This window comes from Conger conger, chromosome 2 (assembly GCF_963514075.1).
Source record: "Conger conger chromosome 2, fConCon1.1, whole genome shotgun sequence".
Lineage (NCBI taxonomy): Eukaryota > Metazoa > Chordata > Actinopteri > Anguilliformes > Congridae > Conger > Conger conger.
Genome location: NC_083761.1, coordinates 41560803 through 41848370, shown reverse-complemented (window position 1 = coordinate 41848370; position 287568 = coordinate 41560803). Strand labels below are relative to the sequence as shown.

Genomic DNA, 287568 nt, shown 5'->3' with positions numbered 1-287568 from the left:
ACAGAGATGACCAGAAGGAGGTCCTTGAAACATACCAGAAAGGCTCAGTAAAACATTGAAAAGAATTTGAATCGTCCCAGGTCTAGCAATTGGGGGAAAGGGGGGGGGGGTTATGCAAGGGGTGCGGGTGAGGAATTTGAAATTTCGAAACATGGAAGAAAAAGGAAACGCATCCAGACATGAGGGGACGCCGGTACAGGAAATTGCGTATGAAGCGCATCCCCTGGAGCGCGGAGGCCCAGGTCGCTCCTTCGCTCACCCACGACGGAGACTCCTTCCTGAGTGAGGCTTGGGATGCAGTCACGGACCGCTCCCGAACCTTCTCTGGGTTTAACGGTGTGGGAAGGACAGCCGGACCCTCTGGGGCCGACCTCCAAATAGCCGTTTCGGGGAAAGGGGGGGGGGTGAAATAAACTACAGTTTTAATGGAGGACAGACGGAGAAGCTTCGCTCACAGAGCTGTGGCGAGGCAGTAAAAACACGAGGGACGTTGAAGCGCAAGGGCAAACTGCCCGATGTGACCGAACGCAAGCCGAGTGTGGAGTGCTATAGTGCAGAAGCGCGTACCAGGAGAGAGCCGCCAGGCCAACACGGTATTTATACTAACCGTTTCAATATAGAAAACAGGACATAGTATTCAAACATTCAAGCTGCCTGCATATGCACATTTGTACTGTGTACTCAGGCAAAATATATCCACTTCAGGAGTTTGAGTGCGTACAAGCTAAATACTCCAACTTCACCGTTCCTTACATCTTCACTGTGTGAACTGCAAAAAAACTCATATTAAATTTTATACCACATTCGAGGTGCCAAGTGCCTTACATGTGCCTATCACAAGTGCCAATTGAGAAGTCCAGTCATACCATGAGATTAGTCTCGCCTCTACTGAAAGACAAACAGTTGCTGCAAAGCCAAAGCAGACTGGATGTATTCCCCGCCCCCCCCATCCTTGGTTTTACCCTTGAAAGTCACTGCAACCTACCCAAAGCCTGTCCCAACACAATGAGGCGGTAGACATTGCATATTAAACGGCAGATCAAATTTAATTTGAAAAGGCAACAGTCGGCTATGCTGCGTCAAGCGACGTCATTCGCGTGTGTGGAGGGATCCAGCTGGCAGGCGAAGAGCCGTTCGCAGGGAAGGAAACCGGGCTTCGCAGAACAGACGGGACCCGGACCACCGCGTCTCTTTCCGGCACCATTTCCCTAGAACCACTGCGCGGGATGAAGGCAAAACATCGACGGGCGCGAAACGGGGCCCAGGTAAGGGCCAGGAAACAGACATCCCGCATGGGTCCCTGTAACCGTGCCGAGGCACAAGGCAACCTGCCGCAGAAAAGGAACCTGCTCCCCGGGAGAATACCGTCTCCGTTCAGACAGCCCTGCTATGGGCGGGGGGGGTGCTGATCTGCGTCAGATCGACAGGAGTGTTAATTAAGGGAGGTTCTGGCGAAGCGGGCGCTGTGGAAGTGAAAGGTGGTCAGCTCCAGGCTCCGTGTGCGGTGCCAAGCGGAGGCAGCCGCACAGCCAACCCGTCTCTCCCGCGGCCTGCGCCATCTGACTGCTATTCACCAGAGGGCGAGAGAGAGACCCCAGAACATCAAATCCAAACAGGAAATGCGATCTGGGGACAAGGGTAAATAAGACCTGAAGAGCAGTGGACTTTCTTCCAGCCTGAGCTAAAAAACAACTTTGCTGAGACAAGGACAATGCGAGCAAGGGAATTGGCTATTTGGGAACCCCCTTTTTCTTCCGATGAAAACAAACAGTGTTAACAATGAACAATTTATTATGATTTTCTTTTTTTTGTTGCTATGTTTGACTTGGAAACTGGCTTCCAAACCAGACCAAAACTGTTCGTGAACTTGAAATGTTAGAACGGCACGAGGAGGAGAGTGAAAAACAAGGCACGCCCGTTTGTGGAGAGCCGTGCTACAGGGGGCGGGCTGTGTCACACGAGAGCACATCATTGGCCCTCCCGTGGGGGTCGAGGGGCCCAGGTGTTTACACAGCGTTGCATCAGAAAGCAGGAGCACAAGGGTTCCTCTGTGTGTGCTGTGAGCCTCGGGCATCACCGCATCTTACCACTGTACTAGCCAGGCCCTCCCCAAACACACTCAGCCTGGCCTAGCACCCATTACCTATCACACTCTACATCGCCTTATATTATATCAGTCATTTGGCTGCTCATCCAGGCGCTGAACAATAAAGTGCAAAGCAGAATCAGGGTGCGTTGAGGACCCTAGAGGAAAGTACAGTTCCAGGTCCTAGAGTGATCACACAGATAAAACGTGAACCCTTCAAGAGAACATCAACTTTTCAACGAGCATACCACGGTTGGCAGCAAGAATACCCCAGATAAATACCCCAGTTACTAAAATAATTAATAATAAAGCAATAAAAAAGAATAAATAAGTGCCATTATAACCTATAGCATAAACATGGCTAATTATAGCACTCTAATCAACAGCGACGCTGTTTGGAGGAGGATCCAGTGTGGGAGAAGACTTCACACACAGGAGTCAGAGAGCGGCCATGTCACCTATTTTTACAGAAACACGCTCCTGTATGTGGCCCTAGATTGCCCGTTTTCACTCCTTAACGCGGCAGCTTGGGCTGTCAGCAGGCTTTATGAGAACATGACAGCGTTCGCTTAAGAGAACAGGCCGTACGGCTCTGCTAGCCATGTCACTCCCTTCTACAGAGCGTGTCAGGGACCCCCGACAGGGTCGGCTGTGCCGAGCCCTGTCAGGATTAACCGAGCAGAAGTGAGATCAGGCATATGCTGTTCAAATAAAACGCATAGGTACAAAGGCATGCCTTCAGTGGCCCCCTTGGTAATAAACAGGCTGAGGAGGGCTTCAGATGGGTCTGTCAGCTTGCTGAACCCTGCCGCCTCAGAGCATTAAAGTGCAAATGAGGTGGGCACCACGGGAGCTGCCAGCTACAGATGAGGTTTTGGGAGGGAGCAGCGTGTGTGGGCCTAGAGGGGGCTCCCAGACCAGGGGGGGGGGGGGGGGGGGTTTTGGGTTTGAAACGCACACCTCCGCCCATAGACGCAGCAAACTGAAGATGCTCGGGGTCAGGAGCGATCTTTAACATTGAATTTGTTCTGAGATTAAAAGGAGTACTTTGACAGTAGTTGGAGCGATCTAACACAGAAACGTGGGATTGTTCTTGTCACGTAACCTCATAGTTAAGTGGTAAATCAGTGAAGGTATTCCTTTCACATTTCCCTGAGCCTATGTCGGTAGTTAGCGAATGCTAACGGGCTATTGTAAAAGGGTACTCGCCTATCTATATCAGTTGCCTCCATGATTGGTGCTTTCGCTTTAGCCCTGATATTGCAGCATTGATTGAAATAAAAACTGAGTGCGAAACTTTCCCAGATTTAGGCTTTTTTTTTTTGTTTGTTTGTTACCGGCCCTGACCTGAGAAATCTGCCCGTGCTGTTCTGTAATGAATTAAATTCCAGAAGATGAATGAAACAGCTTCAAAGCAAAAAAGTAAAATAATGTAATAGAGCGGTTCAAGTTATCCGAGGAATTGTGTCAGCCCTAGTACACAAGTGCAAATGCTTCAGGCACACAAATAGATACCTATGGCTTTCCTTCTGCAAGTAAAAAGATTTTCATTAAAATGTGCTTTTCAGCAGGGCATCGTCAGTGTTACTGTGTGAGAATATTCCGAAGCATTTCCGCAAACTTTAGCCTAGCAGTCGTTTTACTAGTGAATCAGAGTGGCAGGACCAGCACTTCCTGTTCCAAAAGGGATCGTCACTGCAGGGGCCACAGCGCTTCTTTCGTCAGTAACTCAGGCTGCAGCTCGGTTAAGGCTCCAATTCAGCACGCTAACTACAGCTGTGAGCCTCGGGTGGTCTTTCAATTCCTGACTGTCCAGCTTCTCTTAAAAAACACCAGGGGGGCCTTAAAATGAATTTGGAAACAGCAGAAAGAATATTTCTTTACAGAAAGAAAGAAAAAATTGAGGACATAGAAAACTAAATAAAAAAAACGAGCAAAATGTAGGACAGGAAAGCAAGCGGGAAAAGGGAACCGATGTGACCAGCTGCATTTCGATCCAGAACCTGCTGCTTTCCACAGCTATTTCTAGGTCTGCGTCTCCTGTCATTTGGCTGGATTCTGGTTTTCCAGCTAAAGGCCCCAACTGCTCCTGTCTTGGCCCTTTAACCTCATTGGTCCTTACTGGGATAGCTGGGGAAAGGAGGCGGAGTCAGTGAATGAGTGAGATGGCTTATCAAAAACAGGTAAGTCAACTCCTGCGTTTCACTGGGGGTGTAATACTAGGCGGTGATATGTGGGTTGGATTTGTACAGCTCTGGTGACACAAGAGGCCAAGACCTTGCTGGTACCGACTCTTTGCCAAGCACATTTGGATATTGGATTCACCCAGGGATGGGAAGCTTTTTTTAAAATTTGTATTATTATTATTATTTTCATTTGTTTTAATACTCGGCCAGGATTACATCTCAACGTCAGTGCGTTCACAGAGAAAGGGGAGGGATAATCAGTATTGTGGTTTGAAGGTGTTTTTGCTGCAATTCCTCTCTTGTCTGTTAGAAGTCCGAAATGACCTTTTGTACCTTAATAGAAAGGAAGAGAGCAGGACCATCCGTTTGCTCATGCCTTAGCAATATGAGGTAACAGTGCAAGAGCAGCATGATGTCAGTGTGCTGCCTACGCTTTGGGTGGTTAAGCTGTAAGTTTGTGAGCTTGACATCGAGTCTGTAATGAGGTAATGAGCCACCTTGCTGGGGTTGCCTGCATGAGATCAAAAAACTTCATTCATGGTGTCACTGCCCTGCCCTCAGCTTGCATCGGATTGGTGTGCTTGATTTGTTGACAGGTCAACAGTCAAAAACATACAACTTCCAACATCGGCTCATCACCCAGCATTGCTGCTATTGCGGGTGGTTAGATGCCACTTAAGCATTTTGCAGTTAGAGAAAGTTAATTTGAGCTATCAGTCCATTAGACAGCTGACTGCACACTCCGAAATTAAAAACCTTCTCCATTGTTCTGAATAAACACATGGCTCAAAATTAGCATTCACATTTTTTTCCCCAGCTATAAAAGCTCAGATTCATGAGGTAATGGATAATGGTTAATCAATTAACTTCTGCTAATGGATAAAGAAACATGCTCAACTCACCCGGTTTGCTGTTAATTAGGTGCTGAATCACAAAAAATATAATTAAGAAAAAAAATTGAGCACTCTGGGAAAACCAAAATGATGATTTAATACATGGACGCATGAATCAGGCAAAGCAGAAATTGCAGTCACCTTCAGTGTACTAAAGTAATTGTATTTTCTGGCAATTCCAGCACACTGAAGGCGGCAAATAGCTGAAACATTTGTGCTTTGCCTGATGCATACATCCATGTATTAAATCGCCATTTGGTTTTTCCAGAGAACATCACTTCTGTAGCATGATGCGCAACTCAAAGCCACAGGAAGAATTCTGCCACACAGGCAGTATTAGGATCTAGTTCTACAAGATTCCATTTACTGATTTTAAGCAAGAGGCCAAAAGCAGGCTTCATTTTTGAAGCTCATTTCCTGGTCATGCTGAGAGACCATGAGATCAGTGCACACTAGCGCTATACTGGCTCCAGTACAAGTCATTCATTCCTGTTTTTACAGTAAAGTCAATGCTACCATTGCAAAATACAAAGTCAATTATTTTTCCCCACAAGTGCCGATTTTCTTTTAATTTATTGTGTTATTAGGACAATACAGCAATACTTATGGATGAATCAGAGAGAGATTACATCTCTTCCTCTCGCTCACACTTCACACATCAGCTTTCCTGCTAGCTCCAAATTGTACAACAAAAATGGCGGTGCCAGTAATCTTGACTCCCTGGGGTTCACGAGCCCATGGAGTCAGTGGGTGATGTAACAGGCACTTGGTCCATATATTTCTACAGTCTATTATGTCAGAACGGTTGGCTCCAAAACAGGTTTAAGCCAGGTATAACCCTTTCAATGCAAGTCAATGGTAACAATGCGGTAAAAAAACTTTGGTAATCTGCATTTCTGCTTCATCTAATGCCTTCCTTCAACTAAAGTAAGGTTACACAAAACTATGACAATTTTAGCTGGACTTGCCTGACCCAGGCCGATTATCTTGTTTAATTAACATTTCATTTATTTAATGACAAGACCAAACATATCAAACACCATCTTAAAAGTAATTGCCCTCAAACAATGTTTTTTTCCTTTGCCAACCACAGCTAGCTTTATGTTCTGTAGAGAAGCGGGACACTCTTCCTCTTCACATTCAATGTGTACGCTGTCAGGAAAACTGCTGAAAACTTCCCTGGAAAATTCCCTCCCTTTTACAACTCCAGTGACATCACAGGCACTCGGTCAATATTTTCTCTATGGATTTATGGCTTGAATACAAAGCTAGGGTGTAACGAGGCTGGGAACTAGGACTGAAAATAAGCATGAGGGCCTGCATGTTCAATTGAGAATCAAGGAGAAAGAGAGGAAAAATAAATATGATTATACCTGCAATACTTTTCTTCCACAGCTACAATAAAAAAATCCAAACTGAGAACATAGTAGGCCAATATTTTGCGCTATCCCAGCAGTAGCCAAGCAGTGTTAAATATTGTTGTGTAGAACGACAAGTGATCGTTCAGCCGTTTACATTCAGAATCATCAGCAAATGGCTTGTAGGGACCATTAGACCATTCACATCATCTCATTTCATCTCCTCAAGCACTTTTCTGGAAAACTTGATTTCCCAGGAATCCTGCATTTCATCCTGCCACTCTCTCACTCACACACGCACGCACACTCGCACACTCTCTCTCAGACACACTCACTCACACTCACACCCACACACTCACTGCAGCTCTGGGGAGAAGCTGCAGCGGCGCACAGCGTGCCAATCTCTCGCTCACATTCAGCACGTCTGCCGTAGCCCACACACCTGCTCTCATCTGCCGCCCTCAATCAGGCGCACAAAATGAAATGTCAGGACGTTCGTAATTCCGTGCGACGGAAAACAAGATTTACACTGTTTATTCATTCTTTTTTTCTCTTTTTGTTTTATACAAGCAGGACTGTTTAAAACATCTCGCTGCACCTTCTAGCAGCATCAGCATCACTATGCCGTACTCGTTGCTATACAGGGACATCTGTCAGGGCTAGTGCAGAGCTGCAGCTAGTGCCTCAAGCACCCTCAACACCTGTGAGCAGTGGTCCCTAAGATCAAACTCGGAGACCGTTTTCAGAAGATCCAACGGCGGCACCAGAAGCCCCTGCATCTAACCCTAACCCTAACATAACACTAAACCTAACCTTCACCTACAGCCACAGCCTGGTGAAAAGCCAGAGTGCAGACGGTTCAGGCAAAGCCCGGTCACTCACTGCATCTCAGTGTAGACTTGCGCTCTGGTAAACATATACATTTCAAATGCCTGCCTTACGCTGTCATTTCCATATTGCGGAAGCAATTCTACTGTGCTTGTGGCAAATCAACGACAAGGTCTGATCCACTAATCTGCAAAAACCACACCAGACATTATCTTTCCATACAGGCTTTGTCTGCTCTCAAACGTAGGGGCATCTCCTGCAGGGAGATATCGGTCTACATCCAGAGCATTAGGATAGTCTGGGCCACCTCATGATGTCCCTAAGCTTTTAATTTCCACCAGCTCCTGTACCTTAATTCTACTTGGTCAACTGCAGTTCAGTCCCTGCTGGATATTTAATGAATTATTTTTAAGTCTAGACTTTATTCCCAGAGACTATGCTGGCATCTAGATTTTTGTGGGAAAGACAATATCACCCGGTTTCCACAAATGGTATTATCTGAGCCCAGGGTCAAGGGCACATATTCAAGCAGTAAGGATAAGTTCCAATTTAGGCCAGTGGGCTCAGTGGTACCCCTGTTCAAAGTGTAGATTCTTTACTGGGAGTGCATTCACATTCGATTAAAATCTACGTCCAAAAAAAACCAAACAAAGCTACAGCTACATTTACCGAAATCACAGCAACTGTGGGGTACCTGGTACATCTTAATATAAAAACACAGGAAGGAAAATGTTGGAATGGAACAAGCAGTTTTTTATGAAGCATTACAATCTGGCCCACTTAAGTTCTGATGCACTGAAACCGAAACGGGCCAATCTTTAATCAGGACCAACTACTCAAAACAGTGGTCAGGTCTGCAGTGTGTCCACGTCGCTTGTTCACACCTATCAATTCAGGAAATAGGCTACATGAGTCAGAAATTTGCTCATCGTGACAAGATTTTGTGTTGGTACAAAATCTCATGCACAAGCTTCAAGAGGTACAGAAATCTGCCATTGGGAGACACTAAGCAACGTTCCTACAAAGTTGTATGTGCAATTCCACACAATATTTCAATGGGCCCGTTTCACGTTGAACGTTCACAGGACGAAGTAAACAGATGCAGCGTATCGCCTCTTCCGGTTTCACAGAACTTCCATTGAAAAACAGGTAAATGGACAGGAAAATGCCCTTTCTTTAAAGTAAATTCTAATATCTATGTGGAATCCATCTAACACTCAAGGCCCGAAGTAAAAATGTCCAATTGAAGACAAATTGGTCTACTTAAAAGGAGAAAGTGAACAAAAACCTCTTTCATTCACTTTTCCCTAGCTAGCTAACATTAATGCATTGAAGCTGATTCATTCACAATTCCTTTCTGCCACAAAAATCTACCCAGACATACTTCACTATGCAGGTACGCTTGATTATAATTGACTTTGCCATGTTGATGCAGCCATCTTGATGCAGCCATCTTTGCCATCTTGATGCAGCCAAGCTAGCACCAGCAATTAGTAAGCCAAGCTGTTTCTCATTTAAAAATACTCTGTATCATTTTACAACTCGGTTTTTCTGTTTACAACTTCGCCACACGTGACAACAACAGAGATGGTACTGCCTATGAGCTAATGGACCTTCTCTTTCCGAAAGTCATATTAAACTTTAACTTATACGTTACATTGCACACATGGTGCAGGGTAGAGCTGGTCACTGCAATTTAAAGTCTGTAATACAATGTATTTGGAACTAGTGTTAAAGAAATGTGGATATTGTTATCGTAAGCTCAACTTGCCTGCCTGTTTATAGTCCTTAAATTCTGGTTTCAAAATATACAGTTGATGACAGTTTGTACCAAAACATTGTATAGCTTTAAAGAATTCAAGCTCGTTGGTTGAAAGTGATTACATTGAAATGTAATTGGCTGTGGCAATTAGAACCATCTAATTGCCACAGCCAATTACATTTCAATGTCAGCGCGTTCAGAGAGAAGGGGAAGAGGAAGGGATCAACAGTATTGTGGTTTGAAGTCGTTTGTTGTTGCTATTCCTCTCTTGACCATTAAAAGTCAGAAATTACCTATTGTACCTTTAAGTGCTGCAGTGGAAGATACAGAGTTGATATTAGCTACAATCTTAAATTGTCCCAATGTTCAATGAGTGAGAAGAACATACATTTCTGGGAAGCATTTTCTTTATCACTTTGTTACACTTTTTGTATGGGCAGTGATATATAGACTACACCTCAAGAGTGGATTAGAGCTGGCTATTGTAGCTAGCTAAACTAGCTAGATTACCATCGCCCTGGTAGCAAGTTGAAGATAAACTGCCAATTAAACCGGCTATATCCTTGTTTTAGTTTGGTATTATAGTATAAATCTGTCAGTCGGTGAACATCGTCAAAAGTCGATTTTTGGTTGATCATAAAGTGAACTCCATTATCTTACTTGGCAAGCTAGCTAGGATGTCTTGCACAGCTTAGCCTAACACCCTCAATCAATCTCTGGTTTAGATCCATCCATCCATTATCTGAACCCGCTTATCCTGAACAGGGTCGCAGTAGGGCTGGAGCCTATCCCTGCATACATTGGGCGAAAGGCAGGAATACACCCAGGACAGGTCCAGTCCATCGCAGGGCACACACACCATTCACTCACACACTCATACCCACGGTTAATTTAGACTCTCCAATCAGCCTAACCTGCATGTCTTTGGACTGTGGGAGGAAACCCACGGGAACACGGGGAGAACATGCAAACTCCACACAGGCCGACCGGGATTCGAACCCAGGACCTCCTTGCTGTGAGGCTGCTACCCACTGCACCATCCGTGCTGCCCTCTGGTTTGGATGACTACCCTAAATGCAAATAATTAATGGTACACTACTTTGCTAGATCAGAAGCTGTTACCATAGCGACGTGAAATAAGCCCATTAAAGGGTTTAACAACTGAACACGTCCGCATATTTAGCCTATTCAGAGTATTTAACTACATTAGTCTGACCCTTTACATCCCATTTATTTCTCGCTTTCTTTAGTTCAGACGAAATATAATAAAAACCCAGTACATACCAGAAATGTTTTTTTTTTGTTTTTTTTTATCCTCAAAAGAAACATCCTTGTCTTTTCACTTGCCTAAAATGATCTTCATGCATAAGCAGGCCAAGCAGGAAGATGCTAGAATCACTAAGGTAGCCATAAAGAGGCTGATATTTCATTATTTGCCATCAAAGCTATGACCTACAAATATTCTTCTGAATAAGGTTCGGCCTTTCAAAATAAAAATATGCTTCACAACTATAGTCCTTAAACATTCCACATACACAGACAGTAAACAAATCTAAAACTATCATGTCCTCTTCCACCCTCTTCATGTTGCAGGCAATATGTTACTACCATGTAATGGGTTCTGTGGAGAGCTCTTCCTCCATTGCTACCATGTAATGAGTCCTGTGGAGCGGTCTTCCTCCATTGCTACCATGTAATGAGTTCTGTGGAGTGGTCTTCCTCCATTGCTACCATGTAATGAGTTCTGTGGAGTGGTCTTCCTCCATTGCTACCATGTAATGAGTTCTGTGGAGTGCTTCATGAAGCCTCCATGCTAACATGCTTTACTTAATCCCTGTGGCATGTGGGCCATTCCTGATACTGTATCGAGCTTGTCCATCACCCTGTTCTAAGGCAAAGCCTACATGCGTTCATCCAGTTATTCGGCAGCCCGAGACAGACACAGCCGTCCTCCCCATTCCCCAAGAACATCTGTGCGAAAACACTCAGCCTTGCTGCCCTTTCTGTTCCAGCTTGATCCTCTGGAGAACACTGCATCTGCTCCCTCCCAGGAGAGCATGGAGCGGCTGAGGGAAAGGGGTGTTTAACACTCGGTCTCTGTGGCTGTGGTGTTTGCCTGCGACTCCACCGACTCGCCTGCGACATTCGTAGTGGGACTCTTATCTAGTGAGATTTACAGACAGCTGATCACGTGCTGTGAACATTTACCCTCTGACAGGCACCACAGATGTGGAAAAAGTAGAAACTTTTACAAAAACAAACATGTTTGTGGTTTCAGTTCCAGAGAGAGAAAGAGAGCGAGAGCGAGAGCGAGAGCGAGAGCGAGAGCGAGAGACAGAGACAGAGACAGAGACAGAGACAGAGACAGAGACAGAGACAGAGACAGAGACAGAGACAGAGACAGAGACAGAGACAGACAGACAGACAGACCAGATTTTTGTAAATGGGAAAAACACCCAACTGAATCCCTGCATGCAGAATTCTGTAAAATGATACTACATGTACAAAGAAAAACACCCAATAATGCATGCACAGCTGAATTAGGCCAATATCCAATACTAATCAAAATTGAAAAAAGCGCAATTAGGTTTTGGCAACATCTAAACCACACCTTACCATTACAAAGCCCTGAAATGTCAAGAGATTAGCCCAGAGAAAAGTCCTCTCAGTCAGTCAGTACTGAGGCTTACCCCATTAACAACAACTAACACCAATCAGCCTCAGAACAACTCCACCAGCACACAGGAAATTAACGTAAACCAAATTATATCACAACATAAATAAAATTATATATGCTATTGGAAAAACTCAAACACATACCCAAAGTAAACTTAATTAATATCTGGCCCTAAAAAGACAATACATTTTGGCAGATTAACTATCCACGGTCAAAAATACAAAATTTGGGAAACTGTTGAGAATGTATAGGCTCAGTGAGCACAGTTTGGCCATAGCCACAGGCAGACCTGGCTCACCAAATGGGAAAGGCTGTGCTCACAGTGCCAACAAAACACTTTCTACTACACTGTACAAAATATGAAACTGAAAGAGAAATATTCTTCAGTAAAATTGCAGGTTCGGCCAAATTTCACACATCTCCATGATGATGTGAAACTCCCCATTCTCCTTAGCGAGAAATGGAAATGCATGACCCTGGCATTAATTTGTGCCTGCCATAGCCTGAGAGACAGTGAGTGACAATATGTCTCCATTATTGTTGTTGTTGTTGTTGTTGACTGTTCACTTAATTTTTCATGTTTTATTTTTACGTGCGGTTTAATTCTTGTATGCATTGAATTGACAGACCGAGACAGCAAAAAAAAGAGACAGAGCAAGACAGAGAGACAGAGGCCTGCAGGGTTCCATCCAGGTGAGTGCACAGAGAACATGTTCCTCAGGGTAGTCAGAAATGCTTCGGTCATCCGGTAAATGCACCTGAAACGGGGGCACAGCAGGAAGTGGAGAAGCAGGACCAGGATCAGGCTTCAGAGAGTCAGACCGCTCATAAAAATCCATATGGGGGAGATTTCAGGGGGCCAACTGAACGACTGATGCCATATATCCAAATAGTAAAGAAAATGACCAAAATAATTGCCACAGGTCACAGCATGAATCCCACTCAGGATGGGAAATGGGGAAGAAGCATCCTTGTGACCACCTACCAAATACAATTCAATTGAACAGATACAGGGGAGGAAAGTGTACCAATATCCTACAATTGAACTCAAGCTGTGACACCTATATGTGGCAAAATAGTATAGTCATCACTGTTTAAAGCATGCAAGTAAGCCAGATGTGGTCTCGTGCTAGTGTACTCATTATCAAGCTGCAACAGAATGGGCTAGGAGTCCATTAACACATCAACACCTGAACCCTATAAAGATGTTTGTTTGGAACAATTTCCCCAGAGACAAGAGTGTCCTTGCCTAGAACACAAAGAGCCAGATGAAAGGCCACTCAAAGATCATGCATCTGAACAGAGGAACAACTAAAACAGGAAATGTCAAACATTTTCACACTGAGTGCAAGTTTAAACGTGTCAGGCTGCCCATCTGAACTCCAGTACAAGTCAGTGAAACAAGTTTGTTCCCGAATAATTTTTAGGATTGAGACACATTTTTCCTCAATTCCCGGATACAGAGATATTTAGTTCTTAACTTTTTTGTTTACTAAGGTTTTAATGGTGAGCCATAAAAATGCCCATCCTTACCTGCTGTCAATCATTAGCTGTGCTGTGCTCTACAGGGCCAGAAATAGCCCTGATGAGAAGTTTCCTTCAGTGAAGCAGCCTTTAAAAACACATGGTCGCTCTCAGCATTTAAGCTGCAATTCCCATCATGCCTGCCTTTAATTTCATACCCCCACCCCACGTGCTGACAGAGAACCTGAAATGTGCACATGTGGGGGTCTACTGTCGGTCAGCGAAAGGGGGCTTTACCGCGCTGACAGCGCAATGCCGGGGGTGCACGCAGGATTAGCACATCGCACTGCTGCTTCCTGCTTCGTGTGGACTGGCTCAGAGCACAGGTACAGCTTACAAAGATCATATCATCTCCAGCCTGCCATGAACTGACGAGTCACCCTCAACACTGGGCCCAGTCACTGGGCCGCCCAGGGACGAGCAGAAAAGGACTGGGAGAGCAGAGGTCCATCTGCAGCAGCTAGTAAAAGCAAACCACCAAGTCAACGTCACCTTTCTCCTCAAGTCCTGCTCAGGGCATAATCTGGGACGAAGCCTATCTTTTCCTTTTTTACCCATGTGACGAGCATCACTTAGAGAGTGGATTATTCTTTAAAGTGATGGCTTGATATGATACGAGGGGCGACATTGGCTCAGGCGGTAAGAGCAGTCAGTCAGAGACTTGCCAGTTCGATTCCACCCTGAGTGCGTCGAAGTGTATCGGAGCGAGACACCTAACCCCCGAAAGCTCCTGACAAGCTGGTTGGTGCCTGCCATGGCAGTCAATCGCCATTGGTGTGTGTGTGTGCGTGTGCGTGTGCGTGTGCGTGTGCGTGTGCGTGTGCGTGTGCGTGTGCGTGTGCGTGTGCGTGTGCGTGTGTGTGTGTATGTATGAATGGGGTGCGAATAAATTACTGGGATACTTTGTAGGAATAGGGTGACCTTGAATGAATACATTTTTAAAGCCGGAAAGTAATGGGAAAACCAAGCCTGTATCCAATGCTTCAATTTATATATGCCAGCTGTTTACACCATTATGTGACATTACATTTGTTTTGTAGGTGCATATGAATTGTGTACATGTTTAAGTCAATTCCAAACTGTTGCCCAAAGCTACACAACAGTGAAGCAAGGTTTGGTATAATCATGCAACATTAAAACAAGGTTTGGTACAATTTCACTCCCAAGGGTGAAAATGAGTGAGAGCAGCAGGACAGCATGTAGTCAAAACTATATTCCTTTGCTGATCAGAGAAAAGCTGACTCAGACACTGGATATAATAACCGGGCAATAAGCATACACAGTATTTGTAATCACATAAATCTGAAATACGGCATTGTTAAAATAGCACCTGAAATTTAAGACTGACTTTGATGCACAACGCAAGATGCCAGCGATGCCACAAACGCTGGTCCCGCTTTGTTTTCTTGTCATGAGAGTGCCAGCACAGATGCCAATCAGCGCCTGTACAGAACAAGCTTCCTACTCTAGCACCGGCACGGAGACATTTTACTGACTGAACAAAACGAGCATAGCCTCCCATTCACGCAAAACCGCTTTTCACTTTTTGAATGCTTCAAAGGTTTAAACCCTTTCACTTCTTGTACCAAAACCACACAAGACCAACCAAGGTTATTTGGTTAGGTTTACAATCTGTCAAACAACGGCTGGTACACTTGCTATATACTACAGATAAATGGTATTATAACTCGCTCTACAAAGTAAAATGCAAAAGGCAAAAGGCAAAGAGCAACACTACAAAGCTTTGAGATGAATAGACATATTCAATCTTAAAATGACTTAACAGGCTAAAATAATTTGTAAAATTTGCTTTAATAGGCTTTCCTTCACCCAAAGCCCATTGCAATGGAAACAGTTTTGCCATCTAAGAGCAACTCCAAGTTTAACAGAAAAATCATATGGCACCTGACATCACATCGCACTTAGTTTGGCCTGCTTCAGCCTATGAACAAATATTATTTCACAATTTGACCGGTTTACTTATATTCTTACATTTATTTCTGAGATTATTTATATATATTTTTGACAAAAAAGGGATTCCATGCAACAGAACACAAAGCTTCTACTTTAAATAAGGAGATATATGATTAGAAGTGTGAACAATCACAGGCCACAAAATGTGACTGACCAGACCCGCCAGGACATACCCCCACCCTCACTGCCCTCACCAGGACATACCCCCCACTCTCACTCTCACTGCCCTGACCAGGACATACCCCCACTCTCACTCTCACTGCCCTGACCAGGACATACCCCCACTCTCACTCTCACTGCCCTGACCAGGACATACCCCCCACTCTCACCCTCACTGCCCTGACCAGGACATACCCCCACTCTCACTGCCCTGACCAGGACATACCCCCACTCTCACTGCCCTGACCAGGACATACCCCCACCCTCACTGCCCTGACCAGGACATACCCCCACTCTCACTGCCCTGACCAGGACATACCCCCACTCTCACTGCCCTGACCCATGCGACAAAAAAGTGCCAACCCTGAGTGCCAGGGGCTGGAAACCCCATCATCATCATCATCATCATAATCATCATCATCACTCTGAACAGACAAAACATAAAAACCTCATAGCTGGGCTTGCATTGCCGGCAAGAGTCGGGGCTTACCACAGTATTCAGCCTCAGCGGCAGACCAAGGTCGAACATTCATGCTGCCAATGCTAAACGTTTAAATTGCATGCATTTGGTAATAATACCAGAGCTCAAACCACATTGCTTTCAGGGCAAAGCAACAAGGCCAAATCAGAAGGCAATAAGACCTAACATCTAAATTCAACATGAGAGCATAAACCTCAAAAAGCACATTGTAGAAGCACAAATTCCATTTGTCCAATTATCCAAAAAAAAATAGAGGAGTGTGCAACCATCAAATTAAAAAATAAATAAAAAATTTGAAATCAACTGACATTAATACATTTTAAACCAACTGAAATGCTGCCATTTGAGTGCATACAGTTCAGGGGCATTCTGTATTTGTATGATTCGAAGCTTACCTGGTAGGTCTGTACAGAGTGGTCTGAGAGTATTGGCAGCGCAAAACAAGCCAGAGTAAATTCAGTACTATGCTTCCTGTTAGTTAAGACAAAAAAAATAAATCTTGTTTCACGTTTGAATGTCTTTCCACTGCCGAGCCAGACCTCAATCCAACGGTCTGCCTGTCTGCTTGCCCAATCAGGCGTTTTGCAACGGCCGACTGTCTTTGAAGCTTGAAAACAGCCGCAGCCAATCCACAGAAACCACTCTACAAACAAGCCTCACAAAGAGCCTGGGACTGAGGTGCTTAATATTTCAGTGGAGTCCTAGAAGTGGAGCCGTGATCCTCCATTCCCCTTCTGGCAAAAGCACACTCCCATTTACTCTACTTCCATCCTCCCTCAGTGCAGTCACATAACGAGTGCAATACAGCAGCACAGCCAGTCCTCGTCCATGCACAGCAGTTTTCACCACCGCTCTCAGGCCATTCGTCATCAGAACTCCTATTGCTCAGCTGCACTGAATCTAGGCTAAGCCCACACACAATATCTATACACAAACACGCATACATGGATCATTTCAACTGCGCACACCACAAGCACTCGTCTCAATGAGAAGCAAAACACAAACTAGCAATGACACCGGTAATGCCTTTTACCTTGAACGGCTTTCACTTCAGCTTTGGTCAAATGCCATAATCACCATCACTTTCACAGACTTTCCTAAAACCCTTGTTTCATGGCAATTTCACAAAGTTGCTTGCAAACCCATTTTCTCATTATTTTAACATCAGTTTCCCACTTTCCTCATCATTGATCCTCGATTGATCTGGGACATCCGACTGCCACAACTTATTGACATCTTATCCTTATGTAAACCAGCAACAACCTTTAAAGGGGGTTTACACCCACAGAACCAAGGTGAATGGGAAAGTTAATGCAATAACTAACATAAGCAATAATTAACAGTTAATGGCTGCTTCAGTTGATAATGACTGCAGTATTGTGCTAGCTTGATCAAACTTTGGCTGCACATACAAACTCAGATATGCCGTTATGTCGGCAGGGTTGTAAAAACTACATACACCAAAAGCAGTGTTTAAAACAATAATAAAAAATAAAATTTAAAAAATCACATGACATTGAAAGCCTTACAATTAAGCTCATCATGTTCCCTACTTTCAAACAGATCTCATCACTGAGGGGAAAGTACATTTAACTACCGTTACATTAAATGGGCTGTAATATAGGGCAATGTGGATAATGGACAAATCCAACCATTTTTAAAAGTCAAAAGTCAAGGACCGTGCAACAGTTTTCAAATGTAAACAGTCAAAAATGTTATTGAATTGAAAGAATGTTTTATAACGGTAACTGCAGTGGACAGTAGTAACTAAGTATTTGGACACTGCTACAATTTCTGTTCTTTTGACTGTACTCCAGACCATTGGATTTGAAATGAATGTGAAGTTAAAATGCAGACTGTCACCTTTAACTTGAGGATATTTACAATAATATTTGGAGATCTACATAGGAATAGCAGGGCAATTCCATTGTTATGGATGTGACATTTTGACAAAAAATCCCTCAGAAAAATGACTCTTCTGACAGATAAAAAATGCACCCACTTGGCTGAGGGGAAGGGCCAGAAAAAAATGGATGTGATGCAAAAAGACTGGTATTTTGGGGAGAATATACATTTTCTAAAAACTGAATTTTAAAGTTGAATACAGAAAGTTTGATATCCATGCAATGTAGGAGGCTTGGCTGAACATAAAAATAGAAATTTTGAAAATATTTATATCTTCTTCTTGATTTTCATGAGGAGATGGCAGCGTAATGGATGTGACGATGTCTGAAATGCACATTTGACTATTTACCTCCCAATCAAATTTTATCATAACACATTTTTTGTCATCTGAGATGATTCTAAATGCCAGTTTTGACAGAGAAAACCATCTGAAACCATTTGAATGTTTTCAAGATGGCTGCCAAATAACATTGATTTCAATGATAATGGGACCCTACATTTTATCAGCTTTCAAAATGGTCACAATCGACTGTTTGGGGCATAAGTTTAATTGGGAAGTAAGTACATTCATCTTTTTCAGGCTCAGGTTGACATTAAAGTGGAATTGATCCGTTTTTATACCCAGCCCCTCCATTTCAGGGGACCATACATAATTGGACAGCTGGCTACTCAGCTGTTTGATTCGTCCAGTGTATTCAATCGCTTCAATAGTGCAGGTATAAGAAAGCTTTCAGTATCGAGTCTTGATTCTAGGCTTTTGATTGCCTTTGGAGTCTGTTACTGGAAGACTCAACATGAGGACCACATGGTGCCAATGACAATCAAAGAAGCCATTATGAGTAGTGGTTGACTGATACATTGGCCGGCCAACTAATCTAGCATTTTGAGAGCACTGGCACTGGGCGATGACACCGCCCATGTAGCCGATTAACAGAAAGGTAAGCGCTCCCCCTTGTGTCAATTCAGTCATCTGCAGACAACACGGTTAGAAATTTACTGCCAACGCTGGATGCACCTGAGAGTAAATGTAAAACTATTCCTAACTTTCAAAGCTTAGTGTATTGAATGAGCCATTCTTAATATCATAGCTAAGTTATACAATACTTGTGATATGTATAATGTGAATGATTTGTGTCTTTTAGTGAGAATGTGATTCCAGGTTGGAAATTAGCGTTACCCAGTGCAAACTAATATAACATCATTTTATCAAGCTTGCTAAGCAGGTACATATTAACTTTTGCTCTGCATAATTATGTTTTGCATAATTAGGTTATGTTTTGGTTAACTTTGACGCTTTGCACAAGTTTTCGTTTGTCCTAGAAAGTAACATGAGCGGTTACTTGCCGTTACTCAATTAACACACTATCAATCCTCTGAGAGGAAGTCAGCTGGATTCCTAACAGTTTAGTTGGATAGCTCAGTGGTTCACAAACTCAGTCCTGGGGGCCCCCTGTGTATGATGACAACCATAATTGCAATATCAGAATTTAATTTGGCTTAAGTATGTGCTTCATGTTTCAAGGGACTGTGTGTAAGCCACATTATGTCAAATACCTATGCATGCCATGAAGTTTAACATTCCCAAGTTCATATTTTGCTATACTGCAAACAATGACATGAACATAAAATGCATTTTGTGACGGCAAAAGCAAAGTGCTAAGGCTAAAATGAACTGCCCAATCACCAAAGCACCCCCCTCATCTGTGAAATACAGGGTCGGGGGGTGTTATAGTTGGGGAGGTTTGGCTGCCACAGGTGCTGATAATAGCAGAAGCAGAATTCTGAAGCGCCCAGAAGCCTATTATCGGCAAGTCAAATAAAATGTCTCCAAACTCATTGGACGGTGCCTCATCCCACAGCAAGGCAATGATCCCAAACATACACCAGTGCTCCCTCTTCTTAATGATACTCCAAACTGTTTGTTTTGGTGAGCCTATTGCAGCAAATTGCAGGCAGTGCATGAACAAGATAGTAAAGATATAAGATTGCTTTCAATAAGGAAGTGATTGAATACACTCGACTAGTCAGAAACAGCAGAGAAGCCAACTGTCCAATTACATAATGGGCGGGGGACTAGGGATTGAATTCTTACACGGATCACCCAATATGGACCTTTAATATCCTCAAATTAAAGGTTGCAGGCTGTGACCTCATATTCAGTGTTTCATTTCACATCCAATGTGGTGAAGTGCCAAAAGAACATAATTTGTACCACTGGTTTGAAAACGGTCACATCTCTGACACGAAAAGCAAAGACAGCACTACCACAAGAGCTTCAACACAAGTACATCCCTGAAGACGGTCACTTCCCTTTCAGAATCATTCAGCACGACAATATGGGCTCCATCAGCGCAGGCAAATAAGACGGGAGCCGCACACTCTATCCTGTGTGTGGCTGAACAAGAGACATAATTCTCCCCCGCCATTTCCATTTCATTCAGGATTGGCTGTGTAGCCACAAGGCTTTGACCTCACTTAGTGCAAAGGGAGAAGGAACTTGTTGAGGGCCAAAGCTGCGGTCGGTACTCACAGTGAGATGTGCCTCTGTTCGATGTCCACCTTGGTGAGCTCATCCTCCTCCACGTCCGTCTCCCCGCCGGAGCTGCTCTCCGTGGCGTCCGAGTCGAAGGCGCCCTCGGCCGTGCGCAGGTTGGCCGTGCCGCTGAGCGAGAGGCGCTCCAGCTCGCTGGGCACCGAGCCGCCCTTCAGGAAGCGGCCCAGCCCGTCCTCGGCCCCGGGGTCGCTGGCCGCCCGCCACAGGGCCGCCTCAGCTTTGCGGGTGAGCACAGCTGGGCTGCGCTGCCGCAGGGCGTCCAGGCTGGGCAGCTTGCTGAAGGTGGTCTGCAGAAAGCCGCCCAGCTGCTGCTGCACGTGCCGCTCCACCTGCTTGGCCTGCACCACCTGCAGCCGCTTGCGCAGCCTGCGCAGACGGCCCTCCATCTCGCCCTGCCGGCTCTGGCTCAGCATGGTGCGGTCCCTGACCTCCGTGTCCAGGCTGCTGAAGGGGGAGAGCTGCCAGTCCCGGACCGGGGAGGCCGCTGCCCCGTCCACCGTGGGCCCTTCGGCTCGACCGCCGGGGGTCTGGGGCTCGGAGTCGGGGCAGTCCGAGCCGTTGGCCACAGTACAGGACATCACCGTGGCCTCCCGCGATGCTACATGGCAAGCCTGGTCCCCTTTGGAGGCGGGGTGGGCCACCTGAGGGGCCTGGGCCGAGGAGTTCTGGTTGGCGGGAGGCCTGCCTCCGTTGACCAAGGTGGTGTGGTCCCTGTTTGCGCCGGTCTTGGCCAGCTTTTTGGCCAAGCCGTTGGCCACTGGCTGTCCTCCGGCACTCATGAGGCTCTTCAGCTGCTCTCCGGAGAGCTCCAGAGTCTGGTGCTTCCTGGGCAGGAAGTCCGAGCCCCCGAAGTAGGAGTTGGGGAGGATGCCGTGGGTCTTCAGGACCGACTGCTTGATGAGGACACCTTGCAGCTTCAGAGACTCCTTAGTGGAGGGCACGGAGGTCACGTCCGAGCAGAGGTACGAGGCCACCAGCGGCTGCAGCTTCCCCAGGGGGTTGGGCGCCGCCTCGGCGGGCTGCTGCTCCTCCCTGCTTCCGCCCCGGAAGTCCAGGGAGCGCTCCTCGCCGGCCGAGGCCAGGGCCTTGCGCTTCACGGCACCGTTGCTGGAGATGAGGATGTTGCTGGCGTTGCTGTTGTTCTCCACGCTGCCCGGAGAGAGGGTGGAGGACGGGGGGGCCAGTTTGAAGCGGATGTGGTGAGCTTCGGCTGGCGCGTCGGTCAGAGCGGGCGCCATCGCAGCCATGCAGTGCGGAGGGGCGGGCGCGGCGGCCTCTCCCGGTGCCGAGGCCAGCTCCACACCACGCACCTACTGGCCCGCCAGAGGACAGCCTGTCGAGACAGAGAGACAAACGCTGTCAGGTACAGGCACTTATAACGGGAGAAATTCCTCATCCCATACAAATCACATTATTGCTAAACTTTGTGTAGCCAAGCAACATTATAAAGAGCTCAGTTAGACACTTAATAAAAGCATAAAGGCACCGCCTAGAATTTCTAGTTCTAATGCTTCACATCTCAATAGAAAGAGGGGTCAGGACATGCCCGACACCAACTACCTCCTGAAAAAGATGCATTTCATTTGAGAAACAAATTAAAAATGCATTCCTCAGCCATTGTGAAGGGGTCCATGGCAACAGCCTGGTGTCATCGTTGTGATACAGTAGAAGTCACACTGAATATGATGATGCAATTCCCCCTCTCTGCGCTAAGCTGGAACAGGGAGTACAGACGAGGAAAAGGTCGAAGAATCGTCTTTATTCAAGTGCCAACTGCAACGAGGAGGTATGGGGGTTGCTTTGCTTTCTAGCAGCTGTTAAAAACTCAAGATGGTCAATAGCTAGTACGCAGGGCAAAAGTGGACAAAACATTTCCTAATGATTTAATACCATTTTAGTTATTCATGTGAAAAGTGTCCAACAAATGTAAAATAAAACTGCGGAGTGCTGAGCGACAGAATACAGGCAGCCTGAAGGTACGGTCCAGGACATTTTTAACCCATGCTCCTGCTTGCTTGTGGGTTTCCTCTCCCCAAGAATTGTGCATTATGGAACATTTTTGTCCACAATGAACCCACAGTAAACATTGCTGGCTGCCTATCAACAGACTCAAACAATAGACTCAGCCAAAGCATTAGAAGGATATACATCGTGGATATCTACAATATATTCCCAAGCAGACTGCACTCATAAATAATTGAGGAAGAAAATAAAATATGCATGCATGTGCTGACTGAACTGTAACCATGAAATTGAGGTCCATTTCCCCAAAAACATCTGGGTTTTGAAAATGAGAATGGTCCAATTCAACATGTATTGCTCCCATAATGTGCTGTAAAAGTCAGCAACACTGAGGGTTCAAAAACATTGACTCGTGCAACCTAGCCTTGAAAAATCTTACAGCTGGCACCCATATGCAACAGAACATTCTCCAAATACAATGCAGTCTGAATGCATTTGGACAGTTGGTACAATAGATATTCTTTTTGAATTTTACATCCATTTCAGGGGATGAGTGTAGGAATCACATGGCTTTTTATACATCTAGTCTTGAGTCACTGCCTTTCGAATCTGTTATTGGCATTTGTCTGCAAAGTCAGCACTTTAACCTCACATTTATGGTTTAATTTCAAATCCAATGTGCTGGACTACAGCGCCAAAATAACAGAAATCATATCACCTGTCCAAATACAGTCTGCACTGCATATTGGCTTCATTTTAAAGTGTTCAGCACAACCACTGCTAATCACATAACACTATAGAAGTGGCAATCACAAGAGCCCTCACATACATTTCATTCTCATTTCATAATTTGGGGCATTAAGGCTTCTTTTAGGCGGACATTTCTGAAAAAGCAATATACCAAATACCAAAAGTAGACTACACCAGATTCAGTTAAATTAAAATATACAAAGTTACAGATATAACAGTATTTTAGACATGGTATCGTGCATAGTTGGTAACAGATACAGATAAACTTATCTGATTGCAAGCATAGGAATGAATAAAAACTTGAGCTAATACAGAATGCAATGAAAAAAATGAGTACAATGAAGTTCTGTAAAGGTGAAATCCATTTAGACAAACTAGCTGCATCATAAAATGTAAAAATATGCCCCCATGTGATTTTCTTCTGTTGAAGATGTATGCATTTAATGTATGCATTTAACACCAATATTTGTTTCTAAGGTATGAACTTATTCTGGTTGCTCTTGTAATCTTACATGAGAGATTCTAATCCATATTGTTCCCAGCTATACAGATATCTAAAAAGTATACCTTAGCCATTTTGCATTATCATTGATCATTTACTTATCAATAATGACTTGGTAACTGGAGCTGCTCTAGCTTCAATTTTAGTCTTTACAGATACGCAAGGAATATGTAATTAACACAGATTCTGAGGGACAGGCGCTGAAGCCTGGTCCTTTTCCTGTGGAATGACTCTTACAGGTCTGTTCAACCAAAGTTTACTAGTACTTACAGAATGGAACGTGTCCACACATTCAAATTAACGTCTGAAACGTGAAGCAATTGGCCATTTAAGGTGCAATTTTCTGCAGTTGAAAGACAAATTCAGGTTGGTAAATTTTCCTTCACGTCATTGAGCACCCTGAATGTTTTTTGAATAATGCATTTAAAAAGGAATTATTTCAACATTGCCTGAAGGATAAAAGGTTGGTCAGAAATTTGTGAAAATTAAGATTTCAAATTCCAATCATTGTGGACCGCATCGGCAGATGTTAAAGAGATTTGGCCTCATAAGAAACCCCTGGGAAAAATTACATTCCACTCAGTTTATTTATCTGGGAGATATATCTTAAAGTTATATATTATGTTCACCCCAAAATGAAAGGTAGTGATTGTAATCCTGATTTGCAAAAAAATAATTATATTGTCAACACCATCTTCAGAAAATGTGGTCATGGATACTTGATTCTTTGCCAAGATAGCATTACTTATCTGAAGTAGCATCACCAATATAAATGGCACACATAAAAATTTTAATTGTTTAGTCTCATATCTTCAGGATATGAATGAAGGAACGTACGGCAGTGCATTCAGAAATACAAATTGTGACGACATGTGATTACATTAAAAAACCAGGCCGTATACCATGCATGTCACAACTGGTTCGTTCAAACTTCAGATTTCACCAAAATAGGCTGGTTAGGTATAAATATAGAATAGATTGCCCTGTCACTGCAATGGTTATCTGCACTCTTCATAGGTGCCAATGCTGTTCTCCAGGCAGAATGAAACAACCACCTTGCTACATGCTTGTGCTTGAATTATATGCAACTGACCTGATAAGTTAATTACCAGGCTAGGGGAATTAACCTGGGCTCCATTTTGAATCATAAGGTAGGGAAGAGCAAGGCCTTAAAGTAAGGATTTGGAACTAACCAAACTCAACATTTCATTCAGATTCATAAATGCTAATATTCAATCACAGTGCATCTACACTGCTTAAAATGTAAGCGCATAGCCACCACACACCCAGATAGCCATTTAACTTTGCATTAGTAAAGAATTTTCAACATGAAAATGTGACGCATAAAACCAGATTTTGGTGAGGCATTTAATGCACACTAAGGACACTCAGGGCAATGCTGTCAGTAAGAGCTAAGATGCAGAAATCCATGCGGAGCACTGTGCAGAATCCAGCGCCCTATCCCATAATGCAGTATAACCATATTCCAACTTTAGCCTTGATTCATCCGCTATCATTTCCCCTGTGGGTTTGCTCCCCTTTTTCTAACACTGTTGACAAAAGCACATGCAGACCAAAGTCTTATACATTTAAAACCTTATTACACAAAACACATCAGGCTAAAGGTCATACTTGCACCAGCAGGCACCTTCCAAACTGCTGCTTGTGAATATAGGTTAAGAAAGCCAGCCATTTCTGTTCCACTGTAGAAGCAGTGAGGGACTTCCCACAGTCAATAGAAAAGATCAATTCTAAAACACAATTTATCTAACATATCTCATAAGAGGGGTGTTGTTGAAATTGCACACACTCTGGACTATTTGTTAAATAATTGCCCATTACAATGCTCACAAAGACTGAAGACTTAAAAACACAACTCTTATTACAATAAAGAAGAGTTCCAATTTAAAAATCCACTTTCATAGAGAAAGAAAAAAATTAATTGCCTAAAGTCATTGGTACTAATATTTGAAAATCAAACATCAAAGCAGCAAAATGGAAACGTGTATAACATTCTAACAAATGAAAAAGGATCTAGACATTTACAGCAATACTTTTAATTTCTCAAAACCTACAGAATGCAAGTCAAAGCAAGCAGGATTTACTCAAACAATGGAGTCCATTCCAGCAGCAGTCTACTGCATTCTGAGCATGTTAAATCTTGAGTGCTCAGAGATGGAAATTTTGTTTAATTGGATAAACATTTAAACAAATATGAATGTAAATCTTTAAATGGGGGTGACGTCAACTCTGGACACGCCAATGCCCAATTTCTTAGCTGCACTGCAGGACAATAAAAAAATAGTAATAAATGATTCTGTGCTCTTATGCACCTTAGGGTACATGAAACTTTCCTAAGCTGCGCTACAAATAAAAAAAAATTAAAAAAAAACAATCGTGAACATCAATACCTTCCATACTTCACATAGACAAGTACAATCTACATAACATATTGTTTAGAAAGATGTGCATGTCTAAATGAGTTAAGTTAAGCTAACAATTTTGTGCAAGCTAAACCACAAACTGGGTATTAGCGGTGTTGTGTATAAAACTAGCAACCAGCTGCGGGGGGAAAAATGCTTGATATATGGTGCAGACCTGGGTCATACAAGTAATTATCTTGGACTCCAACTAAGTACTTTCCGTACTGCATTAATCTTGCCCCCATATCTTGCCAATGCGAGCTAGACAATTTCACAGAATGGGCAAGAGCAGCACTCTTATTCATACCCAGTCATAGGAAATGACAGCGGAAGATTAACATGATGGCAGCAATGTGGGGGCCTACATTTCAGACATGTCAGTCGCATGATGGTCCACCTGCCGGCCAAGTATTTGGTAATTCAAAAGTATTTCTTTTTTTATAAATCAGATTTAAGGCAGTCCACCATAATAAAACATACTGCAGACGAAGTTTTTAAGCATCTGCAACTAGATGCTTACATGATACACATAAGCTGCAAGATCTGAATTGGTCCCTACAGAGGAAAAAAAGCTAATTCACCAAGGGCCTGGAGTAGTTATGGTTCCAGACTATGAGAGCAAATAGTGGTCAGAATTCCTGAGACAGTTGCACAACTGGCAATTAATAAATAATGTGACATTACAAGTAGCACAAGCTGAGAAATGTAGACCAGTTGCTACAATAACACCAACAGATTTATGAGACAAATAATTCAAAGCAGCTTTATTACTTTCATCTGCTCAACATACAAATACACCCACTCTCAAAGTACAATTGTAATACAGTCCCCTCCAAAATTATTGGAATAGCAAGGCCAATTCCTTTGTTTTTGCAAATCACTGAATACATTTGGGGTTGAGATAAAAAGATGAACACAAGACAAGAGTTCAGAAATTCAGCTTTTATTTCCTAGTATTTACACCTAGATGTGTTAAACTACTTAGAATATAGCACCTTTAGTATCAGACCATCTAATTTTTGGGTGAGAAAAAGTGGAAGAGAGCATTTAATTAACTAAAAGTAAATAACACTTAATATTTGGTAGCATATGCCTTATTTGCAATAACGACATCCAGCCTGTGACCCATTGACATTACAAAACTGTTGCACTCTTCTTTTGCGATGCTTTTCCAGGCTTATACTGCAGCCTCTCTGTTTGTTTTGGGGGGTTTATCCCTCTTCTTCAGGAGGTGATATGCATATTCAATGGGGTTACAGTTTGGTAATCTCTGCAAACTGTAATCTCGCCTTCCGATTCTTACTACTGATGAGGGGTTTGCATCTTCTGATATAGCCTAGCTCTATATTGCTGCTTTCTAAGTCTTCAGAACAAAGTCATACCTGCCACAGGGTCTCTTCACAGCTCTCACAATGTCATCAACTGCTTTTCCTTGGTCGACCTGTTTGATGTCTGTTGCTCAGAACGTCAGTGATTTCTTTCTTTTTCAGGACATTCCAAGTTGTTGTAAAAGCTATCCCCAATGCTTGTGCAATGGCTCTAATTGATTTCCCCGCTTCAAAATGGCTTGCTTTTCTCCCTAAAACCAAGACTAGACATTCAAAACTATCTATTGTTTAACCAATCAAACATGACACATCTGGCCAACAACGAAAAAACACGTCAGTCACATGTTTCAATACTTTCTCCGCTAAAGATTTGGGGATCTGACACAAAAGGTGTTATGTTCTAAAATGTTTAACAAATCTTGATAAAAAATAGCAGGAAATAAAAGCTGTAATTCGCATCTGCCATCTCATACATCTTCTACCTCAAACAATTGTCTACAGTGTATAGCAAAAACAGAGGAATTCATCTTGCTCTTCCAATATTTTGGAGGGGACTATATGTAGCACCTTCCCATACTGGCTTTGGCCTCCTTATATGGACAACAAGAGCTATTAAAAGTTATACAGCCATGCGTTTGTAGCACTATGTTCAAAGGTAGGATGGCGACAGGAAGCACAGGCCAAACCCACTTCCAAAACCATATCCCCACATGGCCAATTCCCTCCCAGGGCGAGGCCATGTAACGGCAGCAATTCTGCAGATCATTCTAAAATCCACTGAAGACAAGCCATTAAATAACCAAATCAGACAGCAGAAGGATGGTTCTACCCATCCATCTAATGTACCCCTATCTGTACCTAGGCCTGACAATTCAAATGCGATTGATTTGTTGATGGGGGTTGGGTATTTGACAAAAACTTCAATCAATGGACCCAAATGAAGCTGCTATTATTGCACTTACTTTTTATGATCTTCTCAACCTGTTGCAGTCTGAGAAGAGCACAAGGAGAGGGAGAGGTTGGGGGAGGGTGACAGGCGAGCAGCCCCATTGTGCAATAGCAGAAGATCAAGAATAGTTGAAGAATGGTAGCCATTTTATTTTTGGCATGTAATTTTCAAGCTTGTGTTAAGAAAAGGGGTGATACTTAAGGGGATAAACAGGAGAAAGAACTAGGTCTACTACTTGATGTGTTCAAAATGTCCATCTGGCAAAAAAAAAAAAACCCAACTGCAGAGGAAAACTGGTAACCCAACAATGCCACTGGGAGGAGAGAAATGGGACACTCAGCTCATGAACTGAGACTAGTGACCTCAAAGGAGAACCCCAATGGTTGCAACATGCTCAAACTACACCCTGAACCAAACAGAATATAATACAACAGAAAATAATGTGGAATACATTACCCCAGACTGAACAGTTATGATAATGTTGGATCACATTAGGTACAGCGCAACATGTTTCAAGCAGGTGCCCAGCCACCATTTAAATGCTTGTCAAGGTATTAGAAGAAGAAAAAAGAAGCCTGAAACCACAGAAGGGAAAGTCAAGGTACTGGCCCTGGGCCTTCAGCAAAGCAAACTATGAAGATCAAGGATTCTTGACCATTCAATCCTGTTGCATTCTGAAACAATTATTATAAGCTACATCACTACATTGAACTGTCTGGGAAAAGGAAAATCTCGAGCAGCCTCTTTTTCAATCACGAGGCCCGAGGCAGACATCCGACACTCTCTGGTGAGTCCCATGACAATACTGGCACAGCCTGCAGAGCACTATCCGCATGCTCATGTGCGAGTTCGAATCCGGCCGCCCAATATTTGTCACATGTCTTTCCCCCTCTCGCTCCCATTCTTCCGGTTTCTCTATACTGTACTGTCCAATAAAGCTGAAAAAGTATCTTAAGATAAGAGCAAAGATTAATACCATCAGAATATGAGACTGCAGCAGCTCCTGCTTGATATGTTACATATATACTGACAAATTCATCTCAACTTCAACTGACCTTTTGCAAAGCCCCGCCCCCCTAAGTCCAACAAACTTTCAGTTTCAACATGGCATGTTTGACAGCTCTTCCAGCTGAACTGCTGTCGTGCTTTTACAAAGCAGCAAATGAGATTTCAGATAGGAGTAGACAGAAAGGGTTACAGTATGCCTTTGAGGGCTACATACAGGACATCCAGGTAACACAAATTGAACATAATAAGGCGATCAAAACAGAGGCAAAAGCCTATATAGATCCCAATCTAAAAGTGAATTGCCACATAACCAGCTGATCGAGACGGAGGCTGGCACTGATATCAAGGATCAACACTGTTCATGTAAAGCTGGGCAGGTCTCTATTCACTATTATCGTCTTTATTACAAAGCAAAAGCACGAAGCACATGTAACATTGCATCCAGTAGCCTTCTATGCTAGCGTATCATAACCATAAGTAGGCAACGTTAGCTGTAGGTGATATTTCAGTTATATTGTTGGACTGTGGCAATACAGTGAAGGTAGTCACCTAGAAAACGACCACAATAGCTTGTCTGTAACATATTAACGTTAGGTGTTTGGACGGATCATGAATAACAAAGTCAACATCTAGCTGCTAGTCTTATGTTGTCAAAAAATAGAATCCAGACTGTTTACGTGATAGCTAAGCTTGCTTGCTAGCACCTCTGAATCTTCATATTTTAGGTTAGCGAACCCAATTCATAGCCTGAAATAACGGAAGACCGAATAGTGTAACTTTACTGTAGGGTTAAAGGCAAAACCCTAACCCTACACACAAAAGTGTGCCTTGATCCTTGAGGGGTTCAGCTGAGAGTGACAAAGTTTTATCCACAGGCGACACTTGTCAGGGTTTGATTTTGGTTTGGGGAAGGGGAAAAAACGCACACCCCCGTCCAACCTCTCTGGGAAACGAGTATCAGCGTTACAAGTGCCCCAGGCACATCGTTTAACCATAACTATTTTATAGTCCACAAAAACAAGTGTCAAAAAGTATGAAAATCTGAGACGCCTGCACTAGAGTCAATGGAGCGCCGTCATGAAAGTGTCAGACCCCTGTCGGAGCTTGTTCTTGGCTGCGCTGTGATTGGCCAGTCTGCATTCTAGGGTGTGGCTTAGCGAAAGGCAAATTCAGTTTCCTTGAACAATGACCCAAATTGGCACAATTACACGGATATCAAAACCAAATTCTGTAGCCAAGACTAACAAATTATAAAGTTTCGCCTTAGTCAGGTCAGTGATGAGAGTTATGCTCAACAGCCTCCCACAAAGGACCATTAATGAAACGGCCAGCACTCTCACGACAAACACATTAGCCATTCTTACTAATCCCCTCAGTCATGAATCTGCAGCCGCCGCAAGAAGTGCAAGGTACACCTAGATGTGGCAAGGCCATTCCTATGCCTACTGAATGTGCACCAAATTGAGCGCTGTTTGAGGTGAACGTTTTCCACACTGCAGCCCATTTTCAGCCCGCTCCTTCCGCCCATCTGCATGGCAGCAGAGCTGGCCTCTGTTCGCACACAAATGGAGTGGGAACATAATTCAGCCCACCCTAGTGGAAGAATTTCATACCTTACTATCAGTAGCCCCGTATATAATCAGCCACAACATAGGTTGTAGAGTTAACTGCAAAGGTGGTCTGTAATGCGGTCTGTAATTTTACAATTGCGTTATTATACATTACCTACTCATTTTCTTCGTTATGTTTTCAGCACAATTAAATGGCTAGCACTCAGTATTTGAGTCTACAACAGCAGAATCAGACAAAATCATGGACCAACCTTTGGAAGCACAATTTACATTCTGCAACCCTTTTGGACATTTCTAAACTGAACATGGTTACCACACACAAAATGCATGTACGAGTTAAGCAGAGAGCAATGATCACCATAATTAATTGGACATTGACATTTTTTGTTATTTTGGTTCTGTACTCTAGCATGAATAAGCACAAAAAGGTTCTATAATTTCTAAAAGGTTCATCTGATATGAACATACTGACCAACCTCATTGCATCCTGTGCAAAAATAATACAAAATTAGTCACTGTCCAATAAATTATGGTTCCCACTGTACCAAGAGCGCCAATTCAGTTACTGCATTTCACAAGATGCAGACGCAACCCTGAAAGTGCCCACATACAGAACATGCTGAGAAAACCTTGCAGATTTTGCATGTAGGAGAAAATGACAACCTACTCATGAACTATGGTTTCACAATATACTTTTGTTTCATTTACTAAAAGTCTCTTTGCAGCAGTTGATGAATTCCAGTATTGTTTCACTGAAATACATTCTCATGTTAATGGTGGGAAATAGCAGTTGAGGCACAAGCAACTGACAACAGGAAAGGCTCCTTTTCTGCTTCAAATGAGGCAAATCACACATCGGTGCTTGTGGGCTTCATACAGAGGAACCAGAGCATCTACCATATGAAGGGTACCGGCTCAAATGCCCCATTACAACTTACCAGGAGAAATGTGTGAGCAAATAGGTCAGACTTCGGTCTGCATTTCATCAATGTTTGTGCTTAACTTTGACTTTTCCAAGTAAATGCAAATGTTACACTTCTTTTCCAAAAAAGAATCTTCGGGTTTAGTGATTAACTTGCCAAACTGCTTGTGAAGGAGAAAAATTGATTGCTTTTAATTGTAAAGGACAGTTATCGATAAACGCTTATTGAATCTTGGCCAGTTTCAACAAAGCAGGTAATACATCCAATTGAATTGACTGTTAGGAAAAACAAGCACAATACCAATGCCATGCATGCATGTATATCATTTTAATTGACCATCTGGCCAAGAAATTGTATACAAACCTGGAGTGTAAGCAGTTAAAAACTTGAGTTACATTACGTACAGCAACAAATAGTGTGTTGTGAAGACTTGACTACGATGTTTTTTTTAAACAATGCTTTTTTACTTTTACTTTTTTAAGCGGACCCTTCTTACTCTACCTCCAAGGAAATGAATTACATTTTTTTTTTAATGTTCAAAGCGCATTTTGCCAAAGAGCAACCGTCTCTGTTATTCCCAGGTGGGCCTATTCTCAGTTCCACTGAAGGAAACAGGCTAATTTCATTACGACACAAAAGAAAACCAAGTGAAAGGATCGCCCACATTTAAGCACAATTATGGATAGGCTTTGCACTGATATCAGCAATTACAATATTGAATGACACCATAAGTCTCAAAATTGTGCATGCTAATCTTTTTTAAGCTGAATTGTAATATTGCGATCATGTTCACAGAATGTACAAATCAATGCTGTTGGAACGGCATGCAATGTATTCGTGAATCTGCAAAAAATGTCACTAGGATCATACTCCTGCACCCCATATTATGAAACAAGAGTTAACCAGTCACCTATTTGATTTCCAACATGTTACAAGAGAGGTTACGGTACAATGGTCCCAGGTCCTCCACTGGCCGCCTCTTGACATACACACGCACACACATACAGACCGAGTGCTTTCAATATCTATTCCCATATAAACTTTTTTAAAGACAAAAGAACTGATGGGACACATGAAATTGGCCAAACTAGGACCAATATATTTAAGCTTGTATTTCATGTACATATATAAAAATAATAATAATGGAAACCAGGGTCAACACAGTACAACAGGGAATTGACATCTTTCTTACAGGACTATGCAGGATTTCTTTCCTGGCATCCCTCCTGTGTTTACACACAAAAAACGTCTACACTCGCATTCTCAACCCCGCCTACACCCAAAGATGACTTCTGGTAGCTTTGTAGCACAGTATTGCAGACTACCATGTGATAGCTGAGAAAGCAATGAGCCAAGAAAATCGTGGTTTAATATGTTTCATTAGCTAGCTATTTACCTGATGTTACTTGAGTTTGTATTCAGTTATAATTAGTAGTTATAGTTAGTAAAGTCACTGCAATGGAGTCTCTTTCAAAATCACTCATTCATACCAGTCAAGCAGTATCTTGCAAGTATAGCACCACCAAAATGCTTGACTTGAGATATCTGATCGCAAAACCCATATGTAGAAAAGTAATGGGGTAGCTAACTTTAGCTAAACGTTAGTGGTGATTCAACTAACCAACACTACACACTGCTGCTAACACCAGTGGATTTCAGGCTTCGCTAGGCTGCCTGGAAGGAAGCATTGCACAATTCTGTAACATAAGCACACATACTTCAAACACATCAATTCATTGTCACTTTTACTTTCATCAGACATCTCTGAAAGTCTGAGGGTCTTTTGGATTTCGTCATGAGCTCCCTGCACAAGACAAAATAAGCTGGTAGAAGCTCCCGATAATATAAGCAGTAGTACTGTGCAGTGGGACCCAGCTATCATGGCCTGCCAGCTGATGTATGAAACTGCATTTAGTTAGCTAATAACAGCAACTACCTACGGTCATGTTACCGAATGCTGGCCAGCCATTTGCTTAATGGTTAGCCACCAAGGCTAATTGATCATAAACCCAGCTCACCACTGTAGTAGCCAATCCATAGAGATCATACTCTCGCCAACCTCCTCCTTCTCTAGGACCGTAGAGTGTACGAGTCGAGTGTATTGAACACATTCTTTTCAGTTACAGCAAATAAATACAATGTCCTGGCAAATGTCCAGAAATGGCCCAAACAATCTTTAGAATAACAAATACAAGTAAACAAGCAAGGTATTGGGCAGAGGTGAAAACAGACACAGGTTGACAGAGTATCATATGAATGACTGAGCATGTTTGTTTGATAATACTTTCTTCATAGTATGCCTTTAGAGAACCTAGACATGACAATTAGTTAAACTGGAAAACTGCAGGTTTAAATAAAACATGGAGTTCCACAGCCTAAGCTATGCAGACAAATTAAGTTTTCCATATTGATGGAATTTCAACAAGTCATTCAATAGTTCTTCACAATTTGTTTACAGTGCCTTTAATTACATAAGATTTCACTAGAAAGTGTAAAAAAGAAAAGAAAAGGCCCAAACAATCTGGGTTTAAAGATTTTACTTTTTGAACATTTGAATGGCAACACTACATTTATTTGCAGCCCCACAACTGTTGAAATACAGTATCTTGACAGTGATCATCACCTACATTCACTTCCACTGCCTTTGACCACAAAAGGACAAAAAAAATACAAGCTCTAAATATAACACTTCAGAATCTCCCTCAAATTGCACCTACAAAATGAGCAATAAGAAGCACACAGAATATTTATGACTAGCGCATGCACACGCTTGCACTGAGGGCCACAGAATTACTGACAGGACATTATGTGAAAACATTTTCCAACCACTGACCTTCTGCTTTTGCTCTAATGCACAGTCACACAGCTGGGATTAAGGGAGCACATTCTTCAGAACTGGGAGTTAAGGGGCAGCATTTCCACACCAATGCTTACAAGAGTGGGGACTGCAGGGCCAAATACTACTTCAGTCACCAGTGACCCACCTGGCTGGCTTAACCAAGACTAACTGCACGGGGAAGTGCCTGTTTTAAATGGCAGAAGTTAAATGCCACTTTTTCTCCTGAGGAATGTAGTTTATGATATTGGTTGCTTATTGGCTATCCCAGACATGAAAACACTTGGATTCATGTGAACTGGAGCAATAATTATGGAACAAGCTATGAATAACTGGATAACATCCCTGTGTTCGGAAGAAAGCGTTAGCTCACAATGTTCCGAACACCTATTGACAATGTTCTTAACATTGAAGCACAACTACTACAGTTTTGCACTCGGGTACGCAGGTAAATCTGTTATGCAGGCTGAGCCGTATAAGCCCGCCCGGTGCATAGTCTCTCATTAGCAAGAGCTTCCCCACCACACGGTCACAGGGGAGCACCATTACCATGTCACTGTATGCGGAAATGGATTGCGTATGGGACTCGTACCAAGTTATGAAAACGGAAGGGATTAGCCTTTACACACACAAAAGCCAAAGATGATCTGGAAGTAATTTTGCATTTATTCATCGCTTGGAACACAGTGAGTCTACGTTACATTCTTGGCTTTCCAAGCTCCAACTCAAAAATCCAGTTCATCTGTGGCCACCGGACATGGAACAAATCGGTCATTTCGAGATTTAGGCCTACATCTTGTTAAAAAAATAATAATAAAAAAAAGTGAGTAAGTGAATCATTACATCAGGTCAGACAGCACAGTTGCCAATTTTCAGGGCTGTTTTCGCATAAAATTAAATGCTCCCCTCCGAAATAAATCAGATTTTAACGTGAGATGCATTGCCCTCCATGTAAAAAATTCACAATGTGACAGTGTGAGACAGAACCTGAAAGTGTGAGTTTCACAAAAAAAGCATGAGAGTTGGCAACTCTGGTCAGTGAGGCCACCAAGAATGCTTTATAACATGAAACATGTGTCAATCGGCTTTAACGTGAGCTAGAACCAAAGGCTATCTTACGTTAAGGGGAGGGTAGGATTTAATAGCTCTGTTCATTAGAGTGGTTAAAGCATCCAATGCATGCCCTGGGGCTGTCCCATTCAATACACATGTGTATTTTGAAACTATTTAGTAAGAATCACACATCCATCAAAAGCCTGAACCGTCAACAAATACAAAGGTCTTGTGACAGCCAACATCACAATGAAAGCAAAAAAGACGGTTGCTTAAATAGCAACCCTCAAACAGGGAACATCTTGTCCAAATACAAGCCAAAGTCACCAGATGTGTGAATGTTCAAGATTTCTTTTTGGACAAATACGCATCTAAAATGCGGACAGAAGGTTCAGTACAAAATCATTCAAGCTTAAGCAATTATTGCAATTGTGCAGAACTAGGATAATATGCACATAGCCTACACAGCGAGCAAACAATGAGGTTAAAGCTCAACGTAGGTTCATTAACACAAGCACATATTTAGATGATGCTACCTACAAATAAAAAAAATAAAAAATAAATTAAGACCTTGCCAAACCAAGTAATCAAAGTTGCTAAACATAAAACAAAGTACATCACGGGCCAGTATCAGTATGTGCTCACCCATAACTCAAAAGGCAGATTATGTAATTCACCCAGTTATAGAAAACTCCCCGTTCTGCTAAAATCAGATGAGATAGTTATTGTTGTCCCAAGATGTCAAAAGATGGATATTTAAAATATCTCGGGTGCGAAACCGCTCTCACTATGCAAGATTTTACTAGAGCCAATCCGTGCATTCGTTAGACACAGTCCAAGGCATACACTTTCCCGATAATCCTCATTCCGTAGGCAGCGTGCAAAGTTACATAGCTAGCTATTAAAGTCCCAATGTTAGCCTCGGGCGCGAAGGCTAGCACGTTTAGGTACTGATAATACACTTCGTTTTATCAAGCTAGTGAAGGGTGAGAAAACGTGGCGCCTCAAAGTTCCACACACGCTATTTGCTTTAGAAAGTTACGAATATTGCAAAATAAGGATAAATTAACAAGATACGTTTGCTAGCCAACGTAATACAAGGGTGCGCTCAAGTTTATTGACCCATTCACATGTAAATATGGGTTAGGCGTAAATTACACCACTAACATTACTTACCCAAAGTGGGCGTAACACAATATTAAAAAATGTCAAACTAACTTTAAAACGTATACAAATGCAAACAAAAAAAAGTAAAAGTTGTTACTCGGTGACGTTAGTTATAAACCTTGTGTACAACTTGCAAACTACTTGGTGGATGACGAACGTTAGCTACCTCTCGGTGTCCCCGGCCAAGGAATACTTAGAACTAACATTAGCTACAGCTAGCTAGCCAGTCATTTCGTCAAACTAACAAACACTAAACTAGCTAGCTAGAAGGCAAAACCAAATAAGATGGCTACCGTTACAATGTGTTCGCTAGTCAGCGAAGTTACCATTTCAAACAGATTTATCTAAAGCTTGCCACAAGCCAAGGACAGACCGTTTTTAGAATCGTGATTGCTAGCAAACGTTAGCGCTATCAAAATAAAACAATCTGTTCTAGATACGCATTTCATAATATTACGGCAATAATAACTTATTGCAATATTAATACCCATCTGCAATGGATCTATGTTTACAGAAAAATAACTTTACAAAATTTCAACAAATAATGTAGCAAGCTAACGTCACTTTGCTATATAGCTATATGTAGCCAATAAATTTAAAAGGTCAGTCAGTCACTCGGTACAAAGGCAGCAAGCGTTAGCTACATTCATTGGTGCATCAAATATGTAGGAATATGAACACAACTTGTTTTGTCAATGTCTGAATTTTACACGATGACTAATGTTGAAATTAAGTAACAAGCGAACACACAAGCTGGCGCTCAGTCTGACTAGCTGTAAGCTAGCTATACAGCTAACAAAGAAAAAGGAGGAACCTACCACGTGATAAGGCAGAGTCCCGGGGAATTTCAGCAACAATTCCCCGCAGTTCGCAGGAAAATAAAAAATAAAAAATAACAAGGATAACGGTGTAATGCGGACAATCGCTTCCTTTCCAGTCGAACCCTTTTCTAATGAGATCCGCTGTATGCCATCCCGTGTCGCTCTTATCTCGTAATCACGAAATGGGCGAAACAACAACCAGTAAGAAACATACTTCGCTATGTAGTTAATATTATAGAACGAAAAACTGGATTCTTTCCGGTCAGACTGTTTTTGAATATCATTCGTTTTTTGCTTTGCTTTATTCCAGACTCTATCTTGATCAAATCTAGTAATATCTACCACGTTTATCTTTAATATTTTTTGTTGTTCTGGGAGAGCGACGCTCAGAAAATGGCGGCTCGCTCCTCTCCCTCGGATTTCGAGTCTGACAAACACAGAATCGGATAGTAGAGTCGCGGCGGGAGACATTCCTCCTGTTCACCGCTAGAGTGAAGGGCTGGTACATTGAGGACGTACGTGTTGGTGCCAGAACCACTAGAGGGTGCTTACCATGAACGTGCGCAATAATATGTAGACCATGCAACAAACTGCAATTGCTTTTTGATGAACGCCATAGTAGCTCCACCTGATTGTAGCCAACTAACTTGCCCATGAGCATATACAAGTCCTCGTTACCGAAATTTGTTACCGAGTTACACTTCAATTAAAGCCATATAGCTTTGGAAACTATTAAATATATGAATAATGTGTATAATGGGATTCAAGATTTAAATATTTGAGAAGTCAAAAATATTAGGACAAGTTTCATGTAAAATTGAAGGAAATTATAATTAGATTTGGCAACAGCAAAACAGTATTTTAACACTCAATTTACGCAGGTCAGATTATTCAGTCTAAAAACAAATACATCTGTTTGGCTGGACATTTTACGTCAGATTAAAAATGCAACTAGTTCCCGCTAGAGGGACGGTGGCACGTTACCGCAGTGCAAGACAGCCTGGCATTGCAAAAACACTGAATTCTTGTTCTTGGGCGGGGCGCTGGTATGTGAGGGAGATGGCGGGAGGGAAGACGCCCCAGCAAGAGCAGAACATACTTCGTCTTAGTAGCTAAGCTTTTCAGGCTTACGCGTGTATCATTTTACGCATAACACGGTCACGGTAGTTTTCATAAATCACCTACATACATTATAATTTCATAAGAGGTTTCCCTACGCGGTGCAATGTAAATATTCTGTAGACCAGTGCCACGCGCATGCAACTACCCAAAAACAGGCACATGTCATGACGCCAAGCACGTTTCGTCTTTCATTTTTGTGTCGCATTGCTCTTTCCGGGGACACCCCCCCCCCCCCCCCCCCATTTTTCATTAACTCGTCAGAATAAAAGACGAATCGCACTACTTGTCAACACACCAAATGCCGCTTCTGTCATAATGAACTGCATCCACAACAGTAATAATAATAAATTGTATGTAATCTTATAGTGATAAATATTAACAACGCTGATCCACGTCTACTATTTGAAGCAAACCGGTATTGCATGAAACCATTTTCAACGATATGCAATCGCACGTGACCGCATACAGTCCATTATTTATGCGATTGCAATAACTTAACTTTTGAGGTGGCGCCACCACGCGCTAAAGCGACAATTGCGTATGTTGGCTGCCTGCAGTACAGATGAGATGGGGCAGAAACAAAGCCCTACATCATAAATGAATGGTTCATTTTAATATTCAATTAATTCACCTTCTAAGTCAACACCCACCTTGCATGCATCTTCCATATCGGCCTGCTTACTAAGTAGATGCACAAGGTATCAGAAGATGAAACAGGCAGCTCAGTGTCATATCCCAGAATACCAGCTGAACAAACCAAATTACACCACTTACCTGTGATAAAAAGTATCCATCTTCCGCGATTTTCTAAAATCCAAAACCGCAACTGATATATCCATCCATTTAAGACCTCACCCAAGCGCAGAACTGGCAGATTTCCAAAAACAACCTGAGAATGGTGAAGAAATACAATGATTCCGAGACAGGCTATATTCTAGCCAAATACACACCGGGTTAATAACATATGTTGGAATGCAATATGATAACAATGGCATTACAATTTTATATTTTTGTTTCTCAATGAGTTAAAACTTCTAAAATTAATTGTTGACAGAACTAGTGGTGAACACAGATTTTCATATTTCAACTTTGCCTTATTACTTAAAACAAATTTCCAATAAAGTATCACATTTTATGAAATTGTATCTTACTTTAGAATGGCATTTAATGCAAATAACGTTTTTATGACATGCAGTAGGCTAATAAAAATGATTAAACTGTGGCCCATTTAAAACACAATCCTGACAATATATAAATTTGGTAAGATGTTATCTGGTTACAGCTATAGTATTGATTTTCAAATATGTACAGTGCACACCATAATTCATTCATTCATTGTTGATTCTGTACTCAGTTTGAGTTTGAAATGATACAATGACAATGAAGTGCAGACTGTCAGTTTTAATTTGAGGGTATTTTCATCCATATCGGACAACCGTTTAGAAATGATAGCACCTTTTGTACATGGTCCCTGCATTTTAAGGTACTACAAGTATTTGTTGAATTGGCCTCACAGTTGTCACAGGCAGGTGAATTAATTTGGATTGTTAGTGAATGCAGAAGAGAGCTGTTGATGTCTAGTCTTGTTTCTAGACTTTGCAATTGCCTTTGGAGATTGTTGTTGGGGTGTGACAACATGAGGAAGACAGGAGTGTAATGCAATGCAAATTAAGCTGGCTGTCATAAGGCTCAGAAATGAAAATCAATCAATCAGGAACATTGAAAAACCCTGGGCATGCCCAAGTCAACAGTTTGGTTCATTCAAAACAACAACTTTAGCGGATGACCAGAGAATACTATCTATGGTGAAGAAAACCCCTCTGACAACAGATCAACACTCTCTTGGATGCAGGTGTAGATGTGTCACCATAGTCTACCATACGTAGAAGACTACACCAGCAGGACTACAGAGGGCACACTACAAGATGCAAAACACTGATTGTCACATTCGGTGTCCTTTTTTTGCTTGTTTCCCCATGTTCTATGTGTTTTTCTGTGTTCACCCTTGTTTTCTCTCCCTGCCTATTACATGTCTTTGCTTTCCATTCCTTATATGACTTTCCTTCCTGTCAATTGGTTCACCTGTTTCTTGTTGTCCTTTTCAGTGCTCATAAGCCTCCCTGTGTCTGTCTGTCTTTGCTAGTTAATTTTGTGTCCTGCGTGTATGCTCGTTCACCTCAGTGCTAGCCTCTGCCTCCCTGTCTTATTACCTATCTGCTCTTTGTTCTGTTCTGCTGTCTTCTCCCTCCAGTTTTTTTGGATTTGCCTTGTCTTGGATTACCCATTACCAAACCTTTTCTGGACTCTGGACTCTGATTCTTGGTTTGTGTTTTTGTACCATTGCCCTGTGTTTGGACTGTCTTCTGGTTTTTGGACCGTCTTCTGGTTTTTGGAGTAGTTCACTACTGTCTTTTTGGTTTTTGTTACACAGTTTGCCTGCATTCGACCGCTGCCTGCCTCATTCTGCCTATTCCATATTCTAGAGCCTGCCGTTTTCACTTCATCCTCAAGTGATTTTGGTTCTTTTGTCTGCAACCCTGACACTGATAAGTCTAAAGAACAGAAATAAGAGATTACAGTTTGCTTAATGAAAGCCCCAAGAGTACTGGAACAAAGTCTTGTGGACAGATGAGCCAAAGATAAACATGTACCAGAGTGATGGAAAATGTGGAGGGGAAAAAAGGAAACATGGTGGAGGGGGTGTTATGGCTTGGGCCTGTATGGCTGCCAGTGGAACAAGCTCACTTGTCTTCATCAATTATGTGACTGCAGACAGAAGTAGAATAATGAATTCTGAGGTCTACAGAAATATTTTATCTGCTCAGATAAAACTTCATCATGCAACAGGACAATGACCCGAAACGTACTGCTAGAGCAATGAAGGGCTTTTTGACAGCCAAAAATTGATAAATGCTTGTCTGGCCGAGTCAATCGCCGGATCTGAATCCAATTGAACATGCATTTTACATTCTGAAGAGGAAACCAAAGGCAAAAAGTCTCTGAAACAGGCAGGAACTGAAGATGGCTGCGGTACAATTCTGGCAGAGCATCACTAGGGAAGATACCCAGCATCTGGTGACATCTATGCATCACAGACTTCAAGCAGTCATTGGATGCAAAAGATAGGTGACTAAATATTAAATGATTATGTGTATAATTTGTATATATAAGTAATGTAGAATAAAGTGCCCTCCTAATGTTTGGGACAAAGACCCATAATTTATTAATTTGCTGCTGTACTCCATAATTAGAAATTTTAAATGAAATAAATCATGTGGTTAAAGTGCACATTGTCAGATTTTAATAAAGGGAATGATGTTCGGTGTTCGGATCGGTTGATTGACCATTTTTAAATGAGTTTTGAGGCATTCACTTGCACTTAAGCACATACTGTGACTATACACTTCAGAATTAATTTTGCTACTACCATTAGCAGTTATATCATCAATGAGGATAAGTGAGCCAGTACCTTCGGCAGCTATACATGCCCAGGCCATAACACCCCCACCACTATGTTTCACAGATGAGGTGGTCTGCTTTGGATCTTGGGCAGTTCCTTATCTCCTCCATACTTTTCTCTTGCCATCACTCTGATTTAAGTTAATCTTCGTCTCATCTGTCCACAAGCCCTTTTTCCAGAACTGTAGTTGCTCTTTTACTTATTAGCAAACTGTAACCTGGCCATCCTGTATCTGCAGATAGTTTTACAGAATTCTTCTGTCATCAGCTGTGGAGGTCTGCCAGTCCCTTTGCTATTAGTAAGCTCACCAGTGCTCTCTTCCGAGCAGTTGATTTTGGTAAGCCGAAGGTTTGGCACGTCTCTTAACTGTCTTATTCTTGTTTCCCAGACTCATAATTGCCTCTTTGACTTTCATTGGCACAACTTTGGTCCTCATGCTGATAAACAGCAATAATTGTTTCCAAAAGTGATCAAAAGACAAGAGGAAACACAATGTGCTGAGAGCTGTCTTATACCTGCATTAAGGTGGCAATTAAACACCCCTGAGCAATTACAAACACCTGTGAAGCCATGTGGCCCAAATGTTATGGTGCCCTGAAATGGGGGGACTATTATCAACGCTGCTGTAATTTCTACATGGTGAAACCAAAATGTATGAAAGTGCCCTTTAGAATATGCAGTTTAACCAAATGTTATTTGTGTGATTCCAAATCCTAAACTGTGGCTAATCATAGAGAAATAAAGACATAATGGGACTATGTACAAAAGGTTCTATAATTTGTAAAAGGTTGAAAACATGGATGAACATAACCTCAAATTAAGACAGTCTGCACTTCAACCTCATTGTCATTGTACTCTTTCAAATTCAAAATGTCACTGTCCAATGAATTGTCACTGTCTATGTCTTCTCATGAAAAGCTAGTCAGTCTTCAGATTAATGGTTTCTAATATCGTAATCAATGCAATTCCATGACATTTTGCAGCAATACGTGTCTTTGCTACAAGTAAGAAGTAAAACGTCCATCAAGCTAACATTCATCCAAGCGTTTCTATAACGGATAGCTAGCAGAAGCAAGAAGTTGGCCTTATGCCTTGCATCATAGCTAACTTATAATATCTCAATATTAGCTTACACTGCCTACCATGAACAAAATGACTGGATGAGATCTAAATGTAATGCAAAACGAAATTTGCATAGGGATAATTAGCGTATAACGTTAATTATTGAATGGGTGGTAGGTACAGTATGCCAGATAGCTAGCCAGATATATTTGTAGCTAGGTTTTTGGCCTCTGTATTAGCTTACTGCCAGATATATGTACAGCCATTCAAATTTTTCATTTCATGTGAAATAACGCATAAAATATATTAATTTCCCACATGATTTAATTTTCGTAAAAGTTTTCTTTCTTTGCAAAGATTCATCACCTGGACACAGCTACAGCTACATTTTGTCCTACAGTAGAACGAACGAACGAACGAACGACTATTTTGGCCTGTTGACTATACAACCACAACGAAGTATGCCATTTGCAATGCTGTGCAATGTTATTGAAACTAGCAGGCGTATACCTTTTCCACTCTGCAGTCACTGCGTTTAGTAAAAATACTTATTTAACAGTTTTACATACAATAAAACACAGTTTTTTAAATGTCAGAATGTGAAATCCATATTCACTTACCTGCACAGATCAACCAGCCTTGAATTAAAACAGCCCGCCTAACATGCTTTGCGATTGGATAATTTCGGATACCTATGCTGTCCATTGGCTTACAGAGCTGCCATTTCTCTAGAGTGGGGCGTAAAATGGAAATGTATATGGAAGTTTGCAGTACTTTTGTTTTTCACAAACATACGAGCCTGTATAGGTCAATAAAACAAACCACACTGGTGTAATTACACAATCTTAACTTTCTTTATGTGTGAATGAACAAGCCTTTCGTTTTGCCATTTTTAGTCAGTATTTATTTCGGCTAATATGACTGTACATGGTTACTTCGTAACATTTGAGCGTTCAGAGAAATGTTTGTCACTACTCCATTGCTTGATATATTATGTATGCAATGCTTGTATTCCTACTACAATTATACACTTCAATTAACGTGAACAAGCAATTGTCTCATCTTATTTCGAATGCTTTAATAGTTTAGCATCATATGTTCGTGCATAATTTTGTCTAACCATTAACCATCTAACATTTTTCTAGTTCTATGGACTCGGATGCCGTTTATATATTAAAAAAAGATAGAATCCTGTTCACTATTGATGCTATACACGCATTAATGGTGTGTGGTTGTCTTCCTCATGCACAGAGACCTATGTTTTCATCGTTTTGGCATGATTGCAAAATTGCTTTGAATTGTTGATAGTTTCAAACAAGTGACTTGACAGCTTTGTTCAAAGTATTTTATTCTTCTTATTTTTCACATCCTTAAAATGTTGCAAATATATATATATATTAACATATACCTTTTCCCTAAGACTGTACAATTTGAAAATAAGACACAATGAAAAACATGTTCACCACACTCATTCTGCAGACACAATGCAATGACTGATTGTTGCTTTCTTTTTTAAGAGGCAGATTTCAGCTTCACCATGTTCAACTCAACTAGACATCATCTTACTCTAAAACAGGGCATGTTTTCAACACTGAAAGTAAATTTACATTGATAGAGAAATGGCACAACTTTGGCAAATTAATAAACTTCTCCCAGGGTAGGATTTGTTAATGGTTTATTGTGCAACAAAAGGCCCTTTTAAATCCTTTAAGTAGTTCTGCAATGATATTCATTGAGAGCATTCACAATTAAGTTTGCCTCTCACAGGAAACTCAACACAATTTAATTATATAAATGTATGAGGAAAAAAACAGAATCTTCCTAAACGTATTTTGATTGTATTTGTTCGAAAGGTATTACTGTTGCTCCCTGAATCTCAGGCAAAGGAAAATATATTGTCATCATCCTTCTGGAACATCTACTGAAAAAAAAAAAGGAATAAGGAATGGCATCTCCAATACACACCCCAGAGCCCTTGTGCAACCATCTGCAGGAAGGTGTCAATGTGCCCAGTATCAGACTAAACTACTTCTCACGCGAGGAACATGGATTACATACCCCCACATGACATTTATCAATGGCCTCGATGGAATGCATACCGTTTCCACATGCAGGTAAAATATGCACTTCCAAGAACAAAAGAATAAAAATAAAATAAATAACAAAATAAAATGCCTATTAGGGAGGCTTTTCCACTCACCATTATAAGTGGATCCCATCTGAAATTGTAATGCATTGTGAACATGTACAAAAAACTGATTACACCCAATAATCAATCTGAAATGTATGACTAGGACCTTGTTCATTACAACACAATTGAGTGACTACAATATTAAGACGGTCCACTATAGTCAAGAGAGACCATGGGTGTAAAGTGCTGACAGAAGCACGTATGCTTCTGCAGTCCTCACACTGCCTGAATGCCCTACACCACTAAAATGGATGAAGGCGACTCCATTTGTGAGCATTCAGAACAGAAATCAGAGGGCCATTTTTCTATATTCAACTTTATTCAATTTAAAAATATATTTTTTTAAATATGGAAACAGATACTTGGACATTGATAAATGGCTTTTTTCTTAACGAGCAAGGAAACTGGTCAGTGTATGCAGAAGTATGGATGCGGATGCAGAAACACAACGGGCGGCATTGGAGTGGGACTGGAGACTGTGGGACTGGAGACTGTGGGATAAGAGGATTTGTTGCCATCTGAGCTACAGTACACAGATCAGAGGGAATGGGAACAATGGGGTATTCGCCGTGATGGGAGCCCAGTGATCACTAAGGCATAGTGGAAGGTGGTGAAGATAAACAAAGAGAGTAGATGGTAAAACAGAAGCTAGAGTTAAAGAGGTACTGTATTAGCAGCATTTTGTTTTCTTGTTTCTTTTTTCCTGGAGAGTGCGATTCCACATCAGCACGGCCGGGGTTAAAAGACCTCGTCACTCTCAGCGGTATGGAGCTGCGTGTCATCTGCATCCGTCATGCTGCTCTCCTGAGACTCCTCTGCCTCTGCTGCACAGGGACATGGCACGCATCACTGTCACAGCAGTTCAGCACGTCAGTCTACACAAGCACAGTCTCACTGCTAAACTTCTACAACCACAACACCTGGAGAAAAAGGAGCGTGAAACAATACATGTACACTTCAAAAGATAATAGTCGAATAATAAAGGTCTGCCAATGTCAAAGTGCCAAATACCTGAATCATAATGGTAGTCATCAGGAGTGACAGGCTCCTCATCGTCAGGGAGGTATCGCTTATCTATGGCCTCTTTAATCTGATTGTTAGCCCCCTTGGGATCTAGGTCCATTGCCCAGGAGAAATTCATCAATGCTAAGTGCGTCTGACCCAGTTTCTTATACACCTGAAGAAGCACAATGTAATACAGATTATTAGCAACAGCGAATGACACATTCCTTTGATGACTGTATATGGGAAAGCAGAGTAAGTGTAAATGTCTTTCCGTAAAGCATCCAAAACCTACCTTCCCTATTAAAAAGTAAACAAGGGACTCTTTGGGCACTATTTGTTTCAGTTCTTCAAGTTCTTGCAGAGCAGCCTGTAGAGAAACATTGTAGTATTATGGCACTGTTTTCATACATGAAGTAATAAAGAACTACTTTAACACAAGAAATTTGCATGACAATAATTGTGATGAAAAGATAAGGAATAAACTGCTGGAGGACCAACCTTGTACTTCTCATTAGCAAACAGGATGGAGGCCCTGTGAAATTTGCATAACGGGTTCTTGGGGTCAATACTGATGGCTTTGTTGAGAGTTTCTAATGCATGGTCAGATTTCTTCAGTGCATGCTGCACCTGCAGAGAAAGAAAATATATATATATTATATACAGTGGTGTGAAAGTGTTTGCCCCCTTCCTGATTTCTTATTTGCATGTTTGTCACACTTAAATGTTTCAGATCAAACTAATTTAAATTAGTCAAAAACAACACAAGTAAACACAAAATGCAGTTTTTAAATGAAGGTTTTTATTATTAAGGGAGAAAAAAAATCCAAACCTACATGGCCCTGTGTGGAAAAAGTGATTTGCCCCCCCCCCCCTGTTAAAACATAACTTAACTGTGGTTTATCAAACCTGAGTTCAATTGCTCTAGCCACACCCAGGCCTGATTACTGCCACACCTGTTCTCAATCAAGAAATCACTTAAATAGGACCTGCCTGACAAAGTGAAGTCGACCAAATGATCCTCAAAAGCTAGACATCATGCCGAGATCTAAAGAAATTCAGGAACAAATGAGAAAGAAAGTAATTGAGATCTATCAGTCTGGAAAAGGTTATAAAGCCATTTCTAAAGCTTTGGGACTCCAGCGAACCACAGTGAGAGCCATTATCCACAAATGGCGAAAACATGGAACAGTGGTGAACCTTCCCAGGAGTGGCCGGCCGACCAAAATTACCCCAAGAGCGCAGCGACGACTCATCCAAGAGGTCACAAAAGACCCCAGAACAACATCCAAAGAACAGCAAGCCTCACTTGCCTCAGTTAAGGTCAGTGTTCATGACTCAACCATAAGAAAGAGACTGGGCAAAAATGGCCTGCATGGCAGAGTTCCAAGACGAAAACCACTGCTGAGCAAAAAGAACATTAAGGCTCGTCTCAATTTTGCCAGAAAACATCTTGATGTTCCCCAAGACTTTTGGGAAAATACTGTCTGACGAGACAAAAGTTGAACTTTTTGGAAGGTGTGTGTCCCATTTCATCTGGTGTAAAAGTAACACCGCATTTCAGAAAAAGAACATCATACCAACAGTAAAATATGGTGGTGGTAGTGTGATGGTCTGGGGCTGTTTTGCTGCTTCAGGACCTGGAAGACTTGCTGTGATAAATGGAACCATGAATTCTGCTGTCTACCAAAAAATCCTGAAGGAGAATGTCCGGCCATCTGTTCGTGACCTCAAGCTGAAACGAACTTGGGTTCTGCAGCAGGACAATGATCCAAAACACACCAGCAAGTCCACCTCTAAATGGCTGAAGAAAAACAAAATGAAGACTTTGGAGTGGCGTAGTCAAAGTCCTGAGCTGAATCCTATTGAGATGCTGTGGCATGACCTTAGAAAGGCGGTTCATGCTCGAAAACCCTCCAATGTGGCTGAATTACAACAATTCTGCAAAGATGAGTGGGCCAAAATTCCTCCACAGCGCTGTAAGAGACTCATTGCAAGTTATCGCAAACGCTTGATTGCAGTTGTTGCTGCTAAGTGTGGCCCAACCAGTTATTAGGTTTAGGGGGCAATCACTTTTTCACACAGGGCCATGTAGGTTTGGATTTTTTTTTCTCCCTTAATAATAAAAACCTTCATTTAAAAACTGCATTTTGTGTTTACTTGTGTTGTCTTTGACTAATGTTTAAATTTGTTTGATCTGAAACATTTAAGTGTGACAAACATGCAAAAAAATAAGAAATCAGGAAGGGGGCAAACACTTTTTCACACCACTGTATATATATCACAATAAATATAAAGCAGCCCTTTTACTTCCTAATTATCTCCACAATAAGAGATGACATTAACACAAAACCTAGTAAGAAAACGTCTCATTTCTATGCTGTCTTAAACTAGTCTGTGCCGGCATTTGACATTCCCGGCACATATAAAAATTTGATGGAATGTCACAAGCTAGAGACTGATCCAGTGACAGACTCGCTGGATTATCTTCTAAGAAAAATGGAGCACTTGATGTGCTCCTATTAAATAGCTTTGCTTGGAATGGTAACTGAAGTGCAAAAACTAACCACAGATGTCGCTAAATCCACCAAAACATTTTAATTAGATATTTTAATGAAGGTCATAATGGCAATTTATTTGCCAAATGGCCTTTCAGGTGGTCAAAACTTTGGCACCAAGACTTTCCAAATTCTTTCAGAGTTACTCGGTTCTTCCATTACTCACCACTCCGATGTGACAGAGGAGGACAGAGCTCTGTGGGTGGATGCTGAGGGCTTTCTTGAAGTGGATTTCTGCCAAGTTGAACTTCTCCTGCTTATAATAGATCATTCCTAAGCCATACCTGTTCATTCAAATTGAAGAGAGGGAATGGTTCAGGTTCAGATTCAGATTCAGATTCAGATTCAGATTCAGATTCAGATACGGAACACCGTTGGCCCTGGCATTAGTAGTAGACCATAAAGGTTGTTGTTAGGCTGTGTCCTTACCATGCGTTGTAATGTCTGGTGTTGACGCGGATGGCGTTGCGGAAGCAGGCCAAGGCCTTCTCCAGCTCCTCCGTCAGCACAAACTCGTGGCCCAGCAGCGTGTAGGCGTAGGCAAAGCTCGGGTCCACCTGAATGGCCCTCTGGAAGAACTTAATGGCGATGTCATGCTCCCGCTGCAAGCTGAAGCAGTTTCCAGCCACGCACCAGGCCTGTTGTCAACCATTTTTTTGACAGAAATGCAACAATATCAAGGGAAATTGTCCCTCACATTTAAAACATAAAATGATGAAGAAGAAAAATACACGGCAAGGAACTATACCCTAAAAACAGGCTATAAACCAGTATGCAGTCAATTATACCCCTTTCTCATAGAAAACCCAGGATATACACGGGATATTGAACCCGGGATATAAATACATACATAAAATAATAAAAGCAGATGATCATGGAAAGTTTTGTTTGTTGCCGAGTCAACGTGGCAGAGAATGAACTGCTATATTTTTCTCAGGCAATCTTAAATTGTGGGCGGCCTGTAGCCTGTAGTGGTTAAAGTAAATGACTGGGACACAGAAGGTCGGTGGTTCTAATCCCGGTGTAGCCACAAATTTTAAAAAAATCAGCTCAGCCGTTGGGCCCTTGAGCAAGGCCCTTAACCCAGCATTGCTCCAGGGGAGGATTGTCTCCTGCCTAGTCTAATCAACTGTACATCGCTCTGGATAAGAGCGTCTGCCAAATGCCAATAATGTAAATTTATAGGATTTCTTTCCTTTAGGCTATGCAGTCACCTAATGAAAGCCAAATGCAAATTTATGTTCAAGCATCTTTGTGATCAAGAAGTGCGTAACTTACGGGTGAGAGACAATAGTCTTTCTGTTGTGATCAGCTAAGGCCTGATCAAGTTGCTTCTTGTTTAATTTTGCACAGCTAATTTTTTATCCTTGTATCCTTTTAAATGGAAGCTGCCTGGTTACCTCTGGTGAGTTCTTGTCCATGTCAGTGAGGTCTTTAGATAGGGCTGATAAGGCCACGTCTTTCTGGAGGTGCCACAGTGTGGTGGAGTAGATTGCCATGCCCTCTACCCGGTAGCTCTCGATGCGACGCACCTCAGAGAATACGCGCTCTGCCTGCAGGGACAACAGGAGCAATCAGCTTCCACTGCAGCCAGAGCCAGTGCTCACCTTTATCCAAACATCCTGGTACTTTATTCAGTTCTCTTCAGTTCTGTACAATCGAAAGCAATTAGAGGTCGCATAAATGGTAAATGGTTGGCATTTATATCGCCCTTTTATCCAAAGCGCTGTACAATTGATGCTTCTCATTCACCCATTCATACACACACTCACACACCAACGGCGATTGGCTGCCATGCAAGGCGCCGACCAGCTCGTCAGGAGCATTTGGGGGTTAGGTGTCTTGCTCAGGGACACTTCGACACAGCCCGGGCGGGGGATTGAACCGGCAACCCTCCGACTGCCAGACGACTGCTCTTACCGCCTGAGCCCCATGCATGCACATGTATACAACTATGCATGCACATGCTCACATACGCACACACATTCTCGCACACACGCATGCACACACACAAAATATGAATAGAGTGCAAACAGGAGGCCATGTTTCTAGCATAATAGCATTTACATTTTAATCAATTAGATGTGGGACCATTTAGTGCACTACCATCAGTAGAACTTAGTGTGAATATCAACACACAATGGACAAGCTGAGATCTCCAGCTCTCATTCAGAAAAGAAAAAAATTAATGTCAAAAGCACATTTTATGATCGTCCCCATTTAAAAATAAAAAACCTGCATCTCTATTTTGTGGCTTAATGACCCTGTACAATTCTTTCTAATAGAAATTGCATTTGGGACAAAAAAAAAAAAATTCCCAACCCTGGCTCTTTCAACCTGCCACCTTATCATCCCCTGATTCAATTGGCGAAAACATTGTTCTCTCCCTCTCCACCTCAGCTGTTGTGTGGTGAGCATTCTGGCGCAAAATGGCAGCCGTGCATCACCCAGGTGGGTGCTACACATTGGTGATTGAAGTTTCCCCCTCAACACTGTAAAGTGCTTTGGGTGGCTAGAAATGCAATAATCTATCTAGCTATCTATCTATTTATCTATCTAACTAACTTAAGTCAAGATTCCCAAGCTCCACTTCACGAATCCAACAAAAATGTGCAAATGCACAACTATACAGTACAGAATTTTTAGGAATTCAGAATGCTTATTGCATTCAGAACAAAGGACCTCATAGAGATTCTTAATGGCTCTTGGCATCCTTTGTCACCTACCTGAGGTGTTACACAAACTGAGGAGATTTGTCATGCATTTGAACACAGATCCAAGCAAATCGTTAGCAACTCATTGCGGAATACTGATCTCGCCCCTTATTTCTAATTCTACCTTCCATCTTCCTTCAATGCTCGGGACCCTCCCCCTCCTGTTCTCGCCATGACTTTGCTCAAGGACAAGTTGCTGACATCAACTGGCTCATCGGATACCCACCTCCGCAGATTTCCTGCCTCATTACACCGCTGCACAATATTGTCATATTCACAAGCACCTGTCCTACGGATCCTACCTCCTTCTCTTAACAACCGCTCCTTTCCCTAATCTTTTCCTCCTTTAAACCACTCCCACTCCCACTCCAGTTTCCTTTCGCCGTTTTCTTGACAGCTCACAGGCCACCTCCACACTTCCCCAACATTACACAAAACACCGCCCCCCTGTGTTCTTCCCCGTTTTACGAGCTCAAAAGCACCTCCTGAAGCCAAGTGATGCACGAAGGCTCTCGCGCTCTGTGACTTCGCGCTCTGGGACCTTCCCTGATGGATGGCTCAGCTGGACAGGCGTAACTACGATGACGTGTCATCCTGGTGCATCTCTTCCTACCTGCATGTACTCTGCCAGCTCAAAGTGTGCTCTGCCGATCTGCCCCAGCACCCAGCCCGTGTTGTAGTGGTGGGAAGGCAGCTGGCTGAGGATGTTGATTGCTTCTTTGCAGTTGTAGGAGCAAAGTGCCAGGTAGCCCTTCCCCATGTCTCGCATCAAGCTCATGAGCCCATCTGCAACAGAGGGGCAGGAACTTCTCACACAGGATTTTGGTTCAGTTCAGCTACCACCATTGACTTATTATTCAAAATGAAATTACCAATATATATACTTTTTGTTGACATTTATGGTCCTTGATAGGGACAGATACGTACACATTAAACTGAATACACAATTATCAAAGGTGTTGCACATCATGTTTATAGCGTACCCTAGACTTGTTCCTAAATCGCTTGTAGTGGTGATTTAACTGCTTAAGTATTACCCCTTTTCCTAACACAAGTTTGAAAACTACATAGCCAAATAATCCTGGTATCTTCTGGAAGTTAACCCTTTTGGGTTTGTTTTACTAATTACTAATTTCTCTTACATTAATTACAAGTTACAGAAGCTCAAATACAGTGGAAGTGGAATATTTTTTTCTCACTGAAAATATGTTTTTGAGTGGATACAGATTATTGCGGCAGTGCCTGACGTGCTTAGAAACACAATGGAGCCAAAGCTATGTCTAGGCAGTTTTCCAAAAAGGACATTTGGAGACGACAAAAGAACAAATGGAAACTGAATGATACTATGGGTCTTATCACGTGTAAAATACTTTGCTTACTAAAGTATACAACACATTGTGAAAAAAAGAAGTGTTTGCACAATAATCACATCTTGTATCCTGATATATTCATTGAGGTCCATTGATTGACATTTTTGGTCAAATACCCAACCCCCCTCAACAAGTCAAACACATTCCACAATTTCACATTCCATTTATCATTCAAAAACAGGCTTTCTCCTTATTTATATAAGCATACTGAATAAAAATACAATATTTTGAGAATGTATTTAGATGCTCACTGATATAAAATGGGGTCATGTTGATGAAAATGCCCTCCATTGTGGAGCCAAAGGTGTCTTCGCTGTCTTCCTCAGAAATATTCAAATTAGCTAGAGAGACAAGAGATTCCTTGCAAGTCCCCCAAAGGAATTCCTCCATTTAGACGTAGACATCGCAAATTTGTTGTAAAACATCAACCTTTTTGACCAGTAAACCTCAAAAAGAGTTTTTGCTGAAGTCTAACAGACTCAGCGAGCAAATTGTAAATGCCACAGTTTTGTTACACAGACAATAAAATGCTGTTGTTTTATGAAAGCCTAACAAACTATACACCATTGGAAATGTCATTAGCTAAAATTTGTTACTTCAATATCATCCCACTAACCGGTTCAAGGCTCAGCTGAAGTTATACTGTTATTTTTTTTTTTTTGCTCACAGATGGGGATCACGCCTTTACTGTGCAACTGGATTACTGATACTGGGCAAAGAAGCTTGCACATGGGCTCTTCGTGTTCCAGAGAGCCTATACAAAATTAAGATAACAGCATTCCTAAGTACAAGTACTTTTGTAGAAGTATGCAACGGTGTACTTGACATGGTCGAAATCTCTGGGATCACATTTTTTTCCCCATTCTGATGGTTGATGTCAACATTAACTGAAGCTCTTGACCTGTATCTGCATGATTTTCAGCCACATGATTGGCTGAATCATGTGCCTCATTAAAAATTTTCAGTTTGAATACACACATATGTACAGTGGGCTCAAGAATTATGTATATTACTTTATAGTGAAACATTTTAATCCATGCCATTATTTCCACACTCATTAAATAATATCATTTTGCATTAAACTGCTTGAAAAGTGCGTTCTTTCAACCCGATTGTCAGCCAAAATTGCCATATACTTGGTAGAATCCATTACACAATTGCTTTTAACTAGCGCCCCTGGACCTCAGGAATTAAAACAGCCCAAAAACATCACTGAACTAGTACCATATTTCACCATGGGTATGACACGACTCTCCTTTTACGCATCACTGTTTCAATGACAATGCTGTATCTGATGAAAACATACGATTGAAGAAAAAGACGTTTCTTTTGGAGCCCCATAAACAGACCAACATGGAAACCAGACAGGTGGGTGCAGTGGCAGTCCCCCACTCGCGGAGGGATCGGAGACAGGCTGGGAAGAAGCCAGAGTTGCAGGAGGAGAGGGTTTGGCTGTCTGGTGTCTTTTCCCATTTTGCCAGTGCTTTTTTCTATCCCCCGCCACTCCTCCTGAATAAAATCTGTTCAAGATTTGAGCTCTGGTTTCCGTGCCTTTGTCTCCACTCTGCCTAAGAATAAACACTCTCAGGATTTACAAGTGTGCATTAGATTGGGATATGCAAAAGCAAGTTAAGTCTGCCAAACCTATCATGTGGTGGACCTCTTTCTGTAAAGTTTGGGCAACAAATCATAATGATTATAAAATGTTTGTAACTGCAAAAACAATTATCAGTGCCATGCAGCCCATTGGCTTTTTCGTCTCTAATCATACATGATGCGGTAGTCAACATCCACACATTCAAATGCTACATGAAATCAGCACTGATATCTATTGGGTATTGATAAGTCAGCCAATCAGCAGCAAGATTGTACAGCTAAGCTGCAAAGCCTTGCACTTCAGTGGATGTCATATCAACACCCAATAGATAGAAGAGTGCTATTGTTTTTTCCACCAGAAGCATTTCACAAGGCCTGAAATTTGGATGTTTACAAGCACATGAGGCAGCGCACAAGCCCACACCCACCTGCAGCAGCTTTCTGGAGAGTGAAGGCCTGTAACTGAGGTGCAGCCATGTTCCCCTTCCCGTCAGACATGATGGAGGAGTCCAGCTTCAGGAGCTCAATGCTGTCATTCATATTGGAGGGAGTCAAGCCACCTTTACTGGTTTTTGTCTTCGTTTTGCGGTTTGGGATTTTGGTGGGGAACTTCATTTTCAATTTTTTGCTGTTCTCCTGTTGTGGGAAGCAGATGTTAGAATCACTGCAAGTGTGGCTATTCAAGTATCTCTGCAAATTTGGGGAAAGGGAATAATCAAATATCAGAGAACTCAGGTACTTGTACTGGTATATTAGGGCCATGCCATTCCATTCCACAGCAGTTGGAGCACAGCATGGGTGTAGCAATGAAAAATATGTTGTGGCACGAAATGTGATATTTAGAGGTCCATAACTTTGTAAAGTGTAAAAATTCCCACAGATGACACAGGTCTGACACGCATGACAACTAGGTGGTTGCTAAGACACTGGTGCTGAGGCTATACATCTATCTATAATCCATCTATCTATCTATCCACTGCTGTATGTCTGTCAATCAATCAATCCGGTGAGAATGTGCTGAAGTGATTTAACATAACGTCAGTGTACTGCCGGATTTGGCAATAGAGAGATGCAGATGGAGACTGACACTGGTGTCAAACAAAGCTCTCATTCTCAAAAACTACTCATCGTAAAAATGTGAACTAGCATGGAAATGTTCAGAAGACTTTCGGCTTGTCAGAAATATAATTTTACAAAAAATCTGACATTGATGTAATTGATGTTGATCGCAATCACAAGCCATTTTGTCATTACATTATTTCTAAACATTTAATAACCTACTGGTGAGCACTGGTTGACTGAAATAAACAGTCCCACCCCTAGTTCACCGGTAGTCACCTTGGCAGTGGAGCTGGCGCTGGTAAACAGTCTGGAGCTCCTCCTTGGCTGCACGTTTGGGGGTGCAGCGATGGTTGGGCTCAGCACTTGAGGTGTTGTACTTCACAGGAAGAAACCAAAACCCTTCATTTGTTTCAATGTCGTCATGCAACATGCAACATTTGCACATTTTTTTTTTTTTGGGGGGGGAGGCTTGTTTTTTTGCAATGGCAAACTTCTTAAGATAAACATTTCACAGCATACCACTGAGGAACTGCCAAAATGTCACACAGATATAAAATTGTGGTGGAATTTTAACATTTTCCACAGCACACATAGCATGCTAGTTCGCTGCGGCACACCAGTTGAAAATCACAACTCTAAGCAAGAGGTTTGTCTGAACACAGCTGTGAAATGCTTTCAGTACAGACCTATAAAAGATGCAATAAAAACTGATCAGACCCATTGGGCTCGAACTTCATCATTTAGGCACATAACGCTCATCTATAGCACAGTGCTCAAGTCCATTTAGGGTGCAGACACACTTCTGCTAGTTTCACAGCAGACAGTTCAAGAGGAAAGTAAGGTGCAAGGTTCAAAAAGGCTGGACTTAATAGGTGTGTCTAGGGAATAATATATGATATACCAAAGAATTTCATCTTGCATTGCTCTTAGAGCCAACTGCATTAGCCCCTGGGTGGATTGCACATCTGAGGGTCGATTTTGCGAGACATTGAACAGGCGGATTTTCCTCTGAGGAAAAATACCTTCTGCACGAGTCCATTAAAAAGATCTGAATAGTATAATGTGGCACACATTTGTTTTCATTTAAGGTTTATTTTTATTAATTAGAGTTGGATTTTAGTTTTAGAATTATTTTGTTAAGTTATGGATTAACAGGTTAAATTACTGGGGTTTTAATAGTTTGAAGTATGGAAATCTGACCACTGTAATTTCAAATGCTTAGATCTAAGAGCAGAGTTGAATTAACATTGAAAACTTTGAATGAATCCGAGTTTAAAACATATTATAATAATAATTTTTAACTCAAAAAGCAATACCCTGGACTTCACACCATTTTAAAAACATTACAATGCATTAAGATGATATAAATGGCCAAATACTTGGCAACTGTACGCAATGCACAAGACGCAACAAGGGCAGTATTGTAATGTTCCACCTGACTTATGCAAGCAACTTAAGTGCATTTTCAGCAGCGGACAATAAAAGTCTCTATTAGACTACAAGTTTTCCACTGAAAGTAATTCACGCACTATATATGTCGTATTTAACGGGTAGCCATTATTCCAAAATTGCCCACTGATCAGTTCTATTTGTCATTATTGCGATTGTCTAATATGGCCAAATATTATGACCATCCAATATGACAATGTATTTTATTATTTTTGATAAAAATACACAATCTTCTCACTGTAATCTTGATATTTTCTATGCATGCTTGTGTCCCTGCATGTGCAACAAACAGGCACTCGCATTGCACAGTAGCCTACAGGCCCATTAGCTGACTTTTATTCAAAGCAACATACAGTTGATTAGACTAAGCAGGGGACAATCCCCCCTGGAGCAATGTGGGGTTAAGGGCCTTGCTCAGGGGCCAAACACTTGCAAAAGTCGTGGCTACACCAGGGCTTAAACAATCAACCTTCTGGGTTAGCCACTAGGCTACATGCTGCCCCGTGTCACGCAAAATTAAATTAATCATGAATATGAGGTTAAAATGCAGACCATCAGCTTTAATTTGAGGGTATTGTCAGCCATACTGAGCGATCAGTGCAGGAATTAGTCTCTATATTGTATTGGTATTGAATTTTTGGTAATTTCACCCATCTTACAAGCTTTGAAGAGCCAGTCTCAACTGAGCAAGGTTTCCCAGAGCTCGTTTGACACACATCATGGGACCAGCCCGCCCACACACACATACACACACACACACAAGCATTTGCACACACCTGGTCTGTGGGGAAGTGCTCTGCGTCTGGTTAAAAGGTATGGGGATGACCTCTCTGCTGTTCCCACTTTGTGCAAACACCGATTTCGTTCCAACTTGGCTTATTCGGGCTACAGACTGCAATGAAAGACAGACACACACGTGTCAAGAGTTTCCCAAAAGGGCACCCGATAATTTACTGAGCATTGTAAATTATTAGGTAATTAGGTCTAGGGGGGTGCAAAACTCAGAATTTTCATGGCTGAATAATTGGTGGGAGGTATGAACAAATAACCTGTTAATCTGTTTTTGCCAACAATCATAAAGGCTGTCATTTGAAAAAAAGTTACCCTACTTATTCCAGTATTGTAAACTTAATTATTGGTATCACGGTGTGCCTACATAATACCAAATTAACAGAAGAACCAAGGGGACAAAACAGGACAAGTGGTAGCACGGACACCTGGCATTATGCAACATTTGAGTGACGTAAAATAAAATGGCAGAATAAGCCAACAATAAGCAGACTTTTGCTGCACAAAAGTCAACCATCTCAAAAGAAAATGAAACTTTTTATTCATTTTTATATCAGTTTGAAATGCCCACTGGGGAGGTAGCCTCTGGCCATTCCCATCAGCAAAGTGCATTCAAATTGCATGCCGATCCCCTTTGCCATTATCCTGCTGGTGCAAGGCGTACCAACAAAAAGAATACAAAACAGACAAAACATGCATTTAAAAATGTGTGCGCTATATTCTACTCAAAGTAGATGAAATATCCTAATGTGTTCATTCTTTTTTATAAACGTTAAATTTATCAATTGAGCCTTTGTACACAAGATTGAGTTAGAACGTATTTGAATCATCCCTATTTAGTACCCAAAGAGATATGAAACTTGCATAGCTTGTTTTAACATAAGATTCTATATATATAGCTCCACATACAGATGCATGTTGTTGGAGTATAATTACTTTCTTTGGTGGGACTCCAGGAGGGGGTGGGTCCATGACAGAGCCCGTGTGGGTGAAGTTCTGTAGGTATGATGAATCTCCAGGACTTGGTTCCAGTGGTAAGATTCCAAAACTGCAGTCAAAGGAGAGGAAGCCACCAGAAAGTTATCAGGCTACCATGTAAAAAATCACCAGTTGGTGGCTTTTTACTACATACGTGGACACATGTGGGTGTTCCAAGGGATATGTTCAGTTATTCATTGTCTGGCTGAAGTTGGGGATATTAAATAATCCAAGTATTGTATGTAAACATTGCAGTCTACTTCATACTCATATTTTCAAAGGTGACACATCCCGAGAAATCTTTCCTTTCAGTTATGTTTAAATAGGGGTACAAATTAACAACAAGTACAACATGGGGTGAAGGTTACCCGAAAGCTCACACCAACAACACCAACAACATTAAACAATAACACCTTGATCAGATGGGCCAAATATTATTTCGCTTTTCAATTTAAAGCATGTCCTCTCACAGTCAATATAAAATGAATACATCACTGATTCTTAAAACCTTTTCAAATTGGGACTCAATTTTGACAGTTTTTAATAGCGGACGCTATTTGGTACCTTTTAGGGAGCCATCAAACACACATACTAGCATAGCCTAGAGGAGGCCCCTCATTCTGGGAAGCACCTCCCATGGCCCCTTTTGGGTCCTGACCCATAGTTTAATAAAGACTGCATTCAGTGAAACAAGAGTCCAAAAGAGTCAGGCCCGATTGAATCAATCCACCGCTAGACAGAACGCGAGCCACAACACACACAAGCACAAAGTCAGCTTCGTGGGTAAAGATGAAGCTCTGGTGCATACCTAGGAGTGAGCGGACTGAGGGCTGCCGGTCCCCCGAGCAGACTTCGGCCACTTTTTGGTTTGTTTGGTGCTTGTTTTGATAGGAGAGAGCTTCCAGTCCCATGGGACACAGAATCAGGGGATATTACAGAGGAGTCGATGAAGGACACAGAGGAATCCATGTTCAAAGATGAAAACTTGGAATTTGAAGATTCTAGGTTGAGTCTATTTAATTCCTTGAGAAAAACAGAGAAGGAGCAAAAGTCAAAACCCAGCTTTTCTACAAAAAAGCAACAATGTTAGTTACAGTGCGTAGATATGCACATGCTGGACATAACATAGGAAGGCATGTTTTGACAGTCATTTCAATATATAAAGGGTGCACTGACCTAAAGCTCAATTTTATTGACCGTCATTCCGTTGAGTAAGTGAAACAGTCCAGTTACTTAAGAGTATTATGTTGAGCTTTGACCAGGTCCAATATGCTCACATTCCAAATGCTTAAAATGTACAAGTTTACTGAGGTAGCACTTTCTGTCAAGTACGAATGTCCATTAAAAAAACTGCTACTTCGTAGAGAATCTACACGCATGCCCTGTAGTTCAAGGAAGAGCCTATGTGACGGTGATGGCAGTTGTTTTATATGCAAAGATTTTGTTGGTTGGTGAAAACTGAATGCAGGGTTTTTGGTTTTTTGAAAATCAGGGGAAATCCCCACCACTGCTTTGCGAAAAAAACTAAATTCACAATTGTATTTATAATTTAACACAATGTGAAGCTGCATGTTATTTTACGATTGATTTGTCAGATCATTGGCACACTTGCTAATCAATGAAAATTAAAGAAACAGCTTGAGATCAATAATTCGTTTAAAGGAAAGTTTCCTGCCCCACCAATTTTGAGCTCACGAGATGCCACTGGTACACACTTTTCAAAACAAGCAATGTTCACTGCTGCCATTGGAGGGAGAAAGTACAGTGCAGTCCGTAAGTCTTTGGACAGTGACACATTTTTTTGTTTTTTTACACTCTGTACTGCAGCAAACAAACAGTTGGAATAAAACAATCACTAAATGCAAACTTTCAGCTTTAATTTGGTTTTGACATGCATTTTGGGTGAATGGTGTAGGAATTACTGCGATGGACTGGGGACCTGTCCAGGGTGTATTCCTGCCTTCCGCCAAATGTATGCTGGCTCCAGCCCCCCTGTGACCCTGTTCAGGATAAGCGGGTTAAGATAATGGATGGATGGATGGATGGTGTAGGAATTAGTCATTTTCATACCAAGTCCTCCCAATTTTAGGCGACCAAAAGTAATTAACACAAACTGTAATCGTATTCCATATTTTGTTGCAAATCCTTCGCAATGAATGAGTGCCTGAAGTCCCATAGAGATCACCAGACACTGGGTATCTTCTCTGGTGATGCTCTGCCAGGCTTGCACTGCAGCCATCTTCAGCTCCTGCGTGTTTTGGGGGACATTTGGCTTCAGTCTGGTCTTCAGCAAGTGAAGGGGCGACATGGCTCAGGCAGTAAGAGCAGTCGTCTGGCAGTCGGAGGGTTGCCGGTTCGATCCCCCGCCTGGGCTGTGTCGAAGTGTCCCTGAGCAAGACACCTAACCCCAAAATGCTCCTGACGAGCTGGTCGGGGCCTTGCATGGCAGCCAATCGCTGTCGGTGTGTGAGTGTGTGTATGAATGGGTGAATGGAGAAGCATCAATTGTACAGCGCTTTGGATAAAGGCGCTATATAAATGCCTGCCATTTACCATTTACCATGAAATCCATGCTCAGATGACCAACTTGGCCAGTGAAGAACATCCCACTTTTTGGCCAGAAAAATCTCCTTGGTTGCTTGGATGTATGTTTTGGATCATCATCTCACTCACTGCATGATGAAGCGTTGTCCATTCACTATCTCCACCATGTTTGACAGATGAGGTGGTGTGCTGTGGATCATGAGCGGCTTCTTTTTTCTCTCCACTTTTCCCTTTCCATCACTCTGGTACTGTCCATAACAGTCCATAACTAGAATTCTACAGGTTTTGTAATGTACTGTAACTGTAGCTTGCCCATTCTATTCTAGAGACTTGCTTGGGGTTTTCATCTCACGGCGAACCATCTGAGGTTATGCTGGCATAGTCTTCTCTTGATGGCTGCGTCTACGCCTACATCCTGGAGAGTGTTCTTGATCTGCTGAACAGTTGCATGTTTTTTTTTTGTTTTTTTCCCCACTATTCAAAGGATTCTTCAGTCATCCACTACAGCAGTCTTCTGGGGTCTACCGGGTTGTTTACCATTGCTGAGTTCACCAATGCATTCCCGCTTCTTAATGTACCAAACAGTTGATATTGACACAGCTAGTTTTTTTTGGCTCAGACGTCATGTCGACTCCAAATTCAGATGGCACACCAAGAATCAACTCAACCTTTTGCTAGCTCTTTTATGCATGAACTAACAATGAAACTTCAAGACTAGTCCTATAAACATTTGAGCCAATTGTCCAATTACTTTGGGGCTATGTATAAATCAGCTATAATTCCTACACAGTTCACCCAACATGTAGAAAAACCCTCAAATTAAACCCAAAAGTCTGAACTTTAACTTAATGGTCATCGTTTTATTTCAAATTCAATGTGCTGGAGTACAGAACCAAAACAAAAAATGTGTCACAGCTCAAATATCCAGTCCAGTCCATAAGCATCAGCCTTAAAGTGTTCTTTGATTGGTTGTAGAGTAACAATATCTATGCAAAACTGCAATGTCACAAGATATGTACAGTTGACTATGAGCTCAACATGACCAGGTCTGCTCCATAGTTCTAGAAATTCTGAGTCATAACAGGAATATATGAGATGTGGTTGTGTTGAGTGTGGAAAGCGGTCAAAAGGGAAGGAGCCAATGGGACGTACTAAAGTGTCTTGTGGGGTCTCCATGAGAACAGTGTCCATCTGTCTGTGGGGCACACAGTGGCTGGAGGTGTGGGTGCCGACTGCACCCATGGGCTGGCTGCTGCAGCTGAAGTTCTGCAGAGACGTCAGTTTGAACATCTGATCGGGGTCTGGCTTCTGACCTGCGTAAATCAAAAACAGCTGGGATCAGACTGGCCCATATTAAAAGCAATAGGGTCAAGTGTCTGTTTTTGTTTAAATAGATTCTGTGGAGAAATGGCTTGAGGATTTCATTTTTGTAATAACGCAAATGAAACCGTTTGAATACTTTGGGTCTCGAACGCGGTGTTGACAAGTTGTTTGAGATTTCGCAGACATCCTGCTTTCTGCAATGGGGGGGGTCATTTCATCACTGTGCCGTGTAGCAGGTCGTGTCTGGTTATTGGCTAAAGGTTTCAGGTAGTGCTATCCTATCCAATTAGTTCACCATGTAATTAAACTGTGCCTCATTGAATATGCAAATTAACATATGCATGACTCACCTATCTGACAGAGAGACTCAAAGGGAGACCAGAGGAAAGGATTCAAACTCAGGCTCTTTTGGTAACATTCTGAACCTTTAGCTAAACGGTCCGTTTTGCTGTTGTTAAAGGGGGAAGGGGAAAAAAACAACAACAAAAAAACTCATATTACAACTGTTAAAAAGTACACAGTCAAAATAACATTTCAAACATAACATTTTGCATGCAAGAGAGGCAATGGTTGAAAAAGGGTTCCACTTAACAGCTTGCGTAGTTTTGGGCACTTCATCTTGTCAGCACACAAGCAATGTTATTATATGCAGCTTGAGATTAATCGACGGCAATTTAATCAGTAGAACGGCCAGACATTGTGACTGTCAGAGCAAATTGTGTCTTTTTGTGGCTGGTCATTAATTGAAGGGCTGCATAACAGGCCTGCAATGAAGATGCCAAACATGGTTCAACTTCTCTGCACCTCTCAAATCAGATTCCATTTGGAGGAAGCAGCTAATACAGAACTCTGCAACCTGTCACTTATTTAGGAACGCACCACCCCAAGTGCCCTTGAGCATGATATACAGAGTGCAAATCCACAAATTGCGAATCCCACTTCCTTCACTTCCCAAGGTCTGGAGCACTGCAATTCGGTGTAATAACTTTGAGTGATCCATCACCATTTGACCTTAATTCCACATCAAAGTCAGGATTGAATGCTCCCCCCATCCTCGTAGCTCGTCTAGACCAGTCCCCCCCCCCCCCCCCCCCTCAGTCATATGAAAACAAAATCTGCATGGTTGTGGGTAGTGGTCTCCTTACCAGTATATTTGGCCCAGCAGAGCCAAGGTGAAGCACGCCGACTCCCCAAACTCGGTGACGATGTCGTCCTGGCTTTTCTGTTTGTTCAGCACGCCTCCTGTTAAGATCTGCTCCCCTTCCGCGAGCCTGGGGGATAGAGGAGGGAAGAAATTAACGACTGCTTGGGGAGAAATTAAACCACATCCAACGTATTAAGTGTGTGTTACAATGAAACAATCCTGGTAAAGAAAATATAACAAGAAAAGAATTTACTTCAAACATTCAGTTTGATTTCTGTTATTAATGCCCCTATTTTCCACTAATCACATTTTCTGAATGTCACTGGTCAACTTTGGAAAGAATATTTGTACACAATGCACCAACTGTGCATTTCTGAATAGGGTGTTCAGGTTTAGATGCTACCCTATTAGTTAGAGCTGAAAAATAAACTCTCTCAAACCAAATGTGGTAGTAAACATCAAAACTTCAAATGCCACATGATCACATGGAAGCCATACAACCTTCCTGCTGTTTGGCCACCAACAGCCGACAGATCTGCGCTGCTGATCTGCGCTGCTGATCTGCGCTGCTGATCTGCGCTGCTGATCTGCGCTGCTGATCTGCGCTGCTGATCTGCGCTGCTGATCTGCGCTAAGACGCATTTCATGCCAAGATGGCCAATACGCCACATGGCAGCGATGATTGTTACTATGCTTATGAAATATTTGATAATCACCAATATGGTTTAATGGTATTAATATGGCCTGACAATATGGTTTCTCCCTCCCAATATTCTACCTACTATACCGAAAAACTTCCCAAATTCAACATGAATATTGTGATTAAAATAATTTTTCATTTTTATGAACATTCCATCCATGATGAGAGCAGGACCCCAACAGCACCAAAAAACAGACAGATGTCATATTTCATTGTTTACTTTTATGGAGTTCAGGAACAGTGACATAACAATGGCTCTCATTGGCTGATTTTACAGTCATTTATGGCAGCTGACACCAGTTCGAACTCTCAGATTGATAGCCAGGTCAATATTTTCACTGGACACTCGCTATATCCTGCCTTAAAATGTAAAAGTCCCAGCTGATTGTTGAATAGTTTCAATGGTAATAGACAGGTCAGGCCCCAATCATGATAGCGGTTACCAGTTTAGGCAGCAAATAGCGCAAATACCTAAGTAATGCCGGATCCTTCTGATGTCATTTACATAGCAACTGCACATTCAGATCACGCTGACTCACTCACAGTGGGCAAGATAAATTGATAACGATTGGAGAGAAATTTTTTTTTTTTTTTAATTCAAAATAAAAAAATTCAAAAATAGGAGAAGTTTCAGAGATCCTATAGTGGGTCATTTACGGATGGTGCAACGGAAATTTTCAGTGCCGTTGACTGTAATAGAATGCTTTCATTTATATTGTTTGACAAAGCACCGTTAAAAAGCAAACTGTATGGGTTAGTGCTATGGGCTTATGCCAGCTACATCATACTAACTTCACATGGGGATTAGTAAAGGCTAAGTTTTATCAGCACTGCTGTGGACAATGTTTTCTGTGAGAAATGTATTGTTGAGTTCACATGCACACACTGCGGTCTATGTTCTAAAGCTCCATTTTGACATCCTTACTATTAGGCACCTCCAAAAATAAAAAAGAGGAAAACAAACATCAAGACCTAACCTGCTTAGTTCCACGCAACACTTGGCGAGGAGATATTTGCATTGAGGAGTTGTGCAGCTGTGCCCTTTCAGGAGGAGATATGCTTTGTAAGCCTTTCCTGAGCGGTAGTAGCATGTAGCCAACAGGAAAAGTGCATCTTCGGAATGAACTGTCAAAACAGGGAGAAACAAACAAAACAAATAAACAAAGCATATTGGGTAGAATGAGTCAATACGGGGACACAGGAATGCAGGACTGCCTCAGGTGATTCTGCATGGCATCCTCCACACCTTTCACAATGTTGATTGTGCAGACTTCCAGTTGCGTGGGACCAACACCGTATGATTCACGTCAAATGACTTGGTCGGTGTGACCGATTTTCAAACTTCAAGTGACTGCATATCACAAGTAAAGGTAAGTTTAACAGACTCAAATTAGAGGTTCTGATGTTTCCGAATCAAGGTTTGTGGGGCGACATGGCTCAGGTAGTAAGAGCAGTCGTCTGGCAGCTGGAGGGTTGCCGGTTCGATCCCCCGCCCAGGCTGTGTCGAAGTGTCCCTGAGCAAGACACCTAACCCCCAAATGCTCCTGACGAGCTGGTCGGTGCCTTGCATGGCAGCCAATCGCCGTTGGTGTGTGAGTGTGTGTATGAATGGGTGAATGAGAAGCATCAATTGTACAGCACTTTGGATAAAGGCGCTATATAAATTCCAACCATTTACATTACATTTTTGTCATTTGGCAGACGCTTTTAATCCAAAGCGACTGACAAGTGCATAGGTTCTTCCACAAGTTAAAGCATCACATCCATCCATTTACCATTTTTGTGATTCAGTGATGATAGACGGAGCTACGCTGTGGAAGCCCTGTTCACTCCTTACCTTCAGCATACAGCCTCTCTGCAAGAAACACTGCATCCCAATAGGCGTAGTGGTTAAGCGCATGCCAAACTGCAGCCTGTGAACACAAAAGGAAAGAAACGTTCTGAACTCACTTCAGCTGTGGCCTTAAGCCCAGAGCACATTTAAACATAGAAACTTCCATGTGAGAGCTCCATCAGGCATTGGCATCCTGTTTACAAGAGTGGGTGGTTTGAAGTGCTCGGCTGCATTTCATCATAGCCCGTATACCGGTCGTTTAGTACCTTCCGAAATCGTGGTGATACAATAGCAGACAACGACGTCATTCACAATATTTTTATAAGCGGTATCCCAGAACACAAGGGAAATCATTCAGTAATGTCAGTGTATGCATTTAAGTTACCACTGCGAACACAGAATGACTGTGCAATAGTATGCAGCTAGCAAGCTTGTCAACGAACTTGATAAAACCGTGTTGCGAATAAAATTACTGACATGCCTACATTAGTAACTGCACCAGTAATTACAGACACAATGACAAATAACTTCACAACTTCCCAATGTTTGGAAGACCGTGTTGGCTCACGAGGAACTACCTACTTACAGTTTTGCACTCTGTTGACATTAATTAAAAACTGATACCGTCTACAAAAGACAACATGAGTACGTGTGTGAACGATTTCATAAGGAACACTTGGCAGAGCCGTATAAACCTGCCCGGTTAGTAGTATCTCGTTAGCATGTCTCGTACCAAGTATTTATGAAAATAGAAATATACTTTCGCAACACCATGAGTCTACGTTACTATTCCATGTCGCATAAGCAACGGTATCACAAGGAAACACATTTCGACCCAAACTGACTTTATGTGATCAAATATCAACAATATTTGAGGATTTAGCCTAGAACAACTCTGAACACAGTAATGCAGCATAAAGCAGCTTCAATACGCTGCGATAAAAAGCTATCTTGATGCATTGCAAACGTAAACGCCAACAAGCGCTTCTTAACCTTTGCTAGCTGACTGACGTTAGCTAGTTGGCTAGCTAGCTACATTAGCAATCTCGTGAGAACAGCCATCTTTGCAACTATGTTTGTTTTCACATCCAGCTAACTTCACACACCGAATCAGCCCATGTTAAATACACATATAGCTAAATATGCATTTCTCCAGATTATTAGCTAGTTAGCTAATCAGGCCTTGGATGTTTATTTTCAGGCCCCGGTCTACGGGTATTGAGTCCTTCCGGCAGGGAAGAACGAGTTTCTGGTTGGTGGGTTCACGGTAAATTCCATTTAAACGGCACAGAAAAATCCCGTTGTTAATCTGTGTATTTGTCTGGTTTACCTGGACAGGTTCCTGCAGTACCGTCATTCCGCAATCAAACGCCTTCTCTCTGCGTTACCCTCGCTGGTTCCGTTCTGTCCTGGGCTCCTCTTCGACTTGCTTTAATTTTACTGCCTGAAGGGGAGCTCTGAAGATTTAAACACATCAACCGTTACCGACCAAGTCGAAATATTCCGGAGATTTCCGATGAACCGAGACTGCACACGAAGTGAATCGCGGGCGACCGAAAATGGCCGAATATGGCTGGCAGATTAAAAATATTTATCAATGCCGAGTACTGGACATGGAAAACGAGTCAATGTAAACGCTGAGCTAAATGTTTTTGTGCGAAGCATGAGCCAAGTGCTATTTCGTTTGACTTGCCATGCGGTGTTGTGATGTGGGCTCCATCCCAAAGTTCAGTTTTTGAAAGGAAATTAGGACATTTATTCTGCACTGCATCTGATTTATCCATCCATTACTGTCACTTAACGGGGAATACACTCAAATATATCAATATGCAGTTATTTAACTTTATTTTTTGTGTGAATTTAAAGGAAAAACCTTATATTTGCAAATCGTGCATGTGCATATATCTCGCAATAAATGTAAGCTATCTGTCATTATGCTTAACCCGGATATGTGTTTGGAACATCTTCCGAACAAAGGGAAGTTGTGTAGTAGTTATTTGTCATTTTCTCTATAATTATTGCTCCATTTTACATCAATCAGAATTGTTTACAAGAGTGGGTGGTTTAATTGTTTAATTGTTTATAGGCAATAAGCAACCATAATCATAACCTTATTCCACAGGAGATGCATTTGATGCATTTGCTTGAATCAGAGCAGACAAATAGTTTCTGTTTACAAACTATTTCTACAAGTTCACAACTTATGTTTCACAAAAGCACAAAATATTTTTACAAATACAAAATATTTTACAAGTTCACAACTTATTGGCACTAACATAACTCCATATGCTGTCACCAGTGCCATCAATAAACACAAGTGAGCCAGTTCCAGTGGCAGACATACATGACCAAGCCATAACACTAACACTAATCACTAATACACTTTGATCTTCATCTCATCTGTCTATCAAACTTTGTTCCAGAACTAAAGTTTTTTTAATGTACGTTTTTGGAAACTGTAACCTGCCCAGTCTATTCTTGAGACTTGCCAGGGGCTTGCATCTTGTGGTGAACCCTCTGAGGTTATGATGGCTTAGTCTTCTCTTGATAGTCGTCTTTGACACATCTAAACCTACATCCTGGAGGGATTGATCTGTTGAATAGTTAGAAAGGGATTTTTCTTCACCATTCAAAGGATTTTTCTGTCATCGGTCTTCCGTGGTCTACCAGGTCCTTTGCCATTGCTGAGCTCAACTGTGCATTCTTGCTTCTCAAAAATGTATAAAACAGTTGATCAAACACCTAATGTTTTGGCTATGCCTCTGATTTATTCAGATTTTTCAGCCTAATCATGGCCTGCTTTACTGGCATTGACACTTTTTGATATTCATGTTTGAGAGAGGTGGCATGGATGCTCACAGCAAGGAGGTCCTGGGTTCGAATCTCCGTCGGCCGGGGCCTCTCTGTGTGGAGTTTGAATGTTCTCCCTGTGTCTGCGTGGGTTTCCTCCGGGTACTTTGGTTTCCTCCCTCAGTCCTTGGACTGATTAGGAGAGTCTAAATTGCCCATAGGTATGAGTGTGTGAGTGAATGGTGTGTGTGCCCTGCGATGGACTGGCGACCTGTTCTGGGTGTATTCCTGCCTTTCGCCCAATGTATGCTGGGATAGGCTCCAGCCCCCTGCAACCCTGTTCAGGATAAGCGGGTTAGGATAATGAATGAATGTTTGAGAGACAACAGACTCTAAATGCAGATGGAACACCTAGAATCAACTCTAGACCTTTTATGCATGAACTAATATGAAACTTAAAGGATATGTCATATGGCAGCACCATATTATTATTATATTATTGCCCAGGAATGTTTTGCAGTTTAGTAGAAACCTTCTGGAACCTTCATTAAATAAAAAATTGTCAGCAGCCCTCAGATTGTTATTACCTGTGCATATGACCCCTATGACAAATAGGAGCTTTAAAGGTAGAATAGGTTAGATTTTTGTGTTAAAACATTGTTACAAGACCATTGTAAATCCCTTCCTATCATTGCAAAAGGCTCACTGACAGGTTTACTCGCCCTCTGCCACAGCCAATTGTTTCAAAATCAGCATTTACAGAGAAGGGGGACAGATAAACAGTGTTGGGGTTTGAAGGTGTTTGTTGCTGCTATTCCTCTCTTGGCCGTTAGAAGTCTGAAATTACCTATTGTACCTTTAATGTCATAGGGAGGCTAGGTTCACCTCCCCCTCCAGGACAAAACCAAGTAACTTTCAGAAATAGTCTCCATTTGTTCTCTTATTCACAAACACATTCATTCAGTGGAGGCAGCTTTAGAAGAAAACACATCAGTTGAACAGATTCATCGTAGCAAGATGTCCTCCCTCGCAGGAGGAAAGAACATTCACCATTACTAGTAAGAGGTTAAGAAAGGAAACCTTTGCTTATTGAACCATGGTCACCCGGGAGCATTGTTAATGGCAGTGTGTTAAGGTTGGAGCCCTCCGAGGCAATGGTGTCCACTCTCAACACATCAAGGATTTTTAATGTGTGACACATCAGGCATTTCTCAACCATGCTGCTCTTGTTCCCTGGTGAAGATCACCTCCTCAGACCGCTGTGTGGCAGCTATAGTATAGTATAGTGTCCTCTTTTCCGTGCTTCTAAAATATTTATTGTACTTTGTTACTGTCCTGATTCCACTTTGCTTAGAATACCACATATCAACAATTAATCAATTAATTTGTTTATGTTTACTACATATTTTGCTAGTTTTAATACATTTCTATGATAAACACCATACAATCTAGTTTTTTATTGATCATGAAGGCAAATGTCAAAGAAAGTCCTTAAATACTGTCATGTTCATATATTTTTTTTATGTAAAGTCCTATTGTTTAATTGTTGCATTAGAGTATTTTATCAGGAATGCCAAGCGTCACACTTGTTTCCACTTCGTATCCCATCCCCACCCTTTCTGGTTAGCATTGAGTAAGTATTGTGGTGACACTCTCGGACTGAGTGGGACACCCTTCATCTATGCCGCCTCTGCAGACACTATCCAAAGTTCTCAGGTTTGGTGCCTTGCATGGCAGCCAATCGCCATTGGAGTGTGAGTGTGTGTATGAATGGGTGAGTGAGAAGAATCAATTGCACAGCGCTTTGGATAAAGGCGCTATATAGATGAAATGCTATGCTATGATCAAGCCCCACACAAGGCAGCGCTATGCTAAGCAGAAGGCCCACGCTGCTGATGCTTTCCCTCCTGCATCTCCCCTGCATTGCTCACCACCAACTTTCTGACTCACTGGAGCCAGTGCAGCCATTCAGTGGCTCCATGGACAAGCTCCATGGAGCTCCATTTACTCTCCACAGAGAAATGATTGCAAAATGTAATTATGAATGCACACATAACAAAACATTATATATAAAATATAAAAATCCCTTTGAAAGTATTGGGTACCTATCCGTTTCAGACTTAAGGACACTTGTGTATATTTAAATCTTTAGTGTCCTCTAGTGGTCACATATATAAGACCAGCCTCAAATGTAAGAAATATTTAGATAAATGCAGTATTGATAAATCGTTAATTATTTCGATTCAACTTTTTGTTTGATGCTTTTAATCATTTTGTAAATTAGAATTTCGTCATTTGTCATTATGGGTTGTCGAGTGTAGACTGATGGGCAAAAACCTATGGTATTGTAGGCCTTAACTTCAACTTTTAACAGCCTGAAAAAAGCACACATCATTCAACAGCTAGAATCAAATCTGAATTTTATGCTTTCTCCCTGATCAGCCCTTATCTTGTTTCAAGGGAATCCGCAAAATGGCAGTATGAATTCCAAATTATGAAATGAGAAAGAGGGCGGCACGGATGGTGCAGTGGGTAGCACTGCTGCCTCACAGCAAGGAGGTCCTGGGTTCGAATCCCCGTCGGCCGGGGCCCCTCTGTGCGGAGTTTGCATGTTCTCCCCGTGTTTGCGTGGGTTTCCTCCGGGTACTCCGGTTTCCTCCCACAGTCCAAAGACATGCAGGTTAGGCTGATTGGAGAGTCTAAATTGCCCGTAGGTGTGAGTGAATGGTGTGTGTGCCCTGTGATGAACTGGCGACCTGTCCAGGGTGTATTCCTGCCTTTCGCCCAATGTATGCTGCGACCCCTGCGACCCTGTTCAGGATAAGTGGGTTCAGATAATGGATGGATGGATGGATGGAAATGAGAAAGAGCAATTGTATTCCCTTGCTCCCTCATTTTTCCTCCCACCCACCAAAGGTACAAAATGCAAGCTTCCAGCAAGACGTGAAATCCAACAATGCAACGCTCCACCCATGAAGAGATGAGAAAATCAGTGTGCTCTGAAACCAAGGAGAATGGAACAGAGGATTAAGAATTGAGGATTTAACTGAGATTTTTTTAAGGCAGTACTTCCTATATAGAGTGCAAATTCAGTTCAGTTTTTGTTTGTCAAGTTTGCTTGTCTAAATGCATTTCTTAAACTGCTTCATGTGATTATGCAATAATGGTGTCAAAACGTTCATTTAAATGGAATTATGCTGTATGCCTTTTCATTCTCTAACCAGGCATCTGACATTTCATTCTCAAAGACATACACTATAAAATTAAAATGTTTATCCACTTGTAAAAAAGGAAACCATGCCCCTGTCTTTGCATTAAAGACATTCACTCACTATACAAGAAAGGTGTCAACTTTAAATAAAAACGCAATCTGCAATCCCATCAAGGCAGGGCAATATCATCATACGCTTTCTTCAAGTGTAAAATCTAATACACTGTTTCCATGATGCAGTTCTGACAATGCAGAGTCTGATGAAAGGAACTTTGCAAAGTGGGCACCCATGCGGTCAGTATTACTCAGAAAACATTCATCCTGAATGCATTTCATTCCCTTCCCTTCTTCAGCTATTGGTCATGCAATCACATACACACTGTTCAACCAGTTACTGAAAGTCAAATGACAATGAAAATAAATATACAGCATGTCAGAAACATTAAATGAAAGATTGTGAGAATTCTGAGAGCTTGCATTTTGCCGGCTTCACCATCTTGAAACAGACGTATCATATTGGGACATAACTGGGAATCTTGAGGATCACAGCAACCACTTACTTTAATTTGAAGCTTTGACAACTGGCAGAGCTCAGATCATGCATTTTAATGACTCAACCTAAAGCAAATGCTCATGTTTAACTGGGTTAAAAATTCAGTCTATCAGAGTCTAGTTAAGTTTCAATCATTCTGCCATTCAGGCAACCTACCTGTTCCTATAAACCATACAAACTTTAGCTAAGCCAAACAGCAGTCGGCCAAGGAGAATGCACAGCCTGAATCTGGTTTATCAATCTGGTTTATCAAGCAGCTTTCCAGACATACAATTTACTATTACTTTCCCTCTTCAAGTTACAAAAATGTCATTAACCCATTCAAACAATGGCATTCAGGCAAAAGGAATGTAAAGCAAATGCATATTTGCGTCTCACCTTCTCCATTATATAAAACAATGTCTCACTGTGTGGGAGGGTTGGAGACTGTACCTTTGAAATGAGAATTTCAGAAATGACATTGAAATCCTCATTAAATATAAACTTATACAGAGGTCATTCCATAAACTGATTTGTAACTATTTGGTTTTGCTCCAGAATATCTTGTCCAAAATGATGTACAGACCAGGACTTTTCCTCCATAATTCTTGGTGATGTGCAGAAGTTTTACTGGTAAACTCTGGATTCTCCTACACGTTGACCACCATAAAATAAGAACTTTTGAGGGGTGAACCATACTTGGAGGATTCAAAATTTTAAAAATAATATTTTATTCAGTAAAATAATAGTTATAATGTGAACAAACCACATGCTTTTGAGGACCTTAACAATGCAGCTTCTTTTAGGAAATGAATGTTGCCGTGAGTGTGTGACCAGTAATGGGGGGAAAGAACAGGACTTTTCCAGAAGCGAGATCAAAATCTCACCATTTAATTCTAACCGGACTGTCGTTCCAAACAGTTGGCATTTCCTTTGCTACACACACATCACATTGTCCCCACACAGCCACAAAATCTGGCCTTACATTCAAGTTACTGATTGCTCAAAACAGGAGTTTCATTTGCCTTTTCTTTCTGGGAGATTTCCTTATTTGGGAATTGTACTAGACATCAAATGTCAGTCAAAACACACACAAATACCAAAGGACAATAGAAAACAAAAGGAGAAAATGTGTCCATTAACTAAGAGCTTTTGAATTGACTTAAAAAATTATCTCTCCAAAAAACTAAAAAAAAAAAAAAAAACCGTGTCCCTTCACAGACTGCCGACTAAAGAGTAAAATGTCAGCTGAATCAGTCTGACGAAATTGAGTAAACTGCATTACATGCTTCTGATCTGTGCATTGCAGTAGACAAACTGAAAAATTCTGTCTGATTCAAGCCTGCTTGACCAATGATAGAGGAAAATCCAGCATTTAGACTCAACTGCTTTTTTGTTAGTATTGTTTCACAAATCAAAAAAAAAAGAGAGACGTTTTTTAATATATTTTTTCCTTCTGAGAGAACTCCTCTGGGGTGGGGGGGGGGGATGCATTTGAAACATGGCCGTGCATTTGGCCAGAAAAAGGCCAACTCTGCCCCTTGGAACGTGAAGTATCCTTAATGAGGTTTAAAATGGTGATAATCTTTGAAATTCTAACATAAAAAGCTTGATGCTTTCATGTGCTTTGCCACATGACGGTCCATTTTGACCCGGTTGTAGCAGCCCACTTCATCAGAACCGATCCAGGGCACCAGCCATGTAGACAGCACTCTGGAGGGGAGTGGAGGGGAAGGGACTGGGGCAGGAATGGGGGAGGAAGAGAGGTGAAGAGACTGGGGTGTCGGGGCTGGAATGGGGGATGAGGAGAGGGGAAGGGACTGGGGCATTGGAGCTGGAATGGGGATGGAGGAGGTGTTTTCTGGGGTCCTAGTACAGGGCGTCTGCATTGCTGCTTCGCGGCCTCTTGATCTTCTCGATGTTCTTCAGAATCATGTCGTGTAACGTAACCTGTGGCAGAACAGTTCAGTTGCATTGAGACGTTTGCCACTGAGATATTGCCACTTCAGTGAAAAGCTTAGGCCGCTGAACAATTTGACGGCGTTTAGAGAAGGAAATATTTATAGCGGTCAAGTGTAGAGGTGTTTAGCCAGCACTGGACGCTATTCACAAGCCATTAGAAACTCAAATACTATAGCCAATTACGGAGTCTGAGCAACGTGTGGATGAGTTAATACAGTGGCTTATGGCTTCGATTCCTGTCTAAAGTCTCTAAATGTTATGATGGGACACGTCGAGATGGGCAGACTCACGTATTGATTCCTCAGCTCTGAAACGATGATCTTCAGGCTAATGTATTCCTTCTCATCAATCTCAGTGACTGTGCGCCGATAGTCCTCCTGGAAGAAGATATACAGTGGGCTCAAAAATTATTGGCACCCCTGACAGAAAATGAACAAAGAATACTCAAAAACATTCTAAACAATATATTTATAGACAAACTCAAAATACCAACATGTGATAAATACTGTGCTATATTAATGTTTCAATTGAACCAACAAAAATCATTTACTGATTTAATTAAAAATCAATTTCCTCCAAATCAATGTTTCACAATTATTGGCACCCTTAAAGATTATTGTAAATAACACCTACCAAAATTAAACCAGGTATTAAATTCCACTTATTTAAGTTTATCTATGTGTTAAGCAACTGTATTGAGTGATTACATCACGTCCTGTTTCACTAGGGTATAAAAATGAGGTAACACACATGCAATATCCCTTCGTCATCCAACACCATGAAGAAAACAAAAGAATTGGCAGTTCAAAAGAGGCAGATGGTCGTAGACCTTCATAAACGTGGTAATGGCTACAAGAAAATTCACAAACGATTGAATATACCACTGAGCACTGTCAGAGCAATTATAAAAAAGTTCAAAGGATCAAAGCCTCATTGGAAGGGTTGCCAGAAGAAATCCTTTTCTGACCACAAGACACAGAAGAAAGCGCTTGGAGTTTGCCAAACGTCATTTACATTATGACTGGAACAATGGTCTCTGGTCAGATGAGACCAAAATTGGACGTTTTGGTCAGATACAGCATCGGTATGTTTGGCGTAGGAACAGAGATGCATACAAGGAGAAGCACCTCATACCCACAGTGAAATATGGTGGTGGGTCAGTCATGTTTTGGGGCTGTTTTAATTCCAGAGGTCCAGGGGCACTGGTTAGGATTGATGGCATAATGAATTCCAGCAAGTATCAGGCAATTTTGGCTGAGAATCTGGTTCCCTCTGCCAGAAGTCTGGGACTTGGTCGTAGGTGGACTTTCCAGCAAGACAATGACTCAAAACACACCTCAAAATCCACACAGAAATGGTTCAGTGACAACAAAATCAACGTTCTGCAATGGCCATCTCAGTCACCAGACCTCAATCCAATCGAAAACCTGTGGGCTGAGTTGAAGAGGTCAGTTGATAAGCACAAACCCAAGAACGTGAAGGATCTTGAAAGGATATGCAAAGAGGAATGGTCCAAAATCCCTCCAAATGTGTTCCTTAATCTTGTCAAAAATTACAGGAAGAGACTCCATGCGGTTATCCTTGCCAGAGGTGGTTGCACTAAGTACTAGGTGAAGGGTACCAATAATTCTGAAACCTTGATTTTGTTTAAATTTATTTTTTATTAAATGATTGTTATGATTTTGGTTGTTTCCATTGAAACATTAATAAAGTACAGTATTTGGCACATGTTGCTGTATTACCTTTCTCTATAATTATATATTATTATTATTTTTTTAAGCCTTGTTTGTGCATTGCTGGTGAGGGGTGCCAATAATTCTTGAGCCCACTAAGTCACGGAGGGGGTAAGGGATTAACAGTTACCCATTAAATAAAAATTGCCAGTGGCAATGACATAACCTAAAGCTTAACATAACCTACAGACTGGCTGAACCATCCCACCTAAAGGTGCTCTATTTATTAATTTATTTATTCATTAAATTACACCAGCTAATGGATACATCAGCTACAAGCTAGTTTATATAAATTATATCATAGGCAGGAAGCTATACCATTTAAAAAAATATTTCATTCACAAATGTAATGAAAATGTATAATCATTGTAAAAGAGTGAATAAAGGAAATCAGTTGAATCACCGGCCAGAGGAAATAAATCTGTTAGTAGACAAGACAGATCTAAGTAATAAATATTTAATTATCAGGTAGCTTTAAGTCATTTTAACCCCAAGTATAGTATAGGCTGGTTTCACAGACACAGATTAAGTGCAATAGTCCAACAATATCAGCTAGTAATATCACCAAATTTTAAATTGAGCCATGTGGCACTAGACAACAAAGGACAGAATAGATACATACACATTTGCTGCTAATATTCATACTTACCACATGTGGGTACTTGGCAATTTTGGAAACCAGTTTTGCCCTCGTGATGTAGTATCTGAAAGTAGTAGGGATGAGAATAGTGGTGTTAGCTTTTTGGTCTGCACCTGTGGCTTCACTGGAACAGATGTTTTGAAGGAAAGTACCTAGAGATCTGGTCCAGGTAAGATGCCGCCTCCCCTTCTACTGTCCTCAACTCTGCTACTGTCTCCTCCTAGAGGTGACAATAAAATGACAGTGACCCAGGAATGGCATCAATAGCAACAGTTGGCCCCCAAATTAACCCAAGATGACATCACTTTTTCACGGGTAATTCTACATACGCTCAAAGATGCGTTCCATGCACGACATCTGTACACAATTTTTCCTTCCACTTTACCGAGCCACCTGTTACTCTCACCTAAACGAAGGAGGAAGCTTCTCTTAGTGGCCTCCTGTGGCAATTAACTATTGTCAGAGCAGAAGTTTAGTGTTGTTCAAATCTGAACAGCTGGTCATCCTTTTAAGCTGTATTCCAAAGACGTGAGGTCTTGAAAAAATACTTTTGAATGGTAATAACCGTTAAAAGAACCATTAAAAGAAAATGCAGGCTTTTTAGTAGAAGACCAATACTATGCATGTACTGAATTAACTTTTAAATTCAAAATGCTGTTTTTCTGGCAAGAAAACTAAAACCCCCAAAAAAACCCCGCCAACTATACAGTCCCCTCCAAAAGTATGGGAACAGCAAGGCCAATTCTTTTTTTCTTTTTTTTTGCAATACACTGAATACATTTGGGGTTAAGATAAAAAGATGAACACAAAACAAGAGTTCAGAATTCCAGCATTTATTGCCTGATATTTACACAGGTGTGTTAAACTACTTAGAACATAGCACCTTTCATATCAGACTACCCATGTTTTAGGTGAGCAAAAGTATTGGAACAGAGAGTATTTAAGTAAATGAAAGTAAATAGCACTTAATATTTGGAAGCATATTCCTTGCATATCAGACCCATTGACATCACCAAACTGTTGCTTTCTTCTTTTGTGATGCTTTTCCAGGCTTTTTGCAGCTTCTTTCAGTGGTTGTTTGTTTCAGGGGTTTTTTCCCTTCAATCACCTCTTCAGGAGGTGAAATTGCATGCTCAATTGGGTCTGGTGATTGACTTGGGAAGTCTAAAACCTTCCACTTTTTTCCTCCTTTGTTGTGTTGGCAGTGCGTTTTGGATCATTGTCTTGCTGCATGAGGAAGTTCCTCCCAATTAATTTGGACGCATTTCTCCGTACGTTGGCAGAGGGTTTTTTTTTTTTTTACTTCTGAATTGATCCATCATGAGTTACAACATCAATAAGGATTAGTGAGCCCACTCCAGACGCAGCCATGCAAACCCAAGCCATGACACTTCCTCCACTGTGCTTCACAGATGACCTTTTTTGGATCATGAGAAGATCCCTTCTTTCTCCACACAATTGTAATCTCACCTTCCAATTCTTAATAATAATAATGAGTGGTTTGCATCTTGTGGTATAGCCTATACATTGCTGCTTTTCTTCAAGTCTTCTTCAAACGGTTGATTGAGATATTATGTTCTGGGGTTTTTCTTCAAGGAATTGACCTTACTCTTCCAATGCTTTTGGAGGGGACTGTACATTTTTACTTTGAACATTTACTCTTGACATTAAGACATACAGACCACGAAAGATTTAATTTAGCATTTTGAGTAAAATTAAATGAAACTGAATCGCTACATTAACTTATAGCCACAAACACAGCTGATGTGTTTGTTTGCCAGGTGACCGGGGAAGGATGACAAGGAGGCTAGCCTCTGTTGCTACCTTGTCATCTTACGTTTTTTTTACATTCAAACCTGCTGGAATTTTAAGCAACAGAAAGATATTGCAAAAATAATCCTTGAATACCTCCACAAATAGAACTATAATGTTATTTTGTTATCGCACAAACACTGCAATTTTGTCATTGGATGCATTTCGAAAATGGATATCTACGACTACCACAAAAACAAAACAAGCAAATTTAACACTAAAAGCTAGGGGAAAAAGATACCACGTGGGGTTAAAGCTTTTATGTCTACTAAAGGTTTATTTTTCTTATAAACCTTTAGTAGACATAAAAGCTTTAACCCCACGTGAATTGTGGTGGAGCCAAATCATTAAAGGAATCTTTTATAGGGGACGGTACAATCATCGAGAACTTTATTAGGAACATTTTTACTTTATTACACCTACTTATTCATGCGATTATCTAATGAGCCAAATGTGCGGCAGCACAATTATGTCTAATGCACAGATAGACAGAAACACCTTGTTAATGAGAGACGTCAGAGGAGAATGGCCTGGTCAAAGCTTACAGGAAGGTGACAGTAACGCAAATAACCACACATTGCAACAGTGGTATGCAGAAGAGCATCTCTGAACACACAACGCATCATAACTGGATAGGCTACAGCAGTAGAAATAAAAAGAATAAGTTTAATAAATACCTAATGAAGTGCTAGGTGAGTGTACAGTGCATCCGGAAAGTATTCGCAGCGCTTCACATTTCCCACATTTTGTTATGTTACAGCCTTATACCAAAATGGAATAAATTATTTTTTTTCCCCTCAAAATTCTACACACAACACCCCATAATGACAACATGAAAGTTTTTTTGTTTTTTTTTTTGTTGCAAATTTAATAAAAAGAAAAAACTAAGAAATCACATGTACATAAGTATTCACAGCCTTTGCCATGAAGCTCAAAATTGAGCTCAGGTACATCCTGTTTCCACTGATCAACCTTGAGATGTTTCTACAGCTTAATTGGAGCCAACCTGTGGTAAATTCAGTTGATTGGACATGATTTGGAAAGGCACACACCTGTCTATATAAGGTCCCACAGTTGACAGTGCATGTCGGAGCACAAACCAAGCATGAAGTCAAAGGAATTGTCTGTAGACCTCCGAGACAGGATTGTCTCGAGGCACAAATCTGGGGAAGGGTACAGAAAAATTTCTGCTGCATTGAAGGTCCCAATGAGCACAGTGGCCTCCATCATCCGTAAATGGAAGAAGTTCGGAACCACCAGGACTCTTCCTAGAGCTGGCCGCCCGTCTAAACTGAGCAATCGCGGGAGAAGGGCCTTAGTCAGGGAGGTGACCAAGAACCCAATGGTCACTCTGTCAGAGCTCCAGCGTTCCTCTGTGGAGAGAGGAGAACCTTCCAGAAGGACAACCATCTCTGCAGCAATCCACCAATCAGGCCTGTATGGTAGAGTGGCCAGACGGAAGCCACTCCTTCGTAAAAGGCACATGGCAGCCTGCCTGGAGTTTGCCAAAAGGCACCTGAAGGACTCTCAGACCATGAAAAACAAAATTCTCTGGTCTGATGAGACAAAGATTGAACTCTTTGGCGTGAATGCCAGGCGTCATGTTTGGAGGAAACCAGGCACCGCTCATCACCTGGCCAATACCATCCCTACAGTGAAGCATGGTGGTGGCAGCATCATGCTGTGGGGATGTTTTTCAGTGGCAGGAACTGGGGGACTAGTCAGGATTGAGGGAAAGATGAATGCAGCAATGTACAGAGACATCCTGGATGAAAACCTACTCCAGAGCGCTCTTGACCTCAGACTGGGGCGACGGTTCATCTTTCGGCAGGACAACGACCCTAAGCACACAGCCAAGATATCAAAGGAGTGGCTTCAGGCAACTCTGTGAATGTCCTTCAGTGGCCCAGCCAGAGCCCAGATTTGAATCCGATTGAACATCTCTGGAGAGATCTGAAAATGGCTGTGCACCGACGCTCCCCATCCAACCCGATGGAGCTTGAGAGGTGCTGCAAAGAAGAATGGGCGAAACTGCCCAAAGATAGGTGTGCCAAGCTTGTGGCATCATATTCAAAAAGACTTGGCTGAGGCTGTAATTGCTGCCAAAGGTGCATCAACAAAGTATTGAGCAAAGGCTGGGAACAGTTATGTACATGTGATTTCTTAGTTTTATTTTCAATAAATTTGCACAAATTTCTAAAAAACTTCTTTCATGTTGTCATTATGGGGTGTTGTGTGTAGAATTTTGAGGAAAAAATTTAATTTATTCCATTTTGGAATAAGGCTGTAACATAACAAAATGTGGGAAAAGTGAAGCGCTGTGAATACTTTCCAGATGCACTGTATATTGTATAAAATTTCACCAAAGAAAGGTAACAACTTAAATAGATTGATAGATTGCGAGATGAATTCTGTTGAATTCGGTAAGCAATAATACATTGTTACATACAAACTATGTTAGCTATTTAATTGCATGCTGGCTACCTCCTACGACAAAACCATTTGCACCCAAAACTCAATATTAGCTTGCCATTACAAAACCCAGAATATGGATTTCCACGTTGAGATATTTTAACATACTACTCTCACAATCGCATAACCCCCCAGTCCGTGATGAAAATATGAACTAATGTACTAAAATACTTACAGGAGTAGACGATGTATTGATATAGGCACATGGATTTAATTGCACACATTGTTTCTCCCAGCATGTGTCAATAGGCTATGCTTACAATGCACACAAATTAGTAGGCATACAGTAGGCTACACAAATCCCACTGCAGGCTATGATTAACGTTGACAGATTACCATCCAAAACTTGGAATCCATGCATTTCCGTATTCAGTGAGCCCATGGTATTCAAGCCCAAGACTGCAAATAGCAGGTCAGCCAGCAGGTTCACAGATTCAGATTGTGTGTGCATACTTCTTTGCAGGCAGTTTTTCTTTAATGTATTTCTATCAAATCTATCTGTAGCTATGCTAGCTATGTTACTGAATTTGCTAGTTTGCTAATCTGCCACTGTTAGTTCTCTAGTTCTGCCTTCCAGGCGTCAGAGACCTCTGTGGTAGACTAGCGCCATCTACAATATATATGCAGTGTTCTGTTCAACCAGTTTCCACAGAATTCCACTGGAGAATGCCCCCCCGCAGAACAGCACTCATAAACAGTACTTTATCGGCAATTGATGACTGACCATAGCACAGGATGTGTAGTATGTTGCTAGCGTATGCCTTTTCAAAAAAAGGTTTGTTTCTGAAAATGTGCAATCTGATGTGGCTTCGTGCAAGAATTGTGATTAGTTGCACAGGGAGATGATGTATACTGAACCAATACCAGGAATTCCAGAAGTATAAATAAGTGGGAAGACAATTCAATTTCCCCATGTCTGAACTATGCCTATGTTTGCATGTAAACAAAGCTAATGGATGTCCACAGAAAATGGACATGAGGGCTGTGACTCATAACTTTTTACTGATTAAATGGATTTCATGAATTTCTTTTCATAGATTTTTTTCCCTTGTTGGAGAACTTGCCACAGTTCCTTGCTTCTGATCTCAGACAGCCTTGATCAAGTTATGTTAAAAGTAGCAAATTGCTTAAAGTAATATGTTACTTTTTTTAATTAAATACAAAAATTAAATCTTTTGGAAAATGAATATTTGGAAATTTCAAATGTGTTCTTTTATACTAACACACACAAAAAGAATAAACATATACATATATAATAAAGTCTAGGGCGCCCAAGACATCTGCACAGTACTGTATATACATATATACACATATACACACGCACACACGCATACAAAGGCTTACCTGAATTGAAACACCAAAGTTGTTGCCATCCTCTATCCTTGGGATTAGCAACTGGACCCACATTTTGACCTGAAGCATGGGAGACAACAAAAGGAAAGATGTAGATTGAGATCGAGGGACCACAAAACCTACTCAATTAGTGACATAACCACATTCAATACAACAAAAGCAGTTGTGATAAGGTTCTTCATTGGTGGACCTAAAGTTGGGTGTATAACTTGCAGCAGAAACAAGATTTGGCTAGTTTGTATGAACTAAATAACTATAAATGAAGTGGTTGCAGAGAAAACAAAACTGACACATCACATTGACTTCGGCCACCAGTGTTCAAAATATAAAGAACAGGTAAATCTATTTTATATACTGCTACTTGCTCTGCTTTGTTATTTACCAGAAAGTGGGACTACAATTCATGCAGTAGGGAGAAGTATTGGAGAAATGGGATGAAAGCAACAATGGAAGAGTTTTGTTTTAACCAATTAAATCGTTTTAAAGGTACAATTGGATAGATTTTTGTGTTAAAATATAAAGCCCTTCCCATCATTGAAAAAGGCTCACTCAGATGTTCAGTCACCCTCTACCAGTGTTTAGTCCTTAAAGGACCACTGTCCCTTTTTTTACTTGATCTTATTTGGATTAAATGCTTAAATTATGTGTGTAGGCATTTGTAAAATCACCGTCAGTGTAGCCTTTTCCTAGATATGGGATAAAAACAAAACACAGGCTTGAATCTCCAGCCTGTGCTACCCAGAAGGTAACGTGCGATCAAACTCCACCCTCCACTAGCTGTACAATGATTCAAGCTCATTGTAGAAAATTGGTTCCAATTGCCACAATCAGTGATGATTTTGCATGTTATAAAATTAGTCTACATTGATTTCAAAACAAACATTGATTAAATTGCTTATGTGATGTTTTCAGGGTCTTAGCTTTTCCTGTCAAGAGCAGAAAAGTTCATGAATGCTAGCATAAGAGAAAACTGAGATATGGAGGATTTGTCTGACATGTGAAGATGTGATACAGGTGATGATCATGATGCACAGATGATAATTTCTTTTTGTTATATATTTTTTTGCCGGACCCAAAGGGACCGGGCAAGAATTGTTTCCTATTATTGAGCGACTTGCCTTGTTAAAACTTACATAAGCAAGACGGCTTATGCAGTACGTACAAATATACAGACAGCTGTAACAAGACTGCAAAGTGGCTTACAGTCCATGCAAGCTAGGATAAATCAAGCAAGTGGAGATAGCAGTAAAAAAATATATATATATCAGCGTCTCAGTTAAAATCACACGCCAGTATTTTTTTATTTGAACACCGCAAGTACTATATAATGCTTCTCTTTATGAAAAGCTGCCAGTTCGTTTTGGGAGTTCACAGGTAGCTCGGTTAACAAATAAAAGTGTAAATATTTGCTAGCTATTGAGTAAGCTGTTGCAAACCTTAGCTAGCTAGCTAGCTTTGTTTATTAGGTTTTATCTGAGAAATAATTACATATACTGTCAGCTAATTGCCATCTTCAATACTTCCCTAGTCTGGATTTCATGTTACCTGGGTAGCCATAGCTTTCTCAGTTAAACTGGCTAATGTTAGTTTAGCAGGTTAGGCAGTAGGTAAATACCCAGGCTAGTTAAATTTAGCTACCTCTGCACATAGAAAAAAACAAAAAGGTTTTGTGGTACCGATAAATATGTGTATTTTATATTGAATATTAAAGGTCACCTTTTTATGGGGATTACAATGAACATGCATCATATAAATATATAAATAAAAAAATAAATAATAATAATAATAATATTATATATATATATATATATATATATATATAAAACACAAGTATAAGACATTATCAGCAAGTGATAATGACCTAGTTAGTCATAGCTCAGACTTAGTGCAGTTCCAGGTAGAAGATGAAACCTCCAATGAGTGACAAAATTAGCAGCCACTGGACTATGTGCAACAGCACATTGATTAAGAGTTTATTAAACTAATTTCTGATTGTACAAATGCTATGGCACATCCTGTCATTAGTGACCAAATCACTTGCAACAGATTCCTCAAACTGAGAACCAACCTAAAAGTGGTCATTGTGATTACTGAAGAGATGCATTCGCAGAGGCTGCATGCCTCACGTTCGACCACAATGTGTGTGAATCGATGAGGAGATGATCCCGTTTACAGGAGCCTGTCCATTTTGACAGTATGTGCTGCAGAAGCTCAATCCAGCTGGCATTAAGAACTGTGCGGGGGCTTCACCGGGTGGGCTTGAGTTGGATCAAGGTGCATCCATGGTCCATTCACAGGCCCCTTTAACACATTTTGCTGTGAAATGTATACAAAAAATGGCTAAATGTAATCATTTCAAAGAGTTTTGATTTACACATTTGCCAGTTGTGCATTAACAATGTTATTCATTTTAATTTTAGTTGATAGGGGTTATTACCTATTTTTTTTATGTGAAATATGAGAATATTAGTTTTTGCAACTTTTACCTCCTAATAATCGGTATGGGCGATAATTTTCACATCAATCGGACCCTAGCGTGGAGCGTCACTAAACGAACAGTTTGTGCTTTGAAGCCGCAATGAGTATACACACATACATATTGTATGCGGCGCTGTGTTTGGATGTGGTTTGATTGGGAGTCCACCTTCTTATCAAGTTTACACCCAGCTTAAGCATGTAGTGAGCGAGGAAAGCCTACCGTGTTACATTTCTCGATCAGCGTCCTAATCTCCGGTTTGACTTTCTCAATAAGATCCACCAGCTTGTTGTTGCTCTTCATCATCCCACCTGGCATGACAAAAACCTTTGTACCAGCAACTGAGTATGAGGAGGATAAGAACAGACATCAGCTTCATCAATGATCTGCATAGCGTCGATAATTGCCTACTTTATGCAGGAGACCCATCACAATTCAATTTCAAATTAAAATTTGAACATGAAAAACTAAAAGCAGAGAATTCTCTCTAAACACATGAACACATACAGATCAACCAACATATGAGAAGATGTGTTTAATAGTGCAGGGTATTTCAAACGGAATTCCGAAATTGGAGTTAAATAAACTGTATGACCATCAGTAATCACAGACATCACCAGATCCACCACAACTGAAAAATTAACGATTGATACCAAGATGTAAATGTTAAACTGTGCTCCATAAGGCTAAGTTTTCCACAAGCAAACTCACCTTGACAATTGTCTTCACTTGCAGAATCTTCCAGCTTCCTCTTCTTGGCATTTTGCTGTAATGCAACCAGCAGCCAATTGACCATTGATCTTATTTTTACAACTACATGATTTGTGCTGCCTTTCCTTCAAATCATCACTTATCAATGCCCTCAACATTCTTCTCTGCAACCTTCTTAATGTTATTTACATTACTTATGCATTTTCCTCCAGAAATCACACTACATGTCTGTCCTGTTTTGAAAGACATCATCTTTTAGACATCATATGGACCGGAGAACAGTTTTGTGGAGAGGCCATTTAACAGGGAGATTAGCACTCACCGCCTCCAGCCCGTCATGGCTGTTTGTGAGAAGAATGGGGTCTGGAACTGTCAAGTTGATCTCCGAGTGGATATCTTTCAGCTCATGGATATTTAAGATTGGGTCCTGCAATAGTGTGACATTTCACAGTAAACAGGACTGCTTAGATAAGGGCTAGTACTTGTATCTTTGTTTTATAAGGGGAAATGCATAACCCTCCTTAGTCAAAGAAAAATTTGACAAATACAAACACCCTAAATGCCTTGACAGAACTCGAGGTTCACCCTTTACAAAATCAAGACGTGATCTTAGTGTTATGGCTAAACAAATACACCATGTTTTACTGTTATTCTCGAGTCTGTGGAAAGAAATGACAGAAAAGTGGTGGCTTGGGTGGATCAGAAGCAGATGTCTGTAAACAGTTCTCACAAGTACATTTTACATATTCAAATGACCTACTTTACATAAGATAATAATTATAATGTAATTCTATGAGGTAAGCCACCTTATGAGCTATTTTAGCCACAATGCTCACACTCAAATGTAACCACCTCAAAGAACATTTTCTAATTGAGGGAAAAAAATTGCTTACCTTGAGGAAATGATCAAGTTCTAATAACTTCTTGGGGAAAAAATTTGCAACCAAGTCTTCAGCCTAAAATGACACAAAATATGCAAGGATGAAAAAAATCCAGATTTTTTTTGTTATACATGTTTGTTTTTGCAAATAAGTGAAATTGTGATCTCACCTCTCCTGTGATCCGTTCCCTGAAAGCATCAACCTGCCCAAACACAAAACAAATGGTGAGGAGGTATAGTTAGCTAACGTTGGAACTTGATTATAAATGGTCTTGGATAAAAAAATAAACAAAGACAATTGCCATGCTCTAGCTAAGCATAGACCGTGTAAAAATGGCTGTAAGTTAATGTTAACTCTACCTGCAAAGCTATTGGAGAATACTTGGGACACTGACCGAATTTAGCTTTGGCCGTGAGTCACAGGCGTTCATTTTCATGCAACTCCATGACGACAAAATCAAGTGATCGCTAGATAGATTTTGCTTGCAGTATGTAAACAAGTATATTTAAAGGTACAATAGGTCATTTAGGTCAAGAGAGGAATTACAGCAACAAACAGCTTCAAACCACCCTTTATCCTTCCCACAGTCTATGAATATAACGCCCAATATAAAGCGTTATTATATAGTTCAGTGTTCTCATGCATTGTTTTGGAAAGCTGACAGTGACAAACGCGACAGAGCCTGACGTCTTTTCGCAGTGTTCTAGTAAGAAAATGTTTGAACAAGTGACTTTATGAAATGTTGACTTTAGTGTGCTACACAACAGTATTTATATTTTTTTGTCTTTGAAGTTTTCACATTAGCTAACCAACTATATTATGAGCTAGCAACTTATTTGGCTGTTTAACTAGATAGCTATATAACTACGATATGACCGTATACCACAAACGATGCAACTGAGACAAATAAAGGTTTAGCTAAACACGCATGAGTGAAGACGAAAAGAGATAAAAGGAATGTGCAACGGGCCAAATTGCATTCGAGATAAGCGATCACTGACTATACTATTTCTTATTATACAAGCAAAGAATACAAATTCAGTTGTAAAACGATACCAGAAGCATATAGGTTGCAACTAGTTAGCTTGCCGAATTTACAAATATCCATTGCTACCTACATCGAACTGGTATTGTTTTTTAACTAGATATGTTGTCTTTGCTTGGATAATAAGCAATCGCATACAGTTTCAGTGCAATTTGGGCAGCTACACGCGAATAATCAGAATAGGCTCCCATTCCATTGGCTGTGGCAATTAGAACCAATAAGCTTGAATATTAATTGTACAGTTGCGTCAACTGTATACATTTAAACCCGAATTTAAGGACTATAAACACAGGCAGAGGGTGAGCCTACATGTCAAGTGTAAAGTGGTCACAATGTCCTTGTAACTATGTTTTAACACAAAAATCTTAATTATTGTACACTTAAACTTGGTTCACCACGGACAGAGGAAATTACTAATGGCAACGTCAACGTCAACTTAATAATATAGCTAGTCTAACGCAAACTCGCCGTGTTCCGAACGCCAAGCTAGCTCACTATGTTCCGAACAGTGCAACTTCCATGACGAATAAATAGAAAAATACTTCTATTTATTTACAGCTTTGTTTTTTTTGTGTAAAGTCTAATTCCTTCCGTTTTCATAAAACTTGGTACAAGTCACATACGCGATGCATTTGAGCATACAGTGACATGGTAATGGTGATCCACAGTAAAATTGTGGTGGGGAAGCTGTTGCTAATAAAAGACTACGAACCGGGCAGGCTTATACGGCTCAGTCTGCATGACGGAGTGAATATGTCCGTGAATATGACCGTCGTGAGCTAACACAGGGACATGGTGCAATGTCGTTTTCTCTATAAATATTGGTCCAATTCACATCAAAGTGTTTTAGTGTCTGATATAGGCAGAAAACAGCCATAATAAACTACATTCCTCAGGAGAAAAAAAAAAAACGAACTGCACGAACGTTAACTGCCGGTGGAAGCGGCCGCTTCCCCGTGTCCTGTTGGGAACCGGTGAGTTTACGTTAACGTAACCAATAACTAACCAAGTGAGAAGTCAGTATCACTTGGGTATCAAGTGCCAACATTAGCTAGTTAGACGAGACAATATCGAGAAACATGTTACATGACATGTTACATGATTCGGATACGAATTGTAGCTACACTAATTAGCTAGTTAACGAAGTTAGCTAACCCCACCGTCATTTTAGGAAATACAAAGTTTGTAGTGACGTCACTGTGGCTGCGTAAATCAGAGGTTTAGGTAACTAACGTCATTTCCCAAATCATTGGCACATGTCGAAATGAGCAGTTTACCATTGTGAGATTAGCAATAACGTTACCGTTGAATTAGAGGTGTCGTATACACTATCAAAATCACCACAATAAAGCGGAATAGTGAAAGTCTATCACGAGGCCAGTTAGACAATTAGCAGCAATAATATTAATTTATCTAGCTCGTCATGTGGAGGTACAGCACGATGTTAACATAATCCTCCTCGCCGGTACCAATGGACAAGAAAGCAAGGCAGCCTATAACTTTAGTGGCAGCAGCTAGGTTGGAGACAGAATCATGAGTCAACTAACGTTATCCCAAGCTAAGGGGAAAACGTGCGCAACTAGCCTGTTATATCACTGAAACGTACGTTAATCACTTGTCTCAAACGACAAAAGTGTTTAAATCTAGCTACTTTCCTGTTGAATATCGCGCGGGAAAGCAACATTAGCTAGGTACAAACGTGGATTACATGGGCTAATGCTAGCTAAAGCAGTTAGCAACCTAGATTCTCCGGCCTTGATGCTACACATTTCTGATGAAATATCAGTCCACGTCTGTCTTCGGTATCTGGACATTTTAATTTGTTACCTTGGTTTTGATCTCATTGTCCACCTTGAGAAGTGAAGACATTATATTCTGTGACAAATCTGGACGGGTTCGAAATATTTTCACAGATGGCAAGTCTAACCGTGTGGCTTTTTGTTTTAGCTCCTATCAGCCACAAGGTTTCACTTGAGAGTTCTGTGCTTGGGAAGCAAGATATGACGTAATTAATGTGCGACAAGGTAAGAAAAAAAGTCCCGAATTGATTCCCAAACTTAACAAATACGGTTCCGGCTGTGATGGGTTCCCTGAATGTTTGTTCAGGGAATCTGAGTACACGCAAATCACACACAAACATATATATATATATATATATATATATATATATATATATATATATATATATATATATATATATATATAAACTTACAAAATACCCATATCACCCATGTGAAAAAGAAACCCCCCTACCTAAACTTAATAATAAAAGAGAACTGGTTGCTTCCTATAAGTCTTTCAGATTGCGGTGGAGGTATTTTAGCCCACTCTTCTTTACAGAACTGCTTCATGCAGTTTCGCGTCCTGCCACATCAGCTCTATTGGGTTCAAATAAAACCTTTGGACTTTATTAAATAAAATTCAAGTTTTGGAGTGACCTTGTCACTGAAACCCAATAGAGATGATGTGGTAGGACCTGAAACTAGCAACATTTGTCTCAAGATCTGAAACCATTGTGACAAGTGTGACAAAAATAGAGGAAATCAGGAAGGGGGCAAATACTTTTTCAGAGTACAACATCAAAAATGAAATGAAAGTGGAAAAAAAACGAAGATATCATGAAGCATTTCTTCCATTCGGAACCAATTATGGAATTATACGATAGTATCTGGACACAATGGGTGATTTACAAATGTATAATTTTGTTGTGAATTACGAGTAGATCTGCAGATCAGACATTCAGGAGGAATTTTGAACCATTCTTTCTTACAGAACTGCTGCAGCTCAGCCATATTCTTAGGATGTCTGTTCAAATCTCCTTCTCACCATTATTTTTGCTGCTTTCGTTTGGCTATGTAAGCTGTTTTTTACTACGTAAGTGTAAATCATTCCATCGCATTGTGCTGTATAAAAACAGTTTTAGATATAATCCATTGTCAGATTAAATAAATAGGCCCAAGCCCTTATCTTTGTTGTAGCCTCAGCACTTGAAATTGTACTTCCCTGTAGGGTCTTTCAGCGCACTTGTTCCTGGTTATGGTTATGCATTTGCACTTCGTTGTACGTCTCTCTGGATAAGAGCGTCTGCTAAATGCTAATAATGTAATGTAATGTGAACAGCTCTGGAGGTCATTCCACAGATCCCTATTGGGTTAAGGTTTGGGCTATAACTTGGCCATTCCAAAAGAGGCATTTTCTTTTTTTAACCCATTCTGTAGTATATTTACTTTGATGTTTAGGGTCATTGTCCTGCTGCATCACCCACGTTCTACTGAGTTCCAGCTGCAGGACAGCCACCCTGGCATTATCCTGTAGAATTTCCCCCTCGATAATGGCAATGAGGGTTCCTCATTGAGCATTCTGCATTGTGCCTTTCAAGTCATCTTCACCCACTTCTAGGGAGAGGAGCTAGAGTACTAAATCATTTCCATTTCTGGACAATTTGTTTAACTGTGGACTGATGAATATCAAAACTCTGAGATTATTTTGTAACCCTTTCCAACATTATGCAAATCAACATTTCTTGATTGTAAGTCTTCTGAGATCTGTTTTTTGCAAGGAATGGTTCAGCAGATGCATCTTGTGAATAGCAAACTAGATGTTTGAGTGTTTTTTACAAGTGAAAGTAGCTCTAATCCACACCTCCAATATTGTTTCATTGATTGGCCTCCAGGTTTGCTAACTCCTGATTTGTTGAAGTCATTAGCCCAGGGGTTCATGTGAATGACTTTTTTCAACAAATACTACGAATGTTTGACTGATGTATTCAAAATGGAGAAGAGCAATACAATAATTTCTGTGTTATTAGTTAAAACAGATTGTGTTCATTATTGTAAGATGTTCAGACCATATTTTAAGACAAATGTATACATAAATGCAGGTAATTCTAAAGGGTTCACTTACTTTTTCTTGCCACTTTAAGAGTGGGAAATTAAATTCAAATATAGAATTGCATTAGCATTTTACGCATTTCATTAGAATTTTGGCTGATATGCTTCCATAGGCCGAGGCCCTGTTACAAACCAAAGATTTTATGTCCAAACTATCGGTCCACACCAGAGTAAAGGTCCCAAACCATGGACCGTATAAAAATATGGACGTATATTGAAATATAAGTGCTTGTGACAACACTCATTCATTTTCTATGGCTGGTTACCCTGTACTTGGCTGAGGGAGGGGTAAGCATTTACTGTTGTGTCCTCTTAGTGGTCCCATGCAGCTACAAAGTTTCTGTTGAAGTGAAGAACTACATGTAGTCCCCTCCAAAAGTATTAGAACAGCAAGGTCAATTCCTTTGTTTTTGTTATATACTGAAAACAATTGAGTTAGAGGTCAAAAGATATACAAGAGATGACAGATCTGAATTTCAGTTTTATTTCCTGGTACTTCTATCTAGATTTGTTAAACTTAGAACATATCACCTTTTGTATCAGACCACCCAATTTTTAGGTCAGCAACATGTGACTGACTGGTGTTTGTTGTTGCCCAGATGTGTCCTGTTACATTGTTTGGTTAAACAAGAAATAGTTCTGCATCAGTCAGTGACATCAGAAACAATCTCCACAGGGCCAGGGTGAAGGTATCTCAATCAACTGTTCGAAGCAGCAATATAGAGGCTGTACCACAAGATGCAAACCACTTATCAGTTGTAAGAATCAGACAGCAAGATTACAATTGGCAAAGAAGCACACAGATGAGCCAAAAAAAGTTCTGGAACAACGTTTTATAGACTGATGAGACCAAGATTAACCAAAGTGATGGAAAGGCTAAAGTGTGGAGAATGACGGAATATGCTCATCATCCAAAACATTCATGAAGCACGGTGTCATGGCTTGGGCTTGCATGGCTGCTTCTGGAATGGTCTGATACCAAAGATGACATGTTATGAGTAGTTTAACACATCTAGGTGTAAATACCATTACATTACATTACATTACATTATTGGCATTTGGCAGACGCTCTTATCCAGAGCGACGTACAACAAAGTGCATACCCATAACCAGGGATAAGTTCGCTGAAAGACCCTCGAGGGAAGTACAATTTCAACTGCTACTTGTACAACAAAGATAAGGACGAGGGCCTTTTTTTTTTTTTTTGAACAAAGAAACAAACAGAGCAAAAGTGACCAAAGTTCACGATCCAAACACTGCTTACCTAGCTAACTAAAAATACCGATACACAAAGCAAGTCACAGAGACAACAATTAAGGTTCACAGGGAGGTAGGGAGGGATGGGGAGAGGTGCTGCTTGAAGAGGTGTGTCTTCAGCTTGCGCTTGAAGGTGGGGAGAGATTCTTCAGTTCTGACCTCAACGGGGAGTTTGTTCCACCACCGTGGAGCCAGACCAGACAGTAGTCGTGAGCGTGAGGTGGAGGTTTGGAGAGGGGGAGGTGCCAAGCGGCCTGTGGAGGCTGAACGAAGAGGTCTGGCAGGGGTGTAGGGTCTGATGATTGTTTGTAGATAAGCTGGGGAAGACCCCTTAACTGCTTGGAAGGCTAGCACCAATGTTTTGAATTTGATGCGAGCCATGACAGGCAGCAGGTGGAGGGAAGTAAGCAGGGGGGTGACGTGTGAGTATTTGGGAAGGTTGAAGACCAGACGAGCTGCTGCATTCTGGATAAGTTGGAGGGGTCTGATGGCGGACGCTGGGAGGCCAGCCAAGAGGGAATTGCAGTAGTCCAGGCGGGATAGAACCATCGCTTGGACCAGGAGCTGGGTCGAGTAGGGGGTGAGAAAGGGGCGGATTCCCCGTATGTTGTATAGGAAGAACCTGCAAGACTGGGTCACTGCCGCAATGTTATCGGAAAGGGACAGTCTGCTGTCCATCACCACGCCGAGGTTTCTTGCACTGGGTGACGACGTGAGTGTGGTATCCCCGAGGGAAATGGAGAGATCCAGATGAGGAGAGGTATTAGCAGGGATGAGTATCATTTCAGTCTTGCCTGGGTTGAGCTTTAGATGGTGGTTGTCCATCCAGCTCTGGATGTCCCTCAGGCAAGCAGAGATACGGGCTGAAACCTGTGTATCAGACGGCGGGAACGAGACGAAGAGTTGGGTATCGTCCGCGTAGCAGTGGTAGGTTAGCCCAAGTGCAGTGATCACAGGGCCAAGGGAGCGGGTGTAAAGAGAAAAAAGAAGCGGGCCTAGGACTGAGCCCTGGGGAACTCCTGTCGCGAGGGGCAGAGGTGTCGATACCGAACCAGCCCAGGCAACCTGGAAGGAGCGACCAGAGAGGTAGGACTCAATCCAGTCCAGGGCTGTGCCACAGATGCCTGTTGCTGACAGGGCAGACAGGAAGATGGAGTGATCCACAGTGTCGAAGGCAGCAGAGAGATCTAGAAGAATGAGGACAGAGGAGAGGGAGGCTGCTCGTGTGGCATGGAGTGACTCACTGACGGAGAGGAGCGCAGTCTCTGTCGAGTGGCCCGATCTGAAGCCAGGATCAAAGGAGCAAAGGATCTGCGGATGACTGTGACCTTCTCATCGAAGAAATCAGCAAAGTCATCAGCAGCAAAGGAGGACTGAGGAGGAGGAGGCGGTGCGTTGAGGAGAGAGGAGAAAATAGAGAAAAGTTTCCGGGGGTTAGAAGCGGAGTTCTGAATTTGTGTTTGATAGTATTTTGCTTTGGCGGCAGTGACAGCGGAAGAGAATGCCGCCAGGAGAGACTGGTAAGTCGTGAGGTCTGAAGCGTCTCTGGATTTCCTCCACTTCCTCTCCGCTGTGCGGAGGCTGGCCCTGGAGGTACGGAGGGTGTCAGATATCCAAGGGGACGGGGGGGATGTGCGAGGCGGCTTTGAGACAGGGGGACAGAGGGAGTCAAAGCCGGAGGAGAGAGATGAAAGGAGGGTGGCAGATGCAGAGTCAACGGGGAGTTTGGAGAAGGATTCGAGAGGAGGGAGTGAGGCGGTGACAGTGGTGGCAAAGGAAGAGGGTGAGAGGGAGCAGAGGTTACGTCGGGCTGAGGAAGGGTAGGTGGGAGGAGGGGGAGGAGGATGGGGAGGAAGAGGGAGGGAGAATGAGATGAAGTGGTGATCAGATGTATGCAGAGGGGTAACCGTGAAATCAGAGCATGAGCAGTTCCTCACAAAGACAAGGTCTAGGACATTGCCTGCCTTGTGGGTTGGAGGAGAGTGTTGCAGAGAGAGGCCGAAGGAGTGGAGTAGCGGTAGGAAGGCAGGAAATAACAGCTGGAATTCTTTTAATCTCAACCCCAAATGTATTCAGTGTAAAAACAAAGGAATTGGCCTTGCTGTTCCAATACTTTGGAGGGGCCTGCATATTCCAAAAAAACCTCCAATGTGCAATGTTGGGCCTCATTTATCAATATTTTTGGAAATCCGTCTGCAAATGTATGTCATCGGAAATGAACCAACAACTTTTGCCAGATTTATGAAACAGGCATAGACACAGCTTTTTTTGTATCCACATGTGGATGTTGATAAATACCAAGTAATCGTACATCAAAGGAGCATTCACAAACTTTGTGATTTGCATAAATTGATTTAAATTAAGTTTATTTCAAGAAATATACATTTTAATTTACCTCCCTATTAGTTCTAAAAGCAGCTGAATTCCAGTCGTCATTGAGTGAGAAAAGTACATTGGTTTTAAGACGTTTTGGCACCGTTGGTGTTCCATACTTCCGAGTTGTCTGGAACAATAGAAATTAATATATAACTAAACATGAAAGTACGCCCTCAGCCAACCTAAGCAGTGAAGCACCCGGAAGTATCGCTGCTGAGTGAAAAACAGGGCCTCGCATTGAAAGTTAATATGGAATATGAGACTTTTGATTAACCCTCCTATTATTATGTTTGGGGTCAATTTGAACCCACTCAGTGTTTGACCTCCCTTAAAAACCAGTTAACCCTTTTTTATATTGATACTGAATGATTTTTCTAATTTTCTAATTTGGTGGGATTAAATGGTAAAAATGCAACAATTTTGGCAATTTTGACCCTCTGTAACTGTATAAAATGTGAAACAATATACAACTATTTAATGTTTTTTCTCAGATTTCTTTGTGAATAATTCTGGAGGCACTTTCCCATATAGATGCCCGACTTTCACTTACTGTTCCATAGGCTCTAAAATTAGATGTTTCTCCTAGATTTTTTATATTTATGAATAAAAGGCTAGTAATTTGGGAGACAATAAGAAGGCAACACACTATGTCTCAAAATTTTTCTATGATAATATGTTTGTGCTTGTTTCAACTCTTGGGCTCAATTTGACCCCAAATGTAAAACTGGTCATAAAATCTGAACATAATAGGAGGGTTAAATTAAATTAAATTAAACATTACATTACTGGCATTTGGCAGACGCTCTTATCCAGAGCAACATACAGTTGATTAGACTAAGCAGGAGACAATCCTCCCCTGGAGCAGTGCAGGGTTAAGGACCTTGCTCAAGGGCCCAACGGCTGTGCGGATCTTATTGTGGCTACACCAGGATTAGAAGCACTGACCTTGTGTGTCCCAGTCATTTACCCTAACCACTATGCTACAGGCCACCCTATTGTTCCCCAAAGGAATTTTAAACTTGATTAATGGTCGTTATGCTTCATATGAAAAGCAGAAAGCAAAAATGTGATGTTTATTTTTTTTGTCAATGGTAAATGGTGTCTTCTGGACAACTGTCAAGTCAGCAGTCTTCCCCACGATTGTCCAACCAAGTATTGAGTGCATAAATGAACATACTTTTCAGAAGGTCGACATTAATGAATTATAAATTTCATGAGCTGTACGCCGTAATTATCAAGATTAAACTTTACTTGTAACAAATCTAGAATATATGAAAGTTTCACTTTTTGAATAAAATTACAGAAAAAATGTACTAATTCTTTTCAGATTTTTTGAGATGTACGTTTTTTCAACTTTGCGCCATATTTCATTGCATTCTAGGTAGTTTTATGACAGAGAAGGGAGTGTGAGAACTAGCCATCTAATGAAAATGCCTTTGTGTGGTGTACAACTGCACAAATTGTTCTTGGTCAGGGATAGAAAATCTGACTTTCCATAGGTAAAGCTTATAAGAATATTAAAAGACTACAGCAAAATAACCTCCTTGCTGTTGTATGCCTCTGCCAACCAGTCCAGTTGCAGTTTACATCCCTGTCTGTCCAGCAAAAACTAGCTTCTAAACTTCTAAAGTGGATATAATATAATAAACATGATTTTTTTTTAATGTATGGTATTATTTTTATACATTTCATTAAATAATGAATGGTCTGTTTCTTTGTCATTTGTGTTACCTATAATGTAAACAACATTAATGTTGAATAAAATATTTTTGATCATTACAACCTGAATATTTAGTTAAAGGCAGAGTAGTGCAATGATATGACCATGCGAAATATTTGATTATTTACATTTCTTTTTAGCACATTTAAATGACATTGTATGAATTTATTTGATTTGCACCGTCATTTTCTTTCTGTCAAACCAACAAAAATTGAAAGAATATTCAAACAAAAAGTGTTTGATACTAACTCTGAAATATCAACTAATGATTACGTCATCAGTTAAACAAAATAATAATCATTTTCTCAGCTACAGTGGTAACATTACAATGTCACAATGAAGTTGAACACGGCCATATTGTACGGATGCACTGTACACCACTGGGCTAAAGGCTACTAACCTCCATCAAGGCATGCAGACAAAATATCACGAATGACAACCAGAACCAACCAATACCAACATGAAATATAAAGACATTTTAGATAATCTATCGTGGAGACAATATGAAGAAAAGTATCAATGGATTAGATCCAAACGACATGGACATCACAAAACTTGACAATTGCCACTTCGGTTTGCCTGGAAATAAAGAGAATATACTGTATCAGAAATGGAAGTGTCTGATTAATCTTAAAACACACTTATTACAGTCAACCACAGAGCTATTTAACCTACATTACATTACATTATTGGCATTTGGCAGATGCTCTTATCCAGAGCGACACACAGTTGATTAGACTAAGCAGGAGACAATCCTCCCCTGGAGCAGCGCAGGGTTAAGGACCTTGCTGAAGGTCCCAACGGCTGTGCAGATCTTATTGTGGCTAGACCGGAGATCGAACCACCGACCTTGCAGGTCCCAGTCATGTATCTTAACCACTATGCTACAGGCATATTGATGTAGGCCTATTATATGGAATTAAATTCCTCCTATATATACTATAATTTTAAGGGGAAAGTAGCAAATGTATGTATTATCTTGACTTGGCCAGGGAGTGGGTTGTTGTGTTTTATTTTATTTAGTGGTGATGTCAGGTAAATTAGGACATCAGGCTTGACAAAAATGCTGAAAAGTGCACTGACAAACAGGGGGGCAACAATTTCGCAAAGACAAGACTTGGAATTGAGCTTATATGCAGGTGTAGACAGGTGCAGACAATTAGCTTGAGAGCAGCATGAGAATGGAAATCAGGTGTGGAGGATTGACAAGTTAATGAGGTAATCATTAGTAATAAACCTATCCTGCCAGTAAATTAGTAAATGACATGCACAAGAAACATAAGGTAACATGAACACATGGTTAGAATGTTAGTATTACCCAATCCTGATCTAAAGTTAGTAGATTAGTAAGAAGACAAGGGAAATTGAAACAATTATGGTGTGAGTGACAGAAAGGGAGAGAGAAAGCAGGAATGCAAGGTTTGCAGAAAGACAAAAAAGTGTATGATAAACAATGAACAGAACCACATAACATGAAACAAACATAAATCATGACATAACAAGTTTGCAAAATTATGACAATAAACTATATAACATGACATGGCAAGACTAAGAAATAAATGGTAACAAGAACTAAACATGAAACATAACATGACAAGACAATGAAACTTAACAAAAAATAAAACATAAAAACATGGCGAGACTAGACTAACATAATACATGACATGACAATAACGTAACTAAGACAATAACTAAACATGAAACATGACGTGACAAACATGAAACGTGACAGATTCCTTATTTTACTCTGTTCAGTTCTTCTATAAACTAATCTGACAAAAAAATCTGTCACCCTGCCTGAGAACTTTAAGCCCTGTGGCTAGCCATAAATTAGGACTCCTATATCCTCTTCCTCACTCTCTCTCACCACTGGGATTCTATAACATTCTATAGCATTTTGCTCAGGTTTCTCTTCAGTTTGTATTAACCCAATGCCCTCTGCTGGTAAAACAGCAGAGGACACTGGGCTTGCAGGAGGCATTTTGAGCGGAGTGTCCCTCTTTTTTCTCTCTCTCCTTTTTGCTCCCTGTCTCCCTCTCTCTTTGCAGGTCTGTTGTTGAAACCGGAGTACCAGTGGCTTGACTGCAGCTTCGGTGGAGCAACAGACCGGCGGACCAGGCCAGACCGACAGCGTTTTGGGGCTAGGCAGGTACCAGTGGCCTGACCGCGGCCTGCCGAACCCCAAATGCCGAAGCTGACGCAGCACTTGGAGGATCCCCTGCCAGAAGTCTCCTTCCGTTTGGAGGAAGAGCCACGACTGATGCAGAATGCCTTTTTGCCGAGGACCAGAGGGGAGTTCCAGAGCTGCCCAGAGAGATCTCCCACCAACGCTTGGTGTCTTCTACAGGAAGGGAAGTGCCACTGCACCAGGGGAGCTGATCATTGATCAGCTCCTTCTGTGGTTGCTTTTCGGTCCCCTTGGGACAACATCACTGAGCGCTGCGTCTGTTTGTCTATCTTCACAAGGTCCGGCCTGAGCGAGAGGGAGGATGGTGACAGGAGCTCAGCCAGGTGTCAGAAGACATCACGCCGTCCACATGACTCTCCTGCCCAGTGGAGAGGGGGGCAGCAGCAGTAGTGTGGGTCCTCTGGTGGAGCAAGGGGCAGGTGGCGCAGCCATAGAGGGCGCCACTGGGCCAGCTGCCACCGGGGGGGGAAATGGAGCTGCTGCCCCAAAAGTGAGTGGACTGGAGAGGAGAGTGACAGGTATGACCTGCCTGGAATTTAGTCGGGCAGTCCTTCAGCAAGCCATGGGCTTTGTGCCTGGTGACTTGAATGGTGAAGGTTGGTGAAGGTTCCAGGAAACGCAGACATTTTTGAGATTAGCTTTAAGAACGCTAATGTCCTGGAGAGGTTCTGGAACCTCTTTAGAGAGGGGAAGGACAAGGCCCCCCTCAGCAATTTTGAGGTAGAGCCCCTGTCTGACACGGAAAACAAAGTGGTCACTGTACAGTTTTATAATGAAGCTCTGCAGGACCACGATGTGAGTACGTGGTTAGGCAGGTATGATGTTGTTAAATCCAGATCTCGGAGGGTCCTGGATGAGGATGGAATCTGGACTGAGGCCAGGAAATAGCTGGTCCAATTGAAACCCGACCCCTCTGCAGTTGGGGGGGTATGCCACATCCCCAGCACCATCACGCTGGGGAGACACCGGGGCGTGGTGTTTTATTACGGCATGCCCAAGCTGTGCAGGAACTGCGGCGAGCTGGGTCACTTGGCCGCAGCCTGCACAGTGGTCAAGTGTAAGTCATGTGGCGGCGAGCATGAGACCAGGGCGTGCCGTGATCCGAGGCCCTGTAATCTTTGCGGGGTGAGGGGGCATCTCTTCCATGATTGCCCCCTCTCGTACGCAAACAGGGCCCGGAGCACCACGCCCCCTTTACCATCATCAACTGCCCCCCCACTCCCTACCCCTCTTGCACCTACAATCATTGAAAACACACTCACTTCCATCCCCGTTCAGCCTGACAACATACCCACTCAAGCACCGTGCACGGCACAAGACCTCCCTTGCAGCACTAATTCTGAAACCCCTAATAGCACAGTTCCCCTGATCACCCTATCCCCAATCACCACGGTAAAGGAGGAGCCTGACTCCGACATCCTTGTCATGGTGGAGGAGTCAGACTCCTCAATCACAGAGTCCGAGGACACCATCACACCCTGGCAGAAAGGGCAAAAGAATGCTTTCACCAAAAACAGTTAATCACAATCTTCCCACCCAGCCTACAAATCCAGCAATAGTACGCCAAACTAAATTAGCCAAAAGAGCCGTCACAACAAATTCTAAAGAAACCCCACAAATCTCTGCCAGGCCAAATCCCCTACCACGCCCAAATAAACCAACCCCACCACCACCAAAGCCGAGACAAACTGGTCACCACACCTCCAGCACTTTCCACTCCAGATCGTCTAAGGACCAGCCAGCCCCCGGTCCAAACTCTGAAAAAGGGTCACTAACACCATCCGCCTCTCAGGGCCCTCCAGGGGCTGGGGGGAAGCCTGGGGTAATAACATCTTCCCCCACCTCTCCAGGACGGAACCTCCCCGGCAGTCGGGAGGGGAGGCCTATGGGGGTACATGGTCAGGGGGTGAGTAGGCGCCACAATAACCCAGACACAATCTTCTCCACATTTGATCAAATGTGCTATAAGATTTCCAATAACAATTCTGGTCCACCAGACACACACCAATAATAAAAATACTTATGACAAATACAATCACTTTAACAACACTCAACACCCGCAGCATCAAACACCCAGACAAACGTTCAACAGTTTTCTCCATTCTTTCACAAATCCCCTCGGACGTCGTCCTGCTCCAGGAATATGGCATTCCGTTCTGGGAGTTGGATGGCGTTCTAGGTGGGGGGGGGGGGGTGGAGAATGGGAGACTCTCTCTGGTCTGGCTCTAATATCGCCAGAGCTGGTGGGGTCAGCACGTTGACGAAGAACCCCTTTGCTAAAATAACAGCACATAACATTGTGGAGAGTGGGTGAATCACAATCACAAAATTACCGCCCATATTACACACCACAATGCCCGTCGTTGTGGGGGGAGATTTCAACTGTGCTCTAAGAGATGAGAGCAAACCTTACTGCGGTCCCTCATAGAGGATTTCTCCCTCTGCGATACTGAGGGTGCCTCTCCTCCCCAGCATACTTTTGTGAGTTCCTCTGGCTCCTCCTCTTCCAGAATTGACATGTTTCTGCTCTCCCCAGGCCTGAGGGTGCACAGCTATTCCACCAAGGAGGTGCACTTCTCAGACCACCACATGGTAACCGTGTCCCTGGTCTGGGAGAAATCTATAACCGTGGGTAAGGGGCTCTGGTGAATGAACATGAGCCATCTCCAAGACCCCCAGGTGCGACTCTCCTTCTCGAGAAGGTACCTGGAGTGGGTGAGTCTGAAACATCTCTTTGACTCCCCTGTGGAGTGGTGGGAGATGGTGAAGGAGCGAGTGCAGGGCTACTTCCGGGCAGTCGGGCGTAGGAAGGCGAGGGAAAGGAGGGCAGTTGTTGAACGCCACAATGCTGCCCTCCAATGACTTAGCCTCCTCCAGTCCTGAGGCCTGGATGTTAGCAGCGAAATCGTGCTAACTCGGCAGAGCCTCACCACCATCTACCGGGAAGAGCGGAAGAAACAGACCTTCCGCTCCAAACTCCAGGGCCTCAAGGAGGATGAGAAGTGCATGCGGTTCTTCTTCTGCAGGGCGTGGACCAAGACGAATAACATCTTGTCTCTCTAAAACAACAGAGGTGTGGTGGTGTCCGAAGAGGCTGAGGTCCGGGAGGTGGCCAGGGAGTTATACGAGGGCCTTTATAGCGAGAGGCCCTCAGATGGGGCTCTCATGGACACCTTCCTGGGCTGCCTGGACAGGCGCCCGGGAGATGAGCAGATGGAAGCGGAGTTGAGCATTGAGGAGCTCACCAGAGCCGTGCACTCCCTGAACACACACAAAGCTCCGGACCCTGATGGAATCCTAGCCGAGTTCTACCAGGCTCACTGGGATCTCCTGAAGGGGGCGTGGCAGAAGTGTTCAGAGCTGCGTTAGCGGTTAGGTTAGGCGCCTCACTGAGACAGAGCTCAGTAGCTCTTGTCCCAAAGAAGGGGGACCTGAAGGACCTCCCTAACTGGAGGCCGATCAACCTCCTCTCAGTTGACTATAAGATCATGGCGAAGGCGCTGATGAGGAGGTTCCAAGGCCTAATGACATCGGTGATCAGACCGGACCAGACCTGCAGTGTGCAGGGGAGGTCCACAAATGACAACCTGCTCCTTGTGAGGGATTTAATTATCCACTCCGGGGAGCGGAGGTCCCCCTTGTGCCTTCTCAGCCTAGATCAGGAGAAGGCATTTGACCGAGTGAGTCATGTGTGCTTGGAGAGAGTGCTGGAGAGAATGAACATTCCTGACCCCCTTCTGCGCTGGACAAAAATTTGTCTGACAGAGATAACGGGCAGAGTGGTTGTTAATCGGCAACCCTCTGCCCCGTTCGCAGTGCCCTCTAGCATCTCTCCTGTACGTCATCTACCTGGAACCTTTCCTCCAGGCCATCAGGGCCAATCCAGGTGTGGTGGGCTATTCACTACCTGGAACTGGGGGGGAACGGTTAAAGGTGATGGCGTACATGGACGACATTTTCATTTTCGCCACAGATGGCAATAGCGGGTAAGATCCGTGCTCTGAAGGCAATTGTCCTACCCATTCTGCTCTATGTGGTGAGGGTGTTTCCCCCTGACAAAGCCAGGGGGAAGCTAATCACCTGGATGGCTTTCCGCTTTGTCTGGGGGAGTACCATAGAAAAGCTGAAACGCGGAGCGGAATGGGGGGCGGGGGGTCACAGACATCGTAACCATCATTATGGTGCAGGGTCTGGCCACCCTTGTCCAACGCAGGGAAAGTGGGTAAGGCCTCTGGTACCTTTGCCAGGTACTATGCCACCCCCTTCCTCAGGGCAATGGGCTTGGGTGTGCTGGACCTCACCATACCCTATAGCTGGGACCCCCCCTATGTCTACCGAGCCCTGAAGGACTTTGCCTACAGGACAGGTCTGCCCAGGGCTGGCCTAACCTCGTGGAGCTACAAAATGATCATGGCTTATTTAAGATCTGCCCAAATTGTAACGCTTCCGAGGGGGGGCCAGACCGGGACCCGCAAGTCATCTGGGCAAATGTGACACACAAGTGTCTTACTAACAAACAAAAAGACATTGCCTGGATGACAGCCCATAGGTGTCTCCCCACGAGGACATTTATGTATCGCCGGCACTTAGCCCTGATTGAACGCTGCCCCCACGGATGCACTGACTCAGAACACATCCACCATCTGTTCTGGGGTCTTGTTGGATCCTCTGTCTCCCTAAGCAGGTTCCTGCCGAGGTCCTCCCGGATGGCTGAGGGCATCCTCTACGGTCCGCCGGGTGGATGCAAGACCACTGAGCTCCAGCGTCAGTGGAGGATCATCAACACCGTAAAGCAGGTCCTGTGGGAGACGAGGAACATCAAGGTCTACCAGAAAACAACCGTAGACCTGATCACTCTCTGGAGGAGGATCCAAAACCTCCTCCAAGATGGCGTGATGTTGGACATTCACATCAATAAGACCCTGGCGAGAGAGAAATGGGGGGTGGACCACTGGAAAGAACTGGTCATATAGTCCACCCCCCCCCAGGAGGTCCCCAACACCTGCTCAACCCGAGCAAGATGGGACACTTTTTTTTTACATCTCTGCCCGTTTTGGGATATCTTAAACTCACCCTTTCTTTCTTTTTGTTTTGACATGATTTTGTTAAGATTTGTAATATTTAGTTTCTCTTATTTTGTAATCATTTGTTTCCACACCTTTTCCTAAAGTTAGGTTTCATTTAAATAAGGTTTTTGTCTTTTAGTTCAAAATGAGTGTCTGTATTTGTTAAAATGATTATGTTGTGTTACTGAGTGTGTTTAAAAAATAAAAAATAAAGATTTTAAATTGTAAAGGAATTGAAAAAACCAATAAAAACTGGGATTCTATAAAAACGCAGCTGCCAACTCTTGCCACCATCGGATTTGTTATGACAACGATAAATTACGCACGTTGTGACCAAAAAAAAAGATTATATAATAGATAAAAATATAATTTTACATGTTTTGTAGGGGAAAATTCACAGAACGAAAGATCTCCCTCCTAAAAGCATGATAACCAATCACAAGTCAAAATCAGACTCCGCCTTAGTGAGCCTTAGTGAGTTCCTCCAAAACTCTCGACGATGTGTGCTAAAAGTTTATCAATATATCTGTATTAAAGTATGATATGTACCCTGTATAGTTTCAAACTGATTAACTGCTAAATTGTGCTAGGATTTACACAGTGAGCCCAGCCAGCTGGCAGGGGGGGGGCCCGTCTTGAACTGTGTAGACCAAACTGTCAAGGACACGGGCAGAGCAAGATATGACTGTACAGCTGATTTCTCCGGGACTCTCAATGTTTTATGCCAGAAGTGTATCTATTTGACCGTGAACATTAATTATAGCTGAGCTTATGAAAACGCAAGAAACCACAGTGAAAACTGTTGAAATGAGAGCAAAGAATGCTACGTACGTACATTTATTCCCTTAGAAGAGAATAATTAATCAAATGTTTAGTATGTCTGTATATTAGAAAAGTATATTAGAAGTGAATATTAATGAAATGTTTAGTTTGTCTGTATATTTTCAATGATTACTGCTGCTTAGTTTGTCTTATAAAAGCGAAAGATACAGAGTGACGTGTATGGATGACGTGTTAGAGGGAGGGCATCCAGAACTTTATGAGGTCTGGTAGTTTGCCAAGAGCAGGTGCGGGGTGAAGTGAGGACACGTAATTGGCAGAATGCCCTGAACTTTGTACAGAGTTGGCAGAGCATAAGGACCGTTGGCAATTTGCCACAATGACGTTGTGGGAGGAGCGTTGGGAGGAATTACGATAAGAAAAGTGTGGATGATTTTCCAGAATGAGGTTTGAGGAGGAGTTGTAGGTGGAGTAACTGTGTATAAAATGGGTGTACAAATGCCAGTCGGGGTTCAGTTCTGGAGAGCTGATCCGGCTTTATGCACGTGTGCTAATAAAGTCTGATTTTCCTGAAGATCTTGCTGCCTGGTGTCGTCTTTTCCCTCGCGAAGATGTTTTTCGACAAATTGAAGATTTGGACTCTTCGTTTCCTAGACACGACAGTTTCTAATTCTACTTGACAGTGGCCGGCGGTTTCCGTACAATATGGCGCCCAGCTATTCGAATACTATGAATAACAAAGATGCCGTTAGACTGCGTCACTCCCGTGAGATTTCCGCGGCTCAAGCAGTCTGATTTCTAGAGCAAGTCGGACAACATTCCATCCATCACGCATTGCTCTTTGCAAGGCGGCGGTCAAAGCTGCGATTCCTAGCTCATCTCAAACAAGCCTATCATCCTGGGATAGCCAGTCTCACAGGATGTAGTCTATCCATGGGTTTTTTCCTGCAATTGGGCTTGATATCGGTTGCAGGTTGCCATCAATAGGCCATTGATTGCACGGATATATCCTCTTTGTCCTCAAGTTTATAAGTTAGAATCATGCCACTTAAGTCACATTTTTAAAATCGCACAAGTAGGGACGATAAATGACAGACAGACACACCGTCGGTGGCATTAGGATGGTCCAATTGTGGAAATGTTGTCACTGTGAAAGAGAATACATTATGGAAGGCTGTGCTTTAGCCTATCTCGGAGATCTAAAAAGGCAGAACATGGCTTTTTACAAACTGAAATCCCATTGTATTCAGTTTATAGCCATGTATTTAAACCATGAAAAACGTACTTTGAATCCAGACTTCAAAGTTACGTACTAGTTTTCTTAGCCTATATTTAGCTTTCGCCCGTCTATTTAATAGGGAGCAGTAAACCGGAAGTATCGTTCTCGATACTCCCTATTGAGTTCTATGGGAAGGTTGTCCTCCACTGGTCAAGGTCACATGGTTTGTGAAGCGTGTTAAAGAAGTAAGATGGTAGTTGGTCACAATTTCTATGTTTTTATATGCAATTTGCACAAGAGGGCATGATCAACGTATTCATGTATGTACTTTAGTTTTGGAGAAGTAAACATTTTAAATGTATCCTCACATTTTCAACCAGTTGAGAATGTTCTCCTCATAGTGCATCACACAAGGATACTTTACCCCTCCCATATAACTTCTGACCCATAGTTTGCCCCACTGGCCACCAGGCAAGACAGTGCGAATACTAACGTTAGGTTCACTTAAATGTGTCTTTTTAGGACCATTTCTGGTTTTTATTAATTTAGCTAGCTAGCTAGTTTGGTTTTTAAGGACATAATAGTAGTGGTTTTATCTTAACTTGGCCAGCTAGCAAAAAAATATATTGGATAAGTCATCGTCCTTACCTTAGCTATCGATAGTTGATATACTAAGCTAGCTTGTGAAAATGAAATCTCCCAAGATGGGCGCATATCATGGAGGTAGCTATAGTAACAAAAGTGGGAGCACAGTCTGTCAATCATGGTAAATGGTAAATGGTTGGTATTTATATAGCTAATTGGCAATCATAGCTTATTGACAGTTCTCATTACCCTGCCCAGACAGTTTGGGTGAACTTTTATAGTGGGAAATTTAAGCTTAGAAAAATACATTTAAAAATACATTTAAATGACTTAATTTTTTTGTTTGTTGTTGCCTAAAGACAACTGGCAAGTGTCACCATGTTACTCCTTTAAGAACGATCCATATATCTAGACAGACAAGAGATTGGAGACTGGTAGAGACTGTACTCCATAGACCTTCTATATTATAAAAATGCATTAAAATTCAATATTTTCCCAAAACAATTATTGTCTTACAAACTACTATGCATAATGGCATTTATCGCTGAAAAAATGGACCGATTCGTTTTCTTTGGTTGTAAAATCAGCTTGGGTTTTTACACTGATGTCAATGGGCAGAAAGCTCTTTAGCGCTCAGCAGACATTCTTCCGGGTGCTTCACTGCCTGGACCCTCCCTTCCTCTCCAGTTTCTATGCATGCTCTATGTCTGGAACGCATCACGAAGGCATACAGGGTGCAGGGGAAGCAGGGTGATGCCAACGAATGTAAAATAGTTTCCTGTCACGTGGTTGTCGGGGGCGTGCACATCACAGCTGATGTAAACATTAGGAAAGAAGCTTCGTGTTCAAGCTGGGGACGATAAACACTCAAAGACATTTATATAGACAGTATATAAATCCAAAATAACACCACTTTTTGGATGAAATCCTTTATTTGAAAGTAGCATAGTCAATATGGACCTCCATGTAAATCTGAAGGTGAATTTCAGAGGAAACACTGAGACTTTCCTAGTTACAGATTCGGAGAAGACGAGCTGGGAGTCCATGGAAGCCATGGTGAGTCGCTAATGCTGGCGCTAACTGGGTATATTGTAATGCTGTTCTCATGTACGCTAGTAGAAGGCCCTTTCATAGTTCGAAAACTCTGTACAACTATTCAAAGTTTAAGATACTATGAATTGTATGACTTTTGTTCACATCTCTTAGTGAACAAAGAATGTCTCACTGTCGCTGATTTGTTTTGAAAAAAAAAAAAAAAACAGTCACGGTGTCATACATTTCCTTCTTATCGTGAAAAGTACCGTTTACAATTGCGGATAGATGTGCATGCTAGTGAATCGCTACCTTAATTTTGGTTGCAGCCAGCGAGATGTCGCAGCATATTCCACTCGCGCGGTCCTAAATTATTTTTACCGTCAAGAATGCCTGACTCCAATGTAACCTACAAATGTGCCTGACCCCAAATGTAGCCTACAGATCTTGCGGAAGTTGTATCGTGTAATACCGTATTCATTATTACGTTTCAGATCAGTTAGCATAGCCTACTCGCTCTCAGGGTCATGCTACATAACTTCAGATCAGTCGTATGAATAGCCTACAGAACGTCATTACGCTGCTCTTATGGAACAGTGAACAGGACACCTCAAAACTCGATCACCGAAATAATCTGGAGGGTTTGAGAAATATTTTAAACGAGGTTTTACCGGATACACGGTCTTGTTTCTTTAAAGGATGTTTCTGTCAAGATTTTTTCAGTTGAGCTTATTTGGATTAAAATGCTTAAATGATGTATGTAGGCATTTTTAAAATCACCGTCATTGTCGTCGTTTCCTAACTTAGACTATAAAAAGCATCTTAAACAGTGAATCGGTCGAATAATGAAGTTGAGTGCTACATTTAGCTTTGTCATTTAACGTCAGCGACATCATCAAAGTGTGATTTTGATGACATCCCCTCCCATTTATTTCGCTTGAACCTTGCCCTCGTTCTCTCTTCTTAGCTATTTGCTACGAGTGTCTAGTACAGTTCAATTCCTTAGAGATGACGATTAAAAATGGGAGGAGTTGGAAGTGTCCTCAGTCTGCCGCCAGTATATGTCTCGATGGCCGCCAGACTCGCCTGGATGGGTGGCCGTACATAAACAAATCTCTGCGCTCAAAGGTCGAGTTTGAGCGCCCGTCGCCTTCTGGATAACACAGGCTGCAGATTCAAGTCAAACACTTGACGTGTTTGTTTTGAAAGGTTTTGCCCAATATTTAGGAAACTGGCTACATACATAATTGAAGCATTTAATCCAAATAAATTTAACTAAAAAAGCGTGACCGTGCCCCATTAAAATCTAAATCTTTTACACATTTTGGTTTGCAAAACAGAATGTACGGGTAAGGCTATAACCGAGAATAGGCTACAGATTTTCACATTGTTTCACCTCCCATGGCAGTGTTTGGTGGCTGGTGGCCATTTACCAGGGTGGGGGCATTGCAAACAATGCAACACGGTCAGGCACACAGACACACCAGTGCTCACCTCCAACATCTATCATTACAAATTAAAGCCAAAGCATTATCCGTATCTGAATCCGTACATTGCGATTTGCAGGAGAGTACATTGTAAAGCCAAGACTTTCACGTGAAGCACAACTACTACAGTTTTGTACTCTGTTATTCAGGTACATGTTTATTAAATCTTTATCTGGTTAATCTTAACATTATTTAAAAACCAAAACCGTCTATATGAAATGATTTGTGCACAAAATAATATGATGTATGATTTACATACAGTGCATCCGGAACGTATTCAAAGCGCTTCACTTCTTCCACATCTTGTTATGTTACAGCCATATTCCAAAATTGATTAAATTAATTTTTTCCTCCAAATTCTACACACAATACCCCATAATGACAACGTGAAAAAAGCTTTTTTGAGATTTTTGCAAATTTATTAAAAATTAAAAACTATGTACATAAGTGTTCACAGCCTTTGCCATGAAGCTCAAAATTGAGCTCAGGTGCATCCTGTTTCCATTGATCAACCTTGAGATGTTTCTACAGCTTAATTGGAGTCCACCTGTGGTAAATTCAGTTGATTGGACATGATTTGGAAAGGCACACGCCTGTCTATATAAGGTCCCACAGTTGACAGTGCATGTCGGAGCACAAACCAAGCATGAAGTCAAAGGAATTGTCTGTAGACCTCCGAGACAGGATTGTCTCGAGGCACGAATTTGGGGAAGAGTACAGAAAAATTTCTGCTGCTTTGAAGGTCCCAATGAGCACAGTGGCCTCCATCATCCGTAAATGGAAGAAGTTCGGAACCACCAGGACTCTTCCTAGAGCTGGCCGCCCGTCTAAACTGAGCAATCAGGGGAGATTGCTCCCTTAGTCAGGGAGGTGACCAAGAACCCAATGGTCACTCTGTCAGAGCTCCAGCGTTCCTCTGTGGAGAGAGGAGAACCTTCCAGAAGGACAACCATCTCTGTAGCAATCCACCAATCAGGCCTGTATGGTAGAGTGGCCAGACAGAAGCCACTCCTTAGTAAAAGGCACATGGTTCATCTTTCAGCAGGACAACGACCCTAAGCACACAGCCAAGATATCAAAGGAGTGGCTTCAGGACAACTCTGTGAATGTCCTTGAGTGGCCCAGCCAGAGCCCAGACTTGAATCCGATTGAACATCTCTGGAGAGATCTGAAAATGGCTGTGCACCGACGCTCCCCATCCAACCTGATGGAGCTTGAGAGGTGCTGCAAAGAGGAATGGGCGAAACTGCCCAAAGATAGGTGTGCCAAGCTTGTGGCATCATATTCAAAAAGACTTGAGGCTGTAATTGCTGCCAAAGGTGCATCAAGAAATTATTGAGCAAAGGCTGTGAATAGTTATGTACATGTGATTTCTTAGTTTTTTATTTTTAATAAATTAGCATAAAAATGTCAAAAAAAAAAAACTTCTTTCATGTTGTCCTTATGGGGTGTTGTGTGTAGAATTTTGAGGAAAAAAATGAATTTATTCCATTTTGGAATAAGGCTGTAACATAACAAAATGTGGGAAAAGTGAAGCACTGTGAATACTTTCCGGATGCACTGTAGATGCTATGACAAGATACTAGTTGTATCCTTAATCTAGGATCAGAACAAGTTCACACAACACTCTCTTGACAATACATGCACTAGAGAGAAGTGAGGAAAATGGCAGCAGGCAGTAATTTTTACTCGCATAAAGGGGAGGAACCAGGGAGGAACTGACCTATCACAAAACAGTTTTAACTTTGTTTAAGCATTTGTCACTGATGTAAAGCTACTGCAGCCAATGTAAAAAAGAAAAGAAAAAAGATGCAGGCCAATTCTCTGATCACAGATAATGATCCAATTACTCCTACTATACTTGTGCACCGAAAAAAGTCAATAATCGTTATGGTTACTCATCTAAAATGACTACTTGACGAGCATGACAGTTAACAGTCTTAACCTCTAGGCTTAATACATTATATGAGATTAAAATAGTAATGAAAAGCACAAAAATAGTTCAAAGAAATTCCAAATTAGCCTGGCACCTGATGTTGGGAGTTTGTAATGCAAACTCTCATGTAATGTAAAATGGGAGTTTCTTCTCCAAAAAAATTGACTTAAACTTCATATACGATGCCATCATCTACCCTTGAAACATTGAATAAGTTTCAGTCTTGGGAGCATAGATGCGTTTCTTGGGCAAATAAAAAATATCAATGAATTAAAATCACCCTAGATGGCGAGAGGCTTTAGAGGGCAGATATGGAGGATATTGTTATGTACACGAAGGGATAAATACATTTCAACTCAGCTTCTCTTGACAGGGAAACAAAACAAAAGATAAGAGAAACAGAAAGCCTGCAACTCAAACAGTGGATCCTCTCTTTAAATCAAAGGGATTTTGTTGGTCTTACGGTCTTAAATGACCAAAAGATCAAATATATTAGACAACAAAACATAGATGTATGTAAATAAACCGATAAACAAGGAATCACAAACCATCAGAGTTTTAACACACACCTCTTGATGCAACTTACACACATGTTTCGGGTCTATAAACGTCACACACCCTCGCCCAGGCAACCCAACTGTGGTTGATCAGGCCCCAGCTTGTGTCTAAGTAGCTTGTGTGGTCCACAGATCACCCCAGCTGTGTCTAAGTAGCTCGTGTGGTCCACGGATTGCCCTGCTTGATCCACAGCCATCTTGATGCCTTCTCTGTGGTATCGGTGATCTTATTGATGGCTCTCCTGATGTGCAGTCCCTTGATCCCCAGCATCTTGAGTGCCCTGAAGAGGGACTGGCCCGCAAAGCCTCTGCACCCAGCCTTGATGGGGTTACATTGGGTCTTCCACCCCCTGCTTCGGCATTCACCTGCCAGCTCCTCATACTTGGTCCTCTTCCTCTCAAATGCCTCCTCCAGCCAGTTTTCCCAGGGAACAGTCAACTCCAGCAGGACCAGTTGCCTTGTTGATTCTGACACCAGAACCATGTCTGCCCTGAGCATGGTCCCTGGGATTGTGTCTGGGAATTTGAGCTGTCTCCCTAGGTATCTTCTGGTCCACTGCCTGCTCCCATCGAGTCCATGCCCCCTGCTGCATCCCTACTATCCGACTGGAGCGGGCTTCCTCTACCACTGCACGGACCTCCTCCTGGACCAGCTGGCATTTTTCTTTTCCTTTGACATTGTTGAAGTGAGGTCTTGGGTTGCTGCTGAGCCCTGCACATCCTGATGCCAACACACAATGCCGCAGCCGTGATTCAGCCTGGTCAACTGCCTCATGTGCCCTCCACTTCCTACCTGTTCTCACTTCTATGCCCACCGAGGAGACTTTGATGTCATTCGATTCTCTATACAGCAGTACCTCTCTTGCCCGGGTAACCATAAGTCGTAGCTTGTTCTTCCTCCTGTACGAGGCGATGCTACTGAGGCTTTGTGGCAGGCCCAACCACCTGCACAGGAAGTGGCTAACATTCCGCTTGAAGCCCTCAACGGTGGTAAGTGGAACGTCGTAGACCAGCAGTAGCCAGAGAAGTTGTGTCAAAATTATGTGCTGGTAAATCCATGCTTTGAACTTGCCTGGCAGCTCTGACTTTCCTACTGTGAGCCAGGTTCTGAACTCACTGCTGGTTGCTTGGAGTGCCACAGTGTCCCTTAACTGGCTTCTCACCGACAAATGGGATCTGGGCACTTCCTAGAGAGAAGCAGAACTTATCTGTGACCTTCCCCTTCTTCACATCCTGGGACTGGGACTTGGCTGGCTTGAAGTCCATCAGAGCCTAGTTGATGAGGCGCTCAAGGCCTTAGAGGATCCATCTGCAGCCCGGTACAGATGTTGTGGTCACCGTCAGATCATCCATAAACACTTTGATGGGGGGATTGCCGCACACCTGACTTGGAGAGTGGGCCTCTGCACTTCCCCCCTGCTGACTTTACCAGCATGTTCAGGGCCAAGGCGAACAATATCACTGAAAAGGTACATCCAGTTATTATGCCCTTCTCCAGGCAATGAAACGCAGATGTTGCTGTTCCAGAGGTGACCCTCAAACTGAAGCAGCTGTAATAGTCCAGAATGAGGTCAATGATCTTGCCTGGAACATGGTGTCACTCAAGTGAGGTTTCTACCAGCTTGTGTGGGATTGACCCGTAGGCATTGGCAAAGTCAAGCCACAGGACTGCCAGGTCTCCTTTGCCTTCCCATGCCTCCCGGAGCAGCTGGGTGACAACTCCGCTGTGCTCAATGCATCCTGGCACCTTTGGGAATCCCCCCTTCTGCACAGAGGTGTCGATGTATGCATTCGTCAGGAGGAACTCCATCATGCGTCGGGCGACAATACTGAAAAATCTGTTTCTGAACTGCTCGATGGTACTTGGGTTCTCCTCCTTTGCAATCCAGATACCCTCTACATGCCACCACTGCTGGACCACCTTCCCTAAATTACCTTGAGGATCTCCTATAGCTGCAAGAGTCTGGGGCACTTCTTGTAGACAACATTTAGCACTCCACTGGGACCAGGGGCTGAGCTAGGTCTGGCAGCTCTGATGACCTTCTCGACCTCTTTCAGGGATGGCTCCTTGATGTTAAACGCCAAGGTGGGTTTGGCCCAAGATCTTGCTCCCTTGCACTGTCACTGTAGGTGGTGCTGAGGTACTGATCTTGGGAACTGGCAAGTTGACCACTTCGTTTTTGCCAGAAGATCTTCTTAGTGAATCTGAATGGATTCGCAATAAATGCTGCATGTTTCCTGGCTCTCTCCCGGCCCCTCCTCCTCTGCCACTCAGCTTGACGGAGGGTGGTGAGCTTTCTCCTTAAGATGTTACAAAGTTCTGCTGGACCAACCTTATCCTCCTCCTATACTGTCGTCCTCGCAGTCTAAGCTCCCACTGTAGCTGTCTGATCTTCTCCTCCCGTCTTTGCCACATATGCAAACTGCACTTGTAGTCGTTTTTCCATTAGCCTGGGTCATTACCTGTATGTCCATCCTGTTGGGGTGCTCATCCTCCCCCCCTCTCGGGCACCCCTGGGGGTATAACTCATTAGGGTTTTCTGTAGCTTATTTGGGCTCTCCCTTGTGGGCATGGACGAGAATTAGCTTTCAGAACACTTTTGTCCTATTGTTTTTACCAGTTTGTATCAGCATGCAGTAGCCAACAGGCCTAGGAGTACAAGAAATAACTGCCTGGCAAGCTTGCCATCTAGCCAAAGAAATATGTGCAGCGATGCATCTAAAAAATGGTGCAATCCAAAATTACCAATTTTTTTTTGCACACAGCTGCATTTCATCAAGTTTTTGATAAAGCCTAAAATAAAATGTATAGTTTGGCCTGCTGGTTAGGATGATGCCCTTGTTTGGTTCCATTGTAATAAAACAAAAAATGCTTGCGACAGGAGTTGTGCAAAATAAAAGTTTATCCTAAGCTACATGTACCTACAACAACACCCCAATGTTTTTAGTTTTTTTTTTAACTAGCTAGCTAGCGATCTAATTATAATTTGGGAACGGATACATTAATTTATAAATTAACTGAGTAAATCTTGGCAGTGCACAGTAGCCGGCATCTGGCTTTTATAAACCAGTGCTTCAAGATTGAACTATGGTAGCTATTTAATGAATAGCCTACACAAAGTAAGATTAGTTGGTTAGTTAGCTAGTTTGTCATGATTATTTCATAAATATGTCAGAAATAGAAAGCGCACACATTGCCGATTGTGGGAAGTGAGACCAATGCAACGCAATTTAATCTCAGGATTTACTCTTAAATTGTACATTATATTTATAAAAATGTATGCAAACCCATTTTATCATGAAAAGTATACACAAAAATCTTAAATGCTCACATTATTTTCCAGGACGAATAACTGAGCATATTCGCCAGGGATGTTAAAACCAGCAACCAATTAGGAATGTTGTTCAATTTTAGTTTGTTGCGGGAATGGATGAGTTGTGGTTAGCACATCTGATTCACTATAATGTCTTTCAGTAGCCAGTGCATGCCAGCACATATAGTGAATATCCCCATAAGGCAGGATTGTAACACCTTACAACTGTGCCTCATAGGGTCAGACTTGCGGTTTCATTGCTAGAGTATGCGGACTTGGAGCCAGGAGATGAATGATTGAATTTGCTTTGGTTTATGAACAAAATCATCAAAGACCAAACAAAAAAAACACACACTGTTCATTGGGGACTCTTCAGTATATAAAAGGCATGGGTTCAGATCAGGTGATTCATTGGCCACTCAAGAATTGACAATTTTTTAGCCTTGAGAAACTCCTTTGTTGCTTCAGCAGTATGTTTGGGATCATTGTCTTGCTGTAGAATGAAATGCCAGCCCATGGGTTTTGAGGACTTCACTGTATTCAGCTGGTCCAATACCCCAACTAAGCCATGAAAACTATCATCCGCGGTAGTGGTGTCCATCATCCCCACCAGTTCTACAAACTCCTCTGTTACAGTCAATATCTCATCAACTCCACAAATAAATATGGCCAAATGTGCCACATCACTCACATCCGTGCTCTTGTCGATGGCGATAGAAAACTCCAGAAAAGTCTTTCTCTTTCAGTTGGTCATTTAAATTCTGCCACAGTATTTCTTGCTAAACCGATGTTAGAAAAGGCCTGTCGTTTATCAGGGCAAACCAATTCAGTGGCTGTCAAAATGCCGTACTTTCCTCATCAGAGTACAGCTTCGAAGCTAAAGCAATCTCGTTTGCGATAATATAGCTAGCCTTCATAGCTGCATCATTCACGACTACAGTTGAAGACAGACTGCTGTTTCCTTACACCTGTAATCAGCTCATTTTACTTTTGATATTTCCCGGCATGATTTCCTTCATAGTGAATGCGAACGATTAAAACTGTGACTTGTTGCATGCATATTAAGTAGGTTGCTTTTCCGTATATTTCCCAGAAAAAAATGTTTTTCCATTTCTCCTGGAAAACACAACATTCTTGATCTATTTTTTGACAGAGACAATAATAACCCCATAATGTAAGCAAAATTTGGAATGCTCATTTTATTTGACTGCATCTGTATGTACCTTTTTCTGAATTTCCAAATTCAATTTCGTTGTAGTGTTTTGAAGAGCTGTGCACAAAGGATAGTTTTTCTTTTTAATTTGTTTTTTTGAGGTACTTTTCTGGAGGTTTCATTTTAGTTTTACATCCTGTGGTATGTTTTATCTTGAAGATCCTTGCTTTTACTGTCATAGAATTTTTAGTGTCATGGAGTTTTTAGTTTCAAGGAAATAATAATTAGCATTTGTGTTAAACAAGTAATAATCATGACACCATATTACATCTATAAAATTGAGCGGTCCAATATATCTTACTGTTGGAAATGTTACAAACAGTTTTAACATGTATTTCTTGATCTAGTTTTTTCTATATAAAATTACAATATTCTTGCAAAGATAGGTGTTTTATATTAATTTTGCTTTATTTTTCAGCTGAAAACATCCTTTGGTTTGTGCCATTTTCAAGTGAAATACTTTGATGAGGACAACGAGGAGGTGAGTTAACCAGGCCATCTTGCACAGGGTTTAAAAATGGAAGAAAGCAGCAAATTAAACACTCACTGAGCACTTTATAAGGAACACCTGTACTTATTAATGCGATTATCTAATCAACCAATTGTGTGGCCGCAGTAAAATGCATAAAATCATGCAGATACAGATCAGGAGTTTAATTTAATGTTCACGGCAACTATAAGAATGGGGGAAAAATGTGATCTCACAGTGATCTCGCATGATTGTTGGTGCCAGGTTTAGTCAGGTTTGAAGTATACAGAATGGTGTGAAAAATAAAAAACATCCAGTGAGCAGCAGTTCTGTAGGCGGAAATGCCTTGTTGATGAGAGGTCAACAGAGAATGGCCAGACTGGTTTGAGCTGACAGAAAGGCTACAGTAACTCAGATAACCATAATATACAATTGTGGTGAGCAGAAAAGCATCTCAGAATGCACAACACTTCAAACTGTGAGGCAGATGGGCTATAACAGCAGAAGACCACATCGGGTTCCACTTCTGTGAGCCAAGAACAGGAAGCTGAGGCTGCAGTAGGCACAGGCTCACCAAAACTGGGCAGTTGAAGACGTAGCCTGGTCTGATGAATCCCGATTTCTGCTGAGGCATACCGATGGTAGGGTCAGAATTTGGCATGAATCCATATTCCCAACCTGCCTTGTGTCAACAGTCCAACAGTCTGGTAGCAGTGGTGTAATGGTGTGGGGAATGTTTTCTTAGCACACTTTGGGCCTGTTAATGTCAATCAATCATCACTTGAATGCCACAGCCTATTTGAGTATTGTTGCTGACTATATGCATCCCTTCATGGCCACAATGTACCCATCTTCTAATGGCTATTTCCAGTATGATAATGCACCATGTCACAAAGCAAAAGTCATCTCAAACTGGTTTTATGTCAATGTGCTCATTGAGTATATACTGTGTGTATAGTGTACACCTTCTTGTAGAATAACTACCTTCAAATAATGGCAGGACGACGGATATGAAATGAAACTTCTTTATCTCAAATTTCAGGAGATAAACATTACAAAAAGAATGAACAATGGACTAGGCTAGTCACTTGAGCTTCACTTAACATGTGTTATCAACTCTCAAAAACAAACTTTTTTCTTCCTGTTTACGCCGCAAGGCATTATGGGTCTTTTTGGTTAACCCTTGATTAACGGATACAAACACATGCATGTCAATTATCAATAAATCATAATGAAAATTGAATGTATCTTTTCTGCTTGTTCTTTTTAACTGTAAATAATAATAATTCAAACATCTAGCAATTAACTTTAACTATGTAACCCATTAAGTTACAACATTCTCCCCCCCGATGAACTACTTTGTTCATCTAAATCTCCAAACAGTACAGTAACTGAATAGGTCTCCTCAACAAAGTCCCTGAGGTAGTGCGAACTGAGCAAGATCTAACAAGACCATCTCGGCCCGGAAACAGTTCTTTGATTCTTCCCAGTTTCCAGGTTTGTCTGGGTGTGTCTTCTCCAATGAGTACAATGTCACCCACTTTCAGTGGGGTGGATGGCGGTGTGTCACAGCGATGTGCTGATTTCAAGTCCAGTAGGTAATCCTTACGCCAGCTATTCCAGAAGCTGGTTGTTAGTCTCTGTCTGTACTTCCATCTACGGGTGATCTCTTCCCTTTTGGAAGTTGGATGCTGTGTGTCAGCCGGAAATGGCTTGGGTGGTAGCGATGTGAGTCGTTTGCCCACCAGGAAGTGTGCTGGGGTCAGTGGCTGTGGCTCGTCTACTTCATTGTGCACGAATGTCAGAGGCCTAGAGTTTAGGATAGCCTCAACCTCTGTCAGGACTGTACACATCTCTTCAAAGTTGAGTGAAGCTCTTCCAAGAACTTTCTTCAGGCATGTTTTTACTGATCTGACAAGCCTCTCCCAGAATCCGCCCCACCAGGCTGCTCGCTCTGCGATGAACCTCCAGGTGATGCCCCTTTCTGAGAAGAACTCCCAAGAGTTGGGGATCCTTTATGGCTTTCCACAGCTCCTTCAAGTCCTGATCAGCTCTCTTGAAGGTTCTTGCATTGTCTGAGTAGATTACCTTGCATAATCCTCTTCTAGCGATGAATCTTTTCAGAGCTAACAGGAATGTCTCTGTTGACTGATCTGAGACCAGCTCCAAATGCACTGCTCTGGTTACAGCACAGGTGAAGAGTGCAATCTATGACTTCCTTACAGAACCATCTGCTTTCACATAAAGTGGTCCTGCAAAATCCACGCCTGTGACTTCGAATGGTGGAGATTCAGTGACTCGTTCTCTTGGTAAAGGCGCAGTGGTCTGCCGTCCAGCCTTTGCCTTGAATCTCTTGCAGACTGTGCATTTTGCCACAACACTCTTGACTTGCTGCCTAGCACGCATAATCCAGTATCTCTCTCTGACTTGTACTAGAGTGTCTCTTACTCCTGAATGCATCACCTTCTCATGACAGGACTGTATCAGCATTTCTGAGTATCTATGTTTGCTAGGCAGAACCCATGGGTGCTGTTCTCTGAATGTGAAGTTGGACTGTTGCAGTCTTCCTCCCACACTGATCAGTTCGTGTTCATCCAAGAACGGTTTGAGTTCCTTGATCTTACATTCATTGTTTAGGTTCTTTTCTGCCTTCAGTAGCTTGATCTCCTGACTGAAGCTCTGTTGTTGTGTTACTTTGACCCAGTACCTTTCTGCCTCGAAGAGCTCATCCGCAGTCAGTTCTCCTTGTGTCTTTGTTTTTGTTAGAGCATTTGTTATGAATCTCTTTATCCAGGCAGTCACTCTAAAGACTGTTCTCAATTTGCTGTATCTTGTTAGCTCCAACACTGGTGCAGTGAGGTATGTATCATTTGTAGTGAGTTGTACAGTGACCTGTTGACTGGACTTGAGTTCGGTATTCACCTCTTCTGGAACATAGTCTTCATCAGTCTCTGATTGATCGGGCAATATCAAAACACTGGGTCCGTTCCACCATAGCTGGCTCTGTGTCAGTTTTTCAACCGTCAGTCCTCTGGTAGGGAGGTCAGCTGGATTTTCTTTTCCCTGCGATGTGTGACCATGACTCTGGGTTGGTCAACAACTGGATCTCGGTCACTCTGTTTGCGACAAACTGTTTCCATTTTTTAGCTGAGCTGCAAATCCACTGCAGCGTAATCATAGAGTCTGTCCACATTCTTATCTGTTTCTTTTCTATTTTCAGAGTGGTCATCAGGTTGTTTGCTAGTCTCGCTCCAATCACAGCTCCCATGAGCTCCAGGCGTGGCAGCGTCATCTTTTTTAGAGGGGCTACCCTGGACTTGGACGCGACTAAGCTCGTTGTGGGTTCTCCGTCTTGTGTTTCACCTTGCAGGTAAGCTACAGCACTGTAAGCCTTTTCACTGGCGTCACAGAACACATGTAGTTTCAGGGCATGGCTGTTCCGTGGCTGCATGTCTGTTCGGTACCACCTTGGTATGGCGAGCTGGTGTAGCTGGTTTAAACACCACTGTTGCCATTCTCGAGTCTGATCGGGTGGTAGCTCCTCATCCCAGGAGAGTCCTTTCTCCCACATTACTTGAAACAGGCACTTGATCCTGACAGTGAAGGGAGTCAGGAAACCCAGAGGGTCATAGATGCGTGCAGAGGATTGCAAAACGCTTCTCTTTGTGTTCTCCTTCTGCTTTAGGATGCTCACTAGCGGCCTGAGGTCAAACGTGAAGTCATCTGTCTCTGGTCTCCATACTAAGCCTAACACCTTCAGCACTGCTCCGTGTGTCTCTGGCGCCAACTTGTGGTCGGTTGTGCTCTCCTCCCATTTCTTCTTCAGCTCAGGAGAGTTAGTCATCCACTTACAGAGGTCCATGCCTGCGGTCGACAGCATTTGCTTAGCAGTGGTTGTCACATGGTAAGCCTCTTCAACATTGCGTGAACTTGCAATGAAATCATCTACATAGAGTGACTCTCTCAGCATCTCTACAACTTGTGGTTGTTCCAATTCATATAGTTTCAGGTGTTTCCTGATTGTAGCAGCGAGCAAGAATGGACTTGGGGACGCTCCAAACACCACTCTTGTCATCCTCAGCACTCGCAGCTCTTCATCACTTTCTCCCTTTGGTGGGCCTGTGAGCCACAGGAATCTCACGGCGTCTCTGTCCCTATCTACTAGGGCTATCTGCAGGAAAGCCTTCTGGATGTCTGCCATGAAGGCGATCTCATGTTGTCTGAACTTAATCAGGACGTTGAGGATATCTGGATTCAGGTTCGGTCCTGTGAGTAAACAGTCATTGAGGGATGGACAGCCATCTTCATGGGACGAAGCGTCAAACACCACTCTCAATTTTGTCGTCACCTTGTCCTCTCGGAGTACTGCGTGGTGAGGTAAGTAGTATTTCACGTTGTCTGCACCTTTGTTGTCCTTTGGCACGTCCTCTGCTATATCCTGCTGTAAGTAGTCCTCCACTACTTCATTGTATCTGCTGTACAATGTAACATCTTTCCTCAGTCTTCTCTTCAGACCTTCAAACCTTTTCTTGGCAATTCTGTAGTTGTCTTTGAGTCCTGCTCCTTCTGGTTTCCATGGCAACTCCACATGGTATCGCCCATCTTTGAAGGTTGTTGTTCTCTCGAACATCTGTAGAGCCTCTTCTTCTGCTGGGTTCTGTTCTTTCTCACTTGTGATACCCAGAGACTCAATTTCCCAGAATGCATTCAGTTGTTTGGAGACAAGTGTGTCTTCATCAAGTGGCATGAACATGCATGTTGCCTCGGCGACACTAGACATGGACACTGGTCCCTGAACAGACCATCCAAAGGTGCTCTCCAAAGCAACCAAAGTCTCTGTCAGTCTCTCCACTCTGCCTGATACTATTTTCCAGTAGTAGTCTGCTCCTATCAGGACAGAGAGCTCCTCAGGATCATCATCATTTCCTGGGAAGTCTGCTAGCTGCAGTCCCTTTCTCTTGAGCTCATGTTGAATGTGGTCACCAGGAACCTTCATCACCGCTGAGCACACCTGCGGGGTTTCGATAGCCTCTATTTCAATTCTCTGCTGGGGGCCCCAGACATTCTCCAAGATGAGTTTCACTGTGTTGCGTCGTGACACTGTAGGGACAGAGGAACCAAACGTGTGAAGGGTAAGTGCCTCTTGACTGATTAATGGTAACTTCAGGGTCTTCACAAGGTTTTCATGGATCAAGCTCCTCTGACTGCCTCCATCTAGTAAGCAGCGAGCTATCTTCCTGCCCGATGGGCCTTTCACCCATGCTTTAGCAGTTTGTAGCAGCACAGTGTTCTGTCCATCTGGTTTCATCTTCGCTGAGTATGGAATGACTGAGGAAACAACAGCATCTTCAGAAACAGTGTGAGGCTGCTCCTCACTTCTCTTGCCGGTGCACACAGCAATGTGATGTCTCCTTCCACATGTTGCACATGACACATCCTTCACTTTACAGAACCTTGCAATATGTTTCCGTCCTAAACACACAAAGCATCTCCCCATTTTCATTAGTTTGTCTTTGCATTCAGCAACGTTGTGGTCTGGGCAATGTTCTGGTTTATGGTCTGTACTGTCACAGAATAAACATATTTTTGTTTTCACTTCATTGAATGAGCATGACTGCTTCCATGGCTTGCTCTCAGCCTTCTGTTGGTTAGGTGATTTTGTCATCTACAGTGCTCTTTCCCTGCTCTGAACCTCTTCCTGTAGGAATCCAATTATCTCAGAAACCTTCCACTCATCATCTACTCCCCTCTGACGACTATATTCAAGAGCAATGTCATCTGGAATCATCTGTAGTAAGATTGGGCATAGTAGGCTTCCATAGGTTTCTGACACTACACCCAGTGACTCCAAGCTCCTAATCTGAATCTCACATTCATCATATAGTTGCCTCAATGCATTCACATCAGAGGATCTCTTCACAGGAGTTCAGTAGCTTTGACATGTGAGCACTGATCACTAGATCTTTCCTTCCAAATCTACTTTGTAGTAAAGTGATTGCACTTCCATAATTGTGATCTGTTATCATCAGTCCTGCTACTGCCTTTGCAGCTGGTCCGGTAAGATAGGTTTTCAGGTAAGTGAACTTCTCTCGGTTGCACAGGGCATCATTCTTGTGAATAGCTGTCTCATACTGGCTCCAAAATTCCTGCCACATACTGACATCTCCATTATATTTGTCAATAGTCAACCTTGGTAGCTTTACTGAATGTCTCTGTGCTGATGAGACAGCTGAGTTAGCATCACTCACCCTCCGCGGCGATGGCTCTTTGTTCTTTATCATGCGCTGTACACGGCTCCTCATCATGATGATGCGCTCCATGTATTCCTCCGCGATTTCAATCTCGCTTTCCAAGTCATCCAACGTAGTCAGCCGTTCTATTCCACGATCGAGTTCACACAAACTGTCCTCCTTAGCGCGTAGCATTTCCAATAATGCGCTCAAGTTATCGATATCCGGACTTGTATTGCCCATTTCCAAGTCAATCTGATTCAGAGCTCGTGTAGTAGCACCTCTGATGGTACTCCGCTTTCGTCTCATTCTTACCACTTCAATACGACTTTCATCTTCAACCATTCTAGCAGCCGCAGCTGCGTCTTCATTCTGATCCAACAGGCTCATAATCCCGGGTTTCGGCACCAAAAAATGTAGAATAACTACCTTCAAATAATGGCAGGACGACGGATATGAAATGAAACGTCTTTATCTCAAATTTCAGGAGATAAACATTACAAAAAGAATGAACAATGGACTAGGCTAGTCACTTGAGCTTCACTTAACATGTGTTATCAACTCTCAAAAACAAACTGTTTTCTTCCTGTTTACGCCGCAAGGCATTATGGGTCTTTTCGGGTAACCCTTGATTAACCGATACAAACACATGCATGTCGATTATCAATAAATCAATCAATGAAAATTGAATGTATCTTTTCGGCTTGTTCTTTTTAACTGTAAATAATAATAATTCAAACATCTAGCAATTAACTTTAACTTTGTAACCCATTAAGTTACAACACTTGTAATATTTAATGCATTTGATAATTTACTGAGTTGCAATAAATGCATATTAGGCTATTGCTTGTTTTTTGTATATGTCTTATGTTTATCTTATCTGATCTATATTTATTTGAGATCAGAAATGTAATTTTGTTGTGATAGTTTTGATGTAGATTTGTTGTGTAGATTGGTCCTATACAACATACGGAGAATCCGCCCCTTTCTCACCCCCTACTCGACCCAGCTCCTGGTCCAAGCGATGGTTCTGTCCCGCCTGGACTACTGCAATTCCCTCTTGGCTGGCCTCCCAGCGTCCGCCATCAGACCCCTCCAACTCATCCAGAATGCAGCAGCTCGCCTGGTCTTCAACCTTCCCAAATACTCACATGTCACCCCCCTGCTTACTTCCCTCCACTGGCTGCCTGTCATGGCTCGCATCAAATTCAAAACATTGGTGCTAGCCTTCCAAGCAGTTAAAGGGTCTTCCCCAGCTTATCTGCAAAAAATCATCAGACCCTACACCCCTGCCAGACCTCTTCGTTCAGCCTCCACAGGCCGCTTGGCACCTCCCCCTCTCAGAACCTCCACCTCACGCTCACGACTACTGTCTGTTCTGGCTCCACGGTGGTGGAACGAACTCCCCGTTGAGGTCAGAACTATAGAATCTCTCCCCACCTTCAAGCGCAAGCTGAAGACACACCTCTTCAAACAGCACCTCTCCCCATCCCTCCCTACCTCCCTGTGAACCTTAATTGTTGTCTCTGTGACTTGCTTTGTGTATCGGTATTTTAGTTGGCTAGGTAAGCAGTGTTTGGATAGTTAACTTTGGTGACTTTTGCTCTGTTTGTTTGTTTGTTCAAAAAAAAAAAAAAAATGGCCCATGTCCTTATCTTTGTTGTACAGGTAGCAGTTGAAATTGTACTTACCTCTAGGGTCTTTCAGCGAACTTATCCCTGGGTATGGGTATGCACTTTGTTGTACGTCGCTCTGGATAAGAGCGTCTGCCAAATGCCAATAATGTAAATGTAATGGTGCGCAACGTAGGCTATACCTTTTTTCTGTGTTTTTCAGTGTTCTCCTAATATTCGTTCTTGGAGAAAGTAGCCTATATGTTGTCAAAACATAAAATTAGTGGTTGGAAAGATGCTATATCTAGGCAAGCACATATTACATACTGTGTCTTCGCTTGACTATGTACGATACTTTTCTTTAAAAACTGTAATTTTAACACCCGCATACGATAATTTAAAATTTCTCATCTGACAATGCTGGTTATGTTTCTCTCCTCAAAGGAACTGCATTTTGGCTGTCGCAGGTTATCGTCTGGTTGACACCCATAAATGTTCCACTCAGGAAAGTGTAACAGGTTTAGGTGGGCTAATTTGCATGTAAGCACGGTGAAGTGCCACAAAGGCCTGGAGCAGGTTACCATAACAACGCTCCCCGTTGACGTAATTCTCACATTCAAAAGAACATCATTGCCCTTGGCTATGACAACAGGCAAATCTCAAACTTGTTACATTGGTGCCGCGACCTGGATTGGTTGGTCGTAAAGAAAAAAATGGTGGCTGTGGAGTTTCAAATGGAGGGGGAGTCAAAGCGGGGTGAATGTAACAGGGTTAGCTTGACTAGTTAGACTCAGGCAAATCTCTAACTCGTTACACAAGAAACACTCTTTCTGTATTTCACTAATATTTCCTATACAAAATTAAAACCACAGCGATGACAACAGAAATTCACTTCTCGAACGCAAAGATCATCAACATGATTGCACACCGTAATTATTTGTATTTAGCTTACATTAGGTGACTGCATAAAGGAAGGAAATCCTAGCAAAGGAACTGTCCACGATTGTATGCTTTTATTACATGGGGAAGCGAGGATTTCGCAAAGTCCTGAATCTAGCCGATTTAACAGTCAACACCCTTGTTTAAATGTCCAGCACTCTGAATACCGAACACAAGTGTGCCAACAGTTAAAACACCTATCTTAACCCAAATATAAAATATATTTATTTGATTTCATTTGGTAATTATTATAAAATATATAAATTATCAATTAAATCACCAAATTCAGTCATAGGCAGAGCAACCTGTTGGATCAACCTTTATCAAAATGCACAACTTGCAACCAGATGAAAATTAAAAGATTTATTTAGTTACAAAAATTATTCACATCTAATCTAAAGACGTGGTTCATCTACCTTAAACATCTAACAGTCGCAATGGAAATGGATGCATGAAAATGCCAAACCCCATCTTGCTTCCTCCCAAAATGCTTAAGACCTGAAGACCTCCACCATTCCAAAGAGGCCAGAATGCCAGACCAAGGTGCAGAACTCAGATGTTAACTTCCAATTCTAACTAAAAAGTAAAAAGTTAGGTTTGCTGTAAAGCTTGGGATCTTATAGCAGGATGTCAGCATGAGTTCTGCTAGGCTACCACCATTGAGACGCTCACACACACATACATACACACACATAGGTAGGGAAGTAAGCAGTCATCTATTCGGGAATATAAAAAGTTGTTTGTTATTTGTTGTTTTTTTCATTTTATACTCCTTTTATATTTACTTATAGTTTTGCTTTTACGGCAATTTTTAGGCTCATTTATTCTAATGTCTGATGTAAAGCACTTTCAATTACATTCTGTATGAAATGTGCTATACAAATAAACTTGCCTTGCCTTGCTTGGATGGTTTTGATAATTAAGGACAACTGGTTGTTAAAACTGTTTTTTTTATCTCCTTGCTTCAGCAGGAGAAATTCTGTCAAACATGGTATCTTCACATACACTCAGTGAGCACTTTATTAGGTATTTATTAGACTTATTTTTTAGACTTCTACTGCTGTATCTACTTAAAGTTATGATGAGTTGTGTGTTCAGAGATGCTCTCTGCATACCACTGTTGTAATGTGTGGTTAGTTGTGTTACTGTCACCTTCCTGTCAGCTTTGACTCGTCTGACCATTCTCCTCTGACGTCTCTCATTAACAAGGCATTCTTGTCTGCAGAACTGTTGCTCACTGGATTTTTTGTTTTCTTGTTTTTTTTTGCACTATTCTTTGTGAACTCTAGAGACTAGTGTGCATGAATATCAGCAGTTTCTGAGATACTCAAACCACCCTGTCTGCCACCAACAATCATGCCACAGTCAAAGTCACTTGGATCACATTTTTTCCCCATTCTGATGGTTGATGTGAACATTATCTGAATCTCCTGACCCGTATCTACGTGATTGTATGCATTGCACTGCTGCCACACAATTGGCTGATTAGATAATCGCATGAATAAGTAGGTGTAATAAAGTAAAATGTTCCTAACAAAGTGCTTGGTGAGTGAATATCCCTACTCCCTTTTCCTGTAAATGGCTGTAATAATTGTAATAACTGTAATAATTTCTGTCTTTACATTTCAGGTGTCCATCAACAGCCAAGGTAAATTATCAGAATTATTCATTGAGAAACATCAACATTCCTCAGCAACAATCTCATAATAATAATCATAATAATAATAGTAATAATAATAATAATAATAATAATAATAATAATAATAATAATAATAATAATGTCATAACATTAATTCTCATTTTATGTTCAGAGTTGTTTATATATTTTTAAAGAAATTAATATCCAGACAAAGTTTAAGGGTCACAACAACTTTTTTTGTATTCATTGCAGAGGAATACCAAGAAGCTTTAAAGGTACAACAGAACTTTACCTTTGTTTCATCCACCTAAGCATCTATTTGATAAAGAATGGGCTGCATTATATGTTGCTATGTGTATGAATGGCATAATCACCGACTAAATGGTCAGGCATTTTCTGATTGTGTTTTGATAAGTGAGAATTATATGTTATGAAGTAAAAGACTTCCATAGAATTCACAGATTTTTACCTTGCCTCACCACTGGTAAGAAATATGACTGAAAGGGAAACCAGGTAGCAATGCATTGCATTACAGTACAGAAATGCCTTGTAACTTTATACCTTCATTTTTTAGTATTAATATCTCTTCTCATGTGACTGTAGATCTGTAGACTATAGATAAATGTTTTAGAATTGAAGTGGTTAGACTAAGTAACTGACAGCCCTTGCCCATGCGACTTCTTCCAGAGTGCAGTGAAGCAGGGAAACCAGCTGCAGATGAATGTTTACAAGGTGAAAGGCTTGCAGGGTAGAGGAGCAGCAAAGAGGGAGGCCAAAGAAGTGAAAAATGGAATCGGGCTGCTCGCGCACTTCCCCTCAATGGTGAAGACCGTAGACCAGGAAACGCAGGTGACCACCCCCGAGCTGGATGAGGTAAGAACTCAAAACTAGGGGCCAGACACATTTGGCACTGTAAAGAACCTAAGTTGAGTTAAGTTGACATTAAATATGCTGTCTAATGTTGACATGACTGTCAAACTTCAAACCGTATAAAAGCTTTCAAATATGCAGGTAGTTGATCCGCATAAATTGCACAAGCTTATGTTTATAACATGATATTATTACAGTGGGCTCCAGAATTAATAGAAATGAAGAAAAAAGGCTGCATATAATAAACAATGCAGATAATAGTTACGTTCATGTGGGAAAACTACACACTTCTATTTCATTTACTCTCATGTTTCAATGTTTTTTATTCACCCTCTCTGTCCCAAGAGTGCCATATGGAACTCAAGCGTAAATGCCATAAAATCCCAAGAGCCGCTCATGACCTTTAACCAATCAAAATGACTGCTTGTTTTGAGCCCCTAAACCATACTAAATTGTCTGAACCTTCTCAGCCAAAACGCCTTGGAATTTGGGTGGAGCCGCTTGGGACTAAAAGGGTTAAGTAATCAATTTATTTTCTGAAGGTGTGGCGCCTCCATACCAACAAACTCTTTGGAAGGGTGGCACAAACACAGCCCTTACTGAGCACAATGGTCAGATGAGCCCAAAGTAGAATGTTTTTGGTTATACATACCATCCACAAGTTTAGCGGAGGTGGGTCATTGATGTTTTGAAGATGTTTTGCTGCCAGTGGTCCTCTATTTATGATCAACAGCACAATGAATTCAACAAAGTACAGGAAAATCTGGTTGTCTCAGGTTGGAAGCTGTGATTTGGTCATAGGTAGACTGTCCAGCCGGACAATGACTCCAGACATCAATCAAAACAGTGAAAACAACATCCTTGTTCTGCAATGGCCATCTCAGCCTCCAGACTTAAATGCCATGAGAACTCTGTGCTCTGAATGGAAGTGGGGGGTCCATAAGCACAAACCAAAGGATATAAATCGTTCTGAAAGATTCTGCATGGAGGTGTAGTGGGACTTGACTGAGGAATCAAGATGGAAGGATGTATGGAAAACACATATATTCAGTGAACACTTTATTAGGTATTTATTAGGTTTATTTTTTAGACTTATTGGTCTTCTGCTGCTGTAGCCTTAGAGGTTTGACACGTTGTGTGTTCAGACGTGCTTTTCTGCATAACACTGTTTATTCTCTGCAAACACGAGAATGCTGTGTGTGAAAATCCATCAGCAGTTTCTGAGATAATCAAATTACCCTGCCTGGCACCAACAATCATTCCACAGTCAAAGTCACTTAGATCACATTTCTTCCCCATTCTGACATTTGGTCTGAAAAACAACTGAACCACTTGACCACGTCTGCATGCTTTTATGCATTTAGTTGCTGCTACATGATAGGCTGATTAATTGCATTAACAAGCTCGTGTACGAATAAAGTGGTCAATAATTCTGGAGCACACTGTATGTGTAGATGAAGGAGCCTATTTGTCCAAATGGAATACTTTAAAGCATTCATAATTGCTTGGTGTTTCCAAAACAGAGGCTGATAAGATCATGTTCTGTCAGTGTTTCCTAACAGATGCTGTTTCTCTTTGTTTTGTAGGTGATTATGAAAAAGGTCAAGGAAACCAAGGAGCAAGACATGACCCCAGTGTGGTTCACCTCTTACATGGAGCAGGTAATGGTTTCAACTGCAGCTTTTAGTGTCTATGCTAACCTGCTCTTCTTGCTAATGGTGCCATATTGAAATACTATTGTATCAGCAGATATGTACTCGCCTGTATGTAGGGGTGCAGGTGAGATTGCGGACGTGGAGGGTTATCCACTTTCATTTTATTTTTATTTTCTTGCCTGAGTTTGGTACCCTCCCAGACTGTGTAATATGTTGCTCTCATTTCTCTCAGTTTAATTTTTCCACTCCACTTTGTGTGAAGAGTAGGCACTAAGCACCCCTATAAAACCACTTTCTGCCCTGCCTCTCTTCACTCACTGCAAGTGATAGAGCATCCCTACAACAGTGGTCAGAATTGTATTTTGTAAATGGTATTAAAAATTAAATTTGTCTCCATCAATATGAGTGCTTTGAAATATCAGAGACCTCAGAAAATGAGACTGGAAAATAATGAAAAGGGTTTGACATTTAGCATTATGTTAACCCCTTCATTGTGCTCCTTTTTAACTTGACGCTGAAAATGAACCTGGTCTAATGGGATCCCTTTCACAGTTCAAAGACCAAGTTGTGAAGGAGACTGTGGAGAAGCTTTGCCGTGAGTTCTCTGGAGAGTGCTGTTTCCACGCGTCTCCTCCCGTTGTTGCCCAGACCCAGGCAGCCGAGGTCAGCTCATCCTCGATTTGTCCCACTGCCCCTGTCCCCGTCTGCAGCAGCTGTCTGGGCCAGGCTTCTGGGGGAGGTTATCGGTGCAGGTAAATCTCCAGCTTTCACTAAATAAATAGTAGGAGAATACATGCAAATAAATCCGTGTTCAGAAAGTAAAATCCTTTTGTTCCAATCACCTGGACATGCGAATAAGCTAATTGGTACAATTCTTCAGCTAGGACGTTGAACTAATTGGTGAAATCAGCTGACTGAGTTCAGGGGTGGAACAAATGCATTGAGAGGCTGTGTTCGAAACTGCATACTTATCATACTAATCTTATTAAATTTAAATGAATATGTAGTATGAGTTGCATGCTAGTATGCGGTTTGAACACAGCCCAGGACTTCTACTTTCCTATCCCTGGAATTTCCAACTCGGCGGCGATACAAGTTTGAAAACGAATGATCCCCACATGGAGTGGCTACTCCGGGTTTTGCTTTTATTTCTGGGCAGTAGCAGTTAAGAAGGCACTGCATTGGTTTCTGAGTTCAGCCTGCTGTGTGACGTCCCCTCACTGCTCGGTCTGCCTTCTCCCAACAGTGTGTGTCCATCCTGCACCCTGTGTGAGCTGTGCAGCTTCAGCCACGACCCAAGTCACAACCTGATCCGGGCCAGGACGCCCCTCTCCATCCCTGAGTATGGAGTCTCTGGTGAACACTACAGGTAGGGACCGTCCTCTCCGTCTGTATAGAAACTGCCATCTCTTTTTATCCTCCTAAGACAGAGGTGCACAACCCCGGTCCTGTAGGGCCGGTCTGCATGCAGGTTTTCATTCCAACCAATTACCGTAGTTTGTTTTCTGACGATTCTAGAAACTTTGCTGGTTCACTCCTTTACTGGAGCACAGTAACACCTTTAGGATACACTTGAGGTCTGTGTCTGTATCTGGTGCTCATACAGATGTAAGATCAAGATATGAATTCGCTAATTAAATAATTAAGAGCAGAAAATCCCGAAATGGATTGGCCCTAGCTGTGCACCCCTGTCCTAAGATCTGGCATCTTCTGGTAGAGTCTTTGGGCTTTGAACCATCTATACTGTACAATGCTTTTTGTTCAAGGGTTATTCAATAAAAATAAAATTAATATATTTTCAAATTTGATTGATGTTTGTTGTCTCATTCAAAAATCCTTTTAAATATATTTTATTAAAGGAAGGGGAATGTGTTTATGGAACAGAAAATATGACTATTTTCTTTGTCAAATTTAAATTCATATGTCATCATTAAGTACACCTGTTCAAAGTATGTACAAATGCTCAATTTTAAATAAGCATGTCTGTCTTTTTTGTCTGGGTTTGGGTTTTGTGATGAATTAAGTTTTATATTTTGTAGCCCTATTTTGTATAGCACTCTTGATTTGGAATACTGGACATCATTACACACACCCTCAGGATTGCTTAACCCCTTAAGTATCACCCATTTTCACAAGCTCAAAAATGACATACTCAAAATAAAATGGTTGCTATTCTTGAACCCTTTTGACTACAGCCATAATCCTGGTGTCTCCTGAAAGGTAACCATTTACCTTTGAAAAGATTAGAAATGATTTTCTGTTTTTGAGTGGATACAGATTATTGTGGGGTGCCTGGTATGGTTAGAAACACAATGGAGCCACAGCCAAAACACTGGACCCCTTTTTGATGACAATATCACCAAGAATGAGAATTCTGCATTGTTTTTTCAAAGCTTATGTCTCGGCAGTTTTCCCCAAAAAGGACATTTGGAGACTCCAAAAGGACACATGGAAACTAAATTATATTATAGGTCTTATGATTTCTGGGTCTTATGCTTACTAAAGTATGTTTATCCTGGAAAAAAGTGTTTGCACTCCCCCCTGCCTGTGACCCTCCCCCTACCTCATTTTCTCAGGCAGCAACAGGTTGATAAGATTAAAAAAAAGTACAATAATCACAATAATAACATCTTCATTGACCTCCATTGATTTAAGCTTTTGTCAAATACCCAACCCTGATGCCTGTATTTTCTTCATTTTTTCTTCTTTTTTATTTTTTTATTTATTTTATTTTTTATTTAACCTCAGCACCATTGAGGGTCCAACCCTCAATGTGTCACCCTGAGAATGTTAAATAAAGATTTCCTCATATGACTGTGTTTCACACCTTGGAGTCTCTTCTGTCAGGTTCCACAGGAGGGGAGACAGAGGCTTCCGGGAGGCGGAGAAGCAGCGTTTGAAGGCAGAGAAGAGGCAGCTGAAGGCAGAAGTGAAGGAGATCAAGAAGCAGCTCAGGATGGAGAGGAGCCTGCAGAGGAATGCACCCAAGGACGGGAGTGCACACCGTGGCCTACTGCAGCCCCGCGGCACCCAGGCCAACAGACCAGAGTAAGAGCACCACACATGGACATGGTCCTGGCTGGAGTATGCCCAGTCCTGGGAAAAGTGTTATTGAGTAACTTAACTCCATTTACTCTTCTTGGCCTATAAGCCAAATTTAACATACTTTATTATATGAAGTTCAGCTCAGGAATATAATATGTGATGGAACAGCACTGCTGTGATGGTGTTAAATATACAGTCCCCAAATTTCAGCTTTTATTTCCTGTTATTTTAATCAAAATTAATTAAACAACTTGGAACAAATCACCTTTTGTATCAGATCACCCATTTTTAGGTGAGCAAAAGTATTGGAACATGTGACGGTGTTTCTTGTTGCCCCGATGTGTCCTGTTAGATAGATTGGTTAAACAATAAATAGTTCTGAACGTCTACTCTTGGGTTTAGTCTTGGCTTTAGCTTGTGAAAACTGCATCTGTGTTAGAAAAGATAAACCAACAAGACCAGAGAGCTGTCTTTGGGAGAAAAACAAGCCATTTTCAAACTTTGAAAATAGGGGAAATCACAGCCATTGCACAAGCATTGGGGATTAACAACTTGGAATATCCTGTAAAAGAAAGAAACCGCTGGTGTACTGGGCAACAGGCCTCGAACAGGTTGACCATGGGAAAACAACAGCAGAAACATTGTGAAAGCTGTGAAGAAAAACCTCCAAAGCAGTCAGTGACATCACAAATAATCTCCACAGGGCAGGGGTGAAGGTATCTCAATCAACTGTTAGAAGAAGACTTGGAGAGCAGCAATATAGAGGCTATACCACGAGATGTAAACCACTCATCAGTAGTAGGACTCAGAAAGCATGATTACAATAGTTGAGTCACAATAGTACTGGAACAAAGTTTTATGAACTGAGACAAAGATTACCCTCTATCAAAATGATGGAAATGCCAAAGTGTGGAGAAAGAATGGATCTGCTCATGATCCAAAACATACAAGCTCATCTGTGAAGCACGGTGGAGGAGGTGTCATGGCTTGGGCTTGCATGGCTGCTTCTGGAGTGGGCTCACTACTCTTTATTGATGATATAATTCATGATATTAACACCAGGATGAATTCAGAAGTCTACAAAGACATTCTGTCTGCCAACTTATGGAGAAATGCAACCAAACTAATTCGGAGGAACTTCATCATGCAGCAAGACAATGACCCAAAACACAGTGCCAACACAACAAATGACTTCATTAGTGAGAAAATGTAGACTGTAGGTTTTAGACTGGCCAAGTCAATCACCAGACCTTAACCCAATTGAGCATACATTTCACCTCCTGAAGGTCGGAGAATTAAGGGAAAAACCCTCCCAAGACAAACAACAACTGCAAGAGGCTTCAGTAAAAGCTTGGAAAAGCATCAAAAAGAAGATGTGACAGTTTGGAGATGTCAATGGGTCACAGGCTTGGTGCAATTATTGCAAGCAGGGGATATGCTACTAAATGCAATATGTAATTTTGGACTTCTAATGGTCAAGAGAGGGATTACAGTGACAAACATCCTCAAACCACAACACTGTTTTTCCCTCCCCCTCTCTGTGAACGCGTTGACATTGAACCCATCCCCTCCACGCCATTGGCTGTGGCAATTAGAACCAATTTTCAACCAATGAGCTTGAATTATTGTACAGCTATGCAATGTCGGTCCGTCAACTGTATTTTTGAAACCCACATTTAAGGACTATAAACACCAGTAGAGCGTGAGTCAACATGTAAGTGAGCCTTTTTCAATGATGGGAGGGGTTTTACAATGGTCTTGTAACAATGTTTGAACACAAAAATCTTACCTATTGTACCTTTAAGTGTTATTTACTTTCATTTACTTAAATACTCTCTGTTCCTATACTTTTGCTCACCTAAAAATTGGGTGGTCTGATACCAAAGGTATGTTCAAAGTGTTTAACACATCTAGGTGTAAATACCATGAAATGAAAGCTCAAATTCTGAACTCTTGTCTCATTCATCTTTTTATTGCAACCCCAAATGTATTCAGTGTGTTGCAAAAACAAAGGAATTGGCCTTGCTGTTCCAATATTTTGGAGGGGACTGTAGAATGGCAGGTAGCTAGGCTAATTTACAAGTTACCTGTGTCGTTCACCCAGGGGTCCCAAGGTCTGCTGCCCTTCTATGGTTCCTACAATGACCGCCCTGTTCCTGGGCGAGAATCTGCCTGACGGGACCCGTCTGGAGCCTGGCATGAAGTTCATCAAGTGTTGGAGGATGAGGAACACAGGTTCTGTCTGCTGGACCACGGAAACGAAGGTACCGAACCTCAATTACTTTTCTGTGCTTGACTGATCTTGCTGGGTGCAATTCAGCCAACCAAGAAGACCAGAAGGAGGGGTCTGCACTTTTTGGCGGCATAGGTTACAATGCACCAGACAAGCTCAGTGAAGCATATAAAAGTCGTACAGTACTGTGCAGAAGTCTTAGGCACCTGCATAACATTCTGTACAGATAAGATTCTTTCAAAAATAATTAAATGAAAGGTAATTGAGCACTAAATAAACTGAATCAAATCAATAGTTTTTGTGACCACCCTTCGGTGTTAAAACTGCATCACTTCTCTGAGATAGCCAACGCTGTCCTGCAGTTCTATAAGACAATCAGCAGGGAGGTTGTTCCAAGCATGTTGGAGAACTTGCCACAGTTCTTCTGCAGACTTTGGTTGGGTCCTTGCTTCTGATCTGACAGCCTTGATCAAGTTTTTATGGAAAAAGTAGTCAATTTCTTACAGTAATATGTTACTTTTTTTAATTTAAATACAAACAATATATATATATAATAAAGTCTACAGTGCTCAAGACTTCTGCACAGTACTGTATAATTTAAATAATTTGTTATTTTGCGGATGCTTTTATCCAAAGCGACTTACAGTTGATTAGACTAAGCAGGAGACAGTCTCCCCTGCAGCAATCTGCAGATCTTATCAAGCCAAGTCTGGTTGAGTCCAGTTGCTGGCTCCTGAGTCCAGCATATAGGCTGAAACAAAAATGCATTATATCCTAATTCATGTACATTCATGTACATTCTTGCTGAATGAAGTAACTTCTCCTGTGACTCCACAGTGAACCGAGCAGCTTTGTGTGTACGTTTGTGCACCTGTCTGTGTGTACATCTGTGCATTTGTGTACATGTGTGTATGCTTGCGTTTGTCCATGTGTGTGTGTACATGTGTGCGCCTGTCGGTGTGTACATATGTGCATTTGCATACGTGTGTGTACGTGCTTGTGTGTATGCTCGCGTTTATCCGTGTGTGTGTGTGGTGTGTGTGTATGTGTGTGTGCCTGCTTAAATGTATGCATTTGTGTGGTGTTTGTCCCCGCAGCTGAAGTTCATGTGGGGAAGCCTGGCCCTGGCTTCCAGTGAGAAGCAGAAGGAGGTGGCTGTGCCTTTCCTGCAGCCAGGCCAGGAGGGTGTGTTGAGTGTGGCTTTCATGGCACCTGTGCTGGAGGGCACATACTCCTCACACTGGCGCCTGGCACACCGAGGGGAGCAGTTTGGCCCCAGGGTGTGGTGCAGCATCATGGTGGACCCTGCTGCAGATGGAGGGCCTCCCCCTCCCCCCAATACACTGCAGGTAAACTCCCACCACCCCACCCCTGCCCTTGTCCTTTCTAATTCCATCTATTCCATAGCCACTAATTAAAGACCCTGTCTAATCAAAATATAGATATTTCCTAACAGTTATACAGTACTAAATAGAAAATTATTATTTAATTTGTTTAATGGAAAAAGTTCCCACACCCATATCATGTAAATAATGAATTGCCTCCTTAGTTACTCAGTTAACCAATGAACTACATTTTATCGATAATTAGATTCAGGTGATTTAACACAGCCAGGCTTGATTGCAGCCAGCCCTGTTGAATCTAAACCTCACTCATATTGAGAGTGACGCAGTCGTCTTTCTGTAAGCACACATGTCACAATCAAAGAAAATTCCGGAAGAGATGAGAAATTTTTTTTTTGAAATACATCAGTCTGGAAAGGGTTACAAAGCCACTTCTAAGGCCCTGGGACTCCACCGAACCACAGTAAGTGATCACTAGAAAAAGCATTTATCATCAGAAAAAGACGAATCCGGTCCTCTGTCCCCAAGCTGAAGCGTAATTGGGTGAAGCAGCTAGACAATGGGCCTCATCCATGAAACGTGTACGATCAATTTGATTGGTAATTGTGCTTGCTTTACGCTTAAAAGTGCTTGTAACGGTTCTACAAACATTTCGGCATTCATAGATTTTTGAATCAGATTTTCTTATTTGGTAAGATCAAAGTCTATGCATTTGGCATACACAGAAGATGGTTTAGTGCTTTATTATACATGCAATGCCATTTCAAGGAATTACAGATGTCATGTTGACAACAAATATTTATCAGTACAATTATTCTATTGATATACTAATATATTCCTATTAGACATGTTATTGATTTTAACAAAATTCACTCTCCTTTGATTTCAATTTCAGTTTAGCTTTATTTAATTTATATAACATTTTTATACAAAAAATGCACACATGCTATTCTGGTGTACTAAATACGGATGCATCCTCAGAGGAAAGAACTATTTCCCTGTTTATGAATGTGGGAGTGTGTTTAGATTGAGAAGCCGGCCGGCGATTGTGACCCGGGCATTGCGTATCCTCCTCTGTCTCTGCAGGAGAAGGAGGGCACATGCTGCCCAGGCTCCGGGGTCTGTGCGCCGGGGCCCACAGTCCACCAGCGGGAGCTTTTCATTCCTTCCGTGGACCTGCTCACGGCTCAGGTACGAGCCAACCATAGACTGTAGAAAAATATGGACCTAGAGGCTGTTACGTCACCCGTTGATGATCCGTGGGCTTGTGAGAAGCGTTTTAAACGCTACCATTTAGAGCCAGAGACTACACACGAGGGAAGCCAATGCAGCTCCTCCACTAAGCGTGAGAGAAAGTGATGTAATCTGTACCTGATTCGTCCACAAAGTATTGCTGTCTTGTCCTAATAACACAGAATTAGAAAATCGGCACATGGGGAAGCATTAGATGAAGAAAACACTTACTGCGACTACACTTTCTTGATGAAAAAATTACTGACTTCGTATTTTGAGCACAATTGTACCATTGACTTTACATTGAAAACGGGTCTGAATGACCTATACTGGAGCCAACCACTGTGATGCTAGTGAGCACCGTCTGTCAGCATGACAAGGAAGTGAGCTGAAAGGCCGGTTTTGGCCACTTGGTGCCAACCTCGATGTGTTGCTGCCCGGTGACGCCTTGCCTGCTCTGCTTTTCAGGATTTGCTGTCCTTCGAGCTGCTGGACATCAATATCATACAAGAGCTGGAGAGAGTTCCACACAACACCCCAGTGGGTAAGGTCCAGGTCAAAGCGTCCTATAACTATAAACGTTCCAATGAGAACTGAGGGCGTATCTCTTTCTGGCACACCATTGGTGCCATTTTAATAGAGCAATTGTTTCCAGGCAATAAAACTGCCACAGAGACTTACTCCATTTTATTTCATGGCTAAAGATCTTTCAGCATTTATAAGCAGTGAGATGGGCTGCTGATAATTGTAATGTCAGCCAATGATGGAATGTTGCTTCCTGTGTACCTCTCCCCCATCTCCCAGACATGACCCCTTGCATGTCCCCTCTGCTCCACGAGGGCCCCCTGCAGGAGAAGCCAGGTTTGGGGCTCATCAAGGACGAGGCTGAGGCCTCGGGGGTGCAGACAATTCTGGGTAAGAACAGCTCAACTGCTGTGGTTTTTCTTTATCTGTTTGGCAGGAAGGATTGACTGGTCAAGAATAAATAAGAAGTAATTTTGTTCTGGAGGGAAAGTGGTCCTGCTTTCTAGTTTACATTGTGTAATTGATAATTGATGTTAAGTTTCGGTTTTCAAAGTCTGCATTACAGCTGCTTTGAATCTGGGGTGTAATTGTCAACACTGTGCAAACTTATTCATTTATGCAAATTCTTCTTTTTGCCACAAGGTGTCACCATTTCTCAAAAGTCATACTCTCTTATTATCAAAGCATTATTCATTACATTTTCTCTGGTCTTAGCTTTTTACACACAATTGTCTTCTCAATAGGTTATTCGAAACTGGGCCCTTAGTGAAAACCTGGGTTTCCCACCTATTGTCCTAAGTCACTGACCATTTATTGACAGGAGCTTGAAAATGACTTACTTAAAATGGTTACTATTCTTGAACCCTTTTGACTGCAGGCATAATCCTGGTACCTCCTTAAAGGTAACCCTTTGGGGTTTGTCGTCCAAGAGTCAGAATTACTCTAGATATTACTAAAACAAAGGTACAGAAGCTGAAACTGTGAAAGTTGAAGCTTTTTTCTCACTGAAAAGATTTTCTGTTTTTGACTGGATACAGATTATTGTACGCGTGGCTTAGGAACGCAATGGAATCAAGTCACAACACCCCTTTAAAATTTGAGGACAATATCACCAAAAATGAGCATTCTGCATTATTTTTTCTAATCTACAGGTGCATCTCAAAAAATTTGAATATTGTGGAAGAGTTCAGAAGGTCGACATTTCTGCATTATAAATTCTTTTTTTGATTGGTCTTATGTAATATTCTCATATTTTCAGATACTGGATTTTTCAAAAAAAGCCTTGAAATATTTCACTTTATATGTAGCGAATGAAGAATATATGAAAGTTTCACTTTTTGAATAAAATTACAATAGATGCACCTGTATGTCGAGGCAGTTTTCCAAAATGGACATTTGGAGACTCTGAAAGGACACATGGTGACTAAGTTATGGGTCTTATGTCGTGTCAAATGTATTGTATTTATTATTCAAAAACAGGCTGGCTCTTCATCTATAAGCATACTGAGTGATAACAAAATATTTTGAGAATGTATTTAGATGCTCACTGATATAAAATGGGGTCACGTCACTGAAAATGCCCTCTATTGTGGAGTCAATAGTGTTTTCACTGTCTTCCTCAGAGAAGAGATTCCTTGTAACTCCTCCAATGGAAGTCCTCTATTTAGAAAATCTTTTTTTGTTGGAAAACATCAACCTTTTTTGGCATAAAATCGCAAGAACTGTTTTTGCCGAAGCGCAACAGTCTCAATGTGTGTATTGAAAATGGTACAGTTTCATTACACAGCCAAAAAAATGATGTGTTGATTTACACAAGCCTAACAAACTATACATCTTTGGAAACATAATGTCATTAGCTAAAATGCTTTTAGTACTTCAATAACATGCCCGTAGCCAGTTCTTTGAGGAGCTGAAGTTTACTGAATTACTTTTGTATACAACGGCAAAACGGACAACAATGATATTTACTCCTTTCATTAATGCAAAAAAGCCCTCACTAGCGGTTAAATCTGAATGTAGGGTAGGGAATGCTATGAAAATATTTATTTGTTAGTGATGCACATTTAAATATTACCATTATGGAACCCTCTTGCAAATTATTTCAAATGACAAAATAGTTATTGTGAATGAATAAATAAAGTTAATATTTTCCACGTCTCCAGCAGCATATGCAGAGAGGTCTGCAGGACCTTGTTCCCCCTAAAAAAATGTATTCCCTTACAATGATGGCTCTTTCCTCAACAAGTCAAAAGATGAGCTAATTTCTACCTCTGTGTGCGATTTCAGCAAGTTGTTTATAGGCATATATGTATATATGTGCATGTCATCCTGCTAACTGCAGCTTAAAGCCTGCTAAATGTTTGGGCTTAAGACACTTGCCCTGGTAAATTGCAAACTTGCTTTGTGAAATTGCCATCCCAAAATGGCAACAAATGAATCGGGTTTACCGAGTTAGCCATGTACATGAAATAGGGCTGTGGATGGTGGTGGTGACACTTTCATGGTCGTGACCGCCACGTTTCGGGTGTGCTCTGCAGGGAGCGTGCAGGCGGGACCGGCAGAGGCATCGGGAGTCCCGGCTCAGGAGGAGGGAGATGGGGACATCAGCGGGACACAGTTTGTGTGCGAGACAGTGATCCGGTCCCTGACCCTGGAGGAGGCCCCGGACCACAAGCCCCTGCGGCGACCCCGGCCTGGCGGCGATATGGGTGAGTGCTCTGGCCACACTTGTTCTGACTGTGTTCAGCACAGCTGCTATACTTCGATACATACACCATTTCATACACTTGTAATACACCAGATACACCAAAAGGCAGAAGTATCTGAGAGGTGAAGGAAACTGCTCCTCTGTTGTACCAGTTCAACAAAAGGAACTGCAAATGTCCGCCTGTAGTGTGGCTCTATATACACTGTGGCCTGTATAGCCTACAATGATACACTATGATACAGTATGTATCTTGTGACGGCACTGGTGTATAGGCGAGTGACGACAGGGTGCAGGTATCCTAGGTTGTCTATGTCTGTTAGGACTCTAAACTGCTAAGTGTGCAGTGGTGTGAGTCAAGAGGATGCAGGTTCAAATTAATACAATTTATTCAACAATGTGCATTGCAGAAATAGAATGAAAATGTGTTACAAGAATTACAAGGTATAATATGAATGGCTATACGCAAAATTTCCTTTCCCAGCTGGGTTCCCTGCAGCCCAGGAGTCCCCTCTGGAGAGAGCTGGGATAGAGCAGGGGGGGACAAGCCTGGAGCCAGTTGTGGAGAAAGGAGCCAGGATCCTAAAAGACCCACCTCAAGCGCCGGCCTTGACCCCATCCAGGGATATCCAAGAAGAGCCGGCAATTCCAGGTGCGTGGACCTCTTTTTGTTCATTTTTGTGCCGTTTTTTGTGCTTTCTGCATTGACAACTCACAGAATGTGTTCTTTATAAGTTTGGCTTTATTCAGAAATCAGTGCCCAGATTTTCAGCAGCCCAATCTGGAAGGTGTACATTAGGGACGAACACTATAGGTTTTGGGTTGTTGGAAACTTCCAGAAGAATTGGCAATTGACGTTTTGCTGTGCTTTCCTCAGAGGAGTATGGAGAGTTAGATATTGAACACATGACCATGTTCCCCGTCACCCCATCTGAGGAGGAGGACGAAGAAGAGGAAGATGGGGAGCACGACGAAGTGCGCAGCCAGGGTTCATCGGTGTCCTCCGAGGATTACATCATCATCCTGCCTGACTGCTTCGACACCAGCCGTCCCCTGGGCGAGTCTATGTACAGCTCGGCCCTGTCACAGCCCGGCAACGAGGGAGGGGTGGAGACCAACGCCGAGGCTGAACTGGAGGCAGAGCCGAAGGTTGAGTGGGAGGAACGCGGGGCGCCCACCCTCACTTTGCTGCAGTCGAGTAGCGTCAATGACATGCTCTGCGCCTCCCAGACGCTGGACACAGTCCCCCTCACCCCAGAGGTGGTACCCGTCCTCACCCCTCCATCACAGCCACCACCTGCCAATGCCCATGTTGTTAGGTAGGTCAGAACATGGCCCATTCGTACAAAATGGCCGCTTAATTGTCAACTAACTTAAGCTGATGTGTAGTGAATGGTGTGGCACAAAATGGCTGTCATGTCATCACTCAGGTGTGTGTGGTGGGGTGCTATGAAGTATCAAAGAGAATGCTTTACACAAAACCCATAAGATCCACTCCTGATGAAGTGATGATGCGTAATTTTGATGATCAGTTAACAATGTTTCCAATGGTGGCTTTGCTCTGTCCCAGGTCAGCGGCCCGCTGTGCAATGGAGCTGGCAGCAGAGGCCATGAGCATAAATGAGCCAGCTAGGTCTGAGCAGATGGTGAACGGTGAGTGAAACCTAATTTATAATCCCTTGCACAATATCTAGACAAATGCTGCTTGACAAAAAGTAAAATAAAAAAATTCACCAAAGAATTACACTGTTGTACTTTGTCACGCAATGTAACTGGACTTTTTACAAATATAAATAAATGTGTAAACAAACCCTCCCCACAGGCCTTCACCAAAGTATAAATTCCAAACACAGTGTGATACTTCTTATCATGAGAGAATTTTTGAAAGTGTTCTTAGATTTTTTTTCATTATGATTGTCAGAGCCTTACCTCCCAACTTAATGACACAACTAAAACGACTTTCTGTAAACGCTCTGTACGCTGGTTATGGAACCATCAAACATGTACGGTCGCCTCCAAAAGTATTCGAACAGCAAGGTCAATTCCTTAGTTTTTGCTATAAACTGAAGACAATTGTGTTTGTGGTCAAAAGATGTACATGAGACAGATCAGAATTTCAGCTTTTATTTCCTAGTATTTTTATCGAGATTTGTTAGAACATACCACCTTTTGTATCAGACCACCCAATTTCTAGGTGAGCAAAAGTATTGGAACATGTGACTGACAAGTGTTTCTTCTGGCCAAATATGTCCTGTTAGATTGATTGGTTAAACATTAAATAGTCTACTCTTGGTTTTAGCCTTGGGCTTTGCCTGTGAAGACTGCATTTGTGTTAGAATAGATGAACCAATATGAAGACCAGAGAGCTGTCTTTTGGAGAGAAGCAAACAAAGCTTTGAAAAAAGGGGAAATCGATCAGAGCCATTGCACAAGCAAAGGGGATAGCTTGTACAACAACTTGTAATGTCCTGAAAAAGAAAGAAACCGCTGGTATACTGAGCAACAGGCATCGAACAGGTCGACCAAGGAAAACAACAGCGGTTGATGAGAGAAACATAGTGAGAGCTGTGAAGAAAACCCCCAAAACATCCGCCTGCATCAGTTGATGCAGTTATTGCAAGGGATATACTACCAAATATTAAGTGTTTACTTTCATTTACTTAAATACTCTTTGTTAAAAATAAAATGAAATAAAATCTGCAAATCAGAATAGTTTGAATAATCCTGTGAATGTGAGCCCGTTCAGCTGTATAGTAGCGGTAGCAATATGTTTGCGTTGGTTTGCTCTTCCATTGAAAATAGAAACCTCATTGAGGAAACTAGATAGCTAATCTAGTTATAAAACAATACCAATTTGTTATCAGTAGCAACAAGCAAATTAGCTATAGTTAGCTTGAAGAATTTACAAATATCCACTTACGATAAAATATAGGCAGTAAGAACATAATTGCACAAGCGTTGTGTTTCAGGTGGATATTTATACATTCGGGAAGCTAACTAGTAATCGCTAATTTACTTGTTATAGCGAACTGGTATTGTTTTCTAACCAGATAAGCAATTGTATACAGAGTTTCAGTGATTGTTGTCTAGAGTGCAATTTGGGCAGCTACACGTTCCTTTTGTATCTTTACGTGTTCAATCATCCGTAAACCTTTATTTCTCTCAAACTGTAAGTTGCAGTTGCATCGTTTGTGGTAGACTATCATATCTTAGTTATATAGCCAGCTAGTTATGCAGCCAAATAACTTTCTTGCTCACAATATAGTTGCTCACAATATAGCTAAAGTGAAAAAACTATAAATAGTGTTGTGTAGCAAACTAAAGGTCAAAGTGAGTTCACTAGGCTGGCCAGCTAGCTCCAGCTCTTAGAGTACTATGTAGACAGCCACACCCACAGAAACCACTGAAGAGCGCGTCAGAACGAGGAAGTTACTTCAATCTTAGTCCAGCTGTATTTCATGATCATTGAGAGAAGTACAAGAATTTGTAGTTCTCTGAAACTGTTAAGTTTTCACCCATTTTAATAGCTGGGCAGACACAGAGAGAAAAAAATAGAAAAAAAGCTACACACAGGACTCCTGCAATATATTATTCTGCTGGGGATGGGAGTTTAGGGGAGACACTTCCAACAGAAAAGGAGTCACCTAGAGCAATAAACCATTTAGCCAAGGATATATGAACCTCCAGTTCACCTCATTTAGCAAATTCCTCTACAGCTCAACAGAACATTTGCAGTTAGGTGCTTTGGTCACATGCCTAATCATGTGAGGGAAGCGCAGAATGGTTACATCAAAGGTAACCCTCGTTTTCCTCTGATCTCCTATACTTTTCAGTACGTGACAGCTAAAACTGGCCAACATGACCAAATCATACCGACATAGATGATAACGGTATTCTTATGAAACCTGATGCAATACTCATGGAATACTAATGGTATTAACGCATAGACTACAGCTTTTATTTCATACCCCTGTGTGCACTGTCCATCATATGGATTTCCAACTTGGTTGTGGATAATGACGTAGGGCAAAATAAATAATATAAAAAATAAATATATATTTTTGTGTGGTATGAAAACACGATTTGAAAGATCATTCTTTTTAATATAATTCCCAGAATTATGGTCGGCATGTATTCCATTCATCCAAAGTGCTGTGCAATTGTGATGCTTCTCATTCATACACACACTCACACACCAATGGCGTTTGGCTGCCATGCAAGGCACCAACCTCAGGAGTATTTGGGGTGTTAGGTGACTTGCTCAGGGACACTTCAACACACCCAGGGCGGGATTGAACCAACAACCCTCCGACTGCCCGACAACTGCTCTTACCGCTTGAGCCAATGTTGCCCCCATGAGTAACATCAATATATCAGTGGAAGTTTGATGTCCAATGGTGAAATTGGGTTTTTGAGCGGAATTATGGATGTCAGCAGTGGTGCTGGGGTTCAGAACCGAAAGCTGACTCCTTACTCTAGCTGCACGGAGAAATGGCAGTGAGTGTTAATACCAGCTATTTAAATAGCTAGCCAATATAGTTAGGCTTTTAAAAGTAGTTTGCAATCTACTGACTGGCTGATATTCTCATTACACCTGACATGAGAACATACAATCTCGCTAGCAAGGTTGGCCGTGTTGGTGGCCGTGTTGGCGGCAGGCATCTCCTTAAGATTTTAAGAAATTTGTTTCTGATAGCCACATTATTGTTTAAATGGAAAACAATGATGCTAATTTGACTTTTAAATAATGCATCATTATGCATACTAGCTGGGAAAATAAAACCTTTGTTTGAGAACTCCACTCAACCAAGAATTTCTCATCAACGAATGCCAATGAATACTATTTTCCAGTAGATGGTATCCGCATATAATAAATGGGCTACTTTAGTTAGCTAGTGGACCAAATAGATTATTTAATATAAGTTCTGAGCCAAGGGTTTTATTTAATTTTTTATGCATATTTCCAATGACCTATCAAGCATTAATTGAATCTATCGGTTCAATTAATTTGCTGAAAAACTCAAAAGACAGGACATTAAATTGATTAGCCCTAATGCTAACATCAGCCTGCTCTCCATCACGGTATAAGCACAGATCTTTGACAACATGCTACAGCCCTGTAGTTTATATTGAGTTTGTGCAGAATAAGACAATTATTTGCATATCATTAACATGGCATCATCATATTATTTAAAAAAATTCAACAGATACAAAATAAATGATATATATTGCATACAACATAATATTTATTCCCGTAGTGAGAATCAAAGTGATTTGTGGGTGGCACTATCATTGAGTGCACAGCAGTTTGCCATGACTTTGTTTATTTGGTCAATTACTTTAATATTAATCATGATATATAGGTTCACGTATACATACATACTGTACCATATCTGCTTCTACACTTTTATCCAGAATGACATACACTAGGCCTATATTAATGAGATCAAAACAATACATACTCTTAATGCAGGATCTACCAATTAGTCACACTAGTTTTAAAAGCTGCTACATACTGACACACTTTATGGACAAGCTATGTTGAAAGAGTGATGCAAGATATGTGGTCCCAAATAGGACACATGAGCATGTTGGAAATATAGCATGCTTTAGAAAAGTGCAAAATAAGTATATTGCCAAGATCTGTGCTGATACACGTAGGAGGAGAGCAGGCTGATGTTAGCGTTAGAGCTGATCAATTTCATTTCCTGTCTTTTGAGGCTTACAGGAAATTCTAACATTTCACTTAAAACATAGTTTTTTGTTATTCATATGTATTTTGTACTGGACAAAATTTGGTAGAACTGTTCTCCTTGGAGCATGATAATGATAAACCCAATAAAAGTGCTGAATCAAAATTAGCGTGTTCCATAATTGAATTCCAGTGCACATGATCAGTTCTTTGCATGCAAGACATCTGCACAGTTTGGCGTTATCACAAGAAAATACATGTTGGTAAGATAAAACTCGTTTTCAATTTCATTTTAGAACATTATGTTTTTCCACCTCAGTGTCTTCAGTGATAAGCATTGCCTCATGACCAGTGTGCCAGAGACACTTGCAATGGCGTCAAAAGCGGCTCTATGAATAAGGGCGGCCTGGAGCGTAGTGGTTACAGACCCGGAAGGTTGGTGGTTCGATCTCCAGTGTAGCCACAATAAGATCTGCACAACCATTGGGCCCTTGAGCAAGGCCCTTAACCCTGCATTGTTCCAGGGGAGGATTGTCTCCTGCTTAGTCTAATCAACAGTCGCTCTGGATAAGAGCGTCTGCCAAATGCCATTAATGTAATGTCATGTATACAGAAAATGGAAAATCAGTGGATATTCACACCTGGGTCAATGACAAATAAAGCTCCTAAAAAGGTATTTTTAATATCAGGTCTGATTAACAGATTGGCTTTTTGGCATCTCTCCAGGGGCACTTGGTCATTGATGGTATTTTAGGCATCACTACATATAGAATGGCTTCAAGGCCTGCTTTGTTTTCATGACAAGGAAGCGAGATCAGTGTCATGAAAAAACAAGCTTGACAAGATCTGGTTCCCTTGTGACCCCAGTCTGTACATTTGCGGTAAAAAAGGGAAGTGAGATTGTGGGGTGTTCTGTCTTATAGGCTAGCAGGAAACCACCAGTTAAGGCACAGGCTTAAGACAAGTGCAATTCTGACTCTTCTTTCCTCTTACATTTATACATAGTTGGTATGTGCATTTTCATTTGTTTAACTCTCACTTTTTCTGGAGATGAGTGCGCTGTATTATGAAGGGATATATTTGTCTAAATTCTGCAATCTGCTACCTTACTTCTATTAGCTTCCTTCCCCTTTCATTAGTAAATAACATTAATTGCAGCATTGATGCAGTTTTCTGTGCTCTATATCTGCAGTGTTTTCATTTAGCATAGAACTGCTGGGCCACAGCACTTTCTGTTCTCTTATTCCTGTACTTGTGTTTGCCAGTCTCGACAGTCTTGTTTTGTTCTCTTCTTTGTAACCCCAGGCTTCAGTCCAGTGCAGTCACAAGGTCCTGCCAGGCCCTCTGAGACCTGTGACTCACGACCACGGACCTCTCGAGACCTCCGGTGGGACGTGCCACACCGTGGACCACGGGGTAGCTCACAACACAAGAGGTGTATGCAGAAGTACTATTTTATTTGCTATTGTAATGTCGTATGTCTAAGTGTGCTGAGATTGCAAATGTAGGGCTCAGATGTTAGAACTATATCCATGGTTTAAGATTATTTTATTATTATTATTACATTATTTAATATTTCCCAGTTCATAGTACCTGCAGAGCTTTGGTCACGGTCCTGGCAAAGTTCTTCCCCTTAGTCTTACTTGAATGCAATTCAGATTTGGCTCATTATCATTTTCTCAGGAGTCTTTCAGCTGCTCATTTTCAACAAATTTGTTTAATGACTGGATGTCCATACATTCACATTAATTTCACCTCTCAGTTTATAATCCATTATGTAAAGGAATGTGCAATCAGTCACATCACAGAAAATGAAAGCATTATTTGTCATTTGAGTTCAGGCTTGTGATTATGAGACATTTATTATTCACAACATGCATATTTCTAACAAAATGTGGCCTTAAGCAGATAAATCCTTTTGATAAACTAATTAAGACTAGTTCACAACACAGTGGTCCTATCTAACTAAAAAGCCAAAGCATGCTGATCCAGATGTCATGAGGTTATGTTATACCAAAAAGGAAAGTGTTAGGAAGTGGAAATGTAACTAAAGCTAAAAAAAGCTTGGTTTTCTGCGACAGGTGGTGGACTTAAAGACAGCCATAAAACTGTACGATATACAAAGCTTCTGTGGGACTACTGTACTGCTGATATGTTGAACACATTATACTGATTTATCTGAAGTAGCCTGCAATTAAACAAAAAAGCTTTAAGAAATGTAATCCGAAAAAAGTGGTACAAATGTAATTTAGGAATTAAAATAAGAACAGCCAATTATAACATTTTAATATCGCCTTTATCACATCCAAAATTATCATGGTGAAAAAGGTAGCCTATTTTGATGGTAGTATATAGCATGCCCAGAATATCACTTAGGCTATTGGCAGATTACTATGATCTTGCCGACCGATTGATTGTTTAAATATATCAATGCTATCTTGTTTTTGCTGGCATACATGTTTCGCTGTTTCAGCTATATAAATAGCCATGAGGCTGTTTTTGACCACACAAAACTGTACAGCGTATTAAAATAACCATGCTTGCTAGGCCTGTCAGTTTATATCAGAGACTAGCCTTGAAATTGAGTGTCTCCCTTTAGTAGTACATTACATCAGAATATTTCAAGGTTTAGTTATTTTATATTTACATTCTGAGAGCCAACTTGACTAGATAGCTACTACTGTGCTGATGGATTTAAACCATCAAGATATACAGCAGCTTCAGAAAGTATTCAGACCTCTTCACTTTTTGCTAATTTTTGCTTTTATTATGGTGATGGCAGCATCATTGCTATGGGGGTGCTTCTCAGCGGCAGGGACCGGGAGACTGGTCGGAATTGAGGGAAGGATGAACGCAGGCAAATATAGAGAGGTCCTTGAAGAATGACAATGACCCAAAGCATACAGCCAAGATAATGATGGAGTGGCTTCAGGACAAGCCTCTGACTGTCCTTGAGTGGCCCAGCCAAAGCACAGACTTAAATCCCATAGAACATCTCTGGAGAGACCTGAAGATGGCAGTTCACAGACGCTTCCCATCCGATCTGACAGGAAGAATGGAATATACTGCCCAATTTCAGGTGTGCAAAGCTTGTAGAGACTTGCCCAAGAAGTCTCAAAGCTGTAATTGGTGGGTCTGAATATTTGTATCAATGAGAGTTGAATACATTTGCAATAAAATCACTTTGTCTTTGTGGGCTATTGAATATAGATTGATGGGCAAAAATAGCAATTTTATCCATTTAAAATAGAATCTACAACACAATAAAGTCTGCAAAAAGTGAAAGGGTCTGAATACTTTCTGAGGAACTGGGAGCCTAAACAGGAAGGAATTAATAGGAATAAAAATATACTATTCTAAAACTACCCAGTTGTCTCACTACATTTTGTGAAATGTCAAAGCATGGATTATGGACCAAGTAACCAGGAAGGCAGTGTTCAAACCAAAGTGGGAAAAAAGTTTAAATGCAAGTGTTACATTTAACTATGCCGAGCAGAACATAGTTAAAATCAACGGATATATTTATGTTTTAAATCTTTTTTGATGTTTTTACACAATTAGCTGCCATCATCAACACGCACATTCTTCTGTGCGGCTCAGAAAAAAAAAAAAAAAAATCCATCCCTGGAGAGTAATTAGTTCAGTATGAAGACATTTTAGAATTTAAAAGTACTGTCATAGTTTTGAATGGACTCAAGAAATAAGCTTTTTAAATTGCAATACCTCCGGTAGTCACTGGGGTTTGCGGGCTGTCAAGGACGTTGTCGTGTCAGAGTTCAGAGAAAGTATCCGGATGTGTGTGATTGGCAAATAGATGGCCGTTTTGTTTAGTTTTTTTTGTAACAAAAAAGAAAAAGAAAAAAGAATACAATATTCCCATTATAACATTTTTCAAAAATTCTTGCGGGCTTTTAGGGCCCCCCCACTTTTGAGGAGAAGTGCATCCGACTGATTGTCCCCTCCACCCTCTCTCCCTCACAGGTCGCATGGAGGCATCTCTGGGGGACTGGTTAAGGGAGCCTTGTCTGTTGCAGCCTCTGCCTACAAGGCCCTCTTCACTGGGCAACCAGGCCCCACACAGGTGAGTCCTCATCACAGAGCATCCAATGTAGTCTCTCCTGAACTTTACTGTTGTCTCATTGGCTGGTGTTATCAACCTCTTGTTCGGTGATAGAGCTTCTATAGACTTCTCCATGGCTTGTATTTTATCAGGGCTAAACAGGTAATTCATGAATTTGTCTAAAGCATTGTTTTCGAAATCAGGCTTTTAAAGAATGTGGCAAAATGTGCGATATTTACACTGAACTTCCGTGTTTCCCCTTCCTGTGATTTACCAAGATGCTTCCTTGTATCATGATATACCTGCTGGTTGAAGGCTGCATCTAGATTATTGCACTTTCTGAGTCCTGTTACTCTCTCCGGCACAGCCCCCCGTAGACGTGGCCAGCCAGGATGCCAGCATGATGGCGGTGCTACTGGAAATGGGCTTCTGCGACCGGCAGCTCAACCAGCGGCTGCTGAGGAAGCACGGCTACAACCTGCTGAACGTGGTCAATGAGCTGGTTCAGCTGACCGACAACGAGTAGGAGGGAACCACTCAGACCCTCCTGCACCACCCCCCCCCCTCCTACAGGAAAGGTCTCCTGTCATAGCGTAGGTCAGATCTACCCAAACTGACTGTGGAAGCATTGGCGGCTGTCTTTCTGTGTGCGGGGCAGGCCTTGTGTTCACATCTGAAAATCTCATATAAAATTGCAGTTTTCCAGGATGGCTTTATGAATGTACCAATAAGTACACCGGTAAGTATACTTACTGTGCTAACAGTAAGTATAAACAGAAATATGACAGGCAGAATAAAATGGAGGCATAGAATGCCTTGAATGATATTATACCCTCCAGAATATTTGTTTGAATATCTGCTCAAACAGTATGTCATAGCACCACATTAACCGAGGAAGTGGCAATAGTTTGCACCCATTTGCAGAAGAATGATGCCTCTATATCACCAGCAGTTGATAATTCCTGCGAAAAGCATGCATGACCATCTGTCAAAACCAGCTTTCTTTGTCACGCCTGCTAGCCATTGTTAAGAAAACAGACACAAGGTGGTCTAAAAAGGGATCAAATCAGACAGCATGCTGAATGTTACTGACCTCCATGCTGAACTGTTTCAACCTTCCTTATCTGCAGAGGGCCAAAGGTAAAGCTTGTTATTGTAAAAAAAAAAATAATAAAATAAATAAATAAAATAAAAAAAATCTGCAGTGCTTGACAGAAAACATTCCCATATGTCTGTAGATTTTTATTTGAAGAGAAGATTATTGGCCATTAAGCTTTTTCATATGGTGATTATATTGGTAAATAATATACACTCAGTGATCACTTTATTAGGAAGACCTGTACACCAGCTTGTTAATGCAAATATTTAATCAGCCTATCATGCATAAAACTAAATGCATAAAAACATGCAGACGTGGTAAAGAGGTTCAGCTGTTTTTCAGACCAAATTTCAGAATGGGGAAGAAATGTAATCTAAGTGATTTTGACTGTTTATCTCCTTCACAACAGTCTGTAGAGTTTGCAGAGAATAATGCGAAAAACAAAAAACATCCAGTGAGCAGCTGTTCTGTGGTCAGAAATGTGTTGTTAATGAGAGAGGTTAGAGGGTCAAAGCTGACAATAAGCTACAGCAGCAGAAGACTTGAGTTTAAAAAATATAAAATTGTATAAGTACCTAATAAAGTGCACAGTGAGTGTATAGAAGTAATGACTGAGCCTTATAGGGCCATTATTTTACATGGGTTTTGAAGGATTTGTTTTTTCCTATATTCTACACATTTCCAATGTTTTATTTTAGGTCCTGATATCCAATCGAAGAGGTTTGTGTGGTTTTAAATACAAAAAACTTGTCCATTCTCTGCTTGTCATGATTCTCTGCTTGTCAATTACAGTCTGTTTTAGTGACTTTCTTAGTGTGTTTAAGGCTCATTGATATCATGAACCTCTTTTCTGATTGGCTGGCTAGCTCTAATGAGCTGAATGCCATATGTACCAAGTGTGGATTTTGTTCTGGCTACAAGGTGGGCTGTGCTGAACCAAATTAGTGTATCGTTGAGATGTCAAAGTCCAAATGGCTCGCTTAAATCTACATTTTTTCATACGGTTTGTGTGGATTTATGTGTTTTTGTAGCCTTAGAAAGAAATTAGAAGAATATAGGATTTAAGGTTTGAAAGGAATAATGAAATAGCTTTGGGTGTGGTTTTGAATTTTAGGTTTTTCTCTATCCATTTTCTGATTTTCCTGGGGGTTTTTTTATTATTTATTTGAAAATGCATTTTTCTCTTCAGATTCACTTTTGTTGGCTCACTTAAGTACAGCATATAACAGGCTGGATTCTATCAGTTTGACAGAAGAGCTTCTTGAACTTGACTAACTTTTTGTGCATGGGACACTAATCATGTTAGAGCCCTAAAACTGAATGCACACACCCTTCATATTTTGCCTGAAAGCTTCAAGGTGCTGCTTCAGTGCTGCCTTCATACATAGATTGGCAATCATGTCTGGCCTTTTCTTGGGAATTGCCCAAAGAACGTAAACCCTGAATGCACAAGAGTTAATGTACACATAGAAAGTTAATGTATGTTGAAATGAAGTGCTGAAAAGAGCTGTATTTTTTCAAAGAGGAAGTGGAGTTACATAAGCAGAGTAAGTTTTTTTTAATTTTTTTTACAGCATTATGTCCATTAGGTACACCTCACTTCCTTTCCACTGCCCTTTTGTTATCAGTGAGTATTCTGACTTGCATTGCAACAAAATACAACTCCTCTGCTTGAAAGTATTGACTGGAGACAGGAATTTAGATACTGGAAATGCTGGCAGGGGAGAGTAGAGGTTTTTTTAAATGGTGGCTTTCAAAATCATCAAACTAATCCTTGTGGAAGTAGTTGTCAACTGATGTGAGTGTCAGTTGTCACATGCATTTGTGAGGACATTCAAGCTAGTTGTTTTTTTTAATCACACTTTGATTCGGATCCCCGTCGGGTGGAGGTGCTCTATTTTTGTAGGCTAATGGCAGAGAAAAAACGTGAATGTATCTGAAGAGTAATTTAGAATATTAAGAAACTTAGGATCATTTTAGCTTTGCTAAACAGTACAATTGTATTAAATATATTTATATATTGCTGGGGGAAAACCATTTTTTGAACAGTAAATGATGCTTTCCTTGTGTTGGAGCATAACTGTTAATCTAAAGAAAAAATAGCAGACAAGGAGCAAGGTACTTTTCTAGGTGTTCATGGGCCTGTCATTTTGACAGACATTTGTCTCATCCCATAGGGAATCTTAGATTGCCTTCAGTTTAACCTCTTTTCTCATCTTTGGATGTACAGAGGAATGTCTGTTCTGTTTATTCTGTTTAATTTCCCCATTAACCATTAATGGATGAGTTCATAACTTATTTCTCTGAAATATGGTTCATATTCACAGCTATCAAAAGATCTTCTACCAGTGCACCGGGTCCTTTGATGTTTGTACATTCAGAAGGAGGAACTATTCATGACACTGAAATTGACTGGTTGAAATGTTCTGGCTTAATTTTCTGTGAAGAAAGCACTGAATATCTATCTGACACAAAGAAACACAGATCAGCTCAACTGGGGGCAACAAGTAATTTGTATGTGCTTTGTGAGAACAGGAGGAACTGCATTCATGCACTTACTGTATTGCATAGGGTAATGACTTCACACACATATGTGATGTAAAACTTATTGCTGATATGATTTAATAAAGAATAAAGACAAAATCTCTGTGTAACCAAACTTCTTTGTATTATGGTGTATTAACGTATAAACATGTGAAAATTGATGTGAGGGGACTTGTGTGTTTAGATACTTAGATACTACTAGTGCAGTGATTCACCCCATGATCTGGAAATTAATTCTTACAATACCACTGCTGTCTGTCTGGCTAGCCACCCTGCTGTGGTGCACTGTTGGCCACAGCCTTTTGAATAAGGTAGGCTTCTTACTCCATCTAATGTAATACCAACTAGTATGGCTCAGTTGCCTGGCCAGGTTCTGCCTACTGTGTTAAAACATTGTTACAAGACCATTCGAAATCCCTTCCTATCATTGAAAAACGATCACTGACATGTTGACTCAGCCTCTGCCTGTGTTTATAGTCCTTAAATTCGGGTTTCAAAAGATGCAGTTGACGGGCCAGCACTCTGTACCAAAACATCGTATAGCTGTACAATAATTCGAGGTCATTGGTGGAAAATTGGTTCTAATTGGCACAGCCAATGCCGTTTCAACGTCAGCACGTTCTCAGAGAAGGGGGAGGGATAAACAGTGTTGTGGTTTGAGCATGTTTGTTGCTGCAATTCCTCTCTTGACCGATAGGAGTCAGAAATGACCTATTGTACTTTTAAACCCTTGTTACCCTAAACTATTGACAAACATAATATTGACAAACGTACGTCCTTTGTGTTTAAAACGGATTTTGTCGTTGCATTCATTCTCTCAATCTGTCAAACTAAGTTTTTTATCGAGTCATTGTTTGGATATGTATCATAATACACATTCTAAAAGTCACGTTTACATAATTGGTTGGGAGACGCGTTTTGACAGAGCGACGAAAGCTGACAATACTTGCGCTGTAGTCAAAGGAATACAAAAGTGCAGTATCAGCAACAAGTCACTGAAGGTTCTTTTCAATAAGTGTACATTAAGCGCACACGCCACAGTTACTGTCTTTAACAAAAATACTACTACCGGTTGAAGGAATCCATTCGGATCAAAATGAAGGAATCCATTCGGATCAAAATGCGGGATTGAATCTTTCCTCGGAGTCGCAGCAAAAAAAAAAAAACAGTAGAAATTCTGAGTAGGAGGGGATATTGAAACCAAAATCATCACGCGCGGAAAAAATGTGTTCTGTTCTTGCGCAGTTCAGGATCATTGGTTGATGTGACAAACTGAGCAACTTCCTGGTTTTTATTTTTCTCAATTTGTTGTTAACTGGGGTGTTACACGACGATATACAATTCTCTTAATTCGCTAAAAAGGTAAGTAATTGCGCAATTATAGTTTCACAATACACAGTTTCGTGTCAACTGCTAGTTGCTGCATTCATAGAATGTAGTTGTAGATTTAAGTTTCAGTAGGGTTCAGTAGGGGTTTTATAATGATATTGCCATTATGCTGTCACAATGTTTAAGACAACAAAAAGTATTCCCCGTTCAATCGCCAGAAATATTTCCAGATGAATTGTGCTTCATGGCAATTTTGTTGCCTTATAACGTTGTTAATGTAAGTCTTCAAACGTTCGACAGAACTGCTTAACGTTCTGCTGCCAAAGGATTCAAGGAATGTGCAGGAAACCTGACTAATCTACGTACTGGCAACGTTCACCTTTCCAACCATTCCTGAAAATATCCGAGAATGATAATAATAATAAAAAATATATATTATTAGAGACTACTGAAAATATAAGTTAAATAATTAATACATCAATGGTTCATTATGTATTGCTTTACCTCGTGTTAGTCCGCATGTACGTTTCAGTGTTTTCCTGCTATGACTCTAACTGCGTTTTTTAACACTCCTATTGTGTTTTTTATGACCACTTATATGTTTGGAGTTTAATTGAGCCCAACAGTTTAAATAAACACACGATTATTGTAATATAAATATTTTAACTTTGGTTGTCGCCTTATTATTGTTTCCAAAATGACTAGCCCTTTATCCATCAATTTGACAAATCTGTGAGAAACATGTAATTTTAGAGACTAAGATACAGTGAGTGAAAGTTTGGCAACTGTATGGGAAAGTGCCACCAGAATCATCTGCAAATAAATCTGAGATAAAAAATAATAATGGTTGTATATTTTCAACCCCACACAACACAAATTTGTATGCAAAGTGGCTAGAGGACTTGACTTGAGTATGTAGTATGTAGCATGTAGTGTAGTTTTGTCAGCGGCCATGCCACCATGCACCCTGCTGAATAGCAGAAGCTAAGCAGGTGTGGGCTTGGATGGAAAGAGCTCCTCGGAAAACTGCATTACTGTTGAAAGTGGGGTTGGTGGACCATCAAACTAAACCCGATTGTCCCAGCGCTCTGTGGGGACACTGTGCTGTAGGAGACTACAGGCAAACTAAACATAGCTTTTTTTGATGTCCTTGATTTACAAACATGTTGAAAGGTCATGGCCTAACAGAAAATTAGCCAAAATGTAATAACTGCCTGTACCCTCCCCACAAAACCTTTACTCATTTGTCTGACTGCCTATCTTGACTGTGTTCTCTGTCTTTGTTTGCATTGTGTGATGTATGCTTGGAATTATTATTATTATTATTATTATTATTATTATTATTATTATTATTATTATTCTGAACTTACTTTGCACCTATGATTTAATATTTGTTGTGTTATTTGTGGAACCTCACAAGGTGCTTATTGTATGATCAAGCATACTCAATCAGACGTGCTCATAGGTCTGTCCTGAGCCCTAGGCTGTACAGACGATCCCAGACATCATACTGACTGTAACTTCCAAACAGGAAGGCAATGCCAATGGGTGTATCAATGGGGCATCGGCAAAAACCCACAGAAGAGGAGCACATCGTGCCCAAGGACCCAGAAAAGAGGAAGCTGCCCCGGAAGGACTATGGAAGTACCAGTAATGACGGCTGCAGCAACTGCCCCACCTGTCGAGGGACAGGGCGCATCCCACGAGGTATCTCAATGCAGTGCCGTGAAAATGTCTTTTCAGCCTGCCTGATTTCCTCTATTATTGCATATCTTTCACACTGAATGGTTTCACATCTTTAAACAAAATGTCAAAATTTGGGAACCTGTAAACACAAATCACATTTTTTTAAATGATTGTTTCATTGATTTAATTGAATTTAATCAAGCATCCATGTCACCCTTGTGCAAAAGTAAAGTACAGAAAGTTAAGCCCCCTTAAATTGAGCAATAATTACAACTAAACACTTCCTTTAATTTGATATCAGTCGTTCACATCGCTGCGGAGGAATTTTAACCCACTCTTCTGCTTTAATGAGTACAAACTGAGCATGACCCACTCTTTTCAGCTTCTGCCACAGCATCTCTATTTGAGTCGAGTCAGGATTTTGACTAGACCAAACTTTTAATTATTTTGTCAATTAGATGTGCACTTGCTTTCGTGTTTTGGATTATTGTGTATTGTGAATCCATGGTTCCTTTAATAATGGCATGATCCAGTTCCCAAGGCATCAAAGCATTTACACACCATGACACTAACATCACCAGGTTTGACTTCTGGTATGATGTTCTTACTGTGAAATGCTGTATTTGTTTTACACTGGACATAATGGGCCCCATATCATTCAAAAAGTTCCACTTTTGACTGCTTTCCACCTTGCTTATAGACCTTGTAGATGCTTGTACAAATCTATTCATCTGACTATTCCTCATATGTGAAGATGTTTTTGATTATGTGTGGCTGCATCAGCAGCTTCAGGGGCATGACACCTGGGAATAGCCATAGCCATTGGTCATTAGAGCTGTTCTGTAGGTCAGGAAGCCCAGCTGGTGGCAGTCATCCCCTGCAGTGACCAAAGACTGAAGCCCCGACGCACGTAAGTGTCGACAAGTTCTCTGTTTTGAATGCCTCAGAATAAATTAGGTACAGTTATTTGTGTGTGTGTGAGTGCGCAATTAGCATAGAGAGTATTTTATTTCTTCTGTTGCCGTTAGCATGACATAATGTCTATTCCCTCAGGAAGCTGTACGTATGTATGTCAGTGGTGCTGTGCCTCTTCATCTGCACACTGATCCTCTTCTTCCTCTTCCCACGGAGTGTATCGCTGTCGCCTGTGGAGCTGAAGTCATCGTACGTCTTCTTCACCCCTAACACCGTTCAGATGAATCTTACGGTGGGTGTCTGGCAGGGATCGTTACTGGATGAGCTATGGTGTCATGATGTACATCCATGAGGAAATCTGTTATGGTTTAGATGGGCAGGGTTGGGCCAGCGTTTATGCAGGATTTTGCTGCCACCAGTTGCCCAGGCTCAATAATGTCTGATGCACACAAATTAGAACACAATAAAATACTACAAGACAAGAACATTTATCAGCTGATTTTTATATCACGGAATGTGGCTAAAAATGAAATTATGTAAATGATTGGGCTAATTAAATAATTAACAGCAGAAGTTGGTTTGAAATCCAGAAATAGATAGTGCCCTTGTTGCCCATGCCTGATTTAGAGAATGAGATACAAAGCTGGTAGCAAAGACAATGCTACTATAAGGCTGATTGATAATACAGGTAGTAGGATGACATTGTCCCATTATAGGGCTCTACGTTAACTTTTTTAACATTTCACATTTAGGAGCGCAGTGCAAAAGTTAGGGGCACAGTGGAAAAAAAATGAACTGGCCTTGAACAGTCCAAAATGTAGGGGTGCAGTGAAAAGAAGCTTGAGCTCAGTCAAGATAACAGTGATGGTGAGATGGGCACTATATGTTGTACAGGGCATAATTTAGCCTATATTAGGCAGTGCATTACATAATTGCCATGGGCCATGCCATTTCTCAACTGCAGTCCTTGCCAGAAGGGTTTTGTTGCCATCAGCAACTCACACACCTGATTTAACTAATCAAGGGCATTTTTATTGGTTTGATTGGTTCAGTCATTCAGTCAGGTGTGGGTTCCTGGTTACAACAAAAACCTTCTGGCAAGTGGGCTCTGAGGACTGCAGTTGAGAAACACTGCTGTAGACTACAGTTTTATTTATGTTAAAAGGCAGTTTCTTGAACATAGCCTCCTTCCCAACTGACTGTTCTCTTTTTCCCCAATTCTTTCCAGAATGTCCTGAATATTACCAATGAGAACTTTCTTGCTGTCCAGGCCTGCAACTTGGACCTACAGATCCTGATTGCTGATACCATTGTGGGAAAGATCAAAATTGCCAATGTCACCACAATCACACCACGCTCCCAGAAAGTGGTGAGGACCCCACACTGTTGCCATTGCTCTGGTACTCGAACATAACGATGCTAGAGGGCAAATCAGTTGTATAGTAGCCATTGGGCATGACAGTGTAGTGAAACCTACATCTTCTTGCTTGGGATCATTAGTAAAACTGTTGCAAAGATTCTTACGAAAAATAGCTTAAACCTCCTTTCTCTTCTACAGTACACATATGGGATTCCCATTACAATTGCAGACCCTGGCTTGAAGTAAGTACAAGAGGCCATTGTATTTTTTGCTGTGTCAGTGGCCTGTCATCATATCCATGCTAGGCTCAGGAAGTGAAGGGAGAACCTTGGGAGGGCTGACACCTGCTATCCCACCATTCTCTTTTATTTGATTTGTTAGATACACTCAGGACAGGCATTGACACAAGGTCACCTTGAATGATGAGACATTTGCAGAATCCCTTGTTACCTTGTCTTGCGTTTTTGCCATTTTGAAGTGGGTTCGGAATTGGCTACGGGAAAGGACACAAAGAGAAATAGTAGGAGGGGCCTTATCTGAGCAGGGTATTGTGGGTTATAAGTGGAGTCCCACAGGGATCGGGCTAGGGCCACTGCTCTTCTTCATTTACATAAGTGACCTTGACCTGGGCATTGAAAGTAATTTAGTTACATTTTCAGATAATACAAAACTAGGATGTTTAGCTAACAGTATGGACTCTACTACTAATTCAGGAAGACGTAAACAGAATCCAGAAGTGAGCAGAAACCTGGCATATGAAGACAAAATTGTATAGTGCTGAAGTTGAAAAAGACTTGGGTTCTAGTCAATGTGCAGTAGCAGTAAAAAAGACCAATAGGATGCTAGGATACATAGCCAGGAGTATTGAGTATAAGTTGGTGTGTTTAATGGCCTCTTTAATGCAGGTATAAGAGAGCTCTCGGAACCTAGCCTTTCCTCTAGTCTTTCGATCACCTTTTGGAAACTATTATTGCTGTTTATCAACATGAGCATCAAAGTTGTGGCAATGAAAGTCAAAGAAGCCATTATGAGACTGAGAAACAAGAATAAAACGCTTATCAGCCAAACATTAGGCTAACCAAAATCTGTTTGGAACATAATTAAGAAGAAAGAGAGCACTGCTGAGCTTACTAATCTTTACTAAAAGGGACTGGCAAGCCAAGGAAATCCTCCATAGCTGATGACAAAATAATTCTCCATTATAAAAACAAATCCCTTTTGAAATTTTAAAAGATAAAAATTGGTAAATTCTTGAGTGGCCAAGTCAATCACCCGATCTGAAGTCAATTGAGCATGCCTTTCATATGCTGAAGAGAAAACTTTAGGGGACTAGCCCTCAAAACAAGCATGAGCTGCAATACAGGCCTGGGGGAGCATCGCCAGAGAGGCCACCCAGCAACTGGTGATGTCCATGAATCGCAGACTTCAAGCAAAGGCTATGCATTAAAATACTACACATGACTACTTAACATTGCTGTGTCCCATTTTGGTGCCCTGAAATGGGGGGGACTATGTATAAACACTGCTGTAATTTCTATTTGGTGAAACCAAAATGTATAAAAATGCCCTTTATTCAAATCTGACAATGTACACTTTAACCACATAAATAAATGATGGGTCTTTGTCCAAACATTATGGAGGGCACTGTAAATCTATTACTTTTTTGGGGGTGGGATTTGAATGGTGAAAATTCTCACTGGCTAGTGGAAAACATGGTGAGTGGCTGGTGAGCCAAAAGATTCATGTCAAGCCCTGGGTGGTTGGGTGGATGCATTCTGTTGTAGGGACACAGGCCCTGGGCCTTGGCCTGGCCTCCTGCTTTGAGACCATACAATACTATTTCTTGGGCCCGGTAAACCAGTCAAGTCCTGTGTCTTCAGTGAATGAAACTTTGTCTTTTTTCTTTGTCTTACAGCAATTATTGCAAGTCGACCTCTTTCAGAATTCACACCTTGTTTTTGCATTTACAGTGAGTAAACCGTTTTCATTTTTGTAAAACTGCTATATATCTGTCTACCCTTTTATCTATTATTGTTAGAGCTCTGAAATATTTGTGTATTCAATATAACACAACTACATCACAAAATGTGTCAGGAACTATGGCTGCATGGTTTGCATTAATTCTGCAATCAACCATTGAATGACATATAAATCAGAATGTTTGTAAATGAAGGTTGCTAAGATACTTCCAGGTTTCCACTCAAAATTAAGTAACGTTACTTCAAAATCGACTGAACCAGAGCTGTGTAGAAACAGTTAGCTAGTTAACGATGCCGAAATCGTGTTGTGTTTTGGACTGTAATGCCAAATGTAATCAGGCACACAGTTGATTGGGCTTTTTCCAATTCTTAAAAGAGAGGATAACCCAGATACTACAGTCCGTTTACAGGGTGGTCTCAGTTTTGACAGGTGCTTGGCACAGACAATGACAGTTGACACAGAGTTTCAAAGTGTCAAAAACATTGGGGGGAATAACGAAGAACAAAACAAAAACTTCTGATTGTATTGCTCATGTCCTAATGCACACCAGATGCTCATCGGCAGACGTATAGAGAAACACTGGGATGATAACTTTACAAACATGAAACTATGAAACGTTAGACCCGACTTTGCCTGTTGTAAAACTAGTTAGCTAACTAGTTTAGGTGCTAACGTTACAGTAATAGAGTTTCCAACAACACTAGCTAGCCAGTTTTCAGTGTTTATTCATATTAATGTTAGCTAGCTACATGGTTAAGGGGGTGCTGACAGTTAACGTTACATTAGCTAGCTAGTCCACATCGTATAAATCATAGAAATAAAACAATTTTGTTCAGTTATAATATATAATTTTTATATTCCAACATTGACTTTACGTGTTCAGACCTTGAATGACACAGAAAACACTGCCTGCTATTCACAACGTTGTCCACCCGGAAGTAAGTTATTTGCTGTTGTGATGTCACGCTGATTTAATCTATTTGGCAGTTGAGGACATAAGACCATGCAGGCACTTATGCAGACACATATAAATAAAATGATTGATGAAGATTACAAATCCAAATACTTAGATTGTTGAACAATTTCCAGCTACTATAAATGATACATAATAATAATATATATATATTTTTTTATTAAAGATATTTTCTAGGCCTTTTCAGCTTTATTGGACAGTATATAGAGACAGGAAGAATGGGGGCGAGAGAGAGGGAAAGACATGCGACAAATTGTCAGACGGTCGGATTCGAACCGTTGACGTCGCGGCTCACAATGAGCATGCAGTCAGTGCTCTGCAGGCTGCGCCACCGAGACACCCCATAATAATAATAATTTAAAGAAATTATGCATAAATATAATATGTGATACAGAGGTCCAGAAATACTGTTAAGTGGTAATGTCTGTAATGCCTGCCCCTTATGCAATCAAATAAACCATTTGCAGTGAACAAAGAGATTCCAGCTGAGAGTTTTAGAATATACAGCCATTTAATGTCGCAGTCAGCTGATCTGGGTGTTCTATTCCTCTTTTCCAGTGTGGGTTGATCACACATGTTGCATGTTGTGGGCAACCTGAAACAAGCAATTCTGAAACCATAACTGAAGTTACACTGTAACTATTGTATTCCCCCTAACCTCCCCTTTACCATAAAATGTTAAAACCGATGCATAAGTGAGTTCAAAGTTTTTTTACTGATCGCAAAGCATAGCCTTGTCAGTGTGAAAGAGAGAGGAAACAGACAGTATTTTGTAAGTACTGAGTTGTAAAGCAACACAGGCAGCTGTAAGAGCGTGCACAGATATCCTGAACTCGGTAACACACTCATGCTTGTCTTCATATCTTCCACAGGATGACAATGAAGGTGTTTTATCTGGCACACTCCGAGCAGTTGTCCATGGATACGTTTCAGTACGTTGATTGTGGGAATAACTCAACCATCCCCCATGACGCTTAGCCCCTCCATCCCACGATCGCGGTATTGTGATGTGCCGTGGGTATGAATTGACTCTGGAATGGCTGAACTCCATTGTTAGGAGCTTTGGGACTCCTCTTCTGCTGGGAGCGCCATCTCCATGTCTCTGCATCAGCATCAGCAATTTGATGTAGTTAACTGTGAATTGTGTAAAAAGAATGCCACCATTTGAAAGAGATGTCACTCCAGCCAGAACTAGTGGTGTAAATACGTTGCCGGATGATAATACATCCATATTGTGTGATCCTTGTAGGAATTACATCTCTTTTTATACATAGTACTCCCATTTTAGGGGACCAAAAGTACTTGGACAGTTAGCTTCTCAGCTGTTTATTATTAGGCAGGTGCATTCAATCACTTCCTTCATGCAGGTATAATAAAGTTTTCAATATCTAGTCTTGATTCTAGGCTTTTGATTGCCTTTGTCAACATGAGGACCAAAGTTGTGCCAAGTTGTGTCAAAGAAGCCAAATTGTACAATTGTCCAAATACAAAAGGACTGCACAGTATAACACTCAATGACAACTGTATTAGATATTTATCGGACATATTTTTTGGACTTACTGGTCTTCTGCTGCTGTAACTCACTTCAAGGTTCAACGTGTTGTGTGTACAGAGATGCTCTTCTGCCTACCACTGTTGAAATGTGTTGCGAGTTACTGTTGCCTTCCTGTAAACTTGAACCAGTCTGCCTATTCTCCTCTGACCTCTTTCATTAACAAGGCATTTTTACACACAGAACTGCCACTCACTTGATGTTCGTTTTCGCAACATTGTCTGTGAACTTTAGAGACGGTTGTGTATGAAAACCCAAGGAAATCAGTAGTTTCTGAGATACTCAAACCACCCCATCAGGCACCAACAATCATTCCATGGTCAAAGTAAGATCATATTTCTTCCCCATCTGATGTTTGGTCAGCTGAATCTCGATCATGGCTGCATGCTTTTATGCATTGTGAATTGATTTCTGCTTTTATCAAAATGTACATGCCAGTTCTTATTTCTAATTTTCCCTTTTTGAATATGTTTATCATATATGGGATCTGCCATTTTTATTGAAATGGCTCATTTTAGTGCCATTTTAATTTCCATAACAAGTAATGTTTAGTGTGAATAATATAAGCACTGCGCAATTTCACCGTTGATCATTTAAAATAGTTCAATGGACGTTGCAAGGACTTTGATTTCCAGAATAAATAACAGCATCTCGTTTAATTTTGGTGTACTTAGATGATACACAGTAAGTATCATCCAGTGTTTCTGAAATGCACAGATGATGCACTGTGTACAGATATTTACAGTATATTGTCCAAAGTTGACCAGCAATATTTAGCAGATGGCAATAGTGGCTCCTCCACTATACGCAAGTTTGATTTACACTTTATTAATACATTTAATATGGGGTTGTCATGACACCAAAGTTTACAAGTAAATTTTCATTTGGCAAACCTTTTAGTGTAATGTAATGCCATTACACCTGGTTGCATTAAATACAGTGTATTCTTTGAGGAACTGAAACTTAATTACCATGTTTCCCCATAATTTACAGGTGGGACAGATTTCTATTTAAAGCGATCGGCCAGTAGGTGGGGATCAGGCTGTACACTCTAAAAACTCTTCAATGAAAGTAAAAGCAACATTTGTCAACACCTGATTGGGATCACATTTTTGGAAATAGCAAATAATGCATTGTACCCCATTGAAATATAAGTTCCCATATTAGATGTTTTGGAAATAAATGCTTTAACGGTAAAGGGATATTTTATGTATGTTTGGTTTTACCTCAGAGGGTGTGCACTTTACTGTGTAATTGCAAATATCTTATGTATCATTTATCATTTTAATATGTTGATTTGCAGTATACTGCATGTATATTCATGTGCACATTTTGATTGTGATTTTATAATTAAATATGAAGAATAAATATGAATTTTTCCTGTTCAGACTTGTTTCATGTGAAATCATAATGTTGATGTTAATTGGATACATAGTCGCAATGTTATAATATTATAATATTATATTATTATAATAATATTATGTATAGATTTTATTTCTTTTTAAACCAATTGTTTTCTTACTTTCTCCCAATTTGCAACACCCAGTTACATTTCCATGTCTCATTGACTTTTTTTGGATACATTTTTTCCGACAAAATAAGATGATGTGGGCTGCCAGCTACTGCCTCTTTTCACTCCACAGCTCACTGGGTACAGTTTTAGTAGTTGCTCAGGGGAGTACACTTAAAGAGTAGCTTATGCAGATCCACTCGATAGTCATCACTGGTGTGCAGTGAGAGGGGGGCAAGTTTGCTGTCTGAAGCAATGGACTGTTATGTGCAGCCTTGTAGGACCTTGGACAAAATAAGCATTCTTGCAGTCTGATTGGGGTGCATCCACACATTTACCCTGCTGGCTTAGCCTTCCAGTAGTCCATGAATATTGATTTCTTTATTCTCCAGTAGACACTAAACCTGTCCCTTACATCTGTTGCCAGGTTACTCAGGCCTGTTTTTGCAAGGCTGCATTTTGCCCAATTCCTGAATGCCTGGGTGCTGTAAGAGTTGTTCCATCCTTTGATGCTATGGGCACTATTTAAGAATAGAAAGCATTATGAAGTCTACTCTGTATCTATGTTGCATGTAACTAAAAATTAGACAAAACATTTTAAGAAAAAAAGAAGCCAACCGTTAAAAATGTTAACATCATTCTTCTCTCCCTTGTGTCATTCTTCTCTCACCTTTTCTGCCACCTCTGATCCAGATCCTGTTCATGTTGGAAAGCCTGCTGGATTGCAAGTTGTTGCAAAGAATGAAATGGTAGTGTGGCTCATTTTATGCTGCTCAATTTAGCTAACCAAATATATTATGAGCAAGCAACTTATTTGGCTATGGAACCAACTGGATATATAACGAAAATATGATAGTGGGCCACAAACGATGCAACTGCAACTTAGAGTTTGAGACAAATAAAGGTTTAGCCAAACATGCATACTTGAACACGTAAAGAGATAAAAGGAACGCGTAGCTGCCCAAATTGCACTACAGACAAGCAATCACTGAAACTCTGTATACTATTGCTTATCTAGTTAGAAAACAATACTTGTTCGCTATCAGTAACACGCAAATGAGCTATTACTAGTTAGCTTCCCGAATTTACAAATATCCACCTGAAGCACAACGCTTGTGCAATCGCTACTATGTTCGTATTTCCTATATTTTATCGTAAGTCGATATTTGTAAATTTGTCAAGCTAACTACAGCTAATTAACTTGTTGCTACCAATAACAAACTAGTATTGTTGTATAACTAGTTATGTATTCTTTGCTTGGATAATAAGCAATAGTATACAGAGTTTCAGTGATCGCTTGTCTGGAGTGCAATTTGGGCAGCCACATGAACAATCAGTATAAGTCCCCACCAATTGGCTGTGGCAGTTAGAACCAATTTACAGCTGTTGTACAGCTGTGCAATGTTTTGATACATTTGACAGCCCGACAGATGTACACTTTTAAACCTGAATTTATGGACTATAAGCACAGGCAGAGGGTGAGTCAGCATATCAGTGAGCCTTTTTCAATGATCGGAAGGGATTTACAATGGTCTTGTAACAATGTTTTAACACAAAAATCTGCCTTTAAGTGTACTAAATAAAAACAGCATAAGATCCTAAGATTCACAGTGAGATTCTCTACCTGGTGTACTCTCCCAGTGAGAGGAGCAACATAAACATACAGTGGGCTCCAGAATTATTGGCCTGATAAATATGTGCAAAAGTGCTGTAAAATAACAAATAATACATTTATTGACATTATTTTCCAGCTTTATTTTCCAACATTGTAAAGTAGTGTGTTTTATTAATAATTCAATGGAATCAACCAAAGTCAAATAAGAAATGTGGTCCCCGAAATAACAGGTTCCGTACCCCTGGTTTATTACTTTGTACAAAGATGACAGCCCTGAGTCTTTTCCTATAATTTGTGATAAAGTTAGAGAACAACTTTTCAGAATCATTGATATCCTTGGGATATCCCCCATTTGAGACCACATATTTTTCATGGGATTTAAGTCTGGAGACTGAGATGGCCATTGCAGGTTGTTGTTTTTACTTAACAAATTCCTGTGAGGAGGGGTGACATGGCTCAGGCAGTAAGAGCAGTCGTCTGGCAGTCGGAGGGTTGTCGGTTCGATCCCCTGCTCCTGACGAGCTGGTTGGTGCCTTGCATGGCAGCCAATCGCCGTTGGTGTGTGAGTGTGTGTATGAATGGGTGAATGAGAAGCATCAATTGTACAGCGCTTTGGATAAAGGCACTATATAAATGCCAACCATTTAGCATTTCATGTATGATTGGATCTCACTCATCTCCTTGACCTTCTCCTCCCTGCAGAAGTGTCAGTACTTCACCAAGCTTGATCTCCACAAAGCCTACCACCTGCTCTGCATCCGTAAGGGAGATGAGTGGAAGACGGCTTTCAATACCCTGAGCGGCCACTATGAGTACCTAGTGATGCCGTTCGGGCTCACCAACTCTCCAGCTGTCTGAGGGGCCATCCTATTCCTGATGACACTCTGGCCAACAGTCTGTTCGTTCCTGAAGCGGTCCGTCCGCTTGTCCTGGAGTGGGCTCACTCGTCCAGACTTGCCTGTCACCCTGGGGTCAGCTGTTTTCCGGGTCTCCTGGGCCACCGCTTCTGGTGGCCAACAATGAAACGTGATACAGCAAACTTTGTTGCCGCCTGTCCTGAATGCTCCCAGGGGAAGTCCAGCAACCAGCGGCCCCAGGGACTCCTCCAACCATTCCGTCCATTCCCCATTGCCCTTGGTCCCATGTGGCCCTGGACTTCATTACCGGTCGCCAAAGGTATGTCCGTTGTCCTGGCAGTGGTAGACCGGTTCTACAAATATGGGCACTTCTTCGCCCTACCCAAGCTCCCTCCCTCCAAGGAGACGGCCAAACTTCTTGTCCTTCGCGTGTTCTGCCTGCATGGCCTTCCCCTGGAGGTTACCTCAGACAGAGGCCCTCAGTTCTCCAGACAGTTATGGAAGGCTTTCGGTCAACTCATCGGCACCAAACCACAGCTGTTGTCCGGTTTTCACCCCCAGACCAATGGGCAGATGGAGCATCTCAACCAGGAGTTGGAGAAGATACTCCGCTGCATGGTGGAGAAATCACTGGCCTCCTGGGTGGAATGCCTCCCTTGGATAGGGTACGCCTATAACCCGTTGCCCGTTTCCTCCACTGGACTATCTCCATTCGCTTGCTGCCTGAGATATCAGCTACCTATGTTCCCTGAGGAGGTGCCGTGGCTCAGCTCCTCATTCGGCGGGTCCATCAGACCTGGAAGAGGGCCCAAGCCACTCTGTTAAATAGCGTCTCCGGAATGATGAAATTCGCTGACTGCCGCCGGCACCCTGCCCCCTGTTACACTGTCGGCCAGAAGGTCTCGCTATCTTCCAGGGACATTCCCCTCAGGTCCACTTGCCCCAAGCTTCCCCCCAGATTCATTGGCCCCTTCACCATCACCCATGTTCTCACCCCTCCGCAATCAGACTTTGGTTACTGGTTTTGGCCGTTTTGGAGGATATTGAGGATGTCCCCTGTGGAGCCAGTGGAGGGATTGAAGGACAGGAGTGATGTGGTCACAGGACTGGGGGTGAGCAAAAATTCATGTTTGGTTTTCTGTTTACATTCATTCGTCTTTACACTCATCTTCCCCTGTGATGTCTGTGTCTGAATGTTTCTGATCCCACTCCCCTGTCTGTGTGCTTCACTATTTGGGTGGTTTTGGAAGATTCCTTCTGTCTCACTGTTCTTACTTCCTGCTTTCTCTCCATTTCATGTTTGTAGATAGCACTAATATACTAAAATAGTATAGAATTTGTACAGAACTAAATGTCACGGCGGGAGGGACAGAGGAACCAGAAGCAGACAGGGGTGCAGAAAAATGGCAGGTTTAATGGCAGATGAAGGCGCAGACAGAGCGTAATCAAAAAAACAGGCCAAGATCAAAAACCAGGGGGTCAGTCCTCACAAGGCAGAGGTACAGAATCCACAAAAACCAAAGAAGAGTCCAGGGAAGCAGGCAGGGATCAAACAGGGAATCCAGAACAAAAATCAATACTGAATGCCACAAGGGCAAGGGCTCAGGAACAAGGGCTCGGGAACAAGGAGGCTAGAACCGGGGGACGGAAGAAAAGGGCTGGGGACTCAGACACAGGACAAGACGAACTAGCAAGGTGCAACTGAAAAGGACAGGTATAAATACACAGGGGAATGAGACAAACTAGGTGGGGCATGGGAGTGAGGGTGGTCTAACAAACATCACGTGAGGATTCACAAAGACACATGTAATACAAACGGATCTGGACTAGGGAGTAGACAATTGCACAGAATCAGGAGATGCAGAGATATGGAGAGACAGGTGCGAATACTTTGCTGAAACTAAGCAAGTAATCAGTGATAGAATAGGGAGGCAGTTACAGAACATAATTTAAACTGGAGATGCATTAGTAAGTTAGTTAAGTGATTTAAAATTACAAATACCCAAAATTAGGGAATGTTAGTTTGTTGTTGTGTTGTTGTGTTAGTATAATTAGTACTGTACAAATTCTGTTTTGGGATTAGTATATTAGTGCTATGTACAAACATGACATGGGCAACATGGCTCAGGCAGCAAGAGCAGTCGTCTGGCAGTCGGAGGGTTGCCGGTTTGATCCCCCGCCCGGGCTGTGTCAAAGTGTCCCTGAGCAAGACACCTAACCCCCAAATGCTCCTGACGAACTGGTTGGTGCCCTGCATGGCAGCCAATTGCTGTCGGTGTGTGAGTGTGTGTATGAATAGGTGAATGAGAAGCATCAATTGTACAGCACTTTGGATAAAGGTGCTATATAAATGCCAACCATTTACCATTTACATGAAATGGAGAGAAAGCAGGAAGTAAGGACTCAGACATCACAGGGGAAGACGAGTGCAAAGACTTATGAATATAAACAGAACACCAGACATGAATATGAAAAATAATAAATTACAAGAATAACGATAATACACAATGATAAACTAAAGGCCCGAACACACCAAACCGATGGTCGGCCGTTGGACGTCGGTGGCGCCCTGTCGGCCGAGTCTTTCCGGTGTGTCCCGCACTCCGACGCCGATTCAACATGTGGAGCCGTCGATGAGAGAGAGCTCTCTGATTGGCTGTCCAGCTAGCGAATCAGTGCACGAGAAGAGAAACGGAAGCGACGAAAGCAAGCCATTCCAAAGTTACTATCACTACCAGACATAATTTTCGATTAGTATTACTAAATAGCGAGAGAACAAGGAAATTGCTGCAAACTGTTTGTTGTGAGCGAGACAATGGCTGCTTCTAGGTCCAACGTAATGCAAACGCATTCCCCGGTCTTCCGGTTTCCATTTTTTGAAAGACAAATACAGACTACCGCCACCTGCTGGTGTGGAGAGTTATTACCTCTCACGCAGGCGTAGAACGTACGTGCAACTCGGCCGTCGGCGGACCGTCGTTGCGGTATGTTCGGCACAGCCAACATTAACGACGCGTATCGACGCGAGGCGATCTTTGTCGGCGCTCCGCGGCCGACCGTCGGTTTGGTGTGTCCTTAACAGACAGAACACAGGAACATAACACTAATTATATTAACACACTAATATGTTTGTCAAACTACAAACTAACATTCACTAGTTTTGGGTATTTGTAATTTAATCACGTAACTAACTTACTAACGTATCTCCAGTTTCCATTCTGTTCTGTAACTCCGCCTCCCTATTCTATCACTGATTACTTGCTTAGTTTCAGCAAAGTGTTCACACCTGTCTCTCGTTATCACTGCCATTGTGTTACATGTGTGTCTTTGTGAATCCAGTCTACGTTTTTGTTTCCCCCTCATTATTGTATTATTACCCTTTCATGTGTCTCACCTGATGTTTATTTGTTAGACTGCCCTCACTCCCATGCCCCGCCTAGTTTGTTTCATTCCCCTGAGTATTTATGCCTGTTCTTTTCAGTTGCACCTTGCTAGTTTGTCTTGTCCTGTTTTTCATTCCCGAGCCCTAGAATTCCTTCCCCTGGTTCTAGCCTCCTTGTTCCCGAGCCCTTGCCCTTGCGGCATTCTGTCCCTGTGGTTTTTGTTTTCTGGATTCCTGTTTTCTGTTTATGACCCCTGCCTACTTCCCTGGACTCTTTTCTTGTTTTGTGGAACTCTGTACCTCTGCCTTGTTTCTGTCCTCTCTGCTGAGAACCAAATATGCCAGAGTGTCATTGAAACATTCAAGGGCTTCAAGAGAGACTTGAGTCTAGTGTTAATCAGGCAGATGCTGAATGACCCCAACAACCCACTGACCTGGAAGATTCCAGGAAGAAATGTCCTGCATGAGAATAAAAATAGTTCCTGTTTAATAAATAATACAAATGATCTTTGTAGCCTTTCAGAATGGTATTGTCTACCTCCAATATGAAATGTTAGATTTACAACTGGTTCCTATTTATGTTCAAAAGAACAGCTTTGTTATCTCCATCTGTATTTGAATGAACAAAATAAGTCTCAGTGATGATTCCCAAATGACATTAAAATGCCAACAAACTGGTCACAATTGGTTTGTTTATAACAACCACATGGAATCAAAATGTATTCTGCTGTAGGCCGACTGGTGTTTCTTTTTAAACAACCATGTACACCAACTTACTTTTAACCCTTAGACAACACAACATTGTCAACCTCTTTAACATATCGCTATTACCAAAAAGAAAAACCTAATAAAATAAATTGGACATACATAATTATTTGCTATATTGAGCAATCATTAACAGTCAGCAGCCTGCCATGTCGTATGACTGGTAAATGGTCTGCATTTATTTAGCGCCTTTATCCAAAGCTCTGTACAACTGATGCTTCTCATTCACATACCAACCATGCAAGGCACTAACCAGCTCGTCAGGAGCAATAGGGGGTTAGGTGTCTCACTCAGGGACACTTTGAAACACCCAGGTCGAACTGGCAACCCTCTAACTGCCAGACGATTGCTCTTAGAGAAAAAATCACAGATATATTCTAATGACTTCTTGGTGATTACACATGGTAAGCAGAGTGCTGAAATGTGACATCAACTATAATTTGTGTCCTATTTGAGTTTTTTCCTTAGCAGGCTATTATGCATAGGCTATTTAATATGTATGCAGGAATTAGAGGGATCCAACGTCATGCATGATTCTGCATAAATGTATTAAAACTCGAAATAGTTTGCCGACCTATAAGGCAATGCAATAGCATTATTTAATGTCATTATTGTCAGGGATAACTTCTCTTTAAATTTAGACAAGAACATATGCTGCGGTATTAACCGACATCAAACGTAGGCCTACATATGTAGCGTAGTGCTTTTTTATGTCAGCCAGATTTTAAGATATTAATCAAATCAATGAATGGCATTAATTCACTTGACATTTAATTGTTTTTTATAGCGGCCATTCTATTTTCTAATGTGAACTAATGGCCACTGGAAGCGTCACACGTCGCATTTTAGAAATAAAATGCATCCAAGTAGAAATTCTTAGTTATCTCCTAAAAATAATAGGAAAACCATCCCAGGACCACAGGGGGGTGCAACAGCGCATCAAAATGTACTGCGCTGTCACCCCTGAACATTCATGTGTAAATTGTAAATTGCGAAGCTTTTGTGGTGCGTTATGCTCAGATGAGGAGCAGCTTTAGTCCGTTAGTTGTTGTCGTTTGGTACATCGTACGAATTCAGAAGTTAGGAAACGGCGGCTGTTCCTTGATCTTTCAGTTTGACCAAACGGTGGTGACTATTTGACTTCTCCCGAACGTTGTATTTTTAATGAAGATGAGGAGAGCATATCTGAATTGAAATCGGAAACAAAATGTATTTCTAAAAGCAACATTGCTGCTGCCCGTTTACCAGTATGCTTAGTCGAGATAAACTATTAAAATTGAAACAAATGTGTCCTATTAAGCATATGCTACATTTCCACTACTGAGCACATCACTAGGTTACTTTTCCCTGTTTCTCACTTACCCAAGTGGGCTACTAAAATTGCACTGCGTGACATACCCGATGTGCACACATCAATGGGCTAACGTAGATGAACGGTGTTCACCAAGCTAGCCCAGTTAGCTCACGATGTTCCATTGGTATCTTGTGTATAGGCTACGTATTGTATATCGTGCCAGGTAATTTAAATTACAGCGGTGAACTACATCTTTATGAGACTGTAAGGCCACACATATATGACTCCGGCGAAGGTTTGTGTTTTTAGAACACAGAACATAAACAGATAAAATCTAATATTATTTTGAAGTGAAGCACTCCTGTAGTAGTGTTTAGGCTACATATAGATCTACATTTATTTCATAATGTTAAGTAGGCCTATCTTTAAACTGCTCTGTTATCCTGGAGAGATATTTTCACGCATTTTGTCCCCTTACGTCCCCTTTAAGATTCCGCCTTGAGGTGTTGGATGCACAGAACTGTATAGGCCTATTATGTATCATATGCAGTTCTGTGGTTGGAGGAAGCGGAAGATTCTTTGTAGCATGTTTGGGCTACGTCACTCAGGGGGTTGTGCTCTAACTGCTGGGTCCTCACTACTTGGCTTCACACCTCACCAGAAGATAGCGGGGTGGGGATGCGTGCGCAGTATCAGCCGATGCGAATTTGGATTTACTGGTGAACGGAGGCATTTATGGATATTTAATCCCGTTGTAGAAGACGATGTCGTGTTGTCCAATACGAGATACATTTTAAGGTAAGTTTAATTGGAATCAGCCAGCATCAGCTTCGGAAAAATAAAAACACTTAATATTATGTTATTCGGCTCCTGGCTCAAAATATGTTACCACATATGGGATACAAAAGCTTTAATTAAGTTATTTAAAATGCAGCCAGTTTTTGTATGTTGAAAGGAAAACTAACATACATAGACTATATCTGTATGTAGCCTACGATACGAATCTGTTTAATTTTGAGGAGTGATGTAGGCTACTAAAACTCGCATTTTAGTATGGAACTATTAGTATACTGACAGGGATTAAATAATTTACGATCCATATGCTTTAAATATCATTTGTGGTAATGTTGTCTTGAGCGACTATATATTCTGACTATGTGTTCTGCGTTCACTGGGTACAAATCTAAGAATACATATTACCCTCGCTCCAATGTTTTAAATTAAATGCACTCATAGAGAGCACTGTGTAACAAATGGTAGCCTACCAAAAATCAGTTTCAACGGAAGAAATAAAAATTCTTGGGAATATTCGGAGACAAGGTATATCCTAGCATCTTAAACCATTGTCTTGAATTCAGTCCCCTCCCGCAATAAATCAAGAACAATTTAGTGTTCTAAGAGGATTCCCCTGAATTAGAAAGCAATAACCGCAACCAAGGGTCTTCCCAATGTAGGTAATTCAACTAATAATAATAGTATCAAATTGTATGATGTCAAAAACTGTAAGCATCTTTTATTGAGTTAATACGTATTATATGAAACAATCAAAGTGGTGCAGTTGAGCATACCAGCAGGTAGTTAATCTTCTGTGCTAATATCCGTGACGGGTGGGCAAAGGCGTATTTTTTCCCCCCGAAGATGTCAGAACAAGGGTATTTCGTTTTTTTATAACGTTTTTTGTTCTTTCAATAAAGGTGCTTGACATTTGCCATGGTATGTCCGCTGCAGTGTGAATTTCGATGCCCACTCTGTAATAATGTAAAGACAATCCCTGCGATAATAATGGTATAAATTATAGTCAAACATTCTGCCATTTACTAAATTTGGTATGGAATAGCAGTGCATTATAATTTAATGTATAGAGATAATTATCTAATGATAATTTTAATTATCTCCCATATAACCACCAAGTCAAACTATATATACTTTATTATATACACTCAGTGAGCACTTTATTAGGTATTTATTAGACTTATTTTGTAGACTTATTGGTCTTCTGCTGCTGTAGCCTATCCAATTTAAGAGGTTTGATGTGTTGTGTGTTCAGAGTTCTTCAGCATACCACTGTTGTAATGTGTGGTTATTTGCGGTACTGTCACCTTCCTGTCAGATTCGACCAGTCTGGCCCTTTGCCTCAGACCTCTCTCATTAACAACACATTTTTGCCCGCAGAACTGCTGCTCACTGGATGTTTTTTGTTTTTGTTCATGAAAATCACAGGAAATCAGCAGTTTCAGAGATACTCAAACCACCTTGTCTGGCACCAACAATCATCCCAAGGTCAAAGTCACTTAGATTTGGTCTGAAAAACTGCTGAACCTCTTCACCATGTCAGCATGCTTTTATGCATTTAGTTGCTGCCACATGATTGGCTGATTAAATATTTTAATTAATAAGCTGGTGTACAGATCTACCTAATAAATTACTCAATGTATATAATTTATAATTTCACAATTATGGAACCTTTGATTTTGGTTGGTTTCATTAAAACATGAATAAAGTCCAGTATTGTTCAACATTTTGAGTTTCTCAGTAATCTTTTTTTGGGCATTGCCAGTATGGGGTACCAATAATTCTAGAGCCCACTGTATATTTGAGATTTGTAATCAAATGTTTTGTTTATGTTTTGATAAGGACTGCGGTGACTCCAGACAGCTACCCCCCTGTCTGCCAGCACAATCTTTGAAGTAGGTGTGAATGCCATGGACCAATAAAGAGAATCACCTTCTTCAAAAGAAGCTGCCACCTCACTGCTAACAAGGCCAGAAGACCCTGTCAGCCATGGGGAACCAGTTGACAGAGATTGCCCCTAACACTCACTTTCTGCCAAACTTCCAATCCTTGCATGTGGTGGTCATCGGCCTTGACGCTGCAGGCAAGACCTCCCTGCTGTATCGTCTGAAGCTGAGGGAGTTTGTAAAGACCATCCCCACCAAGGGCTTCAACACAGAGAAGATCAAGGTAGCTGTGGGCAACTCGCGTGCCATCACCTTCCAAGTATGGGATGTGGGTGGCCAGGAGAAGCTCCGGCCCCTGTGGAAGTCATACACACGGAGAACAGACGGCTTGGTCTTCGTGGTGGACTCCACCGAGGCAGAGCGCATGGAGGAGGCCAAGGTGGAGCTACATAAGATCACCCGGACTTCAGAGAACCAGGGGGTCCCGGTACTCCTTTTGGCCAACAAGCAGGACTTGCCTAACGCAATCTTGGTTACAGAGGTGGAGAAAGTACTTGCCGTCCATGAACTGAGTGCCTCCACCTTACACCACACACAGGGCTGCAGCGCCGTTGATGGCCAGGGACTGCAGCCCGGCTTAGAGAAACTGTACGAGATGATCCTCAAGAGAAAGAAGATGGTCAGACACAGCAAGAAGAAGAGATGAATGGCCTTCTGTATGCAGGGATACCTGCAGACTCAAGTTCTTTTTAAACTGTCAAACCCCAGCTAAGGTTCCTTTTAGAGGGAATTTTCTGCAAGTTGCCAAACAAAGGAATACTTTCAGATGGGTCAGGAGAAACTGAAATTGTCCTATATGTGACATGCCATATTGAACCTCTTTCTTCAGTAGCTAGTGTTTTCTGTATGGCCGTCCTTTGTATCTAAGGAATATGTTATTGCTCCAATAGGCTGTAGCATAAACCGAAGTTAGCCCAGCACCAGTGAAGTCTGACAGACTTGTTTCATTTTCCTTTCTAAAAAACAGCTGCACTGAGGATGATAGCGTAGAGAGATAATGATTTTGCAGAATCACAAGATAACAAAATAATGCTAATAAAATCCCATGAGCTCATTGGTTTGAGGCTAAATGCTAACACTGACATATTATGTGAGTGAACACCAGGGTACTGGTTGTTGTGGTAGGTGTGGACTTACTGTCTGAGGTGAAATCCCATCAAATCACGACTCAACTTACAGTTATAATAGTAGACTGTTTTTACAATCTGTAAATATTTTGTAATGCTTATGAATAAATAAATTATTGAAGCCTTTGACACAAGTATCCCTTAAATATTTTTGGGAAGTTTTTTCTAGATACAGGCACACAGGCATGCATAAGTTAAATGAGGCTAAAATAATTGACATTAGTTTTGAAGGACAGCTTTCTAATGCTATGGATGGGTAAAAAAGATTGTTGGGTTATTTGTCTGAATCAGAAAATACATCACAATGATATAGAAAAGCTAACTGAGAGAACACCAAAACATTAAGACTTATTTAAATAATCACATTCAATGCTATGTTATATCTTTGGCATTCATGTCATTTACATTTATTTCTGTTTTAAAGTATAAAGTACTGTGTATAATTTCACCATGCTTCTCATGCTTCATGTATCAATATGTAGGTTTCATGTATTGCTTAGCATCTAACAATAAAGGAAGTAAACAAACATTTCCTTCCAGCCAGCAAATTAATTCATTTTCATTTAAAATGTGTTCCCATTATTAATATGGAAGATGCTACCCTCCAGTGATAATTAGATGTAGCCTTCCTGCCAAATCTATGCCTGGAATTCTGTGTTAATAAAAATCATTGTGCACTTACTAAAAGTAAAACTCAGAAATAATGCTTTCTTTTTTAAATGACTTAATTAATATCAACCAGCCTCAGTTTGAAAAACACTATTTACCATAACCCTGTCAAACCTTTTTTCCTCCAGAAAATCATGTATTTTGAGCAACGGGCAAAGACACCAGATTTCCTAAGGTCATGAAGCCATTTAGTCTGGTGGAGCAGGCAGGATGGAGAGCAGGTTCTAGTTGACACTGGAACTTCCATCTATGCTCAATCAATTTACTTGTTTGCAAATTGTGCAGCCTGATCTGTATGAGGAGGCATTTCTGAAAGTATAATTAGTCAGGATACAGAGTCTGTTAAGCTTCTATCTTTGGTTCTTGGTTGTTACCCCATGGCAAGGCTAAATATATGCATTCAATCCCATTCATCTATGTATCTAGGATAGAACCTCCTTTGAGATCGACGTCACTATACAAGGTATACTATACCTTGCCTGCAAAACCCAAGGAAAGGCATTCATTTGGTGGGGGGTATGTGGTAGGTGGACATTTTCAGATTGGCAGATTAATAAATAGGGCGAATTCAGGTAATTTGGGACAAGTCAGAAACTGCATTTAAAAAGATGTGTCCCAAATTACCTGAATTCGCCCTACCCTATACAAGTATGTTTACATGTAGCTTCATTGAATGATTTCTCATGAATCTGTATCATGATAATTCTCATATTGTCATATATTTTGTTGCCGTTTAAAATTCATACATGGACATTGCTGGTGGTATTTTCTTATCAATCGGACTATTCAATTAAATGAAATTAAATTGTATTTGTATAGAGCTTTTTACAATACAAGATTTTCACAAAGCAGCTTCACAAAGAGCCCAGGCCTGAGACCCCCTCAGAGCAAGCCTAGGCTGACAGTGGCAAAGAAAAAGTCCCTGACCTTGAGCAGAATCAGTCTCAGAGGTGGGAGCCCACCTGCTTCTGGCCGGCACTGGGCAAACAGTTTAACAGTAGTGTTATATGTAATATATAAATAAATTAAAGTAAGTTAATAAATTAAATCAATAATTATACAAGTAATAAATTATGCTTATAATAATAATGCAGATGACAAATATAGATGATTATCCGGGAAGGTCCGTTCTTGGCAGGTTAGCTGAAGCCAGGGTCAGGTTGTGGTGCTTCAGGTGCACGGAGCATTGGGAAGAGGGCTGAAACAAAACAACGATTAGTGGATGGTAAGTGGTAAAATTGAAAACGAGAAGCAGGACAGTAGAAAGCGGTGGCTGTTTGCGAAAAGGAAAAACCACGGCAGAATAACACTGGCAGCATAACTAGGGGGCAGGGGAACGGCACAGACATGAGGGCGACCCTAAGGGGATCAACACCAGACCACGGCTAGATCCACTCAACACAGAGGGTCCATGCCATGATATAGTGCAGCAATGACCACTTAGTCCACCAGAGACTCTATGATCCATACCAACACCAAGCTGTGTCCCTCAACTAAAGGATTTGCTATATAGGTAAGTCTGCTCTGCGAATTTCACTGAGTAAATTGTTCCACAGGAGAGGGGCTCGACCGGAAAAGGCTCTGCTGCCTACAGTACATCTACCCACTCTCGGAACGTCCTGCATATTGGGAATAAAGAGTTTGTGGAGGAATGTATGGTCCTTAAGATAGGGAGTGGCGAGCCCATTTCAGGCCTTAAATGTGAGGAATACTTTGAAATCAATGTAAAATGTAATAGGTAGCCAATGCAGAGATGCTAATACTATAATAGTGTGCTCAAAGCATTTTGTCTAGTTAGAATATGAGCAGCTGCATTTTGAACAAGGGGCTGTAGGGGCTTTAAGGAGGCATTTACTGACAAGAGAGCATTACAATAATCCAATCTGATTGTAACAAAAGTGTGGGCTAAATTTTGGGCATCATGTACTGACAGTATTTTCCAAATTTTTCCTATATTCCCCAAGTGAAAGAGTGAAAGTTTCTGATGGACTTGGGCCAATAACCAATATTTCTGTTTTACCAGCGTTAAGGAGGAGAACATTTTGGGCCATCCATTCCTTTATGTCTTTGAGGCAGGCTTCCACGTTTGATATTTTCACTATGGTGTCAGGATTGGCTAGTATATACAGTATATACAGCTGGGTATCATCTGCATAACAGTGGAAGATAATGCCATAGTTGCGGATGATGTTGCCAAGAGGTAACATATATAAGGAGAAAAGTAGAGCAGAGATTCTTATGGTATTCCATATCTTTCTCTAGAGTGATATAAGTGTAGTACAAATAATTTGATGCCGTTCTGATAGAGAACTAGGAGAGGGCCTGTCCACTTAGGCCAACAAGCCGGTCTATGAGAATAGATTGTATGAAATGCTGCATCTAGGCCTAGAAGCACAAGTAAGGAGATACAGCCATTGTCATTGAGAGGAGTAGATAATTAAGCACTTTGAGAACAGCAGTTTCAGTGCTGTGATGGGGTCTAAACCCAGACTGAAATACTTCTACGATCAATAGTGCTATTAGATTCTAGAAAGGAGCAGAGTTACTTTGTTAAAGCCTTTCCTAAAGTCTTTGACAGGAGCAGGACGTTCGAGATAGGCCTGTAATTAGATATTTCATTTGGATCCAGGTTGGGTTTCTTGAGGATACACTTGAAAACTGCTACTTTGAAGGCCTGAGGTACAGTCCCTTCCAAAAGTATTGGAACAGCAAGGTCAATTCCTTTGTTTTTGCTATACACTGAAGACAATTGATGTACATGAGATGACAGATCCGAATTTCCTTTTATTGTGTTTTTATCTATTTTGTTAAACAACTTAGAACATACCAGCTTTTGTATCAGACCACTCAAAAGTCAGCAAAAGTATGTGACTGACAGGTGTTTCGTGTTGCCCAGATGTGTCCTGTTAGATTGATTGATTAAACAATAATTTGTTCTGAATGTCTACTCTTGGTTTTTGCCTTGGGTTTTGCCTGTGAAGACTGTATTTGTGTTAGAAAAGAAAAACCAACATGAAGACCAGAGAGCTGCCTTTCAGAGAAAAGCAAGCCAATTTGAATCTTCGAAAAGGAGAAATCGATCAGAGCCATTGCACAAGCATTGGGGATGACTGTTTGCGAAAAGGAAAAAGAGTTAGGATTACAACTTAGGATGTCCTGAAAAACAAAAGACATCGAGCTGGTCGACCAAGGAAAACAACTGCAGTTGATGACAGAAACATTGCGAGAGCTGTGAAAAAAAAAGGCAAAACAGTCCTCATCACAAACAATCTCTACAAGGTAGGGGTGACCTGCACAGCCATTTCGTGATGGAGCAGAGTGCTGTTAATCGTGCTGGGCACAATCGAAAGAGCACCGTCCCAGGTGCACAGCCCCGATGGAGGTCAGAATACCCAGAGTTCTATAGCGAAAATGCAATGAACAACGCAAGTAGCATTTTCATGAACACTAATTCAGTTCAGTTCAATTGATATAAGCTGTTCAGTCTGTGTCTGTGAGTGAGCATTAGAAAGGGAAAAGAGGGGAGAGGCACCTGAGATGGAGGCATGCTAGCAGCGATACTAGCAGCAACACAGCAGGCACACAGGGGGAAAGCTAGCAATGCAGCAGGCAGGAGGAGAGCGAAGATGCAGGGACAGAGCGAACAGAAGCAGAGCAGACCGGAGAAGGCGGCGAGCAGGTAAGCAGCAGAGGGAGGAGCAGAGTCAGCAGGCCAAAAGCAGAAAAAAACTTGCAGGAGAAAGATAAAGCCGATTTTCTGGTGAATCCATAAATAAGGTTTATTTGCAGAGAAGATTTGAGCTGGATAAATTCAAGTTTAAAAAGCCAAAGCACAGTAAAAACGCAATAACATTTTTTTTGCTTAATTAAGCTAGTATCACGGTCTCTCTGGCTTTTCAAATCTCACATAATCAAGACTAGTAAGTGTCAGCTCTAAAAACTTCAACTTCACTGGTCAACACCCAGTCTCAAAAGAATAGCTCAGTGTTGAAATAATAAAACAGCCTGACCCCAGGCAGTAGATGAGATGACAGTCACATTATCCCATGTAGGCTCAGAGGTGCAGCAGCCTGTGAGATGCTCAATTACATGGTGAAACTGACACTATCAGCTGCAAAATCAGCAAACAAACATTTGCTCCATTATCCCCCTGTCCTCTCAAAGCGTTCTATGTTTTTGAAGTTCCGGGCTAATATCTGAACTGAGAACATATTTAATATAATGTCCTATTATGTATTTGAATAATTACTCTAGTCAGGTCCAATCATAGTCTTTCTCTTCTTCTGCTGTAAAATTAGTTCTTTGCAACCAATTTTGGACTGTCAAATGCCAGAGAGTCACACCAGGCTCCTCATTGACCCATGCAAGACAGTCAGGAAGCAATATATTGTGTTTGCATGAACAGTGGAAGAAGATTGATTTGCCAAATCTCATGACTGCATGATCGATCCTATCCACTTCAGGATTAGAACACTAATTGAAATGAAGCTTTGGCACAGAGACATTACATTATATGTTATTTAGCTAACGCTTTTATCCGAACCGAGACAACAACCTGTGTACTGCTCATTTCTACAGTCCCTAACCTTCTCCTTCTTTGTTTATTTTTCCTGGCATCCTGCCCCTCCCCTGCCCTGAGTTCACAGTCTGCTCCGGCCCAGTCCCTCATCCTGAGGTCTCAAACCACTTCAGCCCTGTTCCTCCCCTAGTTCTTCCTGATGCCTCGGCGCATCCTGGAGCTACAGATGCATCACCCTGCCTCTCTGAACTATATTTCCACTAATTAGGACATCTTACGTGCTAGTTTACTCCAGCTAGTTTATTACATTGACTGTAACCTGTTCAACCCAATTTAATTGCTATAACAGTTTTCTTATTACATTTATATCAATTCTAATATTTCACCATGCCAGCCAGCTAGCAAGACAGTGTGCCCCCTCTCTAGCTGGGTTCTTCTATAGATTTCTTAATAATAATAATTTGTTATTTATCTGTTGATTTTATCCAAATGACTTACAGATGATTAGATGATTACTCAATGGGCCAACAGCCTTCCTTGTTCCAGGTATGTACCAGAACCACTACAGGCTGCCCCACTAAGCTAAATCTCTTCCCATTAGGGACTTTTTCTCACCAATGTTTGAGGGTTTTTCTCCTCTTTTTTTTTACCTCGTGCTTGCTATTTGGGGTTTCAGGCCTGGTGTTTCCCTTCTTCTACTCTGTAACGCCTCTTTATGATAAACTTTTGTAAAAAACACAAGAAGTGGAAATGGAAAAATGTAATTGAATTCGCTAGATAAGATTCCAGTTGTTATTCATGTGATTATCTAATCAGTCAATTGTGTGGCAGCAGTGCAATGCATAAAGTCTTGCAGACATGGGTCAGGAGCTTCAGTTAATATTCACATCAACCATCAGAATGGGGAAGAAATGTAAGTGACTCTGACCGTAGAATGATTGCTGGTTCAAGACAGGTGGATTTGAGTTTCTCAGAAAGAGCTGATCTCCTGGGAATTTCACACAGAACAGTCTTTAGAGTTTGCAGAGAATCGTGCAAAAAACAAAAAACAGCAACCGTTCTGCAGACAGAAAGGCCTTGTTAATGGGAGTGGTCAGGGGAGAACGGCCAGACTGGTCAAAGCTGACAGGACGTTCACAGTAACACAATAACCATGCATTACAACAGTGGTATGCAGAAGAGCATCTCTGAATACACAACATGTCAAACCTCTAAGTGGATAGGGTACAGCAGCAGAAGACTTAATAATAAAAGTCTAAAAAATAAGTCTAATAAATACCAAATAATTGAGTGTATGTATGTAATATGTCCAATGTATGAACTAGGCATGCCTGGAGTTCTCAGCCCATCACTAAATTTACCAGCACACTGAAGACCTGTTGACTGTGTCCTTTGCTGCATGTGATGCAATATACCCTGGAGAACGTACTGCTGTCCTGGGTAATTTATCTGGTTTCCTGTCCCCAAATGTTTCAGAACATAAACACAGCCTTGGTGGACTGTTCTGTTCATGGAAACGGGCAGTGTGTGGACCGCCGGAGGCTACTGGTCTGAAAGCCTGCGGGAGATCAGAGTGCTCGTCAGAGCCGAAGGAACAGGCTGTGACAGCGGTGCCGTGCCATCGCTGCACAGTTTGACAGCTGACAGCGCATTGCTTTAGAACCGGTATGGGAGAGCGGAGTGAAACAGGAGGGTTTCTGTGCCTCGGACAGCGGGCTGGCAGGCGAGACTCATGGAATACGTATGCAGTGGAATTCCACGCTAATGAGAGAAACACAAAGAGCTGAAATGCTCATTACAGCTAGATGGGCCTTTCTCTGTGGCCAGGGCCTTTCTCAGCTGCCCTGTGACTACCAAAACAAAACTACCCCGGGAAAGGGCAATGAGGCCTCCTGAGGGTTTTACAATGTGGCAGCAGTGTTCCCTACACTACAGCATCAGGCCGAAGCCTGCGGTCCCTGACGCTGCAGGATCCACACAGCTTTACAGAATAGCAAAGTCAAGAGATAGACAAGCCTATGTCAAGGTATCCCATTTAATTGATCCCATGTTACATTTTCAGCTGTTCCTTCAATCAGAAGATATTTATCTGGCTCTCATAATTCCCTCAGTGACTAGGTGCACTTGGTTATGATACTGTGAGTGGCTCAGAGCTGAACCCAGAACTAACTAACAAAACAATGTGAGCCCACTATGGAAAACAATAAATAAGCAGACTGATGTTTATTTCCACTCTGATAACAATGTGTAAGACATGTTTAACATTAATGCACACATTAATGGGAAACTAGAACAATGTTTCTCACAAAAATGACTCTCGTTTCCTTATAGTGGAATAGTGGATAATGTGTCTGCTGGCTGGTCTGGCAAGGACTTACGAAAAATAACACTGTAGAGTAATCCAAAGTTTCTTTGTCTCCCAGATTGAAAGTCAGAGAAGGTTCCATTACTTTTGGTGACCTCCATTGGCCTGTCTTTACTTCATCTGTAACCTTTATACAGTTGGTAAAAGACAGACAACTGAACATTACTGAAGAGCCAGTCTCAAAGATTTATTATGATGAGTCTTAAACAATTCTGCAGAGCAATTGGTTTTTCTAACAGATGGCATGGAAGTGTTCAGTGAGTAGAATGATTAGTGAAGGAGGAAACATCATTTTGGGTCTCATCTCTGTCAGTTTCTGACATGCCAATTCACTATTTGTTGCTTTTAGATGCAACATCCACAAAGCTTTTTACAATAGAAAATTGTCTGGTTTGCGGTGTCAGGACACCCAAGCGTCTGCATTGTTTGTTCATTCTACTATGAATAAAAACAGCAATTATCAATCTGTCAAAACCAGGGCTTGAAAATGGGAACGGAAATGAAAATCAGTAAATAATTGCATTTTTGCAGGAAATAAATGTTCAGTGAGAATTTAGGTAAACGTTAATATTAATATTTTTTTTTGTTCAATGCAATTTAATAAATGCTAACTCTTCATGTATTTAGAATTCTTTATGGAAACGCAGTCACAAATAGCTATAATAGGTTCTGAGACAGGCTATTTGGCTGGCTTCAATGTTTGCTGGGGGATGCATTTCAGGAATGTGATGGAGGAACACATTGCTAGAGAAACAAAAGAACAGAAACATTAAAAAGATTTGACCCTGGTCTCTCACTAATCTGTGTATGTGTTCACGTGTCTCTGTGTGAGTGAGTGTGTGAGTGCTTGCATGCATGTGCATGTGTGCAAGTGTCTCTGTGTGAGTGAGTGTGTGAGTGCTTGCATGCATGTGCATGTGTGTGTGAGTGTGTGTGTGTGTGAGTGCTTGCATGCATGTGCATGTGCGTATGTGTGAGTGAGTGTGTGTGAGTGCTTGCATGCATGTGCATGTGTGTATGTGTGAGTGAGTGTGTGAGTGCTTGTATGCATGTGCATGTGTGTATGTGTGAGTGAGTGTGTGTGAGTGCTTGTATGCATGTGCATGTGTGTATGTGTGTGTTTCTCCTGCCATGGCCTTACTCAGAGGAGGCACACTGCCATTGCAAGGTCATGTAGCCGAGCCTGTGAACTACTGACACTGCAGTTACAAAAACACAAAATACAAACAACCAACAAACAACAAAATCCATTGCTTTTGATGAATTAATATTGTCCTACTCAACTGGTAGCTTTCATGTGTTTCTGTATAAGCTGAAGTTGAATTATAGGCTAAATAAAGAACTGGCACAGAAAATCAAAGCAAAGAAAATACAGCCTCAGTTTTATGTTGCAACTCTGCAATCTAAACACTGAAATGCATTCCAAATGAAACTATATTAGACTTGCCTAATATATAGCACACTATATCTAAAATGCACACACTAACTCCTTTGTCATTTGTGTGAGATCCCCAACACCCTCTGCCGATTTTGCAGTGGGATGAAGTTACCATGGCCTATGTCCTGCGGTGGGGCTGTCCAAAGGTGATGCACACGTTTAATAACACAAGGGTGATTACGGCTGCCGTTTCGGCTCCTGGAAGCGGTCGGAAGGTTTTAATAGTATGTTTAATAGAGCTGTGAGGGCCTGAGTACTCACTGAACAGTGATGTGGAGGGTCATTTTATAGCCATGGTGTTGAGTATGCATGTCTAGGACATTGCTTGGTTTCATTCATTCTCAAAACAAGCAAGCAGATAGGACAGAGAGGCAGATAGGCAACATGCATGTTGTGATTTGACCTGGTCACTGTTTAGTCACACATGCACCACAATGATGAATTGCTTAACTACATAAAATGCTAGTCACTAGATGGGAGAGAGTTCATTTCAGTATTATGATTGCATTGTAAAGGGCTAGTTGAAAACCTCACAGTCACTTGTGAAGTAGCACGTCTTTGCTTGAGACCAATTACTCTGTGCTCAACATAAACAACCAGTGCAAGCAAACATGGGCGAACATTGTATGCAACGTTGTTTACTAAATAAAAATAGCCATTTTGAGTAATTAAACTGGCTTGGAAAGCTCAGTTTCCACTGTATCATGCAGCTGTCACTCACCTCTGTTGTTTGTTTATATTTTTTGTTTGTTTCTTTGAGACTGTAACGTCTGTGCCCTTTTTCCCATTGTTTCTTCCTTTCTCTGTGCTTGTACTCCACTCCTTGTTTTCTCTCTCTCCTCATTACATGTCTCTGCCCTTCATTCCCTATATGGACATCTTTCCTGTCCTTCACTCAATTGTCTCACCTGTTCGTCTCATGCGGCGACAGTAAGAGCAGGAGGTAAGAGCAGTCGTCTGGCAGTCGGAGGGCTGCCGGTTTGATCGCGCCATGGGGACGTGTCAAAGTGCCTCTGAGCGAGACACCTAACCCACAATTGCTCCTGACGAGCTGGTTGGTGCCTTGCATGGCAGCCTATTGCTGTTGGTGTGTAAGTGTGTGGTGAATGAGCATCACTTGTATAGCGCTTTGGATAAAGGCGCTATATAAATGCCAACGATTTACCATTTATTATCTGTTCACCAGTTCCAACATTTTATTGTTTAGACCATTTGTCAGTCTATTTAAACTGCTTGTTAGTTCTGTTCAGTGCTAGTCCATCAGATCTGTTTCCTTTGTGTTAGGTAGTCCTCTACTCTAGCCTCCGTTTTCTCTCCCGTTTTGCCTGCTTTAATAAAGCCTGCCGTTTTTACGTTACCCCTGAGTTCCTTTCTTTCCGTTGTCTCTATGAATATAATGGAAGACGAGGATTAAGGCAGATGTTTCTCCCAAAAAGTTATTTTGCAGCAGGTACAGACAAATTAATTTTTCTTTTCAAAAACTGACTTCTAATGAATCTCATAAATAAGAAAAAATCCGTTTGAAAATCCATCCAACTAATTTTCTTCTGTCAGAATTTCTATAAAACATAGCATGAACGTTTATTGTTGTAATTCCCCATTAAACTTGCAACTCAATACTTAAAATGTGCTATTATATCAGTAAGAAATACTGACAATTTTTTTCAAGTATTTCTTAAGTTTTACTAAACAAAATAAAACTAGGAAAGATCATAACACAGGCTACCAAGCCATTTGCAGAAGTGAATGACTCTGTATGAACTGTTGCTCAAACCAAAAAAAAAACAATTAAAGCGTACAATGAAATAATTATATCTTACTAAAGTGAACTGAGGGTCTTGAGGGTCTTTTAGGTTGGCACAAAAGATAGCAGTGAGGCAGATATGACTTTTTCTTGGAATTTATTTTTGAGTGACGATGACGATGACGATGACAATGACGGCTCAGACCATACCTCACACAACTGAGGGATAAGGAGGACCTAGACACTGGTTCCTTCCCCATAGAGATCTCCCCAACAAATTAAATGCCTTCCTTTTTAACAGGTAGACAGGACCACCCCAAATTGGCACACACCATGACATTCCATAAACACAGGGATGTTTACATATCACAACACAAATACGTATTAAACAGCATTTAAAAAGGTACCTATTACACAAACACTACACGAGGCCTTCAAGTTTACAACAGTACATGGACACATGCCCTTAAACTCACAGTAAGTGTTACATGAAGACGCAAATGCGCCGATCGCGAACGTACCCAACCATATAGCTGTCCCAGGACGGGAGCGCGCTTCCCTAGAAGCACCAGGAAGAGAGCCAGCCGATATGGCAGTAAGAAGTTATGTCTCTAAATCACTGCATTTAACAAAGCACTGTACATTAAATAAATATCTTATGCTCACAGACATTGTACAAAGGCCCATATCTTTTGGTTAACCTGCATATTTTATCGGAGCACAACATAGTTTTTGCATGACCGAGTGAATGACTTAATGAACGAATGTGCGTCAAATGTTTGGCGAGTTCTAAACGCATGTGTGCACCCATCCGTTTATACTCACGCAACCTCAACACATAACACATATCACAGTACTAGTGAATACTAGTGGAGGGAACATATGCACTTTATGAACGCAAGTCCATAATTTATGAAAAACGCATATAAAAGTTCAGTGCAGCCACAATAAGGACGCGTGAGGACACGCCAATGAGCCGCAGCATCACATGGATCTTCCAGATAATTCAAACGTACCAGCTCGCAACTCGCCAGACACCAGCCAGAAAATATGGCCCTTTATCTTACAAGCTCTTACTCTTAGATTGGGACGATTTATTTGATCTGGGATGGGGTTGGGTACAGTGCAGCCAATATTGTACAGTTTTTTTGTATGCATTTTCCTGTTTGTTTTCCTGTTGATTTAGGAGAGCCACTCTAAGGTGCAAGTCTAAGGTGCAAGTCGCACCAACAGACTATGGCGTATTTCTAATTTCAAGGCTTTCCCGTGCAATGTTCACATGACCAGCCTACTCAATTAACAGTTTTTTGTGGATGTATGTTGTTCACTTTGTCTTTGAACAACATACAAATTTAGAAAATTAGAAATGAGAAATACGCCATAGTCTGTTGGTGCGACTTGCACCTTAGACTTCGGTTGAGCAGGCAGGTGGCGAAAGGACAAATGGCGGACTTGTCTGACCGGAAAATTACAATAAGCTACACCAAAATAGCAATGCACTGCTCACCCTTGACTCATACCCCCGCAGTGGCTCTCCTCCCACTTTGGCCAAAATTACCAGAGGGGTCAGGATTGTCAAATCGATGATGAAAATACGATATTGCCAGTATGCCAGCTCTCAACTCGCCAGGCACTGGCCAGAAAATAGAGCCACAAGTGTAAAAAGCATTATTCTGAGCTGTTTTGTGAATGAGGTCCATTGTCCTTAGTATGTTTTTATATATTCATATCTTGCATTACCAAGAGGGCAGTTAAAGAGAGATTGAGCCTATGAAGCCAATTATCCTATTAAGATATGGATAAATACAGAAAGGTTTATTTTGGCTTTGAGTCCCTGATGTCAGCGAGGCATTAGCAGCATTTCTCCCAGAGAGTAGCACCCTGATGGAGGATTTAGAATGCTGGCTTCCATGTCTGATCCTAATCCTGTAGGTTTAAAGGGTCAACCTCTGCATTGTGTGACCTATTGATCAATCGGCCAACCGTGGCGACTCGCTTAATCGAGTGCATGTTGGATTCAGTGGACCACAGGTTTCGAGGGCTTGACAGCCAGTTGACAGTTCAGTTGTTCCAAGCCTTTGGAAGCCAAAATGCAAATGTGTTCATGGGGATGTGTCATGCTCTTAAATGTAACAATTCAGCATCTGATTGTTCCTGCTTACCTCATGTGCTATGATGTGTGGAAATAAAAATAAAACATCTGAAACCAATAAACTGTTATGAAGCTTAATTAATGTTTTTTGCTTCATGGTCTCAGTGTCTTTCAATTAAGCATACTGTGCGTTGCTGTGGATCTGTGAACTGTTGTCGGTCAAGCCATCATGTGGCTGTTGACTTGTAATGCTGTGACCCCAGTTCAATTTCCTCAACATGAGGGTGATAAATCCACCAGCAGTGGCCCTGCTGGGGCAGAACAATCCAAGGTTGTGTGATGTAGCGTTGAGGGCTACATGGGTTATTTTCCTGAAATTGTTAGTTCAATTTTTTACTGTGTATCCTGCATGATTGAAGCTTGTGACATTATGTAATGATCTGCACCCTGGAACATTAACGCTCAGCATTTTTTCTTCCAAATATATGTCCATAATGTTATGTTAATGTTATTTCTCAGGAGATATCACAATTATAAGGACAAACATTTGGCAATTTCCATTGCCTTTGTCCTTGTGTAACAGGTGAGAAATTGCCGAGTCCGAGGTGGGATTTGAACCCCGGCCTCTCACTTGTCCAAATTATTTGTTGATCGAACACGTTACCAGTCAGCTAAAGACAAACTCGCCTCTAGCCAAGGGCAACAACGTTCTTTTTTTAATTTGAGGGTTACGTCATCGGGGAGTGTTGTCGCGATAACCTGCTACCAGCCTTCGCTTTCACTGCACCATCCGTGCTTACTAGCGAACTAGCTGAGCTAACCATGCTACACTTGCTATACAGAAACATGCATGGTAATCTTCACCGGAGTTAATTTCTTTAGCGTTTCTAAACAGCGTTTATATCCCCACTCATTGCTTAGTCACATTCCAGCTCAAAAAGAAGGGGATTTTTCACTGAGTGGGTTGGAAAAGGTGTAAATTCTTCTATCTTTGATTGGACTCTTCTCTTTGTGAGTGGGAAGGGTGGCTGGCTCCATGGAAATTGTGAAGGCATGGAAAGAGAGAGCTTGTGTAATTGCAGAGAATTTAACTGGGGAATCATGGGCTGGCAGGTGTGGCTCTGAAACCATGTCACACACAAGTTGGCTTATCTGTCTGGCAGCGCTCTTCATCCGTCCCTATCACACTCTTAACCCCCTCCTGTGGCCTGTCAAGATGTACTTCAGGGAGAGGATTCCTATACATATCTCCTGTTTTTATGCCAGGAAGGCTGCAATGCAACATATCTGCTGGGTAACTCCTGCATAGTCTTGGGTTCATAGTCTTGTGTCTAAAGGTTCATTTTTATACCAGCTACAGTATACCTGCCCTCTCAGGAATGTGTTGCCAAGGCCTTCAGTTATAGGAAGTGTAGCCAGAGGTACTGCATGCACTTGCATGCTTATAGGAGTGAAATCCTCAGTTACGAGTATGGAGGAGCATTCTGTCTCAGCCTCAACTTCTTTCTCCAGCTGTTATAAGTTGCAGTGCGGCTGTGAAAATAGGCAGACAAGAGTAGTTTGGTGGGAACTTCTCTGGAATGTGCAATGATCTCTTTATTCTCTGTGCATTCAGGCAATTACAAAGGCAACCAAGGTGCAAGGAACCCTTCTCTGAATGGCAACAACCAAAATAGCCCCGTCCTTCTTGTTTGTCACCACAAGATTCATGGGCTAGTTTCCAACTGTGACCTCTCAAAGCCACAGTAAAGATGTAATGGCTTTTATGGCTGGGTGCATGTTTTGTTTGGGGTTGCGCAGTGACCAGTGGGGATGGTGAGGAGGTACAGACCTCCATTCTAAAGCCTGAAAACCTTAACCCCATGGTCTGGGCCATTGGGAGTTCCAGCATTGTCTAGTGACTGTTTTCCTGAACTGAACCATGAAAAAGGACTTAATTTCTAAGGTCTTGGCATAATCATCCCTGAATCGGTACAGAGAGAGAGGTCCCTTGTAGTTATTCTGCAATATTAGTATTAGTTTAGCTTTAGTATAAACTGAAATGATGCTGATCAAGTGAAACCACAGTTTGAGGTCTGTATAGTTTTCGTGTTCTCTATAGTTTGGGTGTTGATGTTAGGAGGTGGGGGTTTGTCTAAGCAGCCTTGTCTGAGGGCCATAAACCCTTCATTTTGAGAGAGGAGCCGAGACAAAGACAGTTTTAGGGGAGGAAGGATCGTAGGCCATAAATCCCAAAAATCCTTTCAAGGATGGCTTTGCTGCATTGCTTATGCGGTTCACTGTGCTCTGAGGAGCTAAATTATTCGGTCCTACGAAAAACATGATTTATTGAAGGGGCGGTGGCTTTTGTTGATCATGTGGTTGAGTGAGGTTGAGGTTGTTCAGTTTAGAGACAGTCATTTTCTGTTCATTGTTCATATTCCAGGCTTGTTCCAGTCACTGTTCTTGGGTTTCCCAGAGGTTTCCCCACTTCTGAATAGCTCACTAAGGCTTTTTCCCTCTCTTGGATAATTTGTACCTTCATGCAATAATTACAACTTTCAAAGAAGTCCTTATGCTGTCAAAATGCAATGTATGCTACTTTCTTCTATATTAAAATGCATTTGTGAGTTTTTAATGTTTTTAAGAATAACAAAATCAAATATAGTTGCAAGCAGTGACACATGGGGTCCAATCACACACAGCCAGTTCTAGAGGTTGAAAAGGTACAGATCTGTCAGGTTTCGGGACAGAGGAACTAAACGCAGACTCAGGGATAATGTAATAGCAGGCTTTATTGACAGGGCAGATCCAAAACATAATCCACAAACAGGCAATGGTCCAGATGCAGGCAGACAGGTAAATGGAGGGCAGGCAGAGCCTAGATGGGAAGACGGACAAAATTCAAAACCAAGAAGACAGACGAGCAAAGGTACCAAAACAAAAACCAAAAGGTCCAAAAAACAAGGCAGATGTCAGAACCAGAAAAATCCAAAAGCAGAACAGACAGGAGCAGAATAGAACAGATACAGGGCACAGAAACAGGGAAGCAAGAAGCAACAGAATAAAGAAAGACGAACTAGCATCAAGAAACTGAAAAGGACAGGTTTAAATAGACTAGTGATTGACAGACAATGAGACAAAGGTGAGAGGAATAGCAGAAATGGCAGGAAGGAACATATACATATAAGGAGTGGGGAGGCGGAGACACGAAATGAGACACAGGTGGAACAAATGAATGAGGAAATGAAACTGGAAACAGACTATGGTGTTCACCGAGGGGAAAACCCTAGGGACTTCATCAAGTATAAAAAAAAGGTATAAAACATCAAAAAGACAACAGTGATTTTTCATGCATTCATGTTTTTTTAAAACATATTGTGCTCACCACCTTGCAATATTTTAAGAGAAAGGTTATCAGTGTTGGATAAATATAATAGTAGGTCATCAACGTAAAGCAAATGCACAAGCTTAATCGCACTAACATTGATGCTGGTTCGCATGGCTGTGGATAGCCGCTCAATTACCAAGGTAAAAAGAAAAGAATCTTACTGTACCTATTCTCTATACTAGAAATGTATTTTGGTGTTCTCTTCTTTTTTAATTTGCCATCTCAGAAGCGTTCCTGTTTTCTCACCCTTTTCATAACAATGATATCTGGTTCTTGCCACGTCTGCCTTTTGCTGAAGCAGAGTTTCTGTTAGTTCCTGAAAATATACCTATTTGTTGTTGCAGAAAGTTAATTAAATCTTGATCATTCAATAAGTAAGGCTTGATTCTGCATCTGTCAGACTTCCCATGGTTCAGATGGCCTTTAAATGTCATCTTAAGGGGACAATGATCAGATAAAGTATCTACATTCCAATAGATTGGTGTTGAGACCACAAACATATCAATCTAAAAAGAAAGGTCCCTGTCTGCAATGCATCAACTAACCCTGTTTCTTTCATGCCTTCTTACAATGTAATAGAGGCAATGGAATTGGTCAGAGGATTTAGTTGATCTGTCAATTATTGGATCTCAGGAATCATCTGGTTGCGAGTCAAGGTTACAAAGGCCCTTGAAGTTCTCTGTGGCTGCTGGGAAGGCCAATTCCTTCATGGATCCAAGAAATAATATTCAGATTTTTTCAGAGATTAGCAGATGTCCATTCAGCTATAATACTTTCAGTTCCCTTTTGATATTATCAAACACTTTACGTTTGTTCTCCATGTCCGTGGAGTCATGATAGAAAACATTTGTTGTAAGATTTGTTTTGCATTTCACCAGCCCAAGGATCCTACATCTCTCCAAGGCATTCTGGAAAATTATAAAAACTGGTCTCGGTTTTCAGGGTTCCTGGAAATTGTTGAAAGATTAAATGCTCTGTCAATGCTCAGTCTGCCGCTTAAATTATTCTCGCTGTGGAATCTGTGGAATCCACCCAGGAAAGTCACCAGGTCATGACCCTTGGCAAGCAGAAAGATCAAAAGTAGGTTTTTTGTTTTCATGTGGTCCTCAATTTGTCGGTTCTTTCTGTTTAGGGTTAAAACCTCTTGCTCCAACTTAGGTATATTGTTGTTGGGAATACATAAATTGCCTTAAAGGTAAAATAGGTAATTTCGGACTTCTAACGGTCAAGAGAGGAATAGCAGCAACAAACTTCAAACCACAACACTGCTTATCCCTCCCCCTTCTCTGTAAATGAGCTGACGTTGAAACGCCATTGGCTGTGGCAATTAAAACCAATTTTCAATGAGCTTGAATTATTGTTCAGCAATACAGAGTGCCGTCAACTGTATATTTTGAAACCCAAATTTAAGGACTATAAACACAGGCAGAGGGTGAGTCAACATGTCAGTGAGCCTTTTTCAATGATAGAAAGGGATTTTCAATGGTCTTGTAACAATGTTTTAATACAAAAATCTTACCTATTGTACCTTTAATTTGCACTAGCTCACTGTTGGCTCTCTTCCATCTGGTCTTAAATTAAAAGAGAAGTTTGGATGGTACTAAACTGACTTTTAATACCATTTTATTTACAGTCTATATGCTAAATAGTATGTACAGTATAGTGCTTTTTTTAATCCCATTCCCACCCGCAACATTTCCTCTTCAGTAAAGGTTCTGTTCCAGAATTTTCCAGAGTTTTGAACCAGAATTTAGAGGAAGAATTGCATGAGCAAGAGAGACAGACAGCAGAGGATGAGGCAGCCGAAGCTAACAGAGAGCAGAGAAGTGGGAACAGAAATTGGTGTCGGGGAACTGTGAACCCATGCAGATGCAGAGCCTTTGCTGCCACAAATGGGATCGAGGGCAATGGCTGTTGGCAGAAACAGAACACAGATCACTGCCAGTAATAACTTCGATCCCTTACTAGATCCTGCAGTACTTACCAACTTCTTCTGCAGCAATAGGAGAATTAATTGGAAGAAGTATCCACAACCAAAGGGTCCAGGAGTGTAACTCGGCAACGAGCAAGTAAATATCTAGCTATAATAAGCTGTATCAAGATCTTGGTTGTGGATATATCAGTCACTTAATACTCTTATACCACTTAATGCAGTCCAGAAGTCAGATATTTCAGTCTGAAGATATCTCCTGTCAGTGAGAGGATTGAAAGCATAGTTCTAGAAGGACTAGAGATTTCACTGGCTAAACTTGGCAAGAAGACAGCTACTAGCATGGGGCCCCTGACAAATAATTGCCTGCTTGTTTATTGAGAGCGAATATTTAAACATGTGTGCCTCAGGTTATGCTTAATTCAGTGAGGAGCACAGACAGGAGAAACCCCTCTGTGTATACATTTATTTGTAATGTAGGCCCTGACACATGGGATTCAACACAATATAAAGCTGCCAGAGACAGTGGGACCCAGCAATATTTGTGTGTAGAACTGTGTAGAAGATTTAAAATAGGAACTACAGTGTATCATAGATGTCACTGGCCTGACGTATTCAGCTTATGTATGAAAAATAAATTCATACTTGCATATCAAGCCACACATTACCTTGACACTCACTACTTGTTTTACGAAGTCGCTGGCATGGTTGTCAAAATTAACAATTCACAGTGTGAGCGATCTAGCTCTTCATATATCTATCTATATATTTACAAATAAAATCCACTTATTTGCATTGACATATTGATCTGTTTTGTCTTACAATAAAATAGTGTGAGGCCTTCTTGAGTGAACAGTGGGCATCTCCTTTGAAAATCTACTATTGATTCACCTTGGCCTGAATATGTAATGAAGTCAATGGATGCATGAAACATTCCCCATGTCCTTTCAAAATCTGGCCAGGTAAGCAATCGCATCCTTCACAGTGGGGAAGGGCACAGCCACTGTATTCACTACTTTAAGGTTACAGAAGTGCAAACACAGCCCTGACATTGATGCATGGTGTATGCGTGACTTTTTTGGGAGGCATCACTGTGGGAAAGTCTTTTCTTTCAGACTTTGTTACCTACAGTAGTAGTACAGAAGTTCTTAGTCTTACAGAGTTTCAAGATTCTTTAAGGCAATGTCGACATGGAGCTCGTTTGTGTGCTGGCAGAGGACAGCAATGAAGATGGTTGTTTTTCATCCTTCTGATCTTTGAGCCTGTGTCCCACGAGAGGCCCCTGATCCCCAGTCTGGATTACCCAGCATCCCATCTGGACAGGCCTTCTCCACAACCATAGCTGCAGGAGATTAGAGGAGTGCAGGGCACACGGACAGCAGGGAAATCCCTGGAATTAATGGGAAGAAATGCAAGCACTCAACATTTGGCAGGAGCCTGTTATTGATTGATGGCAATCTTGTTTTTCCCATTTTGGCTGTTGAATTGTTACAGGGTGAAATGTACAGTGATTGACAGAGTGGATGGACAACAACCATTTTGTTATCAGCACAACAGCACTGGTGCTTGGTGCAGGCATGAACCTGTCAAATGGAGAGCACTTTAACTGCCCTTCCATTTAACCTGAAGGTTAAAGACAAAACCCATCGATAGGCATTTTGTCTGTGGTGAACAAAGAAAGCAAGCTGACATTCTGTCTGTCTGTCTGTGTGTTGATGACTGTGTGGGTGTGTGTATAGGAGAGTGATGTAGGGAAAGAATTACATCCACTGCATATCTGCAGAGAGCTTCTCTCTCACCATCCCTCACATGCATTACTCTTTTTCTGTGACTCTCGATATAAAAAGGAACAGGAGCAAGTGCAATCCAGTGCTTTGTCAATGTTCCATGTTTTTAGCCATATGAAGTGGAGCGAGGCAGCATGGGAGAGAGGAAGTGGATTATAATGTCTTTTTTGATTTTCCAAAGCTGTGCAAATCTTCTGCGGCAGAAGGAGAGGAACAGAGGCAATGGGACAGAAGGGAAGAGATTTACTTGTTTGTATACAAGTTCACCAAAGGCAGAAATTGTCTCTAAGTGGAAGACCTGATTCATGTTGTGTGCCGAGGTGTCGAGAGAAGGAGGGGCACGCACAGAATGTGAACACATCTTGCTTGACTTCCTTGAAACCAGATCATCTGCACATCCCTGGGGAAGATCCCTGGTCACACGTTTTTTTCCCAGAATTGCTGACAGGGATGTCAACATTAACAATTCAGTGTGGGTGATCTAGCCCTTCGATCTCCATGTGTGACTGAGTGCCTGTGTGTGCCTGTGTGTGTGTGTGTGTGTGTGTGTGTGAAAGAGAGAGAGGAAGAAAGCATAGTTGAACTCTCACTCCAAGCTGTCACTCGCTCTGATGTTTACGATGAGGAGGTCCGCACATGTGCACTGTAGCTGTAGTCCACGTGAGCATGTGAGTATGTGAGCTCCACATGATGTCGGTGCCTCTGGTGATCCCACCCCCAATCCACTCCCGTTGCAACTTTTAAGACACTTTTTCCCTGTCAACCCGTGTGTAGGAATATACAGTAAGTAATGTCAGACTTACATCGACATTGGCTGGTTTAAAAGAGATTGAAAACTGCAATGACTCATAATTCCATAAATTCGTACTGTCCCGACGTGCTATTGGGAACATGTGCAGGATCCTTCAGGAATGGTGCAGGTAGAAAAGCTCAACCTGCACCCTGAAGGTCCTACTAATTTAGAATGTTATTTTTGAAATTACCATGCATTAACGTAGAAACAGTGATAAGTTTCATGTTGTTAGTGTCGTTAAGGAGCAGTGTAATCGCAGGTGGCACATAATTCAGGCAGGGCAGTGCTGCCAGGGGCTAGTTTACAGACAGGGTTCCTGGAGCCTCAGGGGAATGGTGACACAGTTAACAGTCTCAACCCGAGGCCGCGAAGCAGGCAGGCTGCAACAAAATCCCCTGCCCGCCTGGTTTGTCTTGCCTATTGAGAATATGCTGCTGCAGCCTGTTTGAGTCACAGTTTTACAGCTTTTCCATTCTCTCATCTCTTGGCGCCAAACCTGCATTTGCTTGAGGCCGAACAGTATGCCCAATTGTTTCCAGACACCAGTCACCTTGTTTGAGAAAACGGGTGACATCACAAATAGAGCGTGGCTGCTTATCACTTGCATTGACAGTTTTGAGTGGAAGATTTGTTTGCACACGTGGAACCTGCAACTTCTGATGTAACACAACAATACATGTCATGGTACTTAATTTCATCACATGGACAATGCTGTCCAAATTTTAGGGCCAATCATTTTTTCCATACAAGTATTCACTTCCCTGAACTTTTTCATATTTTGCCAATAAATTCAACACATTCATGATGCACAATATTTTTAGTTTTATCTATGTGATCGCTCTAGGACTTGGAACCATACTTCCCTCTAGGGGACTTGTCCCTGGTTCTGATTTGCACTTTATTGTACATTGCTCTGGATTATAGTGTCGGCTAAATGACTATAATGCAATGTAATAATGTACAATTATGGTGAGCAGAATAGCATCTCAGAATGCACAACATATTGAACCTAAAGGCGGATGGGCTACAAAAGCAGAAGACCACGTCAGGTTCCACTTCTGTCAGGCAAGAACACAAAGTTGTGTCTGCAGTGGGCACAGGATCGACAAAACTGGACAGTTGAAGACTGGAAAAATGTAGCATGAGTCTCGATTTCTGCTGAGGCATACAGATGGTAGGGTAGAATTTGGCACCAACAGCATAAATCCATGGGTCCAACCTGCCTTGTGTCAACAGTCCTGGCTGGAGGTGGTGGTGTAATGGTGTGGGAAATGTTCTCTTGGCAGACTTTGGGCCCGTTAATACCAATCAGTCATCTCTTGAATGCCATAGCCTATTTGAGTATTGTTGCTGACCACAATGGCCACAATGTAACCATCTTCTAACGTCTACTTCCAGCATGATAATGCACCATGTAACAAAGCAAAACTCGTCTAAAACTGGTTTCATGAACATGACAATGAAGTCAATGTTCTTCAGTGGACTTCCCAGTCACCTGATCGGAATCCAGTAGAACATCTTTGGGATGTAGTAGAACGGGAAATGACAAAACTGCAGAAATTGTTTGATGCAATCATGTCAACATGGAATAGAATCTCAAAGGAATATTTTCAATATCTTGTGGAATCCATACCACAAAGAATTTGGACTGTTTGTTCCTAATGAAGTGCTCAGTGAATGCATATCTAAACTGTGGAATACACTGCACACCACGTACAGTCTCAAATAAAGTTTTTCCCTGTGGAGAAGCAGTGTTTTTGTTCACTGACTATAGCCAGCTGCAGACTAGTTGAAGGCAGGCACATCACATGGAGAGCGACTCAGCACTGTTTTTGCAAAGATTAAAAAAGCCACATGAGGACGTCTCCAGCACAGGGCCTTAATTCAATTATGGGTGGGATGGAAAAGCTCTAAAAATATGAGAGGATAATGGCACACTGAGGCGGCCAGAAGACCTGGCAGCTGGAATTAGCAGCAGCACAGGAAAATATGTAAGGAACAGAAAAATCATATTTTTGATTATGATGATAGGCGGCCTGTCGCGTTGTGGATAAGAGCGTCTGCCAAATGCCAATAATGTAATGTAATGTAATGATGATACTGCTCCAGGCTTCAATGTATGCTTACATTTAAGGAGTGAGTAATGTGGTGAGGAAATTTGCAACTGATACTCTCAGGTCAGTCATGTCAAACCAAAGCCTCATGGACTAGCAAACCATGAAAATAGTACAGAATTGGGGATGTTCAATAACCTTCTGTACTGCTTTTTCAGCATAATGCTTTCTTATTTGCTTGTCTAATTCTACCTAGAACATTCCATGGACAACTGTTCAGCACCTGCAATTTAAACATGTGATGTATATAATGAATAAAAATACAGTATTAATTAAAACCATAATATGATGAAGCAAATCATTGCAAATTAGTGTACATCAATAAGCTTTATAAATAATAGACTTCTCTGATCTTTGTGTTAAATTTACAGTATAAAACCCTTTTGATAAACATCGTCATAGGTTTAAATATGATGCAGTCAAAGTTTATGGAATGTTCTTGTTCAAAATATGGGTCTAATCTGACAGTAGATGTGCTATATCCAGTAGAAACCCAAAACACAATTAACATACCCAGGCATAACCCAGATACCAAAGGACCATCAATTCAATGTTGGATTTCTATCAGGCTCAACATTCTGGTTGTGGTTGAAATTTAAATTCTAACTTTACACAATTATATTGATAATTGATACATAGTGATAATTGGCTGCTTCAACATTGTGCATCATAATTTAATTAACATATATGTTTAATTGTATCATAGTGTCATCAATTATTGTTTAATGATTGTAGTGATAGTTTAAGTGCCAACTCTGTACCTGGCATGTCACCATGTTTTTTACTTGTCACCACACCAATGGCTCAAAATGAATTACATTTTGACCTCTGTCCTCTAACTACATATTTTTATTTCAAGGTAAGTGTCTTTAACAGTATACTATTATATTTAGCTAAGTCAAATAATTGAAATATAGATGTTCTATCATAATGAGTCATAAGCTGCGACGGCCAATTTCATATAAATCGATGTTAAAGTTACAATAGGTAATTTCAGACTCCTAACAGTCAAGAGAGAAATTGCAGCAACAAACAACCTCAAAACCACAACACTGTTCCCACATTCTATGAATATAATGCATAATATAAAGCGTTATTATACAGTTCAGTGTTCCCGTGAACTGTTTTGGAAAGCTGACAGTGACAAACGCAACAGAGCCTGCCGTCCTTTCGTAGTCTTCTATTAAGAAAATGTTCGCCAAACAGGTGACTTTATGAAATATTGAGTTTGGTGTGCTACACAACACTATCTTTTTTAAGTTTTCACTTTAACTAACCAACAACTATATTATGAGCAAGCAAGTTATTTGGCTATGTAACTAGCTGGCTATATAACTAAGATATGATAGTGTACCACAAATGATGCAACTGTAACTTATGGTTTGAGAGAAATATCGGTTTAGCTGAACACGCATGATTCAACATGTAACGAGATAAAAGGAACGTGTAGCTGCCAAAATTGAACTCCAGACAAGTGATCACTGAAACTCTGTATACTATTTGTTATCTGGTTATCTGGCCTGACAAATGTACACTTTGAAACTCGAGTTTAAGGACTATAAACACAGGCAGAGGGTGAGTTAACATGTCAGTGAGCCTTTTCAATAATAGGAAGGGATTTACAATGGTCTTGTAACAATGTTTTAAGACAGAAATCTTACTTTGTGTACCTTTAATGTAAAAATGTTAAGCTTTTAAATGCAAGATGTCAAAGTGTTTGTAACCATTCACCACATCAGCTGTGTTCATGGCTTTTGTTTGCTGGCAAGAGGTAAAACTTTATGTACCTATAGGGTACCACCCCAGTGACAAGCATTTGTGACTTTTTAGGCATTTTCGTACCTTTATTTCTGAGACTGTTTTATCAAACGTTCTTATGTCCTTTTGTCCATGTGCAGGCTCAAGGTCAAATTCTTTCCTTTTGTATGTCCTTTCAGGTTGCTCCCCCTCCTTTCCCTGATTCCCTTTGCCCCTGCTTCCATCCTTCACCTTCTACTTCTGTTCAGCTTTCTTCACTGTATAGGACTGTGCTCTCCCATTTTCCTCTGGGAAATAGTGCCCCATATGCCCTCACTTTGCACCTCAGCAGATTTTCATTGTGTCATGGAAAATAGAGCCGTTCTCCTTTGAAAATGACAGACATAACTGTCACGTAAATTGACAGGGCCAATTTAACATAATTATAGTTCCAGTCCATACAATGAAAATCACTTTCTTTTTGCTGCAATTTCGATTTGTTGTTTGTTGTGAAAGGCATAAATAAATAGCACTTTATCAAGTTTTTCTTCCACCAGAGGTGAATGCAATTTTATTTCTAGTTGCAATTCTGAACACTGAGTACAATTTTTGCTCAAAGCACAAAGCCTCTGTTCCGTATATTTTGAACCATCAAGGTGGCCTGAAAGCATTTTTCTTTGTCTGCACCAGCCATCAAAAAGCTGGCTGATTATCATTGCATTTTATCCTGGAATAAACTGAACTTTTTTGGCGGTTTAGTCCCCCGATTACTCCAGTGTTTTGTTCTGGACCCATGAAGTCACCTGCCTTTTTAATGTGCAGGTAATTTAATCGGAAAATCACATATGTTGCTATTGGGTGTGGGGGAGGTCACAAGCACTATGTACTGGATTTTATTCACAACAGAAAAATGGGGGGGTGGTTACCCTGGATAATCCTGTCCACTTGGGGAAAGAATAGGTTTGAGAGAGTTTCACAAGGAAACAAGGGAGAATTAAAGACTGACAAACACACTCATATGATGCTGCAGCTGTATTACACAAGCGTGTGGAAGAAAATCCTCCCCTCTGGGAGTGGATTACTGATTTTTTAAATCAAAACTCTGAACCCTATTTTTTTAAATGAACAATCATATTTTATGGATTTGCTTGCCATAGTTGCAAGCTAACAAAGAAATAGCACAGACTACTAGGACTAGTTTGCTAACATGATATTTATGTAATTTATGTAAAAGACATTAGAAATAGGGGCGGCCTGTAGCGTAGTGGTTAAGGTGCATGACTGGGACCCACAAGGTCAGTGGTTCGATCCCCGGTATAGCCACAATAAGATCCACACAGCTGTTGGGCCCTTGAGCAAGGCCCTTAACCCTGCATTGCTCCAGGGGAGGATGGTCTCCTGCTTAGTCAAATCAACTGTACGTCGCTCTGGATAAGAGCGTCGGCCAAATGCCATTAATGTAATGTAATGTAAGAAATTGGTCTGACCCACGTAAAGTGCTGCAAGCTAGCCTTACTGCAAGCTAGCCATTCAGCTACAGAAGTATATAAATGTTACTGCATGTTAGGCTTAGTCCTTCCGCAAGATGCATACATGTACCCCTAGAATCACAGCTTAAGGATCTTCTTGAACTTGAAACGATGGGCGATGTGTTGTTCTCTGGAAGGAAAAATAATGGTGTGGTCAGTGATTTTGCAGATGGACGCATGTATGTGGCACTTAAGGAAAGCTGGACTGGCAACTCATTCTTAACACTAACATTCAGTTGTGATGGGGTACCTGTATTTCATTCATCCAAGTATAGTATTTGGCCAATTCTCTGCTCTGTCAATGAAATACCACCAGATATCAGGGATAAGCATGTGCATATGGTTTGGCTCATCTAAACCGGCTATGCAGTTTTTTCAAGCCTTTTGTTCAAGAATGTGTGAGCCTTTCTGAACATGGTTTTCAGTGGCAGGACCCAAAGAGCAAATCAAATAGAACTATGAAAGTCTATGCTTTGTGTAGTGTATGTGATTCTGTTGCAAGGCCAATGGTGCTAAACTTCAAAGAGTTCAATGGGGTATACGGGTGTAGCTCTTGCCTTCATCCAGGGGAACCTGTTAAGAAAGGCAATGGAATGGTACAAGTGTATGTGTTACAGGTTCCAATTAAAGGGGTCCCCACAACAGGTAAATATAAATCTGTTTCAAACAGAGAAAAATGTGGAACAGGAGACACTAGTTGTGTTCGTTCATCAGGCTGTTTTCTTCTTTATTAAATGTTCCTATTTATGACAAATCTGTTCTATTTTCATTTTTCTCTTTCCACAATCATCTGTTACAATCTCTCTTTGCCATACAAAAGTACATTTCAGTTGTAATACATGCAGCATCAAATGACTGAATTGACTGAAAGCTAATAGCGAATAGGCTATCATTCATATAGTACGACTACCATACATCATGTCTATTTTACAGTTCACATATTGACATGGCTTCAAATAGCCTAATATCCATTTCATTTGACAATGTCCTAATGAATCAGCCTATTTCCTATGTTAAACAAACGCACATACTGTAAACAAATACATTAACTTGAGATCTGTAGACTGTCACATTTAACATTTGCACTAGAATCTCAGATACTCAGTCCTAAATGCTACAAATTAACCAATTGACTTGAAATCATTCATTTAACCTTAGTACACATTCGTTTTAACATTACATTACAAACCTTTATTAGAGCCTTTATATAAACATACAAGTGACCCGGAGCCAAAACAAAATAAATATTATACTGCCGTGAGCCGAGTAACAGTAGCTAGCTAACTTTCTACTTTTCTATTCAGCCAAACAGGCCATCCAATCAACCATTTGGCTTGAACTTTCATGATCTACAAGTCATATTTATATTATTTAACATTTTGTTCATTTGAACACACTTATTGACACTACTAATCTGTTTCAAACAGAGAAAAATTAGTTGACATTAGTTGTGTTTGTTCATCAGGCTGTTTTCTTCTGAAGAAACAAGCCTGATGCAACACACTACAGTGGGCTCAAGAATTATTGGCACCCCTCACCAGCAATGCACAAACAAGGCTTAAAAAAAAAGAATAATATAATTATCGAGAAAGGTAATACACCAACATGTGCCAAATACTGTACTTTATTAATGATTCAATGGAAACAACCAAAATCATAACAATCATTTAATAAAAAATAAATTTAAACAAAATCAAGGTTTCAGAATTATTGGCACCCTTCACCTAGTACTTAGTGCAACCACCTCTGGCAAGGATAACAGCATGGAGTCTCTTCCTGTAATTTTTGACAAGATTAAGGAACCCTTTTGGGGGATTTTGGACCATTCCTCTTTGCATATCCTTTCAAGATCCTTCACCTTCTTGGGTTTGTGCTTATCAACTGACCTCTTCAACTCAGCCCACAGGTTTTCGATTGGATTGAGGTCTGGTTACTGAGATGGCCATTGCAGAATGTTGATTTTGTTGTCACGGAACCATTTCTGTGTGGATCTTGAGGTGTGTTTTGGGTCATTGTCTTGTTGGAAAGTCCACCTACGACCAAGTCCCAGACTTCTGGCAGAGGGAACCAGATTCTCAGCCAAAATTGCCTGATACTTGCTGGAATTCATTATGCCATCAATCCTAACCAGTGCCCCTGGACCTCTGGAATTAAAACAGCCCCAAAACATGACTGACCCACCACCATATTTCACTGTGGGTATGAGGTGCTTCTCCTTGTATGCATCTCTGTTCCTACACCAAACATACCGATGCTGTATCTGACCAAAACATTCAATTTTGGTCTCATCTGACCAGAGAACCTTGTTCCAATCATAATGTAAATTACATTTGGCAAACTCCAAGCGCTTTCTTCTGTGTCTTGTGGTCAGAAAAGGCTTTCTTCTGGCAACCCTTCCAATGAGGCTGTGGTTATGGAGGTGGCGTCTGATGGTGCTTTTTGAAACCTGGTGACCCCAAGATGCCACCAAGGCCTGTAATTCTTTCACTGTGATCCTTGGGGATTTTGTTGCTTCTCTCACCATTCTCCTCAGTATCCTGGAGGGCAAGATGCAGTTGCGTCCTCTACCCATGAGATTTTCAACAGTTCCATATCTTTTGAACTTTTTTATAATTGCTCTGACAGTGCTCAGTGACAGTATATTCAATCGTTTGTGAATTTTCTTGTAGCCATTACCACGTTTATGAAGGTCTACGACCATCTGCCTCTTTCGAACTGCCAATTATTTTGTTTTCTTCATGGTGTTGGATGACAAAGGGATATTGCATGTGTGTTACCTCATGTTTAAACCCTATAGAAAAAAAGGAAGTGATGTAATCACTCAATACAGTTCCTTAACACATAGATAAACTTAAATAAGTGGAATTTAATACCTGGTTTAATTTTGGTAGGTGTTATTTACAATAATCTTTTAGGGTGCCAATAATTGTGAAACATTGATTTGGAGGAAATTGATTTTTAATTAAATCAGTAAATGATTTTTGTTGGTTCCATTGAAACATTAATATAGTACAGTATTTATCACATGTTGGTATTTCGAGTTTGTCTATAAATATATTGTTTAGAATTTTTTTGAGTATTGTTTGTTCTGTCAGGGGTGCCAATCATTTTTGAGCCCACTGTATATCCCACCACCAGCCAATAAGCTCAATAAAAAGGAAGAATTACATTGTGTACTTTAGAAGTAATATAAAAATAAATCTGGCTCATCTCCATAAAATGACGTTAACAATTAAACACAAAATGTGACCAAACAATTGTGAGCATCACATATGCATGCACTGATGAAGTGCCAGAAGAGAACACAATGTTGAATTAGGTGAAATTGGTCATCAGCAGGGTGAGGCCATGTTAGGTGTTAAAGGACCTTCTGTTCTCGCAAGTTTACCCTATTTTGATTTGATCAATGGAATGATTCAAGATTACATGCACTGTGTGCTATCCTGAACAGGGTCGCAGGGGGGCTGGAGCCTATCCCAGCATACATTGGGCACAAGACAGGAATACACCCTTGCCAGTCCATTGCAGGGCACACACTCCATTCACTCTCACACTCATACTCACAGGCAATTTAGACTCCCCATTCAGCCTAATCTGCATGTCTTTGGACTGTGGGAGGAAACCGGAGTACCCGGAGGAAACCCACGCAAACATGGGGAGAACATGCAAACTCCACACAGAGAGGCCCCGGCCGACCGGGATTCGAACCCAGGACCTCCTTGCTGTGAGGCAGCAGTGCTACCGACTGCACCATCCGTGCCGCCCCAATTTTATTATTAAATTAATTCATTAATATTTTATTTAGAGTCGCAAAATTGTTATAATATGAATATATAAAAATTCCATAAAACAAGTATGGGGCATGGTGTAGCCTACAATGCCTGCAAAACAACAAACTATAACGGTGAGTTCAAGTACACCAGCAAACATCATGGTAGGCTATAGAAGTGGCATGACTTGGCTGATGCGCTTGTTTACGAGTTTAGTTTCTTGCCTCGCGTTTAATGTCAGAGGTTGGCGTGAACTGTTTTTCCCAGTCGGAAGGTGCTAATTTGTTCATTCTGATATGATGTGAACGCAGAATTAGGCTTCGTTGCTTTGGCTTTACATTACATTAACAGTTATTAGAACCATGCTCAGTTACATAAATACAGATACATTTACATAAATAAAAGTTGCTAGCAAAGTAATAATATGTACACATAATCTATGGTTGGCGGAGCTGAAACTGCTGCCTTGCAGGCTTCACTGTGGAAAGGAAAGTGCCAAATGTAAGACCATTTTCTTTTTACCTGTTGCATAGTGCATGTTACTGGAGAAAGTTAAATTTTTAAATGAAAATGGAAGTCTTGTAAGCTCATTGGGAGGGGGAGGGGGATGCATTGTTTTGTTATTTAAATATCTTGGTGCGTACTGGTGTTCACGATGACGTCTATATTAACAGATGCTCCAGGACCTGTAGAAGTTTTCATATTTAAAAATAAATAAAGATCACCCGCCTTATTTAAAAATGCATGGCATCTAATCCTACATCAGTTTCACCCTTCTTCCCTCCGTTGGAAGTACATGGTAATGCATGTGGTGAAATTCATGTCGGAATAGATCCCATGTATTTTGAAATATGGCAGGCCTTTATTTTTTTTAAGTATGAAAAAATCTACATGTAGGCGGCACGGATGGTGCAGTGGGTAGTACTGCCGCCTCACAGCAAGGCTTCGAATCAAGCTTCGAATCTCCCGGGTTCGAATCCCGGTCGGCCGGGGGCCTCTCTGTGCGGAGTTTGCATGTTCTCCCCGTGTCTGCGTGGGTTTCCTCCGGGTACTCCGGTTTCCTCCCACAGTCCAAAGACATGCAGGTTAGGCTGATTGGAGAGTCTAAATTGCCCGTAGGTACGAGTGTGTGAGTGAATGGTGTATGTGCCCTGTGATGGACTGGCGACCTGTCCAGGGTGTATTCCTGCCTTTCGCCCAATGTATGCTGGGATAGGCTCCAGCCCCCCTGCGACCCTGTTCAGGATAAGCGGGCTAAGATAATGGATGGATGGAAAAATCTACATGTCCTGGAGACGTGATCATTACCACCAGTCCGTACCAAGATATTTAAATAACAAAAAAATGCACTATTAAGTCAATACAGTTTAAAGCATTTTTATTTGTGAAAAAACCGTTTTAAGCAGGTGGTTTTAATGTTATGGCTGATCGGTATGTTTTTGGCTTGTTGTAGTTCCATTAATAACAGAACTTCAATCTTCGCTTCAGAGAAGCTTTTTTCTTTTTTTTGACTATCTCTTTAAAAAGCCGAAATTCCATATGTGGTGTTTTATGGGCATCAATTTATGCAAATCATAATTTCATGAATGTATCACACATACATTTGCACACAGATTTCCGAAAATATTGATAAATGAGGCGCATTGAGATGAAGTTTGTGTACAAATATAAAGTAGGTCTGGGTTGGTCCTTCATTTAGAAATTGAGATATTCAGTGACATTGTTAGGTTTTCTGTTTTTCTTGTTCTGTATTCTGCCTATGTTGTTAGCATTTTCCTGTTTTTGTTACCTCCGTGCACACCCTAGTCTCCCTGTCACAGTTTTTTTTAGATATTGATGCTTTTATAGGAACAGTACAAAGTAGGCGGAAATTGCCTTCTAGGGGGCCAAAGTGGAAAGGTTTAATACAATAATTTGGATGTTGTTGTAGCTACATCTAGCTTAGCTTAGGATATAGCCAATATAATATAAACCGTTTATTTTCCACGCCACATTTTCAATTTTATTACAATGTTTCATTATAAGCGGTTCTATTTTTTAGATGCATCACTATGTGTATATTAACCATGTACATTTATTAAGCATCCATAGTTAAGATTGTTGTTAACTTTATACAAAAATGTATGTTTATTTTAATATTGCCATTGCTTTGTCTTTTCTTCTTGTAATTATAGAGGTTGGAGGTAAGGACTGGTGTGTGTCTGTATGCCTTTGTGTGTATGGCGCCCCACCCAGGTAAATGGCCACCAGCTGCCACTGGTTAGGGCTGTCTTTGTGCCAGCCAGTCAAAGAGTTTGTTGGTATGGAGGTGCCATTTTATGTGTTTTTTTAATGTGATCTCAAGACACAACCAATCTCTGCAATTGTTAAACTGGGTTACCCATGGCATCCCTCACCGTCTTCCTATTTGCAACCATTCCATAGGTTTTATGCCTTTTTATTTTGCCCTGAAAGTGTTAAGCGGTATGTTTAATTGTTTGGGTTTTTTGTTTTTTTTATCTGTTACCCAACTTGTGATAGTCAATTACCATCACTGTCTTCTGAACTGGCAGTTCTTTGGCTTTTCCCATGCTGATGGTGGACAAAGGGATTTTGCATGCTTGTTACCTCATTTTTATACTCTAGTGAAACAGAAAGTGATGGGATGACATAACATAGTTCCTCTAGACTGAGATTAGCTAAATTAAAGTAAAATTGTCTTGCCAATTTCACTTTGTGTCAATCATTTTGGCACCTGTGTTTTCCAGAAATAGTTAGATTACTAAATAAAAAATATTGAAACAGCAGAGTAAATGTATTGAAATAAAAGTATATAGTTTTCCTGTAAGTTTGAACATAAAATATAGATCATTATCCATGTTGCTTATTATATGCAGCCTTTTCCCTCCATTTATATTATAATTCAATCATTAAATAACAATAATTCTAGAGCCCGCTGAATATCCGGATTCTGATAGAGCCTAGTTTAGCCACCCAAAAGTTAGAAGAGTATGCGCCAGGGTAAAAAATAAAAATAATTGTTTTACAATTAATTTGCATCTACCCTTTTTTTTTTTTTTTTTTCTAATCTACCCTTATGGAGTTCAACAGAGAAAAACAGTGATTTTGCAAAAAGAAATAAAAGGTAATTAAGCATTAAAGAGACTCTGCTTGAATAATTCAGGCACAGAGTTCTCTATGCTATTTTTACCTTGGAGAAGAGTGAGGGAAAGCATACTTGGAGGCAGAATATATTTGAAAGTGTGTGTACGTGCCTCTCTTCCCACTGCATTGCAGTAAACTCTCTGCTGCACCTGCTGGAGGCTACAGAGGCAGGCTGTATCACTGCCACTCCCACTGGCCCCAGCATGCTCCACTTCGCCCACCTTAATATTGACATCAGACTCAGCAATATGTCACACGATCCCATAGGTAATTTGCACTTGCCCTTTGGATTGTAGAAGCTTACATCTGATTGGCCAGACATGGAGACGAGCCCCCGGGTTGTGAGACACTGAGAGTGTTTTGAGTGTGTCTGCCCTAACATTAGAAAAGAATAAGAAATTCACAGTGCTCCCTGGAGTTCTGTATCCCCGTTTTTATAAATCATTCCATATTTTTCTGTATGATGACGGCTAGATGCTGCATTGACCAGCACTGATCTACATAGTTGTCAGGACATACAGTGGGCTCTAGAATTATTGTTATTTAATTATTGAATTAAATAAAATGGAGGGAAAAGGCTGCATATAATAAACAACATGGATAATGATCTATATTTTATGTTCAAACTTACAGGAAAACTATATACTTTTATTTCAATACATTTAGTCTGCTGTTTCAATATTTGTAATGTAAATAATGTAACATGCTGCTAATGGTACCTTAATTTAGCTTTGTTGGTGGTTATAATCTGTGGAATTACTAAATGTGAAGGTTAAGACATGCAATGCTAGTGCTGGTGAAATAGGCCTGCATCACTGCATGCGGCTCCAGCTTTATTAAGTACCCTACCCCCTTCACCAAAGCAGAACACTCGGATTAGCGTAGCATCCACCCCAAAGAGGAGACCAAATGGTTTAATGTGTAGACTAAGCTGATTAGGGACGTCTTAATTACAATGCACTGAAGTAAGGAAGCTGAAGAAGCACGTTAGACCATTGCTGGCTCCATTGTTATTCTAATTACAAATCTGCACAGCATTTGTGAATGACTGAGTGTGTGTGTGTGTGTGTGTGCTCATGCACGTGTGTGAATTGATGTGCCGGGACCCAGGGCTGGATCACACAGGCCAACAAAGCCCAGGCCTAGACCCAAACTTTGTTGGGGGCATACAAATTGGGGGGCAGAAAATAGGCTAAAAATAAATGGTCAGGAACTGGGCAGAGGGAACCAAGAGCATACTCAGGGATGACGTGAAGAAGGCAGGCTTTAATAACAAAAGGCAGATCCAGACGCAATCCAAGACACAATCCAGAAACAGGCAATGGTCACAATCCAGGCAGACAGGTACAGCCAGAGTTCAAGAACAGGAAGGCAGTCCACACACGCAAAGGTACAAAAACTAAATACAAAAATACAAAGCCAAAGCCAGGCAGATATCATAAACAGGAAATCCAAAACAGAACCAAAAACAGAACAGATACCACACAGGAGAAGGAACGGGGAAGCAGAGGCTAGAATCGGGGGCAGGAAATATACAGGGACAGAATCCAATGCAGGAAAGACGAACTAGCAACAACAACCGAAAAAGGACAAGCTTAAATACAAAACTAACAAGCAAACAAGAAGAAACAAATGACAAGAGACAGGAAGGAAATACATAGAAGGAGTAGATGGCGAAGACAGGTGAAAAGGATGAACAGGCAGAACAGAATGGACTAAGGAAAGAGAACAGGGACAAAGGACACAAGGAAATATAAAAAATGTTAGGAAGGGGAGGAAGGAGTGAATACACAGAAAACATAATGGAAAGAGGGCACAGATGTGACAATAAATGAAAAGTACATATGAGCACAAAATGTACTCTTAGAGTTGATTTAATATTTAACTGTACATGTGCATGTCAACTTTCCCTGTTTGTATTTATTTAAATATAAGAGCACTAAAGCCTTGTCTAGGGGTATCTGGAGAATCACCCTGGAGTGTTTAATCCTCTTACATGATAATTGTGAGTAGGCTAAACTTCACTCTCTTTGTTGGATTGTTGTTTCCTCACACATTAACTCATGTTCAACATTCTCTGCCAGGAATTCCCTCAGGGTTGGATATGAAAGTGCCAGAAAATAGCAGGTTTGTGACTCTGCCATGACTATATCACTTCAAAAAGGAAAGCAAAATCTATTATACATTAAGATTACAGGATTCATGTAAAATCATTTTTTCTTTTCATATACTGCAATACAGGTGCCCCTCACCTTGCTACATGAGATATAATCACCTTGTGATAAGGGTGAGGAACAAGAAAGAAATGTATTTTAAGGCCAAAACCTGACCTCTTTAAATATTAGTAGGTTGCGCTCCAGAGGCCACCATCTGTTTAATCCACCACCCCGGCCCCAGCTCTCCATCCCCCTTACCCATCCAACCCCCACTGCCCTAGATAACTCCTAAAATCATTTAGATAAGTATGTATCTTTATTAGAAGCATACCTCAGTTCTGATGCCTCACATTAAGATACCACACTGCACAATTACTGGCTTTGAGCCATAACATTCTACAGTATACCTTGCTAATGAGAGAGTGGGTGCTGGCGAAAGAAAGGTGAGTCTAATTCTACACTGGCATGGCTTCAACAGGAAGTTGTGTCTCTGTGAACACAATGGGGCCCTTTTTAATCCCAGGTCTCAGGAGGGGACAGCTTACATTGCAGCCCAGTCTGGCTCTGTGGTAGACAGAGCAAATGTGAACAAAGCCAAAGGTGATCTGAAAACCAGAGCCAGGAGAGGGGAGAGAGTGAGAGGAGGCTGGTGACTGAAGCAAAGCCTTTCAAGGTCCATCTTCTTTCCTTTTCCACCAGACACCATGCCGGATCTTTGACAAGCAATGACGGTAGGAGCTGAGGGCCTGGGTCTACAGCAGCAACCAAAGCTGCAGTACATCAGCACTAAAGTCCCACAGCTCTTAAACTCAGATTCGGCCAAAAAGGGCTCACTGAAGTCAGAGAAGGAGCTTGTGCAGAAAAGGTGTTCTTCTGAGAAATAAAAACACTCCTTGGTTTGCTCTGTCTTTCACATTTCCCATCCCAGCATACATTGGGTGAAAGGCAGGAATACATCCAGGACAGGTCCAGTCCATCGCAGGGCACACACACCATTCACTCACACACTCATACCTACAGGCTATTTAGACTCTCCAATCAGACTAACCTGCATGTCTTTGGACTGTGGGAGGAAACCCACGTAGAGAACATACAACCCACGGGGAGAACATACAAACTCCACACAGAGAGGCCCTGGCCGACTGGGATTCAAACCCAGGACCTCCTTGCTGTGGGGTGGCAGTGCTACCCACTGCACCATCCGTGCCATCCCATATGGTTCCCTCTCAACTTCACTTCACAGACATTAAATGTATTGAGCCAAAATGCTTTGTTCCTTCTATTCAGGGTTTTTTATAGTAAAAAGCTGCTACGATCAAACTTCGCCAACCTCTACTCCAAGGTCACTGTCAGGATATAAAAATGGGATTTTCAGAAAAAGCACTAGCATGCATAAATCCAATGAATGGCCTTTCTGCACACCGGCAGGTGAGTTTTTGTAGATGTGAGCATTATTGTCCTACTTATGTGTGCTGGAGAGGCTTATTCTCTTAGTCCCCTTCCACTGCTCTCGTGCTCCCTCGCCCAGGATATAGAGTATCTATGGAGCTGTCGGCACAGCAGCCTTCCCACTCAGCACCTGAGTTACCTCCGCACTTGCTTCACGGGAAGATAGAGATGCCAGACTATAGGCTATCTGACCTAGGTCTATCATGCTAAGTATCTCAGTCCCTGTGGACATCTCTCAAATAAAAAAAAATGTAGCATGTGTTTCTGAGAAATGGGTTAATTCAAATCTGCCTGGTAACACTGTCCAGTGAACTGAGAGAGAAAGTGGAGGAGGAGGAGGAGGAGGAGGAGGAGGAGGGGGCCTGCACAGCTCTCTTGCCACCCAGGCTAAAGATAGAGCTCTGCTCCCAGGCACACGGCACCCCGCTCTCTCAAGGTTACAGCATGCATGCTCTTTGTGCGTACAGAAAAGGGAATTCTTCAAAACAGTCCCAGTGAAAGGCGGAGAAAGGCTTGCACAACTCATAGGGCTTTTATGCTCCAGTGCATCCTGCTGAAACAAGTTGTCCCAATGAAATGATGCCCAGTAGGGGTGCCGAAAGCTGACCAAAATATTATTTTTGGCTGACTTGCACAGAGGACAGCGTGGCCCAGAATGTTAGTATGTTTAGAATCAGAGATAGAGATTAACCTTCAGCTCCATACAGTTACCAATTTTACCAATTACCCCCCCCCCCCCCCCCCCCAATCGTTTAGATTCCCCACCATAGCAGTTTCTGTGCTGTGATTCCATCCCTCTATGTTTTCCACTAATCTAAAGGAAGTAAAGAATGAAGGTACATAACAGAATATTGTGCTTTATTTTTCAGGGTTAGCATATTTCACCCCTACTTTCTATTTCCACAGGGAAAGAGAGGAACATCCCCGTAAGAGAATATTACTGGTGGTGGATATTTCCTCCTAGACCTACACTGAATACTAAAAGCAGTATATCCCTCTCTGAACTATAGAAAAATCAAACATGCTTTTATATTTGTGACTTTGAATTACTGAATTGCACTGCACTGAATTGCATTGCACATTTTGAAACATCCATTTGTGAGTTTCTCCATTTCAGGAAACTGCCCCTGCCCTTTTCAAAAGTGCTGAGATGTAGACTGAGAGGGAGAGATACAGTGTGACACATGTTGGGATGTCCACAGAGCCCACACTTTTGGGCTTGAGAAAGGGGAGATGTAATGCTAGCAGCCAGAAAAGATAAAATGGTAAAGCTTCAAAGTCAATGGAACCTGACAGAGGGTTTGCCTCATTCCAAAGTTCCTGTCACAGCCTGTGGTCTCTGGATGGGGTGCTGTTGGGGTGCTCAGTATTTGTACCGTTTTTTTTCTCCCTTTGATTTTGTGTGACTCAATTTTTAAAAAGCACATGCAAGATCATTTCTCTAAATATCTCTCACGCACAAACCCCCCACAGAACTATTACTGGCATGATGTGCTGGATCCTTCCACACAGCTGAGAGGCAAGTGATCTTGGCATCTATAAAAAGTTTTAAAAAATAATTACATGAGTCTAAATATAGATGATTAACTTATGGACTATATCTAGTATACAATTTATGCCGTGATATGATCATATCCACATCAATGTGGGATTTTATAAATAGCTACTTAGTCATGGTTTTCTGCATCATCCACTATTTACTGTAAGCTAATATTTGATCTTGACCAAAACAAAGTTACAGAAGTTCAAACACAGTGAAAGTGGAAGTTTTTTTTCTCACTGAAAAAATCTGTCAGTTTTTGACTGGATACAAATTATTGTAGCCGTGGCTTGTGCACTTAGAAACACAATGGCGCTGGACAAATCCCCTTTCAAATTTGGGAAAGTACCAAATCACCAAAAATGAGCATTCAGCATTGTTTTTCTATAATTTGGTCTGATGAAACAGCATGAATTCATGGACCCAACCTGCCTTGTGTCAACAGTCCAGGCTGGTGGTGGTGGTGTAATGGTGTGGGGAATGTTTTCTTGTCACAAAGCAAAAGTCATCTCAAACTGGTTTCATGAACATGACAATGAGTTTAATGTTCTTCAATGGCCTTCCCAGCCACCAGATCTGAATCCAATAGAACACATTTGGAATGTGGTAGAATGGAAGATTCACAGTATGAATGTGCAGCTGACAAATCTGCAGAAATTGTGTGATGTAATCTTATCAACATGGAACAGAATCTCAAAGGAATATTTTCAACATCTTGTGGAATACATGCCATGAAGTATTGAGGCTGTTTTGAGAGCAAAGGCAGGCCCTAGTAGGATTCAAATGCTGCCTTCGTGCTCAGAGGCAACCATGCTAAACACTGGATCACCGTGCCAGCAGGGAAAACATTGACCATTCAAAAAGGCTGCTAATTTATGATGGAGGTGACCCATAGGGACTAGGGCTGTGCCCAAAACAGCTTACTGTTGCAAACATAAACTGAGTAGGATCAGAAACTTACAGGAAACAGCTTACAGTCTAGCGACAGAGCAAGATCTGGTGACAATAGAATTTTCATGAATGTTCAGAAATTTTAGTTGAGTGACACTGAGTGGATGTGCCCAAAACTACTTTGTCCTCAAAATATGTAGTGTCAACAGAACATGCTGCTGACTGCGCAACATATCCCCACGCTGTATGGTGGAAGTGCCATTAGCTGAAAGCCCTTGTAATAAAAAGCCTCCAGCTCCAGTTCCTCTATGGTCTGCTAAATGGGATTTATATTGCCTATATGGTTGGGATCCCTAATTACCTAACTGACAACTGAGAAACAGTGAGATGCAGTGAAACATATCAATGAAACACAAACGTGGATCTGAATTTGAAATGATTGATGATGCATTGCGCAAGGATGCTGTTCCAGTGAGTAGATTTCAAAATGGATCTCCCACTGTGGGTATGAAGTGTTTTACATGCTAACAGCAAGCTCCAGTGACCAAGACACATATATTAAGGATAACATAAAGTAAGATGCACTGTTTCTAAAAGCATCAGACAGGTTTCAAGCTCCAAAACCTACAGGTTAAATAGGTTTTGTAAGGGTCTGTTTACAAAATCTGTTTGATTTGGAAAATTACCTACTACGGAATGGATGTTGGGCTGTATGGGATATATCCGTTTTTCAGTCATTTCATTACGTTAGAAAGGAAGATGTCTTTGTGCATTGCTCTATGTAGTTTTTTGAGTGTTTGAATTTGGGAACAGTGAAAATCAAGGCAATAACAAATGGATTTTGCAAGGTGATTATTAATTCAGCCAGCTAGTAAGTTACCATACTTGCTACTTATCTAGTAACTAGTATCTAGTACTAGTATCTAGTATTATTATTATTAGCTGTGTGGATCTTATTGTGGCTACAGCTGGGCTTGAACCACCAACTTTCTGGGTCCCAGTCATGTACCTTAGATACAGGCTGCCCCCCCTAGATCAGTGATCGAGTTGAGAAATAAATAATAGGCTAACATACGCATGTAAATTGGAGATGGACTCTCAAAAGGTTAAAACTGCCCAGCAGTGGCTGGAACCTACCAGTAAGAAGCAGTTACAGTGATTCCTGGGCATTGCAAACTTTTACAGCAGGTTCATCAGGAACTACAGTATTATAGCTGCATCCCTTACAGCCATAACTTCAACCAAACTGGCATCAGTCAAACTTCAACACCTCCCGCCTCCCCTATGCCACATTTCTGGTAGGAGGCATCCATGGGGGGGAGGGGTGGAATTCCGATCATCCCCAACTTCATTGGCCCTTTCCCAGTTCACATGTTATTAGTCCCTCTGCTGTCCAGTTACTCCTCCTGCCTTCCCTATGCCGCATCTATCCTGTTTTTCATGTGTCTGATGTTGAACCCTATGTTGTCTCTCGTTTCAGCCCTCCTGTCCGTCCCCTGACTCATCAATGACGGTCCTACCTATACCGTCTGCCGCATCCTGGACGTTTGCTGCCGGAGACGAGGGTGGCAATTCTTGGTTGACTGGGAGGGGTATGGTCCCGAAGAACGTTTTTGGGTTGCGGAATGAAATATTCTAGACCCCTCCAAAATCCAGGAATTCCTGCACTGGCATGCGGGGCATGGGGCAAACATGTGTCCCTTATGTTATGTGTTTCCCTAATGTGTAATTCACCACACCTGATCCGTGTATCTAATTCACCAGTCTATTTAGTCTGCTCGTTTTCCCCTGTTCATTGCCAGATTGTAGTTTCTGCCTTCATACTCTCCAGTGTTATTCTCCAGTGCCTTTTCCCGTGTCCATTACCTGTTCTCCCGTGTTCCTGGTCCTGTTCCTATTCCTATTTTTTTTTTCCTATTTTTTTTTTTAAGTTTCATAGATTGCCTGTCTGGACCAAGGGGCCAACTTTTGATTGTTAACCAATATCGGAAATAATATCACCCTCTGCTGATATTTATAAATTCTGCTGAAAAAATTGGGATCCCCATTGGGGGTTTTGTCAGCTTGTTCTTAAAAATAATTGTCGAAACTGAATGTCGTTTTGTTTTGTCAGCTGTTCTTAAAAAATAATTGTTCTTATCACATCTTACAGGCATACAAACTGCCCTTAACAAATGTTTTCTTGTCAAAAATAAATGACATGACATTTTACATCATAAGCTATTCTTAAAAATAAATGTTCTTGTCACATTGTTCAGGCATACAGCTGTTCTGCAAACTGTCCTTGACAAGGACAGCCCACCCCCACAACGCAAGACATCCTGCCCTGCAAACTGTTTTCTAACAAAGAAAAAAAAATTAAATTCCTGTGTTATTCACCTTATATGACACCAAGTGGATACCTATAGCACTGTTGATGAGAAGATCTCAAGAGAGGGAGAATACAAGATAGCACCACTAGTACCACTATCAGTGTTATCCCTACTACAAGTCGTATCTTTGCCAGCCAACTTCCCCATCGTCCAATCGCCTGCTCCAGCCAGTCCCCCACACCATGGCTACATCCGGCGTTCTCAGTCACTTCATGTCTCAGGGCCATGCAAGTTTCAGGAGTGTGTACTCTCGTAGTGTAGTTAGCCCATTTCCACCATCTATTTGACTGCGTTCGTACCCACAATGGGGTGTTGGCTGTTTTAACCTTCACCCCTCACCTGGCTCTATGTATTACTTCAGAGGGACTCTGTCTAAGTTCACCAAGTTTACTTTTATTTTTACTTTGATTATCTACTCCACGTAGAATCAGATAAATGCCAGCTATCATAAATACTACTAAATATTGTCTTTCTTCACTCTCTTTCTAGATCTGGGCTGTGGTGGGGATCAAATCTCATTATACAAATCATACTCTGGCTCAGTTGCATGCGGGATCTGAGTCTCAACATATTTTTGCCAAGTAGCCCATACCTGGTCTTTTACCTGTGTCTCTATATCCCCTACCCAATATACATTTGTGGTGGTTTTCACGTTTCATATAGTACATTCCTGTTAAATCTATTCCCCCTCCCTCACAGTTTAACTTTATTCCTAGGGCCATAATTGCATCTCTTCCTAGAAGGCTGACAGGGGAATTTTTGCAAACCACCACCTCTAATTTTGTTTCTTTTGCGCCTATTTTTATTAATACCGGTTTTGTAGTCAGGCTTAACATTGTTTTCCCCGAGAACCCTACTATTTGAATAACTTCCCCCGAGAGCGACAGATGTGAGGCATATTCTTTCCGAATGCAGGTGCATCTATCATCATGGGGACAATTTTTCCTCCAGTTTGTACATTTATTATAGGTTCTTGTTCTGGCCCATTTCTTATCATTACATGCTGCCCTACTCTGCCTTGGTTCTCTGGGCACCCCAATTGGGCACCTTGGTAATTTACAGGTCCCCTGGCCTGATATGGGGGTTGAGCCTGAGGAGGCAGAGCCAAGAGGGGGTAGCCTTGCAGTTGCTGGGGCTGAATCCGGACCCAGGTCCCCTGGTTACCTGGGTACATTCCTTGTGTGTTCGGACACTGTCTTTTTATGTGACCCTCCTGACCACATCCATAACACACTATGGGACCTTGCCTCTGCTGGTTAGGGAATGCCTTGTTGGTTCCAAATTCTATTTTGCATGTTATTGTTCTGATTCTGCTGCCCTTTCCACTGATTCTTTTGCCAACCATTCCCTGGCCCTCCCCTCATTTGGTTCCCACCCATTTGTGGTCCCCTCCCTTGTATATTACCTTGCATGGCCACTGGGTGAGGGATGCCGGAGAAGTTGTAGACCACCGTCGGCCAGGGTGCCAACAGGCTGCTCCATGGTTCGGGCGAGGGGGGTGTTTCAAAGTCAAAGAAACCATTGTCCATATTCTGTATTTTCACAGAAGCCTCTTTTTCTTTATCCTGCTCTTTTGTTTCTCTGGCCTTTTTTTCTTTGGCTTTCAGCTCCTCCAGCTGCAGCTGCAGTAGTTTTCTTTGAATGTCTTTTGCTTGATCTTCCAGCTTTTTTTTCCTCTTTTTGCTGCCTTTCTACAGCGTGCACCACATGATCCACAAACTCTCTGTGTGTCATGGTGTTCAGTCCCACCACCTCATCGAGGCAGCGCCCCACTTCTGGTGACATCCCCTCCCATATGGCTTTATGGAAGAGGGTAGTCATTATGCAATCTGTCTGTACGTCCCTTTCAGTTATCAGCCTCCACCTGCGCAACTGCGTGTGGATATATGTTGCCGGTGGTTCATCATTTTTTAAGGTTGTGATGTCTGGTCGTGCAGGATACAGGGCTCGCAGAGCAGTCCAAATGGCCCCACGCACGTTATCAAATGGCCCACCGTCCACTGCTGGAGTTTGTGCCTGGTTTCTGACAAAGCCAGCCTGTTCGAATATGTCCAGCATTGTTTCCATCCCCACAACCTTTCCCAGGAGAGCCTGCAGGTCCCCCACAGGACCTGAACCACCCTGTCGTCTCCTCCTCCAGCACCCTGATCCATTGGCTTACTCCATTCTGCAACTTTTTTGTTTTGTTGTTGTTTGTTTTTGTTGGAGATTTGTTATTACATTTTGCATATCCTGGGTGGACCAGGGATTGTATCAGGGCACATTGTCCCTAACCAATAATGGCGCTATTCTTTTGGGGGTCGCTTTTTTGCCATACCATTTGAGTTGACTTCTTGTTCTTTGAAGTCGCCCGGCTATGTCTGAAACACCTGTTACCTCTGCCTCCCCCCTTGACTCCCCCTCTCCACAATCTTCCTCCCTGGGGTCACCACAATTTGGCACAATTTATTTTCCTCTTCCGCGTGTTCGTTTAGGTGAGGATGAAGACAGGACACTTGAGACCGAATTCAATGATAAACTATTTAATGAGACAACTTAGTAAGCAAGGAATACAGATAACAACTGAGCAGACTCTCAACCAATTTGCTCAGCTGACATCCAGGAGCGCGCGCACCCTTCTTCCAACTTCCAACTTCTATCGAACCAACCACTCTTTATTCCCTCATGACAACATCTGCTTCTCCTCCAATCAGAAGGCATCCTTATCTTTAATTCCAAGAAGCCACAGTATTTTCTTGTGACTTCAAGACAGTTATTTTCGACTGTTAAGAGCGATCTAGGTGACCTAGGTCACCCGCTTAGAAGTTCCTGTTTCCCCTAACTGCTCTCTATTTTAAAGGTTGCGATTAACACTATCTGGTTGAAACTTCCTGCATGCAGCGTTTGTGCAGTTGCAAGCACTTTTGATTAATAGCTCTATGCAAATTCAGGCCTGGGTCAAGTTCAGGCTTGGGTCAAGACATTTTAAAATAATTCCACACTGGGTATATTGGATACAAACCCCCCTTCTTTTCCTCCGCACGTCCCAGCAACTGCGGGGCATACGGAGGAGGAGTCATTATTTTGCCGTGGTCTCTACCCACCCCCCTTCCCTTTCCTAGGGAAAAGGACCTGAACCACCCTAGGATCACTTTTTCCTGTTCCAGTTTTTGCTTTCTTAATTGTGTTATATCTCCTGTTCTATAATTTGCTATTACCCCTCCCATCTGGTCCCATATTTCTCTATCAAATGTACCACATTTTGGCCATTTTGTGGCCATTTTCTTAGTTATTTTTGTCCATTTATCTGAGATAGTCTAAGAGATAATCTCCTGTTCACATTTAGGATATACTCCTGCGATTATATCAACCGGCGTTTTCTCTCCCCTTTCCATTATTTTATGCTTCCTTAAATAAATGTATTATTATTTATTTTTTATTTTATTATCTATATTATATATATATATATATATTATATTATATCTTTAACCTTTATTTTTCCTATTATTCTCTATTTTCTCCCATTAATACTTTATTCATCCTTTGCGTTTCTTAACTTAATTTAGTTTATTGTTTTTCACCCTTCTCTTTTATGGTTTTACACATACATAAATAACGATTCTTACGATTTTTACCTCCGTTGCCTCAATACAACGTTATATCCGTTCAAGCGCAAGCATCTAAGCATAAGCACAGTGTTTTACCTCCGTTGTCTCAATACAACATTATATCCGTTCAAGCACAAGCATCTAAGCATAAGCATTAACAACAATTTTTCTCTTAATTCACACCTTAGAGGACAGTGTTAAACAATGCCCTGTGTCAATGTGAATTTCCCCCGCCAATCATCCCCTCTGACAGCATTAATATGTTTGTTGCTCTGTATTTATAATTGTCTAGAAGAATACTGTGATAAAGGAACTGACAGACAGCAAGAAGTGGGCCTGGGCCTACCGGAGAATGCAAGAACTGGTTGGTCACTGCATTCTCTCTGAAACACGAGGGCTCCTTAATCGCACCTGGGAGGCTACAGCGAGAACCAATTTCTTTGCAGAAACGTTTCTTATTCTGTTCTTTTTGGAAGAAGGTGGGGGCAGTGGTTGACAGAGAGGCCCAGTGAGTTCCGTTCCTTCACCATTTCTAGGACACACACAATTACCAGCCTCCTATCTCATGTAGTCATTACTGTTGCCCCTGCTCTCACAACTCTATGTCATAGTCACACCAGACTGCAGCTCCTGCTGTCTGACAGGGTCAGCCAGCACAAGTGAACAAACAGTATGTATGGTTATGTAACATTGCCCATAGAAGTAACCCAGAGATTCCAGTAGGTCAACCAGAACACTGACCAGGTCTGGAGGCTAGCCCTTATATGGAGAGGCTCTGCTCGACCTGCATATCAGCATGCCACAGGGCCGGTTTGAAATTTTCAATACCATTGTCCTTGTCCTTTTTCAGTCAGCACCAAAGGTGATATCTCACATGCTTGGGGCTTTGCCAAAGTCCAGCTTCCCACTATCCTTTCCTGAGCTGGTGTATAGAAGTTTGAGCAAAGGCAACTTCCCTACACTGCTGCAAATGAAAGAGAAAAGCATAAATATTTTGAGCGATTAAATTTTCTCCTTTTCAGTGGGCTACTCTTTTAAGGAAGAATTGTTTTCTTCCCTAAAAGAACCAAGACTAAGATTGACCTCTACCAAAGTGATGGAATGGCCAAAGTGTGGAGAAAGAAGGGATCTACTCATGATCCACAACATACAAGCTCATCTGTTAAGCACTGAGGAGGAAGTGTCATGGCTTGGGCTTACATGGCTGCTTCTGGAGTAGACTCACTAATCTTTATTGATGATGTAATTCATGATGGTAGTAGCAGGATGAATTCAGTAGTCTGCAAAAACAATATGTCTGCCAACTTTCTGAGGAATGCATCCAAACTAATTGGAGAAACTTCATCATGCAGCAAGACAATGACCCAAAACACACTGCCAACACAATAAAGGACTTAATTAGGGAGAAAAAGTGAAAGGTTTTAGACTGGCCAAGTCAATCACCAGACGGTAGCCCAATTGAGCATGGATTTCACCTCCTGAAGAGGAGATTGAAGGGAAAACCCGCACAAACAACAACTTAAAGAGGCTGCAGTAAAAGCCTGGAAAAGCATTTTATGGGGTCAATGTTTGGTGATGTCAGTGGGTCAAAAGCTTCATGCCGTTATTGCAAGCAAGGGATATGCTACCAAATATGAAGTGTTATTTACTTTCATTTAATTAAATACTCACTGCTCCAATACTTTTGCTCACCTAAACACAGTAGTTTAAAACATCTAGTTGAAACAAAAGCTGAAATTCTGAACTCTTGTCGCTGGAGATTGGACCTGAGGTAGCCCAAAGAACAGAGTCCAAGGGGCCGCTGGAGACTGGGCCCGGGAAAGCACTGGAACCCAGGGCAGTCCTGAGGACAGGATCTGGGGTGTCCAAGGAGGTACTGGAGAAGGAGCTTGGGGCAGAGCTGGAACTCGGGTCTGGCGTGGCACTGGAAGTGGAACCCGGGGTTGTGCTGACAAGTTATCAGGGGCTGTTCACTCGAGCACAGGGTGAAGACAGGTCTGACTGGGTTTGGATAATGTAGGGACTGTCTCTTGGTCCGGCAGTCTTGAAACATAGAATCAACCCGGTGGGCCAGGTCAATAACCCTGTCTCGAGTCTGAGGGAGTTCCTTGCAATAGATTGAGATGTATATGTTCTGAAAGTTCCCCTATAAACAAGTCACAGAGGGCTTTTTCGTTAAAGCCAGAAGAATGCGCAAAACTTGATGGAGTAGTCCAACAACGAACAGCCCTCTAGAAGCAGGCAAAAAATCTGCTGAGAGGCAAGGAGTCCCCCAGCTGACTCTCCTCATGATGGTGGTGAAGGGGATGATGTAGTCCAAGAGTCTGCTGGTTCCAAAGTTTGTTCTATTAGGACGCAGGACAGAAGAACCAGGTGCAGACTCAGGGATGGATAGAAAACTGCAGGCTTTAATAATAACAGGTAGATAAGGCAGGCAGTGGTCGAAAACCAGACAACAGATATAATAAGGAACATCAGGTGTGTAATCAAATAAACAGGCAACAACGGGTAAGCAGTCCAATACAGGCAATAGTGCAGAGAATCCCAAATATGGATAAGTCAGGCAGAGGTTAAAAACAGGAAATCCAAACCACTGAACAGAAAACAGACAGGTATACGGGAAAGCGGAGGCTAGAACCCAGCACAGGAATAAAATGGGTACAGAGTAAGACGAACTAGCACAGAGAACTGACACAGGCAGGCTTAAATATGCTCACAAATAAGTAAGGGATAATGTACAGCGAGTTGGTCATTATTGGAGAATAAACCCCAACAGAGTGATGCAGGACTTGAATCACCCCGAAGGGGGTTATTTCACAATAATGATCGACTGGCTGTACATTTGTCATGTTTCAGGTCTGTCTCACCATGTTTTATGTTGATTTATGTTTATTCATGTATTATGTTAGTCTAGGTTCGTCATGTTGTTTAGTTATGTTTCATTACGATTTATTTTCTTGTCATGTTTAGTTATGTCTCGTTACGATTTATTTTCTCGTCATGTCTAGTTATGTTTTCGTACGATTATATTACCTGGTTATGTTGAGTGATTATCGTCTTAGTTCCGCTTTGTGTTATGTTTCGATGTATGTTTATTGTTACGTTAACTGGTCGTTGTTATGCATACACTTTTACATGTTTTTCCGCAAACCTTGCGTTCCGCCTTTTCTCTCTCTCTCTCTCTCGTTCTGTCCTTCACTCCCCTAATGTTCTATTTGTCTATTTACTAAAACTACTAACGCTAGATCAGGATTGGGTAGAAACTAACAAGACTAATCATGTGTTCATGTTACCTTATGTTTCTCGTGCATGTCATTTACTAATTTACTAATGCTAGGGCAGGATAGGTTTATTACTAACGATTACTAATCTCCTTGTTAAACTTGTCATCCATCGCACCTGTTTTCCATTTCCTTGCTACGCTCTTACTAATTGTCTACACCTGTCTACACCTGCATTTATAGCCCAGTCGCGCAACTGTTCACTGCGAAATTGCCTGCCTCTGTTTTTTCACGCAACTCTTGAGCATTATTTACTGTTTGATTACACGTTACGATCCACGCCTGTTTACTGACCATCGATTATTGATTTCTGTTTTGTGACCTTCGTTTTGTTCTTGACTACGTCCCCGCCTACCGTTTTTGTACTTTTGCCCCGCTGATTGTTTCATGGTTTCGACTCCCGCTTCGTCCACGACTACGCCTCTGCCTGCCGTCCGTCTGTTCATCTGCCCCGCTGACAGCTCTCCTGCTACCGGACCTCCCTGCACGCCTACCGACTACGAGATTGCCTCTTCCCTCGGCACCGTGCTTTTTGTTTGTTTTGTATTTGTTTGGCTGGATCTACGTGTATGGACTTTGCTTGTGTTGACTACTCTCCTGGGATTCGTCCCGAATAAAGCCCTGAGGGGTCTTTATATTACTATTGTTTCTGAGTCGTGCATTTTGGCTCCAACCCCCACGCACCCGTCTCAGAACAATTTCGCCAAAATGGACCCTGCTGACTCTACTGCCATGTTCCACGCCCTCCAGGAACAAGGAGCCATCGTCCGGCAGCATTCACAAGGAATCTCCGAACTTCACCTGGAGATTTGTGAACTGTGCGCGGAGATGAGGAGGCTTGCCGTCGCGGTCCTACCACAACCACGGGAGGAGCCTTCCCACCCACCCACATCCCCAGCGCTCAACCCCACGGGAACCTGCCAATTCCGAGAGCCCCAACAACCCCCTCCGGAGAGGTTTGGTGGAGAACCTGAGAGGTGCAAGGCTTTCCTTCTACAATGCGACTTCGTCTTCAGGCAACAGCCCCAGACCTACAACAGCGACGACCGTCGGATTGGCTATGTGATGGGGCTACTCAAGGGGAGGGCGTTGGACTGGGCTACGGCGGTGTGGTCCGGGGATTCATTCCCTCCTCTTTACCCAGTCTTCGCCGATGAGATTCGGAAGGTCTTCCAACACGCATCCAGCGACCAGGATCCATCCCAGAGACTGATTGCTCTGCGCCAAGGACGGAAGACCGCGGCAGACCACTCCATCGACTTCCGCACCCTCGCGGCGGCTACTAGCTGGAACGATGCGGCGTTGGCAAATCTCTTCCTGGCCAGCCTGAGTGAGACGCTCCAGGACGAGTTGGCGCGACTGGACCCCATCACCCAGTTCGACCAGCTCGTGCGCACCACGATCCGCCTGGACAACCGTGCCAGACAACGTCGGTCGGAGAGACCGATCCTTCCTGGCAACCATTACCCCAGGCAGGGGCCAAGTCCTCGACCGGAGGAGCAGCAGTCTGAGGGATCCGAACCCATGGACCTGTCCCGGGCCGGTACAAGGATCTCTACTGAGGAACGAGCACGTCGCAGAACCACTGGTTCGTGCTTCTACTGTGGGAGGCCGGGTCACACCCAGGAGACCAGTGGAGGTGAGAGCTGTCGACAGACATGAGGGGTCTGACAGAGACAACCATCGTCCCACGCTCACGACTCTCTTAATTCTGCCCGACAGAACGACCCGGATTAACGCGTTGGTGGATTCTGGAGCGGACGCCAATCTCATTGACGAAGTTTTGGTGTCTGAACTGAACATCCCCACCCTCCCTCTACCCCACCCTGAGAACGCGCGGTCGCTGGATGGAAGGACCTTTTGCCGCATGACACAAATCACCATTCCCTTACAACTGATCATTTCTGGGAACCATCGGGAGATGATCCAGTTCCGCGTCATCCAGTCCCCTAATGACCAACTCATCTTGGGATTACCCTGGCTCCAGAAACACAACCCCACGATCAACTGGAGTTCTAACCAAGTGCAAGCATGGGATCCGAAGTGCCATCTGTCCTGCTTGCGTTCCGCCCCACCACCAGCAGAGGGAGTGCCAGCTCTACCACAGACTCCCAAACCCTCCCTGGAGAGGGTCCCCTCTCCTTACCATGACCTGGGAACAGTGTTTTCCAAGACACAAGCTCAGTCTTTGCCGCCTCATCGACCCTATGACTGCGCCATCGAGCTCCTCCCTGGTTCGTCACTTCCCTCAAGTCGCCTATACAACGTCTCCAGACCAGAGAGGGAGGCGATGGAGAAATACATCCGTGACTGCCTGGCTAACGGACTAATTCGCCCTTCTTCCTCTCCCGTCGGTGCGGGATTCTTCTTTGTTCAGAAGAAAGATGGCTCCCTACGCCCGTGCATCGACTACAGGGAGCTGAACAACAGCACGGTGAGGAACAAGTATCCTCTGCCCCTGATGGACTCCGCGTTCCACCCACTTCACGAGGCCACCATCTTCACCAAGTTGGATCTCCGCAACGCTTACCACCTGGTCCGTATCCGCGAGGGCGATGAATGGAAGACTGCCTTCAACACCTCTCTCGGACACTTCGAATACCTGGTCATGCCATTCGGCCTCACCAATGCTCCTGCTGTGTTCCAGGCCCTGGTGAATGATGTTCTTCGGGACTTGTTGGGTCGCCATGTGTTCGTCTACCTGGATGACATCTTAATCTACTCCACCAATGCCAAGGATCATGAATACCACATCAGGCAAGTCCTACAGAGACTCCTGGAGAACAGACTATTCGTCAAGGCGGAGAAGTGCGTCTTCCACTCCGACACAGTTGAGTTCCTGGGGTTTATCCTTGAGAAGGGACGGATCAGGGCGGATCCCAAGAAGATTCTGGCAGTTACCAACTGGCCCACACCCACCTCACGTAAGCAGCTCCAACGCTTCTTGGGATTCGCCAACTTCTACCGGAGGTTCATTAGATCCTATAGTCAAGTGGTCTCTTCTCTAACCAAACTCACGTCCCCTGCGGTGCCATTCCGGTGGAGCTCCGAAGCTGAGACGGCCTTCACCAAGGTCAAGAGACTGTTCTCTTCCGCTCCCATCCTGGTACACCCCGACCCCACCCGCCAGTTTGTGGTCGAGACGGATGCTTCCGACACAGGGGTGGGAGCAGTGCTCTCTCAGGTGGCGGCCGCTGACAACCGACTACACCCCTGCGCCTTCTTCTCCAAGAAGCTGTCCCCGGCGGAGAGGAACTATGACGTTGGGAACCGAGAGCTGCTAGCAGTCAAACTGGCGTTGGAGGAGTGGAGACATTGGCTGGAGGGGTCCGAGAAGCCGTTCATCGTTTGGACCGACCACAAGAACCTGGCATACCTCCAGACAGCCAAGAGGCTGAACTCCCGACAGGCCAGATGGGCACTGTTCTTCGGGAGGTTCAACTTCTCACTCACCTACCGCCCGGGTTCTAAGAACGTTAAGCCTGACGCCCTTTCTCGCCAGTTTAACACCTGTCCTGAGCGTGAGGTTCCAGAGAACATCCTTCCGGCCTCCTGCACCGTTGGGTCCGTCACCTGGAGGATCGAGTCGGTGATCCAGAGGGCTCTACGGGATGAACCCGATCCTAGGCCCAACCCTGGATTACGCCTATACGTTCCCGCAGCCGCTCGGACACAGGTGCTGCAATGGGCCCATTCATCCCTCCTTTCCTGCCACCCTGGCTTTACCCGCACCTTGGCGGTGCTGAAGAGGAGATTCTGGTGGAGCTCCATGATCCCTGACACCAGGCGCTTCATCAAGGCATGTACCACCTGTGCCAGAAGCAAGGCCTCCCACCAAGCCCCTGCTGGTTTACTCCAACCTCTGCCTGTGCCCAGCCGACCCTGGAGCCACATCGGCGTGGACTTTGTTACCGGACTTCCCCCTTCCGAAGGTAACACCACCATCCTCACTGTGGTGGACCGATTCAGCAAAGCGGCACACTTCATCCCCCTGGCTGGATTGCCCACCGCCCAAGAGACCGCAGAGGTTCTGGTGAGAGAAGTATTCCGCATTCACGGACTTCCCTCGGACATCGTTTCTGACCGCGGCCCCCAATTCATCTCCCAAGTTTGGAAGGCATTCTGCGTGGCCCTCGGGGCCACAGCTAGCCTCTCTTCGGGCTACCACCCTCAGTCCAATGGCCAAACGGAGAGGGCCAATCAGGACCTGGGGGCCGCTCTACGCTGCGTATCGGCAAAGAATCCAGCCAGCTGGAGCAAGATGCTAACCTGGGTGGAATACGCACACAACACCTTACCCTGCGCCGCCACCGGGAAATCTCCGTTTGAGGTCTCCTTGGGCTACCAACCTCCACTGTTTCCTGACCAGGAAGCCGAGATCGCTGTTCCCTCCCTCGCCATCCACATGAAACGGTGCTCCAAGGTTTGGAGGGATGCCAAGGCCGCGCTGCTAAGCACGGCAGACCGCAATCGGCGTTTTGCTGATCGCCACCGCACTCCAGCTCCAGTCTACAAACCAGGTGACTCCGTCTGGCTGTCCACTAAGGACATTCCCCTCCAAGCCACCTCTCACAAACTGCAACCCCGCTTTATTGGTCCCTTTAAGATCCACAAAATCATCAATCCTTCCTCTGTTAAACTGTCACTCCCTGCTTCCCTTAAGATTCACCCCACATTCCATGTTTCATGTATTAAGCCCGTATCCTCTCACCCCATATGTCCCCCGGATCCCCCACCACCTCCCCCCCGCATTATTGACAACCACCCCGCATTCACGGTTAAGAAACTCTTGAACATTCGTAAGAGGGGCCGTGGGGTGCAATACTTGGTTGACTGGGAGGGCTATGGCCCTGAGGAGCGTTCCTGGGTCGCTCCCAGTCTCATTCTGGACAAATCGCTCATCAGAGACTTCCATCGTGACCACCCTGATAAATTCCAAGGACCGCCAGGAGTCGGTCGTTAAGGGGGGGGTCCTGTCACGTTTCAGGTCTGTCTCACCATGTTTTATGTTGATTTATGTTTATTCATGTATTATGTTAGTCTAGGTTCGTCATGTTGTTTAGTTATGTTTCATTACGATTTATTTTCTTGTCATGTTTAGTTATGTCTCGTTACGATTTATTTTCTCGTCATGTCTAGTTATGTTTTCGTACGATTATATTACCTGGTTATGTTGAGTGATTATCGTCTTAGTTCCGCTTTGTGTTATGTTTCGATGTATGTTTATTGTTACGTTAACTGGTCGTTGTTATGCATACACTTTTACATGTTTTTCCGCAAACCTTGCGTTCCGCCTTTTCTCTCTCTCTCTCTCTCTCGTTCTGTCCTTCACTCCCCTAATGTTCTATTTGTCTATTTACTAAAACTACTAACGCTAGATCAGGATTGGGTAGAAACTAACAAGACTAATCATGTGTTCATGTTACCTTATGCTTCTCGTGCATGTCATTTACTAATTTACTAATGCTAGGGCAGGATAGGTTTATTACTAACGATTACTAATCTCCTTGTTAAACTTGTCATCCATCGCACCTGTTTTCCATTTCCTTGCTACGCTCTTACTAATTGTCTACACCTGTCTACACCTGCATTTATAGCCCAGTCGCGCAACTGTTCACTGCGAAATTGCCTGCCTCTGTTTTTTCACGCAACTCTTGAGCATTATTTACTGTTTGATTACACGTTACGATCCACGCCTGTTTACTGACCATCGATTATTGATTTCTGTTTTGTGACCTTCGTTTTGTTCTTGACTACGTCCCCGCCTACCGTTTTTGTACTTTTGCCCCGCTGATTGTTTCATGGTTTCGACTCCCGCTTCGTCCACGACTACGCCTCTGCCTGCTGTCCGTCTGTTCATCTGCCCCGCTGACAGCTCTCCTGCTACCGGACCTCCCTGCACGCCTACCGACTACGAGATTGCCTCTTCCCTCGGCACCGTGCTTTTTGTTTGTTTTGTATTTGTTTGGCTGGATCTACGTGTATGGACTTTGCTTGTGTTGACTACTCTCCTGGGATTCGTCCCGAATAAAGCCCTGAGGGGTCTTTATATTACTATTGTTTCTGAGTCGTGCATTTTGGGTCCAACCCCCACGCACCCGTCTCAACATTATTATTACATGGCTACTGACTAAAGAAATGAATAATTTGAAACAAATTGATTAAAAAAATATTTGATTGACCTAAAAAAGGATTTTATTGACTTAAAAATGGTTTTATGGCTAAATCTGTTAGATTCTACAGTTGGAACTGCGTCCATAATAACGTAAACTCTGTAGCCTTCTTAAGATTAGCCTACTTTGCGTTATAGTTCACGATAAACTGAACATTTCCATTGATGGTGAAGTGAGAGAAGGTGAATGGGACTTCTTTGGGGATACTGATGTTGAAATTTCTGTCCTCATTCATCTCTATGTTTACTTCTTGCTGGGGCTTTGCAGTTGAATGCTGTAATTGACCAATCAGAATCAAGTATTCAACAAAGCCATATAATAAAACTAAACAACCAACAGGTGTGGGTGCTAGGAAACAGATAATGAGGAACAGGTGAGACGACTGAATGAAAGGCAGTAAGGAAGTCCATATAGGGAGTGAAGGGCGGAGATACGTAATGAGGAAAGAGGGAAAACAAGCACCTGAGTGAGAAGGAGAACACAAAGAACACATAAGTACGGAAAAAAACAAAAAGAAGAGAATATCAGAATAGGGGAAAGGGCATGGAAGGTGACAGTCTTAAAAAATGCTTCCTGCTCATTGCTCCCTGATCACAACAGATGCGTCCCTCATAGTGGATTTGCACATGCTTCAACAAAGATGTCTGCCATCTGACATTTCTTAAACATTGTATTTTTATTCCCTGCTTATACCAGTCCAGGTTATTACTGTCTTGTTTCTCACAGTTTTTCCCCCATGTCCACTGGACCTCTGACATGGCATGAAGCTTTCATGTCCCATGGAAAAAATTAAGAGTTGAGAGGAAAAAAATTACCCCAAGAGCGCAGCGACGACTCATCCAAGAGGTCACAAAAGACCCCACAACAACATCCAAAGAACTGCAGGCCTCACTTGCCTCAGTTAAGGTCAGTGTTCATGACTCCACCATAAGAAAGAGACTGGGCAAAAATGGCCTGCCTGGCAGAGTTCCAAGACGAAAACCACTGCTGAGCAAAAAAAACATTAAGGCTTGTCTCAATTTTGCCAGAAAACATCTTGATGTTCCCCAAGACTTTTGGGAAAATACTCTGTGGTTTGACGAGACAAAAGTTGAACTTTTTGGAAGGTGTGTGTGCCATTACATCTGGCGTAAAAGTAACACCGCATTTCAGAAAAAGAACATCATACCAACAGTAAAATATGGTGGTGGTAGTGTGGGACTGTTTTGCTGCTTCAGGACCTGGAAGACTTGCTGTGATAAATGGAACCATGAATTCTGCTATCTACCAAAAAATCCTGAAGGAGAATGTCCGGCCATCTGTTCGTGACCTCAAGCTGAAATGAACTTGGGTTCCGCAGCAGGACAATGATCCAAAACACACCAGCAAGTCCACCTCTGAATGGCTGAAGAAAAACAAAATGAAGACTTTGGAGTGGCCTAGTCAAAGTCCTGACCTGAATCCTATTGAGGCGGTTCATGCTCGAAAACCCTCCAATGTGGCTGAATTACAACAATTCTGCAAAGATGAGTGGGCCAAAATTCCTCCACAGCGCTGTAAGAGACTCATTGCAAGTTATCGCAAACGCTTGATTGCAGTTGTTGCTGCTAAGGGTGGCCCAACCAGTTATTAGGTTTAGGGGGCAATCACTTTTTCACACAGGGCTATGTAGGTTTGGAATTTTTTTTTTTCTCCCTTAATAATAAAAACCTTCATTTTGAAAACTGCATTTTGTGTTTACTTGTGTTGTCTTTGACTAATATTTAAATTTGTTTGATGATCTGAAACATTTAAGTGTGACAAACATGCAAAAAAAAGAAATCAGGAAGGGGGCAAACACTTTTTCACACCACTGTAAGTACCTAGACTATAAATAAGTTCGAGAATATTAAAAGAGTAAAGTTACTAAGATTTTGAAGTGAGTAAAAAGTGAAAACTTCATGTCTAGTTCAAGCCATTTTGGTTTTGCTTATGGAAGACTGTGACCTCGTATTGAACACATGCCGATGCACATTGCTGCATAGGATTTGAGCACTTGTCGCACACCGATTTGGTTCATTTTGATATATGTAATTTATAAATATTTTATTTTCTGTCATTTTTTAAATGTAGCTGACTGAGTTAATTTATCCACGAAGCTATGTGTTAATATCAGCAGTTAGGTAGCAGATAATAGTGTGTGCAGCACAGTATATTTAGGCTTAAGTTAGCCACCATTTTATTTCATGCATTGGTTAAGTGCAAAGTTGGATATAGTTCATAGATACTAATTTAGTTGTTTGTGTACTGAAATGGCAAATGGCAGGCATTTATATAGCGCCTTTATACAAAGCGCTGTACAATTGATGCTTCTCCATTCACCCATTCATACACACACCGACGGCGATTGGCTGCCATGCAAGGCCTTGACCAGCTCGTCAGGAGCATTTGGGGGTTAGGTGTCTTGCTCAGGGACACTTCGACACAGCCCCTGGCGGGGGATCGAACCGGCAACCCTCCGACTGCCAGACGACTGCTCTTACTGCCTGAGCCATGTCGCCCCACTGACCCTGTTTTATAAACAGGTCAGGTTTTTTGGATGTGGTTCAGTCGTACGGCTGTACTGCTGCAGTCTACGGATTCAAGATGGCGAGCCACCCATAGGATTACCCACGTTTGGATCAAGACTTCCTCAAACTTAATTGATAGAGACTTCAGCACCCCAACTAGAACTGTGGGGTAACAGGAACAGCTACTGGACAAATAGAGGTGGAACATTTTAGTTTATATTCTCTCTGCAGTTTGCAATGGAGACAGATTAGGACATTCAATTGAATACCAGTAATCAAAGACTGGATTTAGTTTAGGTTGATTTGTGATTGGAACTTTCAAAGTTAAGTTGTATTTTCTTTTCTTATTGAATTCTGAATACAGTGATAAGAGTGTTTTGTTTCTTTTCTTAAATGGTCAACTGGATTGTGGTCTAGAAAAAAAAAAACTAACCGTTAGGATTAAAGCAAACACTTCTAGATTCAAAATAGGCCTAAAACTTGATAATTAGAATTATTCAAAAATATTGTTGAACCTAAAATTAGAGTTTAACCTAAATAGATTTGAACCTAATCTAGGATTTCAAAATCATAGATAACACTCTCATAGAGAGAACTTAAATAGATCAACCCTAGGGATTAAAAGAATCTAACTTAAGATTTATAGGGAAGACTTTTTATTTTATTTTGGGGAATATTTGTGTGTTGTGTGTGTTTGTACGTTGATGCCAATTCTTGACAATAAGTTCAATACAAAAACCAGCCGGCAGTTCAAATTCATCCCTTGTGTTGTGGTCTCTTTATTGAGTATCTTACTTACTGCTCCTGAGCCTAGTTATACTGGTCCTTAACCTTTAGCATAGCATAGGTGTTACAAAAATTGGCAAGCCAGCCAGGAGCAGTTTTTAACGATACTACAATACAGACATCACTAACCCAAAGTAATCCAGCAGGAAAAATAGATGGTAGTAGTCAGTGAAAGCCTGAAGATCCCTAACGCTGTAATTGTTAGCGGCCTTACCAATACTGATGCAGATGAAGAACTTTTTGTTTTTCTTCAAACCCATGGTTCAATCGCTCGTTGCCTCCATGTAGATGATCCAACCTCTGAGTTTCATAGACATATGGTAGTCGAATTCACTCATGGCACTGCTATGCAGTCATTAGAACCCCTGTTACCTCTTAGCTGTAAGAGCCCCAGCCAAGAAAATGTCACTTATCTTGTGAAGGCGTTAGCTACAGTTTACTCTGTTACTGCTAGTGGAGATGCAACCCAGAACTACCTCTTAGAACTTCAGGGAATTTCCAAGCTGACAGGTAAGCCCTTCGAGGAAGTGCTTAGAGAGGAGTTAGCAAAACTCAGTGAACCTACCAAGTCTCCCTTGACTGATAAAAGTCCAAGCCGAGACGGCGATACAGGTTTTGAGTCAGTAGCCTCAACCCCGGCACAGACACATGTAACAGAACACTCGATAGACCTAAACCCAGCCCAGCCGCGAGAACGTGAATCTTCGGTGTATTCTGCACCCCAGCAAATCCCAAACCTGACCGAATCCATCCCGACGGCAGTAACTCAACCATCAAGTGTGAGGATTCAGCCAACGATCACCTTAAGTGATGCAAACCCTGCTGATGTTCAGAGGGTTATCATTGAACACGTCGTTAAAACTGAGGGAGCCAAGTCTTACGCCCATGCACCGACAAAGCTCAGAGCATTTTCTGGAAGATCTCCCCGTCCAAATAATGAAGCTGATTTTGACACCTGGCCTTCAAACGTAGAACTCCTCTTGAGCGGCCCAAACATCTCAGACCTTCAGTGTACCAGAAGAAGCCTTGACAGTCTCCTGTCACCAGCTTCAGACCTCATAAAGCAATTGAGTCCTCAAGCACCCGCTGCCGAATACCTCAACTGTTAGACTCAGCATATGGCACAGTTGAGGATGGGATTGAGCTCTTTGCCAAATTCATGGGCACCCTGCAGAACCAAGGTGAGAAGCCTTCCAGTTACCTCCAGAGGTTGCAGGTCACCCTGAGCATGGCCAAGAGGAGAGGTGGAGTGAAAGCTGAAGAGCTTGAATGCCAGCTGCTGAAGCAGTTCTGCAGAGGTTGCTGGGACAACGCCCTGATAGCAGACCTCAGACTGGAACAGAGAAAAGACAATCTACCTTCATTCCCTGAATTCCTGATCCTCCTTCGCACAGAAGAAGACAAGCAAAAAGCCAAGATGACTCGCATGAAGCAACACCTTGGCGCCGCCAAGCCACCCGCTGGCAACTCAAAAACTCGGGTGATGTCCCACCTGCAGCAAGTATGCTCTGAAGATTCCACAGAGGGTGTGAGTGAAACTGAGCAGATGAGAAAGGAACTAGCTGAACTCAAAAGTCAGCTCCCCAAACTCACGACACAGAAATGAAAACCCCATAAGAAAACTACTACCAATGTAGCTCTGGGTAAAGTCGACACAAACCAAACAAATGAGAAGACTGAGAAGCAGCCAGGTCCAGGCCAATAGCCCAACAACAGACCTCGGCCTTGGTACTGTTTCCGCTGTGGCGAGGATGGCCACATTGCAACATCCTGTGAAGAGGAGCCCAACCCCTCACTGGTCACAGCTAAAAGAAAGCAACTCAGAGAGAGACAGGCCCAGTGGGAGGCTCAGAACCAAACGGGAGCAGTGGAGACTAAAGCCAGAGACTAGAGCACAGCACAGGTCATCATTGCTGAGAAAGAGATAAACTGCCTCTTAGACACAGGCTCACAGGTTACTACTGTACCCCTGTCATTCTATGAGCAACAATTATCTAGCCAAGAAATCAAACCACTAATCAGTCTACTAGAAGTAGAGGGTGCCAATGGGCAAGAGGTACCTCACCTAGGTTATGTAGAGCTTACCATAACTTTCCCTAAGGAGTTTGTAGGTACTGATATCGAAGTTAAGACCCTAGCACTAGATGAAGTCATACCTAACCTTCGTGCCCAAGAACAAGTCTTGATTGGCACGAATACTCTTGACACTCTGTACTCAGATTACAGCCATCAGAAACATGCTACTAACCAGCCTTTACAGCATGGCTACCGAGCAGTGTTAAAAATCCTAGAGCTCAGGCAGGCAGAGGCAGTTGATAGTAATCTAGGATTAGTGAGACCTAAGAGCAAAACGCCAGAAGATTCCTGCTAATCAAACCGTTGTCCTGGAGGGAGTGGTTAGGGTCCGTAGGCCTCACTCTGAGAAATGGGTCCTCGTAGAGCCCCCATCGTCCTCCTCTCTGCCAGGTGGAATTCTGGTGTCCAGCGAGTTGATCACCCTTCCTAACAGGCAGCCCTGCCAAGTGCCTGTTGTCCTGAAAAATGAGACATGCCATGACATAATCATCCCAGCAAACACTGTACTGGCAGAGGTACACACCATCCAGAGTGTTGTGCTGAAGGAGCACTCTGTCTCTACACCTAAGCCTCCAGACCAAAAGGAAGAACCAGCTGAAGCCTGCAATTTAAGCTTTAACTTTGAAGGCTCTCCTCTCTCTGCTGAATGGAAAGAACACATCACAAAGAAGCTCAACTCAATGTCTGATGTATTCGCTCACCATGAGCTTGGTTTTGGGCATACAGACAGAGTAAAGCACCACATCAACCTTCATGATGAGACTCCCATCAAACAGAGAGCAAGACCCATTCACCCCATGGACATCGATGCAGTCCGTAAGTATCTGCAGGAGCTAGTGGATTCAGGAGTGATCTGTGAATCAGAGTCTCCGTTTTCATCTCCGATTGTAGTCGTGAGAAAGAAAAGCGGGAACGTTAGACTCTGCATCGATTATAGAAAACTGAACCTGCAAACCATCAAGGATGCTTATGCCCTGCCAAATCTAGAAGAGTCCTTCTCCGCCCTGACGGGGTCAAAATGGTTTTCTGTCCTTGATTTGAAATCTGGATATTACCAGATTGGTATGGAGGAGTCAGATAAACCAAAGACAGCATTCGTGTGTCCCTTGGGATTCTACGAGTTTAATCGCATGCCCCAAGGGATTACAAATGCACCCAGCACGTTCCAACGTCTGATGGAGCGTTGTATGTCAGACATCCACCTCAAAGAGGTCCTCGTCTTCATTGACGATTTGATAGTCTTCTCAGAGTCTCTCAAGCAACACGAAAGGAGACTCCTCAAAGTACCCCAGCGTCTCAAAGAATACGGGCTGAAGTTGTCACCAGAGAAATGCAGGTTTTTCCAAACCTTGGTGCGATACTTGGGCCACGTAGTGTCTGAGTGTGGAGTGGAAACCGATCCAGAGAAGATTGAAACACTTAAAACCTGGCTATATCCTACAACTCTTAGGGAGTTACGGTAATTTCTCGGTTTTTCCGGTTATTACCGAAGATTTATCCAGGACTACTCCACCATCGCCAAGCCTCTTAATGACCTCACGGCTGGGTACCCTCCACTACACAAGAAGACCAAAAAGAAAGAGAAAGACAAAACCACTACCAATCACAACCCTAAAGATCCGTTCGGTAGTAGGTGGACCCCCAAATGTGAGCAGGCATTTGACACCTTAGTCCAGAAGCTCACATCTGCCCCGGTCCTGGGTTTTGCCAACCCCAAGCTCCCTTATATACTGCACACTGATGCAAGCACTACAGGCTTGGGTGCTGCCCTGTATCAGGACCAAGATGGTCATAAGAGAGCAATAGCGTTCGCGAGTAGAGGGCTGTCCCATAGTGAGTCTCCCGCCCACAAGCTAGAATTCTTAGCACGCAAATGGGCAGTTACAGAAAAATTCAGTGACTATCCGTATGGTGCTGAATTTACTGTCATAACAGATAGTAACCCTCTCACATATATCTTGACTTCTGCCAAACTAGACGCCACCAGCTTCGTTCAAGTTGTAGTATTGTGCAGGCAAGCTAAATCATGATGTCGATGCTCTGTCTAGACGCCCTCATGGCAATCTGTATGATGATGTTACCTCCCTGAAAGAGAGAGAACGGATCCACCAGTTTACTCTTCATCACTCAGGAGGTGATGAATCCCAGCACCAGGTTCCTGAAGATGTAGTCAGAGCCATCTGTGACCGACACATCGCCCGTCACTCAGAATCTGAAGATGATCCCTCTCCCATTGCACTGGTTGAGTCTCTAGCTTTACAGTCTAGTGCTGTACCAGATGTGTTCCAGGATGAGGAGCATCAAGATGTCCGTCTGTCCCTCACTTGTCAACAGAGGAGCCTACAGAGTCAAAAGCCTACATGATGATATAGGCCATATGGGCTTTGACCACACACTAGATCTCATCAGACCTCGGTTTTATTGGCCCAAGATGTCAAACTATGTAGAGGAAAAGATCAGAACCTGTGGCCACTGTGTGCGACGCAAGACGCTCCCAGAGAAGTCTGCCCCTCTGGTTAGCATAAAGACCAGCAGACCTTTAGAACTTATCTGCATGGACTTTCTTAGTCTGGAGCCTGACCGCAGCAAAGTGTCTCTGGGACCACTTCATTGTGCACTACGGTTTCCCAGAGCGCCTCCACAGTGATCAGGGACCTGATATTGAATCCCGGACAATAAAGGAGCTGTGTGAGTTTGCCGGAATAAAGAAAGGAAGAACAACGCCGTACCATCCAAGAGGAAATCCTGTTGAGCGTTTTAACAGGACGCTACTCCAGATGCTTGGTACGCTGAACCTGCAAGACAAAACTCACTGGCGTGACTTTGTAAAGCCACTCGTGCATGCTTATAACTGCACAAGAAGAGATGTCACAGGCTACAGTCCGTATGAACTAATGTTTGGGAGACAGCCTCGACTACCCGTTCACATAGCCTTCAACCTACCTGTTAATGACCAGAAGAAGTCACATTCACAGTATGTGCAAGATCTGAAAAGAAATCTGGAAGAGTGTTACAAGATAGCCACCCAGAATGCTCTCAAAACCTCTGAGCGTAACAAGATAAGGTTTGACAGGCGTGTCACAGAGTCCACACTCAGTGCTGGTGATCGAGTCCTTGTGAAGAATGTGAAACTGAGAGGCAAGCACAAGTTGGCTGATAAATCGGAGTCTCAGGTCCATGTCGTTGTAAGACGAGCCGGTGAACTCCCTGTTTATACAGTCAAGCTGGAAAACCAACAAACGTTACATAGAGACCTCTTGTTACCGTGTGGGTTTCTGCCAGCCTCAGTTGAAGAGGATCATGTCGTGTCTAAGCCACAAAGACGGCCAGCCACACGACAAAACCCTGACGTCGATGGCCAGGAGGATCTGGAGATCACTTCTGATGATGATGACGATCAGGTGACTTACCCTCATGAAAATACTCAACTCTTGACAACCACTAAGTTTACTCAACAGTATGATGCTCTGAGACCTTCAAGAGAACAGTCTGCGCATCCTGTTGGGGGGACAAGTCCTGATGTAGAAGCTATCCCCGATGTGCAAGCAAGTGTTAATGCAGGAGGCCTGTCTGGAACTAAAGCACCTCCAGGAAATGACTCACCTCTGGAAGAGGACCTACCTGCAATGGAATCTCTACCTGTAGGAGAGGAAGCTGCAGAGGAAAATTTACCTGCAAATAATGACTGTGGGAGGAAACCGGAGTACCCGGAGGAAACCCACGCAGACACGGGGAGAACATGCAAACTCCGCACAGAGAGGCCTCGGCCGACGGGGATTGGAACCCAGGAACCCAGGTCCTTGCTGTGAGGCGGCAGTGCTACCCACTGCACCATCCGTGCCGCCGGCCTAAAACTTGATAATTAGAATTATTCAAAAATATTGTTGAACCTAAAATTAGAGTTTAACCTAAATTGATTTGAACCTAATCTAGGATTTCAAAATCATAGATAAAACTCTCATAGAGAGAACTTAAATAGAGCAACCCTAGGGATTAAAATAATCTAATTTAAGATTAATAGGGAACACTTTTTATTTTATTTTGGGGAATATTCGTGTGTTGTGTGTGTTTGTATGTTGATGCCAATTCTTGACAATAAATTCAATACAAAAACCAGCCGGCAGTTCAAATTCATCCCTCGTGTTGTGGTCTCTTTATTGAGTATCTTACTTACTGCTCCTTTAGAGCCTAGTTATACTGGTCCTTAACGTTTTGCACAGCATAGGTGTTACACTGTTATAATACACTTTAATAAAAAATGAATTACATATAAGCAATGAATCAGCTAGCTGGCATTGTTAGATCTCAGTTACATCAATTTGTATTCAAAATGTGTTGGTGGTGAACTAAATGGAACGTTCAACAGTAACTGTTGGCTGCAAACATAATTTGCCGTGAACATTCACTGTCTTGAATGCACCTCTGGTAGTCCCTAAGTATTCCTGACCAAATCAGGTGTATGTTCCAGGTTTCTACTGGTACGTGTATTATACAGACACACCCCAGACATTTCAAGAGTGAGCTTTCTACCTGGGTCAGAGTTACTGCATTCTCCAGTAGGGGTTGTTAAAGAACTTGAGATCGTACTTGAAAGTACAGTATTCGAATGATCATGTCAATGAATACTTTTTTTGCTCCTAAAATGGTGAAGTTGCTAAATTGAAATAAGCCTGTATATTGTGACCTTAGGTGGTGGTTGGTAGCCTAGCCACAACGGCATCACCAGCATCGGGCTTCTAGGGCTTCAGCCGGGAATCTTTTTTGACTAGCCCTGAATCTTTATGAGTGTTCTCGCTGTGTGCAAAGTTGTGTTCCCGACTGACTGATAAAAACATAAGCACTGATTTCGTCCACACTCCTGTGATTGACATTGCGGATATCCAATGAGAGTGTGATTGTGGGCGGGCTGTCTGAGACTACTCCAGCCTTGTAACGTTTCTCCTTATGGTTTCCCCACGATTCAAGCAGATTCAATTCTGGAAATTATGCTGCTTTCCATTTACCATTGGAGATTGGCATTTCCCTGTCTAAATTTCCTCTTTCAACCTCCAAGTGTACCAGGTGCACAACACCAAACGTAAACAAAAAAATGTGGGTGACCGTGAACTGGTGGTGTTTATGTGGCAAGTGTATAACCACCATTAACATAGATAACTGGGTACAAATGTTGGCTAATGTCTGTCAAGTATCAATAATGGGGAACAAATGTGTTACTAACTAGCGTACTATATAGATATGCTGTAGGTTGGATTTTATTTTGCATTGTTGTACAAGTTTGTAGAAAATGTAATCAATCAATCAATGGTGACTAAGATGATGGGCAATTAAAGGGATATTAAGGTTTTCTAAGGTGCCAACACTAGTCCATTGTGTAAATTAAGCTAAATAAATGAAATTTGGTGCTGACATCTCTATTTTTCTTGTGCTTTGTTTCTGTTCCCCATTCCCATTTCAGTTGCCCCATTCCACCCCTTGGTCTGATCAATAATCCCCCTGTATCTAATCCTTTAAGTGCTTCTAAAGGCAGATGGTTATATTATGTATGGGCTGCCATTGTTTGGTGCCCGCACTGGAAAAGCACTATTGTCTCTGCTGTTCCTCATGTCATTAGGCAAATATCCCTCTGACAATGGGCCCTTATTGGGACAAAAGTGACTTGACAGACTGGACTGAATTAAAGAGCATAGAACACCAGAGGCCAGAAGCACGGACCCTTTGGTGTTGATTATGTTGCCTTATTCACAACCAGGAATATTTTCCTCCCCCATCAAATGATTGAATATGATGTTATTTTTACTACGTATACAGACTGGCAATGTTTGCTAATGGGCACTTATGTTTCTCTCTTCCTCCATGGAGCACTCAGGTTCACTGAGCCAAGGAGCGATACATATTCATATGCCATTCATATCACAATAATGCTGTGCTTTCTCAATTTACCACTAACTTTAAAGTTGTGGACAGTTAGAAGTTTCGGGAATATGTTGGGTTATTTGTACCCCAACCACTTTGCCCCTCTGCATAATACATTGCCTGTAGGTATCTTTACTAAATGTCGTATACACACTGGGATCAAGTTTGTGCAGACATATAAAGTAATTCTGGGTTGGTCCCTGACTTAGAAATTGAGATATTCAGTGTTAAACTGAAAAAAGCCATTTTGTAATTTCCAAATTGGAAATTTTAAATCATGCTTGCTACCTCTGCAACTTTCTATCTGTAATATTGAGAATATATATATATATAACATTTTATATCAGTTTGGTGAATATGATTAGAAAAGTAATTAATCCAATGAGCTATCAAATTGTACAGTGACATTTGAAAGGGTTTTCTTCAAAAGATGCTGGTAGAAAGTGGGTTACCCTCGTCTCCTTGATAAGACGGGCAGGCAATATTTATCTTCCTTGTTCTCTCTGCAACTGTTGAACCTGACTGTGCTAATTTGCCAGTTACTGTATAAAAAAAGACACCAGGGAGACCCAGTGTTGTCAAGAGCAAGCTCAGCTCTGCTTGTTGTTATCCACCTGGAGGTGAAAAGAGAAAGGCAGGCTACAATACAACAGTATAGTACTTCTCAGTACTACTCAATACATAGTAAAAGCTCTGTATAGTAAAAAGGTGTCCTTCACACATATGGTTATTGTCTTGATTGACCTCCCGTATTTTCCTTCTTTGATAAGGCCGCTTCAAAACCTATCTAGTTTCTTAAACAAGAGGCATGCATGACAGCACATAATTTAGAAATTTAGGTTTTTGCTCTTAATCCCAGCTTTTTTCACTTTACCTCAGAGGCTTCACAGTTGCACCCCGGAGATCTAACAAAATTTTCAAAATTTTCAAATCATAGGCCAGGAGAAAATATACAGTTTCAAACTTACTATTATGCCTTATTTTTGTTACTGTGATATCTGTACCTTTTCTTTACATCTGGTATACCTGAAGTTAGGCTGGGTAAGAATGAGATGTTTGGTACCCCAGAGAGACCCGGTATTTTGCAACATGCTTGCAATATGTTGGAGATGGAATCCACAGCTTTTCATGCCAGCATAATACCATGCCTAAATAGGTCACCAGGGTGTGAGGTAGAGTTATGGCTGATCACTAGGAGTGAGATTCTATCTTGTTTCTTATTTCTTGTGATGAATTCAGGAAAAACAACAAGGTCCCTCTGGACAGTGTGATGAAAAAAATCACGAATCAGAGTGGCTCATGCATGAGTGGACAAATGCCCCAAGCATGACTGTCATAACTGGCTGAAAAGTGAAAATTCTCTCACAGGCATCCATCACCCTGCTCACCCTCTCTGTCAGAGCCACACGATGCTCTGGTAAGATAACCTGAAATGGCAGCTGCCATCACCCCCATCTCAACCTTTATCGCTTCAGCCAGTAATGGGCCCAGGTATACTTAGAGGGGAGAGATGAAGGTAGGGAAAGTAAAGAGTGAAGTGAAGTGGTTGCTACCTGATCTGTGACAACAAAAATACAAAAATACATTTTCTCTGGCATGGGATACCTGACTTAAAGTTTGCACTAGACTGGATTTGTCCTGGGGCTGTGCCGAAAGCAGGGCTACTTATGTGGACCTGGTTGAGATGCTGGCACACTCAGGTGACCCCAATCATCCCATGCACTGATTCCGTGCCCTTTGCACTGTATAAAACTGTAAATCTTAGGTAGATTCCTGTAGGAGCCATTTTGAAGCTTAGTTAAAGTCTACCATTATTTAGTTAATAGGTGTTGAAGGTGTTTTACTGAGATGTTGTTTTTCTTTAAATGTATTTGTAATGAATGTGATGTAATTTGCTCCCTTCATTGTAATTAATTTGATATGCAGTACAGTATGTTCCGCCTCTTGATTGGAAGGATAATGTGGAAAAGAATGAGCAGAAATGCAAAGCAGAAAGATTTTGTGTGATAACCCATAGCTTGATGCACACCAATTTTTGTATATGGGTTATTCACTGCTGCCATCTCCTGCCCACACACTTCCCAGGTCTCTCACAGTGCTAATTATGGCGAAATACCCACAGGTATGAATGGAGGCATGAATGGACAAACCGGGGGCATTTCCTTTTAAATCCTTTATTCTCTGGCTTGAGCATGAAGTTTCATGCTGCTGCTGTTGGGGCCCTGGGTTTTTAACTGTTCTCTTGTTTTTACAGTTTGCCCATTAATTCAGGACCCAGGCCAGGCAGTTCACCTACTGACGGCTATGAAGATTATCTGCTGAGCTACTGTTGGAAGTCTGAAGCATTAATTCATTTTATATGGATAACTAGTTTACATTTAAATTATACAGTATTTGTGTGCTATGATGTACAAGTGCTTCAGGTTGTTTATTTGTTTCCAGACTGTTGAACTCTTTATGCGAGCCTATGCAGTTGATGTGTTAAGACGGCATGCACAAAGTATGTGAAAACTTACTCTATAACTCCTAGTGACTTTAATACTAATCATTTAATGTGCGGCTCTTTTATTAATGTGTTGCACTTTCTTTTTAAGGTGTGTATTCACCACAAGTTATGAGCTACTGTTTTCTAATTATCAAAGTACTCTGAATTTAACAGTTGAATGCCGATTCATGATCCATGATTGTTTTGTTTTAGAACAGCGCGGTTACCCTCCCTTGCATGTGTGAGTTGACTACCATGAATCAAGAGTGAATTTAATTTTGTATTATTTCTCATTGTGTATAAAAATTGATGTAATTCCTCCACTGATCACCCATATGGATCATATGTGTTCTGTCTATTGTTTGCAGGTTCAATATATCCGATGACTCCAAACCAAGTTTACTTATTACTCAACTTGACTTTATTGTAACTACTTTATTACCATTTACATGTCTCTCGTCTGGCATTCATATCACCACTGACATTAAGTTTACATCACACTCTAGTCAACCAATCACAAGAGGGAATAATACAACCTTCCTAGAAACTCAATAATAAAACAGTATACCATATCCTCATTGGCTCTTAACACAAATACACCACACTCCTCCCCGGTAACTTGAAAGTCATTTTTCACAATAAGTCAACATCTCTTATTTTCACTTACTTCAAAATGAACAAAATAAATCTGGTTACAACTTAACTTCATAACCACCACATAAGTGCTCTCTTTTCTTTGTGTACCATTTTAAGGTTTACAGGATTTAACCCATTACAGAACATATCGGGCTGGAGGCCTTCTTTGTCTCTCGGGCCTCACTCTGATCTCTGTGTTTTCAGTCTCAAGTCCATGTTGCTCCGGTTGCATGTTTTTCCCCTGCTCAATGTCCAAGTCCCATTCTGAAATGTCCCACTCTGACATCTCAGGCTGTGTACTGTCCATTGTGTGATTTTCCATCATCTGGTTCACATGTTTCTTACACACATTCTCATTTGTTTTCACAAGGTAAGTTACAGAGCTCAGTACCTTTATTACTTTCCCTGGTACCCATTTCTCCCTCTGTCCTCCCCGGTAATCTCTAACAAGCACTGCTTGTCCTACCCGAAAGGAGCGCAGGCGCTTCCCTGTACCCTTGTTCACTTTACCCTCCTGTCTCTCTTGCATATCTGTTGAGAAGCTAGGCTTCACTAGTGACCACCTTGTGCGCACTTGTCGTTTTAGAAACAACTCTGCAGGAGTTTTACCTGTTGTTGCATGAGGTGTGTTCCTATACACAAACAGGAAATTGTCCACCTCATGCTGTAAAGACCTCCCCAAACCTTTTTGTTTCCCTAGAGACTGCTTTAGATTTTGCACTAGTCTCTCTGCTGCCTCATTTGAAGCTGGATGGTATGGAGCTGACTTGATGTGTTTTACCCCATTCTGTTCTAAGAAAATCTCAAACTCTTTTGAGACCAGCTGAGGTCCGTTGTCAGACACTCCACCAGCCCGTAGGCTGCAAACATCCCCCTGACTGCTTCAACAGTAGCTGTGGCTGTAGTGCTTGCCATACACTTTACCTCTGGCCAGCGTGAATATGCATCAGTGATTACCAGGAAGTTGTTCTTCCCTTTTTGTGCGAAGTCAATGTGGATGCGCTGCCAGGGTCTCTCCGGCCATTTCCAAGGGTGCACAGGTGCGGTAGGTGGCATAGCTTTATTAGACTGACACACCTGGCAACCCTTTACCAGGTCTTCTATCTCTGAGTCTAACTTAGGCCACCAAAAATGACTTCTTGCCAGTGCTTTCATTTTAACCATCCCCCAGTGGTTTTCGTGCAGCTCTGTCAGCAGTTTGCTGCGCAATGGAGCTGGGATAACAGCTCGCAGACCCCACAAAACACAGTCGGCTTCTACTGTGAGCTCGTCCCTCCTAACCCAGTACGGCTTGAGATCTGTGTCTGTGACATGGTTAGGCCACCCTGTAAGGATGAAGTGCTTCACTTTTTCTAGGATCTGATCACTGGCTGTCTCTCTAGCTATATCCTTAGCTGTGACGGGCATGACATCAATGAATGACACCCTGTAATCCAGGCTACTTTCTGGGCCTTTCACTTGTAGAGGGATAAGGCATCTGCATTGCCATGCTGCTGGGCAGATTTGTACCTTATGTTGTACTGGTAAGCCGCTAGTATCAAAGACCACCGCTGTAGTCTCGCTGCTGCTAGTGCTGGTACCCCTGTCTTGGGCCCTAATATCTTCACCAGAGGCTTATGGTCTGTGACAAGTAGGAAATTGCGACCGTAAAGGTAATCGTGGAACTTCATTACCCCAAAAATGAGTTTCAATTTGCGCATAGTTGCCCTCTGTTTTTGTGAGCGTGCGGGAAGCATATGCTATGGGCCTCTCACTACCGTCAGGCATGAGATGTGAAATGACCGCCCCCACCCCATAAGGAGACGCGTCACACGCCAGGATGACTGGCAGCTGTGAGTCATAGTGTACTAACACTGTGGACGAAGACAGCTGAGACTTTGTTCTTTCAAACGCCTCTTGACACTGTTCTGTCCATACCCACTGTCTTTCCTTCTGCAGGAGTTCTGTCATAGGTTTGATGAGTGTGGAGAGGTTCTCAATGAATTTTCCATAGTAGGTCAGCAAAGCTAAGTATGCCCTCAGTTCCGTTACATTCTTTGGCACTGGCGCCTTTTCTATGGCCTCTGTCTTGTCCTGCACTGGATGTATGCCTTCCTCATCTATCCTGTGACCTAGGTAAGTGACACTGGACTGGAAAAATGCACACTTCTCTCTGTTCACTTTTAACCCTCTCTCATGTAGTCTCTGCAGCACTGCTTCTACATTACGCAAGTGTTCCTCTGTGTCTTTTCCACTGATGAGTATGTCATCCAAAAAACACACGGTGCCCTGAAGACCCTGTAGGACCTGGTCCATGGTACGCTGAAAAATAGCTGGCGCACTGGACACTCCATAAGGCAACCTGTTCACCTGGTACAGGCCTTTCTGTGTATTTATGGTGAGATACTTTTTTGACTCTGGCTCTATCTCTACCTGCTGGTAGGCCTGTGTAAGATCCAGTTTAGTGAACCGTTTGCCTCCTGCTAGTGTTGCAAACAGGTCCTGTGTCTTTGGCAGAGGATACTGATCCACATCTACCCACTCGTTAACACCCACTTTGTAATCCCCACATATTCTGACTTTTCCTGTTTTCTTGGGCAGACATACTATAGGGGATGCCCACTCACTATAGTCTATTGGTGTTATAACCCCCTGCTCTTCCAGCTCTACCAGGTGCTTGTCTACTGCCTCTCGGAGTGCATAAGGCACAGATCTAGCCTTACAAAACGGCATTCTCTGCTACCCGGATGTTTGCTCGGACCCCTTTTACCAGGCCCAACTTGTCACTGAACACCTCAGCATACTTTTCACAAAGCTGCTCTACTGGACATGACACATGGTTTATTTTTGACCAATCCAGTGTTAGGTACCGGATCCAATTTCTTCCCATAAGAGTAGGACCCCCCCCTTCTGACACTAGTAACACTGACTTTAGGACTTGGTCCCGACATTTGACTTTTACTTCCATTTCACCTAGCACCTGGATACTTTTTCCAGAGTAATCCTTCAATATTACTTTGGATGGACATAATTTAAACCTTTTTAACCTTTTTAGATACACCTTTTTTGATATAATAGACATAGCTGCCCCGCTGTCTACTTCCATCTTTAGCTTTTTCCCATTTACTCTGACCATTACATTGTATGGTTTTACATACTCACAATCATCCCTCGATATAGAGAACAGTCCAAAGTCTTTTTCTGACCGTTTCTGCTCCCCTGACTGTGGTGGCTGTTCGCTAGTCGCTGTAGACTGCAGCCGTTTTTTTTCTTCATGCTCTGTTGCAAGGTAGCGCGTCCCCTTCTCCTGTGTAGAGTGCGCTGTTTGGAAGCGTTGCTTTCCACTGGTGGCGTGTCCCCCCCCAGATGGTTGTTTCATTCTGCAAGCCCGCTCCAGATGGCCCATCCGCTGGCAGCCTCTGCACTGGAACTCCTTGTACCGGCATGTCTGTGGCGTATGCCCGGTCCCCAAACAGCGATAGCAGGGCTTTGGCTCCCCCCTCTGGTGGTCCGACGTCCTCTGCTGTTGTTTGCCTCTTGATGGCCCCAGTCGCTGCGCCTCTGATCTCGCCGTCACCTGATCTGTCCTCATTTGGGCCTGTGGTTGCTGGAACTTCAACATACTCCGGGAAGTGCACTCAAAGTTGTTGACAATGTCCAATATCTTTGCCCATGTTAATGGGTCGCCATATGCTGCACTCAAAAACTTTCCTCTTAGATCCTTATTAGCAACACCATAAACGAGTTGGTCCCGTAGTTGCTCCTCTAGCGTAGCCCCAAACTCACATGTAGCTGCCAGTCCTTTTAGAGTGGCAATATATTCGGCCAATGACTCTCCTACTAGCTGTTTTCTGGTACGAAAAATATATCTCTCACTGAGCACATTTCGTTTCGGAGCATAAAAGTCACGTAGTGCTTTCATCAGCTCATTTAGTGTAGCCTCACCCGGTTTATTTGGTGCTAGCAGGTCTTTTAGCAAGGCAAACGTTTTTGGACCCACGACTGCCAGAAAAACCGCTCTCTTTCGGTCATTTTCTATTTCATTGGCCTCCAAAAACTGTATAAACCGTTCCTCATATGCCTCAAAGCTCTCGATAGCTTCATCAAAGCATAAGCCGGACTCCGTGCTGAACACCGCCATGCTGGTATTGTCGTTGTCGACACGTGGCGTTAGCTAGCTCTCCTTTAGCTGCTGCTTCAACTAGCTAGCTAGCCCGGTTGGTCATCGATTCATTTTAGGAATTTAACCCAAAAAACGATCACATCCTCGTCGCCATTTGTTCTGTCTATTGTTTGCAGGTTCAATATATCCGATGACTCCAAACCAAGTTTACTTATTACTCAACTTGACTTTATTGTAACTACTTTATTACCATTTACATGTCTCTCGTCCGGCATTCATATCACCACTGACATTAAGTTTACATCACACTCTAGTCAACCAATCACAAGAGGGAATAATACAACCTTCCTAGAAACTCAATAATAAAACAGTATACCATATCCTCATTGGCTCTTAACACAAATACACCACAATATGGATGTAAATACCCTCAAATTAAAGGCAGTCTGCACTTTAACCTCATATTCATTATTTTATTATTATTATTATTATTATTATTATTATTTCAAATCTAATGTGCTAAATCTAATGACAGATTTTAGGAGCTTGGAATCCTAAACAGCAGTAGTGTTATCCTGTATATCCCAAAAGGTTGAGCCTTGGTTTTTCAGCCAGCTATAGGCACTGCTGATATCTTTAAGGCTGTTCAAGTCTACTCATGATTAAGCCCTTACCTTAAATTCAACATCATTTAAAATGATTTGCAGGAAATATTTTTTGGGAAACAAATGATTTTTAAATATTTGCTATGGCCTGATGGATAGAAAGAGCAGAAGCTAACTTGGAAGGGTTTCTTGCTACAGTCAAAGATAGATTTTTCATAAATAAGGTTGGGTGGATGGATTTTCCCCCTGTGGACAATCTCTAATTTCCTCTCAGTCTCTTGTGAATAACACAAGTATTCCCATGCAGGATCAATAGAAAGATCAGTACTGGACATTTACTTCTGCAAGCTGTCCCTTTGACCCCAAACCTGCTCCTAATGCTTCATGGGACATGTAAGAAACAGATACCTAGTTTATAGTGACAACCAAATATTCAGGCTTTGTTTCTACAAAGGAAGCATCCTTACTCCCTAGCTAGACCACTCCGGTCTGCCAGCTCTGGTCTCCTGATGGTTCCCTCACTAAGAGCACCTGGCGGCCGAGCTGCAGGTGCATGCCTGTTTTCCATTCTGGTTCCTCAGTGGTGGAATGACTTGCCTACCACTGTCAGGACAGCAGAATCCCTCCCCCTATTTCGACGCAGACTAGAAACACACCTTTTCAAACTGTACCTTAGTCCTAACTCCTGATTTCCCCCGCCCCCCTTTCTGATATCCCTATCCTCCTCTTGTCTAACCCCCACAAAAGAATATAAAAAAAAGAAAAAGAAAAATTGCACTTATGGTGACTATATGTTTAGAACAACACTTTGTGTATTTTACTAGTTATGGATGTGATGCTTTAACTTGGGGAAGAACCTATGCACTTGTAAGTTGCTTTGGATTAAAAGCGTCTGCCAAATGACTAAAATGTAAAATGTAAATGCAATTCACAATCAAGCATTTTCTCTCTGTCACTCTTGCTGGACCTGTGAGAATGTGAGATGTACTCTACTGTTGAAAAATTCCAGTGAAGGCCCCTCTCTCTTTCACCACTGGACTACGCAAGAACAATCCATCTACATAACCAGACAAATGCTACATAAGATAGTGTCTTATTTATAGCGCTAACATTGCTGCCACAAAGGGGGGGGGTTGTTTAGTAAAGGACATTTCCCGAAGTGCTGCATTAGCACTGAATGGAGAGGCGGGCGGGTGCAGGGGAGGGTATCATAGTCCCATGACCCTGCTGAAAATGCTATTAGCTTGCTGTGATGTTCATGTGGAGTGCCTAAATTGCATCTGACATTAAAAAGGGAAAGCCACACGTCCTTCCCTCGCTGTCCCTAGTTTGATAATGGGGATTGTTTAGACTGAATCAGCTTTACTAAGCCCTGAGTCATTTGAGACATTTTTTTTTGCCTAAAGCCATTATGATGTATATAACAAAATGAGAAATACAAAACAATAGGGCTAGCAAAACTGTTTCTAAAACTTTCAAACAAAATTAAGAAGAAAGAGAGCACTGGTGTATATTTGGGATCATTGACTTGAAGCACTGTCCAGTGAGTTTGGAGGAGTAACATGGTGGTTGGTCACACTTTGTAGGTTTTTATATGCAATTTGCACAAGAGGGCATTGAAGTAACACAATGAAAGTACTGAATATATCCGTTCTTTAGTTTTGGAGGAGTAAGTGTTTTAAATTTATTGTCCTATTTTCAACCTGAGAATGTAGTCCATCACACGAGGATAACCGCTCCCCTTATCCCTCCCCTATAACTCCTGACCCATAGTTTGCACCGCTGGCCTCCAGGCAAGACAATGCAAATATTTAACTAACATTACGGTCACTAAATTAGAATGCCTTTTAAGGATTATTAGGCTATTTCTGGTTATATTCATTTAGTTTGCTTTCATAAGGACATTATAGTATTCATTCATTCATTCATCCATTAATGAATGAATGAATGAATGAATCTAAATGAATCTAATGCTCAACCGAGGCAAGACTGAAATGATATTCATCCCTGCTAAAACCTCTCCCCATCTGGATCTCTCCATTTCCCTCGGGGATACCACACTCACACCGTCACCCAGTGCAAGGAACCTCGGTGTGGTGATGGACAGCAGACTGTCCCTCTCCGAGAACATTGCGGCGGTGACCCGGTCTTGCAGGTTCTTCCTATACAACATATGGAGAATCCGCCCCTTTCTCACCCCCTACTCGACCCAGCTCCTGGTCCAAGCGATGGTTCTGTCCCGCCTGGACTACTGCAATTCCCTCTTGGCTGGCCTCCCAGCGTCTGCCATCAGACCCCTCCAACTCATCCAGAATGCAGCAGCTCGTCTGGTCTTCAACCTTCCCAAATACTCACACGTCACCCCCCTGCTTACTTCCCTCCACTGGCTGCCTGTCATGGCTCGCATCAAATTCAAAACATTTGTGCTAGCCTTCCAAGCAGTTAAGGGTCTTCCCCAGCTTATCTACAAAAAATCATCAGACCCTACACCCCTGCCAGACCTCTTCGTTCAGCCTCCACAGGCCGCTTGGCACCTCCCCCTCTCCAAACGTCCACATCACGCTTGTGACTTGCTTTGTGTATCGGTATTTTTAGTTGGCTAGGTAAGCAGTGTTTGGATAGTTAACTTTGGTCACTTTTGCTCTGTTTGTTTGCTTCTTTGTTAAAAAAAAAACAAAATTTTTATATTTTTTAAATTTTGCCCTCGTCCTTATCTTTGTTGTACAGGTAGCAGTTCAAATTGTACTTCCCTCTAGGGTCTTTCAGCGAACCTATCCCTGGTTATGGGTATGCACTTTGTTGTACGTCGCTCTGGATAAGAGCGTCTGCCAAATGCCAATAATGTAATGTAATTATAGTAGTGCTTTTATCTTAGGTTGGCTAGCTAGCTAGTACAAATTATCATTGGACAAGTCAGCGGCCCTACCTTAGTTATCGATAGTTGATATACTAAGTTAGCTAGCTTGTGAAAATTCAGTCTCCCAAGATGAGCATGTATCACGAAGGTAGCAATAGTGCTCTCTTTCTTCTTAACAATGTTCCAAAAGGTTTATTTCAGTTTGTTTAAACTAATAATGGCTTCCTTGACTTTCATTGACACAACTCTGGTCCACATGTTGACAAACACCAATAAGAGGCTCCAAAGGCAATCAACAACATAGAATCAAGACTAGATACTGAAATATATCTTATATGAACACTATGGAAGAGATTGAATGCACCTGACTAATCAGAAACAGCCAAGAAGCCAACTGTCTAATGAGTTTTGTTCCAATAAAATGGGGGGACTATGTATAAAAGATATGTAATTCTTACATGGATATACACTCACTGAGCACTTTATTAGACATTTTTTACTGTTGTAGCCTATCCACTTAAGAGTTATGATGTGTTATGTGATCAGAGATGCTCTTCTACATACCACTGTTTCACCTTCCTGTCAGCTTTGACCAGTCTGGCCATTCTCCTCTTACATCTCTCATTAACAAAGCATTTCTGTCTGCAAAACTGCTGCTCACTGGATTGGGGAGATGGTGCACCCCCCCATTATGCCTACTTCCAGTGGTTGCCATGCTGTGGGGAAGTTTCATGTTGTGACACAAAATTGCAGATCCTGGAAGTAGTGTTTTATCAGATTTTTTATAGTTGCAAGCACATGAAAGAATTTAAAAGCAGTCCAGAGTAGGGAATGAGCAAGGCCATAGGCGTTGGCCAGGTCCAGGAACAAAACATGCAGATCCTTTCCTTCTATGTGTGAAGGTTTTGTCAAATTGGGCTGTGCGATTGGGGGATGTCAGCAGGGGCAGGGACAAATATCAGTTCATCAGTATGGATGGTTCTGAAATGTCCACCTCGTTTTGTGACGCTTTCAGGGATCCACTTTTCTCTTTTGCAAAAAGTCTGATCTTGCCTTTTCTTTCTTTTTGCCTTGTTAAATACTCTGCTCTGCGCAGCCCCTGTTTTAGGTCCTCTTGAAGGAGGTTGATGCTCTTCTGTTCTTCTGCTGTTGCGTTTCTGAATAACTTCCTCAGACCTCTTTTTTCTTTCACAAGTCTTTGGATTTCCTGGAGATGACAGGATTTGGGGGCATATCTTTTGGGGTGCATATCTTTCCCTGCTGACTTGTTCCTTCACTCCAAATTTCTCCTTTCTGTAGCTATAGACTAGGTCACCAATGTTCTCCAACTTCTTTTCTGCTTATCCCTTGATGCCACCAAAGATCAGGCTTATGTCTGCATTGATGGTTTCCCACTGCTTGCTGTTAGACTTTGGCTATTTCACCAATAGCCAAACAAGTTAAATATGACAGTCTGCCCTTTAACCTCATATTCATAGTTTAATTTCAAATTCAGTGTGCTGGAGTATATGGACTGGTTCTTATTGGCTGCACTGTATCTATGTATGTATGTATGTATGTATGTATGTACAGTACACACATGAGTCTAATTATGTGGGGGGAGGGCTTTCATCCTTCAAGAGGTCCTACATCACCCCACTCCTGAAGAAACCCTCAAGTACCCCTCCAGTATATAGAAATACTGTCCAGTGGGTGAAGTTGTTAGAGGATTGAGAGGGTGGATAGGAGAGAGACGGAAACAAAGTAGTGATCTGAGACATGGAGCAGAGTCACCATGAGTTGGGGAGTGGAACAGCTCCTGGTGAAGAGAAGGTCCAGCTGGTCACCAGCCTTGGGGCGGCAGGAGATGAGGACAGAGTGAGGGCAAAGGACTGGCAGGAGTGAGGTAACACTGGAGAACTAGTGGCTCTCAGGTTGGGAAGTTGAAGTCTCCCAGTAGGATTGCAGGTGCACCATCCTCTGGGAGGGAGCTCAGGAGTGTCCAGTTCATCCAGGCAGCAGTCGAGTGGACCTGAAGGACAATAGAGAACAATAATATAAAGTTTAGAATGGTGAGATACAGTAACAGCATGGCATTCAAAGGAAGACCCTCATGGTAGTCTGAAAACAGTGCTACGAGAAATAGGACCAGAGTGGTATATCTAAAAGCAGGATTTCTGAGTTAGCTCAATAAATCAACCAAGTAAAAGCTGGAACCCTTCCAAAACTAGAACACTGACTGAAGTAGGCTCAAATAGCTATTCTTGGTTGTACTCTGAACCTTCCTGCTGTGAGGAGCCTTTCTTTATCAGGATGCACAACCTATTACCTATTACTTGGGTTTGGTATAGACATTCTATCCATGGTGTGATTAAACAGGTCACCCTCAATTTCTGGAATTCCCACATGAAGCTGTGATTGAGACAGCCATGGGTGGGTTTACTTTATGACTGTGACATTTTAAAGCAACACTGAGATGCCTTTTTGGGAGTACTATGAGCTTTACCATTCTGCTAAAGACTTGGCTTGTCCACAACCCAGAAACAGTGGGTTAAATATTCAAGATGTATAAGGGTTTGCCTCGATAAATGAGACATTTATTCTGAATGCTACTCCTCCAGCTGAGACCAATCACGTTTGTTTCCATAGTGAGGATGTTTGATTAGATTTCAGAAATTAAAAAAGGCAGTCTGGATTTGGGTATCCAGCAGATAGGAAGCATGACTTGAATTTTAATTGAACTCTGAGGTGGTTTTCAGATGCACCAAGAAGGTTAAAGGTAGCAGCATTGTTGGGTTGTGGTTAGATAAATGGGCCAGGTATCAGCAGGTTGCAGTGCTCATTCCCAGATTGGGCTATGGCTTGTGCGTATGTACAAACTTCAATTTGTGCAGTAAAAGCTGCACATGTACACCATGTAAAAAGTTAAGTTATTTAGGATAAAACAGTAACTCAAATAACCACTCATTACTACAGTGGTATACAGAAGAGCATATATATAAACCTTTATTTGACTAGGAAGTCACATTGAGATTAAAACCTCTTTTACAAATGAGACCTAGCCAAGGTAGGAAAATAGCAGCATAAAATTACAGAATCACAATCACGAGACCATTTCAATACAGTACTATCCATAAGTATGTAGGCATATAAAATTCCAAGTACATTACAATACATACAGTATGACAGAACATAACACAAGGCAACAGTGAAATAAACAGTGTTACTTAAAACAGTTGCAGCTAACTGTGAGAACATCCATTATTCTTAATTTCAAATCGTTTAATGAAAAAAGAGAATCAAGTTTGATCGTGGCCTGCAGCTCGTTCCAGGACCAAGGACCACTGTAGGACAAGCATGCTCTTCCATCCTCTGTACAAAAAGAGGGGACTTTAAACTGAAGCCATTTGTGCAATTACAGGTTATGACTGCTCTGCACAGATAAAAACTTCCAGCTTTAGGGAATTTGCCTAAAAATCTTCTTTGCAATTAAAATGTACCAATGCTGTAGCCTACTGCTGTGTTTCGTCCTCCGTAGTGTTTCGTCTTTAACTTCAGCAGTCAGGGTGTACCTATTGCTCTCCTGTAATCAGTGCACTGGTGCCCCTGTTTGGTGGGGAAGTATGAACGCTGCGTTTTGGGCACTGACACTCCTGCGTGCACATAGTTTCGTCTGTGTGTTGAGGAGGTGTATAACAGCGTACAGTGTTTTGTTTATTTTTCCTTCACATGCCCGCCTCGGTTTAATATAAGCTATTAAACCGAGGCGGGCATATAGTCTTAATAGCTTTACTGAGTTCTATCTGGTCTATGTTTTTTTTTTGTCACCATTGTCTACCACCATTCCCTAACTCGGTATATAATAAGAGATGTGGACGCACTAGGTAGGATGCGTGTTTTTGAAACGTGATGTGCTCTGTTCTGTTCTCCTTTGCGTGTGCTCCCTAAGTTCAGCAGTCACTGTCGTGTACCTATTGCTTGCTCACCTTGTTCGTTGTATTCCTGCATCGTCAGTAGAGTTAGAGGTTGAGCTGCCTTTGTTAATGTCTCACCATTAGTTTCCTGGTTCTAGTAGATCCGAATTATCTTGCTTGGTGTTGGTAGAGACTGTCGTATGTGATAATAGATCACGTTACCAACGTCACGTTACCAACCAATAGGTCTGCCACCCACAATCATTCCAAGGTCACTTCTTTTTTCCCCAATTCTGATGATTGATGTGAACATTAACTGAAGCTCCAGACCCATATCTACATGACTGTATGCATTGCACTCCGGCCACACAATTGTCTGATCAGATAATCACATGAATGAGTAGATCTAAAATGGGCAGCTACCCTGCTTCACACCTGGTGACCCTCAGGACCCCATCTGGGCAGAAAGGGAGCTGGATCTGCCGTCAATGTCTGGGCCCCCACTTGGCCATCCAAAGCCCCTTCATTAACACTCTGAAACTCACTCACAGACAGAGGCAAGCACACAGACATACACGCATACGCTCAGACAGGTTCCCACACATGCACATGCTGCTTCCCACTTATATGTATATGTAACATATACTTTCTGTATATGTTACACATCTATGCTGTGATAGAGATAGCTAGCAATCCAGCAACTGCCACTCACTCATTGTTTATTTTTTCAGACCTTTTTCTTTGGCAGGTATTCAGTCAACATTTGAAACTATTTTTGTATTACATATTCAAACTGAAACATCAGAAGAGTGCCAGACAGTCTATGTACTATTCATTTGTGAACTGGACACAATTTTAAAAAGTGCTTAGTCTGCTATGAAACTGACACCAAAGTGGAGTAGTTTTCATTGCTGAAATTTTGGACCCAGGTGCAGCTGTCCACCCACAGTGATTACCCAAGGGCCTGCTTTAATCAGTGGGAGGGGGTGTCTGTCAATGAAGAGGCTGCTCAATCAATGGCCATTATTCCTGCATGCATACGTTACACATGACAGAATTTCTCATTCCAGCTCAAAATATCTGCCTGGATTCAACACCTTAAAAGGTCAGATGAGCATTAAAAGCTGAAATAGCATCAACCTCAAAACATGTTCACGTTTGTCTTGGTGTTTTATAAGAGTAAACTGGGTTGTAGATTTCTGGAAGTAGTTTTGAGAGTGGTATAGTAGTACATTGTGGAGTGATATGTGGTGTGTGTTACAGGGTGTAGGAACTGTCGTAGTCTCTTTGTATCCACATGCAGGGCTGGAAATGAAGGTCGTCCAATTGGCTGAGGCATGTGGTTTAGCAAACGGCGAGTACAAAGAAGCGCGCAATAGCCAGTGGGCGAGTAGCAATTAAAAAGAGCGTTACGGACTACAAAAAAAAAAGTTCAATTGCGTATTAATCTTTTGTGTTTTTAAATGTCAATGTTTGCCTGTGGTATCACCCAGGGGCGCCGGAATCATTTCAAAAGTGCAGGGGCCAAATAACCTGCATCAAACACCCCCCCCAAAGACCGAATAACCCATAGTTATTATCACACATGCTAACTATAAACGGCGCAACAGTGTAGCATCAAAATAAATTTACAAAAGAGATATCATGGCTATAAGATACATTTTGTCATTTAGATATAATTTTTTTTCGTCTGTTTATTAGCAGCACATAAATGGGATGCAAGGGGAGAAGCAGTGCTTTCAATACAGCAGTCCAGCATTTGATTGGTTGGAATAATGACTTTATTTCGGGTATTTTATCTTTAGCTTGTTCAGATATTTTATGTTTAGTACGTTTTTGGGCACAACTGACTTTAACTAAACCACACTCCAACCTGATTTGGTGAGCCATATTTTCGGCAGCTTTGAGTTATCCAGCTTTCTTGTGATCTGGTTCTTTTCCTCAAACAAACGTAAACACATCACTGAAACTATTTTATTGTTTTATTGTTTATTAACTTGCTTTCTCCTTGGGCTGAGTCTTCCCAATTAGCCAATACATTTGAATACAGTATTCACTGTTCTGTAATGCTAATGCTTTAGTATACAAGAATCATACAATGTGTCACCTATTATGTTTGTATTTATAATAACATGAATTTATAAATGCATAATTTGTTATCAAATATTCCGCCACCATCAAAGACTTCCACACCAAAGAATTCATCATGAAAAGAGTATGAACAGGTATGAACAAGTACATCTTACTAGCCTATGCGGTGCTCTGTCATGCAGATAAAAATGAGAGTAACAATGATGTTAAATGAATTGGCACTAACTAATGTAATTATTAACTAAGTAACTACTGAAAATGTAATCTGTACAGCTTTGCTTTTGTATTTGTACATCATTAATTCATGTTAACTGAAGTCACATTTTGAATGAAAATGAAAAAAGTTAATTTATTTGTTAAGGGTTACCAAATTTAACGTATAAATCACCAAAAAAAAAATTTTAAGTGTAATGTTTGCCTTTCTGAAAGCCTCAAAAGGCAGGAAATTAAATGTATCAGCCCTAACGCTAACATCAGCCTGCTCTCCATCAAGGTATCAGCACAGATCTCTGACAACATGTTATAGCCATGTACAATGTCTCAAACATGTGCTCACCACTGGCAAGATTGTTTGAGATTCAAACCTCTGAAAAAATTCACAATCTTAGAATAGTGCACTGTAAAGTGTATTAGCAATGCATATTAAAGAGTGTCCATACATAGCATACAATTTTTAAACTAGTATGATTAATTGATAGACCCTGCATTAAAGTATACACTCAATGAGCACTTAATTAGATATTTATTTGACTTATTATAACTTATTAAGCCTTCTACTGCTGTAGCCTATTGTAGGAACTACAACTTCCACATTCCCACAGGACAATTCCGTGACGTCCACCCCGCACGACATCTAGCTTGGTTCAGCCAATCCCGTAATGGTGGGAGCAATAAACTTTCCCCTATAAGAGCAAACACGTTCTTGGGATCTCTCTTTTGCTTCTTCTCTTCTCTTCACTCTCTTCGCCCACTTCTTCGACGCACCCTTTTTGGCCATTCGCTTCAGCTCATCTGCTCCGAGACTCGGACAGAGGCTGAATGCTGCATAGCACACTACCAGGCCTACGGACACACCCAGTTACCTTGCGGTAACTTCGTGGCCTATAGCGAGTGGAAACTGGTGTACCCGGAACGCTACATCAGTTTACCCCTGCAAAGCTCACCAAGGAACAACATCAACAAACTTTTCCACCCGGAAAAGGGAACATCCTTCCAGCAACCGAGCGGACCAGGCAACAACGTGCGGCTAAGACGGGAACGCCCCAGCTTTGCGCACCTCTCCAGGATACACATTCACAGCACCATCGCGGCTCCTATAAGGATAGCACGTCTTTTGGATCCAGCAATGCGTATGGACTCAGTAAGACTAAACAAGCATTTGCAGGCATAGCCAGTGTTAGCTTAGACAGATTCAAAATAACAGTTAAGACTGTCTTATCATTTGAATGTATTCTGTTAGCCGTGTATGTACGTAAATTGATGTCGTCTTTCGCGCATATATAGAGTGAACTACACAAGTAGTCGCTCTTCTCACAGCTAACACTGAAACTCATTTACACACAGCTTACCCAAACTAGCTACTCCCACTTTTACCTTTCCTTTGTTCAAGCGACACACACACGCACACACACACCCTAACTTCCCCTACTAATTCCCGTTAGTTTATCTGTTCTGTGTTTGTACGTTGTTTAATAAATATATTTTATTAAACCCCGGTGTCCATTTTGGAATCACAAAGACATGAGAGCCGAGTTAAAACAGTCTTTCGAAGAACTTCCAACCTTCAGGTTATCGGTATGTTCAATCATTAATATTGGTTATTTTAATAATTAATTGAAATACTAAATTTGTGGTTGGATATTTCTGATAACAGTAATTTTATGAGACTGATTACTTTTTGCAGTTATACTGCTACATAACATTAACTGGCGCCCCGGTTTCGTAGAGAGTAAAATCCCTACGTTATTTGGCGGCCCGTGCGAGGACCCCACATAATTTGGAGCCCCGTGCGAGGACCCTACATAATCTGGAGCCCCGTGCGAGGACCCCTACACTATTGACATAGAGGTTTGACGCGTTTTGTGTTCAGAGATGCTCTTCTGCATACCACTGTTGTAATGTGTGGTTATTTGTGTTACTGTTACCTTCCTATCAGCTTCGACCAGTCTGGCCCTTCTCATCTGACCTCTCATTAACAAGGTGTTTCTGGCCGCAGAACTGCAGCTCACTGGCCTTTTGCATTAATTCCTTTTTTCAGGGCACAATGTTCAATCACTATGGTAACAGGATATACTGTTTGAAAGTGTTAAAACTCACGGTTTAAGATGCCATTGCTTTAGCGACAACAGTTCCTTAGCATGTGGGTGGAAACTGCCTATTTCACTGCCCTTTTCATGACAAGTGTCCAGTGGACCAAATGCATAATAGTGTCTTGTTCAAAAAATGTGCTAACTCTGAATTTCACTGGAGGAATGATCATTGTTTCGCTGTTGTATACTTCTACAAAAGTACTTATACATAGAAATGCTATTATCTCTGTTTTGTATAGGCTCTCTCAAACACGATGAGCCCAAGCACCACCGTCTCTGACCAGTATTTTTAACGTAGTTGCAGAGAAAATGCTTTACGCCGTGAAAGAAAATTCAGCCCATCAAAGAACCGATTACGGGCTTGTTATTGAACTGAAGTCTAAAAAGCATTTTAATTAATGACATTACGTTTCCAAAAGTGTATAATTTGTTAGGCTTGCATAAATCAACACAGTACGTTTTCACCTGCGTAACGACACTGGAGCATTTTAAAAACGCATGACTCTGTTGACCTTTGGATAAAACAGTTCTTGAGATTTTATGCCAAAACATGTTGACATTTTAAAACAAGAATTGTATTTTGCGATGCCTACATCTAAATAGAAGACTTCCTTTGGAGGAGTTCCAATTAATTTCTAGTCCGACTGAATATTTCTGAGGAAGACAGTGAAGTGTTGACAACACAGTGACATGACCCCATTTTATATCTAAATTGTCAAAATATTTTATTATTCTCCCAGACGTCTCCCAGACGTACAACAAAGTGCAAATTAAACACAAGAACAAGTGCAGAGGACCTGAGATGTCAGTATAGTTCCGAGTCCTAGTGTAAACATGCAGAAAATCAGAACCCTTTAAGAGTACAATCAACAACAATCGATTTTGATTTATTTTACACAGTGGTATCTGTTGTGTATCATTTTCGACTTCTCTCGTCGCCAAATGTTGTGTTGCACTTTAGGAAGGGAGAGAACCCGTATAGCGAGATTCAACAATACAACACTTTAATAAGTATAACAGGGACGAAGCACGTCCTTACAGCAGCCATACCCAGCCAGAACTCCCGGCAAATCTTTATACCTTTTTACATCCTGTTTCACTTCCCGTTTTCCTGGTCTTACGTCACGAGCATTAAAGGCACAGGACACAACAGTATCAATTTCACACCATTTCTCGCGTTTCATCCCATTGCCATCAGAGTCGCAGTTTCTCATTTCTCCAGTTAATGTGCGTACGCATGGGTCAGAGTTTCCGTGGAGGACCGCACATTTTCCCGTCAAGTTCGTTTTTTATAAATGCCAAAGTTTGCTTAGAAAGTGGCGTACGCATTCTTTTGTGCCTACCCAACGATTATAAATGAGGCTCCCAGGACACCTGGGAGGACCGGCCAGAGAGATAAGATTTAATCCACTCTAAGGCTGTGCCACAGATTACATTATTGGCATTTGGCAGACACTCTTATCCAGAGCGACATACAGTTTATTAGACTAGCAGGAGACAATCCTCCCCTGGAGCAATGAAGGGTTAAGGGCCTTGCTCAAGGGCCCAACGGCTGTGTGGATGTTATTGTGGCTACACCGGGATTAGAACCACCGACCTTGCATGTCCCAGTCATTTACCTTAACCACTACACTACAGGTCGCCCTGTAGATGCCAGGGAGGCTAAGAGGATGGAGTGGTTGACCGTGTCGAACGCCGCAGAGAGGTCAAGAAGGATCAGGACAGAGGAGAGGGAGGTTGCTCGTGCAGCCTGAAGGGACTCATTGACGGAGAAGAGTGCGGTCTCCGTCGAGTGGCCAGGTCTGAAGCCGGACTGGTGGGGGTCCAGCAGGTTATTCTGTGAGAGGAAGGAAGAGAGTTGGTTGGAGGCAGCTCGTTCAATGGATTTGGATAGAAAAGGAAGGAGAGATACCGGATGGTAGTTTTGAATGCAGGAGGGGTCTAGAGTGGGTTTCTTTAGGAGTGGGGTGATGTAGGGAAAGCAGCCAGAGGACAGAGAGGAGTTAACAAGGGAGGTGACAAACGGAAGGATGTCAGGCATGATTGCCTGAATGAGGTTTGAGGGGATGGGGTCCAGGGCACAAGTAGTAGGGTGGTGGGAGAGCAGGAGGTGAGACACATCAGCATTCGTAAGATGAAAAACTGGGCAGGCACAGAAAGGGAGGCATGCAAGGTGCCGATCAGCTCATCAGGAGCATTTGGGGGTTAGGTGTCTTGCTCAGGGACACTTCAACACAGCCCGGGCAGGGGATCGAACCGGCAACCCTTCGACTGCCAGACGACTGCTCTTACTGCCTGAGCCATGTCGCCCCAATAGGACTAAAAACACACCTTTTCAAACTGTACCTTAGTCCTACCTCCTGATTTCCCCCGCACCCCTTTCTGTTATCCCTATCCCTTTTGTCTAACCCCAAACTAGTTATGGATGTGATGCTTTAACTTGTGGAAGAACCTATGCACTTGTAAGTCGCTTTGGATTAAAAGTGTCTGCCAAATGACAGAAATGTAAATGTAATTTTGGCAGTGGTGATAGTGGAGGAGAATGCCGCCAGGAGAGACTGGTAGGAAGAGAGGTCTGATGGGTCTTTTGATTTCCTCCACTTCCTCTCAGCTGCACGTAGGCTGAGCCTGGAGGAACGTAGAAGGTCAGAAACCCATGGACCCAGGGGAGGATCGAGCAGGCCTGGAGACAAGAGGACAGAGTCAAGGGCTGAGGAGAGAGGGGAAAGCAGAGCGGAATATGCGGAATCGGTGGGTAGTTTGGAGAAGGATTCAAGAGGAGGGAGAGAATCGGTGACTCTGGGGGCAAGTGAGGAGGGTGATAGAGAGCGGAGGTTACAGCGGACAGAAACAGTGGGGGTGAGAGAAGGGGATGGAGGCAGGGGAGCTAGGGGGATCGAGAAGGAAATGAAGTGGTGATCAGACATGTGTAAAGGGGTAACAGTGGGGTTAGAAGAGGAGCAGTTCCTCAGAAAGATCAGGTCGAGAAGGTTTCCAGCCTTGTGAGTCGGGGGAGTGCTGCAGGGAGAGGCCAAAGGAGTGAAGTAGTGGTAAGAAGGCAGCAGACTGGGAGGCTTCCAGGTGGATGTTGAAATCTCCCAGGAGGATAAGTGGGGTGCCATCCTCGGGGAACGAGCTGAGTAGAGTCAAGCTCATCAAGGAAACTTCCCAGGGCACCTGGAGGATGATAAACGACGACAATATAAAGTTTAACAGGGTGAGTAATTGAGACAGCGTGGCATTCAAAGGTGGACAGGGATAGGTCAGTGAGGGAAAACGGAGAGAATTTCCAGGAAGGGGAGATCAGCAAGCCAGTGCCACCTCCACGGTCAGAGGGCCAGGGGGTGTGTGAGAAGGAGGAGGAGGATGAGAGGGCAGCGGGGGTGGCGGTGTTCTCTGGTGTAATCCAGGTCTCGGTGAGGGCAAGGAACTGTAGGGACAGGAGGGAGGCATAACCAGTAATGAAGTCAGCCTTCCGTGTGGCAGATTGGCAGTTCCATAGCCCCCCTGCAACTGTGAAGTTATCACAGGGGGTCAGTGAGGGGTAGCAGAGGTTGGTGGGGTTCCGTCGTCGTGGAGGGCCACGTCGCTGGAAGCGCGTTCTGAAGGGGAGAGAGCAGACTGTAATGGGGTACTGACACACCATACCATTCCAAATGGGAGGGAGCGTTGCTCTGAGCACGCCTATATAAACTGCTAATTACCAATGCAAACTAGCGATCTAATAATTATCCTAACAATTGCAGCGTCCAAAGAATCTAACTGATTCTGATCACCTAATCAGAATAACAGAAACGAGCGAAACTGCCGGTGGCTGGTGAAAAACACACTGGATTCGCTAACTAATAACAAAATGCGACACACCTGGTCTAACACGGCAATTTGACTAACAGATCTACAACATTCCGCCTTGTTTATCTGGATTTCCTGTTTTGACCCCTGCCTGCTTCCCTGGACTCTTCTTTGGTTTTTGTGGATCTGTAACTGCCTTGTTGGACTGACCCCCTGGTTTTTGACCTTGGCCTGTTTTTTTACTCTGCTCTGTCTGCCCCTGCTCTTGCAATTAAATTCTGCACCCCTGTCTGCTTTTGGTTCCTTTGTTTCCCCGGCGTAGCAATTCTCCAATTATTTTCCTGTTGTTCTGCACACATCACAAACTCTCCTTGATTTCCATCTGATAGACAAGACGAACAACAAAGGATACTTGTTAGACATGGGAAACAACACTTGTCTCATCCAAGAGAGTGGAGAATATTTTTGTCTCATCCATTTCTTTGAGAATTACTCTTCCGAGATATATGGCAAGGGCCTTGATTATGTCATTTTTGTGTCTTATAGGACAACAGTGACATGGTTTTTTCTGTTGAGACTGGATGTCATTGATGTCCTCAAGGTGCACTGTCTGTGCAGTCTTTATATGAGGTAGAGCAGATAATATTTGTATTATAATAATTGAATATAATTGCACTGTATAAACCATGTACTGTATGTTATAATTGTAATTTCGTGGCACCCCTAGATTATTGTCACGGCACCAAGTACCATGCAAAATCTGCAAGAAACTAATAGGAACAAAATCCACCATCCAGCTGAGTTTTCAAGAATGCAGCTGCCAACTCGGCCCAGTCATGGATCTCAACTTTCCACATTGGTACATTTGCAAATACCACCAAAATGATAAGGCCACTTTCAAGGAACTAATTAAAACATTGGTTCAGTGGTATGAATTACCAGGGCGCAAATATCTTAGCCAGACAGCCATCCCAAGGTATTACGAGATAGCTCGGATGTGGAAAAAAGGATTGAAGGTGCAGAATATTTTGCAATGATTTCAGACAAGCATTAATTTACTAAACAAAATGAAAACGAAAGCTTGGGTCATTGGTGAAATGACTACTCTTGGTCAAGATGTCCGAGATGCCCCAGCAAGAGTTTCAAAAGATGTCATTGGGGAGTTTGCTCAGGAAAAAAGAACATCACTGTCTGTTGAGGGGAACATCGCAGCTGAAGTTGACACATACTTGTCATCATCAGATTTTTTTTTTTTCAGCCTGAAGGAGTTGAGATTCAGTACAGTCCTCTTGGGGAAAAACTGTTGTGAATGTACAGAACGACTCTCCGAAATGAGAGGGGTTCAAGGAATGCGTCGTAGGCCTGACATTAGGCTACATAAACAAATGATGTGCACTTATTTGTTCCTTTGGTGTTATTTAAGTTCATTTTGCACAATTCTAATTACACGCATTTACATTTAGTGTAATGAAACTCAATTGCGCAGCTCAGTGGCTTTTAGTGGTTTTGCAGTTGGTGATTTTCCAAGTTAATTTTTGGACGATTAAATCGGAAAACGCTATTTCTTTTTGAGAAATTGTGAGTATGGAAAAATACATTATAAAAGCTCATTCATGCTAAATCAATGTATTAGTATTTCAATAATTCGTATCAACAACTACATTAGTTCATTCCAATTCATGTAACCTTTTTGTAAAGTGTGACCCAAATGGGCTCCTGCACACTGTATGCACTGTAGTGTGTAATTTTTGGGCTTGTGAAAATGTATCTGGGCTGGTGTAGCCCTATGGAAAATGAGGCCTAGATATTAAAAGTTAATTGATTCATAAATAGGAATTAATAAATTGAATAAGTAGAATAAATAGGATTTAAATGGTTAAAAACTATGCAGAGGTTTAATATGGCATATTGTGCAATTGTCATAGGATTTCATGGTTAAGTTCATGTATTGTGTTAATTACATGATGTATTACAAATGTATTTTGTTTTCCAAAATACTATGTTCACAATGCTGGACATATTGATTCAACTGTAAAGTTTTGCTTTTTGTTTATTGTCATTAGCCAATGAAAAGTGAGTTGAAGGTCAGGGGTGAGGGGGAAGTGGAAAAAACGGGAGAGAGACGTTGGAGAGTAGAGGAGGGAAGATTTAAAAAGATTGCGAGGAATGTGTTGCTAAGCTGTTGTTTTGAAACGTAGTCCACCTATTTCCAAAGCGTTTGAGTGTAATAACGTGAGTACACAACCCGCGAACTCTACGAGTTGTTATATTCGACGGACGAACTGTTTTGAACAATTTATTCCGAAGTTCAACGTTTGGGCAGTCCACCATTTCCCCTAGTTTAGCTCTACAGTGAGATAGCTAGCTGTTCTGGATTGCTCACAGACTGTGTGTTCGCCAACTCGACAAGTCTGCGTAAAAAAAACCAGAGGAGATAGTAACACAAGCGATTGCTGTGATTCCAACCAAATAAACATACTTTCCGGAGAGGAGCTTCGCGCGTGCTGCCTGTTCCAGGAACTGTGAGTTGTCGTTGTCCGCTAGCTCATTTAGAGTGAAGGAGCCGCCATTTGGTGTGCTACACCGCACACAAGCTACGCGCCAGGCCTGCAACAACCACTTTGAATTGGGGTATTTTAGTTATACTGCCAGCTATAGGGTATTTCATGTCATTGAGGTATTTCATTTCATTGAGGCTTAGCGCCCGGTATCAGTTTGTTTTTGATACTTGTATGTGCACTTGCAAACTATTTTGTTAAGCGTGATTGAAAACTGAATTGAATGAATACTGTACTAAATTATATTGTGTACATAAATAAATAGTTCATTACTTTACAAACATGTCAGTGCCTGTGAATGGTTATTAGTTTCTTTAGAGTGAGCCTTTTAGTAGCCTACACTATAAGTTGAAATACAAATGAAGTTGAACGCTAGTAATTTAAAAGTGAATAAATACCTTGTAGTCATAACAGTCTTGCTATACAGTAATTAATACACAGTGAAAAGACAAAATATACACACACTTATTGTTAGAGATAACACTTTATTTAAAGAACTCAGGTTAGCTACCCCTATCAATTGCCCGGACAGCAAAGTGGCGCTACACTAGTAAAATTTGACACTAGCCCGACTGGAAGTGTGAAGTTTCACCCCTGTGAATATGCCTTTATACACATCGATGAAATCCCACAGGGGATTCACCACATATGGGTGGTATGGTGGCACAGTTGTCTCACAACAAGCAAGTCCTGGGTTTGAGCCCTGCCCAGACCTGGAATTTGCATGTTCTCCCCGTGTCTGTGGGCGCTCAGGGGCGCTCGTATGCAGCAAACCTCTCCCCACCCTCGAATCAGCGGCCCAATTATGATGCTCCCTCATGCGCCAGCCATACTCGGATCTGCAAATATTTCAAGGCAATCTCAGTGGTGCATGATATCTGATGGCAGCCCTAGTGTGTCTTTGCCAGGGCCTGAGTGGCTGTGGAACAGGGTGAAGAGTGAGACTGTTTTCGACCCCAGATCAAACCACAGGCTGCTGGGAGATCAGGACCTGTGGGTGGACTGGACCCATCTTCTTTGGTTTTAGATTTCATTGCTGCAGCTGGCTGCCTTTTGTTGTGAATTACTGACAGGATTAGGGTGGCTGATTGATATAGCGAGCTGTAGAAGATGAATCAAGCGATCACCCAGAGCAGCCGCTGGTTTACCTCAGTAGCTCCCTCACCTGAGTGCTTTTCCACCACATCCTCCCCAGCAGCACAAATTCATGGCTTTGCCCTCACAGTACATTATGTCCCACAAACTTGGGCTTGATTAGAGGATTACTCTGTCTGTCTGATATATTCCCAATTTTCTCTGGCCTCTGAGGACTCTCGACTGCCCGAGTGCCTGTTTGCGCACATTCTATACTAGGTAACATAGGCAAACAAGATACCTGCGTAAAGTAAAAAAATATCCTACTTTATAAAACTCTACGATCACCTGCATGCCATTCCCTCACAATCAACTTGAAATGTTGCGCATGTGCACAAACTTAGTTTCCCACATCATGAACTCCCACAATTACCCATCATTTTGTCATTCCAATTCATTGTCAGAGAAAATGGAGACCACAAAACAAAGATGGACTGTCAAGACTGACTACACTGTTTTCTGGACATAGCAGCTGTCACAGCAGTTGAATCATTTCAAAAATTAAGAAAGAAGTGGTCAGATATAAGGTGATTCTATCATTTACATTACCAGAAGTTGGCGAACATCGTGGAATAATTGTTGGTGCCAGCCAAACCAAACCTTTTTTCCACTAGCTACTACTATCGCTAGCTACTACTATCGCTAGCTACTATAAAATGAAAATTTTATAAAATTTAAAATTTTGTAGCAGACTACAAAATGTGTGAATGCATTCATCAACTTTTGCATAATGTGGATGTTTTGGTTTTTAACTTACTGTTTATGAGGCCCCAGATCTCTAACTTTGGCTGTTGTCCTACTAAAAGAAGCCTCTTCTCACCAAGCACATATGCGATTGGTGTATATTAATAAAACTGACACATTCTTTCCAGTCTTTCTCAGTATAGGGGTCATCATAGTGTAAAGCCGTTACCACATTCCCCCAACAAACATTAACAAAGGCCAACATCTGCTTGGTGTGTAGTGCCTGGCAGTTGTTGGCATTTGTTGTTCAGTTTTTGTTGGAGAACATGTTCAATCAGTGTTGATCACTGTTGGCGAAAAGTCAGCATGACCTGACTCCGTAAGGGGAACAGTTTTAAATATTTAAAAATATTTACAGCGATTAAACAGGAGACAAATTGTATAAAAGGCAAAAGGGGTAGTGCCCGGCCCTAAGAGGAGGATGACTCCTTCTAATACTGGAGGCTGTCTGGCCCTTCAGCACTTCACAAAGACGATGAAGCTCCATATAAGTGCTGAATAGGGATGATCGGAATTATATTCTCTAATGAGTCAAGTCTCTCTGAACTCACAAATGAGTCTCCCTCGCCACCTTTTGTGTGACAACCACTGGGTTCAATATCAGTGCAATATCAAGCACCCAGAGAAACAAAGCATTAGACGCTGTGCTCAGTTAGGGATAAGTTGGACGCTTTGGTGCATTGTTTCTCCATCCCTTCCTCTCCTTTCTGCCTTTAATCTCTGACCACAAACCCTTTAAAGCCCACAATACATTAAATGGTGAGTGATCTGTGGTCTACATGTTGAAAGGCAGTGTGTTCACGTTCACGAGGATAGCTCAAGCAATCTTCAAATAATGTGGTCACCTCATTTGTGGATAGCTTTGGCATATTGAAAACACATTATTAATTTTCTTTTAATCCACATAAATTTGATCTGCTCGGTGATGTTCTTAATAGGCTACTAGGTATATTCCATAACAGAAGCTACTCCAGTAGACTGATTTAGAAAGACAAACACACACAAACAGGATATCTGCATCACTTGACAGTGCCTCAAAGAGATGACTAGATATTTCTAGCTAATGCCACAAGTACCTATAAACCCATAAATTGGGTCCTTTGCAAAGCCAACGGAAAGGTGCCTCCAACCCCTTTGATTGTATCATGCAGTGAAGCCTGCATGGATGAGGACAAATTGGAGGTGGTCAGTGACCTTTCCCTCATGCTTCAGTGGTGGGGAAGACAGCACAACTTCCTGCCCCTTCATTACCCTTCCACCCTCATCCAACCATCTCTGCTGGAACGCCTATTACAGTTCAAGTCATTTAACATGCGTGCTGGATTTCCATGGAAACTGATTGAACAGTTTCATTGCATATACTGTAGATGGCGCTAGTCTACCACAATCAGTCACTGAATAGTCCAAAGTGGAGTTTTACTTGGAAGCATAGGGGGACCACATTTTCATCACAGACCAGGGGGTTATGCTATTGGGAGAGTAGAATGTAAAAATATCTCAAAGTGTAAATCCGTATTCTCAGTTTTTTGTAATGGCTAGCCTACAGTATATTGAGTTTTAGGTGCACATGGTTTTGTCATAGGAGCTAGCCAGTATGCAATTAAACAGCTATTATACAACGGATAGGTCCGGTCCATTGTCTCTATTGGCCAGTTTGCGCTCCAGTCGTGCCAATATCCACTTACCATAAAACATAGTTCCATTAAAAATACATTCATTAAAAGATTGTCTTGTCTCTCTTTAGTGAAATTTTGAAAGATAAATGTGGTAACCGTTGTATGAAAGCGTTATGGAACTCAAACTCTGCTTCACGTCGTGCCTAACCACCCCACTAGCTGTGCCAATATCCACAATATATTCCATAACGCTTAAACGTAGTACACTCACTGAGCACTTTCAGGTAGCCCTGTGCACCAGCTTGTTAATGCAAATAATTAATCAGCCGATCATGTGGCAGCAAATAAATGCATACAAGCATGCAGACATAGTCAAGAGGTTCAGATGTTTTTCAGACCAAAAGTCAGAATAGGGAAGAAATGTGATCTTTCATCGTGGAATAATTGTTGGTGCCAGGCAGGATTGTTTGAGTTGATCTCAGAAACTGCTGCTCTCCTGGGAATTTCACACACATCGTTTTCAGAAAATTGTGCAAAAAACAATTCTGCAGGCAAAAACGTGTTGTTAATGAGAGAGAGCAGAGAGGGCCAGACTGGTCAAAGCTGACAGGAAGGTGACAGTAACGCAAATAACTGCATCCTGTGGACTTTCTATATTACCTGCTAGCTTAATGCCTGAGCTGTTACCATCTTAACCTATAGTCAGCGGAAGATGGGCATCCCCCTATAGCTGGGTTCCTCTCAAGTTTTCTGCCCATCAGGGAGTTTTTTCTCACGACTGTTTGAGGGGTTTTCTTCTTATAGGGAGTTGTTTACTTCATAAGCTATTTGACTGACATTTCACATTTTCCCTTCCATTTACTATGTACAGCGTCTTTGTGACAGTCTACTGTGAAAAGCGCTATACAAATAAAATTGAATTGAATAACCACACATTACAACAGTGGTATGCAGAAGAGCATCTTTGAACACACAACGTGTCAACCCTCTAAGTGGATAGGCTACGGCAGCAGAAGACCAATAAGTAAAAAATAAGTCAAATAAATACCTAATAAAGTGCTCAGGCTTTACTGATGGATGGAACACTGAACAGCTGGCCGTTCCAGACCTGAGGATGGTCATTGCCTGTGGTGGAGCAACGACAGAGACCAACCTGACACCTGGTTTTCCCCCTTTGAGTTAATGTATGGGCGAAGGCTGCGTGGCATTTTGATCTTTTAATATTATTGTATTGGCTAGGGGAATGTTTATATAAACACAGGAAAGACCAAGGTACCTGATTTAAAGACTAAGATGAAATTATTTTATTGGGATTATGACGGTGAAGTCAATTTACAATGTCATTGACAATCGACCAAAGTTCAGCAGACATCAATTCCTTCTTGAATAAAATAAACATACCTCAACTATCCAGAGAACATGCACAAGCACTGTCGAATGAGCGCTGATCTCAGTACTGCTAAAGCCTGGCAAAGACACAGACCTACCCTCCAGCCATCGCATTACTTATCAATACCGACATCAAAATAATTAGCAAAGCTTTAGCCACCAGAATTGAAACAGTCACCGCAATCATAATTCAGCCTGACCAAACTGGATTTATCAAAGGATGACATTCATCAAAAAATATGCCCAGACTATTTAATTTAATAATTGCTCCGCTTCCGCAATTTAAGCTTGATAAAGAATGTCACTGACAAAGATGAAGATGTTGTTGCTGGATTGGTGCACTGGTTGATACGCCGCCAAAATGGCATAACCCAGGCTGCAAAATAAATGCACACACAAGCCTCTTTCCACTGTAGGAAAGCCTTGGAACATGAGCCCAGGAGCTCATGTCTGGAACCAAAGTGCTAGGACAATAGGTTTTGTCGCATTTCCTCTGGGATTCAGCCAGGTGTATCCCAGCTGTACCCATGGCAATGAAGCAGAACAGTGAAGTTTTCACATTTCAAAGCCAAAACAATAACAACGAAGCTGATAGGTTGTGCAGTTTACTTTGCTTCTTACTCTGTGGGAGATTCTGAAAGGCAGCTTATTGCAAATGGGCGGCAATTAAAAGTTAATTTATATATTGTGCTACATGCATAGCCTACATAGCTAGGGTGCTATAGCTAGTATCATGTAGTATTCCAGTTAACAACAACTGAACAACTAAAAACAAAATATCTCCATGAAACAGTGAGAGACTGGACTACTTATTCTGGTTGTAGTTATTTAACACTAGCAGGCTAAGCCAGTTTGTAAGAAAACTGTTCTAAATAGCCAGATAAGTCATTGCTGATTGTGGTGTTGACAAGACCAAGCAAACCAAGCAAATTTAGGGAGGTTTCGCGACAGCTGTTGCTAACTTACTCCAGTTGGCCATGCCAATAAAAACAATTCCGCAGCACAGCTGAGCTAAAAAGAAATGTCTCTATGAAAAAATTTGTCCTCGTTGTTACGTAAGCTAATGCTACCTGGCTAGCCAATTAGGTATCTTCTCTCGAAGGTAAACTTTTTAGGTGAAAATGAGTTATGTTTTGCAACAAAGCTAGCTAGTTTGCTGATTAGTTAGTGATAGCTAGATTTTGTGAATGGTTAAAAAGTCAGCTGATGTGTTTTTTGAGTGTCAAAACTGTTGAAGCAGCACTGTATAATGACATGTAATGACAGCCATGGCCCTGGCCATGGGAGAGGGCTTGTAGTGAGGCAAGAGTTCCTGGATGAGCCCTGTTTAAGCCTAACCCAGCACAGTGGAACCCTGGAATTGAGCTCAGGCACTAGGTTTGGCCCATAAAAAAGAAAATTAAGGACAGGCAGGAAAAGCCTTTTTGGTATTTTGAAAATACAAAAATACACAACTCTAAAGTATTTTGATACAAATTACACAGAGATTTTTACCTTCACCATAAAATACAAATTACAAAATACTTAAAGGCGCAAGTTCTTGAACGAATGAAAAAAATTGTACTCAATCATGATGGTGGTCGAAAAACTTTACATTAATGGACAGCTTTTTAGAGATTCAAGCATCATGGCATGGCTGTAAGTACATGCTCATCTCATGGCTTAATATAACCTATGCGTTAGTCTAGACATTAACTTCAGAGCTCATAGTCCTAATTTAAAATCCAATGGGAAGGGAGCAACTACAGAGGCCTACCTGTCACCACTTTATACATACAGTGAGCACCATAATTCATTGGACAGTGACACATTTTTTGTTATTTTGGTTCTGCACTCTAGCACATAGAGTTTGAAAGGATACATTGACAATGAGGTTGAAGTTGACTGTCAGCTTTAATTTGAGGGTATTATCATCCATATGGGATGAACCGTCCCAGACCCAGAAGGCCGCTACCAAATAATCAATGGTTCAACTAGCAACATGGATTTAACTACAGCAAACACGTCTGGTCCTAACAACAATAACCCAGCATTTTTCCATTACTTTTTCACACAATTACAACACTTTACTAGTAATATAACTATTATAGGCAGAGATTTTAACACAGTTTTGGATCCAAAAATAGACCGTTCTAACATTTAATTCTAACATAAGCCATTCAACAATGACCATTGAACAGTACAGAAATTGCTGATACTTGGAGACTAGAAAACTGAACACACATATACACATACACTAAATAAACATATTTTTCTCCCCCCATCACAAAACCTCCTTACGTATTGACCTTACTAAGAACTCATAAATTCATAAAATATCCAATAACAAAATAACTATATCTGACCATGCCCCTATTAGCCTTAATCTTAGAATTGATAACTTCCTGAAACCATGCTCCTTCAATACATCACTACTTAAAGACCCTGACTTCATTACTTAGCCTATTTCACTAGAGAGCAGACAACCTTCATTGAATTGCATGACTTCCCAGAAATACCACCCTCACTACAATGGGAAACCGCTAAAGCAGTTATAAGATATAAAGTCGATAGTTAGTAGACAACATCCTACTGTTTCTACTGTACTTAGAAAACCCTAGCACATCTATCCAATAACTGATCTGTTTAATAAATAAAATTTCTTCTATCTCAAACCTACCACTACCACTTAATGGACATCTCTGGAATGCTACACCCCTGCCACTTTTTACTAATATCACCACAGGCAATATCAAATACTTGGGCATTAATATTTCCTGCAAGCTGTGAGATTTATTCCATCTTAACCACACCCACTCAAGACAATATGAAATGACCTGCAACGTTGGAATAAGTTACCCCTCTCACTTATTGGCAGAATTCATACAGTTGAAATGAAGATTTTACCTAAAATGAATGACCTATTTGCAAAGACACCTGTTCAACCAGACCCTCCAGAAACCGGCTGGGTGGTCTCAATGCACCACAATTAACGCTCGCCAACCAACTTCAGTAAATTTTGAAATGGCTTAACCCAGACCCAATAAACAACTCCTGGTTAGATATTGAAAAATCTGACTGTAACAAATTATCCATCAGCGATTTACCATTTATCTCCCAACCAATCAAAAAACATGACAGTTTCAACAATATTTCACTATCTGTAACTTGCTAGAAAATGTATAAGCTCACTAATTACACACCATCACCCTGGCTAAATTCTCCACGATGGCACAACCCAGATTTCAACAAATATAAACAAAACCAATTTGTTCTTTGACACATGGAAACAAAGAGGGATCACTCATGTACACAATATGTTTCATAACCATAAATTCCAGTCCCCAACCGAAAAGTATATTGGCCCTGAAAAATGTTTTACTTTTTTTAAATTTTATTTACAGCTAAAGAATTACATCAAAAGTAAAATTTGCATTAACAATAATCCACTTTAACTGCCACCACTAACTACAGCATTATTTGGGACTGCCAGTCTCAGGAAAAATCCCAATCTAAATTACAAACTCATTACAGAAATCGACACCATAGCTTTTCCAATAATTAAATGGGAAAAAGATCTTGAAATCCATACTGATCAGAACCACTGGAGTCGTAAACACACTGAGCACGTAATTAGGTATTTATTGGACTTATGTTTTATACGTATTAAGTCTTCTGCTGCAGTGGCCTATCCACTTAGATGCATTGTGTGCTCAGAGATGCTATTCTGCATACCACTGTACTGTACAATATGTGTGGTTATAAGCTGTCAGCTTTGGCCAGTCTGGCCATTCTCCTCCGACCTTTCTCATTAACAAGGCATTGTTCTTTGGCAATGTGCCCCAATCACAAAATACTGGATGGAAGTCATACAGAAACTATCAGCCATAATAGGACATAGGATTGCCCCTCCGAGGAATCGCCACCTTAACGTGGTGGAGGGGTTTGTGTGTCCCGGTGATCCTGGGAGCTAGGTTGTTGGGGGCACTGTTAGCCCCCAGTAGGGTCTCCCAAGGCAAATTGGTCCCGGGGGAGGGGCTGGACTAAGAGCGATTCAAAGACTCCCATGACACAGCCACACAAAGACCCAGTTACCTCGCCCGGAAAAGGGAAACCGGGGCCCCCTGCTGGAGCCAGACCTGGGAGGGGAGCTCGTCGGCGAGCGTCTGGTGGCCGGGCCTTATCCCATGGGGCCCGGCCGGGCACAGCCCGAACTGGTCACGTGGGGTCGCCGCCCTGTGGGCTCACCACCTGCAGGGGTCGGCATCGGAGTCGGGTGCTTTGCCCAACGGGCAGTAGGCAAAGGCGGGGATCCGGGCGTGCTGATCCTCGGCGTCGCAGACTGGTTCTGGGGATGTGGAACGTCACCTCTCTGGTGGGGAAGGAACCGGAGCTAGTGCGGGAGGCGGAGCGGTACCAACTAGATATAGTTGGGCTCACCTCCACGCACAGTACTGGTTCCGGAACCAAACTCCTGGAGAGGGGCTGGACTCTGTTCTTTTCTGGAGTTGCTCAAGGTGAGAGGCGCCGGGCGGGTGTGGGGATACTCACAAGCCACCGGCTGAGCGCCACTGTGTTGGAGTTCCACCCGGGGAACGAGAGGGTCGCTTCTCTGCGACTACGTGTCGCTGGGGGGAAGGCTCTGACTGTCATTTGTGCGTATGCACCAAATGACAGTTCAGAGTATCCGGCCTTCTTGGAGTCACTGGGTGGCATCCTGGAAAGGGTGCCACCCGGAGACTCCATAGTTCTGCTGGGCGACTTCAACGCTCACGTGGGCAATGACGGAGAAACCTGGAGGGGGGTGATTGGGAGGAACGGCCTGCCTGATCTGAACCCAAGCGGTGTTTTGTTATTGGACTTCTGTGCTGGCCATGGATTGTCGATAACAAACACCATGTTCGAGCATAGGGTAGCTCATAAGTGTACTTGGTACCAGAGCACCTTAGGCCAAAGATCGATGATCGACTTTGTGGTCGTATCATCAGACCTGCGGCCGTATGTCTTGGACACTCGGGTGAAGAGAGGAGCAGAGCTGTCAACTGATCACCACCTGGTGGTGAGTTGGATCAAGTGGCCGGGGAGGCTGCCTGATAGACCCGGTAAACCCAAACGTGTAGTGAGGGTGAACTGGGAACGTCTGGCGGAGGCCCCTGTTCGCGAGGTCTTCAACTCCCACCTCCGGAAGAACTTCTCACGCATCCCGGGGGAAGCTGGGGACAAGGAGTCCGAGTGGGCCATGTTCAAAGCCTCCATTGCAGAGGCGGCAAGCAGGAGCTGTGGTCAGAAGGTCATCGGTGCCTGTCGGGGCGGCAACCCAAGAACCCGCTGGTGGACACCAGCGGTGAGGGAGGCCGTCAAGCTGAAGAAGGAGGCCTTTCGGGCTTGGCTGGCCCGGGGGTCCCCTGAAGCAGCAGACAGGTACCGGGTGGCCAGAAGGGCTGCGGCTTCGGCAGTCGCTGAAGCAAAAACCCGGGTATGGGAGGAGTTCGGGGAGGCTATGGAGAAGGACTTTCGGTTGGCCTCGAGGAAGTTCTGGCAAACCATCCGACGACTCAGAAAGGGAAAGCAGGGCTTGTCTCAGGCTGTTTTCAGCAGGGGAGGAGAACTGCTGACCCGGACTGGGGATATTGTCGGGCGGTGGAAAGAGCACTTCGAGGAGCTCCTGAACCCGAACAACACGTCCTCTGTGGAAGAGGCAGAGCCTGAAGACTCGGGGGAATCTGCACCTATATCCCTGGCGGAAGTTGCTGAGGTAGTCAAAAAGCTCCTCAGTGGCAAGTCGCCGGGTGTAGATGAGATTCGCCCTGAGATGCTGAAGGCTCTGGACATTGTTGGGCTGTCTTGGCTGACACGCCTCTTCAGTGTCGCGTGGAGATCGGGGACAGTACCTGTAGAGTGGCAGACCGGGGTGGTGGTCCCCATTTTCAAGAAGGGGGATCGGAGGGTGTGCTCCAATTACCGGGGTATCACACTCCTCAGCCTCCCTGGGAAAGCTTACTCTAGGGTACTGGAAAGGAGGCTCCGACCGACGGTCGAACCTCGGATTCAGGAGGAGCAATGTGGCTTCCGTCCTGGCCGTGGAACAGTGGACCAGCTCTTTACCTTGGCAGGGTTGCTGGCGGGGTCATGGGAGTTTGCCCATCCAGTCCACATGTGCTTTGTGGACTTGGAGAAGGCTTTCGACCGTGTCCCCCGGGGAACCCTGTGGGGTGTACTGCGGGAGTATGGGGTACCGGGGCCGTTGTTACGAGCCATCAGGTCCCTGTATAACCAAAGTGAGAGCTGTGTCCGCATTCTCGGCACAAAGTCAAGCACGTTTCCGGTGGGTGTTGGACTCCGCCAAGGTTGCCCCTTGTCACCGGTCCTGTTTGTGGTATTCATGGACAGGATCTCAAGGCGCAGCCGAGGTGAGGAGAGTGTCCGGTTTGGTGACCTCAGAATCGCATCTCTGCTTTTTGCGGATGATGTGGTTCTGCTGGCTTCATCGGACCGTGACCTTCAGCATGCACTGGAGCGGTTTGCAGCCGAGTGTGAAGCGGCCGGGATGAGAGTCAGCACCTCCAAGTCCGAGGCCATGGTTCTCTGCCGGAAAACGGTGGATTGCTCCCTCCGGGTTGGGAACGAGTCTTTGCCCCAAGTGAAGGAGTTCAAGTATCTCGGGGTCTTGTTCACGAGTGAGGGTAGAAGGGAGCGTGAGATCGACAGGCGGATCGGTGCAGCGTCAGCAGTAATGCGGGCGTTGCACCGGACCGTTGTGGTGAAGAAGGAGCTGAGCCGGAAGGCGAAGCTCTCGATTTACTGGTCGATCTACGTCCCAACCCTCACCTATGGTCACGAGCTTTGGGTAGTGACCGAAAGAACGAGATCGCGTATACAAGCGGCCGAAATGAGCTTCCTCCGTAGGGTGGCCGGGCTCAGCCTTAGAGATAGGGTGAGGAGCTCGGACATCCGGAGGGAGCTCGGAGTAGAGCCGCTGCTCCTTCGCGTCGAAAGGAGCCAATTGAGGTGGTTCGGGCATCTCATCAGGATGCCTCCCGGGCGCCTCCCTTTGGAGGTTTTCCGGGCTCGTCCAACTGGGCGGAGACCCCGAGGGAGACCCAGAGCCCGCTGGAGAGATTATATATCTCTCCTGGCCAGGGAACGCCTCGGGATCCCCCAGGAGGAGCTAGAATGCGTTGCTGGGGAGAGGGACGCCTGGAATACCCGGCTTTGCCTACTGCCCCCGCGACCCGACTCCGGATAAGCGGGTGACGATGGATGGATGGATGGATGGATTCCACTCTCCTCCTCGCTCTGTTTACTAGGTGACCTGTCCCTCCTAAACATCCAAACAATATCCTAGTCTCTATAGATAGCACTAAGAAAGTTATATTACTCAACTGGAAAACTAGGGAAACAACTCAGGGTCACAACTATTTTTTAAACACCTAAATTGAATTAAATAAATATATATACACACAGGTATATGTACGTATGGTTATATCGGTGTCTATGTATCTATGCATAAAACTACAAAAATAAAAGATCAAAATACTATTGTGTATTTCAAATACAGACTATCAGAAATACTGGCCAAAACTGATTCCATGTATAAAAGATAAAAGTTGAGGAATGATGAAGATGCTTAATCTCTTTAAGTTTAGTAAAAGGAGAATTAGGGGGGATTTGACTGTTAATCCCTTTAATGAATTTAAAAGCCACGAAGTGAACTACAGGCTATTCTTCAGGGTGGGTTTGTTTAGCAGAACAAGGGGGCATGCATGAAAATTGGCAAAGGATAAATTCCGCACAGATAATAAAAAATATTTTTTTTACACAGAGAGTGGTCACTGTATGGAATAGCTTGCCAGGACATGCAGTGGAGGCAGATATTCACTGGGGGATTTCAAGACCAGGCTTGATACGGTGCTAGATACTATTTAGCTTTTGAGCAAACTAAGCAGTAGGTACACTTTAGTGGTAGGAAAAGGCAAGCATTAATGGGCTAAATTTCTCTGGTCGCTCCTTCCAGGTTGCCTGGGCTGGTTCGGTATCGACACCTCGGCCCCTCGCCACAGGAGTTCCCCAGGGCTCAGTCCTAGGCCCGCTTCTTTTTTCTCTTTACGCTCGCTCCCTTGGCCCTGTGATCACAGCACATGGGCTATCCTACCACTGCTACGCGGACGATACCCAACTCTTCGTCTCGTTCCCGCCGTCTGATACGCAGGTTTCAGCCCGTATCTCTGCTTGCCTGAGGGACATCCAGAGCTGGATGGACAACCACCATCTAAAGCTCAACCCAGGCAAGACTGAAATGATATTCATCCCTGCTAATACCTCTCCTCATCTGGATCTCTCCATTTCCCTCGGGGATACCACATTCACGCCGTCACCCAGTGCAAGGAACCTCGGCGTGGTGATGGACAGCAGACTGTCCCTTTCCGATAACATTGCGGCGGTGACCCGGTCTTGCAGGTTCTTCCTATACAACATACGGAGAATCCGCCCCTTTCTCACTCCCTACTCGACCCAGCTCCTGGTCCAAGTGATGGTTCTATCCCGCCTGGACTACTGCAATTCCCTCTTGGCTGGCCTCCCAGCGTCCGCCATCAGACCCCTCCAACTTATCCAGAATGCAGCAGCTCGTCTGGTCTTCAACCTTCCCAGATACTCACACGTCACCCCCCCTGCTTACTTCCCTCCACTGGCTGCCTGTCATGGCTCGCATCAAATTCAAAACATTGGTGCTAGCCTTCCAAGCAGTTAAGGGGTCTTCCCCAGCTTATCTACAAAAAATCATCAGACCCTACACCCCTGCCAGACCTCTTCGTTCAGCCTCCACAGGCCGCTTGGCACCTCCCCCTCTCCGAACCTCTACCTCACGCTCACGACTACTGTCTGGTCTGGCTCCACGGTGGTGGAACGAACGCCCCGTTGCGGTCAGAACTGTAGAATCTCTCCCCACCTTCAAGCGCAAGCTGAAGACACACCTCTTCAAGCAGCACCTCTCCCCATCCCTCCCTACCTCCCTGTGAAACTTAATTGTTGTCTCTGTGACTTGCTTTGAGTATCGGTATTTTTAGTTGGCTAGGTAAGCAGTGTTTGGATAGTTAACTTTGGTCACTTTTGCTCTGTTGTTTGTTTCCTTGTTCAAAAAAAAAAAAAAAAAATTTGGCCCTCGTCCTTATCTTTGTTGTACAGGTAGCACTTGAAATTGTACTTCCCTCTAGGGTCTTTCAGCTTTCAGTGAACTTATCCCTGGTTATGGGTATGCACTTTGTTGTACATCGCTCTGGATAAGAGCGTCTGCCAAATGCCAATAATGTAATGTAATGTAATCCATCAGCATGGGAAAAGCCAAACAGCAGTCAAATGAGAAGAGACAAATGGTAATTGATCATCACAAGTCTGATATGAGGTCCAAAAGAAATACACAAATCTTAAATATACCACTGTGTACTGGAAGGAAAAAAACATATGGAATGGTTGCAAGGACAAGGACGCAAGTGCTAGTTGTCCCCATGGACAGTGAGGAAGATGCTGAGCAAGGCCATAAAGAACCACAGATCACAGTTTAAGAATTGCAGAGATTGGTTGTATTGTGGGGTCACCAAGTCTGAAAAGCAATCATACCAACTCTGTACCAACAATCTCTTTGGATGGGTTGTATGAAGACAGCCCTTACTGAGCACAATAAACAAAACCAAGCATCTGAATCTTGCCAGACCTCATTGCAATTATGACTGGGAGAGAGTGGTCAGATGGCCATACACACAATTGACATTTTTTGCAGCCAAAGAAGAATGCATAGAATACCTACTCTCAAATATGGAGGTGGGTCATTGATGTTTTGGTGCCGTTTTGCTGGCAGTGGTGCTATTTAAGATCAATGGCATAATGAATTTGACAATGCGGCAGGGAATTTTGGCAGAAAATCTGGTTGTCTCTGCTAGGATGCTGAGACATGACCATAGGTAGATTGTCCGGTGGGACAATGACTCCAAAATTCGACACAGAAATGAAAAAACAACATCTATGTTCTGCAAAGATCATCCAGTCTCCAGACATAAATCCCATCAAAATCTGGTGATCTGAACTGAAGAGGGGGGGGCATAAGCTTGTTTTATTTGTCAGTTTACTTTTTCTGCATATTTAGCAAGGTTGCTAATAATTCTGGAGCATCAAGAAATTAGATTCTCAGTGTCCTTACCTTTTTAAGTGATGGGATTTGTATTTAATTGTTCACCTATATACATACATTTCTAATGCATTTGTACTGAAAATAAGATTTTATAATAATCTGCAATATACGTTTAACTGATTGACAGTGTATGAAGAATATCCTGTAATTAATTTGGACAAGGGAATGTTGAATACAGGATAGACAATATATTCAAAATGGATACACTGACAAAAAAAGAAGATTTTAATACCATATAATTTTATTAAGCTGGAAAACAGCTATGCAACTCAAATAAATATATCTTTACCATTCATCTTCTCCCACTTTCTCTTTTCCATTGTATTATTTTTTCCTGTAGTGACCCTGGGCCACTACAGGAAAGTTCCATGAGATATGGTATTAGCGCCATCTGCTGATTGTTTTCAGTTGCCTGTAAAGCCTGCAACCCATGGTAGGAGTCCCAGCCCCATGACTTTCACTGCACTACATTCATTCGTGGAGTTAAAAATAGTGATACATGGTAATGAACAGTGATACAGAACTGAGGCATATATGAGGCATATCCCCCAAAACCTGTTAATAGTTTCAGTCTGCATATAATATCTTGTAATGTGGCTAATCATTCACTGCAGTTGGATTTCATACTTCAGTACTTAATTTGTATTTAAACTTACATGGTACTTTACAATAAATGGTCATTTTCAGTAGCATAATGGATTTCCCCTAATAGATTCAAAGAAATGCACTTTGCCAAAACAAGCCTACGTTTCTTAATCCAGCACCGAATCAGAGTAAATAATCTGCTTTACACACTTAAGGCCAGTGTGGCACTGGAAGAGGTTCTTGGCAATGAAAATTATTCTTTACCAAGTGATGTAAGCCATGGGTTGGCTTATTGTTTGGCCATTACAAAACATAACTGAATTCATTTATTGTATTGAATGCTCCAACCCAACATAATTTTACTCATATGCCCCATATTATTTCAAAGAAACATGGGACATGACATGTTTTATTTGAAAGAAACATTATTTAATTGCCCGTGTGGTCATTATCGTGTACAGATTGATCAATTGAATCAATTGTTACAAATGGTGACGGGGGAAGATAATACTTTTTGCTGCCACTTGCATTAACATGTGTGGAAAAAGTGATTGCCCCCCCTGTTAAAACATAACTTAACTGTGGTTTATCAAACCTGAGTTCAATTTCTGTAGCCACACCCAGGCCTGATTACTGCCACGCCTGATCTCAATCAAGAAATCACTTAAATAGGACCTGCCTGACAAAGTGAAGTAGACCAAATGATCCTCAAAAGCTAGACATCATGCTAAAGAAATTCAGGAGAGAGAGAGAGAGAGAGAGAGAGAGAGAGAGAGAGAGAGAGAGGGAGAGAGAGGGAGAGGGAGGGAGAGGGAGAGGGAGAGGGAGAGGGAGAGGGAGGGAGAGGGAGGGAGAGGGAGAGGGAGAGGGAGGGAGAGGGAGAGGGAGGGAGAGGGAGGGAGAGGGAGGGAGAGGGAGAGGGAGGGAGAGGGAGGGAGAGGGAGACGGAGAGAGAGAGAGAGAGAGAGAGAGAGAGAGAGAGGGAGAGAGGGAGAGAGAGAGAGAGAGAGAGAGGAGAGGGAGAGGGAGAGGGAGAGGGAGAGTTATAAAGCCATTTCTAAAGCTTTGGGACTCCAGCGAACCACAGTGAGAGCCATTATCCACAAATGGCGAAAACATGGAACAGTGGTGAACCTTCCCAGGAGTGGCCGGCCGACCAAAATGACCCCAAGAGCGCAGCGACGACTCATCCAAGAGGTCACGAAAGACCCCACAACAACATCCAAAGAAGGTCAGTGTTCATGACTCCACCATAAGAAAGAGACTGGGCAAAAATGGCCTGCATGGCAAAGTTCCAAGACGAAAACCACTGCTGAGCAAAAAGAACATTAAGGCTTGTCTCAATTTTGCCAGAAAACATCTTGATGTTCCCCAAGACTTTTGGGAAAATACTCTGTGGTCTGACGAGACAAAAGTTGAACTTTTTGGAAGGTGTGTGTCCCATTACATCTGGCGTAAAAGTAACACCGCATTTCAGAAAAATAACATCATACCAACAGTAAAATATGGTGGTGGTAGTGTGATGGTCTGGGGCTGTTTTGCTGCTTCAGGACCTGGAAGACTTGCTGTGATAAATGGAACCATGAATTCTGCTGTCTACCAAAAAATCCTGAAGGAGGAGGGTCTGGCCATCTGTTCGTGACCTCAAGCTGAAACAAACTTGGGTTCTGCAGCAGGACAATGATCCAAAACACACCAGCAAGTCCACCTCTGAATGGCTGAAGAAAAACAAAATGAAGACTTTGGAGTGGTCTAGTCAAAGTCCTGACCTGAATCCTATTGAGATGCTGTGGCATGACCTTAAAAAGGCGGTTCATGCTCAAACCCTCCAATGTGGCTGAATTACAACAATTCTGCAAAGATGAGTGGGCCAAAATTCCTCCACAGCGCTGTAAGAGACTCATTGCAAGTTATCGCAAATGCTTGATTGCAGTTGTTGCTGCTCAGGGTGGCCCAACCAGTTATTAGGTTTAGGGGGCAATCACTTTTTCACACAGGGCCATGTAGGTTTGGATTTTTTTTATCCCTTAATAAAAACCTTCATTTAAAAACTGCATTTTGTGTTTACTTGTGTTGTCTTTGACTAATATTTAAATTTGTTTGATCTGAAACATTTAAGTGACAAACATGCAAAAAAATAAGAAATCAGGAAGGGGGCAAACACTTTTTCACACCACTGTATACAATCGCAAAAATACAGCAAATTTATTTATTTATTTTCGCTGAAATAATTCTGAAATAATACAGCTTCTAATAACTAACCTGTTCACATGCTGTTTTGCACACACTCCAAAACACAGTGGGCTTTCATTTTAGTGTTAGTTAGTCATTTACACACTAACAAATAAAATGGGCAGCTAACGTTAGCAACTATGAACAAAATATCAAGATAGGTGGTCGCAGTTTGCCGAAAATGACGTGCTTGTGTACCCCTTTAAAGCGCAAACTATCCTGCTGAATGGACTGCCTTCAATCTAAACATAAAACGTTATGAAACAACGTTAGCGAGTTCTGCTCACCTTTCCTCTGAAATACATTAGTTAACACTTGCCTTCCTTCATGTTCCTTTCTTTTTCTAATCTCCCTTTATTTTCTTTTCGGCTCCCTTCTTGGGGAAAGACATAGTTGCGTCTAGCACACTAACCAGAGAAAAACGCTTGGCTGTAGCTTCGGCTCTTCTGAACCGCGTTCAGGGACACATTTTGCATGTGATGTCGGGGCGGACTAAACCATTTTGCGCCTTTTGTAAGGGGTGAAAGGGACCTCAGAGAGCCTCCACCCTTTTTTGCATACAAAGCTCAGTCTCTCAACCAGAGCTAATTTGTATTTGGTTATGACACTAATTACCTAAAAATAAAAAATAGCTAAACTTTTAATTCCAGGCTTTTCCCCCCCTTTTTATATATCTTATAGAGTTTATTCCTTTTTCGCAAACTCTTACCTATAGCTTTACTCATCCACTGTGGAGACTGTTTTCTCAACGTACTTTTCAGCACCTGTTGAATGAATTTACATATCAAGAATAACCCTTTTGAACCTGCCCCACTTTTCATTCACAGTCCTGC

General features: G+C 42.2%; 6 protein-coding genes across 9 annotated transcripts in view; 3 read left to right on the top strand and 3 right to left on the bottom strand.

Moving 5' to 3' along the window:
- The window catches only part of kansl1a (KAT8 regulatory NSL complex subunit 1a), a 56479-nt gene extending 18352 nt beyond the window's left edge, over positions 1-38127 (bottom strand). For 2 of the 4 annotated variants that reach the window (XM_061232192.1, XM_061232193.1), the window contains exons 1-2: positions 37678-38127; positions 20364-21720 (exon numbers count right to left, since the gene is read on the bottom strand). In XM_061232192.1, the coding sequence (XP_061088176.1) occupies positions 20364-21634 (1271 nt within the window). In that variant the 5' untranslated portion in view covers positions 21635-21720; positions 37678-38127. The remainder of the gene's footprint in view (positions 1-20363; positions 21721-37677) is intronic. The other 2 variants (XM_061232194.1, XM_061232195.1) reach the window with 1 other exon arrangement.
- A 6528-nt stretch (positions 38128-44655) lies between these two features.
- Positions 44656-68029, bottom strand: LOC133122523 (cell division cycle protein 27 homolog). The gene is made up of 19 exons (XM_061232533.1): positions 67909-68029; positions 66582-66657; positions 65722-65869; positions 64046-64171; positions 63251-63348; positions 62730-62890; positions 59842-60056; positions 58992-59103; positions 58043-58158; positions 56094-56193; positions 55184-55391; positions 52403-52575; positions 50476-50628; positions 49505-49713; positions 49242-49359; positions 47019-47147; positions 46813-46887; positions 46527-46692; positions 44656-46339 (listed from the first exon to the last, which is right to left on the bottom strand). Exons 1-19 carry the CDS (start codon positions 67933-67935, stop codon positions 46254-46256), a joined length of 2496 nt encoding a protein of 831 aa, XP_061088517.1. The 5' UTR covers positions 67936-68029; the 3' UTR covers positions 44656-46253.
- Positions 68030-73825: 5796 nt separating this feature from the next.
- psme3 (proteasome activator subunit 3) lies at positions 73826-90205 on the bottom strand. The gene is made up of 11 exons (XM_061231731.1): positions 90024-90205; positions 87321-87353; positions 87164-87226; positions 86593-86697; positions 86271-86325; positions 85782-85900; positions 83075-83143; positions 77599-77666; positions 77456-77510; positions 75364-75450; positions 73826-75061 (listed from the first exon to the last, which is right to left on the bottom strand). The coding sequence occupies exons 1-11, from the start codon at positions 90063-90065 to the stop codon at positions 74981-74983; spliced, it is 777 nt and encodes a 258-aa protein (XP_061087715.1). The 5' UTR covers positions 90066-90205; the 3' UTR covers positions 73826-74980.
- A 17851-nt stretch (positions 90206-108056) lies between these two features.
- On the top strand, positions 108057-154824 carry LOC133121906 (next to BRCA1 gene 1 protein-like). The gene is made up of 21 exons (XM_061231461.1): positions 108057-108333; positions 117235-117297; positions 127697-127715; positions 127959-127981; positions 128394-128579; positions 130163-130237; positions 130784-130983; positions 131478-131600; positions 133079-133279; positions 135381-135540; positions 136607-136858; positions 137939-138043; positions 138554-138629; positions 138890-139000; positions 141148-141318; positions 141799-141966; positions 142192-142633; positions 142885-142967; positions 148312-148441; positions 150988-151087; positions 151434-154824. Exons 1-21 carry the CDS (start codon positions 108232-108234, stop codon positions 151590-151592), a joined length of 2949 nt encoding a protein of 982 aa, XP_061087445.1. The 5' UTR covers positions 108057-108231; the 3' UTR covers positions 151593-154824.
- Positions 154825-155936: 1112 nt separating this feature from the next.
- Positions 155937-165891, top strand: LOC133121764 (transmembrane protein 106B-like). Its single transcript, XM_061231213.1, has 8 exons — positions 155937-156071; positions 157570-157745; positions 158571-158634; positions 158778-158931; positions 159868-160008; positions 160198-160241; positions 161915-161968; positions 163825-165891. Exons 2-8 carry the CDS (start codon positions 157577-157579, stop codon positions 163928-163930), a joined length of 732 nt encoding a protein of 243 aa, XP_061087197.1. The 5' UTR covers positions 155937-156071; positions 157570-157576; the 3' UTR covers positions 163931-165891.
- Positions 165892-174550: 8659 nt separating this feature from the next.
- On the top strand, positions 174551-178321 carry LOC133122849 (ADP-ribosylation factor-like protein 4D). Its single transcript, XM_061233074.1, has 2 exons — positions 174551-174725; positions 176562-178321. Exon 2 carries the CDS (start codon positions 176709-176711, stop codon positions 177309-177311), a length of 603 nt encoding a protein of 200 aa, XP_061089058.1. The 5' UTR covers positions 174551-174725; positions 176562-176708; the 3' UTR covers positions 177312-178321.
- The last annotated feature ends 109247 nt before the right edge of the window (positions 178322-287568 follow it).

Coding starts and splice junctions, on each gene's coding strand:
- LOC133122523 (XM_061232533.1), bottom strand. CDS start 67,935: ATGACGGTACTGCAGGAACCTGTCCAG. Junction 59,104..59,841: donor CTCAGTCCGCTCACTCCTAG/GTATGCACCAGA, acceptor CTTTGACTGCAG/TTTTGGAATCTTACCACTGG. Junction 47,148..49,241: donor TCCTCTGTCACATCGGAGTG/GTGAGTAATGGA, acceptor CTTTCTCTGCAG/GTGCAGCATGCACTGAAGAA.
- psme3 (XM_061231731.1), bottom strand. CDS start 90,065: ATGTCTTCACTTCTCAAGGTGGACAATGAGATCAAAACCAAG. Junction 77,667..83,074: donor ACTTTGGTGTTTCAATTCAG/GTAAGCCTTTGT, acceptor TGTCACCTCTAG/GAGGAGACAGTAGCAGAGTT. Junction 77,511..77,598: donor TACCTGGACCAGATCTCTAG/GTACTTTCCTTC, acceptor TACTACTTTCAG/ATACTACATCACGAGGGCAA.
- LOC133121906 (XM_061231461.1), top strand. CDS start 108,232: ATGGACCTCCATGTAAATCTGAAGGTGAATTTCAGAGGAAACACTGAG. Junction 142,968..148,311: donor GTCTGAGCAGATGGTGAACG/GTGAGTGAAACC, acceptor TTGTAACCCCAG/GCTTCAGTCCAGTGCAGTCA. Junction 151,088..151,433: donor GGCAACCAGGCCCCACACAG/GTGAGTCCTCAT, acceptor TCTCCGGCACAG/CCCCCCGTAGACGTGGCCAG.
- LOC133121764 (XM_061231213.1), top strand. CDS start 157,577: ATGCCAATGGGTGTATCAATGGGGCATCGGCAAAAACCCACAGAAGAG. Junction 158,932..159,867: donor CCGTTCAGATGAATCTTACG/GTGGGTGTCTGG, acceptor AATTCTTTCCAG/AATGTCCTGAATATTACCAA. Junction 161,969..163,824: donor ACCTTGTTTTTGCATTTACA/GTGAGTAAACCG, acceptor TATCTTCCACAG/GATGACAATGAAGGTGTTTT.
- LOC133122849 (XM_061233074.1), top strand. CDS start 176,709: ATGGGGAACCAGTTGACAGAGATTGCCCCTAACACTCACTTTCTGCCA.